At 37.2% G+C, this 288358-nt stretch overlaps 7 protein-coding genes, 2 long non-coding RNA genes and 1 other non-coding gene across 30 annotated transcripts in view; 4 read left to right on the top strand and 6 right to left on the bottom strand.

Moving 5' to 3' along the window:
• Nucleotides 1-35960, bottom strand: part of galnt18b (UDP-N-acetyl-alpha-D-galactosamine:polypeptide N-acetylgalactosaminyltransferase 18b) — a 131469-nt gene extending 95509 nt beyond the window's left edge. Inside the window, exon 1 of one of the 2 annotated variants that reach the window (XM_015338423.2) lies at nt 35368-35960. In XM_015338423.2, the coding sequence (XP_015193909.1) occupies nt 35368-35605 (238 nt within the window). In that variant the 5' untranslated portion in view covers nt 35606-35960. The remainder of the gene's footprint in view (nt 1-35367) is intronic. The other variant, XM_006642499.3, reaches the window with a different exon arrangement.
• Nucleotides 35961-51595: 15635 nt separating this feature from the next.
• On the top strand, nt 51596-54206 carry LOC102698588 (uncharacterized). 2 transcript variants are annotated; one of them, XR_011182940.1, is made up of 3 exons: nt 51596-51722; nt 52289-52473; nt 54118-54206. It is a non-coding gene; the product is annotated as an uncharacterized protein (transcript). The 2 variants fall into 2 exon arrangements; XR_011182941.1 differs by lacking the exon at nt 51596-51722 and adding an exon at nt 51729-51940.
• A 562-nt stretch (nt 54207-54768) lies between these two features.
• On the bottom strand, nt 54769-58521 carry LOC107075765 (uncharacterized). The gene is made up of 4 exons (XM_015338053.2): nt 58303-58521; nt 57331-57391; nt 57080-57176; nt 54769-56725 (listed from the first exon to the last, which is right to left on the bottom strand). Exons 3-4 carry the CDS (start codon nt 57149-57151, stop codon nt 55268-55270), a joined length of 1530 nt encoding a protein of 509 aa, XP_015193539.2. The 5' UTR covers nt 57152-57176; nt 57331-57391; nt 58303-58521; the 3' UTR covers nt 54769-55267.
• An 8164-nt stretch (nt 58522-66685) lies between these two features.
• Nucleotides 66686-67977, top strand: LOC138224447 (uncharacterized). Its single transcript, XR_011182945.1, has 3 exons — nt 66686-67260; nt 67567-67667; nt 67890-67977. It is a non-coding gene; the product is annotated as an uncharacterized lncRNA (long non-coding RNA).
• A 1992-nt stretch (nt 67978-69969) lies between these two features.
• btbd10b (BTB (POZ) domain containing 10b) lies at nt 69970-86464 on the top strand. Of its 2 annotated transcripts, XM_006642501.3 has the most exons (9): nt 69970-70163; nt 71014-71162; nt 79621-79817; nt 80826-81120; nt 82110-82212; nt 83568-83688; nt 84020-84217; nt 84523-84633; nt 85305-86464. In XM_006642501.3, exons 2-9 carry the CDS (start codon nt 71062-71064, stop codon nt 85613-85615), a joined length of 1437 nt encoding a protein of 478 aa, XP_006642564.1. In that variant the 5' UTR covers nt 69970-70163; nt 71014-71061; the 3' UTR covers nt 85616-86464. The 2 variants fall into 2 exon arrangements, with proteins under 2 accessions (XP_006642564.1, XP_015193930.1); XM_015338444.2 differs by lacking the exons at nt 69970-70163; nt 71014-71162 and adding an exon at nt 75908-76497.
• Nucleotides 86465-88722: 2258 nt separating this feature from the next.
• On the bottom strand, nt 88723-114869 carry bmal1b (basic helix-loop-helix ARNT like 1b). 8 transcript variants are annotated; one of them, XM_015338397.2, is made up of 22 exons: nt 114681-114869; nt 108770-108999; nt 108267-108322; nt 101663-101710; nt 100736-100880; nt 99942-99962; nt 99412-99552; nt 98409-98447; nt 97798-97836; nt 97132-97289; nt 96489-96568; nt 96293-96385; nt 95431-95548; nt 94770-94919; nt 94332-94578; nt 93664-93770; nt 93313-93463; nt 92821-92909; nt 91685-91793; nt 91210-91303; nt 90380-90479; nt 88723-89379 (listed from the first exon to the last, which is right to left on the bottom strand). In XM_015338397.2, the coding sequence occupies exons 5-22, from the start codon at nt 100873-100875 to the stop codon at nt 89219-89221; spliced, it is 2037 nt and encodes a 678-aa protein (XP_015193883.1). In that variant the 5' UTR covers nt 100876-100880; nt 101663-101710; nt 108267-108322; nt 108770-108999; nt 114681-114869; the 3' UTR covers nt 88723-89218. The 8 variants fall into 8 exon arrangements, with proteins under 8 accessions (XP_015193883.1, XP_015193885.1, XP_015193882.1 ...); XM_015338399.2 differs by having other exon boundaries at nt 101663-101706; XM_015338396.2 differs by lacking the exon at nt 108770-108999.
• A 2184-nt stretch (nt 114870-117053) lies between these two features.
• On the top strand, nt 117054-228281 carry LOC107075787 (TBC1 domain family member 10A). 4 transcript variants are annotated; one of them, XR_001477295.2, is made up of 16 exons: nt 117054-117314; nt 117961-118048; nt 118554-118661; nt 119490-119676; nt 120344-120469; nt 123019-123142; nt 123598-123667; nt 126023-126137; nt 129412-129529; nt 134227-134339; nt 162898-163079; nt 168226-168365; nt 177758-177976; nt 189426-189532; nt 190807-190923; nt 228194-228281. XR_001477295.2 is itself a non-coding variant. In XM_015338198.2 (14 exons), the coding sequence occupies exons 1-14, from the start codon at nt 117181-117183 to the stop codon at nt 189502-189504; spliced, it is 1803 nt and encodes a 600-aa protein (XP_015193684.1). In that variant the 5' UTR covers nt 117054-117180; the 3' UTR covers nt 189505-190410. The 4 variants fall into 4 exon arrangements, 3 of the variants coding, with proteins under 3 accessions (XP_015193684.1, XP_015193685.1, XP_015193686.1); XM_015338198.2 differs by lacking the exons at nt 190807-190923; nt 228194-228281 and having other exon boundaries at nt 189426-190410; XM_015338199.2 differs by lacking the exons at nt 120344-120469; nt 190807-190923; nt 228194-228281 and having other exon boundaries at nt 189426-190410.
• LOC107075788 (uncharacterized) lies at nt 196868-209502 on the bottom strand. 2 transcript variants are annotated; one of them, XR_001477296.2, is made up of 4 exons: nt 209311-209502; nt 201243-201362; nt 200295-200399; nt 196868-199671 (listed from the first exon to the last, which is right to left on the bottom strand). It is a non-coding gene; the product is annotated as an uncharacterized lncRNA (long non-coding RNA). The 2 variants fall into 2 exon arrangements; XR_001477297.2 differs by lacking the exon at nt 201243-201362.
• rassf10b (Ras association domain family member 10b) lies at nt 206774-209314 on the bottom strand. Its single transcript, XM_006642505.3, has one exon. It carries the CDS (start codon nt 209142-209144, stop codon nt 207750-207752), a length of 1395 nt encoding a protein of 464 aa, XP_006642568.2. The 5' UTR covers nt 209145-209314; the 3' UTR covers nt 206774-207749.
• Nucleotides 218594-285227, bottom strand: tead1b (TEA domain family member 1b). 7 transcript variants are annotated; one of them, XM_069181889.1, is made up of 15 exons: nt 284983-285227; nt 284407-284539; nt 261687-261939; nt 238352-238416; nt 235934-235996; nt 235782-235844; nt 232640-232651; nt 231163-231297; nt 230770-230807; nt 230493-230554; nt 228223-228347; nt 226520-226693; nt 223461-223601; nt 222710-222862; nt 218594-222314 (listed from the first exon to the last, which is right to left on the bottom strand). In XM_069181889.1, the coding sequence occupies exons 3-15, from the start codon at nt 261841-261843 to the stop codon at nt 222201-222203; spliced, it is 1302 nt and encodes a 433-aa protein (XP_069037990.1). In that variant the 5' UTR covers nt 261844-261939; nt 284407-284539; nt 284983-285227; the 3' UTR covers nt 218594-222200. The 7 variants fall into 7 exon arrangements, with proteins under 7 accessions (XP_069037990.1, XP_069037989.1, XP_069037991.1 ...); XM_069181888.1 differs by having other exon boundaries at nt 230770-230816; nt 284983-285223; XM_069181890.1 differs by lacking the exon at nt 232640-232651 and having other exon boundaries at nt 230770-230816; nt 284983-285221.
• Nucleotides 285228-288358: the final 3131 nt, after the last annotated feature.

Raw genomic sequence — 288358 nt, 5'->3', positions numbered from 1 at the left:
GCTGAATATTGGAAGAAAAAAGTTGAGTTTAATTAGGTTTGTTAATTTCCATTGGTACACCTCAGCCAGACCTAGATCATCCTTAAATGAACAAAACAATACAGTGCAGTACACAATACAGCAGTCCATCACTAGGAAGGTTCAGGCAGGGTAAGGGCATTGAAACAACCTCTTTCTCTGCTGAAGTTTCACTCAACCAGAGTCATTTGGAGCTGACATTGTTTCTCTTTTTCTGCCTTTTGGACTGTTGCCGACAGGAGAGAGATCCTGCCCCCCACCCCCGTCCTCCAGCTGACAAAAAGCAACTCGCCATTCCTTGACACACAAGGTTCACTTGGGGACGAAAACTGACAATGTCTTTATTCCTTTCAAACAAGACATCTTGAGAAGCTATATGAGACAAATGAGACATACAGCACATAAACAAAAAAATGGCAAAGGCTCCGAAGTACGGCGTTAGGTGTGACATTCAACACATTCCACAAGGTTGTGGACCCTTATCCAGGTCTTCTCTACTAATTTAAGCATGTGTTTAAAGCAGAAAAGCCAACACCAGAAATCCCAAATGCTATCACTTTACAGTATATCAGTTCTACATTTAGCTAAAAAACTGTCACGGTATATTCAGTAATCTTACTGTGTTTATCATACATCCACATTTTTCCCGCCATTTGTGTCATTGTTTTCAGTAGCTTACTACAGTAAATTTCTAGTAACAGTAGTATATGTACTGTACACTCCAGGGATCAGAACTGGTTTTTCACAAACGCCAGCTGTATATTACATTATAAGTTATGATAAAAACTGCTCCTTTCAACTGTAAGACAGATTATTTTAACAGCATCATAGCTGTGATGATAAACAATTAATAGGTTTGTGAATAAGTATATTTTCTCATTTTTATTACCACAAGGAAAGACCGTGCCTGACACGTTTCTTTAAGTGAAAGTGTAGGACAGGCAGAGTGTCTCATTCTGCATACTGTTTTTCAGTGCCAATACTGGGAAGCTAGAAGTAACCTAAGGTCTGGATTTGCATGTCTGCAACCCCCTCTAGACGTGCAGCTGCCATGGTGCCATTTGAGATAAGTGATGGCTCTTTCTTGGCTGATGTTTCCTCAGCCACAGGTGATGTACTGACAAGTACGCTTCCTCTACTTCACTTCCATAAGACACCTTGATGAACTGTTTCTGACACGAGAGAAAATCGGTGCTTCCCCCTCAGCAGAACCAACCACTTTAAATACTGCAGGAAAGATTTCCCATGTCAGCTTTTTTGCAATATCTCAGAAGAAAAGAGCAGAAGAGAAAAGTCTCATTTGATTTCAATGGAATTTTACTCTCAGATGCAATGTAGCTGTTAGGATAGTTCTGTTTGGCCTGTGGCCATGCTGGGCACCATGCTGTCATAATAAAGTGCACTAGACGTTTTGACCAATTTTAGAAGTTAGGTCAAGAGAGCAATAGCAAAAAGCTTATATTCAGCGGACAAGATATAATGGCATTTGAGCTTAATCAAACTTTTCAATTAAAGAATTCAGGACTGTTTGCTCTAATTATGATTTCCTGAAACAACCAAACTCCCCATATTGTTCAGTAAGTACTCTTCTGGCTCCTGTAGCATAACATTTGTACAACGGAGCTTTTTTAATGAATAATTATTTCCACTGATTTCTTCAGCAATTCTGGAATTCTCTTAGTCTTAGTATACATGGCAGAGCCGTTCTCTGGGATTTTTGTTATCATCTTTAATCATGTCCTGATATTTCATGCTCTGTGCTGGACGTTTAAGGGCTCAGCAAGCCAAATCAGAACTTCAAAACACCATTGCCATAAAACTTAACTATGATCATAAGCCCTGAAATTGGTACATCTGTGCAGTGGGAATATTTTTTCAGCACAGAGGACAAGGACAATAAAGATGAATAAACATCACACAAAAAACAGAATCTATTGAGCCTGAGTTGAACAGTAACATAGCCAAAGATTTACATATTAAATGGGTCACACTGAACTAGAAAAGACAATATATATACTGTGGATCTAGGAGTTGTGTTAACTCACTTTTTATTTATCTAGACAGTGTGAGGAAGCTATAATAAAAGGGTCACACAGTAATGTTTTCGATGTTATGTATTGATTTTTGTTTAAATAATTTTCAGAAGATGACGTTAATGAATTGAAAACTGCAGTTTAATTCTGTCATAACCTCAAAAGTTGAGACATAAAAGTGCTCTTTATTGCCGTGTCTTTCATACATCACTACCATTTTTTTTACTTAAACTTACTGAACTCTTAATAACCCATGTCCCAGACAATCACATTTTACTATCATTATGCTTTTTATGGAAAAACCTGTTGATGGGTACTTCTTCACAAGTCTTAAAAGTACTTGGTGCTCACTAAGTCTTGTAGCTTTATAATGAAATGTGTTCCATGACTAAGTAACATTGACATTTTCATTTCTTCACAGTTTAGAAGGCACAGTAGTTTTCTGATGGTACTTTTGATGCTACCTTCTAAAGTTGGTGCCACTATCCCAGGTAAATGGTATTACAAAGACAGCCTTTTACTTTCCCACAGTGGAGCAAAATCAAACTACAGTATGTCCTGGCAAGCATCTCCAATGTTTTCAAATAATATACATACAAATGCACTCACCATCTCCAAAATGATAGCTCATGGGAGCAGAGAGCTTGCTCAGATGTCCGGGGTAAGATTTTCCGTGAATGTTTCAGTGAAGCGTTTACTGTAGATTTGCCCCAGAGGCCCGCTACGACTGTGACACAAAGGTCACGGACTCTTGGGATGAAGCCATGATCGCCTAATCTGACAGCCCCTGCTGCACACCGACAGCTAGACTGCACTGCCTTGTCTGGCTCCTTCTCCCCTGCCTGTCTGACGAGGGAGTTCTTGAGTGGATGGGAGCTGGAGTCTGGGAGCCTTACAATTATCTCCTTCCCAGCTGCAACCCAAGCAATTATGTAATAGATTTCTCTCTGTCAAGTGTGCAAAAGAACAGAATGACCTCTCCAGAAATGGCACTGCCTGCAGGAAAGCAAGACAAAAGGAAGTGGATACAGAGAATGGCCATTATTTAAGTTTACGGTAGTTTTGGAGTTTACCGATGCTCTGACCGGGCCTTTGGTTTCCTTTGATTTCCTAGATATTTGCAAATCTAGGACATCTTTTTTCAGACGGTGTCACTTCTTTGCAGCTACACTACACATGTTACGCTATACTCCTGAACAACTAGGTTTGAATAAAAATAGCCATATTACTATTTATATATTATATGAGAGGAAAGCTTGTAATATTAGAAATGACTTTTTAAGGTAACAATGTTGTAGACCTTTAAAATCAAGGTCTTTGTTTTCTGTTTTCTGCAATGCCATTTTTAAAACTATCAATTTGAAAAGGCAGGCTAGCCTTTTTATTTTGGACTGTGCTGGAGACACCACCAACCTTCCAGTCCTAATGTCTGTTTAAAGGGGATTTAACATATTTACTACCTTCACGCCAAACTTCCTACCATCAAGCCTAACTCTTTCTGCTTTTGAAATCTGACCACATGTTCTTCAAAATGCATCACACAGGGAGAAAAAGACACCATCAGTGCCCACTAATTCTCAGCACCAGAGTGCCTAGAAAATGTATATGCGTATACAGGTGCTGTTAACAATGCAGGTCAGGACTTAATTCAACTTCTAAAGAAAGTAATGAGCTATACTTGAGATGCAACACAAAAAAAATCCAGACAGGATCATGGAAAAAGTTCACATGGTCCAAGTATCTAGTAATACAAGCAAAGGGAAAAGGTCATTTTCCAAGTAACACAAAACCGTTTAAAGTATGAGCCTTACAAAGTTTTAAAAGAATATATTTGTCCAGTATGAATGAGTTTAAACAGAAAAACGTCTTGAATACAAGCAAATAAATTAGCACCTGATACATATTAGTCTTGCTAGCATTCTGCTGTACTGTAATTGAGCTGCAATGCTTCCGAACTTTAGCAAGCTCAAAAAGGCTCAAAAAGGACTTTCCATTCCGATTAATTACAGTGAATAGCCTGTGCATTCCCAGGTGCATTATCACTTGTGTGCCAACTGCAGTGGGTAAGTTAAATACAACATTCCTTTCTTTCTTGACTCACACGCAGGCAAAATAATTCCGTTAACATCTGCAGGCAAAAGTATGAGGCATCTAACACACACACTTCAATTCTGGAGCCAGCCTTCCGATTCTGGCTTCCCGTGATCTGACCTGTGACTTTTATCGTCAGCCTTCAGCTATTAAGTGAAACACCAAGTCTCTCAAGGTGAACGCAGACAGTATGTCTGACATCCTAGGAGCCCTACACTGCTGCGTGTGGGCTGCATAATTAAAGGCATAATCGTGGCTGGCATGTTGGAAAAGCAGATCCGTAAATCACTATGCAAGCTAAAACAAAATAAATAAAAAGCCTTTATTCTTCTACAGGCTGGTTTATTAAAAGAGTGGCAGATTTATTGTGTGTGCCGAGCATAATTTTGCTGTCCCTGTATAACTTCACTAAGAGGACGGTAATCAGAGGCTGCAATTCAGGATTCAATATGCAGTTGCAGCAGCCTAGCAAGAATCCACACTAGGAAAATATCCCTGACCATAACTCTTCCCCTCTGTTTGTGTTATACAGTATGTGCAGTGTGCTACCTCTTTTCTTAAATCATCTCCTCAATAAGTCCTTATGAGATTTTGTTCCAGAAAACCTTTCTAGGCTGGCAGAATTAACACAAATGGATTCAGCATTCCCCAAGAATTATTTTATTTCAAGGTTCTTGCTTATTCTTTTTATATAGAGGACATAACAACACATACTGTATACCTTACTGCTCAAAGGCTTGAAAACATAATATCCAAAAAGATGAAGAAGACAATATCATTAATTCTTCTTCATGGTATTGTCTGCAATTTCTGTAGCAAAATCCAACATTCCTTTACGATGCTTTTTTTCACACCTTGCAAATTCTGCATGAAGGACAATGCAAATGTAGGCTTAAAGCTTCAGTGATCCACTCCCACCCTTGGAAAGTAAAAGCCCAACAAAACTGTCAGACAAAAGCGCTACAAGAGGAAACTTAGGTGGTACAACCCCCGAAAGCCACATCCATAAAAAGAACAGTGTTCATGAAAAAGGAGGGCTCCTGTTGCAAAGTCCATGGAAACAAAATCACAAGGTTGACATCTGTTCTTATGAGACAACCTTGAAAGCAGAGGCAGGTACCATACACTGACTGCACGCCTGAGTGCCCTCCTAACACTGGACAGGAAAAAAAAGATGAAGCAGCACAGGTCTTGGCAGTGCCTGTATTAATCTTCCCTTATTACTGTCACGATTCTCTACCTCATATGACATCTGTACAACACCTCCAAAATGAGTTGAATCTCTGTCTTTTTTTTGTTGTTGTTGCACCAGGCCGCCTTTATTCATGTACTGGAACAGAATTTCAAAGGATTCAAATGAGGATGTTAAGCTGGAGAGCTGTAACCAAGCCAACTCACATCTAGAGTCTTGATTTAAAAACAAAATGAAACTGTCAATTATGTTTCGGTGTCTGCCCACTTAGATTGGAATCGTCGGTTTTCTAAGACCACTTGCAGCTACAGCTCCTGGTCTGCCAAGGGAGAATGCAGACATGCTTCCCCAACATGCCCACCTGCTTGCACGCTCCACAGGTGAGGCCACACTGGCTGGAAGAGCAGCACACCTCTCACTGATGTTGCGGCTGGCCTGCAGGTGTCCAGCCTGCTCCAGGGGTTGCAGTTTTGCTGAAAGTCAAGCATTCCCTGGCTGACTCACACCCACTCTACCCTGGCTACAGTCTGCCATGTGGGCACCTGCCCCTTCGGGAATCCCTGGCACTTTCAGCAAGTGGCGTGACCCAGACTCACACTGGCAGCGTATGGAACAATCGAGCACAATCCACGTTTTGAGCATCTGCCTTTACCAGTTTAGCAAACTCTGGCGCCCCATGTCTCACTACTTTGCTGTGTATCAAAATGGATGATCTTCAGTCGATGAAAGTATTGAAGCAAAATCTGTCACATGTACAAAGAGAATCCAAACAAGGAATAACCTGCTGGGGCTCCTTTCATTTATTAATGTATTTGAGGCAGATGGTTTTGTTTTCTACATATGTACAGAGCAGGCCATATATAAAGATATACAGCCTCCTCATTTGCTGTTCTTTCACGTTAAGGCAGAATTGTTTTCTTTCTTGTTTTCACATCTCTTCTGTAGTATGCAGGATTTTGGTTTTACCATTCAGTAATACTGTGAAAGGAAGTACAAGAAACTTCTTTTCAGCATACCCACCTGTTTCCCCACATTCTGCTCTATTTTTATAACATATGTTCACGATCCTATTTATCAGGCACACACCTCTAAATAATGAATGGTCGGTGTCTACGGTGTTTTGCAAAGCAATTTATCTGCCAACAAGCAGGAAATAACATGAAGGAGACTAAATAAGCTGGTTAAAAAGATAATGTTTGCTTCCTTCTAAAGGCTGCAATACTACTGTTTATACCCAGTACAGTTAAACCAATAATGACTCCGGGAGGAATTTGTAACATAAATACACATTAAAATAATAATCCGGAAAGTATTGTTAGATGGGAAACAAACAAAGCCAAGTGTCTTTTCAAAGTCAATCTTCTTGATTGCAAAATGAGCATTTAAGGGTCTTGCAAGTGCTGTGACCTCCACACTACAGCGTTGAAATATAGAACGACATATGGGACAAACTGTATCTCATGAAATGGTAAGCAGGGATACGGTTCTGAAATATAGATCCTGTAAATTGCACAGGCACATAAGTTATGGCACAGAGTTTAGTGAATGTGATTATTTTTTTAAAACATTTTCATCCCTTTTGGCAGTAATTTAACCAAATATCAGTATTACCACACTCAATGAAAACATAATCGCAAAACTGCATAACAATTAGCATTTACATAATATACGATTACATTATATATAAATTATAGTCAATTACAGACAAAGCAACATCTTAAATGCTTGCTGCATCCAGATCCAAAATACAGGTATAGTTTCAAAGTTTCCATTTATTTCAAACAATTCTTTGTCTCACCAGATGTCCTGGGTGTCTTGACTGTTTGATTCCATGCATTATATTTTGAGGTCTAGTAATTAACAGCTCAGGCACGCCTATAGAAGGTTTATGACTTAGAGACAAGGTAAACAATAGTTATGTGAAGTAGAGGTTATGTTTTTTATCAGAATAGCAGAGAAATTCATTTTCATTTTAAAAAAAAAACGTTTTTTAAACAACTGGGACAAGACTCAGTGCAGTAAGAATGCTACAAAAGTGACCAGTCACCCAGGCAAAAAAGCCAGACTATTGGCACAGTGGTGTCCGAGCCACTGTGATCAAATCCCGACACCTGCAAGCAGCAGTGATCACATCCCAGCAGGGGCAGAGCAGAACTGCATGATACACAGGCAGCACAAAACTGAAGGAGCCCCACGCCTTAGTCTTACATTGAAGCTGCTTTGGCAATAAGAATGCCAGCACACTTCCATTATGAAAACCATGAAGAATGGGATGTTATGTGTCACATGCCTAATGCTTAATCCCCGTCACAGACAGGAGTAACTGTGCACGTCACCAACGCCAGCAGATCCTTCTTATCACAGCAACCTGTGAATCCACTGGGAAATGTTTCAAAAAGGCCTGCATCATCCAGAGCACAGCCCACCATTCTAGTGGTATAAAGAATCGCCTGGAGTTACAGTAAAATATTCTTTCAGTTTTTTATCTAATTTTTTTTTATTATTTAATGAAACAGGAACCAAGACTGTAAGCATCTCTGGTGGCTTTGATGTGCAAATCACACTCTATTGAAGTATAAAAACAGAATTCTGCTCAGATCTCCAAAGAGAAACCTTTAATGCACAACGAACAGTAATTAGGTTTGAAGATGTCAAACACAGCAAATCCAAACAGATTCCAAGGTCAGGATAGTTTTTATCAGACCACTGAGGAACAAAATAATAAATATGTAAAAAATGTGAAGCCTCCTAACAAATCTGCAGCTCAAGTTTTTCTAACACATTTAAAGGTACAGGGTTGAGTCTAGGGGATGAGCAACTCTTAAGCTATGGGAGTTCAAGGCAGTAAACCTACAGTGATCTAAGTCCTTTAGTGAAGTCTCGTGGACATACAATGTGTTAAAACAGACAAACAGTGTCATGGGCCATCAGTTGGACTCACCTGAGCATAGATGAAATGTTCAAATGCAAATCTTTCATGAATGCCAGTTACTCCAGTGATCCAGTTTAAAAACTCTGTGTTTCAACCTTTAAGAACACGTTGGACAATATGGCTAAACTTTATTAGCTAATGCGAAAAGTTCTACACCTTAAGCCTGATTAGCAAAGCTGAACATGAGGAGAAAACATTCACAACTGTGCATTCGGATTCCAGAACTACCAGAAAATAACAACTGTTAAGCGCATAATGTTGCTCTCCTTGCTCAGCAAATGTTAGAAGCTCTTAAGTCTGTTAAGTAAATAGAAGGACACTACAAAGCAGTGCTCTTGGCTTCCCCAAGTCACGGCAGCTTGATTCCTTAAACAAGTCTGCTGTCTTGATTGCTCACTCCTGCACAGCAAAACAAACCCAGCATTGTCCTCTCAGTCCAAGTCTGGAACAGCTAAAGCTTTTGAGCCTTGCTTTTTTAGTCAGCATTATTAATTATTCTCTAAAAATAGCCTAATTATCTTGGCCATCACCAAAAAGAAAATTAATTCAATGGAATTCTGAAAAAATATGCTGGAGCAATGGATGTGGGTGAAGGCAAGGAATATCGCTCTGAATTAATCTCATTTTTCAGAAGGCCAGTGGGTCACAGTTCGTGTCAGCATTACAATGTGATCTTGAGATAATTGCCATCAATGACATTCTGGTAATTAGTTGTTAGCTGATCATTCTGCTTCCCCTCTATTATGTTTCACATAAAACAATTTATTTAAAAATTCTTCTGACATTTGCACTGTCCCTCAGGTTTTAAACTTTCTACAGCTCCCAAAAGACCCTCAAGGATGAGCCACTAGCGATATTGATAAATGACAAAAATCACATCAGCCACTTCAGTGATGAATGAAATTCTGGTTTCTGTCCAGGCACTAAGAACTACTAAATTCCCCACTCTTTTGTTTTATGAGGATGTATAAATAGCACGCCGAACACCCTTTAGGAATTCGACAGTTACAATTATACATTGGGCAGGAGATTCCAATACAATGTGCACATGACACATACAGCACTAAATGAGACAAAGCACAAGACAGAGTGAGCTACAGCACAACAGAAATTTTGAGGCTATGTGAATTAATTAATATTTCCAATGCACTTTCATCAACATTTTGTAGACTCAAGAATTACCTCAGGAAAAGGTTTCATTAACATCTGGCATCATTACAATACAACAGCACTGGAATTAATATTTCTATGAATCCTTGTTAAAAATACTACAGTTGGTAGTTATTGAGTGATTAAATAGCAGCATTCTACCCCACTAGTTAACAAAATTCAGGAACCCAGGTTCAAAAGCATGAACCTTTAAACCCCCCTCCAGATCATGCTGTATGTGACACACCTCATTGAGTCAGCATCGAGTCTGACAGGGAAAACATCTACTGTCGCTATTGGTCATCTTTTATGACAAGTAGTCAAACAGAACAAATAATCAAGGAGAGGACTACTTTCACCTGCAGAGGAAGTCAACAGCACCAAGGTTATATGAGGACTCCAACTGCTTAATCACCTAAAGATGTCTTTGGCTTGTTGACAAATTGTTACCTATAGGCTTCATATACAGCTGACTTTCAAGAAATAACTACACTTCAAATCATATTGAAACTGATGCCTATTTCTCCTTTCAAGAAGCACTTGTGACACATTGAGGTCATACTCTTTCTGTGCTTACCTTGCAATAGGTATAATTATGTCTCCATCCTCTGGAAAAGATCAATCAGTAAAAGTTGGTGAACTTTGGTAGTTGTAGTCTGCGTGATTGGTGAGTCCCTGTGACAGTACTAGACTAATTTTGTTGCACTGAGCTGTCATTGCCCTCGGGTACTTATACATTATAGTAGGACTGCCTGGACAAGCAGACGTGTCTGTAATTGGATTTACAGCACTACAGTCTTGATTTTATAATTTCCTTTTAACTTATAGTTTTGGTGTTTAGAATTTATTAAGTTAAGAAGGATGACCTGTGCACACATCCTCAGACACAGCCTCCTGTCAGTTGTCACTCAACACCGAGGGATCCTTATTGGAGAGTTAACAATGACTGAAGAAGCAATGTGATTTTCAATGACAGCTCTACAAGCTCACAAGCAACTAGTCCCAGGGGTCAGCAGGGGGGTACCCTCGGTAACCCAGACTCACACAACTCTTGCTGCAATGGGCCAATTACGCATTTCCAGTGGGAAATCATGGGAAATCCTGTCTACACTTGGCATAGCTGAAGATCAAGCCTGTGATGTATAGGCTGCAGCACTCATACCATACTCTGTTTGAGCACTTTTACTTGTTGAGCAACGTTCTATGTATCTTCAAATGAACAAATGCATTTTATCCTGCAGAGCGCTTGTTTGAGGCAGCTCTGCTCCAGAAAGAAGCAGAGTGTAAAGTAACCACAAAAGGTGCGTACCAGGCGTCCATGTTCCCTTACCCTATACTGTCTGGCTCCAGGAGATATTCAGAAAGTCATACCACTGGAATCTCATCCTGAACCAGCTGGAGATCCACTTCATGTAAAACCTTTCAATGATCCAGCTTCCACAAGCCTCACCTGAATCCTGTTTTCTGTCTGTCTTTTAATATGATCAGCAATTGCTATTGCTGAACCAGTTGCTGAAATGTAAAAATTCAAATATATATTGGTAAAATGACCTATATTTGCTACCACTATTCTTGCTCTTGTCCTCCCTTTTGTGACCACAATATACATCCTTTGATGAGGCTTTAGGTTTTCATTTCCACGGCTCTGAGAATTATTTGTCACTGTGTTAGAGAAGCAGTAAGCGGCACTGTTCCCCCTGGACCCAAATTTCTAATTAAATGTCCAAATATGGTGACCCAGGACCAAGAACCTGACTACCTGTTATTAAAGACCTCATTCACTGTTCATAAGAGTAGGGGTGTTCACTCTGATGCCCTATAATTAAACAATGGGTTTAAACAATTTAGTCTCCCCATAGGTTCCCCTTAATTCAACTGGTGAAGCAATTGTTCATTTCACTTGATCTGATAATGGAGCTGCAGTCACATTAGTGGCTCAGGTAATGACTACACTTCTGTAGGGGATGAAGTGGGTCCCCTTCTATATGTGAAGTACTTTGGGATCCTTTGAAATGAAGTGTGCTATACAAATATAATTAATCAATCACATAGTCAAGTAATTGATTGTGAAATACAGCACAGTTGGCCACTTGCAGTGAACATTACAGGAGCCATTTTCAAAGCATTTCCCTATTAACATCATCGGTACTTAATTCCCTAATTAAAAATGCTTTTACCAAAACATAAGAATATTTAATTTTAACATTTGGAAATCTAGGGGTAGTTTAATTCTTGTTATTAAACTAGCATTTTTTGGGGGTGTGCATTTTTTTTTTCACTTTTGAAGAAATGTGTGGCTTGCAACATGGAAAAAATGCACATCTTTGCGAATTGCTCCAACATGTCCTGTCAGACAAGACACAAATGATTGAATTTGTAAAGACAGAGCCTTGGAAACAGTGAAATTTCTTTTGCTTCATGCTGATGTGCCCAGTAGGATAAGCCTCCAAGATGTCATATTTTACACACCATTTGCCTGTTCTCTGATGTGAAGCACAAAAGACATCTTGCAGGCTTTTTTTTATCTTGGCCAGCTGCTTTTGGTAATTCTTAAAGTATTTTAAAACAGATTTTTTTATTTTCTTCTTAAAAAAGCAATTGTAAGACCAAGAAACCAGAATCTTATCTCCTAGGAGAAGCAAGATAGAACTGATATTGTTGAGACAGAAAGTGTAAGCTGTAATGAAATTTCAGCTTTTTTTCAGGCACTGTTCACAGTGTGGACCTCAAAAAAGGCCCAGGAATCAATAGGCTGGATATTATCACACAGAATGATAGCAGCAGAAGAGGATTTACAACAGTGCATGCCAAGGAAAGGGATGTTATTCTACACCTGCACTGGGGCTGCCCATTTCAAGTGGGAGGCTGATGGGTTGCCATAGTGATATTAAGTGCAAAAAAAATCTAAAAATAAACATACAGGATGAGCTATGGTATTTTGTGTCTTGAAGTTAACATTTTTTAAAAGCCACAACATATTGAAGGATGGCGCACAATACGATTAAACTCTGAAATCAGGTAACCAGAGATATTGAATATCCTCAGGTTTAATATGTTCAAGTGTTTGAAACCAGTTTGAGTTTTAGTATTTTCTTCTAATCCTGTCTCGTGCTCTTTTAGTCTGAGTGTGTTCTTGTTTTGATTAAACCTACAGTATGTGCTTCTCACGTTTGCCAGTAATTCTAACTTCAGGTACAGTACATTAGTGTATCCTTTCAGACTATTGCCTCCCTACCTTCCTCAACAACAGTAGCTTTGGAACACAAGATTAGCCAATTCATCACCCAGCAGTGTTCTTACAGCAGTTGCACGGCACTCTGGTGATAAGCCCATTTCTAGATGTAAAGCCAGTCCCTGAGTAGTATAGAGAAAAATACTTAATGCATACATGCTCTCTGACCCGACTTACAGTACTGATCATTCTCATCTACAGATGTGGGAAGCAAAAAATAAATCATGAGAAAAGCTGTCTTTATGTAATTACCATGTTCAGAGACTTAAATATAATTAATGCTTGTTAATTATACAGTGCTTTCTTTCTTTTGAAGTCAGAAAAAAACAACCAAGCATTAAGTGAGTCAACACCATTTTGTCATTTACCAAATAGTTAAATATGATACTGAATGAAGGAAAAATTAACCTTTGACAGGCTAATACAAAGTAATTCATAGTTTCATTATACCTCAGCATAATTCTTCATATGTAAGTGTTATACTCAATCGTTCTCAATTAAATATTCCCCTTGGTACCTGGAATACCAAAACTCATTGCCAGAACCTTTGCAGCAGAAAACTCCATATACAGTACATGCAGTGTATGAAAATATGAATGTTACAAAAACAGTGAACTCTTATTAGTTAACTTTTACTAAATATGCCTTAAATTAGATGACATGCCACACGTTTCTGATTAAACCATAACTATTTACCTTATTTTATCTACTGTAACAGATAACCTCTAGGTGAATGTAATGACTGGATAGTTTTGTTAATTCACAAAATAATCCTTCTATACATAACACACGCATATTTAAATATTCCACACTCCTTTATGTTCACAATTAAATAATAACAAAGGTAATACAATTGATTTATTCATAAACAAAGCTCTCTGTAGTGGATAGCTCTAAGTTTTCTTTGTAACTTGGAACAGATGCACTCAGTTAAGCAGGTATTCTGAAGTTTGTGAGTCAGGGGTTATTTCTAAATTATTCAATGTGGCAGACTAATCAGTCATTCAGACATTTCATCAATTGTCATCCTCCTTGTTTCTTGGTCAGTGATCTAGGTTAATCGAGTGCCTTTTAACTTGTAGAGGCAGCATGTCATTTTTCCTTCAGAATATTAAGAGTCCAGAGTTAAGACAGCAAGCAGGTAGTACTTCTTTACACAAAGGGTTGAACCCTGGCTTCTTTCAAGAAACAGATGGATGAGATACTTAGATCTGCTTGCTACAAACAACCAAATTTGCAAGTGGCCTCCTTGGGTTTGTTCCCCTAATTAATTTTCTAAACATCTTGGCTGTGATAAGAGTCCTCAGATGTTAGCAGAGAATTTAACATGATTCTCTCCCCTTTTCACACAGACTGACTTTAACAAAGAAATACTCTTTTCCTCTCGAGGGTCTTATTGTGATTTTACATTGCTGTCTTCTAGTTCATTCATTTAATAATAGTCAATAATATATGTCTTTATAAGAATAGTCAACAAACATTACCCCATCCTACAATGTGTGACTGTCGGGCATCGATATGGGACTTTTTGGATTGTTATTGTTACCATATAATAATAATATGAAACGGTGACTCCTGACATGGTAAGGCTGTGAACATAAGCAAGGTTACAAAGCAAAGGAGACCCTTCAGCCCATCAGCTAAAGTTAAAAAACAGGCAATTCAATCAGAATCTCTGTAAAAATGGACACTTTTATACAGATGAGTATGTTGTTTTCACAATCCGAGTACATTGCTTTGGCTAAGGTGACAGACTAACCTTGAATATTCATTAACTGTGAAGTCTCCCAGACTATACTATATTTGTAGGAAATGTGCCAGTTATTATGTCATCAAAATCAGGCAGTAACCCTGACTTGGCTAGAAGCTAAAGCTGCAATGTCTGAAAAAGTACAGAATAATGTGAGTTAGATTCATTCTGTTAAATGCCATAGATCTCTTCAGTGTCAGCACAGCCCTCCTGAGACACATGCCTACTGCATTCTGATTTATTTGTTCACTACTCGAAACTCTGCTAATTTTTTAATGGAGTGAAACAGTATCCACGCTGAAGAAGAGAAGACAAATGCATCCAAGATGTGTGAAGTCATCCAAGGTCGTGAAACACAATGCAAAAATTGAGTATTATCAAATAAAGTATTCAAACTTGCACATGACTCTCACACATGACTGTGTACAGTTGCTACATACAGTATCATTCTTAATGTATAATCCACAGTGATATTCCCCATAGTTGATGAGTGTACTGCATGCAAAAACTAATTTATAATTGATATTTCTTTGCACGATAAAGCCCACAGTGGATGTATTTCTTCAAGTAATAGGATGCTAGATTCTCCACCCACCTCCCTCAATTAAACCAGGGTATGTCAGCACAGGACACTGTAATTGTAATTAATGGATACATTACTGCAGTACATTTAAGTTAATTACTTTAATCTTTGATGTTACACCAGTGGTTTTATTACAATGCTTCGCAAAGGACAAAAAAAATCCCCAAAATTAGGTCAGTCCAATCTTAGCTTTTAGGATATACAGATCATCTTCAACTTATGTCTGTGTGTTTGAGGTGCTGTTTGAGTGTAGGAGTTATTCAATCCTGTAGGCACTGATAACAGACAAGCACTGTTCCTTATCAAGATGGGTTAGTTTGTCTGTTTGGTTTCCAGCCTTTCATATTTTTGCTTTACTTGTTCTGGGCAAGAGAATTGTTCCAACGTAAGGTCAAAGTCCCATCCACCAGGTTATCAAATTGGTCAACAATTCCATTTGAAACATAAAAGAGATGAAAGTATTCGCATTTTTTTAAAATGTTGTTTTAAACTACACCATAATCCTGAGCTGATCAAATTTAATGAGCTGACATATGCAGAATAAGTCTAATACATCATGAATTGAAGTCTGCACTCCTGTTTTAAAAGTACCTTGCAGTATTAACAATGTTAAAATCTGGTCTAGGTTTGCATCAATTAATATTTTGGTGCATTTTCAGTAGGATGGTTTTAGACTGTCTATTGTCTAAAGTTCTTACATAGATCAGAGAAACCTTCATTGATTTCCTGATTCCTTTTTATATATTGTTTTGAAAATTAACGTTTGAACTCCCTTTAAAAACAGCAATGCTCACTAACACTGTCTTGAGGAAGTAAAGTGGTATGACTTGAAATTATCCAAGCAATTTAGGCTGAGGGAAATTCAAAACAATATTCGACAAATAAGAAAATAAATCTTTAAAATGAACCCCCAACAAAGAGAGATACACACTCTAAAGGAAATCTCTTTATTATTAAGACTTATATACAACTTTCAAATGTTTGAGTTACTCGAAATCTGAAACCTGTCTATGCAATTCTGTTTCTTTGTGAATCATTCAGTCTGCTTTTACATGAGGTGGTTTGTTTCTCTGTGTTTTGTCAATGTCCATTACAATTCCATATTGTTATGGATGTTACTTTAATCATGCTGCACTAACATGCACAAATATCCAATTTCAGCACCAAACCTTCATAAATGGTAATTTATTGCAAAGAGATATTATGTACTGCATTTTTTCTATTATACCACCTCTTTACTGCTGTTTTTTTATACAATTAATGTTACAGATATTACATATATTCAGGAGACTAAATAATTAATCCAACTTGCAGCAGAAATGGATGCAGCCCACTAATGAATCTGTTTTCGTATGCCAGTGTGCATGAACCCTGTGATGTTTATTTCAGTGATGTGCATGAGAAGATTCTCAGAAATTATAGAGCAGATTTGTTTCTTCACCCAAAATGACCATCAAGAAGTTCTTAATATTACATGAGAGCCTCCAAGAAACTCCGTATTTCATGGTAATTTACAGGACCTATGAAGATTCCTGTTAACAGAAGTGGCCAATTAAACTTGAAAAGGAGTAATAAATAATGCTGATACATCAGGCTATAAGATTACTCTTAATGAGAACCCCATTGATCTATTTTATTGGTTTATACATAAAGTGATAATCTATGGGGATTGTTTTTGTTTTAATAGTTTGGTTTAAAAACATATCTCTGTTTTACAGTGATATTGACAGCAGTGATAACACACCTTTCTTTGTGCTTTATTGTATTTCTATTTACACAGGTATCACTGTCAAACGGCTTAATGAAAGTGATATCTGTATAAATAATGCTAAAAAATAACTACAGTATGTCTATTTGCTAGATCTACGAGTGCTCACAAATTTTCATGTGATCTGTTCTGAAAATTGATTTAATTTCAAGGCAAATGTGGAGTCCTATTGTAAAGAGTTTTGAATACCTTCGGGTGGGTGGTTCTGGTTTGTGTTATAAGATAACTAGTTATCCTGCCATTTTAATGCAATGCAGAATCAAGGAACAAAAAAGCTGTGGACATTTTAGCACACACTTACACAGGGCCAATGTTTCCCAGAAGCCTGCTCACCCACCAGCAATTTTTTGGACAGTGGGAGGGAACCCACAGAAACGCAGGGAGCACATCCAAACTCCATGCCCCAGGTCCAGAATTGAACCCAGCACTGCGTGGCAGCAATGCGCTGCACCTCTGTGCCACTCGCATATTACCATTCAGAATTCATTTTTAATTGGAGAAAAGCAGAAACAAGCTCATTTTTTTAATCACTTTTTTTTAAATATAAGCAAACTCAAGAGTCATGCTCCAGTCTTGCTGTGTTTTTTTTCCTCATGTCCCGGAGGCCCTCCCTGCCACTGTGTAAACTACCGAATAATCCGCACGCTCTTGAAATAGTCTGCCACAGAGGTGTAGTAAACACATGCCATGCTTGCTTTTACAGTGCCCGTAAAGTACCAAGGTATGAGGATGCCGTAGTTTGGCAGGATCCCATACTGCAGTAAATAAAACAGAAAATGGGTATTCGGTTGATCTGTTCTTTCAGGCTTTGCAGAGGGCTTTATGGTGAGTGCCATTTCACAAAGGCCTTAAGTGATATTAAAGCATTATGTACAGTACAGTCAGCATTTTCCTCACAGTTTATTCAGTGTCTAACCGTAGAGGTACATGAAGACATCTACAGTATTGTGCTCCTTTAAGTCAAAGCTTTCCCCAGCTGAACTATTCTATGATTTCAGACTGCATGCTAATTAAGTCAGCCTTTTTGCTAGTGCCTGGAAGGTGCCGATGGTTAGCGTGAGACACAGAATTAATTAAACCCAAAGTTTGGGACATCTCATGTTGAAGGATATGGCATATTCTGAAGACTGTAACAATCATAATGAAATATACTGTGTTCCCACAGGAGATATAAGCAGTTAATTTCCAGGTGATGGAATGCGGGAATAGTCTATTATTCAATACTATAAGATTCCAAAGTAAACACAGTTCATTATTGGCTCCATTTACACTTACCTTTAATTTCATATCGATTTTTTATATAAGAACTTGCCTTCTGTTTCATCAATTAATGGTTTATCAAAGAAGAATTAAATAACATCATTCAGTTCTAGATGACTGATTTTTCCAAGTCCATACACAAAATTAATTTTGCTTTGCGCAGAATTTTCAGAGCATAAAACAGCAGTAAACCTTAATGAGACACACTGAAATTACAATACCTTATTTATATACTAGTGTGATGCATCTCCACTGCTTAGCCTGAATTCATTAGAACTCATTAGATCAACAAAGTTTGGGCCTAGTCACTTCTGAGATGGGAGACCTCTAAGGAAAACCAGTTTGCTGCTGCACGTGCTACTGGTAGATCAGTAAGTGGTGGTCTTCCATCTGGTACAAAATTTACAAACCAATGCTCGAGTAGAGTAAAAGGAAACACTGTATTGCAGCAGATGCCATTCTTTGAATGAGACATAAACCAGACATCCTTGCTACTTGGTCATTAAAGATTCCATGTCACTGTTTGTAAAATTAGGGGTGTTATTAATTAATTAGGGGTCCTGGCTACATTCTACTTTTATCTTGCAAAACATGGCCTAATTAAATTCCATTTTAGTGGGCAAAGTGATTTTTCACTTCTGCAACTGGTCTACTGTGCACCGAGTCTGGGGATGCAGAGGACTATGACCTAGGTGAAAGCAAATGGCATGCTTAAAAGGCTACTTTCTAAAAAAGCATTTTCTATCTGTTTTATTTCTCTTTCTATATTAACCATCTTTCATGCTTTTCACAAAGATTACACAACCAAAAAAACAGACTACCAATTGATCGTCAAATGTCACCAGCCATTTCAAAGAGGTTTAGAAAACAGAAGAGGCAAGGTACAGAGATAAAAAAAGTATTATGATTGATCTTGGTGTTGAAAGAGCTTTCATTTAGTGGGTTGTAATGCACTTCTAGATCCAAGGAACACTGATATTATAGCAGATGCCCATGGTATGATTCAGATTCAGTTCTTAGAATGCATTAAATATTCTTCAGTTCAGTGTTGTATGATTTAGATAAAAAACGGTACCTGCAAATAACACACAGGGCATCCTTGACTCACTGACATTGCCTAATGTAAAAATTCGCACTAGTACTTTACTTTCTTTGTGTGTCAAGGAATACAGTCCCATTTAAATATTCAAAGCTTTAGATAATATAACTTGTTCTTATAGAATTTCATAATCTTGTTCTGTCAGTTGTAACTAAAAATGATATAGTAATAGGTTTATTCCATGCTGAAAAAAAGAAGAAAGAGAACACAACGTTTCGGCCGTGGAGCCTAGGCTCCACGTTAGGCTCCACGGCCGAAACGTTGTGTTCTCTTTCTTCTTTTTTTCAGCATGGAATAAACCTATTACTTGTTCCTTTGCAGCCTACGCATGCTGACGCAGCTACCCACCTGAACTACTAAAAATGATATGTCAAGTTGTCTGTCAAAATGATAAAGCCTAAGAATAAAGATTGTAATGATACATTATTACAATGTATTCATGTATTATTGTTTAATAATACACAATAGTACTTGTTATAATCCAACGAATGTAGCATTATATTACCTTGTGGCATACCAAGCAAGCACAGCACTTTAATCCAACAGTCTCCAGAATTGGCATTAAGGTGGGTAATTAGTCATGAAAGTGTCATATTCCTCCACTTTATTACTTTCAACACACGTGATGACAACGGGATCCCACAAAATAGTGGCCTGTAGTGGGTTAAGAAACCCATCCCTGGGCTCTTCCCTTAAATAAGCATGTTAACATGTTAACAGAGACAGAGCTTGCCAGTTTAGGGGCCTTGAAACACTACTGTCACTCTGAATCACAAAGAACCATAACAAACTGCATTCGACAGCCAAGTTGTGACAGCGGGGGGGGGGGGGGTTATCAGTTATGGGAGTCGTTTTTGGGCATGTGGTGAGCACCCTTCGCAGGAAAGAAGGAAAAACAAGAACTTTTCCTGATGAGACTTGTCAGCTCCACAGCCGGATAACTATTCTAAGAGGGAAAGCAAAAAAAGATTCAGTGCACAGCCAGCCTGCTTAGAGTGAATACAGTTGGAAATGAGAAAGCAGGAGCAATTCTCCTTTCAGTCCAGCAAAGGAGCTAACTATTAAGCTGACATTCGGTTTAGTGAAAGGGGAAGGCCTTGCTTTGACAGTAAAGGAAATTGCAGAACAAAGGCCCAATCAGGAGGAATACTGTATCTTCTCTGTTCTACAGGGGATTTTTGTAGATGACACAGCCAACCAGTTCCTTACGTTTGCTCACTGACGGAGCCATTAGCAAAGAGCTCAAAGTTACAGAGAGGGAAAGCGTGCAGAATCATGAGCTTTTCCACAGTTTTGTTTTCGCTAACACAGAAACCACTGACACTCTGTACTCACACTGTATAAAAAAAGAAGAGAAATGAACAAAGAATAATGCACTGGTATGTACAGTATAATGCTGATACAGTGTCCTGGATCCATATAATTCAGAATCTCTATGCAGCTTTCAGCCTCAGTAGTATCTTTTCAAAAAACAGCAGCAATGATAGAGATAATGATGCATAAATAGTGCATTAAGTACTTAATTTTTTCTCTTTATACATGAGAGAATACAGATAGCTGTAGCCATAGTATTCACTGAATGCAAAAGGCCTTACTCACCGCTAGTCCTGAAGTGTCACAATTAATAAATGTTTCACCCCTCGGCCTGAACTGTTTGAAATGTGTATTCAACTAGAATTGTGAACACGCGAGAGGTGTATTCAGTACAAATAAACCCTGTTGAATGCGGCATATGGCTAGAACTGCTTACGTCTATGCTGATAAATTAGAAAAGTCACTGTCATCGTCTCTTTCAGTGAAAGCATTAAAGAATCACTCTATTGATCAATTCTATTGTTGCTGATTGTAAAAGATAATGTCACAGCCATAATTGAAATATAAAATTCAATAAGTCTGAAAATAAGATTAATTTCCACAAATTACATCAAAACCTAAGAAAAGATAACAGAGACAAAACCTAAGAAAAGATAACAGGGACAGTGCTCTACTTCAATTAAGTCTATAATTGTGAAAATATAATACACTGCATTCTGAAAACCATGTTTTTTAGGTTAGTTTGTGAGGCTTCCCAGAATTTGACACTAAAATGAAATTGCTTTTTTACATTCCATTACCTTTTTTAAATTAAATTTTAACATATAATAGGTTTAACTATTGTCATTATGATTATAGATTACACTGTTCTAAACAATCAACACACTCTGAATTAAAGCATAGCTTTCAGATTTAATCTTTGCACAGAAATGCTACCCTGTAAACTTGTTTTACAGCGTAGAAGCCATGTGTCTTTTTGTAATAACACTTTCAGTGTGGAGTTTCTCCTTAAGAAGTATCAGGCTGATTTATGATTCAAAGCATCCCGTGAATTATTTTTTCCTGTATTCCTTTCTTCCAGTAGAAACACAGTCATTTGTGTCATTCAAACTGCCTCAATTACCTCTAATCATTCCACCAGATAATCTCTTTTCAGATTTCCCTTGTCAAATATCATATTCTTACTTTAATCAATTGTCTCCTCAGTCCAATTCTTTGCTGATTTACTTCACTAGAAGCACTGCATCTAATGCGTTTTTATAATCTGAGAACGCATCTAACCAGATGGATTTAGTATCATAAGACTGTCTTCCCCCAAAATTAATTTCCATAGAATATATTCAGGTCTGTTTACCCTTAACAGCAAAAAAACATTTCCTTTTCATCTTTGGTCCCATTTTTATAAGCTCTCCTAAGAAAGTGAAATAGAAGATTATTGTTTGTCCAGACACTGTTTGTCAGAAACAATGCCATTGCTCTTTTTAATCCTATAGCACCTTATGATCCAGGGAAATACACAGAGATAACTTCCAAGCCATGTAATAGGGTATGTTTTCTGATGTGCTGCCTTTTTGAACACAATGAACCCTGATTTAATACTTCTGGTTTCCTTGGCTCCAGAATAATTTTCTTAACAAAAAATAAATTCATTTTGAATCCCCTGAAATGATCGTTTCACTAAATTAGTGCCAGTGTGACAGGGCTCCCTGTGATGGCTCACCATTGAGAACAAGCAAGTAATAGGTTCCTCCTCCTTGATAATGAGAACTTCACACTTACATTCTGGTTTCCCCACTGAGGCAAGCTCTTTATATCTGTCAGTGTGGGTTCTGCTTCTGTTTGGAGTTCAAACATAAAGGACAGAGATGCGAGAACATATTCACTTTCTTCATCATCAGCTGCAACCTAAATGAGATGGAGATGGAGAAAATGGAGCACAGGATGTCCAACACCTTGTCGTAGCTCCTGTTCTTTTGCTTGATTCCTGTTTGACATGGGCTGCTAAACTTCAAGTATCTTCTAATCAAGGAGACAAATTGCTTTCCTTACCTTTACAGCAGGTTGCTGTAACGGTACAATAAATCAAACGAATGCCCTATACTATTGTGTTTAATAGAGAATACTGTATAATCTCCAAGAAGAATGCTGTGCAACAGAAAAATGTCAGTACCTCTTCTGACATGTGGCTGTAATATTACTTAAAACTATAAGACATTAGTACAGTTTAACCAATGAATTTACAGTAGCACAAGTAGGTCCAGAAATTTTAACTTATTGCACTGGTTTTCTATACCTTAAGAAAGGATTTATAAATAATGTTCAATGGTTTACATAATCCCCATCACCATCTAATGTTTGCCTGATAACCTTGTAATAGGATCCAATGCTATTTTTTTTCCCTATATAAATTCTCAAAGCACCAATGGAAATCTTTGAAATCGCACTAGAACAGAGGCCCTTATAAATCAGTCACAGTAATGTACCCAAAGATCAAAGTCACCTTTTTTCTTTCAAATTCCTTTCAATAATTCTATACAGCATCTTATTTCTCCTTACAAACCCCAAGAAAGAAATACAATTTTGATCATACAAATGCTATTCACTGACCTACTAAATCACCAAATCTGTGCACCAAAGATCACTTCAGTCACTTAGGAAACCTGCAGCAAGTTCAGAGTTTAGGTCAGGGTCAGCACTGCCTGACTCACAGTCAGTGAAAAGCAGTCTATTGCATTTAAGGCTGCTGAGCTCAACTGCAAATATTTGTAGCATGTGTCCCGTAATCTCTGAAAATATGTTATGATCATTGCATCCTTCCTGGTACTGCACCTTGTTTCCATGACTTCAGCTTCTTTTTTTCTTAAGTAAGAGTAAGGAACTGTGTCATCATTCATAACAATTCTTTCAGAGCATGGGTGCATTTTTGGCAAGGACACAAACTGTTATTTTTAGAAATAATATGAATGCTGAATCACTTTGGAGAACAGTAGCTGCAGTCCACAGATGCAGAGCACCTTACTCTACCACTTACCTTTTGTGATGCTAGGCCTTCCCTAATGAGCAGGGCTACTTGGGCAAATATGTTAGATTTTGCTTTGTGAAAAATGTTTTCTCAGCTCCGTTTTAAAAATACGCAGCCACACTGCTGACTTTAGCAACCCTTAATTTGCAAGCAAGCTGCTCCACAAATAACTGCAGGATCTATTTAGAGAATTCAAACAAACTATAATAGAAATGCCCTATGAATTACAGGACCTCAATAATCAAGTAAAAACACGATACCTCACCCCTTAATAAATTACTTGTAGTGGCTGTAACTTACAGGATAAAAACACATCACAAAACCAACCAAACTATATTAATATTCAAACATTCTGTGGATCTTTTTAAAGGAAGGTATGAAGAATATAAAATAACTAATGAATGCTCAGTGTTGCACATTGTTCCCAGAAGACAAGGGGGGAAAGGAAATAGACCAGCTGCTTAATTCCAGTTCTTTGTATTTTTCCTTGACATCCACATAGTAATAACCTATGGGCTCATTAATATGGAGCTCTTTGTTTTTGCCTTGAGGTGCATTAATTCTGTATTTTGCATACGTGTTTCCAAGTCTGCTCTAAATTATTGAAATACACAGAACGAAAGTTGCAATCTGAGGCATTGCTTGACTGTGGTATAAAAAAAATTAAAGAGGGATTCAAATAAAATGAAAAGGGTTCTCTGCAGTTTTTAGATGCACAATTTTCATCAACTATGGCCAGACAGAGTAATGTAGGAAATATCACTTTTCCTTCATGAGTTAGGAGGCAGATCCCATGGTAGTTCCCTACTGGCAAGTTATTAAAGCTGCAGACTGGAAGAGGAAAACTAATTCTTTATAATGCCCTGACACAGGAGGTAGGAGATGGCTGGAGATTGATCTACAGCTCATTGGGGAGAAGGGCACTCCCACAACATTGACTGAACAATCATACAAATCATTCACTGAAAGCTGCTGAGACCACAGCATGCAGCCAGGGTTTATAAGAAAAATCACCGGGTCTGCTAAAGCACTGTTGTCCTATATAAATTTTTACCATGCTAAATGCAGTATTTCAGCTTTCTCCCATGTTTTACCATACATTTTACACTGTGGTGCTACAATGTCCTATGGCTTAGCTTCACTATGCTACAATACATATAACACATTTATTATACAACTATATATAATATATAAAATGTCATAATAAAGATTAGAGATTAAATTAAAGAAAAAGTAAAATAAGTGTGAGCCCACCACTAGTGGTGATTATATGAAATAAAGACTTTCAGGAGCACTGCACATGTGCTTAATAAGGTTTGAAGTCTATAGCTATATGTGCAGTGCTCCTGAAAGTTTTCTTTTCTATACCAAAGCAGATTGTGGAAAACCCATACAGCTCTCAGAAAACATGTGATAATACTTAGTAACAGGCTTTTTCTGTTATTTTGTTAGGATCAAAGGTGGTATAGCTCAGACTAGATTCTAGTCGTCTCTCAAGAAAGTGTATTCTGTACAGCAAACTGACAATGAAATACAGCTAACAAGAAACTGAAGTAAACATTAAGTTTTTTTTACTAAATTAAGACAGCTGTAGTTCGATTTTACTATTTGTATTAGTTTCTAGTTTACTTCTTACACTAAAGCATGCTTACATATTTTAAAAAAAATATTGATGTGATTGGACAAGGCGTGTAATTAGTCCGCAACATCACCTGTTTAAAGTTATTACTCTCTGCATCACATCCTGTTGTAGAATGGTGTCCCAGGGGACTCCAATATAAGCGCAGCAGTCTTGAACAGGTTAAGCCTTGTGATACATAGAAGTGTTTTCCTCAGTTTCCCAGTATCCCTTGTCTTCATAATTAATTGTTTTCATTTGCAAGTATTCTCTGGTGTATTACAATCCCACTGCAATTAATTGTTTACCGCATTGCCTGTAGACTCTCACACAGTCAACACTCAAGGGGGCCCTTCTTTCCATTCTTGTAACAACCACTTCCTCAAAACCTGAAACGTATGCAGCAGGGGTGGACAGTAGCCTCTGCCCTTGAGCTCTTATGTTAATAGACTTGATAACTCTCTAGTTGTTGTTTCTGAATATTTATTATCGATGTATCGCAGCTACCAAAGTACTGCTCCAGAAAAAAAAAATGTTATGAAGGAAAAAGAAAGGAGCTAAACATTTTGAAACATTTGATAGGGGAAACAAATTTGAGCCTAGTTGTTCTGAGACCCTGTGCAGTAAACCTGTGAAAACGTTGACATATCCTATCTCATTCCATCACATTAATGCAGTATTGTGCTGGGATGCTAAAGTACACATACCACACAAAAGATATGCATCAAAACAGGTAAGAAAAATAAATCATGGAAAATACAGTAACTGGAGGGGATACAAAAACACTTCTTTAAGCTGTTTTCACAACAATACCTGTTTCCCCCCTTTTTTGAGTTTGATGTGCAGGCACAACCTAAAAATATAACTGTCTTTAACACCAGAGGCTCTGCTTGATTAATAGCCCCTGTCTTAATGGCCAATGGAATTTGCACTGTCTATGTCAAACAGAACTCTTTGAGATTGCCATGAAATAACTCTTGCAATACAGCCATAAATCAGACTGAAAATAGGCCCTTCAAAAGAGCTGGGTTCAGCCCTAAACTGGACAGCTGAATGGAAGAGTGCATCAGTCATCATGAGTGACAAAGAGCCTTCAGATTCAGTGGAGTCACATCCCTGGGTGGAGTCATACTGGCAACAGGGCAAGGCAAGATGAGTAATATGGCAGACATGCTTCTGATGCTGCCTGCTCCAAATGTTAAACTATAGCATTATTAGCTCTGATTACAATACTGTTAGGAAGACTGGATTGTGTGTATGTTGGGAGTAAGAAAGTAAGTAAGAAAGCTTATTCTACAGCCTAGTGAATTTCTAAAGCACCTGTAATGAACATCATACTGCTCTGTGCAGGCTCTAGCATTAATGTCACTCACCGTACGTGACAATGTAATCAGACAGTTCTGTCGACTGTGAAAACTCAACTTTCAGCTTTTAATGGATTCTGGGAAACCTGCTCCTAAAGCCATCTCATTCTGACACTGTTTTATCTCAGAATTGGAGAGGGAAGCGTGAAAAATTGAACTGCCTTGATCTTTCCTTTTCATAAAATCACATGCTGCTCTACTTGGGTGAAATGCATTTTCGTCAACTGCTCTGAATACAGTATGCTAATGGAGGGTCTTTCAAACACATTCCTGTACTACAGGTAACTCCAACTGTGGTGGTGAATAGGAGTTGTGGAGCTAAAGGCAAAATCAGGTTCTCTAGAATTCACCTCTAGAAGCAAATTTCAGATTATATACTTTTTTGTATACATATGAATGAGCATCATGTTGGACTTTGGGTCCAAATGTGTTATTTAACAAGTACTACCTAAAAACACATACATCTTAGAAGAATTTTGTTGTTTTTGTTGCTAAAACCAGCTGTTTTGCCTCAATATTTTTTCTTTGTTTTGTTGTCCAAGGAAATGACTCTAAGAACAAGCTTAGCAAAACTTTAAAAAAAGTCCTGGCAAAAACTTAATGGGTTAAACAACTGCTAACCTCCTTCAACCACTTATAACCACAGGAATTCCTAAAGAACAGACATAAAAATACCAGTGCACTTGGTTTATTAAAGCAAAAGTTGTTTTACAACATCACCTTGTGAGTTTAGTAATATTAAACCAAAAACAAACATTATCCAGTTGAATTTTCAGATTAATAATAGGGTATTTACCATTAACTTCATGAATTAACTTCAGGCTTCAAACCTCTTGCTGTCTTTAACAATATCAAGGGCATGTGTATTTTTCAAGGAAGATAATTAAAATTAAAGGCTCCATTTAGATTATTTCAAAACAAAATAAATTAGTGATATAACACAGTCTGTATTAATGTAGATTCGCTGTATCCAGTTACTTAAAAAGCAGGCTTTCATGACATTTATAATTAACTTTTTGACATAAAAACACCCGTTTTCAGTTTACAGTTTTGTCAGTTTAAATTTATGCATGTGAGAGCTGGTTCATGTTTCTTTCTTACAAAAGACCTCTTTATTTAAAAAGTATTTGCTGTAAAATTGTTTGAGCATGGATTTTCCAAACGAAGTGTTTGACCACTCAATTTCCCTTAAAAGGTGTGTGTTTTGTGATAATTATTTTGACCTTATTTATTCTGGGTATCGTTATTATTCTCTTCTCCCAACTCCTTCCATTAAATACTGTAAGTCAGACTTTCCATTCCATGGAATATTATGTTCTGATTTTAATCCAAGAGTAACCAGAGTCAGTTATATTAGAATAATGTAATGCTTTAATACACAGTCTTCCTTTAAGACATTAAACATTCTGCATAATATGTGCCTTTAAATGTAATTGCATGAATTACATTTAAATGATCATGTAATACTAAATGTTAAAAAGTCACTAAAAACCATGACTGCAATGGTGCTGGCAAGTCTAGACATCAACTGTGTTTGAATACAAAGAATGTCTTGGAAATTAAATAGACTGGTAAGTTTTTAGTCACAGTGAAACTATTGTCCAAAGGTTTGCACAGGTTTCCAAAAATGACAAACAACTTTATATGCATCTCAGGCTGCAACATATCAGGTGCCATTTCACTTATTTTTTCTCCAGAATTTCTCTGCGTCTATTTAACACTGCTGTACGTTGGAAACTTCTTGGCTTTGAATCGGTCTGTAAATCTCCAGTGATTTGCTTCAGCTGAATCAAGCAGCTTCACTCTTCTTCCTCAAAACCTAAAGTGTTTTAGAAAGGAGTTCAAACAACTGACCCGTTCATCCTTACTATACTAATGCCTCCGTAAAGTGCTTTTCTCCAACATAACAGAGCTGATAAATGCACTGTGGGAAAAAGAACGATAAAAAGATGATGACACTCTGGAAAGCCTTTTATACTATTCTGTGCAAAACAGTGCTTTTTTTACTCTATTTATAGTCCAAACAAACAGGGGCACCCAGCATTCCTCATGGCTTCAGATTTCCGTTCCTACCTAGTTCTTAACTCCTTAATTGACTAGTTATCTACATGTTGCATCATAAATATCATCTTTCGCTGGTTTCATTGGTGTGGGGGATTGAAGAGAACAATAACACCAGCAGGGTTTGTCTCTTGAGCCTGTCCTGCTGGAGAGTATGTATCACTGGATCTTCAGCTCCAGTGCTCTCTGGGTTTCATTCCACCTGAACTCTTAATTACCCAATTAAACTGATTATTCACTCAGTTTAACCTGACCAATTAAACTCTTCCCTGGTTTAATACCATCCTCAATTTAAAGAGACCAATAAAATTTGCAGGACTGTGCCCTGAAAGCACTGGAAGTGTGGAACTGCTGTGTATATACTGTAGGTACAGTACCTGAAACCTGGAACCTGAGTAAATATGGACCACAGCTTTTCAGCACATTCCACACCAAGCTGTGATTGTTTTTCTTTTTCTTTCCTCTTCTGCTTCATTGCTTGCAGTGTTCTGAAAGAATCCATTCCTTCTACATCCTGCTTTGTGTTTCATTAGCTGGGCAAGTACACAATTGAGCTGTCTCATCAAGAACATGAAGGTTTTCCAACTGACCTAACGACTCAATTTCACTTATTGATTTAGCTAACTTTAGATAAATTGACATCATTACTTCGCACAGACTTAGCTTGGGTTAAACCACTGACCCCTGACTGTCTTAATAAGTCATTTCAGCAGAGCTTTGTTAACAAAAATAGACTGGGGAACACAAGTCCACATGATTTTCCTTAAGACAAGCACACATTTCATCAACAATTCTGGAACTCATTTCAATAATGTACCCAGCTGGGTAATCTGTAGCTCAGGTTCAGTTTTCTCTCATTTCAATGTCTCTAGACATCAATCATTAAGTCAGAAGGGCCTTATCTGTCCACTTTTCTTTGAAGTTGCTATGTCGTAGAAGGATGATTCTAGCTTTCCTGCTGCCAGTCTGCACAAAGGATGTCTTCTGCTTCTATCCAAATCAGAAAAATTAACTTAACCCTAAACTATCCCACCAACTGTCTTGTCAACTAGAGGGGTGTTATTTTACTCCCCAGTCAAACCACTACAAACTCCTCTAAAGTTGTGAAACATGTTATCCCAAGCTAACATATTTGGTTCCCTGAAACCCCAGCACTCTCGGGATTTCAGCCCACGTGAGACCTCGTTTAGCTAATTAATAACATGATTGATTTCCATGATCAGAAAACCTCTCATTCCCGGCGAGGCCTGTGGTATTCTGCAGCACAGGGCCCACTCCCAGACTACATCCCGTAGCAGCGCTGGGCCTCCACTGGCGACAGGTTTGAACACTTCGATTCATGCCAGGAATTTTCCTGTTAAACGTTACATTTTAGAAGTAACTTAGCCCCTTTTGAGGAGAAGACAAATTGGATAAAAGACCTGTTAAGCCCCCCCAGGTTGTTTAATTATATAACCAAGAACTCAGCTGAAATGAAATTCAACAAGTGCAGGAATCCCAAGGATTGGAATTGGCAAGATAGCTGTTGCCTTTTACTTTTGAATATTGAATAATAGTTTTCATAGGAATCAATGAGGGCACGGTGGCACAGTGGTTAGCATAGCGGCCTTGCAGGGCTGGGGCCCTGGGGTGCTGTCTGCATGTTCTCCCCGTGTTCACCTGGGTTTCCACTGGGGGCTCTGGTTCCCTCCTGCAGCCTAAAGACACTCTGGAATGTTTGTTTACTTTGGGGAAAGTAGGCCCTGGTGCGAGTGTGTGTGTGTCTGTGTGTCCGCCCTGCGATGGACTGGCATGTACCCACCTCACCTTGTTCCTGTTGCTTGCCGATATAGGCTCGGGCTCTCCCCGTGACCTTGAATTGGATGAAGCAGTGACAAAACAGATGGATGGAATAGTAATTAAACGTAAGTTTTAATTGTTTGCCATTATCCTTTCAAAGGCATCCGTTTGCTTTTTGGCCCCTATCTGCTGCTATTAATTTAAATAGATGATGGTTCATTCCACATTAACATTCTCAGTAATGGGTTGTTTCTCTGCATTTACTATACAAACAGAGTTTCAAGGCACTTTCTCAAATTCATATAAACTGTTAAATCTGCCAGGAGCAGTGAAAAGAAGTGAGAACACAGTTTGCAGTGGGAGGGTGGCTGTGCATTGAGCCTTATCTAAAATAAGAATAATTAAGCAGAGCGGAAGAGCTTGGTAAAGAAAGCTTTGTTTTACAACAAGCGCAGCACAGGCTTAATAACAATTATTGTATAAGCTGCATAGTTATCCCGAAATGAATGAAACAGTCAAAGCAATTTTTGACAAGCTCTGTAAAATCTGCATACTGTAATCCCTACATTTTAGAGTAATCTTTTTTAAAATCTGAGTTTTGGTATGCTGTTTTTGCTGGCCCTGGAAACGTTGTAAGGATGACTTTGGAGGCACCAACAGCAAACACTGGTGGCGTGAGAACACAAAGAGCAGACGTTCAAAATCCTACAGGACAGGAAGAGATATTGTTGGTTACCATCACTAGTACAGTTTCACTCACCATTACAAATCCTTTGGAAACTATTTTCAATGACTTAGAATTTCCACAGCAATTATCCAGCATCATCATGTCCTCAGTGACAGGACAAAAAACTAGCTGTGTAACATACAAAAACAGCCCTAAAAATTGAGGTGACGGTATTCTGAAAAGGTGGATCACTTTACTGTGACTCAAAGCAGCTCAAATGGAACTGAATCAAATAAGAGAACTTTCCAGAACATTTTCCGTTTTAGTTAATTGAGCAAGATGTCACTGCTAAAGTCTGCAAGTATACACCACTGTGTTTTAGACACAGAAGAGCATCTTGTAGACCAGATTAAAATTAAAACCTTTACTAGGACTCATCCACTGCATTTCCGATGTTAATTGTGGTTATTAGTGACAAAAACATGCACAGTGTTTACTTCAGGATTAACGTTTTGAAAAGAAAAGCATTTAAGAGGCCCAGTGTACATTTATGTAGAAATACAATCTGTATTTAGAACTTTCTAAAAGACACAAAAAATGATTTTTCTATACTGTTTTATTTAAAGGAACTAATGCAATGCACAAAGAGGATGAAATCATGCAACAGAAACAGAAAAGTCTGCAGTTAGAGTATCTTATGCCAGAAGCTGACTCTGAAGGGTGAAAAAAGATCAACCGGAGTGACTACAGAATACTTTTACAAGCCAATCTCTGCGTCAGACTCAGCCAACCAGTGCATTTAAGATACCAGGGTCTGCTATTAAATTACCAATTCACAGCTATTGATGCTGGCTGCCTAATATTGTAACAATGCACATGTGAACAGTTGTGCTTTGCAAGGTCAGTAATGTCATGAAGATGAACCAGGTGAACTAAATCAGATCATGTGCCAACAGTATAATCTGGCATTGGCACTAAGTGCTAAAATCACAAAGATCAATTGTGCCAGGTTTTCTCAGTGTGCTTCAATACAAAGGGTTTTTGTCTACAAGAACTGAAATTGATGTTACAATTCCCAGCAGCATTCACAAGTAAGGGAATGCATAAACCGGATACAACAGAAAGAAAAATGTAAGACTGTATTTGCAATTTCCTCCAATGTCTAAAGTCTTTAAAACAACAAGATAAAAAAATACTTATTTCAAAATAGATGAGAATATGTAAGCATGCATTAGCTGCATAGTTAATGAAACTCAGTAATCAATTAGCCATTCTAGACAAAGAGTCTGGGCACCCAGCAATCCCATTTTCTTTAGATGGGAGCTTGAAAGAAGAAACCAGACTCCAGCAAGTACACAGACGAGTTTCAGATCATAAGTAGACATTAAGAATCAAATCTGTGTTCAACAAGTAGCCAATTTACATAGCAAAGAGGTTTAGACTCCGTGTTCAAAGGTATAAAATCCTTAATGTATAAAAGGCATTGGAATGAATCTTGTGTTTGCAAAATCACAGCAAAGGAAGAAATAATAATACATTTAATTTAAATAGCACATTTCAACTTAAAAATTGATAAGAAGGAAAAAGTAAGGTAATCAACAATTTAAAGTACTAGAATTTGATAGGCTTGTTGGTAGAGAAGGATTTTAAAGGTCTCAGTTCAAACTGCTTGTCTCTGTGTATTGTTGGAAGTGTCAAAGCAGTGACCATCAAGAGAGTGATGTTATCTTTTTGATGTTACAGAGGTGAGCCCTATGTCACCGGTTGGTTATCAAAATAAAACCAATTAAGTACAAGAGAAAGCTAACTGTATATCTACATTTGTATTGTTACCTCGTTGTGCCTAAGCCAAAATGCCCGATGAAACAATAAGGACAGGTAACAAACTCCATGAAATACAAAATAGATCTACAGCCTGCTTTTAGTGGCCAATGAGTGAAGCGGAGTGTAGCAGTGTGATGTCTACTGACAGCTTGAGCAGAATTTTGGGGTAGTAACTTCCACACGGATTCAAACACTGACCTTATGGTGCCTCTATCCCTCAATCCGGGCACCTGTTCATGCTGGAAAACTGCCTGTGCATGTTTTTTTTGTCCAAGAAACCACACTCTCACGTCCTCACGGCACTCAGATTTCTCTCCACTAATTCCGTGCAATTACATTTTTGAGCTTCAGAAAGGAATGGACGCTGACAGACATTTGAAGTGCTTTCGTGGTGCGCACAGAGCTCGATCTCTGAAGTTTGATACAGTGTGTTACCTTTCTAGACACCCCTTTCAAAGATCAGCCTGTTGCAAATGTCCTATTGATTTTAGTAATGGAAGGTTTACTTCACTTAGGCATTGCACTCGTCGCAATTAATACAGCAGTTCAGAGTCTCTCTTCTGCCCTAAATGAATATCCTTCTCTTGAATATATTTGTCCCAATCTGTTCTACGGCTAATTGAATGCTTAGATCGCAATTACTGCCTCAGTTCTTGCTTTTGAAACAAATGGCAGTGTCAAAAGCTCAGGACGTTAATGGAAACCAATCTCTTTTTGAAAAGGTAGAAACAAACATTTAAATAAGGCATTAAGTGTTTACTCTTACTATCTGCACTCTATATTTTATAGAAACTTCTACAACTAAATCAATATTCTCTTAACAGTAACGTTTTTAAAATAGCACAGTGCCCTAAAGTATTATTATATTATTTATTACACTGTTCAATCCCGAACTGTTGAGACATTATTCTGTTAAAATCGGGGCGCTGCTATTAAAATATAAATTCCTCTTTAAAGTAATGCATTTTTCTCACTTTTTACATCATTACCACTAAGGTAATATTGGCATTACAAGTACTCACTGTATTACGGTCTTTAAGGAGGTGTTTCAGAACAAAGTTCTTGACACGCAGGCTGGCTGCGCTGTTACCACGTTTAAATTTCCATGGAGTAACTTAAACTTGAGAGAAATATTTTACATGTATTATATCCTCCAAAAGGAGAGGCAATTTCAAAAGTTTACACCATTTACAAAATGCATTAACTAGGTAACTAGGTTTCTCTTATTGGTGTATAAATTACGATTGCGCAGTACCTTGTTAACTCAGTTGGATGAGAACTTCATTGTAGGGAATTAAACAATGATGAGAAAATGTTATCGAGTAATTAAATGACTGCCTACTCATAACCAATGTAAAAAGATACTGAAAGATTCAGAAATGTTATTACGGCTTTGCAAACGTTATTCTGAAAGCTAAACACGAAACATTACCTACAATGTGAAATGTATTCAACTGGTGTTCGGAACAACTAAAGATTAAATGTAAGCATGCTCTGTAGTACGACGTGACAGACGAGTCGAGATTTACAGAATGCTGTTTAAAAGAATAGCAGCCCAAATTAGCGATGTATTGAGGAATGGAGACAGTGTAGACTGTATAAGAAAAAATGCGTTTGTCACAGCAGCCGCTAAACTTTTAGCTAGTGGAGCTAGAGAATTCGGACGTTAAACCTAAATCATAGTGAGCAAGAATAGAATTTAACACTACATTTCTGCTATATCAGACTGTTACCTGTATCGGTCACTCAAGTCATAAATGGACACAAAAAAAAATTCCAAACTGCCAATTAAACAGCCACGGTCAGGACTTGGAAGTTAACAGTTGGCAGCAAAAGTTCTTTATGTTCGTCCTAAATTTGCTGTTCGTACTGTAATATACATAATCGCACATTTATAAGGATTAAATAGACTGGTTGTATATACGGAGTATGTTATATAATCATCTGGGTGGTGAGACGGTGTGCTGCATTATTAAGTATTATACATTTTATTTTTGGACGCATTATTACAATGTTATGGAGCAATGTTTGGTTGCAACCTAAAGTTAATCGTTTTCAGGAAATATGAGAGCTTCTGAATAAAAACTCATGAGCGCATTCTCGCATCTCTATAAAGAAAAGTCTCCCCCTTTTTTAAACAAGCGCCGTGTGAATTGTGGGGGCTAGTGTCAGTACACGAGAATCTTGCATTTCTACAATGGGGCAATACATCCCAAACCGCTTCTTTAAGTGTGATTATGGCCAAGGCAAAGGGAAACAAACGTGTTTACATTGAAAAAGGACCCTGGACTTGTAGTTCGTGTGCATACTCTGATTACCCTAATCGAGATAACGTAGACTGGGTGCACACACAACTAAGTACAATACATGCAGCGATATAAGGTTTCCTCCCTAAATTATGAGATTCCAATTCCCGCAACACATTTTTATGGTATAAGACCCTACAAGAAGACTCCAGTGAAAAATGGGATCCTGGCACTTTGGTGCATGAACACAACACCCCGAATCAGTAAATAAGAAATCAAAGTAAGGATAATATTTGGAGAATAAAATATTATACACGGATATCATTTCAACGGTTACAGTACAGTAATGCAGAGTTTATCAATACCTTGTATGTGTTGGTTGACTACATTCTCCAGTCGATCAAGTCTTTCTATAATCCTCAAAGTTTCCCCTTTATTGTCGTCCTCCAACTTTTTCTCCGGGACGGGCTCTTGAACTTTGATATAGACATTCGCAATGTAATTAGTGACCCATCCGACATACAGCAGACACACGATGTTGGTCATGCCGCTCAAGATAACACAAGTAGATACCAAAGTTTTGGTTTTCCTGGTGCAAGCCATCCTGAGATCCCTCCATATAGATGTGAAAAGATGAAGCCCTAGAACACAAGTGCAGTAAGAAAGAAACTCAGACCGTGGTATCACTGACTGTCCCTTCCACTTATACGCAAAATCATTCCGACTACCACACAATCCTCCAGTTCCCCTTCGCAACGGGGCTGTGCTGAGAAATATCCCCGCTTGCTGCGTTTTTCGAAAAGGAAGAGGTGCAGCACAAACATGGATCACTTGCTGCAAAGTGCGTGAAACTTTCCTCCCACCGCCTCTTGCGCGCTGCTTTCCATCGCGGACAACCGGGGCTGAAACCACATCCACTGGCCGCAGTTCGGGACACGGGGCTGGCGGCCAATGAGACGTGCGTGAGAGGCAGTAACTTTCAGATTCAGCCGCTCACAGGTCCAATAAGGAGTGAGAAGGGTGTGTCTTGGTTTTAAAGATAATACATCAGTCGGCGTTTTCTTCGAATAGCCGATCTGGAGCTATTTTAAGAGGGACCTGGTTACTTGAAGTGGGGAGAAGTCCTATTTTAGAGCCTAGCGAACGAGAGGTAGAAAGGCTTGTGGCGGAAATGCAGATTCCCTGAATATCTTTTGTTAAATAGAATTAACTTGCGAGGACTGTGCTGTTCAGATCGCTGGGGCCGTCGTTTCGAAGAACAAAGTCCATTAACTCGGCGCCGATTACATCACAGGTGTGAAGATGAAAGACACCTCTGCTCAGACTCTGGGAAACCGGGTCCGATTTACCGGGAGAGATGTGCCATGACAACAATACGGGTTCTGTCTTTTCCATTCCCTGCAGTCCTTTAAACGCTATTGTCTTTTAGGGTCATCCGTCCTCGTTCAGGCGGTGATATCGACAAACTGCTTCAGGGCGTTATTGATAGTAATTAGATATTGAATGGGGTGTGCTTGGATATCTGAATCGTGCTGCGGCGTTACGGTAGTAGCTCATGACAGTGAAAAGCTGGAGGCATTCACGGATGTTGACCTGAATGCATCGCCCAAATATTATTTAAAAGTTTTAGAAATGGCCAAAATCACGCTTTTACTGCTGCTACTGATGCCACGGTGACTGTTTGCTGATGGACATTCTCCTCATTGCCGAGTTTGAGCTGCTGAGATCACTGATATGTTTACCATTCCGTGATGATGCTATATAGAACAAAATGTATCGCGTATTATCGTGCAATATTTTCAATATTCCAATATTTCGTCACATTTTGCTTGTGCAATTGTGTAGATCCTACTCTCCGTAAACTAAAATCGACAGCCAGGACTGCCCGATTTAAACCGTACAGCAAAAATACTCATTTTCATGAGCAGTTGGTTCAAAATCATGCCGCTGTTGGTTTCGTATGATCTTGTTAGGAACCTGAACTTCAAAAGTCTGCAAATTTGTTAAGAGTTTCATTTAATTAATATGTAAAAACTGATATGTTCAAGTTTAATGTATGCAGTGCAGTGCAGATTACGTGGTTTACAACAGTTTTTACACCTGTCTGCAATAGATCTATTAGAACACGTTGCAGAAGCGAATGCAGTTTTGAATTTTTAACCCTTACACGCAGGGGTTATAGTTTTTTACGAAGGAATAATAGGCACAATGTAGCCCAGTAGTGTGTACGATGTGCAATGAACTAAAGTGTGGACAGTGAATACTCGCATTGACCACTAGATGGAACCATTCGAACCCTAAACGAGTAAATTGTATCGAATTTACAATAACACTCTTATAAATTGCATGCGCAACATAGTAGCAAACATTTGTAAGTGTTCCACTTTTCTAAATATAAATATTCAAGTTAAAGGGTCCAAATATAAATTCAGTTGTATTTAAAGATATTATAATCCGATAAATAAAAATCAACTACGTTCCTTTTTTTCCCCAACTAAAGAATTTTCACATCTCAGCTTAAATTTGACAAAAACACTATGACATCTTTAATATGAAGCAGGATATTGTTGTTAAACCTTTCTATTTTTTCATTACTTTCAATTAGCTTAGTGCACTCAAATTTTATAACGGGGGCCAGCTCAAATATATAAGTGCCATATGATAAGGCCAAAGGCTTATTCAAGATGACAATATTTTAAGTGTCAAATTTTCATGTTTCTGTGACTATGGAGTCATGTGGATCTACAGAGCTTTGTTCTTACACTGCAAGAATACTGTATGTTTCCGGTCGTCCTCCACCAATGTACAAATAAACAGAGCAAAGATGTAATGACATTGCAAAGGAACCAGACAAACGTCTCATGTCACAGACATGGTTTTTTAAATGTAAAGTGAATTAATCTATGGGAACATTCTCCTCAAAATGCATAATCATTCTGGATGTTCAATACAGTCAATTCTCAGGCAATCTCGGAGACATAAAAGTAAGAGTTTTTTTTAATATGGTATTAAGTCTCCTGCTCGGGTTTATGAATTGTTTTGATGAAAGGTACATTATATATAAATTACCAGATGTTTTATTTGCACTTGGCATTGAAAACCTCGGACCAGATAGCAGGCACGTATCCTTGCTAACGTACAGAATTGTACACCAGAATTGCATGACAGTCAAAGGGACTGAAAAATTGACAGAAAAGTCTTTTTTTTTATTTGATGCAGACTTGTTTTTTTTCTAAAAAATCTGTTAAAATGCTGTTTTTCCCTTTTGTGAAAGCATTTTCAAAATGGAATTTTCTGTCTAGACAAATAGCACATCAATTGACAATTTCCAAAGCCCTGACTTAACCGATCATTATTGTCTATAGGTTCAGCCTATGCAGTATTTTATGTACAGTACAGTGGCTTGATTTTTTGCGATCTGTCGTGTTTCAGTGGTTTTCATGTCTGCAATACTGTACGATTTGGGGAGATGTGGCATCCACTTCGAGAGCCATTGATTATTCTATGAAGAGTATCCTTTTTACGTCAAGGAGCCGTTCATTTCATTGTGCTGAAAGTAATCTTGTGTATCTTTCTTCTCACTCATTAGCATAGTAGACTACCGAGGAAGAAACCAAAAGGAATGTCAGCAATGACTTAATTCCCTGGAAACACCCTCATCAGGCCAAAGACTGAAAGAGTAAAAGCTGTGGTTAGCATTACTGCCATGCAGCGCTGGGTTCAAGTCCTATCTCCTCGATCGGAGTTGAGTTTGTATGTTCTTCCCGTGTTTGTGCTGATTCCTCCAGGGGCTCTGGTTTCCTCCCACAGTCCAAAGATATACTGGTAGGTTAAATGGCTTCTGGGAATATTGGCCCTGGTGTGAGTGGGTGTGTGTCTGTGTGTGTGTGGGCCCTGCGATGGACTGGAGTCCCATCCAGGGTGTACCCTGCCTTGTGTCCATTGCTTGCTGGACACATGCTCATGGTCCCTCACCACTATGAAGTGGTTAAAGCAGGTTTGAATGCCTTGTGAAGCCATTGCAAAGAAAGTGCACCAGAGATTTGTGTTTCCTGCATCATTCAATTTTACAGAGCCACTATTGAGAGCATTCTTACACCTTCTGCATCTGTTTGGTTTGGCACCATGTCTGTCCTTTCTAGAGGCAAATTGCAACTCATTGTCCCCCGTGCAGTGAGAGTCATTTGCCCTCTATTGAAGACCTGTGTAAAGTCAGATTGAAGAAGCAAGCAGAAAAGACTGTCAATACCTCCTCTCATCATGGACACCATCTGTTTCAAAAATGTGCCTCAGGGAGATGGTACCAGTCGATCAAAACCAAAACTACTAGGCATCTGAACAGCTTCTTACCCATGGCCATGGCCACACTTAACCAGGACTCATGAATACGGGAGGTAGAGTGTGTGTTCTTTGTGTTAGGTGTACAGTATAAATATTATTGATTGTTTCTATCAATGTTTTTGCACCAAGATTCCTTGTTCATGTTACTGACCTGGCAAATAGTGATTCTGATTCGGAAGATGGATGGATGCCTTTATTCAAGATAACGTCATCATTCTCGTTACATAAATACCACCCCTGCTTTGCTTTTCGTCATTACGCATTCCACTTCGGGAAGAGAAAAGAGGAATCTAATCATTCTTTCCTTCATTGCCTTTTTGAATTGAATTATGTGATTTGGCCCCAAAAGAAACTGCACTTTTATTGGGAAGAATGTGTTACTTGTCCGTGCCATTCTTCAGGTCTGCATGGAGAACATCTTAAATCTTATTGTAAAAAATCGCTCTTTTATATGCTTAAAAAAATGGCTACTTATCTTAAATATCAGGCCTGCTGTAACTTTTCCTTAAGTGTCTTGGTTTGAATTATGCAATCTGACTCATTGATCCTCTCTCTCTATTTTTTTTTGTTGCTCGGGGGAAGTTGTAAGATAACATGTCACCTGAAAGGTGGAGCTCAGTGAAGAAAGAGTCAGGCACAAAACAGAAAGAAATGTAATTCACGCTGTCGGAGATTAATGCATACATAGTGGGAATTTCATTTGTTGTATTTTTATTGGAATTCCCCTGGGGGAGATTCGTATGAGAATTCCCTTTCTGGATACATTATTGTAGTTTTATAAGACACTTGCCAGAGGTGAATCTGAATAAGATGACAATATAGCCTGGCAAATTCTGTGAAATATGTTCATGGCATTTTCAAATCCCAAGACAATTTAATTATCCCAATCTTCAAATAAGAAAAAGAAATTAAACCTTAAAAAATCATTTGAAACTGCAAATATCAAAGTGTAAACACAGTGAGTCATTTATGTAATCCACAAGAGGGTTCTGCCTTGTTCCCCATATGTCTTTTGTGTTCTTAATAGATTATGCTTTAATTAAAAAAGAATATAAAAAATAACAGTAAGAAAATAAACCTAGACATTTTGCTCAGACACACTGTACAAGATAAATGAGCGTCCTCTTCAGTATCTAAAACTGCCAGTTAAATTAAAGTACAGTCACTGATCACCTCATTACTCCAGCCATAAACTGATTGCGCTTTAAGGTCAACTTTGAATACCGTAGAGCCAGTAGAAACTGATAACAGCCATTAGGTTGTTAATAGTTAATCAGGTTAATTCAAAGAACACATCCTGCCAAAACCAGAGTATCAGCTTTGATACAAGAGTATCAGAGTATCAGCTTTGAACAACATGGCTAAGTAGCTTGTTCCAGACTCCCACAACTCTTTGAGTAAGGAAGTGCATCCATTGCTTGATTTTAAATGGACTTAAATCTCATGTGTCCTGTGGGTTGTGATTCATTCTTGATTCTGAAGCAGTCAGCTGGGTTGACTTTGTGAGTGTCTTTGAGGATGTTAGATATTTTTAAGAGATCCCCTCACACTCTTCTCTTTCCAAGACTAAAAAGGTTCAGTTCCTTCAGTCGGTCAGTTTACTTTAGGACATTCCCTTTAGCACTGGAATGTATCTGGCTGCCAGAGAAGTTCAGAGTTCACAACTAAACACCCCTGTTAGAGCAAAACCAGAAAGTACTTAATTTTTTTAAAAAGTGAAATAATAGAAATCAGACTATGTTTCTAAATTGAAACATTACAGCTAACCTAAAATAATACAGAAAAAAGACCAAAACTGATGTAGAAAAAATATTCAGTAGTCATCGTCCATATGGAATTACAGTGACCTCCTGTGGCTAGATTCTGAAATTTGTGAAGACGTTCAGTCTGCAAGAAAGCCTCTTTATCCTCAATGGCTTGTGGTTCCTATAGTCAGACAGGCAAAAAAATTAAATTGATATAATTTCACATCTGTATAATCGATCAGAGCAAAGTACTGAAAGCCTGTAATATATCACTTCACCTTAGCTCATTAACAAGCTCCATAATATTGATTAAATTAAATTTTTAGAGGGAAATAAAGGACCATTTTATGGAAAACGTATACCTTCCCAATATTTGTGTTCTTCCGAATATGAGGTTATTACTGTGTTTTTGTCATTAGAAAAGGAAAATCGTCTAATAATCTAATAAACGTTTGAGATTTGAATTAGCGAGTCTTTACAAATCTTTTCAGTAAATCTCCTCTGCTTGTGCCTTCCAGTTGTTGTATATCCCATTATAAATCCCTGATTAAAATCGTATGTAGGCTTTCCATAATGAAGTCTTCATGGGTTTCTTGTGCATTTGTATTCCAGCAGGAAAGGAGCACAAACAATTGAGCCATCCGTCATGTTCATCAGCAGCCTTTCCTTTCTTATTGACAATATATTCACGTTCCCACTGCAGAACAAGTTCTTACCTGTTTCCTTCACAACAGAAGGTTTACCCTGTGAAACTGCTCATGAGAGGAACAAGATGTACGTCTGAAATCATTCACTTTCCAAGGACCTTGAAGTAAAATAGGCGACATCACTGAACATCAGTGTATTATGATACAATATCACCACTGCCTCACATTCAAGCAGGCTCGTAGTGTGTCATACCCATTGGGCAATCAATCTGATTTCTCTTCTGCAACTTCTGAAAGAATTGTTCATGTGTATCAGGTGTAATTTTCAGTAAACGTTCATGAACAGTTCCATGGTTGATATCTGTAGTGGTTTTCACATGAAAGATCTCAGAGTCACCAGATGTGAAGTGAAAATTGAGGTATTTTAAGCCAAAGCACTACTAGAATTGACAATTACGGGTCACAGCAAAGAACAAAAAAAAAATTGCTAGTCTGTCTGAGTTTGGGTTTCCAATATAGCATAAGCAAGGAGATAAAAATGTGAATTTATATTTACGTTTATATTTATATTTTTATATTCATATTATTCTACTGGGAGCAATAATGTACATATGTCTGTATTGTTCTGTAACATGGAAATAACTGAATAAGGCAGTTTCTCAAGTATTTAAGAGTATTTTTTTAAGATGAAAGGGTAAGTGTTTTTTACAAACATACAATCGAATTGAGTGACTGCGGCTCTCTGTGGCTCACTGGTTACTGTTTTACAGGTTACTGCTGCGCGTTAGGAGGAGGAAACCCTGGCTAATGTCAAGCCTTCTCAGCCTCTGCAGCCCTTTGGGAATCCTTGTCAGCTAATGAATGGTAGGCTGGTAGTGACCGGACTAGAGGGCCAACCCTTGAATTCAGATCAGTCTGGCGCGACAGGTTTCTCCTGTGCTTGGCGGAGGTCCAGTGCTAGAGGGAGAGAGGACTGAGTTCAGGGTGTAGGTGCTTGTGCGGGGAGAAGCCATAGTGCCCAGCGGCGACGTGCCTGACGACATAAACTTCGATGTCCCTCACCTTTCATCTACCTGTAGTATTCCAGACATTGAGACACGATTTTATAATTAGTATTATTTCCCTTTCAGTGTTCTGAATTGTATGAAAAAGCAAGCCGTATGAACACATCAGACTGGCTCACCAGTCAGCTTCATCAAATGTGCTACAGCTTAATGCCATTGCCTCCAGGCTATGACTTTGAGTCTCTAATTCACACATTCATTTATTCCAATTTACTTAGTCACCTGGGCCATCAACCAACAATTTTCCCTCAGACTTCTCACAAAGAAACAAAATTGCAGTGTGTGAGGGAGGGGGGCTCTGGGTGAAAACTTTATGCCTGGAGTGATCAGGATTTTGATTCTCCACACTGTCTGGTTGATGATATTGGTTGGGGTCCATTGAGCAAAAATCAGGTTCTCTCTCACTCTCACTTTCATGACAGTAGTTCATTTTCTCTTAACACCCTGTCACAGTGTTAGACTGCCACTGATATCTGTATGATTCCTCCACCTGTACTGCAGTGACACGTTCATTTTAAGCTTTATAATATTTATTTAATAGCTGACAGATTGATACTGTATGAAAGCTCCGCTCTGTGAGGCAGTTGATAGGATGTGAAAAACTCACTAGCTCTATTTAGGATAACAAGTAGTAGAATACTAGTTGTAAAATGACACTATATCCTGTTGCCTTTTTTTAATTAAAAATGAAAACGTTTTTTTAATTGATTTATGAACACAAACTTCACATAATGCTGGTAAGCCGTCTGAAATTGCTTTGAGAGACAGGCTTCAAGCGAGAAATGTAAGAGAAAATGTGAAGTGAAAAGGAGAATTCAGTCTCCTGAATAACACAGTTATCTTTGGATCATGACCAGACTCAACATTTCCTCTTACGCTTCTTAACTGTTTTCTTACTTACTAAGAGAAGTAAATATTTTATACAAAACCAGTTTTTAAAGCTTCACAGTACAGAGACAGAAAAAAGATAGCACTGTTATTAAATTGTAATGTTATTTCAGATATTTTTTTGTGATTTCATGTGTATGTCCGGTAAGTCCAGGGAATACAATTTAAAAGGAAGAGAGAACTGTGATTAATCACCTCTAGGTTACATTTGCCAGCAGCCATATCACCCTGCAATTCATAACTGGCAACCCACTGACCCTAAGCAGGTGTGAGCCTGGTCAGTACCTGGATGGGAGATCTCCTGGGAAAAACTAAAGTTGCTGCTGGAAGAGGTGTTAGTGGGGCCAGCAGGGGGCACTCACCCTGTGGTCCATGTGGGTCCTAATGCCCCAGTATAGTGAGGGGGACACTATACTGTAAACAGGCGGCGTCCTTCGGATGAGACGTAAAACGGAGGTCCTGACTCTCTGTGGCCAGGGCGTTTCTCGAAAAGAGTAGGTGTGTAACCCCGGCGTCCTGGCCAAATTTCCCATTGGCCCTTACAATCATGGCCTCCTAATAATCCCCATATATGAATTGGCTACATTACTCTGCTCTCCTCCCCACTGATAGCTGATGTGTGGTGAGCGTTCTGGCACACTTTGGCTGCTGTTACATCATCCAGGTGGGGCTGCACATTGGTGGTGGTGGAGGGGAGTTCCCATTACCTGTAAAGCGCTTTGAGGGGAGTGTCCAGAAAAGCGCTATATAAGTGTAAGCAATTATTATAATTAATTAATTACATTGTAAGAAGAGTTTGAAAGAATTTAGAAACAAAGCTACAGTATATAGCAGACAGCAGCGCATGTGCCAGAATTATTGTAAATTCCCTTGGTATATATAGTTAAGTAGCCTGCTAAGGGCAAGTTGCAGAGGAGTTCTGAATTATAGATATACAGCTCAGACATATAGTAAGAGTTTCACTTCGTTGAGTTCACTAGTTCAGTTGTGCATTGTCTTTAAATACAATGGAGATCTTCCACTGAACTAATTTCCTGCAATTCCTGCAGTGAAGATACAAAATGAGTAGGAAGAGTTGCATTTAAATAAGGACCCATTCAGTTAAAGAGGGCATCACTGTTACTCAAAGTAGAAGAGTAGGAGAGCTATTTATTGTATGTGCTTTCTCTAAGTTCTCATGCCCCTGCATTAGCTATTACCCTCAATTCTGACAAGCCTTGAAACATCAGTGTAATAGTATTATGCCCAGACTGCAATGCACAGCTGCACAGTTCTGTTTGGCTTTAAATCATCTGTACAATGATTGATAGCCCCTAAATGCAAGAGTAGAATATTGGGAATTATATTATATCTAAAACAATAGTTTGCCAGCTATTACTCCAGAAGAGAATAACAACGTCATGCGTGGTAATAGACTTTTTAAAAGGAAAACTTGCTTTCCATCATGTTTTCTGATTGAACTGTCTCCCAAGCAAAAAGGAAATGGCCTGAATCTGTTACAAATTAGGGTGTTTTTTTCACTTGGTCTCTCATGCTGTTAATGGAACCCTAATTTTCCTCTATTTCACAGTTAGGATTAACACTTCTTTGCTTATATTCTGAATGACCCCAATGAGTGAAGTGACAGTTTTGATTTAGAAATAGTCATTTTTCATTATTAGTATGTACTTAAACCAGAATAAACTCATTTTGAACCTTAGGTCATTTTTTTCATGCCTCATAGCGATATTTGTTTTGCACAACATATTTTTGCAAGCACAGATCGAGAGCATTAAATGATGTTAGTACATGGCAGAAAATGCAAGTTTATCTGAGCTCAGGAGTTTGGCAAGTTCCCTGTCTGATACTAGGCTGGGTTCTCCATGTTCTTCTAAATATATTAAAATATTGTTATTGTTTTCCACTTCTGCACCACTGCACATTGATCTGCAAGAAATTTAAAGATAAGAAGTGTGGAACCAAATTAAACACTGTTTATTATGCATACGACTAGGTCACTGATGTCACTGTAACCATGTTAATTTCTTAAATTATCAGTCTGCAATGAATTTTTGAACATCAATCAAAGCGACGAGAAGAATTTAGGTTATTTGCTCCTGCACATGTTCTTTTATAATAATTGTTGCTAAGGGTCTCTCTTTACCTATTTGAATGTTAATGGATTTTAAATTATCCTGTTAGATGAGACATTAATTTGATAATGAAATTTGCAATTAGCAATTTGACGTATATGTGAAAAGATGAAACTGTCTTTTCCAATTGTTTATGAAGTCAAAGAGCGGCCTGACTCACTTAATTCCACTACAGCAAGTCATCCAAATACAATACACCTCTGCCAGGACAGGAATGGAAGGTTTTGTCAAAGTGCAGTTCAGTAAGTTATGAAGAGCTCATTCAACATGCTAAAATGTACATGCTCTTCATAAAACAATGACTAGGACTACCAATGTTTTACTGTCTTTCTTTCTGAGCTTTTCATGAATGTGAATTCAAAGTTAATCAATTCTAACTGGCAGAGCTTGCCCTGAGAAGAATATGGGTTACATCCCCAGAGTCCTCAGAAGGTTATTGGCTCTAACATCATGCTACCATCGTACGCCAGAAATGACCACCGCATATGCCACTGGTAACTGGTACCAGTTAAAAATTCAACATATCTCATCTATGACAATAGGCTTCACACTGAAAATGCCTTTCAGTACGTAGCAGCAGCAGTTTGAAACCCTTTTCTTTTCCCTGATTAAAAAAATGAAAAAATAATTTGTCCAGTCTTTTCTCCCATGATGAGCTCAGTCAATATTTTTTGTTCGACTATGCGATACATTAAATCACTATACATTGAAGGTAAAGAGCAATGTAATGAATATGCGGTTCCCGTTAAATCTCAGTACACCCTGCCTCCCCATCGCTATCTGATGCACATTATGAACCAGATACAGTACACTGCAGAAGGGGTCTTGAAATTAGCAGCCATCATGTGCATGAAATCCTGGGTATATTAGAAGTGCCATTCTGAATGCATATAAAAGAAGAACTGACTGTCAGAATCTGCAATGCATCACAGAGAACTACTGATCCTTGCACCAGGTGTAAAATGTCTGATTTCTTATTACTAGTTTTGGTTTTACGATTCATAACTCCATTTAAAGGACATTTTTAGTCATATGTATGTTTTTGGGTATGATAGTATTTTGGACTGCTGGATTTATAACAAAGTCCTAATTTGCAAACTGAGATTATGCTAAGATATTTAGAACTAAAATCACAGTTTATAGTCCAACACAAGTCTCAGTAGCCACTGAAAAAAGGGATGAGGGGAATATTAATTATTCAAAACAGGACCAGGTTCAAAGATGATGTCACAAGCAGTCCCAGCAGGTCACCTGCTTTGCAAAATAATATAATCATGACAAATATTCTCATTTCATAGTAAACAGGGATGTCTTTAGGGTGTAGTTCTGGATTGTGAAGCATAATTAGTCTTCCTAGAGACTTTGTCTTTTGGAATATTCTACTGCAATTGTATAGCAAAACCAGTTATAAAGGACAGGATGCCCAGGCACCCCGCTAAACAGGACACAGTGCAAGCCCTGCGATGCCACACAGAATTAATTATGCATGCTTCACTAACGCTGTCTTTGGAACTGACTTGTTATTCCCTGCTCGGCTACACAAAAGACATTATGTGGAAAGAAACAGTAACAGAATCATGAGTGCATGCTGTTCCCATTAATATTTAAGCAGAAAGGAGTGTAGCTGTTTCATTACCAGTGACAGATGAGGGAACTTTCTGGGTAATGTTAGAGTATTTAAAATGTGAAAAATGACTTCTGAGATTTTTGCTGTACTTTCGTGGTATGCAAGGAATAGACTACAAGTACAAATATGTGTGTGGCATACTGTGGGACGAGTGGGAAAGTGGAGAATAATGCATGAAGCATTTAGGTGAGGAAACAGGCACATTGGGCAAAATTAGTTCCCTTCACTGCTCAGGGTAGTTCAGAGACAGACTGTAGCACTGTAACACCTAGTTGTGAAGGGGTACACATACATATGGCATGCATCATAATGTTGCCAAGTCAGTGCTGTGTAGACCAGCATTTTCTAGGTGGTTTGCACTTCCTATGTATTTAAGGTGATTAACGATTTGATTGCTGAATAACCCGTTAAAATACAAAGTAATATTTTTACTGTTACAACTTAGACGCTTGCAGCTACCAGACTCCTCGAACCCATGCAGGGATGGATATTGATTTTTACTGCCAGCTGTACTTCAGACAGATCCTTCCAGAAAAAAAGCTCTATCAGTTTGTCCCGCAGTCTCACACAGCTCAATTTGAGCCCTGTCCCAGGGGTCAGAGCACTTGGAGCTATGGAACCACTCACAGAGCACTGACACAGACAGTAAGAGGGATGATGTCAGTTTAAATCAGCATGAGCAGAGAACACATTAACATCAACACAGTAATAACCTATCTCTGGAAACACAGAATTAAGTGTACATATGGATCAATCCTTCTATACGGTGTTTTAGACTTTGAATCTTAACCATGAAAAAGCATGAATAAATTAATTTAAAAAAACTATGGATCCTTTTCTGAAACATGCTGGATCTGACAAAGAGGTTTTCAGTAAAACTGTAGTTTATATAAAAGCGGAAAAGTATACAATTGTACATATCACAGTGTTTTACTGAACAATATTGTATCAGAGAAAGAAAATAATTTTAATGTAATATTATGAGAATTTATTGGTGTATAGTAATTAACATAGACATTAATAATTTTAGAGCAGCACGGTGGCAGACTGGTTAGTATTGCAGTGTTGGAGCCCTGGCCTCATTTCTGGACCTGGGGTGCTGTCTGTGTGGAGTTTGTATGTTGTCCCTGTGTTTGTATGGGTTTCGATGGGTGCTCCAGTTTTCTGCCACAGTCCAAAGTCATGCTAGTTGGATACTTGGCTTCTGGGAAAATTGGCCCTGGGTGTGAGTGTGTGAGTGTCTGTGTCTCCCCTGCAATCGACTGGCCTCCTGACCAGGGTGTAGCCTGCCTTGTCCACCTTCCTTGCCAAGATTGACTCTGGCTGCCCTGTGACCCTGCATTGGAAGAAGCAATTAGAAAAAGGATTTGTTTTTATTTGGTGGACCATGGCCACAACAGATATATACAGATATATAGACATTAATAATTAATGGGTCTTCATATGAAAAAGGCTGGTGTAGATAACAACCAAAGTTTTCAAAGGATAGGATTGGCTCTTGATGTTTTTGACTACATTGGTTAAAGAATTACCTTTTGCTATGAATTCTCTGAATCCTATAATGAATTTGCTTTCTAAATGGGTTTCCCATGGTAGTTACAAAATATTTAGCCAAACTAGGTCCTGATTCTCTTGTATCTTCAAAGTTTTCATGGTAGATTTTGAAAAGAAAAATGTTGCATCAGGAAGCACAAAGGAATGACTGCAGACAGAAATAGTGTAACATATTCCCTAGCAAGATTCTGATTTAGTATGAGCAGACAGGAACATTTAACATCACAGCAGTGCTAATCTGACCAACAAAATTATTGGTCCTCTTTCAGCTTTAGAATTAAGATCATGCTGAGATGGAGATATGAGTCGGCCACACTGAATAATCTTTACACAAGGACCTTCAGTGTATTTCTAAACTTACTGGAGAAAATGGCAGCCTTTGATTAGTAAAACACCACATCATTTTGTGTATACAGTACACAGCGTAGCTACAGTTTTCATTTTGTCATTGTGTATCAATATTCAAAACTCACATTACCATCTGCCATTTATTTGTTTGAAACCTTTTACACAAAATGGATTTCAAAGAGGCTAATGGATATCAGAAAGCATGCAGCGCAGATGTACCAGCAGTACAACAAGTCAGAGAACATGTATATTTAAGATCTTTTACATTGGATTGTTGTTTCATATCTCACCATGCTGAGCATATTCTGTTCACAGTAACGTCTTACGTTGCTAACTGTTCACTTCATAGGTTTAACACAGAATAAATTAGATATACAGTGGTTGTGGAAGAGATTGTAATAATTCAGAGAAAATGTAAAGAAGCTTAAAGTTCTCATTTTTGACAAACTGCCATCTTCATTTAGACATATGAATTTGTTTTAAAAATGTATTGCTTTGTATGTATTTAAAATGTAATTAAAAATAAAATTTGTTTTAGGAGAGATGGAAAGAAAAGAAATTACTCAAGCCAGAAAATGTGTCAGCTCTCAAAATATTGAACCATTTAAATAGCATGGTACAAACTGACTGAATTAGCGGAAAATTAAATTTAAATATCCCAGAACATCAGACCACAAGTCCTGTTGTGTGTTATTATAATCACAAATGCAATAAATTAAACTACCGCCACTATGTACTCTTGAAACAGTTTAAATGACCTTTAAAATTTGACTTATTCCAGTAAGAGGGTTGGATTGGATTAGTGCTGCATGAGAAAACTGCTTGAATTTGTAATCTCAGTAGTGAAGCGAAGATATTATATATGGTGGCCGTATATAAGGGTGAGACTGTAATATGAACATTTCCTCTGGTTTTATTTTATTTTTAGAGTGGTACTCAAACAAATGCTACTGTGTTCTGAAGAGGTGCTCACTAATTTAACAGATGGTGTGTAGGATGTGAAAAGGCATCTTCTACTTCTTGTTAGTTCTGAGCTGACAGGTAAGAAAAGGGCAAGAGCTAACAACACTGTCCACTAGCTTTCTATGGGATTATATCCCTGTAAATTATGAAACATAAGTGCAGCTATTCATCCGTGAAACACATTTGCCTTTCAACAGAGCATACTGAAATTATTATGTTCTTATGAAATGTATTTAGGTTGTTAATATACTGTACATAGGATATACAGGTACTTGGAATTCCCCTCCAGTTATTTCCTTGCAAAGTCAGTGCACAAGAGGATGGCATTGTACATTTAAATGCTTTATTCCTCTTCTATGTTATACATAAAGGGCTTTTTAGTAACTGCAGTACTATGCCGTTTCCATGGAAACATTTAAAAGTGTCACATTTTTCATCTTCCTGTGGAATTATTGCATTCCCCTGATATATTACTTTACCGGCCTTCCCAGAAAAGTAAAAAATATATCTGAGAAGAGGACAGAGTTTTAAATCGGGAGCAATTACCTATAATCCTTGCTCAGCAGCCCAGCATTAGCTTTAAGATAATACTTGAAATCCATCCAAGGTAATATAGTATGACAATGCAACTGAATACAAGAGACTTACATTTGTGTAACAGCAACATAAGTATCTGAGACCAGAGACAGTGTGTGTTTGATACCATGTCTAATATTCACCTATGTAATTAAATTATCTTTTAAGATTCCCCCTCACTTCATTGATGGTGTTAATCATTTGTGTTGCAAATGGAACAATATTTCAATATTATGAATTGTCCCACAGCTTTCAGTCTTTCAAACTCTAAGGTATTGTGAAGACACCTGGAAGTTGCTAAATTATTATATCCTTTTGTTCAGTTACAGAGATAAATTGAATTATTTATGCAAAATATAGCACAAACAAACAGGTAACGAAAAACGCAACTTGTGTGTTGAAAACCTTTATCTTTACTTGCTGTCGGTAGCAATAACAAAGGATTTATCCATAAATTTTGTGCCCATAAATGGAAATTAATTTACCGGAGATTTTGTACAGATTAACCAAAACGGTCCTGTCTTTGTCTCTACATTTCAGCTCAGGGTTAGATACATTATTTAAACGTATTTCAAACTTGGAGGCTGGCGAAATTAATTATTGAAAAAAACGTTCCACCTCAGCGAACGGCAAGTAAAATATTAAAAGCGCTGCGTCTTTTGGGTCGGCCAGGTACACCCTTTAAAATAGCTCACTGTGTACCTCTGCACAGGTGTGGTACAGTTCACGGATTCCATTCCTTCCGAAACAGGTCTTGAAAATAATGGAAGCTTTAGAAAGCAAAGATCAAAGATCGCTTTAAAAACAGCTGGGGATAAAACAATAATTAGTTCAGGTGGGTTCCTGCGTCAGGGTACCTGGGGATTATGTTGGGTTTTATTTTTAATATCCAGGTCGATTAAATCTAGTAATGGTAAATAACTTAATGACCTCTTTACGTAGGAGAGTAGTGTCAACAGCCTTTGGTATCCTTGCACAGATTTTGTTCACTCAATAACTGCACCACTTCTTAATTAGCAGCACCTTGTATTACACGCGCTCCTCTATCACCGGGTAAGCACAACACTAGCTATTAAATTAATGCTCCATTTCGGGACAACGTCTCGTTCAGAAAGCCTGATAGATTGGATGTAGTGTGAGCACATTTTAACATAACATAAAAAAAACATTTTTGTGAAAGCTGTATGATCACGACCGCACAGAAAAAAAAATCAAAAATATTTTTCAGTCGGGGCATTAAAAATACATTCATTCATGCTGTATGCCGGATTGCTGATACATTTAAATCAGACAGCCGCTTTGCGGTAATGACGCATTTCTTTCACGTTGCGTTTTTTACTATCGCTCCTAATGTCGCCTTGCTTTTCTGGGGTTGTTTGCTTTTGCCAAGGAACATAACAGACCATTTGAAGCTTGAAAATATCGTCATCAGGGGCACAGTCTGTCGGGAGGTTACGTCCCCCACCCCAAGCCTAAAGAAGATTTATACACCTCCCCCCATAATCCGGTGATGATGACACAGTGCTTTCTATCGGTATCTTTCCTAGGAAAGACGGCAAGCCAGCGGAGGCGTCAAGATGACTGAGGTACGCCTCCTCTTCCTCACAGAAACAAGTGTGTCCAAACGTGCCCGTCTCGCCTGCCTTCCTACCGGCACAGTCCTTAGTGAATCACTGCTACAGTAACAGGTAGCAGCAGAGGAGCTAGGTTGGGTTGGTAGCTGGTCGAGCGTATTAGCCTTGTTTCTGGTTTACCTGAATGCACTCATCTTCATAAAAAATATAAAGGTGACCGTTTTTGTTCAAAGAAAGAATAGTTTGTCTGCTCTTGTGTTGCACTGTAATCTACATCTATGACTAAGCAAGCAGTCAGAATGAGAAGGATATTGGAGTACCTTGCAGCAAAGGATCAATGCAGTGCAATCAGAGAGCCTGCATCTGTGATGCATAGTATTTGGTCTTGCTGTTATTAAAAGCTCTTACACAAATTGCCCTTTGTGTTAGCAGTAGTCATATCCAATTAGAAGTGTGTATCATTTTATAGAGTGAAAGTTTTACATATTCATTTTAAAAATACATTTTAAGATTCAGTTTTCAAAATCCAAAGAGAAGGAACTCCGGGATGAAAAATAACCACTTTACGGACACGGCGTCAATCAGTCTCGAAAAATATGGTTTCAAATAATGTTAACTTTTAAATAATGTGATTTAAATTTTGAAGTACATTGGTAAGAGGGATAAAATAAGATTTTCCGTATGACAATAGTGCCATCTGCCGCTTGGAAACAATATAGTAAAACTCAGGCATTGAAACGGGAGCCTATCCAGTAATTTAGGGGGTACGCTAGTCTGAACCCCAGTATACTGTACACGTCATCCATCCAATTTCAGTAATAGCTTAGTATTTAATATTAAATACAATATTTCTTTACAATGCCGTTTTTAATGTCACCACAGACTTAAAGAAGAAATCTAGAAAACTGCACATTCAAAACTATATTTATTTTTTTCACATATGATAACGTGTTTACGTCAACCAAACTTTCAATGCACCCGCCTCCTTCGCTTCCTCGATTTAATTATGACCGTCATCACTTCAGATGAACAAATGAGTGCCGGAATGACGAAGGAACTTTAAATTCGCCGCAGTCGAAGTACGGGGAACAATATAATAGCTGCACACGACGGTCGTCACGCAATATCTTCCCTGGTAGTTTTAATCTTGAAAATCGCTGTGAACGCAGTGCGTTTTGGAACATGATTCAAAATGCTTGCAGAAGCTTTGTTTTCATAGCATTCAGGCGACAAAATATCTGGAGTTTTACGCCCTCGGTCCCCGGTGTCAGGCGCCTCCAGGTTTCTGTCGCCAGATTATCCGAGGACGGAGTGAAGGACAAGGAACACAAACAGAGCTTCGATACCTCACTGTTGGAATTTTTAGTTTGCCCCTTGTCTAAGAAACCGCTGCGGTGAGAACTCGGTTTTTAGTATTCATAGCATGTTTTAATTGAGCCAACACCCTTTTATAATGCAGATTTTATATGCTGTGCCAAATCGCTACATTGCTGCAACGTCTTAATCTAGAGTCAGTATTTCGACCTGTTGTGATGGCAGTATTAAAGCGGTTATCGCATTTGCAAATGTATTCGCATTCACGATTGTTGCAAAAGAATATTGGCGTGACTGAACAGTTTTTTTTTTACCAGTGTCTTAAAGTCTTTATTTTCCCAGATACGACGAGAAGACCAACGAACTGATAAACGAGGAGCTCGGAATATCTTATCCCATAATTGACGGTATACCGAACTTGATACCCCAGGACGCCAGGATGATTGGCAGAGACTCGCAGAAGAAATAGCAACCGCAAGAATAATTTTTGAACAACCTTTCCATAAAATTTTTTTAACGCTTTTAAATCGGCGAGAAATTTTCATTTTTCACAATGGTATTTTCTCTGTCCACCGTGACGGTGCTGGTTCCAATTATCTCTCTGTGTGGACTCTTTTACTCGGCGAGTGTCGATGAGAACTTCCCACAGGGATGCACCAACACCAGCAGTTTGTGTTTCTATAGTCTCTTGCTCCCAGTAACCATACCAGTGTACGTGTTCTTTCATCTCTGGAAGTGGATGGGAATCAAGCTTTTCAAACATAATTAAATGCCTTGCTGTACGTGCCTTAGACGTTGTTTCAAAAGTAATTAAAGACAGAAAATAATTCGAGTTTTAGGCATGTAGATTTTTTTAAACATGGTTTACCAGTGTATATGATCATTCAGTTTTACTATTTGACATCAAGTACACCACAAGAACAATAAAAAATTCTGTCCACAAAAATGAAATCTAGTAACTTTTATTCATATAAGAATTCAATATTATTGCAGAGGTGTCTAAACATTGTCAGCAGAAATGCATAGAAAATTAAGTAGAATTGTGTAAGAGATCATAAAGTTTAATAGATCAACACATAGATAAACGTGAAAACTGCAAGTGTTTACAAGTCTATTTATAAAAAGCTTATTACAGATATTTACTATTTTGAGCATATGGAATAAGTATCAACTGGAATTTATATTAACATTCCATGTCAATGCAGAGAAATTGAGAACATTAATATAAAAAATAATACAAATTATTTAGTGAATATTAATGAAAGTGTTACATATTGAAATCTAAAGTTTAAACGCAACAATCAACTGTAGTAGGGTATGAGTTGAGCTAAAATACATTTGTTACTAGAATACTTTTTTATTTAACCATGCTTGTATCTTAACTCTTAAAAATGCTGTACCTTAACACAGTAGGAACATCTTTTCCACTTTCTAAGCAAAACAACTTCAAAAGCATTTTGAACTGACTTTTAATTTCATATTGGTCTTTGTATCATTTACATTTTTTCTGATTTGCCATATCCAATTTCATTAGGGGAGAGAGTGGCTTGGGGGAGTCCCCCTCTCCTTTAAGCCTGAAGAAAAAAGACTCATTGAGCTGCGTTTGAATATATTTTCCGTCCTCGCATCTGCGAAACTGAGAGATACCAAATTTATTTCGAATGCTAATCTGATTTTCTTTTGAAATGTTGCATGTTACCCTGTGAGCCAAAGAGCAATCTTTTGGAAGAGAGGAGTCATTTTTCAAAGACATGCTCACCTCATTGTTTCTTTCTATAATGTGGCCCGGCATACTGACTGGGGTCAGTGTTGCCCTGGCTCTGTTGGGCAGACTCAAATCAACTACTTGGTCTGAACACTTCATCTCTCTGCATAGGTTGTAAAACTTAAAAGAAGCAGTAAACTCGCTAGAGCTGAAGAAATCATGGGTCTGTGTGGCTTTCTCAGCTGTTGGCTTCACAGGTATTCCAGATGGCAGGAAAGATGACAACTCTACTTCGGTGTGCTGACCATTCTTGGCATCTCCTGGGTTTGTAGCTGCACAGGCACTGTCTTCACTTGAGGTTTCCACTGTCAGGAAAGTCCTCTGAGTTAGGAAAAGTTCCTGGCTGTTGAAAGTTTCTGCTGTTTCTTGTGCGGAGTCAGGTCGATGTTTATTTTTTCTCCTTGGGCCTAGCACATTCACTTTGTGTTTAGAATTTAAAGAGTCTTTATCAATAGCAAGCTTTAAAGACGGTAATGGTTCTGTGCTGCTCCAGTTGTCTGAGGATTCCCCTTGCATTTCTCCTACTTGCCCTTCTGCGTTTTTCTTTTGTGCAGATGCACCTTCAAATGCTGAGGACTCCACACCAACGTTTTTACTGGGAAATGTTCCAGTATCCAGTGATACATTCTTAGGAAACTTTACAGCTCTGTCATTCTCTTGTCCACTGGAGTGAGTCTTTTCATATGTCGGATAACTTACGATGCTATACCCCCATTCTTGCTCAGACTGAGTGATTCTGGTATTGTCACAGGCCACACTGCTCCTCCTAAGTGTAAGGTTTTCTTTACTACTGTCCTGGTTGGAACTATCTGAATTGTACTTTTTCTTCTTTGGTTTCTTAAAATAACTATTCACAGGAAGCAACAGAGAGGAGTCTTGATTTTTAGTTAGCTTGACTTTCTTGGTTTCTGTCTGCATCTCAATGCCTCTGTCAAGGTTACTTCTTTTGGACTTCTTTTTCTTAATTTTTAGCGAGCTGATTTTTCTCGCTTCACCGATGGGATGTGCTACAGGACAAAAGTCATCTCTAAGCTCTGTTTGGTGTTTCTTCTCTTTTCTACGGCTTTTGGATTTCTTTGATTTCTTAGACTTTTTGCTTTTCTTAATCTCATCTAAAGTGCCAAATAGTGATGTAGTTGAATTAAAATCTTCCAAGTCTTCACTCAAGGGTTTGTTCGAACACATCTAAAATTATACATGCATAATAATATATAAACATTGAATAAATGTTTTGCAATCCATGCATCTGACCTACCAAATTAAAAACTATTTTGCTTTCATTTGATTAAGTACAATTTGTTTTTCAAAACAATTTTAGGTATTTAATGCCTTTGTAAAACTCACAGTTTTATTCATCATGGTAGTAATAGTAGAAAACGTAATATTGTTCATTTTATGCAAATTAATATAGATTATGGAAAATACACATTAAAAACATATAAACATGCCTTTAACATATAAACACAGCTTTAACTGTGATAGTGTCTTTTTGCTAAATGAAACAAAATGACAAACAATAACCATTACATTAATACCTACCAGATATTTCACACACTCTTTTTTATCTTTCACAGCTGGTGTGCTGCACACCATTTTTTTCTTCTTTAGCATTTTTGATATCCAGGGAACTGATAATCTGTAAATATAATGAAATTTCCCCTAAGAAACAGAAAAGTAGTTTTTCATCTTAAAAAAATTATACTGCATCTTTTAAATCAGATATAAAGTACAGTATTTCCTATCTTAAACTCTTAAATACCAACAACAAATCTAGAAAACTGCAGACTCACCTGTCCTCAAGTACTGGGGTTTGGTCACCCTGGCACTCACGGTTTTCTTTTGAATAGTTTTCTATTTAATTGGGGAAAAAAAGACAATGGTACGAATCACACAATGTTGTTTTTCCTTTATTGCAGAATTTATAGCAGTGGCCCAGCAAAATCTAGGCCGTTAATCCTGAAATCGTTAAACTACCAAGATACAGTATATATTAAAATGCAAAGTTAAAAGATAAATTAAGTATTAAAATATATTTCGTTTCGCCTATTTTTACACCCTGCCTTTTAGGACAATATTTTAATAGGAATTTCCAGTTTCACAAGAAAGCATAGTTTTATCGTTTGTACATGCAGTGAATTAAAACAAGATTTCATTTTAGGATGTGTAATTTTTATTGTCATCATCCGGAGTTGTAACCGCTAAAATACAACACTGCTTTTACCTAGTATTTACCATATCTACATTTACTGTATCGATAAAATAATACGCGAAAAAGATCAGGTATCCATGAAAGAATCAGGTAACATACTGTAGGCCCATCATGTTTTCAAGTCTAGTGGTTACATAAGGTTTTAAGTAATTTCCTTCAGATTATAATATGTATTTCCGTGCAGTATTCCAGATTGTCTTTTCAAATCGTAATTACTCGCGTTAAACTTCACCCCAAAATACAAAAAATATAAAATAGCATCTGATGTGACAACTACAGCATACGAACATGCTAGGTATGTGACCTATGTATCTCATTTAATAGGCACTGATTAATAACCAAAAAGAAAAACGAATATATATTCATACCAGTTACATTCCAAGTCTGACAATCACATTTATACGATATATATATATATTGATTATGTATTCTAATTTTGAATATAGCTACCTCCCCATGAGTCACCTCAACAGTAACTAAAATATAGTAATATGATATTACGGGCTAAAACTACTGACTAATTAACATATTTGATTTGAAAATATGATTTTACCTTGCTCTTTTGACACCACCTACTTTATTTTCTTAAGTCCCGCCTGTGGACTTTGCATTTTTCGAAAGGCGCTGATGCGCCTTTTTTACCCATATTTATACGAACACGATACCCTTTCTAGCCAATGAACTGATGTTTATTTTATTAAATAGTACGGTGGGACCATAAAATAAACGTATAAAAAAATAACATACAGACTCCCCGCAGGAAAGGTTCTGTCAAAAAGTTTCTTTATTTGTTTCACTGACCAAAAATTACGCGCTAAATTTACATATTTCGCCAGTTCAATGGATTAGCAATAGCAAACTGTGAGAAGGGTTGCAAGGACATTTTAAAATAACGGTTTATTGAACGAAGACTATTTTGTGTTTCATCTAACATTTATTTTTTTTACCACTTTCGTAATTAATTGAAATTGGAATATTGGACTTTAAAAGGCAAGTAACATTTTGAATTTGGATGACACAGGAGCGTTACGTGTTTAAACTTGTTACAATGAATTCCTGATTAAAAAAGAGAACTCACAGGTGGCAGCAGCTTGACATGGTTGAAAGAAGTCAGGTGAGTCATAAATTTACTTTCCATATTCTTGTTAATAAATCATTGTAATTGTATTATATAGTTAACATTTAAAGTAGCACAGAGGGAAAGTTCTGTTCCAGACGTTTCAGGCCTTCTAAAATACAGTGAAAGTTTTTTTTATTTGATTACATAAACCATTAATTTATTTAAATACAAGGAATTCATTAAATAATCATACCAACAATGCAACTGGGAGCTCAGGAGAAGTTGAAAACTGAAAGACACTAGTGTTTAGTCTAATTATATAATTAAGACACCATGCCCCAGGAATTAATTTGAGACATTTTGCCTCACAGTCAGCTTCATAACAATTATTTAAAAATCTTGTCTGAGTGAGGACTATGGTCTTGCTATTGTATTGTAATTAAACTTTACATTTGCTTTACATGAATGGTTATTCTACTTGCATCAGCAGTAGTGGCTTGTCTCCAGAGCTGTAAATATAACAAGAGCTGGGTGTACAAGAGATATTTTATAGGCCTGTTTGATTTAATATGCACTCTATAAACAGTTTACTGTACGTCTTTGAAGTAAAATTTCAGCAGCAGTCTCAAACTCTGTCCCTTGAACGCATTGTGTCTTTTCAGTTAAACCAGTTATCAAAACATATGGTGTTGTCAAGTCCTTTTAGTTCTCAGACTCCTTATTTGTGAAACTCCATACAGACTGACTGTAGGGATCTGTGGTCTTCTTTCAGTGACAACTCAAGGTGCGTTTTTTATAGTACCTCAAGAACAAATCCTTTCCTAATATATCGCACTGTAGTTTGATCAGTGCTGTTTTATTAGCATGAATGGTATTAGATCCCTTTCCACAGAAAAATAGTTTAAATTGTAATTTTACTTGGTGAATAATTTTAAATAGCTTAAATAGTGTTAAAATGACAGGAGTGAAATCATTCATTTTTAATGCATAAATGAAAGAAATCTGTGGACAAAATGAGCAAGGCCTTCAGGCTTTAAACGATGACCTCTCTGATGGCAAGAGACAGTGATTTGGTATTTAACCTTTCTGTACCCGTTCAGTTTTATGAATCACTGGAGTTCCTCTGCTGATCTTCACTTTGAATTGCTTGCTGTGGCAGTTTGCTCCAAAGGAAATGCCTTCTCAGAATTTCAGGGAAAAGACATTTCATTGTTGTTGTTTTTTAAGTGTGGAAAAACAGTCGAGAATTTAGTTTAACAATTAATGTAACAGATTAATTCTTGCTTTAAAGAGGGCAAATTCTTTACAATTTACTTTGGGAATATTTCTGGTTTTTGAAGTTGTTTTTCCTGATTGCCTTCTTCCTTCTTTTTCTTTTGACATTTTGAGTTTTCAGAATACTGATAAAAAATAACAAGATACTTTGAAACAGAGAAACTAAATATCTTTTATAAAATACATAAAATTGGATAGCCCATGGAATATTTTTTTATTAATAGATTGTATTAATTTATTATATATATATTTTATATTCTAGATAGATTTTTAGACTCATTTTACTCTAATCTACTTTTCCCCTGTACTTATTTCTCATGCCTGTATCTAGTCACAAGGTGAGAAAAATATTCATGTTTAATGATAGTAAGGTTATACACTTAAAGTCTAAGGAAACACCACCAATGATGCATTTAGTGCATTATTTTCTTTATATAGTAAGCAGTGATTCACATATAATTCAGACTCAGTTTGCCTCTGTGGGTACTCTTAGAACTTAAAGACTGATTTATATGTCAGTGAAACATTTGTAGTTTTTGAAAATTCACTGTTTTTTAGCATTTTTAACTATAATTAAAGCTGATAAAGGCATAATGAATATGGTCTTGTAAATTTGTAGGAAATTACACAGCTGTAAAAGAGGGGAGGGACGGCTGTGCTTTGTCATTGTAAGCGCCTCATTGTGACATACAAAATCTTTCACTAGGGCAGTCCCAGGAATCCGCACACACAAAGACATACAATGGTAGAGTAGGCTTTTTTGCAGACCTACAATGGGAAAACTTCAACTACAGACACCCTCCCCCCATGACTGCTATCAAACCACATTCACCCCAAATCATCATGCAACCTCTTTACTGTATATACTGGACCAAACACTGATTAAACCCAAAATGAGAATGTTTATTTTTATGCCACTACCTATAATTCTGGGCCAGCAGCCATATCATACTGCAGCTCACAACTGGCAACCCACTGAAGCTAAGCAGGTGTGAGCCTGGGGGGAAGAATTAATAGTATTATCATTTAATCAGTTGTCTAGTTACTGTACCTCCCAGTGAGACAATCTAAAGTCCTGTTGTCCCTTTGGTGGCCTCTAGTGGCGTGTCAGCTGCTACTACAGTCACTTCATAGGCCTGCCTGTCAAACTTATCCAAGGCTTTGGAACAGTGAAACACTGTGTAAAAATAGTCCCCAGTATTGCTTGACATATTAGCTTTTCATAAGAACTGTAAGTAAAAGTTTGATATAGACCCAGTCTGTTCAATTAAGTTATGATTTATATACTGGATAGGCAATATTATGGTGAGCTGTACTACTGTATGTCAGTAGGTTTCAAACAGAGATTTAAATGGTACATCAGTTAGACACTTTTTATCAGTCATTAAAATGTGGAGTCATTAGTTAGGGGAATCTAATCACATGTAATAATGATGTAACGGTCCATCACAGCTCATTGTAATAAAAATGATAGAATGTTTTATTCCGTAACTATGACTAGTCCTTTGAGTTGCATGCATACCAAAATACAATATTAAGACAGAATGAATTTAAAGTTAGGAGAAAGGTATAGTTCATTGTAAACATCTCTATATCTGCTTTTAATGCAACATAGAGATAGAAGTGTTTCAAGCACTGTTAATGTTTAATTCTCTTAATGAAGTGTGTATAATAAAGCTTCCATTTTAGTTTTTGTGTACCTGACTAACTTTTTATCCATCAAGTTACAATAGTTGAAATAATTTAAAATTTTGGGGGGGGGGTTATTATTTTATGAAATTGCTTTTAGGACAGGCCCTTTGTCCATTGAAATGAATAAAAAGTATAGAATGTTATTTGAATGTCAAGTTTTCTATTATCCTTACTTGCTGTTATAAGGTTTCTTCACTATTTAAGTCAGTAAAAAATGGTTTATACTTTTGTGGTCTGGCTTTGTAAAGATTAAGTCCACATTTAATTTTTCATTCTTGATAAATTAAGTGTATTATAAACATGCAAAACAATCTCTTGTTTTTTTATTTTTAATGTGTGTAACAGTGTTTTTTAATTCCTTACATTTATCATTTAAATTATATAATTGGATTCATAATTTGTATACATATTTAAGACTGGGAATAATCTGATGTGCTGAGCTACAGAAGACTGAATGAAGTGATAGCATCCTCAGGATATATACAGATTCTTATTTTTGTTCTGAAAGGACACAACTCAACAACTTTTGTTCAGTTTGTAAAAACTGCCAGCACCATTAGAAAGTAGATTTTTCCGTACTTTCAAAACTACTTTTCAATAGACAGTAACCCATGATTAGACACTTTGTTTAGTTTCTATGGCAATTATTAAGTAAACACATTTAAGATGGGGTTGTAAAGTTTGTCATGTGTTAATGTACTTAGACTTTCTTAATGATCTGGGTAAATACCTGCTCATTGCTTAACAGATGAGGTAAAAGCTTATAGTGTGTGACAGTGTATAAATGGGACCATTAGAAATGCCTGTTACCTTAAATAGAACATGAGGCATGCATCCACTGTTCAGCTTCATGTTAAAATACAGTTATATAACAGGTCATCACTATTGGCATTTAAGCAACTTAACATCAGTGATAAATTGGGATAGGCCTTCTGATGAATATGGCTTCAGAGACCCCAAAAGATCTAGAGTGTGGCTATATATATATACATGATGATGACATCACCTTCCACAGATGTGCACTGAAGTCTGTTGTGCTTCTCCTGGGTCAAACAAAGATATGTCAAATGGGCAAATGACATCAAATCCCCCAAGTGAAAGGAAATGAAGCACTGGATCTCCTAATATTCTGGTAAGACTAATATTATTTCTAGATTTTCATGCGTGAAACATGTTTAAGAGCTCTTGAGGATATGACAGCTGTTTTGCTAACTTTAAAATACGTTTACCTTTCTTTCAGAACATACTTAAAGTAAAACCCTCCTTAATGTCTACTTTTTATTTTCTTGATACATTAAAACTAAATGTCTGCAAAGGTATTTTCATGTATTTGTGTGGATTTTTTTATTGTATGCATTTTTCATTATGTATAAAATAATTATACTTCATTACATGTTAAATAATATTTAAGATTAATAATATTAAGATAAAGTGATAGTATTTACTTTTCTTATTAATTTATACTCCTAATACTACACAAACTAATAACAAATGCCTGAAAGAGCATTTGAATAACCATACCTTTTAGGTGACAAAATTAATCTTAAACTGCTTTAAATGTGATATAACAAGCCCTGTGTCTAATAAATTAGAATATGAAATCAGTTCTCACCCAAACTGTTTAATTGTTTAATATCATTAAAACCCTGATTAAAAAAAGTAATCATTGTTAATGCAATTTTGCCAAGAATGATGGGCACCTCATCACACCAAATGTTCCTTCCTTAAATGTTCCTTAGACTTGGAAAACACTGCAGATATTTGAAGTTATTAAGCATTTACTGTTCAATCCACCACAGTTAGCTCCATTTATTTAAAAACAAAAGTAGTACTGTTGCTCATGTGCACAAATGACAGCTAGTTAGCTTCCTGTTATGTAGTAGTGATGTGACAGCAAATGTATCTGGTCAGTCCTTAACAGAATGCCCGTGACAGGTGCATGGCATACTCTGCAGTACATAATCATTGCCCTTTCACACCCTGAATCCAAACAGCCGAGAGCATGTCATGTACCACATTCAAATCATGATGCAATGTCTTTGGGCACAGTACTAAGAGGAGGAGTGAGAATATCCAGGACCATTGAAGAAAAAAACAACTGCTACTCATTTTGCCTCGGTGGGTACCCTCAGGCCATTGGCACTGCCTTGGGAAGAGCTCAGAAATTGCCACGAAAGCTTGCATACTTTAGTTTTGAACTAAAATATTAAATGTCACACCCCCAAAAACATTTGATTCCTTAACTTTCCTTAATGTGTTTCTAGTTAATTCGAACAAGATTTAATATGTTAAATTAAGAATTGTAAGAACATTTAGCACCCAGCAAGTTGTCATCTTGCCATTTTTTAACTCATTGTAGATTATTATAGTGGTAATGAAGCACTAGGAAGTATTTCAATACTAATCTACTAGTTATTATAACACATTATGAAATTATCAATACTTCATATATATTACATTTACCAACCCCGAATACCTTTTGTTCTTATATTATTTTTATTTAAAGCAGTTATTCATTCATCCATTTTGTAAGCCGCTATATCCAGTACAGGGTTGCATGGGAACGCAGTTAGTAATTATGATTATATATAATTACTGATATACTGCTTGGAATTGGAGAAATGAGGTTTAGAATCTCATGGAAAGGGCAAAGGCCAATTGGCTTTGGTTTATATCCTATAAACACACCATAGCCAAATAAAAGTTTCATGCGCAAGAAGTAAAAAGACCAAAAATGTCAAAGGGAGCTCATCCCTACAACTAATTTTAGATCTGCAGTGCTGTTTGTAAACAGCTACAACCTCCGGTCTCCATCAAAGCGTGCCGCTAACACACAGCACCTTATAACTAAACAAACTATTAAGTAGTACATATCCAAACCCAGTGGAATGAAGAACGATTAGAAACACTATCGTTTTACAGAAGAAATAATTCTAAACATACTGTTCAGAGGTTTGCATTGAAGCAAAACGTTAACCTAGCCAGACCAGCCAATTACAGTAGCAGAACTTGGCAGGGGTGGAAGTGAGGCATGTGAGGCAAACAGGTTTGATTTATCTTGGCTTCAGGACTCATAGAAATCATGTTTATGATCTTTCATCTCTTCCGACTACAGACATGACGACAGCGTTCAATGTACATCTAGCTGATATTTTCCCTGGCCTACTAGTTATCTCATAGCCTCAAACCTGCAACTGTCGTTAACCAAGTTTATCAACAGCTGACCACCTGCTGCCAAGTTCTTTTCCTATATTGAAATGCGAGAAGAAATTCTTACAGCTATGACAGAACCCCTAACCATCCCATGAAGGAAGATGTATGGGCCTGCACTGTTTCATTCATCTCGGGGACGTACGCCTGACATGACATGGCCATTCCTGTCCTACATTTAGGAAAGCTCGCCTCATGGCTGTCTATTCTAATATGTTACCTTGTGGCTGCAAGGGGGCCTAAACGTCCTAAAATACAATTTTAATGCAAAACACACAATTGTTTAGACCACCCAGGAAAAATGACATGCCAGCCTGCTTCTTGTAATTGTGTTTGTGCAAAAAGACTAACTGTGATCAGCCATTCCGATTGAAATCTATGTGACAACTTAATTAAACCTTTAATTTTATACTATTGCTTTAGCAGCATGGCAAAGAATATCATGTGATATTTGTGGGATTGGAACAAAGATAAAAGCTGAAATGAGATCAACCTCTGGTGAGCTGTGCAGTGATTAAATACCAAGTGCTGATCTCTATACTTGCAAAAATGGCCCTGGAGCCACAGTACATGTTCACTGTTGAAAGTAGTATCTATCTGAAATGTTTTGGGTATTGTATCTTATTAATGCATATACAATAACCTTTTTTGGAGATTTTTTTTTTCCTGTGACACAGGGTCTCATCATTATAATTAGGACTAAAATAAAATGATAAGACATAACATACTTGAAACACTGTATATTAACGTGTGTGATAGATTTTAAGTGAGTTGTATTTGTCTTTGTTCAATTAACATTTTTCACAGTAAACCTGCTTAACAATACCTAATAAAGTAAATGGAAGATGTGAGAAATCAATATCCATTACAAATCTGTGGTAGGCGAATTAAAAGGACCACAATAAATATTTGTTTTCAAGAAGTGGGGTTACAAGAATAGATATTGTTTGAGGTACGCTTTTCTCTTTTCTATTAACAAAAACTGAAAATACTGAAAAGTAATACTGACAAAATCAACGCTGGCTTTGTCTTTCTCCAGCGCAACTACTTTGCTAACCTGGCGTTCACAGCTTAATACTTCAGGACATGAAGAAAATGCCTTAAAAGGGATGCGTTCTTTTTCCGTTTAGCAGAGTGACGCAATCACTTTTAGAAAGCCAGTCTTTTACTCATCCATTAACATTTGTGTCTGACGTGTGAGGGGTATGCTGACGTCATTGGTTCTAACACCTTTTCAGTGCGCTTCATGGTGTTACACACTCCGTGTAATTTGTGGGATTTCGGATGGTTGTTGCTCTCCGGGGCAACGTGATCTGCATAAGAGCGTTTTCAAACGACAGCCTGTATCTTGGCTGCTGTTGCTGCGGCTAATCTCTATAGGTCCGCATTGTGTCAGTCTGAATATCTGCTCTTACAAACAGCAAATAAATAAGTTACCGTTTCTCATTTCACATTGTTCATGAACGTTATTGATTATTTCAAACAGGTGGTAGCGACAGCAATATGATGGCGTTTTTTTTTCTTTACAGGAACTAAATACTCTTCTCGTTGCGACCAAATATATGAATGCATTTTAGTTCAAACGAATTCACGAAAATCTAAATTCCTTTTCAAAACTACGATTTTTAGGATTAATGCATTTACCAGAATATTATAAAAAGAAAGTTTTATGTTTATACATCTGTAAATTCCGGTTGGGGATAAGAAAAATAAAATCTAACCTCAACACGCTGTTTTGGATTAGATTCTTAATCTAATATGGAATTAAACTGGACCAAAATCGACAGTGTGCGCGTTTACATGAAATTACTTAAAATTGGAATATGATATTACGACAGATAAGACAAAAGCCCCCCACACTCCTCCACACACACACAGTCGCATCCTCACCCAAGGCACAGAGATATTTCAATGCAATTAATTGGCCGTGATATATTTGATCAGCGTCACCGACTTAATCTGGGAGTCCACAAAGAGGAAAAAGTGATTTCCTTCTGGGTAATTAGTCGGTGAGGATGCAGATCGGCTGAAAGATGTGGTGTGGGGAGCGTTGGTTACGTTATTACCATGCGCAAGAATGCTTCACCCCCATCAAAGCTTGGGGTGACATCAACGCCAACAACAAGAGCGGCCCATCAATGACCGGGAGCTATATAAGGCACTTTGGGGAGAGGTTCACTGATCTCAATGGACAGGCTGATGTGAAAACGGGGTTAAAAATCCAGCGCAGAGTCAGCCTCAGATCGCAGCTTCTGGAAAGCTATACCAAGGGTGGTAAGTAGAGTTCATCAGCACTTCAACTTGCTCTCAGGCTCACTCACTAAACCTGATCATCTCCATACAAACGAAAGCGATTTTTACTTTTCCTCATTTTATTTTTTTAAAAGACCTGTCAAATGATGTTTCTGTGTGTGTGCTTTAAAACTTTTAAAATGACTATTTTGTAAAACTCCTTTCAGCAACATTAGATGTTTCGTAACATTTGATCTCATCAATATAAGCAATTTTAACTTCAGTTATTGTTCGCAATAGTATTTTTAAACTATTTAAGCTTTTAAACTATTTAATTTTAATTGACAGGATACCAACATGTTTTTTATGAGAAGCCTGGACAAACTTTCCTGCATTATGGTCCTGTGTGCTCTTTACTATTCTTCACAGTCAGAAGGAGTGCCACTGAGGTGTGTATAAATACAATTATATTTTGTTAAAACTATTGTAATGCTGCGTAATTAATTGATATCTGGATTTTATTGTGGTGTTTCTTATTGATCTTTTAACGTATTAGTATGCCCTACAACGCTATGGTGCCATTGGGTCTAGAAGTCGTTAGATACAGTATTTTGCCTGGCACCGTTGGCTGTAAAGAATCACTTAAATAACACTTACATTGCATTTTGCAGAAAGAGATCCGTAAGTGAAGTTCAGTTAATGCACAGCCTTGGTGAGCACAAGTACGATAAGGAGAGACAAGACTGGCTTCAGATGAAGTTGAAGGACATTCACACAGCCGCTCTCAGGAGTACCGCGGAGAGGGGCGAGAAAGTAAGGAACAGGAGGCTTCTGCCAGAAGATTTCACGGACTTTGAAGTGCTTACGTTCGAAGAAAAAGAATACATCCGGAACTTACTAGAAATGCTGTTCAACCCACAGTAGACATTTTTTTATTGCTATATTGAAATTGACGACAGCAGCTACACATGGAAAACTCCGACCAGATTTTTTTTAAAAAATCGGAATAATTTAAATTCCTAAGAACGGGTCATTTTAAAATATGTATTGACGACTGCTTCATTAATTCCTTTCTTTGGAATATTGAAGTATGAACAGAAACATGATAACGTAATTTCAGGAGGCTAAGCCATTTTTGCATATTATCTCAATTTAAGATGAAAATGCACTTATTATTTATTCCTTGACGTGATATATGGAATTTTGAATACATTTTTTAAAATAATGTGCTGTTTTTATACAATATTTATTACAATGAGTAAAAACAAACACCAAAAATATAGGACCAAACTATTTTGTATCTGGAAAAAATAAGAGCATGAAAATGATTCATAATTCCTATATTGAAAACGTTGTAATAAGAAATATACATGTGGTGTTTTTCTATTAATGTATCCTATTAAATTATATTTTTCTGATTTTGTACCTGAGAGAATGCACTTGTATGAAGACGAATGTACATCCGGTAGATTGTGTTAATGTGTTTTAATTAACGCTGTTTTATATTTCAGAATTTACCATTACCAACTTCACATGAAAGATACAGTACATGTCTAATTGATGGAAGCACTTATTTGCTGTTCAACAAAAACAGCATGTTATTCTTGGTTATAATTACAACCTAAGAAATGTTAACTTTAATCTTTTTTCAGACTCTGTACCATTAAATTAAAACAATATAGGAATTGCTTATAGTAATAAGTAAAATGACAGTTGCCACAAATACAAATGTAATGCAAATTGCAACAAGTGGCAGATTTGATCTTATTTCCTGTTTCCATTTACTTTATAATTCCTAGACAGCGTTTAAGGTCTGTTCAATTCCGACTTTGTCCTGGAAGTCCACCATAGGTTAACCCGTACACAGAAGATAAATGATAGAAATATGTAACCGCGATTATGCAAAGAAATGACCATTAAAAAAGGGGAGGAGTTAGAATATGTAATGTATACATTACCACTGTGATAAACACGCTGAATCAATCTTTAAATAAACTTTTTTTTTAAAAAAAATCTTGATCGAGTTCTTTTTCGTGTTTGGGACGAGACGTGGCCTGTTGTATCACGTTTACTAATGAAAGTGATCCACTGTGAGTTCAATAGTCTTTGTTAGCAATATCCGCCTACTGTGAAATCATTCCTGGCTTGCTCTTACATTATTGCTCTGTGGCACAACGTTAGGTCACATCGCATTCTCCTGGGGAACATTATTCAAAATCAAAGCTTCGGGAAAATACATAAATCAATATAAATATCATATACATATGCGTATACTACAGTGTTTTAGCTAAGACAAAGTCTGTCTCAAAAGTTACATTGACACCTGACTAGCAGTTTAATACTATTGAGGGTGTTATTCGACTGATATATTTGTTCGTTCCAAAACATCTGATTATCCATCATTTGCAACCGAGGGAGCGGTACAACAGATGTCTTCCTCGGTTCATTATTTGTCATCCAACAGATGCATCATGACTGTATGCACAGTATGTCTGTGGGAGTCCAGCATACATGACAGGCTCACCGCAACCCTCAGTTTAGGTTAAAGCTGTCACCAAAAGTGATATGGGCGGATGAAACGCAGTATCCGCACTGTATTTCTCCGCTCCAACCATTGAAACTTTCCTGCTCTTGCTGGAGAGCCAATAAGATTCACTTTGGGTTTGTTGTTACCTTCTGTGTCATCTGATTCGCCACCTTAGGTGCACGTGTAGGGTATCTATGGAAACGAGGGAAGTCTCGCGAGATCGGAGCGGTTTTGGTCAGAGGGGCGACTGAGGGCCCTGACATTTTTTTTTTACGAACCTGAAGCCAGAGTAGTTTTGGGTTGTCGGAGTGTGTCAAGAAAGCTAACTAGAATGTAGTTAATTATTGTTGTGTCATTTGTAGTTTAAATGCGTGCTGCACCTGCATCATCGACGCTTATGTACTCTGAGCCAGACAAGGTAAGAAGTCGTTTTCATGTTGTTTGTAGAGAGCGTCCATCATTCTTAGAAGACGCGTACAATCCCTTCTAGACCCAAATTTGGTCATAGTGAAATTGACTGTTTTTTGTTTATTGAGGCAGAACCTCCACTGTTTTTCCATCGTATTGGTTATGTAGTATTAAAATGGTGACAAACTCATCGATCAGTTTCGGTGTGATATGCACTTCTTGTTTTGTTGCCCGAATGCTGTGTGACTCGCAGTATACAGTACGTAGCTGACGCATTCCGGTAAGATTTGTTTTGTAAACAACGTTTTTATTTTGTTCCTGCTTTTTAGATAATCCGGGCTTGCGATGCTTAAGTTGTAGTTGATTGTTTTTGCCGATTAGTATTACGATACCTTGTCTTCTGTAGCTCTGGCCTACCTCACCGAGAGAGCTGGTTTGAACACTGTAAGTGGGTGTTAAACTGAGAAGGCTTCATGTAGGTACAGTAGTGCTGATTCCGTGCGTCGTCTGCTTCCTGTTAATTAACCAGTATCGCATTTATTTAGTTCATTTGAGCTGTCGTAATGGAATAAACCTCATGTTGGTCCCCAGGGAAGAGGTCTGCCAAGCCAGTCTCAAGAAATGAGGAATTAAATAGAGGCCTGTTACACACTGGCCGGCCCTTAGTATGGATACATAGTAGAATTACCGTTTTCAGGCAATGTGAACCGTCTTGCTTTTTAGTCCTGACATAGTCAAAGTGTTATATACATATTCGGGGAGATGTAGAAATAATACCTTTCATTTGGCATTCTGTGAGCTGTGTGTGTGAAATACCTGGAAGTACAATGTTTGCTTATGTTCTGTGTTCTTAATGACAGGTTATGAGTACTGTGTGCTGAGGAATTGCTAGTGGCGATCTGTGTGTGATGGCAGGACGGCCTCATGCTTATGATAGCAACTCAAGTGATCCAGAGAATTGGGATAGGAAATCTCACAGCCGGCCACGCAAACTCTATAAACACTCAAGGTATGTTGGAATTATACTTTTGGCTGATTAAGGTTGATGAAAGTAAATTGTGTGCCAGTGACACGCAGTCGATTGGAAAGAAGGACGTTTGTTTTTTAGGGGTGCTTTTTATAGCACAGTGTTGGCTGGATGCTTAATGAATCACTTTATTTCTAACAGTTGTTAACCAGTCAAAATGTGTCTTCTTGCCAATGTGCTGAATTAAAACAAGCCTTGTTTTCAAAATGGTATCTGTAATAAATCACAGAATATGAGTGTCAAAAGTTTGGTAGGATAAGGCATCAGATATTGATTTCTAGAAAAAATGTTGTCATCCTGCACTGTTATCTTAATTGGGATTGTTTTTTAAAGTTGTTAACTACAATCAAAAGATAAATGTTTTCACACAGTTTGTGAAATGCAGTATTTGAGAATAGCTCCATGTACTGTGCAAAACTATACTGTAGATGCAAATGGAATTAAGTTTGTGATTTCTTTATAGTTGCTCTGTTTCTATAGATCATTCAAGAAATCTAAATCTGCCACTACATTTGTAGATTAATTTTTAGATGTAATATATTAAGTTTAATATGTGTATATATAACACCTATGAAGATTTTATCTAGGATGGAGTCATGATTGTTTGTACATTGTTTTGTATTTGATAGAGATTCACACGTTTAATTTTTCCTGTTCTCTTGGCTTCTTGGAAAGCTAACCTGTAGTCAATTTAACTGGCAGTGCCTTTTAGTTTTGCCCATCTTTGGTGTACATTGCAAAATGTTATTTCTGTGATGACAACAGTATGTGTTTTGTCATGACCATACCTCTGGATGTCTTATAGAAAGGTGTATACATTTTCCTGTGTTAATTTTTTTTTCTTAAAGCAAATCTTGTCTGTTAACAAAAATTTACTGTGACATGTTTGTAAATCACTTCAGCCTACAAGCCCTTGAAAGCAATGATGCAAGTGAGATTATTTTGGAATGTTAGACAGCAGTTGTATTTTCCGTAATAGTGTCTGAAATCCATCCTTCTTGATATCCACGTGAATTCGGTGAGGTTAAAGTGACCTTCCCCCAGGTTGATGTGTAGGCCTGTTCTGCTGTTTAGTGGCCCAAGGATCAGGGCAATTATCAGGGTACTCAGTATGTTTCAACCTGGGTAGTCAGTTAAATATTTAATCTAATTACATTCTTAGCCATATAAGATAAGACACATGAGAGACACAGACAGAGAAGCTTGGGGTCAGAGCACAGGGTCAGCCATTTATACGGCACCCATGGATGTAAGAGATATATAGGATGTCATGTCTTTTACATTTACTCTAAACATTCAGATAATTAAAGGAGCAGTTGTTTGAAAACAGAGTAACTGACTTAGGGCAGCTTAGGTTAGTGCTGGTACAGTTTTGCTTTTAATGTAACAATTAGTCCAAATATGTAAATAGGATCTATAGAAACTTAGAACAGTTCTGAGACACCGTATGATGTCCCTGAGCCTCCTAAAATATGAATTTGTTACATCCTGTGGTGGCTCGGAACGGTTCTTACTGCAAACCAACTTAAACATTTTTAAATTATTTATACTGTATGTGCAAGATTGTGGAATTTGTATATTGTATAAAAACACATTGAAATGTAATGCTTAATAAACACTTACAAAATGTATCTACTTTCATTACCTAAGTTGGAAAATTCCTAACTCCCTTGTTTATCACAGTGTATGTATTGCAGGAGCTCTGCTTTATAGCGTATATACAATTCTATAGTTAAACATGCAAAAGAGATAAGTACCTTCTCCAATTCTGGGAAAGGGGAGTCCTTTCTCCAGAGATCTCACAAAGCACATATAATCTGAGGAAGCTCTAGCTTGTTTGGTTACTGGTAGCTTATTGATCATTCTGCTATTTCTTGAAAGAAGCCAGGGTTTCTGCAATGTGGCTGTGTCTTGTTCCAGACACCCTCAACCTTGTGGAGACAAGGGAAAAATGAGCAAGCGCCTCCTGTTCTCAAATTGTAATGCCCTTTCTTTTAGTTTCATCTTGTCCTCTAGTTTGTGTTTCACTATTGATTCTGAGTTAGACTTTCATTGCCTTTGTGGGTTTTGAATAAACCTGCTAGCTGAGTTTGCCCACTTTGGCACATGGTTTCGGTTGAGAACCAGCCTTCCCAGAGGTGAAAATACCCTCGCTCATGCACGCTTCTGCCCCTGTTAAAAAGCATGCAGCCTCTCCACCCAGCATCCCCACATACTCGGATATTTACCAGTCTTCCAAGGGTCTTCAGGACTGTGACCTCCACAGTTGATGACAAAAGGCTGTACATGAACAATAATTCTTGTCTTCTCTGCTCATGACTTAAGACTCAGGCGACAAGAGCTGAACAAAAAAACAAAATTGTTCTTTATTCTTAATTGGGCTTTAACATAAAACATATTTTACATTGAATTAACCTTAATTGCCCCTAAGGGAATTTGTTTTGTATATCAAGAGCTCATATTATGAGACATAATATAAATTACAACAATACAATACTATTATACTAAACAACATTGAATAACATTGTTCATCTAGAACTCAGTCCAGTATCATAAATATTAACTTTATATATAAACAGATCATATTTGGCACTTACTGCTCCCAGTATTCTGTTTTCTGTTTTTTGTTTTCTCATTTTATTCAAATTGGAATCTGCACCAAGCTCAGATATAGGTTGGCTTAGGGCCCTTTCGGAATAAAAGAGTATGAGAAGTTATAGGTTATCTGTGGTCCATATTCCTAGTTTAACCCATGCATTTCATTATTGCCCTCTAGTGGAGAGAGACCAATACTATTGCAGGATTGAGGTGTAAGTTGGTCTATTTAATTCAGATGTATTTTCTTTTGGATACACAAGTTCTTGAGGCATATGCACAACACAAGCTCCTTTTAGCTTTGTATTTTAACCTAGCACTGTACAAAAGACATTTCAGTCATTTCTTTCAGTGAGGTATAGAAAATGTAATATGTTGGTTACAATATTTATTATTTATTACAATACAATACTTATTAATTTTGTGAAAACCTAACTGTATGGATACATTTTGGTTGTAAAATGCTTTCTGAGGTTTAGGTTGTTTTTTTTAAACTAAGATTTCTTATCCATATCAAATTCAACTCACATCTTATTTCAGTGCTGTTTCATGAGCTTCCCTTTTTACCGTATCTGACTTTGTAAAGTCATTTTTGGCTGTTGCTCAAGACTGATGGGTTCTCATTGATTTTTGATTTTTATTTCTTTCTACAACGCCAAGTGGTTGTCTGTGCCTGTGATTTGGCAATGTTTTTTTAATTTGGCTATCCTGATTGAGGCATTGCATTTATTAAACCATTTTTAAAAAACTTGCATGAGTGATCAGTGTTTCTAGGGTCTTACATTTGTTAGCTGGAGTTTTCTTGAGCTTTATGCAGTTGTGTACTCTAGGTGAACCTGGGTTTACTACATGTTTATCATGAAATTTCATCTTTTTCCAGAGCATAGGCATTGCTTTGTCTGTGATCTTCTATGATAAATTACCATCTGCTTTATATACTGAGGAACTAAATGCATTAAGTGAGCATTTGAGTCAATAGATTAATTCTAATGCCTCTTTCTCTGTGGTACTGGTACTGAGTTCTAACTGAAAATTACTTTTATAAAATAACACTTTCAGTTGAACATGCTGAAACAGATTAAAGCAGATGATTTGGTAATGCTTTCCTTATTTCAGTTTTTTTCCCCTTTGGAATGGCTTTTTTCCAGTATATCACTGTCCTTCTTTATTCTTCCTTTTTATAAAACCATCCATCTGTGCCAGTTAGCTGTCCTAGGCGTGGTGGAAAAAAAAATAAATCTCTTATTGCCTTATACATTCCTTATAAATATTTTGAGATCTGTTACCCATCCCAAAGAAACGTGCTTTAAATGTGTTGAGTTTAGGCCATCCTTTGCACCTTGCCCTTGGTTACAGTAGTTACATTGTAAATAAACTTTTACAGAAATGCCACAATATTGTGATATGTTGTATCAAGTATGCAGCACCTAAAATATTGCTATATGTATTAAGTGTGTCACCTACTACGTATAGCATACATTGCTATATGTAGTAGCTGTCTTACTGCTATGTACCTGGCGTAGCATACTTAACTTTTTGGGGTATCTTAAATTTTGTGTTCCTACTTCTTTTTAGCAAGGCATCTAAACATGTTCTATGATTGGTGATTGTAGTCATTGGAAAGCAAAATCAAGTGGCAGGTTAATATTTGTCAGTCCTGATGATTAAGGTTGTAACTGCACCTTAAAGTTGAAGCATCTAGTAGAAGCTACTTTTCTAGGTTTTGATACCTCATAGAGAAGTCTCTTAGAATACAACAGTAATCTATTTTCTAGAATGTATTAGGTACATTTGCAGACAGTTACATAATAGAACAAGTAAGGGATTTTAAAATTGAATCTGTTAGAAATCGGATTACAAATCTAAAAAATGTAAGGTAATTTTTCCCCTTAAAATTGATTAACAAATCTATATGTAGGGGAATATAAAAATAGAAGTTGAAGGAGGAATAAAAAAACAGAAACCTGCAGATTCTTTGTGCATTCAGGCTGATCTTTGAGCTGTAACGTCATGTCGCCAAGTGATGTGTCTCTATCGTTGCAAATAGAAATGGTAGGAGTCCTATTTTAATCCTCCTTGATATATATTTTCTGCAGGGGTTGAGGAGAGTAGGCGGCCATCTTTTTAATATTTCATTGCGAGTTGATAGATGCTGCTGCCAGCTCACAGCCAGAGGAATGGCTACACAGACGGTGCTTGGCAGAGAGCCAGAAGAACTGCATGCTCTCCCGTTTTCTCTTCCCGTTTTTCTCCATTCTTATAAAGGTTGTGTTCCCTGCATCATTGGTCTGCTTCTGCTGCTTGGAGATGGAGTAATTGCAGGCTTGAAAGCAGCTTGCAGGAGGCTGTGGGGGTCAAAATACGTCAGCAGCACTGCACTCCACACGTCTGACTCACTGCCTGGGATAAAATGATTTGCCTTTATTCCTGCGGGTCTCAATGCTTGCACTGAATGGCTTTTAATGTGTGCCTTTTTTCTTTCTTCCCGACTGTACAATTAAAAAGCTCTCTAGCCTTCTTTGGAGATGGTGCTTGAGGCTGAAGGCTATGCCAGAACGGTAATGGGAGTAGCACAAATATGCTGAACTTTAAAAGTAATGCCCAAGGATGTTGAGCCGGCTTCCAAGGCTTCATTGTTCGGAGGAGTGCATGTCTTTTGTGCTTTCATCCCCCCGTTCAGCCCATGTTGCTTTGTCTTTAACCTACCGTGCGAGGCAGAGGGGTAGGTGCTACATCGGTGTCTAACCGTCTGTGCTTTACTATGTTCTAAAACTATTATGTTCTAATGGAATTAACTGGATGAACAAAAAAACTTTCTATTGCTGTGATGGGTTTAAAATCAAATTCAGTTTTAAAGTTGGGAGATTGTGTTCATTGTGCAGATGTTGTAGTATTTGGGGAATTAATACATTTTCTCCATTTGTTGTCCAATGTCTTGGTTTTCAGAAGGGTTTTTAAGCAGAATTGGATTTTATATCACCGGAGGTTAACCTTCTTATCCTTCTTCCTGTTTTGTTTAGCGATGTTACATAAAAATAGTGTTGTCAGCACTTTAAATTATAAATGAGACTTATGCGTAAAGCTGTAGGACCATTTAATATATTCACGGTAATTGTCAAGAGTAATTTCATTTCACTGACTGTAACAGACCTTTAAAATGTTAGGTGTATGAGTAGTGAATGGTATTTACACTAATGAAGGGATTATTTATATTAATCTGCTAGTGTAGATCCCCCCCAGCATAAACATGGAGGAAATCTGTTATTTTATATGAAACTGAATTTTATGTAGATCTGCATAAGATCTGTAAAGTATTTTTATAGTAATAATAATGGTCTGGAGGCATAAGTGAATAAACTTCACTGATTCATTCAATTACTAGTAAAGAGGCTGCTGGGATTGCCTTTTGATAATATGAATGAAAGCTTAGCTGTCAGGAGGGAACATCTGTCTTTACAAAATGGGTTTTGGAAATGCAGGTTTTTATTTTTCTTTGCAGTAATTATGTTAATACCCTGGATGTAGGTTCTTTGTGTGAATACTCCACTAAACCCTGTTTTGACTTTACTGGTTGTGCCTTTGTTATGTTAGTGAAATAGCGCATCTACATTCCATTCCCTTCTTTTTGATTCATAAAACTGTGCTTCAGGCCAAGGATTTCTTTTTGTGTGTGGAAGTCTGTGTGTCGATCAGGATGCCGGTCTGTCTGACTCGAGGTGTGCCTCAGAGCAGGTTGGGCTCGGCTTGATGTTTGTGCCTACCATGAGTGGGTAAAACAGAAGCTATTTTGGGCAACAGCTAAACGTGACGTGTGTGCATGAAGTGTTTCGATATCTTGATTGGAAGTACCATGAATAAATGCATTAACTGAGTTTGCAAAAACTTCACTGGTAGCAGACTTGCCTTTTTTTGTGGTTCCACAATTGAATGACCATAATTTAAAAAAATCTGTATTTAAGTTTTCAGCTGTGCTGATGTTTGCCAAAGCTCCTGCTAAGTGTAATTTGCTTTGGATATCCTCTTACCGCAGATGAGGGTCTTGTATTTCACAATGTAATACAGCAGGTAGTGACCTGGGGATGCTTGCGGCGGTATCACCTGGCGAGGGAATCTGAATTGTTCTTCTTTAACCCTGCAACCCATTTTGTAAAGAAGATAGAAAACTGATCAAATACATAGCTGTGGGTTGAAGACTCGTGGAGGCTGTTAACCCCACCCCTGCTGCATGTGGACCCAGGGGGAGGTAGGAAGTAGCATAATTAACCTGGACCTCATGAAAGGACAGTGTGCTGTCTCCCGGTCCAAAGAAAATTTGGATCAAAAGAATTTTGCTATTTGTTTGCCTCCTTTCACTCAGCTGGTGTGGTTTTTGTGCAGTGATTGCAGAAAACAAGGAGTGTCGTGGTGAGAAATAGAAATCCATACTGCCTCAGTATAATGTGGAGATGACATCTTTTAGTAGGTGGGAGTGTTGTGGTGTGATGGTGCTAGTCCTAACAGTATCAAGAGATGTGAAATGACATGAGGAAAATCCTGTGGCATGATTGGTTGAGCATAATCGTATAACTATAATAGGCTGTGACTGGCAGAGTTACTACAGGTCTTGTATCTTGGTATATTACAACTAGTGCTAGAACACTGTGAAACCTTCAGTTCAATAAAACTGCCTGTATTTTTTAAAATGTAACATGCTGTAATTCATTTTTCAAATGAAGATTTTTTTTCAGTACTAGGCCTAGACAATACAGGTATATTACATATTATATAATCTTTTTTTGTTTGGAAATCTTCTTGCTTCTAGTTTCATATAATGTCCAATGTCTTTAATTACAAACATTAGGTGATATTGATCTTTAAAGTTTAAAGCAGTAAAAAAACATATTCCAAGACATTTGATTAGATCAGCTTTGAAGCATGCTATTGCCAAAACCAAAATTTCAGTTGTTTATAGTTTTATTTCTGCAGTGTTCCTGTTAAACTGCAGGCAACCTTGTGAGCTAGATGAAGTATTGTTTTAGGGCTTGGTCACAGGCACAGAAATTCCCTGTGCTGTAATTGAGTTACTCCAAGGACATTTAGGGTATATCACATTTCAAAATCAGGTTTTGTATGCAAGTATTTTCCTAGTCGCAGATCAAGCTTGTGCAGTTAATAATACATCATTTTTATTATCATTTAATTTTTCCTTAATTGAAATGGCATTAAATATTAATTTATGTAAAATATGTATTAATGTGAAAATCTTCATGTATCTTATAAAAAAAAAACAAGTTCTGTGACTGAAGCAATGCAGAGGCCTTATGTCCTTGAATGTTGTGCTTTCGTCAATAAGTCAAACAATTTACATATTGCAAATTTACAAATCGCTTCATCAGGGAACAGACAAGCAATCTTTTGAATACTCTTTCATTTCGATCAATAATTGTTTAACTTGTAGTGTTTCCAGCTAAGGGAGAGTAATTCAAAAATTAAAAACTGCTTGATTAATTTGTGAATTTTCTAATGCATTGCCTTCATCACCTATTACTCTACTGAACTGTTTAAAGTAGGTATTGATGGCAGAGTGATGAGTGATGCAGAGGAAATTCATGGGATTGTTTTGCGAACAAATTTAGCTTAATGTTTGTTCCTGCATTTGCTTCCAGAGGCAATAAGGTCCTATTGATATTCGTTAAGGCCTAGTCAGCACTAGTGTGAATTATTGTTTTAAAAAGAGGTCAGCAAGGAAATCTGCAGATCTGTACAGATTTTATTTCTCTGGCAGAGGTTTCCAGACAGCGTGACTTTCTTGTGATTTTTCTCTTGAATTTGACATTTTTGATTAACTCAGAATTTTGAATTGCAGTGCCCAATCACGTGCTTCTAAACTTGAAGCTGATCTGGTGAAGATGAGCTTCCATGGTGCCAGTGGAGGATGTGACCGGTCCCGAGATCGGCGCAGGTCAAGTGACAGATCCCGAGATTCCTCCCATGAGAGGGGGGAAAGCCAGTTGACTCCATGCATTAGAAATGTCACCTCCCCTACTAGACAGCACAACAGTGGTGAGTGACTGAACAACATGACTTTTTTGTTGTTGTCAACACTTAAGCGTAGATCAGATTTGCACATTTGAAGTAGTAATGAAACACAGTAACATTAAAAAAAAAATCTTGAGATTTAGATGACTACATCCACATACCAAAACAGTAAAATTTGATTTAATGGTGGATCTGCAAAAAATAAAAGCTGCTGCGACAGCTTTGTCCTAGATTTCCAGCAGGTAGCGGGGCTGGAGAGGGAAGGCAGAGTTAGTGGGTTTGCATCATCCCTGCATGTGCAGCTGTAGTCAGAAAACACTTTCTTGGAGTATATCTAAATATTTTGCCAAGAATTATAATGTAATTTTCATTAAGTGAAGTCTATTGTATTGACTATAAAAATGGTGCCTTATTTTAAAATGTCAGACAAATTTGAAAGAAACACTATTATGTTATATATAGCTGAATACTAGACAGTCTTTCACCATTTCCACACTGCTGCATGTACTGTACTAGAAGTCTTGGAGGAAGACTGTTACTTGTCTGCAGTGAATCTATTTAAGGTTGTAAGCATCTAAAATGTATGTTACAAATGTCTGTGAATGGTATGGCTGCTGAAAATTGTATATAAATATATCATTTTAAGATGTTTAAATTTACAAGTGATGAACCTAAGGCACATTTGACCAATACTGTGCCTTTCAGCTGTTTTTTAATTGCTTTAAATTTTTTTTCTACCCATATTTTGTTTCATGTTTCTGTACACAGTTCTCTGTACTGAAACTATAATGCTTAATGCTGCAGCCCTTTGATGTGAGTAAGCTGAGCAAGTATTTTTCGTGTCGGTGATTAACAGTGTTTGGAAAGAAACCATTTACATAAAGCTGATGGTCATGAAACCTTACATCTTGGGGGGGAGACAAACAGATGGATAGTGTACCTCTTAAATTCACAAACAAGATCCGTGAGGTACAGAGCCTTCCGTTTTTAAGTATTGTGTGGTTTTGCCCTTTGACTGGCCGTGTCTTCCAGATCGCGAGAGAGATCACAACTCCTCCTCCCGGCCCAGCAGTCCCCGGCCTCAGAAAGCCTCTCCGAATGGCTCCACCAGCAGCGGAGTCACCAGCAGCCGGAACAGCTCCCTGTCCAGCACCGAGGGCAACTGCAAGGGTGTGGGGGTCGGAGAAATGGTGTTTGTCTACGAAAATGTCAAAGAAGGAGCAAGAAGCATGAGAACCTCGGAAAGAGTAACCCTTATTGTGGATAACACTAGATTTGTGGTAGATCCTTCCATCTTCACCGCACAGCCTAACACGATGCTGGGCAGGTATACCAAATGCTGCAGCTCTTGTGCTATTAAACATGAAAGCTGGTTTGTTACTGCTGACATTTGAAGCTCTTTTGTGACCTTGGGTGTCAATTGATTTTTGTTGTTTAATTAGTGCTATAAGAACAAAAATGCTCCCACAGAAAAAAAAATGCTGAAATTGCATCAGATTGTTGAGATGACACACGCATTTACTTTTACTGGATTATCTCATTTAATCCGGTGTGCAAGTTTACTTAGATGTGGTTGGCAGATGGTTTCTGTATTCTTAATATTCTGAATGTTTAGGTAATGATCAGACAGTATGGAAATATTTGAAATGACCAGTTTTGTTCTGTAGATTGCTAGGATGTTTTTCAAGGAAATCTTCATTTCAAATTTCAGCATTTTTTCTATACTTGGTTTGTATTTTGTTAGTAATTATAGTACAGTACTCCCTTGGTTTCACTGACAAATAAGGGGAAGGGGTATCCATTATTAACACTTGTCTGTCAAATCCAATTTTTTAGTCAGAAAACACTGACAAAAATATAATAGACGATATGTATACTTTCTGGATCTTTTGACTTATTTAAAAAAAAAGTACATTTTCCTGTGCTATTTTTAACATTAACATATAAGCTTATTTCATGTTGTAAATATACAGTATAAAATTAGCTAAAGCATAAGAAACGCAAACACCCATCTTAAGCTGTTGATCTATAGAGTACCAGTGATATTCATGCCTGATAAACCTTGTATTTAAATGTAAGTTACATAAAATGTTAGTGTTATTATTTTTTCATTTAACTTTGTCAGTTATTGTGGTGAACCTCTATTTGTGATTTACAGATAAAATTCCCCTTCAAAACATTTTGTCCAGTAATTCTGAAGTCAGTTAATGCAAAGTCAGTTAAATCAAGGGTTAGCTGTACACCTTTTGAAGTATTCGATAAGTAGCATGTCCATGATATTAAAATATTCCACTGCATGCATGTCACATTAAACAGAATGTTTGGATCTGGAAGGGAGCACAATTTCACTCGACCCAATGAGAAAGGAGAGTATGAGGTAGCAGAAGGCATCAGCTCTACTGTGTTTCGAGCCATTCTGGTAAGGATGTGTTTACAATTACTAAAAAGTGTGGAAATATGGTATTAGTATAGATTTGTACATTTTTCATTTTATACAGTTCATACATATTAAAAAATGTGAATGTCATTAATGTGAAAAAATCAAGAATGGTTGCTTTTGAGCTAATTTTTTTTTCCTGTCCAGTTGTTAAACAGTCAACTTTAAAAATGTTCACATTGTAGCTACAAATGTTTAAGTAACTGTATTAGACTTATTCTTACTGCTAAAACTTTAATAGCAACTTTATCACCAAGTATTACTTAAATTTAAAAAAATCCAGATTAAAAATAACTGTGCTTTTATTGTATAATCTGTAATAGCAGCCTCAGGCTGTATTAAATAATATCAGACCTCCTGTGTGAGCAAGACGGTAGTAGGTGTGTGGCAGTGCCATGTGGAATCTTAAATTCTTCACTGAATCCTTTTGAAATTAAAATAATCCAAAAGTGTTAAATATGCACGTTAGTCATCACACTGCTCAAATCATTAATCATTGCTTTTCCTGGAATAGAAATGTGGTTATATTCAAGGATGTGTACAGCCTGATTTGGTTGTAGTTAGCTGTATATCCTTGTATTACTAATGATTCTCTTCACAGAATTATTTTATAAAATTTGTTTTCCATTAAAATTAAAAATGTATTGAATAATGTTAACTTTAGCATAGCTTACAATGTTTAAAAATCTCACACTACACCTATAATGTTTTTATACCTTGTCATCCGACCATGATATCTGATTTTGTAAAGCAGATTTACAAGGATCAGCAAAATATCCTGTGCCCTTCATTTCTGCTTCAGTATCTGCAGCTGTGAAGCAGGGTTCTGGTGACATGTACACACTATACCACTATATTGTTTTGAGGGGTTTATAGTTTTGTTTTATTAATAATGCTGTTTCCACCATCTTCTCTTATTTGTATGACATTCGAGCACTTGCACATGTAAGGGATGTCTCAGACAGAATTAGGTTAAGATGAATATTTATCTGATGTCTGTACCTTTGTAGTTGACTGCAGCAGAGGGATGATGGATCATTAATTTCAGTTTAGCACCTCCATGCTGCACATGTACAAGGGTGAGATGTAAAATATTCATTGAAGGATTAATGATAGTCGAGTTGCAGCAGTTATGCAGTATTTAGAAAAGAATGTGTTTGAACGCTGTATTTTCTTACTTGACTGATCCAATGCTGTTTAGCCTGTGAGCAGACTTGGGCACTTAAGAGGAAGAATCATTGGTGCTACCGACATTTGCTTTTAGGCAAAAGGTTTATGAGTAATGCTGCTTCAGTAATGGCTGCTGCTTTGTTTTCTGTGCTTTTCTTTACTGTCAGGATTACTATAAATCTGGGATAATCCGCTGCCCTGATGGAATCTCTATTCCGGAGCTAAGAGAAGCATGTGACTATCTCTGCATCTCCTTTGACTACAGCACTATTAAGTGCAGAGACCTGAGTAAGTATGGCTTTTATGATTCTCTTCATCAAACAGATATTGGTATAAGTCAGAGAAAATTGTAGTATTTTATTTGCTAATATATGGAGAGTGCATCTTTGTAGTTAACGTCTTGTAATGTGTACTATAGTACTTGAGATGACTAGTTCGTTTGAATTGTTCTTAAATGCAAATTGCTGTGCAGATATTTTAATGGAAAATTGTCAGATACGATATTATGTTCCTGAGAAATTGGGTTGCCCTTAGCAAATACTAACCTGTTTTGCCAGCTTGTGTGCTGTGGATGCAAGCTGTCCTGTGCTGACCTTAATCTGTTTTTGTTTGCCTGTAGGTGCACTAATGCATGAGCTCTCCAATGATGGAGCACGCAGGCAGTTTGAATTCTATCTGGAGGAGATGATCCTGCCACTGATGGTGGCCAGTGCCCAGAGCGGGGAGAGAGAGTGTCACATTGTAGTGCTGACGGATGATGATGTGGTGGACTGGGATGAAGAATACCCTCCACAGATGGGAGAGGAATATTCACAGAGTGAGTCTACAACAAGTTCATTTGCAACCACCTACAGCTTTAATTAGTAAATAAGTATTTTAGAATGCTTTAAATATTTCCCTTTATTAGTCTACACTCAGTTTTAGTATTTACTGTTCATAAGACATTATTTAGATTCAGAAAAATACTCTTAAAGACAAACAGCAAGATCTTTGCACCTAAGACGGCAATCCAAGTGACAAAGTATTTCTAAAACTTTCCTAAACACTAATTTTCTTACACATTTTACAGCATATCTTTAAAAGAATAGACTTGAAGCTGGACTAACCTTTTTTTTATTTCAGTTATTTACAGCACAAAGTTGTATCGTTTCTTCAAATATATAGAAAATAGAGATGTTGCCAAATCTGTTTTAAAGGAAAGGGGTCTGAAGAAAATCAGATTGGGCATTGAAGGTAAGATGAAGCACTGCATGTTAACGAAGCATTTAAGACAATACCTAACAAGATTGTTTTGTTTTGTGAGCAAATTGTATTTTTGTAGTTTTTTCTTCATCAGTGTATTAGTATTTTAGTACAGTAGACGTTTTCTCTTTAAAGTTATTCAAGAATGTCTAGCTAACTTTAAACCAGGCAAAAGTATAAAGTTAATACTTCAGTAGTGACTGTGTGTTCAGTAATATCTGTGTATATGTAAGTGCAGTATTGAATTCGAATGATGTATAGTGAATTTAGGATTTTTCTGAAAATCACACAGGGAAACTAAACACTTTTCAATAAACATTCTTTTTAAGAACCTTGAATATCAGTTTTTAAACTTCAGCTCAGATCAAGACATTAAAAATAACTGATATAACAGTCATTCAAGTGGTTTGAGCTAATTTTAGGTTTATGACATTCAAAATGATTAGGGTGACAGATGAAAATCAAATGTCTCAAAAATGTAAGCTGTTACTTAAGGCAGTATGTGTTCTGTAATTTTCTGCTTTTTCTCTCCATTAACTGTTTTTAGCAGTATTTAATTGGTGTGGTAGAAAGGATTGAGATTATACATTTTTGAAAGTTTCAGCAAAGGTAAAACAACATTAAGTAATGCTGAAGCTACTATTTCTTTATTCAAAATATAGGTTACCCAACTTACAAAGAGAAGGTGAAAAAGAGACCAGGCGGCCGGCCAGAGGTCATCTATAATTACGTCCAGAGACCCTTCATCAGAATGTCTTGGGAAAAGGAAGAGGGAAAGAGTCGGCATGTGGATTTCCAGTGTGTGAAGAGCAAATCCATCACTAACCTGGCTGCAGCTGCAGCCGATATTCCTCAGGACCAGCTGGTGGTAATGCACCCCACTCCCCAAGTGGATGAGCTGGACATCCTCCCAATTCATCCTCCGCCTGGCAACAACGACCCCGATCCCGACGCCCCCTCACCTGCCCTCTGAGACTCGCACCTCAAACCATAGCATGCTGCAGAAAAGGGGCAAAAGTGGCACTGTAACCTTAATGCCTTTGCACTTCATCAGCAGCCTTAGAATCTGAAGGAGAACTGGTTTACCTTTACACCAAGAGGGATGCAAGCTTTTGGCAGCAGTGTATTTTTTTACGACCAAAGGAGTAAAGATGTTTTTTTTATTTAAATTGGTTTTTAAATTTAATTTTACCAACCCACTACTTTTGAATCAGTCCAACAGTATTAGTCTTTAACAGTTTGAGATCTTGCACAGTGTGGTGCTATTGTGTTTTGAGTTTGCTTTCACTTGCAAAATCTTGCTTTTCCTTCTGCTCATGCAGTGAAGCAGCAATAACACATGGGAATGGAGCACATTTGGGACAATGAATTCTGGTGTTGAACTAATGCGTTGGGTTTATTTTTTTTCAATCATCCTAATAAAAGGTGATGTTCGAGTGGGGAGCTGCGTCAGCATGGGGTGGCTGAAAAAGAACAAGAAAAGGTTGATTCCACTCTGACGAATAGGAGAAACAACAAACAACAAGGAAAATTTCACACTAAAAAAACAAGAAAAGTTTCAGTTGTTGAGCCTTCTTTAGGTGGAAAGAAACATCTGAAGAAGGCTCAACAACTGAAACTTTTCTTGTTTTTTTTTAGTGTGAAATTTTCCTTGTTCTATTACAAGGTGACCCAATCAAATAAGCGTGTCACCTACCCTGGCCCATCTGTTTTAAGTTTATTCACTTGCCAGGGTGTATTCAGTTCAATGTGTAAATTTCCTGCAATCAGGATCCTTTTGTTCAAAGCTTGAAACCATTGTTTAATAAACAACTTAAAATGACTGTTTTGTGTGGTATTGGTTATTACAATGTTTGCATTTCTGGTGATTATCATAGGAGCAACAGCTGTTTGAGAGGTCTTGTTACATTCTGAGTGGTGTACTGCAGCATTCTTTTCAGTTAAATTTCAGAGAACTGGCCACTTTTTTTCGGGAGCATTATAGTGCCACTTCTCAAGTTTTACATCAAGACAGTGCTTTGTCAGTACTGTTCTTGGGCTTGAAGTTTTCCAGGTATGATATTTAGTGATTTTTTGTATATGTGAGATCCTGACATACAGAATGAATAACTTAATAGTTGTCTTAGCATTCACTTTTTGTCTTTCACCATCATTAGTGCTGGGTATTTGACTGGTTGTCCTTCAACTTTAGTGAGGCATAAGATGTTCCTGTGAAGACGTCCTATGATTTCAGGTCACTTCATCTATGATCTATGATTAAGAAACGGTTAGGTTTGTAGAATACAGATATGTAATGTCAGGATAACAGGAGATCCTGGGTAATTGCACTTCTAAATTGGGGTAATTTTAGTCAGAGGGTGAATTGCAGTGGATGTCATCTGTATCCAAGCATGCAGTAGACCATGCACAGAGAAAGCAGACCACACATGTGGGGAAGTAGACCACAACTTCATATTGTAACTTAAGGGAGAAAGCTGTTTGTGTATCCTAGCAACCGGCATTCAGTCACAGGAAAAGGTATTGGTTTAACCCACCTCTTGGAATGAAAGGATGTGGCTCGTTTGAAGGATTGGAAAGTCAATGTTTTATAATGTCAGTGTGACGTAAGATAGTGGTCTTGATGCTATGCTATGAATCCATCATTTCAGCAGTGTTTTTAAAATAGAACTCCAAATGAAGCTTGTAAGCTTTTTTTATCCTGTATTTTGACACGATATGTGCTCGTCTGTTGAACTGTATTACGGACAGCAGGATTTCCTTAATCTTCAGAGGAAAGTATAAAATAACCATTGCTGGCACAAAGTGTTATATATTAAAATCTTAGATATTTGCTGATTTTATGTCTGTGACACTTATTAGGCGATACAAATGGTTAAGTCTAGTTAGTTTTTTTATGATTGTTACTAATCTTTGGAAAATAATGCTTGTGGAGTGCTTTTTAGACAGGTAAACTTTAACTGCCACTTATATTAATTGGAGCATTGGTACAAGAATATATATGCTCCAGAAGCATGCTTTTCTAGATTTTATACTCAGAGTTGAAAAAATTACTTGAAGAAATTGGGGATAATTGTGACAATTATAAATAGAATGCTCAAATAAATTACCTTGCATATAGTATTCTAAATCTTGATACCGAAATCACTTGCTCATACTTTTCATGTTTGTATTGACCATTAGTCAGCAGAGCAAATGGTTATGGAAAAGAAAGGTTGAAATTTGAGGGGTTAAAATGTAGAGAGATTCTGCTTAAGCAAATCCTAAAATTAATACGGTGCTGGATTTATTTAGTAATTCCATATAAACACAGTTTCTAACATGAACAAGGCTTAAAAATGGCGATTTTTGATTTTCAGCATTCTGTGGGGCTGCTCTTAGCAGTTGATTAGATGTGGGATGTGTTGTCATTCCGCCAGCTGTCACAAACCTTTAGTGAAAGTAGTAGTTGTGAAGCAAAGCTGAGGAAATATCTCATTAGTTTTCTGAAGTGAAACTCCCTTCAGCACATAGAATGAAGCTGTTTAGTTTCTGACAGTTTTGAGAAGGTTTAAAAAGTTTTGTTTCTGAAATAAGTTAAATTGAATTTTAAATACACATAATATTACTGCAACAGCACCGTATGCGTTTTCTGATGCTATATTAACCTCATGTGATTTCATTTCAGGCGTCAGTGTTGTTGAGATGCTGCATATGTGATGGAAAAAATCTTCCCACGTCTTAGTTAACTATTGATTTATAATCAAAGTGCTGCCAAGCTCTGGTCTGCTTCTAGGTGACAAAGAACACAACAGTGACAGATTTTTGTGCTGGATTTGAAGAAGGACCATTTTCATCAGCATGTTGTTAACTAAAACATGTCTGAAGTTTTTCTTAAAATAGGAATTGCAGTTGTGTTAACTGCTGTTGTAAAGCCTTGCTGCCATTTCACCGCCTGACAAATGATTGATTATCGATGCATGTCACTGAATAGTCAATATCAGTTACATTTCCACTTGCCTGCTTTCCATTTATTGCCATGTATGACTACATATAAAGTTAAACAATTTTATGCGATAGAAAGGAAGGACATTAGAACAAAAACAAGAGAAACAAGACTTTTATTTTAAAAATATTTCACTGCTAATACAATACACTTTTACCATATTTATAGCAAAGAATTCTTACATGATAGAATAAACAGATTTATGATACAACTTTTTTTATAAGAAATATTTAACATGTAAATCCTTGTAGTGTAAAAACACCAACCACTAAAACATAAATGGCATTCAAAGAAAAGCTTGGGATGATACCAGTGTATGATGAAACATATAAAACCTTGAGAACTGTAATGCCTGCTGTGGGTAATAGAAGCAATTAACATCTGGCTGATCAAGACTGCAGAAGGGTTGTGAGCTTGATCCCAGCATCCTGAATGAGGTTTTACGCTGTTGCATGTCACTTATATCCACGCAGGGTTCGTCTAGGCCTTTCTGATATGGCTTCCTGGCAGTCGTCGCAGACAGCAGATGTGAAATTGTCACCGTTGTCACTGAAATACCCCCCCGGACCCCACTCCACTTTTCCACGGGGGCTCTCACAAGGGCCAAGGTAAGTCGCTGAAATCCACCGGACCGCCCAGTCCAGCGTCGGCTTCCAAAAGACTCATGATGACGGCCATAGCTGCCTCATCGTTGCTGGGGCTGCTGGAGCCTTGGTCATTGTCTATCATGTCTATACCAATGTGAGAGTTATCACCTGTCACGCAGGAGAGGAAACAAGAAATGAGCCGTGCTTTGATCTGACACTAGAGAGAAAATACTGAAATACTTGGAGTAGGATAAAATCAATTTGAACAGCCAAAGGATCTCTAAACACCCCTCAATTGAGCTCTTAGAAACTACACTAAAATTCACTTACTGGTTCCAAATAAGTAAATGCATAATATTATATAACCCAATTAAGCAATTAACAATGAAGTACAAAAAAACTGACAATTCAGTCATGAAACATATTTTTTCTGAAAAAACTGCAATTTGCACAACTGGGCAGATAAGAGTTGAGATTAGAGACCATTAAGAAAGTGTAATTTTATAATGATAATAGTTTAAAATAAAGCAAATCCAAGGTTTACAGTTTCAGGAAAATATACTGTGCTGACAAATAGCATAGGAAAGGATTAATATGGAAGCAGTACAGAATAGTCAAAGTTTAAATGTACTTTGCTTGAAGCATAGAACATAATTGTCCCCAGATAAATCAAATCAAAGTCTAGAAAGTAGAAGCCAGAACTGGTTTAGTCAATTAAGAAAAATATAAGGAGAAGCACATTACTTTAAAAGTGATTTAAAAAAGTAAAGAATTCAGTTTAAGAAAAGGAATAGAATGAATTTCAAGTACAGTTAGAGATACTAGGCTAAGAAAGGGAAAGGGAGGGTACTGGTAAAATCAACCCAGTGACCTCCTCAAAATCATGAACACAAGCACAAGCACTTCTAAAACAGAACCAGGGCATTTTTTACCAAAAGTATAACAGAAGTGTGGAGTAAATTACTCAGCTGATACCCTGGCAGGTCCATTCGATACTGAAAAACAGGCTTGACGAACCCCCTCTTACTTGAAACTTGAAGATTTTAAGTGTATTTTGTATTAGTTTTTTTTTAACCTGATCATTTTGCCATCTGAATTGTCAGTGGCATTTGCTGCGAGTCTACAAGGTCACTTCTTCCCACAAAGTAACGGTCGAGTCCACACTTACTAAGTAAGGAGTTGTCTGAGTAGGGGTAACCTATTGAGTCTGGGCCTTGTCCAGGCACTAATCCTGCCGAGGGAATGTCTGGGGTTCCTCCGTTGTGTATCTGCAAAAAGCAATAGGGAAAGAATTAATATCTGGCTGCCCATAATACCTACATTCTGCACACACATTATGTGATACCACAAGCGTACATGAAAGGAATCCGGTATTTGCAATGATTCAAAATCATTATTGAATTAAGGGGAATAGAAAAGATATTGCTTGGTTCCCTTTTGTTACAGTATAAGAAGATGTACAGAAGAACAAATACTTTCAAAATCGAGTAGGCGGCTGCGTCAGCATGTGTAGGCTGCAAAAATACAAGGAAAGGTTTATTCCGGGCCGAAAAGAGACACAGCGTTTCGGCTGTGGAGCCTCCTTCGGGTTCTTCTTCACACACCCGAAGAAGGCTCCACAGCCGAAAGTTCTCTTTTCAGCATGGAATAAACCTTTCCTTGTTACATTCCAAATTATATTTCTGGTTATCTTGCAACTTGCAAACTTTTTAGCTTTTTAAGAGACTTACAGACACAGTTGAGAAGTAAACTTTGTTTTTAAAGAGGCACAGATCCCCTGTCAAGAACCACAACAATATGGTTCTTTTCGGAAAGAACATTCAGCTATTAAACAAAAGACTTAAGCTCTCGATATTCTGCTCTTTTTTTCAGGTCTTTTGTAGATCTCGTAAGCCCACCCCCCACGGCGCTGCGTGCCTCTGTGTAAATGCAGACTGGAGACTGGAGGTGTGTGACAACACAGGCCACGGGGGCCCTCCCTGCCAGAGCCGCTCTCACCTTCTTGCCCCCTGGGGAGGAGGTGTCCGGAGGGGGGGTGCTGGTGATGTTAAGCGGGCTGGATCCGCAGCTGGAAGGCGATGACCCTCTAATCCTGTTGAAGCCAAAGGCCAGCTCGTTAAGACAGAACAGCACGCCACCACCCCTGAGGGGACGAGTGCAGCCAAGACGATGAGGTTCGACGCACAGGAAGTCTGTTATAGCAGGTCGGTGCTGTTATTTTTTTTTAATTCGTGTAGATCTTTGCTGGAAAGTGTGCGCCTGTACCTGCTAAATAGTATGGGTGAGATGCACTCTTTGATTAACCTTGCTGCTTACAGAAACAACTATTTGTGTGGGGGTACAAAAACGTTTACAAATGTGTTTTCTTTGGGGAAAAAAAATAAATGTGCAATCGCAAACGTTAAGGTTTGTTAAGCTCCAGTAGCTGGGCCAGTGCACTGGTCTCTCCTCCAGCCTGAGGCCCTTGACTCACCGCTGTATCTCCATCACTTCCTCGGCGATCATACGGCCGATCTTCCCGGCTCCGGCTCGTGTGCCGCCCGGGATTCCTGGGACCGTCTGCAGAGCTCGCTTCCCTGCGCCTGGAGCCAAGCAAGACCCCCGTCATTCTTCCGCTAAATTCAAGCCCTCTCGGAAAGCTATACAGGACTAAACATCTTACACTTGACTCCCCCAAAAACCTGACAAAAGTCCATTGTGCATACAACTCATAATACATATATCTTCAAATTCAAACAAGACTTTACCCCATTATTCAACTGAGCACCAAACCCATCTGAGCTAAACTTTATCAAAATATTTCTTTGAAACACTCTGGTAAAGCCGTGGCAGTTCAGATGTGTACGCACAGGATATTGATATTATTATATGGAGAATTTAAATTATTTCTCAATTTTCCCTCCTTTAATCACATTTTAATCCAACTTCCAGTGAGAATATCAACTTAACAGAGAGGTTTATGCTGACGAGTTGTAAATAAGAAGATTAAGTTTCCTGGCTTTATATTAATTTGCAATCAGTGTTGCTTTGCATCACAGTCCCTGGTGGGACAATATCACCTTCCCATGAGCTGAAACTTTCCTCATCACCAGGAAGCCTGTCTTGGTTTGTTTTGCGCTAAAGGTGATAATAGTGGCATTCATGTTTGCAGGTATTCTACAGATGTAAAAAATTGTCTTTCTAAAATAAAATACAGAGATGCACTTTGTGAATGTTTCATAAAATACCACAAGAGATGCGTAAAAAAAGCACCATTGATGTGTGTGGTTTCAGGCAGTGAAGATGCCTTCACTTCAACTCTATGTGGTACTGCAAAAAGCAAAGCCCAGATAAATGGAAAAAGGTAAGGGATTCAAATTAAAACCTGAACAGTTTCCATGGAGCTCAATGTGACATGTTAAAGGTGTTGAAATGGGAGAATATGAGAAAATTCTTTACATTAGCATGTGCCTCACCTTATCAGCCATGTTTACTGTAGACATATTGTAATATAGCTAGGAACGGTTGCTTTAAAAACCCTTTATCAGCAATGTGGGATGACTCAGAACTGCCTTTTAACCATCTCGATACATCTGAAAGGGAAATGAAGAAAAGCAGGAGTCTGCATACCTTCTCCTGCTTGTAGTACACTGTCCATACTGTGGGGGGAAGCAGAGAGCTGTGGAAAGCTTGGGTCTGTTGCATCAAGCGTGCTGCCACTGAAACAACAAGCTGTTCTCAGTATTCGCATCTGTAAGTCCATTTCGTCACACAAATACAGCCACCTTACAGAAATGCTTACTCGAAATGCCGCAACACTATTGCCAGGATATTATAGTTGATTAATACATTTATTTCCACAGCAATGCAAATGTTGTAAAGTTCTAAATTAAATAACAAAATCCACATTTGGATTTACGGTGAAAAACAATCTCTCGGCCATTACTAGTAGTCCTTCCACAAATAGCCTCAATCACATTTCAGTAAACATCAACAAATACCTTTCTTAGAACAAACGAGTGACTTGTGCACTCAAGTGAAGACAGCTGCCTGCTTTATGATTGCTCTCAACAGATCCATGTGTCTGAATGTATTTGAGGTATAAAAAATGTTATCACTTACGAAACAACTGTGTTTGTAGAAACAATATATTCAACTTCTTTGGTCCAGGGATTCATGAAACTGAACCAGCGGCTTCTCAGAGTAATGAAAGAGCCGTCTTTAATTTTGAATTTGTAACAATTCGTCGTTATTTTTTCTCTCGTCTGCAGCACTGAAAAAAACACACACAATCATAAATGAACTGTATATTAATTCATTTTTAATGATTATATTTGCCCGTCAGGTTTATTATCAGTTTGGTCAATGTAAAATACCTAAACACCTTTTTTCACAGAGAATACCATTTTAGAGATTTTCAGGAATTTACTATGTTTGATAAATATTTTCTGCTCTTTTGATTTTTTGCTGTACCTTGTCGATGGCACTCTGCCAGGTGACCAATGTCATCTTGGTGGAAATATTCATAAAACGATGTGCCCAGTAGCTCCTGGGGTAAATAGGCAAGAATTGCTGTTGCCCTAAAAGAAATTAGTCAGTATGCTGTTATGATATTAGGATGAGTGGTTACATTTACTTTTATACGAGACTATTTTGAAAGCAAAACATTCTAGATTTATATGTATTTCCAACATATTTTCAAGTTACAAAGGAATTGTATGCTTGAAATTCTTAAACCTGAAAAGAAAAGCATTTGGAGGCAATGTGCTATCTTAAAATCTCTTATTGTGTCGAAGGAATAATCTGAGTCTATACTGCATCGTCTTCACTCTTTCTCTGCTGGAAGGACTGCACTGCGGTTAAGATGGGGAAAAATAACAGCACTTTACATGAGCACAAGCTGTCACTCTAATTTGAGTTTCAGTCAGTCTTGGGACTTGTTGAGGTCACCCAGGTTAAAAGCAAAATCCCATTAGGAAGGTACGGTAATCCTTTGAACTCTCATTAAAACCTTGTTCATTCTGCTAAAGAGGGAGGGAAATAACGAGTCTTGATTTCCCAAAGGGTTGATGAGGATGGTGACAAAAAAGCCCCCCCCCCCCCCGAGACGCTCAGTTTTGATTTAACCGTTGAGTTCTCACCTCTGATCTACGAATACAAACTTCCCGTCTATCGCGTGTCGAGAGACGTATTCTGTGGGCTTTACCCGAATGTCTCCGTTCATCGGCTGGGGTACTATGTGGGGGTGCAGGCGTCCGATTGCTACAAGGCAGCTGAGATTGCATCCCTCGTTGTCTGGTTCGTTGTCTTCATCCAAACCCATTTTTGTAGGCGGCCAGCTTTTCAAGTAGCCAGTGCTGTGGATTGTGCAAAAGCTTTTGCGGTCTGCTGTAGTGGAAACAGACATAACAGCCAGCAGGTTTTAAAGTCCATTTCCGGAAAACAAAATCTAAAGCCTACACTACAAATGCAAGAACTAGGAGAATAATTAAATACATTTCAGAACCCTCAACATTAATGGGAAATAATTCTATGGTGCAGACAATTTTTTAATAAATTGGCTGGGATAATGGCCTTACCTTTCTTTTTTGAACACGTGGAGGGGAATTCCTTATCTTCTACTTTGACCGAAGGCCTGTTGCATTTCATCCTGCAGAAGAAGGAGCGTCTTGCACCAGCGCACAGTCTAGACGGGCCGGGTGTAATGTCCGTCTTCACCGGAAGGCCAGCTATGAGTACAAAACGTCGTTAGGGTACAGCACTGGGTCCCCACAGGATGTAAAAACATCAAGTCTACAGCCGCTAACTTTACCAAAGCTGTCATTTAGTTCTACACACAGGTGGGTCCCAGCTGACAAACTGGTGCAAGCCACTGCTCTAGCATTAGGACAGAGCTCCAGATAAGCTAGACACACTGATAGGAACTAGTGAACCCAAAGACCAAATTGTGGTGGTATGGTGGGATTTTTAAACAGTATTGTGAAAAACTAAGAGAAAATAAATCCCTCATTGTTACTGTTGCAAGGTCAGCACAAACATTGTTACTGTTACTTGCCACTCTATGAAATGAGTGGCAGGTCACAGTGGGCCCGAGAGTAGGATTTAAACATTGACCAACTCACAGGATAAATCACTAGTTGGCTTTAAGAAATCATGTAGTGTATACAATAAATCACACCATTGAGTGTATGTACTGTAGTGTGCTGCAACTTGCACAAACAGAAAACAGAAACACTGTACTTTTGGCATCTATGAGTCTTTCCCGTGGTGCTGTGTCTGATGAGGACAGCTGCTCCTTTACTTTGGCAATGTCTTTAGGATGCAGGTAATCGAACAAACTCTGACCTATAAGGTCATTCTGCATGAGGGAAAAAAAAAGACAAGTCCAATTAGTACTAACCATACTGTATATACTTACAATTCACAAAAACAGTCTAGCTCAACATAAGCATTTGCTAAATTGAGCTCCTGATTTCCTACCTGTTTCTGGATTTTTCAGTGGCAAAGTAACATTCCATTTCCACCTCTCCTGTGGCTACATTCAGAAATTAGCCCTCTTGTGCATGATTGATTCTGTTCACTTTTGTATACATTTTTGCTTATCCCACTGTTAGTCGATAAGTTTTACCTTTAAGCAAATACCTCTACTATTTGTCACATTGGATTGTGAAAGGAAATATACAGTACCATCTAATAAAAATAATAACATTATATGTCCAAACCTAAGGCACTAGTTGAGCCTACCTTTGCCCCGTGTTTACAACAACATGCAAGGTAAAATCTGCATGTTACTAAATCATATAGCTGTGTGGAAATTATAATACAAGTACTGTATCACCTTGAACCGCTGTTCTCATTTACAATATAGTTGTGCTTTGTCTACAATAAACAGACCAAAAAACAAACATCTATTGCAAAATTGTAAACAAACAACGTCTGTGATTTAAAAAAGAAAGCTAACATTTCAATCTTTGTGTCCTTGTAAAATTGTATTAAAAATGCAAGCATCGTCGTGAGAGATTGAGGCCAGTTTCTTATTGTGTAGAAACCCCAACTTTGGACAGTGCTGACTCCACATTTCTTGCCTTTTCAGTGAACATACCTGGCTGTAGTTTAGAATTTTATAGACCGACTCCGATACAAACAGTATCTTGCCGCGATCACAGCCCACAACAAACAGAAAGCCATCAGCAGCCTGTGGGAAAAGCAGTGATCATGTCAGAAAGGTTCTGACATATTCTCCGTCGCCACACATTTGTGAAAAGAGACATTGGACCGTGCACCCATAGCAAGCCTACCCTCAGTATTAGGTGTTTGAGCTCATCGTCCGATAGGAACGCGGGTTTGTAGTTGGCTTCTGTGTATGGATTTGCAGCACCTGAAGCATAAGAAGATTGGAAAATTATTTCACGTATCCCTTCAAATCCAGCTCCAGTGTGATTTTTAAGTTTGGTCATTGCATCATTTCCAGAGGTGCAAACATGGACTGGAGGTAACAAGAAAAAACAGCCATGTACTGTGATTCAAAACAAATTTGAAAAAACTGGATTGTTAATGATTCAGAGATTTATGAGATGGGTTATGAAATGGATCAGTTAAGACTCTAGTAGGAGATATTGGGGGAGGTAGATTATTTTTACTACTCAATAATAATAATAATAATAATAATAATAATAATAATGATTTTTATGTTATTTTTCCTCTATCTTCATTTCTCCCTAACTTCAAACTGGAAACGAATGTGAATTAGCAGACTTTATACTTATTCATATTTAGAAGTATTCTTATAATACTTGATGTTTTGCGATGACTTACAACTTAATTTCTGATAATCTTTGCATGTTTCTTAAAAATAACAAAATACAAGTAATAAAAAAAGAAATCTAGAAACTGGCTGTCTGTACACTGAAATGTAACCAACAATGGTCCTTGGTTTCTCACCTCTTAGTGTCTTCATATGTTGTACAGCCATTCGTAGCACCGTAAGTTTGTCCAGTTTTCTGGACATGGCGTTGCAAGTAGGCACTAAGGAGGCTAATTCGTCAATAAAACTGTTCATTTTATCTCGGCGCCTCTTTTCAATTTGACTGTGAGCCTCCCTGCACCAAAATTAAAAAAATCAAAAGTCAGGTTTTGATTAACCAAACTGGTGGTCAGGCAATCAGGTGCAATAATCTCTTTTACAGGAGAGACTGGACCAAACAGACAAAGTACAAACACCAAACTTAAATAATAATAAGACTTTTGTCAGGTGACATACTGTACTTGGGACCTTCATTACTAAGATCAAACTGTTATCAACGTCTAATCGCAGCGAGGTAAATGCTTATTTATAAAACAGTTGTAAACCCCATCAATAAATTGATCGTAAATCCTAAGCAAAGGTTTGGCATTTGTACAGTACCTTAAAATCAAGTTTTTATAATTTTTATATTAAAGAGTTGTCCCAATACAGAACATTTATTCACCAGAATTATGGCAAGAAGACAAGGCAGCATCTTCCAGTTATAATAAAAGCAAGGTCAGGAAGAATTTTTTTAAAGATCTCTCCCCACCCACACCACCCCAACCCTAATGTCAAGGAGAGTTAAAAATAAACAAACATACCTGGCATTCTTGATTCGACCTTGCTGATCTGTACAGTCCCTGTAAGCAAAAGGGGAGAAGTATAATACTGAAGAGATCTCCATTATTGATGTTTTATACAATGTAGGCTGTAAGGGAAAACTGTTCCAGCCCCAGTTTCTAAAGCGCTTCATCCAGTACATGGTCACGGGAGAGCTGGAGTCAAGCAACAGGCATGAGGCGGGATACACCCTGGGCAGGACGCCAGTCTGCGACAGGGCACACCAGGGCCAATATTACAGAAGCCATTTACGTGTTCACCCCTAAATTAAGCCTGGCCACTTCTTGACAGTATAAAAATGAAAATAATAATAATAATAATAATAATAATAATAATAATTGCTTACACATATAGCGCTTTTCTGGACACTCCACTCAAAGCGCTTTACAGATAATGGGGACTCCCCTCCACCACCACCAAATCTTTAAACAGCTACATTGACAACTATTGCAGTATTACTGTTGACATGTATTAATATAGAAAAGTGACGTAATGTGAAATGTATACAGTCTACAGTTTTACTTGCCCTTTTAATGTAATGAATATCTTTAGCTATCTTGTAACAACAAAAAATGCTAAATGTTTACTGTACCTTCCTAGTTGTTTGTCCTTGTCTGTGTCCATACTATCCCTAAAAGAAATCCAAGAGTGCACACGTTGGCATTTTTGAAACACGGAATAAGAGAGAGAACAAGCTGCAGAGGTTTGCTTGACTTTTGATACAAGAGCTGATGAACATCTGATGTGCTGGATGCATGTGGATCAATTTAAAAAATGTCCAATTAATCCTTTTCGTGTAAAAACACTTCTTGTATGTGAAATGCAACACCCTATTAGTAAGACAAAAATCTAGCACCTATATTTTACCCACAGTTGCCATTTCCTCTGCATTGACTTCACCAAGATTGGAACCACAAGAACATATGTGATCTTCACACTTTCTAGGCTTGACAGTGTGACAGGCATGAAGATTTGCAAGAAGGGACATTGCTTTCTGCTGTACAGAAAAGAAGTGGGTCGGTCCCAGGCAGAAAACTTTCAACTTTTTACAAACTTTAAAAGGTTTTCGGTATAATGTTTTTCACTACAGTGAAATGTATCCTAATAATCACCATCTAATTTTGAAACCATAGAGTAGAAAAAAATTGTTGAACATAAGTTCCTGTGCAAATATCTAAATTATTTCCAAAATCAGATTCACACCAAACGTTTTATTTGTAAAACAAATGCACAGTTGTTAACAGTCAATTGAGCAAGTCACTAACAAATTTCTTAATTCCTGCAAGCAGGGCACGTATTAAAATAGATGTTTCAAATACTGAAAAAGTCAGTGTAGCAGATTAGGGTAATAATATTAATTTCTATAAGTCAAAGTTAAATACTGGGTAAACCTATTTCTTTTGTAATGTAATAATATTAAAACTCGGCTCATGAGGTATTGGTTAAGGTTCTCAAACAGATACATTATATGTCCATTAGAGTGACTTAGACAAAGAATGGACAGCACCACTGACTTACTTTACGATTTATTACAGAAACAGTTTTAAAAAGAGACTGTTTCTTCAAGTAAAAGCCTTGCAGTCACGTTCACTGACCTGTTCTTCTCATAATCTGTTTTTCTTTCAGCATCCATAAAAAAGCATGATTTCGCTAATGAAGGGGAACTTAACCTGGAAATGTGACCCTGAAGCCACAGTGCTTGGTAATCATGCTGTCTGAAATCTGTGGCATATGATCTGAGGGGACACAATTTTTTTTCTGGAACTTCAGAAAACAATAGCAGGTACATTTTTATTGTAGTCCTCTTGCCTCTAAATCACATTTACTAACCAACAGAACTATTGGCCACATTACACCTTCTAAACAAAATGAAATTTCCACCAGAAATGTGACTTAAAGGTGTGAGATCTTACAACTGAGAGGCTGTCAGTTTAGCAAATAGACAATGCCAATCTTTTGCCATTCAAACATGTCTCATGAAACAATTCTAATACAGTCTCAGGTAACGCCTAACCATGTGTGGCTTTAGATATGAGGGGCTAAGGGTGCTTTGAATACAGGTTAAGGCCTGTTTTTTGTTATCACTCTTTCTATTTTAGAATCAGTAAATTATATTCATACTTACTCAAAAGAAAAGCCATCAATTCTGAAAAGGCAAGGACAGCCATTTGTTACTCATTCATAGGATATTACTAATATTACTCACTGCATATAAATGCGATCTAGCTATCAAAAATCTTAACTGTACAATTTTAATTCCATTGCACAAATTGCTTTTTTTAGCAGTGTAGGCTGAGTTAATGAAAATGCACTCATGTTGATTTAATTTTTAGTTTGACAAAGTGAGAAAATATTTTGTATTGTACTGAAAATACTTAACAATAAAAAACAGAATGTTTTAAAGCATTAGCTAATATGCATCAAGACTTGGGAAATTAAAAAAGTAAATATTAAAAACATGTTTTGCTTTGAAATTTAAATATCACTTGCCTCTATACACTGAAAACATGAACTCCACTTATTTTGATACCAAAATTCAATTTTCGAACCAAGGTTTTCTTGCTGAATTTCAAGTTGAATACTTGTCAAAGTATGACGTTTTTGGGATAGGAAGTAAATTTTGAAATAAAAGGAAGAGTGTACCACAGCTACATCACCTGCCACATTCTGTTGACTCTTAAAATCAACACCAAATCATGAAGATGCTGAAGGGCGCACGCTTCATTTTTTAACAGCCAACTTTCAGCTTCATTTTTTATCAAAGACAAATCAATTCGACAGCAAAGGTCTGAATTGTTGCTGCGGACAGTTAGAGCTGATTCGATTTGTAAAACTCTCAGGAAGCAGGCCGGAGTCTCCTCTGCGCGTGTTTCAGGTGACTGGGGAGGAAGCAGGGCCGGAGGGAGCCGCTGTACTTACTGGTAGTCTGTGGAACTGCCCTTCCTCTTGCGTGTGAAGTCCATGCCGGGGGCGCTGAGAGAGCTGCTGATGAGGTCAGTGGGTCCCGGGGACATGAACTCACTCATGGTTGAAGAAATGTCCATTCTTTGGTCTGCCATTAGATCTGAAGCGATAGATATATATATAAAAAAAAACAATCACGTTTCCCCAAAACGAATAAACTTGCAACTGTGTGAACATCTGGCAGAACTTCAGCAGGGCAAAAGACCAAAAAAACCCTCACCCAGGTGTCTCTCAATAAGGTAGCAACTTTTAGCATGCTTTTGCTTCCTACAATTAGGAGACAAGACTTTCCTTGTAAATTCAGCCGACTACCTATTCCTCTTACCAGTGCACACCGACACCCTTTATCCTGTTCCTTCAGACACACGGAGAGGTTGTGCCAGTGGCCAGATGCAAGAGCAAGAAGCCTCTAGACTGGATCGATCAGTTACCAGCAGCCAAATGGGCTCCAAAGGGCACTAGATAACACCTTTCTGTTTTTAACTTCCATGTTCTTTTGCTAGCTTTAACATTTGCTAGTGGTAATGTTTAGTAAGATGTATAGTTGTCAGAAAATTTGAAAATTGTGTTATAGACCGAATTAAATTAAAATTCAGTCATGAAATGCATCTGTACAAAAAGTGTGTACAATTCACTTTAGTTTTTCTAAACAGCACTTGAAATAAAATAATCCACTTTACTGTACATTACATCTTTCTGGCACAGTCTGGTCAAATACAACAGACATATCAGTGCTATTTTTATTTTTGTCTTTTAATGCAAAATGTATGGCACTGGGACCTTGACAAACCAGTACAGTTATAGATCACTCCCCCGCCTCTTGTTCAGCCAACTCCAGAACCTCTGATCGCAGCAGTGCTTATCAACTTATCAAAAACTCACCACAATGTTCATTCAAGCCTGTTCTCAAAGCATCTCACTTCATTCTGTCTGAAAGGAAAAACAAGAACACTCACTGTGGACATGGCTTTCAGCTCAAGAAGCACAGCAGCTCATTATTTTGATTTTGAGAGCTCATCGGCTCTAGCAGGACCTCGGAAGATGTTTTTTAACATTAACAGGTACTACCGCTCTTTCAAAAGAAACCTCCGGCGTTTATGAGAAAGTAACAGCTAATATTATTCCTGCACTCCTCCCTCCATACACTTCTACATCCCACACAAGCCCTGAAACAGTCAGGGGTGCCCTTATGAAAGGAGGTCATGCAAAGCCTGAAAGAACGGCAAATTAGTGCAAAATTCTTCAAAAGAAAAACTGGAAAGGTGGTGTTATAAAGTGTGAGCTGTAAAATAATAATGCAACAGAAAGAAAAAGAATATACTAATTTGGGGTATGTGAAAGCACCACACTAAGTAACTGCTAAAACTGGCAGAATGCACCTTAATCTCTTCAGAATCATACTAGTGTTTTATGACCCATGTGGTATTCACATTGCTGGCTATTGAAAAGGTCCACTTCTACTTAACTATTTGTACAGCAGGTTCCAATAACCTACTGAAAAAAGATGTTCCAAAATTATTACCTGAAAAAACAAAGACTTTCTACGGATTAATTTAAAAACAGGCTCCTAAAGTTTTATTAGCCTTAGTCCTTCTCATTAGTGCCATATACTTTCCAAAGCAAGTCAGTAATTCCTGACTGGAAGGCTGGCCACCTACTGTACCTCAGATGTTGTGGCCAGGCTGGCACAGTATACGCAGCTCTTGAAACCTACCCCTGAAGAGTACTTTGTGTTTCAGATTTTAGACTCCCGAAGTTCTTATTCTGCTGTTAAAGTATAACTAAATGTAAAAAGCTTCAACGACAAACAGGTTAGGGTTTTCGTGCTTGTGCATTGTAGATCACACATCTGATATTAGAAAATTATCATCCTACATATCATTATTTAAATTTAGCTATAACTGTGGTCTGCAAAGTAGTATTATTCACGTTAAGGAGTTTATTTGTGGTTGGCTGAGGCTTGTCAAATAATTACTTGAATGGAATTAAATCAGAAAAAAGAGCAGTGACTAAAGCACCATTTAATCGATTTTTGTAAACACGCAAAACACATAATTTCTTCTATTAGGACCAAAGTAATCAAATTTACTGAAGAACGTTCTCAGAGATCCAGCATCACAGAACACAGTCTGTGACTGATTCCCCTGTCGTTTTTAGATTTCACAGAGGTAAAAAAACACTATTGATCACTAGATCTCAATTTCTCAAACCAAACTAGGAAACAGAATTCTTTCCAGGTCCTCCTTCTCCTGAGTGAATTAAAATTATATTTATGGGATTTGGTTTCCACACAGGTATTACATTTACTACTTATAAATCTATCACTGTCATTGTGGGAACTTAGTGCTCTCTGTTCTCAGAATAGAATGAAAGGAATTTAGGGAAATGAAAAGGACTGCTTCCAGAATTTTAGGCTTGAAAAAACAAAAAGCGTGCAGGCGTCTATGTACTGTGGCAAGTAATCAGATTTAGACAATAAATATGGAATTTCAAACAGGTGTAACAGATCCTATACTCATAATGTATATTGTATATCTCAATCTTAATTGATCATTTTAAGGATATTTGTACATAAGTTTCCTCTGTAGGAATTTGTCTTGAAGTGCTTGGGCTAAGATATTTTTTTACAACCCGCCGATGTTGATATTCCATGTTATTCAAATAATACATCTAAATGAATTGCGGGCACTAACTTCACTAAGCCAACTATGTGTCTTTTTTCCTGCTAATTTTCTGTGCTCTGCTTGCTTTTTGTCCTGTTATAAATGAAATGAATGTATTTATTTTTTTACGAACCAGAAGAGTAGATTGAAACAAAACCTCTAGCTTATACTCTTTACATCTCAACACTGATTCTCTTCAATTCACATGTGCTCAAATCAGACCAGACAAATTAAATGTCCTTGGTTTATTTTAAACTGTTGTTGGCCTTCCTAAGAAATCCTTATTTCATCACCCATGGTGTAGAATGTCTTATTATGCCAGTTTGTCAGCACTGTCAAAAACAAGAGTGGTATGCATTTAATGGCCATCCACTAAAAAAAAAACATTCAAGTTGTACACATAATTCACTTCTCTCCTAATGGACAAAGCTGCCTCATTTGTAGCTGTTTTCAACTGCTATTTTAGTTCTCTGAATAGCCTTTCACTTAACACGAACCTAACACCAGCAAACAGTGACCCAGTAGGGGAGTCAGATCAGCTAATTAATGGTCCTCATTTGGTTGCCAGGATACCTCAAGGACCTGCTTCACGATGTCCCATCTAGGCCACTTCCGGATTAAACTACCCCGAGACAGAGAATAGACGATCTGAACCATACCACAGACTATTAATATTGATTGGGGAAGGTTTTTGCACTTTCACAAAGCAGTTCCTTGCTGAGCTGCAAAAGGGGATGGCCAAGTAGCGTCCTGCTGGCCTGCGGAGCTGTAATATCAAAGAATTGAGGCGACAAACGCCAGAGACAGAAGGCTGCTCTGCTCATCTCCCGGTTTTCTATGAGGCTTGGTAATGTGACTGTGTTAATCATGCAAAGAGCTAATCTCATGATCACTCTTGCACCTCACAGAGAGAGAGAAATTAGGGTCAGGGTGAAAGTAGGTCAGTTGAATCAGCCTGTTTGCTTAAAAAGCAAATAAAGTTCAGGTTTCTCTAATTTATTGAAAGGTTACCTACTGGGTTTGACAGATTTTTTTTACAGCCATGAACTGTCCCCCATATTATGAGCACTGAGTATCCCCTCATCTGTATTTTGTCACTGTCATGTACCATCTCACACCTTTTAAGTATAAGGCAAGGTGGTGTCCAATGGGTGTTTCAATTAGAGCTAGAACACTCATCACTAAGCTCCTGCATTCAAGCAGTGTTTCCTCATAAAACGCCCTTGCACTCCTTGTCTTTCCTGAGCGATTCTCCATCTTATGCCTTGTGGCGCAGTCCTTCCACACTTCAACAACTCCTCTCTCTGCTTCCTGCACCACTTAACATCTTCCCACACACACGCACCTTCTGACAGGTTTGGAGTTTTTTTAATATAGTCCTAAACTTCCACAAAACAATCAACATTTCTTGGACTGACTGCAGCAGCTGAATTCCGTGACACATAAGGAGTGTGTGGGGAAAAAAAACAATCAACTCCTTCATTCTTCACTGCCCCCATGATAAACCATTATTGGGAAACGCCCATCTTGAACCAAAGTACTTTTCGTCTCCATTTCATTTTCACTTTGTGGGTGTTCATAGTCTCTTGCTCAAAGGGACCTACTTTTAACTTCTCTGCTTTTTTCTGCACTTGTACATTTTAACATCTGAAACAATATGAACCTTTTACCCAACTTTTTATCTGCATGTAGATTTCCCTTAGTATTTCTATTGTTTCATGCAATTCCTTTTAGAAAACTAGGTTTTTGTGTAACTGTTTAGTTAAAAACAAAAGGCCTACTAATGGCTATGTAATTTGGAAGCTTTTGAATTGTGCCAAGTCTCGGCTGTTCTAGAACATCGTCAAAAGGCACTTATGTAATCAGAAAATCGGCGCTCTCCTTGAATAGACCAAGTCTGGAAAATCTCACAAAATGGGTTTGTACTAAAACCCTGTTAGCTTTTCAACGTTTTAGAAAAAAAACATATGTGACTACTTTAGAATCACGTAATGCTGTCTGCTTATAACTTTCATTTAAAATCAGATTTTTTTCATAAATATATTTTTAGTTTTGTCTCGGGAAAGGATATCTTTGGTTTCGTTTGACACACAGAAAAGGTAGATTTATGAATTGTGTCACAATAATTTAGTTTTTTTTTCCCCATTTCAGAGACATTTGGGTGGATTAATCTCTGTCTGGATATTAAGGCCAGTTTTTGGCAAAGCATTTTCTGTTGTGCCTTCTCTTTTTAATTGAAATGTTGAATTGATGATACGATACATGAATGCACCATTTTAAATCCTTAAAGATACAAAAGGTCTGAACTGCATAACTACATATAAAGGGAGCTGGGGAGGCAGAGTTGTTGATTTCAGTCTTACATTGCAAAGTGCCCATCCTTCTGGACTCTGAAGAAGCAGAGGAGAAGACTGGTGGAGTAGGTAATTAGGTAACGATCATGTGTAACCTGCAGACCCTGACAGATGGGGGACTGAAAACCAGAGCACATTCAGGGACCAGCATGCAGTGAAAGTCGCTCTGCCTGAGACTACTTGCCCCTCTTGAGCCCAGTAATGCCCTGCAGCTTGTTTGTGCTGCTGTATCCTGACTCTACGATTCACATTCCTTAAGAAGACAACAATCAGGAAATCTTTTCTTTTCCCTGGTCATGAAGAACAAGACAAATATTTTCACCCTGCAAGCTTCAGCTGGGAGCCCACTGAAGCTCAGCAGGTGTGCGTCTGGTCAGTACCTGGATGAGAGACCTCCTGGGACAGCTAAGCTGCTGCTGGAAGAGGTGCTAGTGGGGCAACTAGCGGGAGCTCACCCTGTGTCTGTGTGGGTCCTAATGCCTCAGTATAGTGACTGGCACAATATACTATAAAAAAGGCACCATCCATTTTATGGATGAGACATAAAATCAAGGTACTAGGGTACCAGGGTTTTTCTCAAGAGTAGGAGTTTTAACCCCAGTGTGCTGGCCAAATTTCTCCCTGGCCTTAACCTATCATGGCCTGCTAATAATCGCCATCTCTGAACTTCATCACTCTGTTCTCCTCCCCACAGACAGCGGATGTGTGGTGAGCATTCTGGCGCACTATGCCTGCTGTAACATCACCTAGGAGGGGCTACACACTGGTGGTGGTGGAGGGGACACCCCATTACATGTAAAACACTTTGAGTGGAGCGTCCAGAAAAGCTCTATAAAAGTGGAAAGATTATTATTAATGTCTCTTTCTACAACTTGTATATCTGATTCTAACTGTGTCCAAATCCACCTCACCATACTATACCTCTCAATGCAAGTTAAACTTCTACAAAAAAAACAAAGTAATAGGAGTTCATATCTGAACAGAAAAGAGGAAACATTTGAGCAGTACGTTTTAACATGGATTTGTACAAAAAAACACTCGTATTTGTTCTAAGGTTATTACTTTGCTTCACTGTATGATGTTAATGGATGGTATTACTGGCCACCTGCCTCAAGGAAGTGAATATATTAGACAACAACTCAATCCAAAAACAGTAAAAGCTCCAAACACTTCCTTCTTTCTCCTTAACTACATTAAAACATACACGTCTCACAAGAAGACTTAATAAATGCTCATTAACCCACCTAAGTTTTAGATGTAATTTACTGGTGTAAGCCAAAGTATACAGCAGTTTTCACTTTCACTCTGGGAATATTGATATTTACTAGCTCTGCAGTACGTAGGCCCTGCAGAATTACAAAACGGTGAACAAAGCTCAGGAAAATTACCATGGTGATGAAATACAGTATTAAATCACTTTCCCTAAAATGGATAGGATGTTCTCTTAAGTTTAGTCTTCTATATGCCAGTGAAAATCTGTTACCACTTACAGTACCAGCTCTTACATTCTTGAAAGGCCCTTTTGAAATTAAATAACAGCAACTGAAGCCACTAAGTTGCTATCCACAACTAAAATATATTCAACAAGTGACAATGGAAATGTACGCAACTTCAGCTGCATTATGTACAATTTGAGGTCATTGTAAAAAAATATATTTCTCTATCTTTTGGCCATAGTAATACGAGAGTAGCTGAACACACAGTTACACTTCCTTCCCAAATAACACATTGTGTGGCCTAACAGCCTGAAATCAAGACACATTAAATCAGAATTTATTTTAGCTTTGTTTACACATTGTAACACACAACAGCCAAGTGAAAAACAAATGCTCCAACATGTAAAAAGGACTTACAAATGAAAATAAAATAAAAAAAGGGTTGGATAAATGCACACACCCCATAGTAACAGCATTTTGTAAATTAGATCTGGTGTAACCAATTGTCTTCCAAACCACACAACAAGCTAATTAGCCTTCACCTGTGTTCAGCTGTAGTGAATCTGATGATTTCAGAATGAAATTGGCTACTCATGTGGGTCTCCTCTACTAGGTAGTGCATCCAGAAGCCATGTGGAAAAAAGTTGTATGGTCTGATGAAACCAGATAGAACGTTTTGGCCAGAATACAAAACCTTACGTTTGGCGAAAACCCAGTACTGCACATCACCCACAGAGTACCATCCCTACTGTAAAGACTTCTGTTCTGGGGGTGTTTGCAGGAGCCACTGGGGCACTGGTCAGGACTGAAAGGAAACTGGATGGATCAAAATACAGAGATTCTTGAAGAACACCTGATGCCTTCTGCAAGGAAGCTGAAATTACAAAGGATGTTTACCTTTCTATGATCATGACAATGATCCTATGCATGCTTGAAAGCAAGAGCTGAATTGCTAAGAAACAAAAAGGTAAACGTCCTTAAGTGGCCCAGACAGAGCCCTGACCTCCATTCAATTGAAAATCGGTGGACTGACCTGAAGGCTGCAGTCCATCAACAGTCCCCTTGCAGCCTGACTGTTCTTGAGCAGTTCTGTGAGGAAGAATGGACAACCATGGTGTTTAGGTGTGCTAAGTTGGTACAGACCTATACAAGCAGAATTATGGCCATAATTCAAGCAAAAAGTGCTTCCGCCAACTACTAACTCAAGGGTGTGTAGACTTATGCAACCCATTTTTCTAGGTTTGTATTTGTGATTACTTTTCAGAATGCTTAAGTATTTGGTTTTTCACTTGGTGGTTGTGTGTTATGACGTGTAAACAAAGGTAAAATAATTTTGGGCTTAATATGTCTTGATTTCAGGCTGCTAGGCCACACAATGTTACTTTGGAAATGTAGTGTGTACTTTCTATAGGTCACTGTACTTTGTTAACTACATTCTGTAAGTCAAGATAAAATTAACTTACTGAAAAAAATTGGACAAAGAAGTAATGCATTTGCAGGGATAGAAAACCTGGTGCTTGAAAACTGGTAACTTACGAAGTTTAATAAGCATATTGCTGGATTAGGAGAGGGAGGAGGGATTTTCACTGCTTGAATTTGCTGTAACAATTGAATTGCAATCTACTATTATAACTGCAGCCATCCTCATGCCAACCTGTCCAGATTAACAGTCCCTGAGATTCAATCAGATTTACTGCAGCAACGGAAAATGAGCATTATCACTGTGCTGCTACATTTTGGCATATATTCTCTAGTTATTTATAAATCTGAAAGAGAAAAAAACAAAACCAGCATTTATTAATCAGTCTTAAAACCTGGAACCCTGATTATAAAAAACAAGATTATAAAACACCTTACAGTATATAAATTTAAGATTCTACAAAAATGGATGATTACCTTGCATTTATGTTAAAACTGATTAAAATAATTGCTAAAGTCATTTAATTAACAGTACAAATTCTTATCAAATAAATATTTACTATATCATTTGGCATTATTCCCCACTGTCATCTCAGGAACTTTGTGTCCAATTAGGCAATACATTGATTTCTAAAGCAACTCTAATCCACTCCTTGGTCATGTTCTGTTACAGGTTTTAAAAAATCATCTTGTCCCCAGTAGTAACACAAGATAAACAATGATGACACTGAATTTCTACATTCTGTCAAGCAGACAGTGAGAGGGGGCCACTCAGGGGCTATTATTGTAGACCTAGGCAGCTCTGTGCCTTGTAACTACCAAAGAGCTAGATAAGCCACATGCACTCCTCTTGTTCGTAACTGTTCTTCTGGAGCATTTCCACATTCTGCACTGCTGATGTTCAATTCATTGTTCAAGATCAATTCCTTTATTGTGTCGATCACAACAAACAGCAGGCTGTAAAAAGTCTTGGTATTTTTATTGTTTAAGTGCTATATTACATTTGTTCAGGAGGCATTCTCTAGATGCATGATAAAATAATACAACACAGCAGTTACATATTCAACTGGCTTGATTTACTGTATACTGTGCAGTATACTGTATGGTCATTTCTGAGTGTCCAGAACACTTTCCTCTTTTTTCCATCTGTTACAGTAGCAACAAGATATTCCCTCAAATGAGACTACAGCATCAAGCAGCTCCCAAATATAATTATTTGCTTTTTTTTCATATTAAATTTTTTTACATGTATTCTCTGTGACTGATGGTGCCAGCTCTGTAGATTTTTTTAGAAACCCAGTCTGAGGGGCACAAGTCCAAGCCTACAGTGTACCGCTGCAGTCTCGAGTCTGGGTGGAGTGATTGACCAGGATGCTACATATGACAGCGCATAGTAGGTTAAGTACTGCCACGATTGGCAAGCTGAAACCAGTCAGGACATTCTTGACATCTGTGCATTCTGTGACTTGCCATGTGTTGGTGAGATGGCAGTGCTGTCAGCGAGGGCCACATCACTACTCCAACCAACGCTCAATCTTCTGCAGCAAGCATGACAAATGGCAGATGGCTCTGACAACAGCACGTTTTAGAGGAATGCTTACGCAGTCCTCACCTCCCGCTCGTTGTTACAAGAGCTGCAGCAGTCGAGCAGAATCGTTTAACAGCTGATGAATTTAAAACCAGGAGAGCAGAAAAGGCAAAAACAGCTGGACAGCCCTAGAAATGGAAAATAAAAACAATCCCCTTATGTCTAAGCATCAGGTGCAATTCTAATATTGCACCAAGGCTTATTTTATCTCACTGGTAAAATGCTTTGTTCTACTGTAGTCAAGAACAATACACTATAGTAAGGTTATGTGTAAGTGATCAAGAAACTAACCCTAAAATAAACTCTGTTGCAAACTAACACAATGATAACATATTTAGAGACTGTAAACAAGGCATCTGATCAGACATCCTAGTTTACAATAATGTCATTTACATTTTAAAGTACTCTTCGGTGTACAATAAGTCTCCATTTCACCCCTTTGAAACACTTCTTTGAAATATTCATTTTCAAGGAAAGGGTCAGATTAACCTCTTTAACAGAATGCCCTGACTTTAGTTAATGGTAGTGCAATAGGAAGCAATTGGAAAGGCAGCTGTTGCTGTTATTGAGATTGAACCCAACAGTATATACAGTACATACTCTTACACTATAGTGTCACTGGTGTCAGGTAAACTGGAACAAAGACAAATACCTTGAGCCTGCACATAATGCAGTCTGTTATAAGTTAACGCTTTAAAAGGTGTTCATGGCAGAAGAGCATAAAGCTTAACTGAATTAATAAAAATGGTTAAACCAGCTTGCTTTGGCGAGTAAGCTGCAAATGTCTTACATTTTCAATGGCCTTCGAAAAGCCAGCTGGCTCAGTGTACTACACTGTCGCAGTAAGCTGACTACACACATAATGGATACACTGCTGAATGACAATGCATTTCCCGAGACACATATAGCCTGCTATATATGGAACTGTATCTCTTTCTATAGAAATACTGAAACCAATGTACCCAATCCATTTGCTCTGATACAGGAAAAACGTACAGTAACACGATAAGGGTAGGGACATGTGCTAAGCAAATACATCATAACAGAGCAATACGTAACCAGTAGCTTTTGCAGACTGTTATTACAGTTGATAAGCACCACATAACATGCTTTACGTTACAGAAATCTTTGACAAATTTGATATTAAAAATAAGTCAAGTTCACTTGAACTTTAAACTAAATGAACTCAGGAGAAATCTTCCAGTAATTTCACCCACAAGAAAAGCGCTGTATGTAACATTTCAATTTTATGGATATAAAGCTACTATAAATTGCACAAAAACAGGGGTATGAAATAATTTACTCCTTCATATTTAAATATTTAAGCAATTACGTAGCTTTTTAAGAGAGGATTAGCATGCCTGTGTAGAACCATTAACTATTAAGATAGATCTTAACTGTACAGTACAGTTAAGTATATGAAGATCATAAAGCACAATACACAATATTGGAGATACACAGCAAAACACCTTATGGTCCAAAATGGAAGGGGAAAAAAAATCAGTGTAACACAGTTATGTTTCAGTGACAGTAAACATCCAACTACAGTAGGTCATGTTTTCCATGACATTCATTCTACAGAAAAGAATAAAAAATGCTATTGGATTGTTATTGACTCAACCAATGCTCATCACAATGTTTTGTTTTAAATAGCCCCTATCCTACCTTGGACATGTGAACATCTATGTTGTCTTTTCAGATTAGCTTAATTGACATTTCAGCACAGTCGAATATTTGACACTCACCTAGCATTTTAAGCAATGACAAGGATGGAAAGCATTTCCTATAAAACATTAGACGTTTCATAGGGCTAAATATCATCTGAACATTACAGGGTGCCCCAATCCTAGTGATGGTAACCTGCGTGTCTGCTTGTTTACCATTTATATTGGAATTTCAGTTACTTTAACTGAACAAATGGAGCGCTTTAATGGTGACTTTCCAGTATGTGTCAAGTAATTGAATGTTGAATGAGTGTAGATGTGCAAAGAGAAATTCGATTAATTCCAGGAATTACTATGTTTCCAAAAAGAGGTGCAAGAGAAGAACTGCCAGTGTGCGCTAACTGCAGGGAAGCCAGTAAAGTCGAGTTCGGCACCAAGAATTAAACAATAAAGCGATCTGCTGGAAAAACAAACCAGTATACAATGGGGTCAAAAGGACCCAGACTGTGAACTCAGGTCCAGCGGGAGTGTGTGTTGGTGCTGATATAGTTGAATGGACTTTGTTTAGAAAATATTTTTATCATCCTTATCATTTTAAAGTCATTTCCTTCTTTCTCTTTCCCCCAAGAGAGGCACTGCAGCGTATAACTACTGAGCCTGCTATTTTGGTGTCTTCTTATTAAATGTCCAACTACCACACTTGGAAGTGCCCTGCAAAAGATAATTCCGGGTGATACTGTACAAATGGAAACCAGCCGAGGTCTGCTTCGTGTCCGAAAAATTTATGAAATACAGCATCGAGCCAATTCACCTGGAGTGAGAGAAATTAATTTCAGTTGAAAGGTGGCTACAACTGTGCGTGTATCACTCAAACTTTTCATAATCAAAACTGACTGACTGATTTGTGATCCATCTTTAATTGAAGAAAGTACTGCATAAAGTAACTTAAATCCTTAACAGACCAAAGGTATCTGGAATGCACAGTAATACAGTTCAGACCTATATAATCACACTGGTTATGTAAACAGGTTTCATACAAGAACAGGCTCTACAATAGTTGTGTTGTTGTAAGAGCAATCACTTTGAATGGAACTGTATGTTCTTTAGTTCTTTCTGACTTGGGAACACCGGCACTGACTGAATAGCTGTGTTATTATTTACCTTATGAGGGGTGTACGTCAATAAATATTATTTTTTCTTCCCTGAAACACAGGTAACGGTCTCTGAGCTTGCTCTCTACAAATCCACAGAAATATATTTCCTATCTCTTCGTAATACGATGTTTTGCTATAAATTCTTCCCGTGAAATTTCACGCAGATTTCTATTGTCATATGCGATTGAAATAAAATAGCAATTTTAAAATTGATTAAAATGGTTTCCATGTACAGTGCAAGCACTTTTATAACAACAGTGGTGCTTCAAACAGTACAGTACTTTCCATATGGATAAGGACTCCACTGGAACTTTGCAACGACTATTAAAGGTAGTATTATTATACTTACAGTAGTATTATTATATATAAACAGCCAAACTGCGATACATAAGTATACTATTACATGGCACTACAGAAGAAAGAAGCTCCCAAACATCAGAAGCTGAACAGTTAAATATTCTCATGCGTAATACTAGCCAGACACGGAGAAGAAATAAATGAGCAGAAATTAGACACGACAATAATGAGCAGGCTATCTGTACAATCCCGGTCAGTAAATTCCTGACTCTGGTGGCCAAAGATCAGCTTAATTGTGCATAAGTTCAACAAATATAGGCAATTATAAAAACGTAACGCAGGAGGAATCACAAACTGTTTCCTTGGAATTAATTTCTTAGGAGTCCCAAGCTAGCTGACTAAAAGAGCCCTTTAACTCCTTATCTTCCGGAATCGCCGGAATATTAAATACAAGGACACCTACAACGAGGGTGAAACGATTCCATTTTTTTTCTCATCTACAAGCACAAAACAGGCAGCCAGACCCAAACTAACAATAACCAACAATCTGATATTGTTTTAAATTGCAGAAATCAGCTGACGGTTTCTTGCTGGAAATGCAACCTCTCGTTAATTATTTCCGTGTAAGGCAATAAGAGTGTTGGTAGGCCTAAAAGAGCTAGTGAACAGAACAATCCTACCTCGCAACAATGTAACAGGTAGTTAGAAGATGAAAGGAGGCCAATGTCCTGGGGGAAATGACAAATTCCCAAGTACGGTAATAGCCCCTACAGAATCGCCTCCGTGAACACTGACAGCTGTCAGTTTGCCTGTTGACAGCTACGAAACCAACTAGCTACACATTACATGCTTAGATGTGAAATAAGGCATTTTTTCACACCACCTCCGAGTATCTGAATGTGTGCAACATTTGACCCCAATAAAAACCCTATCAACGCGCCCGTGCGATGTACCGTATTTAAAGGAAACGCACGCGTTTTCTGAAGAAAATCTTAAATAACAAGCAGTCGTATAGATGTATACACGTTATTTTTTTTTTTACAAAACACTATCCATATTCAGTTTGGCACATGAGAAATGTGAAGCAAAACCCCGATTTCTTGAGGCCACTGTAAACGAAAACAGACTTTATCCTTCGCGATATGAAAGCACATCCTACGCCTTTAAAGTTATATATACATAAGGATTGCCCCTCCTCCCGAAATCGGCAATATATCCTGATTCGGAACAACACGTTACATTACAGTGTTACCTGCTTTTATGTCTGCGATCTCTCCTTATCAATATAGAGAACCAAGCCGTAAAATACTGTGCATTGTACTTACGTGATGAAAGTTAAATAAGCACATTTAAATACAGGGTAACATGGACGGTGATAAACAGCAGCAGTCTGTGACCTACTTTCTCCCTTCTGTAACTGTCGTCGCACCACTAACCTACTTTTCAACCAATTATGTCTTTGGAGCGGCCTGCATAGTCCTCGCAGCCAATCGCGCCGGGCTGGGGCAGCGCCTGGCCAATCTCGCAGGGCCGGATAAAACAAAGGAGCATTTCGCGTTGCGCTCCACGCCACGGGCGCGCAATCTCGGAGAGACACGGCCAATAGGAGGAGGCTTAGGAAAGCGAAGGAGGAAGGAAGCCTGCCGCCGACTTGGAAAAATGGTGAATCACCGAGCGCTGAAGGAGGAAATGTATCCACGACTTCGGAGCCGTGCGCGACCGTGGCACCCGATTACTCAGGCGCCCTGTGCGGCCATAAAGTTGCACGGCTTGAGTCGGATGGTTGCCTTGGCTGTAGTCACAGCTTCACACCGTTGGAGCCAAGAAGTAGACTTTGATCTTTAAACCCACCCATTTCACTGACCCGTGTGAATTTCAAGAAGAGAGAGTCTGAGCAGCGTAGTTGACAGCTCGGTGTGGCGCATCGTGCCTTACAAATTACGCGCAGTGTTCGCAAAATACAGCACCCAAGGCATCTGTCTTCAAAGAAGGCTTTTTTTTTTATATGCGTTGATGTCTTCTGCATCAAGACATTGTATATTGATGTCTTTTACAATATAGTTTCTTACATTATAGTTGCCAAGCACACACACCAGGTTAAAGGATACCCAGCACAAGATATGATTGTAACAGGAAATGGACATCGTAAACTAAAGAATGGGATTCAGATCATGGACGGCGCTGAAACCAAAAGCAAAATGCGCCACCTGTTGGAGTTTTTTTATATACATGGTCACTCTGACTCAAGAGTAGTGTTGCCACGATTAAGTAAAATATAATAATATCCATTACAAAAAAATTACATCAAAACTATGCCTCTTTTGAATTTTACTCATATTTTACCTCCAATATAAATGCATTTTAGAAGGCATAACTACACATACGCACTCTCTCCCGAATTACAGCCTTAATTTGTCAGTTCAGTCTGAAATCATCTTCCGAAATAATTGTATACCAATTGTGGAAAAATCAATTTTATTTAGTGAAGACTGAACCACCACACCTATTTCAAATCCGTTGATGTTCTTTTTAATACACATATTGAAAAAAAAAACCTTATCTGTTTTGTGTTTAGAGTCAGAATTACGGTGATGTAGAGCACACCTTTTAAACGACTATGATAAACGTCTGTGACGCTGAAGATGGATGATATCGTTACTTCAACGACATGTCATCTGTCTTTACTATATAACTATTTTCTTACACTGGTAAACTAGCCCAAAGCTGCGCCCTGTGACCTCATGCTTTATTATAGTAATAAAATGAAAACCCCTCGTCTTATGTGCGTCTCCTACACAGTATACTGCCATTTCCTTTGGGAGCTGTAAGAGAGATCTTCTTAATCAGTCTTCACACCAGAGGTGTCCATCTGCGGTCCTCAAAGGCAGCTGGCCAACAAGGTTTATAGGTACTTTACATCTCCAGCTTCTGAACAACAAGGGAAGTCTTCAACGTGTCCAATTAAATCAATAAAGAGTTGAATTAGGCAGTTAATGACTCGGGTGGAAAGAACAGCAGAAATCGTCCGTGTCTTTATCCACTGCAGTTTCCTGTATGGTGGGTTTGCCTCTTTCAAGCAGATTTCCACAGAAGCCCGCGCCATTCTCTCAGAAGCGTGTCCTTGTGCCACTCAGCCTGGCCACCGCTGATGAGAAACTGATATGGGCTGCAAGCGGAGATCTGATTAGGAATGTATTGGCCCTGGTCTTCGATCATAGTTTTGTTGGTCCATCGGTTTTTATAGCTGGGCTCCTTGATGTGAGCCATTGATTCTTCTTCATTTCTCATCCCAGGATCCCCTTATGGAAAAGTAATTGTTCTGGGCTGGGGGAGGGGTCCTATTGCTGCTGGCTTTGGTTTCATGCTGTCAATTATATAATCGAACCGCTAACTGAACCTAATAATAGGATTATTTGGACTCCTACAATTGCTCGTAAACACGTTTGAGGTTGCCTTTTAGCTATAACATTTCATCGGTAATTTAAGACCTCCAACTTTCTTAGAAAGAAACTTGCAAAGGTCAAGCAAGGTCTCAGTTTCCACTCAAAGTAGATTTAAAGTAGATTAAATGCTTGCACCTGCTGCGCATTATGGTTTAAATAGAAATCAAACTCATTAGCGAAGCAACGCTTTTAGTTGTAGTTGATTGGTTTCAGAGTTTCAGCTCTGACTTCCCATTGGTCTACGTGTTTGTCAGTTAAGGGGCGGATCGGAAACTGGGAAGCGGCGTCTGATTTGAAACAGAGTTACAGTTTACAGTTGTTACTTGTTGTTTTGTTACTGCCTTCTTTGATTTTGAGAAACCACTTTTTTTTTTTTGCTATCATGTCGCGGAGAAAGAGCAGTCACGGAAAGTCGCCACGAAGGCGTAATGTGGTTTTGGGGTTTGACGAATTTGGTTTCGCTGTGTTAGGTAGAAAAGATGTGAAAATATCGCCAGGCAGATGTCACGAATACAGGTAATGCTCAGACTACTTTATCTTGCTAGTGCAACTGCACAAGTCTAGTTTAAGGGTGGTGATTTTTATACCACACACAGTGTATCCATTATCTTCAAAATATTTATGGGAAACGTGTCGCTAAAGTAAAACAATTTGCCATTGCTAAAAGAGAAACGAGAGACATCACGGGGACATTTTTTACAGCAAACTGCTATAGTTATAATGCGTCATTTTGAATGTTTTAATGACAGCATGCCCTTACTATTTATAATAGCCCCACGTGTTTCTTAATCTTCTGTTAATGGCTTGGTATAAAAAATTATAAATACTAAGTCAGCCCCCCCTTAATAATACGAAATATTTTGAATTACCTTCTTGGAAGAGAGACGCCGCAGTTCATGTTAAAAGTAATATTCCCGAGAGTTTGACTGGGTTGAGAATAGGTAAATGTGTATATATATATGTAAAATTGCATTCTTTTGAGTGGAGTATTAAAATACTGTTAGGTAATACATAGAAATCACCACAAGGTCAATAGTTTCCTGGTCGGTTTAACATATATAATGTTTTTGCCTCCTTACAAATTCCTCATTTTACATTTTCATTGCTTATGCATTGCTTTTTCATCGCTTGGTGTTTAACTTTGTTCATTCCATTTTAATAGCTACCCCAGACCAAATGCTGTGAAGGTGAAGGAATTGTGTCATTTGCTCAGCTACTGGAATGGTTCGAGTTTCATCTGCAAGAACCAGGTAGCTTGGTGCTGTAAAGTTAAACTCTATGATCACAGAGAAGGATCTGGTCTTGACTGACAGCACATAGAGCTGTTGAAAGTACAGACCTACTGTAAGTCAGATGTGCAGTGAGGCTCGCAGGTGCTTGCTCATCCCGTATTCTGAGATGTCTTCTGGGACCACTGCCTTTATTTAATATTTCTCCAGAATTCCCATCTCTTTTGCCATGTACAGAAATGTATGTTAACCAGGATAATTCCGTTTTTACTGAAACATGTTGTAAGTTAAATGGAAGGCTGCAATGTGAAATTAAAATTCCATTTTTAATTATCCCCAGTGGCATACTCAAAGTTGTAATGTGTTTTTTTTGGTAAATAGCAGAATAGTTTAAAAATATTATTATTATTATTATTATTATTATTATTATTATTATTATTAAAGCTCTTTTATTGAGTTTTTATTTTTGTATTTTTTGCATATATGTACATAAAATCTGATATTGTGCTTTGGGTGTTTATTTCAGATTGAGCAATTTATTAAAATAGGGCTTCCACCTGAGTTACGCGGGCGTGCATGGAAGTCTCTTCTGGATGTTGAGTCAGTGAAAGGTGGCAGTCCTTTCAATTATCAGGTACTGTGCCTTTTGCAGTTTTCACATTTTCCTGGGATTTTTTTTATTACACTTTTTTTATTATTTGGCCTATTTCTTTAGTTCAGTGAACATGCAGAATTTGTTAACAAAGGTACTCCACAGTTTGCTTGATTACCAGTGCTGAGGGGCAATTGGAATCTTGTTTAGCAAGAGTGGATGACATTCTCTCTCTCTTTTTAATTTTTCTGAATTGTAGTAGAGATTGAGATTAATTTTTCTTTACAAGTTTTTTTGCCTGCCTGCCTCTCCAGGTAATATGATGACACATTAGCTACAACTATAAATTACTCTGCTTAGCTTCCCAGTAATCCCTGCCTACTTCCTTGAGGTGATCTATCCAAACAATTACTAGGTCAAACCATAGTTGAAGTCTGAGATCTGAAGGCATTAGGTTTAAAGATACCCATTGCATTTTCACATAAGTGTGCACTTGAAACTAGGATAATCCAATTCAGTATTCTTTCAGATCATAAATTATTTTTATGCATTGAGTTTGAGTAAAAGGTTTTTTTTTTTGCACTGATTCATATTAACTGGCACCAAAAAGTGGTGTCTGTAACACCTGGAACCATATCTTTGACATTTTAACAACCTATCATTCTTTCAATGCTAAAACATGATGAGTGAACTTCATTATCAGGTAACTTAAACTCATAATGAACTGTACACCACTATAATGCCAAATTGTCAGAGGTAACAAAGGGGTTTCTGTTTGTCAGTTTTTATAATCAGTTGCATAGAATCCAGAGAATTCATGAAAGACATCTGCTACACAATTTTAACAATAATTTCTGCATTTTTCTTTAGAACTGTCTCAAAGAAATTCGAAGGCCTCTCGTTGACCTTGGTGTGACGGAGTATAGTATCCGTTCTGCAATCACCATTTTGAGTGAAACGGAGAATGAAATGAGATGCACAGAAGATGGTCCTAATCCCAGTTGCGAGTTCACCAACAGTGATGTTGTCATCTTCAGACAAGTGGCTCTTGACCTCCGTGAGTATTAATTTGAAATCCTAAACAAAGCCTACATTCAAAAGGAAAAATAATCTTAATCTGTTGTAATATGAGAGTACAATGTTTAATAGCTTTGTAATTAATCTGGTGTATAACCTGCTAGCTATTTTCTAGGAAAGCCTTTCTTAGATGCATCTTAATTCAAATTTTAGGCATGTGTTTCTTTTAGCCTCATCCTCTTTGGAAATCAAAGAATTGGAATAACAGATTCACACCACTGATAATTCTGGAAATATGGTATCAAGATTTTTTTAAAATTATTTTCTTGGTTCTCCCCTTTTAGTTATAATACTTATTAGGTGAAAAGCTAGGTTTGTCTGCCATTATTAGACAGATTAGCAAGAGGAAATGGTCCCTTCAATTAGACATTATTTTTAGATCATAAGAATACTGTACGTGAGTCAAATCTTTTTGGTTATTTTTTTATCAGTAACCCATATCGTTGTTGAATTATTTTCACCCCTTTACTGCTATTTAAATACTTTCTTTCCATTATTCTTGAAAGCATGCTTTAAACTCGCCTTTTACACCTTGACTAAAGCAATCTATAGGTTTTTTTTTTTTTTTTTTAGACCGAGGGTGGAGAACAGGTCTGTTGTAACCTATTAGGAAGGAAATGTGACTCAGGAATTCCTTCTGTTTGCAGAGAGATCTTTTCCTACTCATCGCTCATTAATGGGTGACACCCCAGAAGCTATTGAAGGGCAAGCCAAGCTCTTTCGTGTCCTCATCGCGTACGCAAAGTATAATCCCCAGATAGGATACAGCCAAGGTGGGTGTGTGGCGGATGACTGATATGGTTTTGGAACGTATCCTAGCTGCTTCACACACAGATAAAGAAGTTTATACATGGTAATTAGGTTTCATTTTTCTGATTAATTCCATGTGCTTGAAAAACATGTTGTAGATTTTTGACTTGAGACTTGGACTGCAGTCAGGTTTGTCTTTTTTTTTTACTTCAGACTCTGATTAAATTGACTTTAGGATTGATTTAGGGCTTTTCATTTTACTTTTTGTATTGTGATGTTATTCTACCTTACATTCACTTTATCCCACAGCTACACTTTTTAGAATTACCAAGAAGCACATGATGACCCAGTCAATTGCTCTTAATACACTGCTTTTTACCTGAGCACTAAAGCAATATTGTATTTTTTTCTATTAAATTACTGGCAATTGTTTTCTGGATGGCAAGCTTTTGAATTACCAGTTGCCTTATTCTAGTTTCCTGCTGATGGTAATTTTGTATTTGCCTCTCAAGGTTCTTAAATGTGATTAATGTGACCTCTACACATTCAGACATGTAAGGGTTGAAAGGCAAGCATATTAAGCTACTGACTATAAATGTTACTCTGAGAGAGGAAAAATATGAATCAGGCATATTTAATCAATGATGAATATTGCCAACTGGCATCTTTTCCCCACTCATCTCTTAGGTTGGGCTGCCAGAGGCATACAGTTACAAGAAAACGTTTGTCAACCCTTTGGAATTACCTGGATTTCTGCATTAATGACTCATAAAAATGTGGTCTGATTTTCAACTTAGTCACAACAATAGAAAAACACAATCTGTTTAAACTAATAACACACAAACAATTGTACTTCTTGTCAGTACTGAAGACATCGTTTAAACATTCACAGTCTAGGTTGGAAAAAGTATGTGAGCCCGTGAATTTAGTAACTGGTAGAACCTCCTTTAGTAGCAGTAACCTCCACCAAATGTTTCCTGTGGCTGCTGGTGAGACTTGCACAACGGTTAGGAGGAATTTTAGACCATTCCTCCTTACAAAACTGTTTCAGTTCATTGATATTTCTGGGATTTGTATCACAGAAATTCATACGTTTATTGCAATAACGTAATAAAGAGAAGTTGAAACTCACAATATGTCAGTGTGTTTTCAGTTATACAGTTGCAGTTTTATGAAAGGAATTCGTTAACAAAACTGCCTCAGACTAAAAATAGAGTTCTGTTAAACTTAATTCTCTTAATATGTAATTTCTTGTTGGGTAGTTGGACTAAAACTCACCACTGCGAGTTATTCCTGTCTTATACCCTAAAACTGAGAAAAATGACCACAGTCACAATTTTGCTTTATAATTGATTAAATATAACTTCTTCACTTTATTATTTTCAAAGTCCGCAATAATTATTCTGCACTCCACAGGTATTTATTCAACCCCAAGTTGCAAGACTTCCAATACATACACAACCTCTATCAATGAAAATATTATTTTTGGAAAAATAAAATGTTAGTTCTTCTACATGGAAAGTGAATGTAGCACTTTTAATATAAGGAAGATTCTTTTGTATCATTTGCTACTCATGATTTTTGTTTTTAACCTAATGTTTTTACGTAGTACTGTTTTTTTTGTTCTTTTTGCTTCAATTTGTTCTGGCTTTTATTCCATCTCCTTTATCAATTTAATTTGAAATTATGAAATAATGTGCTGAAACTGAAAATATTTTGTTTACTTTGTTCCATGTCAGGTCTTCATTACCTGCATAAAACATGTTGATTGTTGACTTTGACTTTTCTGCAGTTTTGTTTCATCAGTGTATGATAGAGGTTTCTTGAATGAACTGATTTTATGTGATTTTAACTGGATTATTTTGGTATGTTTTTACTGTGAGTATTTGTATGCTGCTTGGCTATTGTACAGTTGCCATGCTCATGAGCATTTATACTTTGGTGTGCCTTTCTCTTTAGTTTTGAACATATTCTATTGGAACTGATTTTGTTGAGGATATATAATGCTGCAAAGACCTGGGATAAAGTCTATTATTCAGTTTGGATTATGTGACAGTTCACATGGTCACTTTTTAAATGACTTTTATGGTCTCGCCAGCAGTGGGCAGCAGTGCACAATGCACGAGCTGCTGAGCTGATTGTTCAGCCAAGTAGTATTGTACATCCAGGAAGAGATGAAGGAAAATGGAGAATTGTTCATCTTTAGTTAAAGTGCAAAACTTTTTCAAAATACATATTTAATGCAATTGAAATGAAGGCTTTGAGATACTAGTCCTACAGCACTTGTGAGTCATTACTGAATTACCCATGTTCTTAAGACCTGGAATGAAAACATTGGTCATCTGTTTTAATGCATTTTTTCTCATGGATCTGTATAAGTTATCCATGTGAATTATACAATAGGGAAAACCTATCTGGCCCAATCCAAAGTGACTTGTACTGCACACTGGTGGGACGATAGGCAGCAAAGTTTCCTTCCTGAGAAGAATTCTCAGTTCAGTGGAATCTGAATCATTGTTTTTAAGGTTATGCCTTATCCACCCTGGCGTCATTGTTTCTCCTTTATTGGCAGGTATGTCATACCTTGCAGCTGTACTCCTGATGCACTTGTCTGAAGAGGAGGCGTTTTGGGCCCTTGTGATTTTATTAGAGAGACCTAAATACTTATCAGGGCTGTTTGACCATTCTTTACACAAGTAAGAATTCACCTTGTTTCTGTCCTGTTTTTGCAATTAATCTGCAAGTAGTTTTATGTCTGCTGGCTGCAGCTTTGCTGAAGCTGAAGAAGGATGTTTCATGCATGAAATCATAGTTAAATGTTAATATGCAATAAGGATCAGTGGAATATTCTGACACAATTTTTATTCTTCAATGTCACTTAGGAATGGCCTGGTATCTAAATTGTAGAAATAGAATAATTTCGAGTTACAGTTTTTTACATTTAAAGTGTTTATACAGAACAAAGAGAAGAATATAAACTGAGTTGAGCTTTAGGGTTGCTGTCACTGACTGATAAGGACATATCCAGGTTTTCCTGATGTTCAGGTGAATAAGGCTTCATACCGTACCTTTTTCATAATTTTTGTCTTTTATAAAAGTTCAATCTGACATATTTTACTCACAAGTGTTCTTTGGTCCTTTTGCTTTTCAGAATCCAGCACAATGCAAAGGTTTTCCAACAGCTCCTGAAGCACAGAATGCCACAGCTTTCGCAGCATATTGTAAGTAATGGGAAATGTGGTCTGCAAGTGATGTGTATTCAAGGTTTCTAAAATACTTACTGTTTTAGTGCCAACATTGTTAAACAGAATGTGACACACAGCTTTTTTTTTTAAGGTAAACCTAAAATAGGTTTTGCATTTTCATAGACCATATATGGTTTAAAAGTGCACATCACCAGTGATTAAGATGCCCACTGACTTTGTTTCCAAACAGATTTCTGTAATTGAACTGTAATTATAAACCAGGTCAACCAAATGACTGTATCGTGTGTTCATGGATAATGACTCATCCTTGTAAAGCTGAAAAAATTTTTAGTTTTTTTAAAACTATTTCTCGTTTAACCTAACGTACTGCATTTTCCCAAGCTTATGATAGTGTCATTTCTAGTTTACTGTGTGGGCAGTGTGGATATTAGGTTGTTTATAGATGGGAACATAACCTATTTTATCTGTATTTGCTAAGGTGCAGTTTAATGGAGTTTATGCTAGTGAATGAAATAAATACGTTTCTATGTCAGATGACTTTGATGATATCTTTTGCTGGGTTTAAATACAATTAAATAATAAACAGAAGCTGAGGGTAAGTTGGAAATAAATCAGCAACATACAGTAATCATGCACTAAACTAATTCTGAGGCCATCCAAATTAGCTTACCTCATATGCCCTCACTCTTCTTTGAGACATTAAACTCCCACAGTGATTTAAGACTGTTTTGCCATTTCATGCCCATTAGCAAAATCAGATCCTTTAATGATGGCATAAGTGGTTAATTTTTGCTAGCCAGGGGCAGTTGTTGTAATCTTGCTGCAGTCAGTGTATCTGAAAGAGAAGTTTTCTTCCTGACGCAGCCTTTTCCCAGAGATGATGGTAGCAAGCAGTTATTGGTACAGTAGCTATTTTTTGGCCACTAGGTCAACCCACATACACAGGAAATTGCTTACTTGAGACATTTGTCTCTAGAAAATTAGTTTTGAAACTATTATTGTTCTACACTTCCTCAAGAATATGATTTCAAATGAAAAAGCACAGTAAACCAAACTGTAAAGCAAAATCGAGAACCAGATCACAAATTCTCTTTTGCACTTACTTAAGTGGATTTCAAACTGGGCTTCCTTTTTATAAATTGATGCTCTTGATGGAACAGTTTGTAGTATAAAATGTTTGAGAAACATTTTCGTCTTGTACCCATTATTTGTCAAGCTTTTGAAAAACATGGGAAGTTTGTGAGAAAAACATGGAAACTAAACACCTGTGTGGGAGTTTAAGATTCCTCTGGTTTCTCAATGGTATATTTTGAGCGAAAAGTAAATTGCTCAAACAAAAAGCTATATCAATTTTCACAAGTTACTGATTCACTTGTATGGAATGTTTGGAGACTTGTATAAAATGGATGATACCAGTGCGTCCTATCGTCATACAGATGTATTCTGCAAAGCTGCTGTTTGTGATGTACTGTATCTAGTCAACCAGAATAAACGTGTATCCCACAAAAGCTGTTTCTCTAATTTGTGATACTTGACTGTTTCTGAATGGGTTTATGCCCCCTTAACATTTAGCTTGGCACATTTGGCAAAGTATTGCAAAAAACACAAGTTTGGATGTTTGGGTAGTCAAACCTTTTGAATTTAGTGGACAAATTTAATGTCCCAATTTCAGTATAAGTGTTTATTGTATAGTGTGGTATTAAAAACAACAAATGAGTTTTGGACTAATAAGCACTTGTTAGTTTTTAATGCCTCTTGGTACATCTTTTGCGATAATAAGGATCTCGTTCTTCATGGAATTGCAACACTAAAAACCTACAAGGCATTATAGTTGTACACATACAGTAATATTATGGCCTTTTAAGCCCTAAAAATATTTTTGTTGTGATAATGAATGTACTGTAATTTGCAATAAATGGCTGTGCTTCTATGTTTGACAAATGTTCCTTTTTTTTGCTTATCAATATATGCCATGGTTATTTATGTAAGGATTTCATCTGTTATTTAAGTTATATATTTCTAAAGATCTGATTGCTCCTGATAGTAAACCCTAAAAAAATCTTGGTGAATTTTTGTGAAAAGAGAATACTGCGGAAGAACAATGATGGAGCTACTGAAAACTTTTGTTTTTGACAGGACCTCGATTGTTCTGACCTTGCACTCACTTAAACAATTTTCTCTGATATTTGAGAAAATGAGAGAAGCTAAGGGTTAATGACAAAGATTGTGGCACCACCTCCATTTTCAAACTCTCTTGAAAGTTCTGAGCTGCTTATTCAAAAAACATAAACTGCTTTGCTAGTGTATTGCACCGTGATCTTATTTTATGACGGGTATGAGTGTTTGTCATGTTTCTTTCAATATGAACAGGAAGGTCTTGGAGTGTCTTCCTTGCACTACGTGATGCCCTGGTTTCTGACGCTGTTCACTTCTCTGCCCTGCTGGGACTCTGTGCTGGCTGTGTGGGACCTCCTCATGCTCCATGGTAAGAGCCGTTCAGTCTTTGCTCTATGGCTACACCCTGCGGTTAGCCCACGGCACAGGCGGAGAGATATTGGTCTCTACCTTCATCACTTTATTGGCTCTCTAGACAAAGATGAGCAATTTGTTAAAGGTGCATGGCAGAGTCTTGTTCACTAGGGGTCACTCTCAGCAGAGTTTTTTTTTTTCGCATGGGAGGTTGGCTTAAAAAGCTTTCCTTTTCTTTTTTTTAATACAAATTCTGGCTTTTATCAGTTTGGATAATTATCTCCGTAATGTTGATTTACTTTTACTTGCGGGGAAAAACCCAAGGCAGGAACCAGAGGTTTTTAGGTTTACTGTGAAATATTTTGTGATGTCAGTCTTGTTGTCGTCTTCCATTAATGATTTCTTTCATATTGTTAGGGAAGAATTCTTGGGAGGGTTTTATTAAGTGTCTAATTTAATTTAGATCTGTCCATTTTACTTTCACACAGCAATTCAGTTCCAGCATTATTACCATACGTTACAAGTGGCATTTACTAACAAGCTGTGGTTAGCCTTTTAAATGTTATTTTCCAAGGTCCTGACCTTTGTGACAATGAAGTGCTGCTCTTTCTGACCTGGGAAGAAGTGTAGTATTTTGCAGATCGGAGATGGCATATCTGGCATTTCTGGAATATTGCAAAGAAAGATGGGTCAAATGGTCATTCGGTGTTTTTTTTTACACACTTTAATTTTCTTTCCTTTCTCCTGCGTGATATCTAGAGCGGAACTGTAATTGACATTAAGTGAATAAAATACACATCTGAGCATGTTTAAATGGGAAATGATGCAGCACAACCACGAACATCTGTGTTTAATGGAAGCATAACAGCATAACTTCACAACCTGTCTCTTTGGGGAAACATTAACTTTGACATTTGTGCCTTAAAGTTTTGCCTAGGATACTGAAAGATTTGATTAATACTATGTTGTGTATGAGTTTAAGAAAGAAAATTGGTTCCAATTTTAGAATTCTATATGTAAAATGGGTATTTTTGATCATTTTGATTTTTTAAAAATGGAGTATCTTTTAATAAAGAGGAAGAGTTATGTAGGAAGAACATATTTCCTTATTTAATGCTTTCATAAATGTTTTAATATTTAATTTGGGTATTAGTGTGGAGTATCCATTTTTTTTCTATAACCCTTATTTGTTATTGAAGCTCAATTCTTAATCCTTTGACTTTTAGGTACATTAAACTAACTGGAAAATAGTCATTTTGGCTCCAATACAAGCCCTAGTGGCTGTGCTGTTAAAGTATTCAAATGCGCATACACATCAGTTTGTTGAAAGGATTTCTAGGCACTGAGGGTAGCCTGTCGCTTTGAGTTATGGATGTTTAGTGTTTTGCTACCTGCTAAAAGTCTTAGGCCTGCTGCCCATTCAGAAAATACCTTTAAGGTAATTGATGCTGAATGCAGTTCTTGTAGGAAGTGCTTGTGAAAAGCCTGCAAGAGGACCAATTCAGGACTCTTTCAACAAAAGACCTATAGATATTTATCTGTAGCACACAAAGGGCCCCATGCTGTGTTTGTCACACATCGGTAAGCAAATCATTCTGATACACTGTTTTCTTATTTCCTATCAATCATCTATTTCTCATTGATAGAGGGATCTTCTGGGATGACAGGTTTCTTTTGTAGTGTCCCTCTATGTGCGGTCTTTCCATTGGGTTTCCTACTTGCAACAATCTTAGTAAGCCTGAGAAACTCCTAGAGGGGAAGTATACAGACTCTGTATTGCTCCAGATCTAGCCCTTCTCTGAGAGAAACTTTAAAAGTGTTTGGAAATGTGTAGGTGTTTATGTCCATATTAATACTTATTTCTGTGTTGTGTACACATCTGGTTTAATTGCATAAAAAGTAAATTAATTATACTGTTCCTCCCCTCTGCATGTGTCTCTTTAGTATGGCCCTGCTGGTGATGAATGTTTTGTTTTACTCTTGATAGGTTCTGTAACAATTCTAATTCATTCTGAGACCTGGATATTCAAGAGCCAATCATCTGCCATTAATGGGACCCAATGCAATGAATTCATACAATACTACTAAATGGTTGCTTGAAATCTCAACTGATTTTTATCAAGTGCTGTTTTTGTATGCACAATTAAAATTAGAGCTGTTTATCGAACGTCTGTTTAGTCTGGACTGAGGGCTGAGTTTGCAAACCTTGCAATTAATGAAACGGAAATAAGGAAAACCCTGGGGTTTCAAAACTTTCCATCAGACTCCGTGGTCAGCCCATTACAGCTGAAAAATTGGATTTAAAAAGCTCTCTAAGTGCTGTTACTGCACTGGCTTACTGCTGGCCTTTGTCCTGTCTACAGAACAATAGTTCTTTTGCTTGATGTATCTGTAATGCCTCACCGGTTTCTTAGAACTTACACCTGGGTGGTAGACAGCAAAACAAAATGAAAAATCTTCATGAAGATTTATTTGCTTGCTTTAAGAGAAACATCATTTTAAACCTAATATGATGATTTTTAGAAGAGGAAGTAAGCAAGCACCAGATGTGTGTGTCAGTATTATTTTAGCTGCGGCTAGATTGCTGAACTGCCAGACAGTTTATTCAGAAATTGTGTATGCATTTGCTTACTTTCAGAGTTGCTAAAGTTGCACTGAGTGCAGTGGTTTCCTTAATGTAAAAATGTTTCACTCTAGTTTTCACCTAGAAGTTTTTTCTAAAAAAAACAATGGTTTTGCATTAGCATTATTTTAATGCTCTTGGTTTCTTTGTGCTTGTCAGAAGCTGTCATGAATGATTAGTGAGCATGATGCAGAGTATTGAACAACACGTGGAATAGTGTTAATGATGGAGCCTGTAGAGTTCGAGGATGCCAGTGTGATTCATCTCCTCTTGCTGAAGGGATTTCTGGTGCAAAGCTATCATATGTCAGTGGCATCACGTATCGTCTGTCAGTCACACCGCAGAAGTACTGAAACTCTTTCATTTGTCTTTCAAATACAATTTTTGGGTCACATATCAAAGATGGAACACTTTAAAGGCAGAGTTTATGTTCAGAATAACTTTCTTAAAAACAAAAAAGACATGCGAAGCAGGGAGGTGGGGTTGAGAGAACACTTTTAATCTCTGACTTTTTGTTCCACTTCTCTCCGAGTGTTTTGTGCTTTCCTGACAAGTTATCCGTTCCTGAAGGGTAGTCAGGATTTGCCACAGAACTTCACAGCTCTCTTTGTTTATTGACCCAGATGGCGTTGCAGTAGTGCTTTTTGCTGTCCTTCTATTTCCGCAGGCATAGCAGTGGTTTTCCGCACGGGGCTGTGCATTTTCCAACTGCTTGAGCCCCGGCTGCTGCGAATGCCAGACATGTCTCTGCTGCTGCCCACGCTGCTCAGGGTGCCTGTTGATGTGTAAGTCTTCATTTATTTAGCTTCCTGTATACAGATTCAATAATGGATGAAGCAGATCATTGCTGGGCGCATAACCGTGACGGAAGGAAGCCAGGAAAAAACTGGCTCTTACAAAAGTGTGCACTGCGGTTCTTCATCTTTTCAGGGGCTGGTAAACAGGGTCTTTTTGTTTTCGCTCTGGCGTGGAATGCGAAATCAGTTAACCTGGCTTGATTAAGATCAGGTATTCTCCAGATGTGATGAATAGAAGCTATGAAAATGGAGTTACTCGGCTTACTATATTTTGGTCCAAGGGCCTAATTTGGCTGAGCTGTTTGTGGCCCTATTCATCTAATTCATCTTTCTTCATTTGTGGATTGAGCTTAAGAATTAAATTAAAAAAAAACACTTTCTAAAGAACTGAATGCCTCCTATGTAAAAACTAAACCATCCAGTTGGGCCGGTCAAATAAGAACTGTCTTGTCCTCAATTTACAATAACCAGCACGTGTGTTATTATCCGCTGTTCCTATGTAATGTGTTAGTAAGCCTTTTAATGTTTTGTTTCTCTAAATATTTAGATAAGTATGGGGCTAGACATACTGTACCTACCTGAGAATTTTGCCTGCTTTCTAACATAAATATTAACATTGTACACCATGTAATACATTGTTCTCCAAAACCAGAGTGCTGAGTGAATAGAGAATTTTAAATCGCAACAGAATCTAGCTCAAATTCTGTGGCACAACTTCACTTAATTGTGGCTTTTTAAGATAACAGAGCTGTAATTTAAACCTCAGTCTGAAATGAGGAGCTTTGTGTAATGTAAGCGGCATTGAAACACAGTTTAAATATGAACATCAAGTTAATCAGCATTAAGTTGGCACAAAATGAAATATTTTGTTTATTGTTAACTGTCACCTTGGTAGCCAGAGGCAACAAAGAAGGCTGTGTTGGCATAGAATTGGCACAGTAACCGATGCTTCAACATTGTTTTATACTCATTTCAACTGTTTGAGTAGATTTCCTGTAAATTAAATTAATTATCCTTGGAAATCCCAACATGGAAATTTAATGGAGCATTCCTGTTTCTCTGTGAGGGATTGGGAGGATAAGGAAAAAGAAAAACAACTCTTGCCCTTTCTGCATAACCCTGTGTCTTGTAAATCAAAAAGTGTTGCCTTCTTAGTTGATTTTAAGTTGACAGAAAACATGGTCACACTCATGTCAAAGTTATTCAATATTGTTTGTGTTAAGAGCCTTTATAATCTTGTGGTTTCAGTTAGTGGGTGGGGAAGTTACCATGGAAACGGTGCCATGCTCCCTTTTTATAGGCCTTGCCCTTAGGTTGCTTATAAAGCTATACATGAGGAGGCCTCCTTGCTTTCACTGATTAGGCCCCTGTTCACCTTTCTGCTCTGCTGAACACAACTTCATGACTTCACAGCCCAAGAATTAAAAAAGAAAAATGTTCACAAAAGCAGCTTTTTACCGATTGTTCACCATAGAAATTAAACGACTGTTCTTGTATAATGACTCAAAACTGACTTATGACCCCCCTCTCTCAACTCCTACATTCATCTTCTGTTATTCTGCAGTTTTACAGGTTTCCAGAGCTGTGTATTCTTGTTTTAAGACATGGTCTGATTTTTGTAAATCTGAGTTTGTGCCTTTTCTATGTCCTATAATCACTGAATGTTAATGCCACTGTTATCTACCTGGGCACAAAGCAGCTGTTGTAGAGTTTGCCATCTGGACAGAGCATTGACTCACTCTGGCAACTTGAAAAGAAATTGCTTTGTAATAACCTTAAATAAGACTTAGAAACCACTTCAAAAGAATGCTAATTATGTTGTTGTCTGTTATACAGGTAGCTTCTGAATATGAAAAAAAAAGTGGTTTATAAACTTTCATAAAATGGTGCATTACTTTGTGCCATTTTCATAAATCCATGTAGAGTCAAAATCTATGATTGTTCCAGTTTGTAGGATTAAAGTTATAAAAATGTAATTCTGTATGCTTATTTTTCATTACTTTAGAATGTTCATTTTGTAGTCCAAGATAAAGAATGTTAATAAGGACCAGCAATAGCAATTACAGACTGAATTCCATTGCCTGATTAGCAAAAAGCATTACGTTCACGACAATTTCATACACGGTGGAGTGTAGGGTTGTTTTTGTACAGTTCCTACTGCCAAGAGAAATAGATACATTATGCATCTATGAAGTGATTTTGCTGTCATCACAGTTACTTTATACCAGTATAATCAAGTGATTTTCATAATTTACAGATCCAAAAACTAGTGCTGTAATGTTATTTCTTCCACTGAGCAAAAGCACTTTTTGTAGCATAAAGTATCCATCAAGCCTGATGAAAGGTCTAGAGTAGTAGTGAACTGTCTGCTAAAACGCATACAAGTGAAAGGGGCCATTTGGTCCATCGATATTCAGTTGATTGTTAGCTGATCCAAGAATCTCATCCAGCCAATTATTGCTAGTAGCCAAGGTATCGTCTTCAACAACATGGCTGTACAGCATGTGTAAAGAAGGAAATGGTTAATATTATTCTTTGTATTAATTAGTATGTTTAGTAAGTGATACAGAGCTCTTGGGTAAGGGGGAAAGAACAAACTGAGGAGGTTAATATCATAGTGCAAGTGGCCTACAGTTTCCTTAGGCATCACGCTGTCAGGACATTTCAAAACTACCTCTATACAGTTTATCATGATGTTTGGTGTAACCTCAAGGCCAGGTCATGGGAGAAGGTACATGCACACAACACAGTATATTGGACCTGGAGGAGGTTTTATTTTTCCAGCTTGCTGAATACTGAATAACTGTGGCAGTTGTTTGACTCTCAATGGGGAAATTCTTTCAGATATTTAAATCTCAATCAGGTAATCTGAAATCAGGAGTGGACAGTTTTATATTTAAACTTCCTTTATTTCACCTGTTGTGTCAGTGAAAATGAAATTCTTATTTCTACTGGTGACCTGCAGGACATTCTTTAATGCTAGTGCTGCTGAAATTTGCAGGTGTCCTTCAGTTAATGAATTAGTGAAATTCATTGGCCAAAACATTATTCAGTACCAATGATGTTACCTCGCCAACAACATTTAAACAATAGCTAGAGCATTTCATGAAAGTTATTAAACAACCAGCTATGTGGCATTTGTGCTTTAAAGTTTTAGGATACCAGGATGGCATCACTGTGTATGAACTCTCACAACTGACTAGCATAACATTCCTGAGATGCAACGGTGAGATGCAGTTTCTGCAAAAGCACTATGGAAACTTGTATTTGATCCCTCAATGTAATTAATGTATATATAAACTTCTACCTTTATTTAGGTAACATTGAGGCATTAACTGAAAACTCAAGAATAGGCAGGATGAATCTTCAATGTCTTATATACATATAGAAACATATCCAAGAAATAAGACCTTGCCATCACATTTTATTTTGCCTTGAAAAGAGGAATCAATTGTTAGAAAGGACTTGGCTAGTGTAACATCTTCAGATGCCTATTTGTCAGGCATCCTCTAACAACATTTTGTTTTACCATGCTATTTATATTTGCTGACTGCCGTATCTTTCTTACACCTGAAGAAGGCTCGTGTTTTCTTTCTTCTCTTTTCAGCATGGAATAAACCTATTACTTTTTCCTGTGACCTAATCATGTCTGTTGACATATTAATGAGGATTAATTCTAATCTCCCCACAGGGCACCGACTGTTTTGAAGTATACCAGGCTTACTAGGTTGCTATTTTAAACATTTTGCCTGAAAGTGGATCCAAAATTTGTAGACTTAATTGTTATTCACGGTCTGTTAATCTGTGAATCCCTAAAGACAAAGCTAGCATGGAGTATTCTGTTGGGCCTCGAGGCCTAGTGGTGTGTTCTGTTTATACGATATAGAAGAGTTGGTGTCAGAGCTCCAGGCTATTTGTGACAAACTGACCCTTCCTTACCACCTGCACTGTGACAGGTTTCATTTCTAATCCAATATTTGTTGGACAAGAGGAGAAGTCAAACGCTATTGTACAGTACAATAAGCTGATTAAATACTTTGTTTCATCCGTCTGGTCATTTTTCTGAGTGCAAGTGCGGCCTTTTCATTGGTTGTCAGCATAGGCGATTGTTCCTCTTTAACAACAATAACCGAGACTTGACGGGCTGCTGGACTGATCTTCTCGCTTGTTTCTAAATCCCCGGCACACTCAGCGCTGGAAACCTCAGCCCTGCTTCCCCAGAGCCCTTCAACGTGTGCTGCTCTGTCTGAAGAGCTGACATGTCCTGCAGCAGCCATCTGCTTGGCATTGGGCACTATGCTGTGAACACATCATGTTATTCTTGAGTTCACAGGGTTGTAGAAAGCATTCAGTACTGAGTTAATACACTTTCAGAATGTTTGCAATTTGAAATGTAAGACTGGTAAACACACAAGTTTCAAATAACTTATCTCTTGAGGTTTTTTCGCAGTATAAGACAATTAAAAGCGGTGTATAATTTTCATAATTAGATAATGTAAGAAGTAATGTTCTGTAGTTCGTTGTACTTAGATGTTGCAAGATTAACTTTTGTAGCAGGGAGTATGGGAAATACTAAAATGACTTTTTTCTGTTCAGGGGTGTGTTTGATAGGCTTTCACTTTGGATATCTTTGAGATAATGACATTGAAAGACACTGTATGAAAGAGTTTTATCATCTCCCCCAGCTCCCGCTACAGTGCTCTGGTGCCGGCCCTATGGAACACCGAGGTGCAGGAGTGGGAGATTGACTGCATGCACAGCCTCGTTCTGGAGGAGGACCGGGAAGAACGCTGCCCAGGTAGAACCCAGATCGGGCTTTTCCTCTGGTGCCGTGCTGATTTCTACTGCTGTGCCTAAGCCTTGCTATTCATACTGTACGTGTTTGCCTCCCATCAACCAGATGGGAGGGATAAGTGAAATCATAAAGAGCAACTCCCACCTCCGTATTGTTATTCCTTCAATTTATGGCACTCTAAAAGCATTACTAAGTGAGTGCTCTGCTTCCATCTGCAACATGTAGATAGTCTTGTTGAGGTGTGCTGTTAACCGATGGACTTTAGGGTGTTTTCAAATGACCTATGGTTGTCTGATGCCAGTATGTTTGTGATCATATAAGTAAGGGAATCGAGTTAGCAAACAGAGTAAATTGGGTTTCCAGGGGCACTATTCCAATTGGACAGCCACTGGTATAGACAATGAAGACCTGAGCAGTGTGAGATATTTGTTTGTTTTCCAACAGTCATTTAGTTATTAAAAGAACTAGAAAAAAGACCCTCCTTTAGTTGTTTTAACTTTATCCAGTCCTGATCACAGTCAAAATATCCTGTGATGTTGAATATAGAAATTCAAGTACTAAAATATAGCAAAGAATGTGTGAACTGGACTTTTTCTAATATTTAGTCAGATGTTTTAAAGAAATTGATACCTTTTTTTTCCCAAAAAACCTATACAGTTGATTTCTGTGCTTTGCAATTGTGGAAATGTACTTGAGGGTTGATATTTGCTTAATATATGTAACATGTAGAACGTTGATTAGATACCTGGTATTTACTTTCCTTGATTATGTAACGTTGCCAGACGTAAACCTGTTTTTGTTTCACTGTGTTCCAAATGGTCCACACTTGCCTGATGCAACTTGGGGAAAGCTTTTATCAGCAACCCTTCAGAAATGGGCTATGAGTATTAATACATAGAATCTTTGTGATAGTTGTGATGTGTATATAAAGCTTCTGAATACAGAAATTGCCTGTAGGGACCATTTTACAATGTTGCAAATTTGTTTGTGATTGTGTCTGACTATTTGTGTGTGCTTCTGCGGAGAGAGAACAGAAGTTCTCTGCTGTAAAACACTTCTTCTCGATAAGATAGTAGGCTTGTCTCTGCAGCAGGGTGCAGCACTGACTGCTCCAAAGGTCAGAGGTAAAAATGTGTGTTTATAATACAAGGCGCTTACCCTGTTAGCTGACTTATTCAAACAATGATCCACTGAAAATGGGGCAGTGTGGATGGAGTTTGGTTTTTTTAACCTTTTAATTTGGTGTTCCTTTATAGAAAATGCACATATGTTTAGTGATCAACCCAATTAAGGAAACAGTTCTGGCCTACCGTTTTGTTTTGTGCTTTGGAATAAAAGAAATTAAATATCTCGTACTATGCGTTTTGCTTATTGTTGAGGTTCCAAAGTTTAATCGATTCTAGCAGGGCATAAATCAGTGTCTGTTTGTTGAATGTGCTTGCCCTCTACAACACAGGCCAGAGTCAAAGACCTATTGTGCTGCCAAAGCTAGTGTTTTGGAACAGGTCTGAACAGGTAGATTGGAGGACAATGCACTTTGCTGCTCTACAAGATTTTTTCCAATGTTGGATTCAGTGTTGAAAGCCCTCATACACTGCTATGTAGCCTCTATTGCATGTGCAAATTGGGAAACATTGTAAGATTTAGTAAGATGTGGACAAGCAGTCAATAGACCTGACCCCCTGGTATTTCAAGGTCCAGATAAAATTTCACTGATTTTGCTGCTCAGCTGCTATGAGGTTAGTGGGTACATACAATACCACTATTATCACCCCCCCCCTGCCCTTTTGGTGCAAACTGACTGAGATAGTATCTCAGGCTGATATTGTTTTCTTTTTCTCTAGGCTCTGTTAGCAAAGGGATGACTGCAAACAAGAATAAACATTTTCACATAATAAGCAGGGCCTTGTAGTAGTTTATTCATTAGAGAGTTATGCCTGGTAATCTTTGGTTAAACTCCTCAGTTTTTATGTGCATCCTGTGAATATTGAAAAACTGTTGTTTTTTTTTGCACAGGTCTGTGAATCTAAATTTCATCAATGCGTTGATGATGCCTGCACTTTATTCCTGAGTAGCAGAGTACTGGTTGTTTAATCTCATGCTTGAATTAGCAGGGTTTAACTCTGTATTTCTCTGAAAAGTTCCTTCAAATATTTCTGCTGGAGCAATCTGTAACACAGATGTTTTCCTTGGTTGGGACTCTCAAAGTACAAAAAATGTCACTAACCAGTCATTCTCTTATCTCCTTATATTTCTGACTGAATATGTTTCATGTGGTGCCCTCCATATTTTCTGTATGTACATGACATGGTATTCTTTCATTACGTAAACACATTTTTGCCTTTGTAACTTTATCAATATCGATCGTCATCATGCTCACAGACCTGCATCATCCTGCTTTTTGTGAGCTAGCAGCTACAGTACATGGTGCAAAACAGCCCTCAGATCTATGGTTTGTTTGAGGAATGTTCAGTCTGGTTGTAGCATGTGCTGTGGGCTGGCTGTGCAGCTTTGGATCACTGGTGGAATTATCAACTGAAGTGCAGTGACAGTATTTTGGACATTTGATTGTGGCCTCTTCCTGCCTGTTGCTTTAGTGTTATAAGTTAAACAACTTATAAATAATCAGCATTGGCGATATATGGGAATTATGTGAGCATCTGTCTATTGGCATGTTTGATCACACCTAAGTGTGTCTTCAATAATATTCTTGTCTGCAGTGTTGACTGTATTTGTTGATATCAATTTTAATATTCTACAATTGCCTTATTCACTTCAAACTTGTGATACTGAGTATTGCAGTCTTCATAAACCCCCCAGAAAGATAAGGGCATTTAATAGACAATTTAATAAAAAAAACTTTCTTGATCCATTTATAATTGACTAAAAAAAAGTGGATTTTTTTATTTTTCATTGAAACGTTTTGGTTAATTTAAGCTCTTAGAAATAAAATGGGTCACAACATTTCCTTCTCAATATTATAAGAGTTGTTGGTATTACTTTTCCCTATGCATTTATTGTATATCTCGCCTTGAATTGACGGTACCAGAATGCATTCTTCCCCTTAGACATGCTAGAACCCCGCTACACATCTGACATGACTCAAAGGCTTCCAGACAAAAGAAAAATTCCCAGAAGTCATTTTAGAGGGTCTTGGTGTATTACAATTGGGGGGCTGTGTTTGGTCTCGCAAAACCTCCAGCCCCGTGTTTTACTGGCAGTCATTTCTCCTCCAGCCTGGTGAGTCATCAAGCTGTCTGCTTCTGTTCCCTAGAAGGGAAAACGATGAATAAATCAAGGCCTTATGTTTTCCTGTTAGTGGGTTTCATACCAGTGATTTAGCAGCTGGCACTATTTGGAATCAGGGTCTGAATGTTGCAGATGTAGAAATTTGTTCCATAAATTGTCCCAGGAAAATAAATGTGGCTTTTCAAAACTGCTAAACACAAAGGGAAACATTTAGAGACACTTATTTGTTTCTGCTTCTGATCAGGCAGATTCATTATTGTGTGGTTCTTTATACCAAATTTTTGGAGGGTACCCATAATGTTTGGGGGTTCTGAGGGGAAATGGTTGATTGTTTTATGTTTTTATAAAATGAATTCACACAAAAGTTATTGTGAGCCTCCTGAAATCTAGTGGTAGCCAGCACAAAAACTTGTATCCGTCCTATTAACTTTCTGAATGCTTTGGATTATATACTCTTTTTCTACTACCCTATAACACTGCTTCATTTTAATTGACCATGTTTTGAACTTTAATTCTATTTAATGGTAAATCTCTGATCCAGAGAGCTATTGGATGTCACCTCTGACGTCACGCGTCTAGATAATGGCCAAAGCTTGTTGTGCCAGGCAAAGATTTTGCTGTAAATGTAAACTTGGAGCCAACAGATTCTTAAGTGAGGAATGTTCTGTGCTTGTATCTGTAGCCTGACTGTACTCTGAGACTACACAGTGCACGGTTAGTGTCATGGTTCAGTGACTTGGCATTGCAGAGCCATTCAAAAAAAAATCCCTGAATCCAAGCTCAGATCTCAGGCACTGTGGCATTGTAGTCCTGTGACTGCACAGCTGGCTGCCCCCTGCACTGCTCCCTGTCCTCTGGGCCTCATCTGTCTGGGAGCTGATGGATGTTAGGATTCCCTCCTTGGATGGCTGCCTTCTTCCTTTTCGCACCTGTGGAGGAGGAGGAAGACTGATCCGGCGTGGGAGAGTGAGGAGATGGAGAGATACAGTAGTATGTCTGGAAGTAATCTCGTCACTTAGAAATTAATTTATGACCACACAACAAAATAATACAAACCCTATCAGATTCTAATGGAACTGCAAATTGAAATCCCTAAAGAGGTATTTGCTGTGACAAAATTAAAGCATATTCCCATTACCTAGTTTGTTGAATTTTCTATTAAAAACACTAATTCTGAGAGGTATTTTGAACAGTTGATTTTTATTTTTAAAGTAGTGTATATGAGCATATTTGGAACAAGTGTGGAAACATCACATGACGGAGGTAGACAATGCCCAGATATCTGGCTCACTTGAGATTAGTTGTCTCATGATGATACTAGGGCTTACATTTGTAGCTTTCCTAGAAGACTGGAGAAGCTTGCTGAGGGAAAGCTTGTCCTTGGTCATCCTCAGCAACAAGTGTGTAGTACTTACAGAAAGATAGAATAAAAATGTAAGCTTCTGCTTTGAGAGAAAGTTGTATTTCAGTAGAAATCTGTTACAGAAGTCTGTATGTTGCAGTATATGAGTGGAGATTCCACAACTGATGTATTGTTCATACACCTCCAACCCTGCAGCTCTGAAATGTTCTCTTCAGTATTATGCAGGTGGTAATGTGTGCATGCAGAACACTCAGGCAACATGATGTTCGGGCAATGGCTCCCAAAAGAGGCACTTGCAGTTGTGGTGGTATTGGCAGGAGCAATCCCGAATGGTTTTCATGGTTTAATAGAGACATTGTAACTGGTGTCACACGCAGGGATGGCATTGATCCAGAGATCTCACAAGAACTAATCATCTCCATGTTGGGCATAGTCTTGTTTTAACGATTTTCCTCAGGTGCCAGCAAGTACCAAATTAAAGTGTGTAAAGTTCCGGTGGGACCAAATTTTAGTAACATTTTATCTTCTGTCTTGACTTCTACATGTGGGCTTTCATTCTCTCACTTACATATGAACCTGTTATGCTGTTTATTAAAACAAAATGGTAAGCCGGCATAGTTGATGCACTTCATTTTTAAAGGTTGTTGACTATTTCTGATTATCTGTTTAAAAGTATTTTAAGAATATTTTATACTTAAATCCCTTATTTTTGTATTTATTTTCAGGAAAGTATAAAGGAGGCAATGTATAATGATGAGTTGCTGGAGTCCCCACATAAACAGCACCCCAGCTCTGAAAGGGAAAGTTTTGTTTCCATCTTAAAGACTTCCTAATGAAGCACATGCTGTGGTCTTTTGTTGATTCCCCAGTGAGTAAGCTGTCACATCAGAAAGCCACAAAACAATTGAGTTCACTGCTGAGTCTGAAGCTAAAGAATGCCTTAGCTGGGATACATAATTAATTCACTCTCCACTTTTGCTTCAAGTGGATTGTGAGCAAGCCTCACCTGGATTAATATTGCTTCTGTAGCAGCAGTGCATAATGTATTTCTTTTCTGCAGTGTTTCCTCTGTAATATCACAAGACAAAATGTCATAAAATATGATTACAGTGAAAATAGGTTTGACATCAAGTACAGGTAATAAAGAAACCGTTGATGTGATTACTAACAAGTACTGTAATATCCATGCAATGAAATTCTGATAAAATTGTACAGTATAGATATAGTAATGAAGAGCACAATAATGCTTGTTAAGTGCAACACAAGTGCTGCTAAAACATGCAAGTAGTCAGTACCAGAGAATCACCAAGTGGAACAATTATATATACTGTATTGTTACTTTAATATTCAGTAGCAGTAGTTTGTATGAAAAAAAAATCCATAACATTTGCCAGTGTGTTCCATGATTTAGCACTTTGAAACAGGGATGTGAAACATGGAGGTGTGCATAAAAAATACAAAAAGGTAGATGAAGAGCAGAAATCATGCCATTCTGTACTGTCAGTGCTGGCATTAATGGGCATGATGTGGTTTTGCTCCCATTTCTGTTTGGTTTAGCAGATAAACCTCTGTATCTCACAGCTAGGCATTGGAAATCTGTAATACACAATCAGGATTCAAAAAGCTAACTAAAAACATTGTGCCCAAAGCTTTATTTTGTAGATGGATGATGAACCACAGGGGGCTACAGATTATGATTTAGGGAGGATTTTCAGGATCAATTGCTTATTTTAAATCCTGTTCGGGAAGCTTGCATTTTGGATTGGAGAGTTAAAATACCACATATTCTCATACCCTGTTGTTATTTTTCCAGGACAGCCAGCAAAATAGCCATTTCGTTTACAAAAGTGTAAAAGGCAAGAGTGTGGGAATAAGTAAAAAGCGAGGAGTGAGTAAAATCCTTTATCTTATTAATTAAGAAATGCTGAGAATGATTAAGAAAACAAATACACCCCCAGCTGAAATATCGGAGGAAATTTGTAAGGTGGCTATGCTTTCCTTTCTGTTCAGGGGAATTGAGGGTTAGTGTCAGAGCTCTAAATGAGAATTTCTCTGGAATTCCATCTACAGTATCATTAGAAAAGCCCCCAAACAACAGTTTTCTAGGAATTGTTCAGCTAATAACATTTCAATTGCAAGTAATCCATCTTTGTGTCTTGCAATGACGGTATTCATGTTTACCTGTGTGTGTCTGGTTTTGCATCGGGAGTTTTTTTTATTTTCTGATGTTTTGAGACCTGGGCACCCAGGTGCTGCTCCCGTACAGTGTAGTCAGATTTTACTTTTAAATGTGTGTATTCATCCTTTGATATAGCTGCTGTGTCTTGGTTTTGATGTAGAAATGTACGGGGTGATACTATCAAAGAACTTTGCACAAGGGGCCTTTTTTGTTTACACTGTTCTTAAGATAGAAATATTGGCCATGAAAAACATGCAGGTGAGCTCGAGTTTCTTTGATAAGCCACAAGGAAAGTAATGACATCTGAACTTTTAAACAAGACAGCACTGTTACTTTAGAGTTTTGTTTGAACTTCTCAGAGAAATATGTTTTGTAGTTTTTCGGTTTTCCATGAAAATAACCTGTATGTATGTATGGTAGATGCAAAATGACAACGACACAGCCTTTTTTCCTTCACCTGGAGGAACATTTTATTATTGCCTAAGGGATAAAATGAACTTCAGTTGCTGGAGGGTACTGACCTTCTGTAGTAAAACCAGACAACAGATCAATTAACACTGAAGGTGTGTAAATATCTCTGTTATTCTAGGGCAGCAATGCCAGTAGTGGCAAGATTCTGAGAAATTAAAGCAAACCCTTAGGTTAATACGGACACTTTCCTCTGAGATCTTCATGGCTCAAGGCCTCCGAGGCCAAAGCTATTACAAAATAATGTCCAACTCTCTTAACAAGGAAAACAACTTTTATGAAAGTTCAAACCAAACATGTTATGAAATATGACTTGTTAGGTGTGTAAGGGATTAGCACAATCTATCCATGTTTTGAATTAATGTCAAATTTCTTAATAAAGTCATTGAACCTTTGACCCTTAACAAACTAGAGATCAGTTAGGAACCTTACACTGGGCCTCAGCCAGGTTAGAAAGGTGAAATTCTTTTCCTTTTAAAGAAGGATTATCAACCCCCATGGTGGCTTTAGGGCACCATATATTGTTGTTACATTTTTAAAAGGCCTCCTCTCCTGCGACAGTTCTTTTATTAGTGTTTGACTTCACATCCACATAAAATTAAATTCATATTCAAAGTGACATTTTCAGAATGCAAGCAATCTAATTTTTTTTTCCTCACTTTTTGGGGATTTTGACTTTTTTGCCCTCGTTTCTCATTTATATGGCACTAAACTTGAGTCACACTTGTTCTGTTGCTTAGATTTATTTGGATAGTAAGTGCAACTCTGATTTTTTTTTAACTTGACGAAATATTAAATTAGAATGTTAACATTGGTTAATACAAAAATAGTTTTTCCTAGCCTTTCAAGTTCAGCATTAGCTTGGCTGAAAATGAAGGCTACATGTGGTTTTGCCTTTCAGAACTAACATGGGGAGGTAGAAATGCAAAGCAGTCCATGCATAAAAAGCTGTTAATTTTATAGTGCTTCTTTCTTCTGTTTTTAAGGTCTTGGTCTTTAGGAATTTTCTTCATGTATTCTTAGTGACAGAATAGTCTTTCACCTACTTCCTTTTTAATTATTTGACGCCTTGTACATACTTCTGTCTCTCCCTAATGTTTTTTTTTTTATTCTAGTTATCTAATTCCAGAAAATGCACCATGCTAGAAAAGGCAGATGATTCCTTTATTGGTACAGTTTTTTTTGGGTTTTGTATTTTTTTGTTAAATTGTTTGGCCTAAGTGATTAAATAAATTATTTTACTATTTATTTTTATTTAACATTTTTAGTTCTGTAATTCCTTTCTTGCCCTTTAGGGTATAGGAATAAGTTTCACACTCAAATGTCTAAGCTAATATGGAAAGGGAAGCAACTGCATATTAAAATCACCACTCTGCAACATGGAAAATCTGCACAGGGCTTATCTCAGTCAAACTCTGAATTTTATTTCCATTCCTTTGTGTTGCTAGTACTCTTGGATTTAACCCCGGCTCTCCTGTACCTTGGCATCAACTTGGAGAAAGTCTGGTCTCTCCATCTAGATTTCAAGATTTAATTTCCCTTTTGATACTTTAATTATGTCCTTAATTACAATTTGACATTGAGTAAAAAGATATAGATCGTGGAACGAAGTATAAGAAGACCTGGCATGCCTATTCTTCCGTTTTCCATGATCAAATTCCTTGCTGGTACTTCTTTTTTTAAATGGTCTTCTCTCTGGTTTGGACTCAATACAAACTTCCTGGTTCCTCTTTTTGTGTTTACATGCCTGTGGCGCCCCCTATGGGGAGAGGTTGTCTACACATCCAGTGCAGGATGTGCTGGATTCTAGGGATAATATAGAGGGTTAGGCTTCCTACAGTTATTTAGACAGGAATTGGAACATTCCTCAGGAAATATCTTAACTGGTACAGTATAATAAAATGTACTATAATAAATAAAATATAAGTGCAGCTTCCCATATATGACTTCCCAAAGACCTCCTGAGTGAAAGATCCAATTTTCTTCATGGGGTGTATTTGACTTCTTGTAGATGATAACCTTTAGGCCCTTGTATTCACTCTGGCAACATTTCGTACCTAACAGAAATGGGCTACAGTTTTGAAGAAGACCATCCCTTACTCTCCCTAGTTACTTTTACTCTTTGATCGCTGATCTGGTTGGCTGATCTTGCTGTAGTCCTTTGAAAACTGTTACTTGTGCAGATCAATGGAGCTGGGGATAGGATGAGGTATGGGCTTGTTTGGAGTTCTCCTGCTGATGTGCTCGAGTCCTTATTTGTCTTTTTAGGGATCCTTTAATAGGATTCTTAAAGGGAGGAATCGCAGATAGTTGGGAAATTTTGTGCAATATTTTCTAGAAATATTTAATTGTTTTGTGGTATTTGTAATTTTGGTATAATTTCGGGACTGTTAAAACTATTTTTGCTTTGGAATCTGCAGGCATTTAAGCCAGTTTTTATTAGCCATTGAGGAAAGCGGTCCTCCACAGGACAGCCTGCAATTTCTGTGTTTTGTAAAAATAATAATTAATAATTGCTTACACTTATATAGTGCTTTTCTGGACACTCCACTCAAAGCGCTTTACAGGTAATGGGGACTCCCCTCCACCACCACCAATGTGCAGCATCCACCTGGATGATGCCATGGCAGCCATAGTGCGCCAGAACACTCCCCACACATCAGCTATCAGTGGGGAGGAGAACAGAGTAATGTAGCCAATTCATAGATGGTGATTATTAGGAGGCCATGATAGGTAAGGGCCAATGGGAAATTTGGCCAGGATGCCGGGGTTACACCCCTACTCTTTTCGAGAAACGCCCTGGGTTTTTTAATGACCCCACCGAGTCAGGACCTCGGTTTTACGTCTCATCCGAAGGACGGCGCCTGTTTACAGTAAAGTGTCCCCATCACTATACTGGGGCATTAGGACCCACATGGACCGGTGGGTGAGTGCCTCCCGCTGGCCCCACTAACACCTCTTCCAGCAGCAACCTTAGTTTTTCCCAGGAGATCTCCCTTTCAGGTACTGACCAGGCTCACACCTGCTGAGCTTCAGTGGGTTACCAATTGTGAGTTGCAGGGTGATATGGCTGCTGGCATTGGCATTGTTTTGTAGCTACTGTAACCATCATGAAATTTCAGGGCTAAATTATGTACACAGACATTTGAACCCCTCATGCTGTATTCCAGGCACACAAAAAATTTCAAATGGCTAATTAGCCTAGCTTTACAGGTTTACAGTATAAAGGCCAACACCTTGAATCTATCATGCCTGTTAGGTTTGTTGATCATTTGTCTGGATTTAGATGGGCCCGGGTTTTCCTGGTTGTAGACGTGAAGCTGTGTTTTTTATGGAGTGCCCAATGTAATTGCTGAGAAACATGCCCAAATAGTTTTTCCCCTTCTAGAAAAATGACTTGTTATTGCTAGATTAATGTTTAATAGAAGATCTTGTTAAAGATTTTGTGCTTCTGTATGTACTTGCAAGGTACAGTCAGCACCCAGGTCTTGTGCAAAAAATAGCAGGGCTTTCCATTCTTAGTTCGTGTGGTCTCTGTGTTCAGGTGGAAAGAAAACCAGTGAACTCTTAATGCCTTAATTGAACCTGTGGGAGTCTTTTGCAGTATTGTATTCTGTTCATCCCAGTATTCTGTGAAATGTTAATTCAAATATTAAATCTATGGAGACAAAACATTTGGCTTATGGTGCTGCATTTATTCAGCTGATTATTTTTTACTTTCAGTAAAAAATTGAGTCCTTTATTCCAGTTAGGAGCACCATGCTTTCTTTAACACTGTATATGACAGCGTGGAAGCAATCTTTTAATCCTTTTGACAGATGGGAACCCTTTCTCTTGAGTTATCAAAGGTAAAAGAAATCTGGGCAAACCTTCTGTTTTACTTTATCGAAGTATTGAAATGTCTTCAATTAATAAAATGAGTTGGACACCCCAGAATACTGCTCTACAAGGGAAAATGATGCTGACCACATTATTAATTTTAATAGACGATGACTAGATATCTATGACTCAGGCATACTGTACTTTGATTTTGAATCCCACCCCCACATTTCTGAGTCAGAAAGAAGACAGTTACGATTGGGTGGCAAGCCAGAAAAAGCTCATTTTCCCTTCACTGAGACAGAGATTATACTTTCTGACATGATGCTGAGACTTTTTTTTGATAGCTCTTCCCTTTTGCTTTTTTTTAGCTGCAACATAAATTTAGATTGCTCTCCACAGGGAGCCTAATAACAATTTTTCCCTGAGAAACCTTTCAGAAAGTTGTTATTGAAGTGTGTGTCGGGGCGGGGACTCATTTCACCTACTGTAGATAAAAGAATTACTGTTGTACTAAGTCAGTTTCTATCACTGACAGCTTAGTATTACTGTATTGTATATTTTAGAACTTGGGTAATTCAAGTAAAAATCAGGTAATCTCAAAATATTCCCTTTTAGGGTCTGCTTTATCATTATATTTCAGTAGCATCTAGACTAAATGTTGCTCCATGATGAATTATTGCTGTGTAATAGTTTATATGAAACGTGTATATGAAATAATGTTAAAACATAAATTAGTGATCCATTTGGAGGGATTATTTTATTATGGATGAATAATTTTGTAGTAATGTAGCCATCATACTATATATTCCGAAAATCATCAGCTTTAATAAATTGATGATGTACTACAAGTCGCAAACCTCTGCATACAATATTGTCATGTGTAGAAGACTCAAGGAAAACATATCTGAAATGATTTATTTGCAAATCATTTTGAAAAAGTTCTAAAGTGTCTCTTGCTTTTCCTACAGAACTTTTTAGCTAATCTTCCTGCAATACATTTATACAGTATTGTGTGATATATTTTTAAGCCTTGCAGCTACAGGTACATGTTTTTTTTTTTACCACAGTGCAAAAATACATTTGCTGTTGAGAGGTCTTGAGTATTGTGCATTTTAAGTTTTGTGTTTCTGTAACATTTCCAGACCTGGTGTTGAGAGCAAATACTTGAATGACTGTAACAGGACATCTGTTGGTACTGTTGGGATTAACAAAACTGTGCCTTTAAGTGTTAATGGTGATCCTCTTATGAAATTTAATAAACGGTGATGGTAATGCCTTTTAAATGCTTTCCAATTTACTTTATAATCATTCAAATGTTACTTCAGTAGTAAAGTTGAAGGAGGTTGCACAGTTGCTTTTCAGAATTTTAATGCTTATGAAAAAACAGTCTTCATTGCTGAAATAATGTATTCAGTACAAGTATCAGGGAATTTTGGACACTTACCCTGCACCCATGTTTTCTTATGAGGTTAGTTTAATGGGTTAGTGTGCAATTATAGTTGTAAAGCTATTAAGAAAATGTGGCATTTTGAAAACTCAAACAAGCTGAAGGCTCACCCTTCACTGCATGAAATTACCCCTTTAGACCATCTTAAGCCAATTTAAGGCTCTTGTTTGGCCTTTGTCCCAAGGGCTGACCCTTAGAAGACTTAAAGCTTGGTAAGACTCTTGGTCTGTATTGGGGAGTTATGGATTTCAGCAAAGATCAGCATTGGAAAGGTCACTAAAGAGCAGTCTTGCACAGGCCTCTACACTGCCTGTTAACCACTACCTACATCCATTCTTCTTCCACTGTGTTTTTGTATATTAAATACGTGGAGACAATGTAAGAGTTCTTAGCCAGAACATTTTATTTTTGCAAAGTGAAGTAACCTTGTGTGCTTCTTGGAACTGCAAGTCCTAACGTCAAGCCAAAAATGCTGTTTTCATCAGGCCTTCAAATATGACAAAACGGCATTGCGTGCTAATGATATGACACCTGAAGAAGGCTCCAAAGCTGAAACTTAGTGTTTCTTTTCTGTACCTGTTAGCATGGAATGTGCCTTTGCCTGTTCCTTTGCAGCCTGTGTATGCAGACATAGCTCCCATACCCGAACGACACTAATAATGTAATTGGGAATAAACCACTTGCATATCCAGCAGTGGTCAGTGTGTTCTGTTGAGAATTACTGCAGATCAAAGATGAGCTTTCTCTTGTCATTAAAGTCAGTTCCTTTACCTCATCCTTCCTTGCCCAGAAGAGAAATCATTTTAAACTGCAATAGTAAGAGGATCAAAAATTGCAGGTCTTAAGGTGACCATTAAATGCGTTTTTTAAAACGTGTACATTTTGGAGAAGGTGTTTTTTAACTTCTCGGAATTTGGCATCAATGTCAGTATTTAGGTTCCGTGCAGCTGGGCATAGACTTTATTCCATATGGTTTAGACAAATCATAGTGGAAGAGATGTTTTATTTATAGTAATTTACGTTAGGAGAGAAATGCCTATGTATTTTGTTTGACCACTGTCTACTCTTTCAAAGTTGTGGTAGTGATAGAAACGATTCCCATTCTGCACCTTTTTTTTTTTTTAAAAGGAAGGTAAGTAGTGTGTGGTGGGCTTTCATTTTCCTTCAGACGTAGTCTGTCTCCGCCAGCAGATTTTGCAAGATTAGAAATGTTATCCCTTTCTGACAAGAGGCTTAAGCTACTGTAGGCAAGACATATATTTTGCCTGGTTGATTACAGATTAGAAGCAGCAGGCTCTGATGCCGACCAGACATTTACGGGGAGTACTGCGAGTGTGATCTGTGGGGTAGTTTTCATGGGTTTCAGTGATGGTTGTGAGAAATCAGAAGTAAGAAAACAATTGAGACCTAGCGCTTTTAACAGTCATGATAACATCTTAAGATGGGTTTTTGAAACTTGTAATTTATGTTGTTGCTTAATTCTACATTATAACACAAGTGCCCAACAGTATAACTTGCTGCACACTGTCTCTTCGCCTTAAACTTCAGACATGACCTGTGTAATGGTCAGTTTCTAACAGGAGAAACTTTCCATACCAGAACTCTAAGTAGTTCGTTTAGAAGTGCAAGTTGTTGTGACCACAAGTTATAGATCAAATAATGTAATTATACAAATGCTTTAGTGTTTTAACATAAAAGGCAAGTAAAAAATGAATACAAAGATGGCCAGTTAGACAAAATAGTGTAATTTGTCTGGAATTTAAAACGGTTCCTGAAAATAGAACGAAGGTAAGATTTCCAAAATAGTAAATTTTGGATTACTATTTCAATAATGACTTTGATACATAATTAATCTGTGCCATGCGATTTACCTGTTTAAAATGAGTGCACTGCACTGTTTTCAGATGTTATGTAGTTGAGACAGTGGTGAGCCTAGAGCCATGGGTGGTTGTTGTTGTTGTTGTTGTTGTTTTTGTACCAGAAGGTCAGTTTTTTTTAGAGAAAGTATTAATGTGGAGAAGACATCAATCACAAATGACGTATACCCCATTCCTCATTCCTAAGTTCCTTGTTAAATAAAGATGAAAGCGGTTTCTGTTGTTCCATGATGAAGGAAACAGATGACTGTGTTAGGCTGGTCATTTTCTTTGTCCGGTAATGGTATACTGCAATTATGTGCATTTAAGTTGGGCTTTAATTGATGTATGACACAAGCTTGTATCCCAGAGCCCAGCAAAGCACTGCTTGAAATAAGGCATAGCTATCGTTTATGGGAGTCCTTTAATCTGCAAAGCCTTTTAATTATCTGTCCTGACCGCTTCCCCAGTCCATATAGTACCTTTTTAGTACTGCTTTAATATTTCTAGAACTTTTCTAAGTTTTTATTGGCACAGCATGGGAACACAATCATGCTTTCTTGGTGTGGTCAGCTGATATGGGATGTGTGCTTACGGCCTGGGCTGTTAGTGCTCTGGTTAAGAAGGAAGAGCATAGAGCAGAATTTAACTGGGGAAAAAAAAGCCTTTGTACCTTAGTGCTGGTGAATGATCGTCCTGGGGAGCCAGACAGTTGATAGCTGGCTATCAGGTAGAGATGAGCTGTTGATGATTGATAGATTAAAAGCAACAAAGAAAGAAAACAATGGCAAACTGACTTGTCAGGTTATTTGGGGCATAGGGAAAGGCGTTTCATTGTGTGATGAGCCTTGTTGTGAAGTCTGTAGTGTTTGGATTTAAGACCGAGGGATTTCTTCAAAAGGTTCCCCATAAGGCAGACTCCACTGGCACAGGAATAAAAAAAAAAGTAAACCCGCCATTCAGCCTACAGCTAAATATGGTACTAAGGCCCTCGCAGGAAAGAATATGCATGAATGAAACTTTTGAGCCTAGCAAATGCTTTTTGAAACAAAGAATCCATCCACTTATTTTGAAGACAACTGGGTTTGAACATCAAATTCAAACGTGAATATGCCAGTATACTGTATCTGAAATATATCTTTAAACTTTTGAGTGTTTCCCTAGATGAAGTAAAGGTTGGTTATAGATTATTGAAGATATGCCACTACTTTTGAAAATTAAAATTAAATTAGTTGTTTTGAGTCAATAGATACATTTTTAAGGTTAAAGACATTGCATTGTAAAATAAATAATTTGCGAAATATGAGCTGTCCTCATTTACTCCATATTTTCAAAAGCTGCTACAAACACTTTAATATTGAGGTGTATGAGGCAGAAAATTAGAAGAATGAGATGATCATGATGTAATTTAGCTTTTACTACCTCCAGGTTCATTGTCATAGTCTAATAACACAGGTTGTGGCACTCGGAGAATTCTGTGAGAAAATGGTGGTACTTTCTTAATAAAATGCAAGAGGCCAATTACTTTAATACCGTTTGAAAGTTGTTAGCAATAATGGCAATCCCTACTGTACACTAATGTAGGTTGAACTGTTTGGAGTAATACCATATAGGTTTTTATTATTTTAGAATGGGGGTTAATCTCTAGGAAATTCCAATAACATTTTGACCGCAACATCTGTGTGGTCTTTTCACCTCTCCCGCTCAAACATGTTTCCGAAACGATCAGCCCCTTTTGTTTTCTGCCAGGGCAGCAATTATGATTTAATGCATAGGTAAACCAAAAACAGTTGTAATTATTTATTTAGTCTAGCCAGTGTTTTACCTTTGCACGTGTCGTAACTATAGAAAAACATCCAACTGTGAAATTAGAGACAGCTGCAAGATGATGGCTTGTTTAGGCATGTTGAAGAAAATCTCCTTGTCATTATGAGAGTAGACCTATTAATGTCTTTTGCCACTTTTTCTGTGGTTTTGTGATGAATTTAGATATAATCTAAAAGTTTGGTCTTTATCACAGGAAACTAGACATGGGGCCTGATGCTGAGACCTATGCTGTGAAATAGTCTTTCCAGTATATAGGTCATCGTTTAATCCAAAATGTTTTTATTTTCAGTTTTCAATCACACAATTTTCGTTTTTTATTATTACTGTATAATACAAGTGCTTTTTAAAGTTTATTAGACTCAAAAAATCAATGCCCTCTGTTTTCTACCCTTTGGCTCGAAGGGTTGAGCCTTGTCTAGGGAGTGACTTGGCTAAAATGTTTAAGATTAGTTCGAAAGCTTTTTACTTCCTAGACAATCAAATCATTTTACCCCTTCTCGATTTCCATCTTTATTAAGTTAAATGGTAGTGGTAGCGGAAAGGGATGGATTTCAATTTTCTGTTCTTTTGTGTCTTGATCTCCAAATGTCTGCTTAGGCGTTCTGTAATTCTGTACAAATCATCTCATTAATTTACAGAAAAAAGCCAGCTGTCTTTGAAGAATGTAACAATATAAAAGTTAGTTAAAACTTAAATTGACTTGGAACTTGAATCTTTTCAAAGTGCTTGAGGATCTGCAAGCTTGTCTGATGAAAGTGTGCATGTTTCATACCTCTTAGGCCAAGAAAGGTAACCATTCAGAGAACACAACTCAGAAAGTGATGTTTTGTGCTGGGGCAAGACCTATCTGAAAGCTTTTTCCATATGTTGCTTTAAACTGGCAATTGTATGGTTTTCACAGTGTACAAGGAATATCTTCTTACAGTATGTTAGCTCAAGTTAAAAGTGAATTCAAATGGCTTTCCATTTTAGATGATTGTAAATGCTGTGTATCCTCTATTTAGTTTTCATTTAAATATTATTTAGGCTTCAATGTAATTACACTGAGAGAATTCATTTAGGGTTTCTATGTTTCAGCTTAAGTGAATCAAAATAAGTTCAAATAATGCCACTTTGACATTTTCATTGTATTAGCAGATCAAAGAAAAGGCTCTGCATTCCTTTTTGCTCAGGTACTGCATCATTTGAATGCCTTCCCTGCAGGTATGTGAACTTTATGACCCTTAATAACCCTAGGATATTCTTTATTTATGAATTAAAATTTTGAAAAGTCTGTCTCATCTGTGAAAAGGTGGGTTTGAGATTATATAAACTCAGACAGGCTTTCTTTTTTTCTGCAGTGGGTTCCATGCAGAATGCCTAATCCTTTCAATTTCAGGTTCCACATGGTAATGTTAATTGACAAAGGCTGTGGGCGACTGGTGCACCCATGCCTTTTTTTGGATATTTCCGTCAGTCAAGTCCCTTGGCCTGGATTATGTTGCCTAGAGGCTCTTACCAGCAATCTCTTTCTTATTATAAGGGGATTAAAGTTTATTGAACATTTTGTTTAACCAATGTGCCTCAAGGACTATAGAAGCAAACATTTTAATAAATATATATTATTGAAAGCTTCACTTTTGAGGCAAATACTTGGACATTTTCTTTAGATAACTGTACAGTGTTAGACTTCTTGTATATAAAGGTAATGTTTTATAATGAGTTCAGTGAAAAAGCAGGATCGTGTGTAAAAAAAGATTTAAGAGTAAATCTGTCTACCTCGTATTTCTTCCAAGAGTCTTGAATACACATAATACATAAGTGAATACCATATATAGTATATAACTAGAAGATCGCAAATTAACCAGAAGTGGACTAGATGTTGTAGAAAAATGCACCATGTAATAGGCCTCTGTTAAGATCTAAGTATGGGATTAGTGTGTGTAGAGACCACTGTGTCCTCTCCGGGCCCAGTCCAGGGCTTCTGCAGGGCCACATTGAAAAAGGAGGCAGAGTGCTAGAAGGCAGCATTTGCAATTGCTGAACCTTGTGCTTTTATAAAAGTTTTCCCAGCACGCCTTTTGTCACACTTGCAGAGGGATAGATGCTTCCTCTGTATTTTTCTTTATACGTTTTAAAGTTCTAATTTGCAGAAAACAAATCACGCTTTTAAATGAGTGCATGCAGAGACAGGGCTGTAAAAACTTTCTTGTGTAACTACCCCATGCTACAAAAGGTTTTAAAAACAAAGTGGTCAGAGAAGAACAATACGTTGTGGCACAACAGATAGTCTCCATTGTTTCTTCTGGAGCAGATTTATCTTGAGGGAATAATTTCCATTATCTGAATGCTGGCTTTTCTAATTTATTGGCTGCCTTTTCTATATTCTTTAGTTTGGAAATCTGTTTTTCAGAGTTCCTTTCATTCCTTATCTTGTTTCCTGTTGTACCACTGTAGTGTTTTTTCACTTTGTATCATACCATCCAGATATGTGCCAGTGTAGATTTTGGGTCTATGAATATTAGATTAATATTGTGTATGAGAAATGGTTGCTTAAGGATATGTTGGTCACCTAATATTATTGTAGTAACATTAATAATAGAATACCTTTCCTAAAAAACATTATTGTCAAGTGTTGCTTAAGTATCTGGTCATCTTAAATGGGTGCAGATCTTATATTAAGAATTATAAATGAAAGCAAATGAACTTCTTTTGCTTTTGTGCCAGTTTGTCTTCTGCTAGCACAAAAAAGCCTTTTTTGGCATACTGTGCTTCTATGTAGATGTTTGTGTGCTGTGCAGTTGAATATTATTTAAGTGAGCAGTAGTTTACAATGCGTTTACACAGCAATTGTTTTTTTTGTTTCCTTACATGTGGTAAAGAGAAAAAAACTGCAGTACGAGAATAGAATAGTTTCTCTTTTACAGTATTTTGTGTTCTTTGATACTAAAAATGTTCAGCGGTAGTTGTGTGAGCTCACATGGCACCTGCATGTAATTTGTTAACCATAATGATTGCACTGCACAGGGCTGCAGGTCATGTTACTTTATTACTCAACATCATGGCTTCCAACACTACTCCAGGCTCACAGGTGGGTCTTTTATTATCATTGGCCTAGAAGAGCATCATTTATTTTATTTTTTTTTCAAATTTACTTCTCTCCAGATTGATCCTGGTATACAAAGGCAGTCTCTCTGCTATAGCCTTCAGGTATCTGTGCCAGTGCTTCAGAAGTAAGTCCACATCAGCGCATCAGCTTACTGTTGCTTTTAGGTTACTGAAATATGAAGCGTATTAGTCTGCAGAAAATATGCTAATGTGTGCTACTTAAGAAAGGTCTCAAGTGATAGCAGTGTGTGCTATGCCAAAGATCAGCTCTGCAAAGTTACAGTGACTCATGTGTTGTACATTTTTTTTTTTAACGTGGGATGTTGTTTAGAAACATTCAGTACTGCCTGGGAAGAAAAAACATTCCTCTCAAAAGAAACCAGCAAAATACCTTCATCATCGCTGCAGAAAATAATGTTGCCTTCAAGGCTGTCATACTGTACATTGATTATTTTGTGCACAGTTAGGTCTCGGAAAAAGCACCATTTTACAATGGTCTAATAGCAGCTAAATTGATGTCTGTAATTTTTCACTTAGAGGAAATTTCTCCATTTAATTTTGGTTTACAGAATGCCTTCATCCTGTGTGCCATAAAAGTTGCCAACAAAAATTTGTTTTGTTCTGTATAGGAATATATTATTTATAACTTGTTTTCAAATTTATACAGATTCTATATTAACTTTTTTTAAAGGATCCATTTAATTTTAAGTCTTCTTTTAAAACTGGCTCAAAGGCTTGTTTTGTAAGGCTCTACTGGTTTTTTCCATATTGCTACTCGGCTACATTTGGAGATGTTGGCAAGTCTCAGAGGAGAGGGTTTTTTTTGAAAATGAGATAATTAAATGGATCCAAGCCCTTCGCATATCTCGAGTACCGAGTTGCATTCTTTTGGTGCTTTCACCTTCACGTCGCACATTATCTGAAACTACCCCCCACTTTGGGCAGTACCGCTGGGGTCTGGAGTGCCCGCTGGGAAAGCCGATGGGAGTGAATGGGTGAAACAAAGAGGGTAGTGAGTGTCAAAAGGAGAAACGGCAAGGATGTGAGAGCCTGGGCCCTCCACTCCCCCCCTCCCCCCCTGTTCTGTTGTACAATATTCACAAACGGCACTCGGGCCCAGGGGCAGTGCCACAGCTCTAGGGCCGGGGTGGTCTTTAAACAAGGTTCCTGAAGCTCGTCTTCTGAGAGCTGAGCAGAAACTGTAGCACACACTGTAAGATATTCATGAGACCGTGCCTCCCTCACATGCATGCTGTGATGTGCCTCTGTATGGGTATACACTCCATATGCACGGCTGATTTTGCTGCACATAAAAGCACAGGTTGGTTTTGCTGCCTTTGTCGAAAATAAATGTGTTAATGCTTAAGTTTAGTATATGCTTTATTTATACAGATTAGTCCATTGGTTCATGTTTGAAGTAAGTACCACTCAAGCCCATCGCCTTCATGCATTTTAGGTTCATCTCCCATAAACTTACTTCATTTTAAACTTTAATGAATTCAGTGAATCTCCTTAAGATGTTTACCTGTAATGCATAAGTGTCTCTGAGTGATTCAACCTGTAGGACTGGATGTTACAAGCTTAGCAATACTTTGGCACTTCAACATAATGACCTCATTGTAATTATGCAGGAAAAAGAAAGTATACTTTGCAGGCATTAAAACTCTTTAAAGAATATAATGAAGTCAAAGTGCAGATTAAAATTAATCCCAAATTAATTAATCTTTCAATTAATCGGGAGTCCAGAAAAAGTAGCTGCTCCAAAATGTGATTCAGGATATGAATTTGTGGATCTGCATGGGTTTAACCAAGGAACTATTTTATTGAATCTCTATTTAGCATGGTTCCTGTTTTAAGTTACCAAGGTTGGTGGTTGCTAGGCAAGCAATGTTTATTATTTGTGCAATTAAGTAAACTCCAGCTATCGGGCTGTAAGTGGGACACATGCTGTACTGTTTGGGCTGCAATTGTACGTCATTGTAGTGTGGCTATAGCTACAGACAGGAGTCTAAACATTCTTGAAAACTTTCAGCAGAGTTTTCAGCAGCCTATGGTTTTTCTACTCATTTTCTGATTTGTCCTTGGGTATAAATATTGAACTAAATAATGGCCTTTTGCAGTCCCATAAATAAGCAGTTCTATGCAAAAAGTATCTCCTTTTAAATAGTTTAGGGGAAAAAAAAACAGAAACCAGAGCTAATTGAGTTCCAGTAACTCTTTGCCACTGAAGCCATAGAAGAGGAAAACCGTTCTTGGTTAGAACTACATTTCTGAAGGCAATTTAGAGGCAGTAATCGATTTTTGCTTATAGTATGTCCAAGAGATGACATGGGGATAGAATACTTTCACCTGACATTTGGTATTGGGAATCCAACACAGATCTTTTGTTAATGCAAGCTTTTAATCCAAGCCACTGACCTTGAATTTCATTATTAAGCTGTGACTTGAAGCTGAGATAATGGAATGTAGGTAAATAAAAACTACAGAGATGTGACATCTTCGAAGGTAGAAAACCTTCATGTGAATTTTTACTCTGCTTTTTAGTGGATTCCTTCTCTGTGAGAGAATCTGTAATGAAATTGATATACCAATGCCTTTCATACTCTTAGGGTCATAGCCTGAAACATCTAAGCTTTACTGTAATGCAGTCTTTATTGGCACTTAATAATCACTGAAAGTTTTATATGCTTACGAAGCTGAAAGTGAGAGGGCATGGCTCACTGCCATTCTACTCCAGGCACAGGACCGATATGGACTGTTTAAAACTAACCGCACTCTCCTGTTCTGGCAGATTGTCTTTATGTATTTATTAGAGTTCCATTTCAAGGTCAAGAAACATAAGGATTACCAAAAATTCTTGTATTGGATGCAAGGCTGAAGCCTCCACCTTTTAACATACAGATAAGATTTTCTTTATTGAAATGATTCATGTTTATTGAGTTTCAAAGCACCAACCTTCATATTTGATGTATAATCTATATAAACACTCTGACATTGTTAATCAAGTCATTTAATAAAACCTACCTAGATTTTTTAACAGTTATGCTTTATAACTGAGGCACAAAGCTACAGTACATTCCGTGGTATCTTAGATTAATTGACAGACACAAAGACTGAAGTGAATTTCCCATTTTTGCTGTGATTCTTTGCGTTTTAATTAAATGGCATTCTTTTCTGCAGAATAGGCAGTCTTTAGGTTTCTGTGAAGATTTGCATTCCAAATGTCCTCTGACCAGAGGTTATGTTGTAAATTTATTTCAAGTACCACTGAATTATAGGTGAATTTGCCTTTTACTTTTCTTTATATTTGATTACCTGTTTCTGCAGTCATTTTCCTAAACCAAGGGGTTCAATTCAAATACTGAATGTCAACTTTAGTGGTACCAAAGGATACCATACTGACTTCTTTTAGCACTGAAGTTAAGCAATCTACAGGTTAAGTCAAAGTTTTTTTTTTTGTATTGGGCTACAAATGTAATGTAGCTTACAAATCTACTTACTCTATTAGTAAAATAAGACTAGCTTAATGAAAATGTTATTGTGTTTTAATTGCTAAAACAATATACAGTAAATATAAAATGTAAGCTTAGTAATTTTAACAAACAGTTCTTCATATATTTCCAAAACTGGTATTTTGCATATTTTTGTATTTGTAAAGCTAATATTTGATATTAGAAACATGACATATTTTCATTGGTAAGCAGCACAGATTAAAGCTGCACACAAGGAGCAGATCTACTGTCTCCTTTTCAATAAAGCTCATAAACTGTGATAAGCTATTTATGTATAATATAACAATTTTGTATGATAATAAAACATCCATATTGTTCAATTCTTAAAGAATGTTGTCTGCAAAGTACTTTGCAAAGACGTGCTTTGCTTCCTTGTTTGTAGAGTGCTGAGTAACTACTGCAAACTTTCAATTGAAAGGTCATTTTTCAAAATTAAATTGCTCATCAAGTATTAAAGGTTTTGTATTAAAAAAAAGTGCTCAAATACATATTCTGTATTTGTACGTACTGTTGAAAGTCAGTGTATTCAATGTGATTTTTTACTGATTGTAATGTATAAAGACACTTTTTTTTACCTCCAAACCCTGTACCATTTAAAGAAAAAACACATCCTATACTATTTATATACTTGAAATAAGTTGTTTTTAAAGCCAGGGGGCTGTCTCTGTCAGGTCATTTATATTAATGTACAGATCTAGCCAGAAAAATGTTTTTTCTTCTTCTACAAGTAGTCCTCTAGAATTTCAAAGTAAGCTTAAGATGTGCCTCTAAGACACAAATACTGTAGATCTCAGAAGGAATTTTGACGTTTCTTTGTCTGCACTCCTGAACATATCCTTGCTCTTACCTTCACCCAAGCTGTGAATAGGGATCTAGGGGCTGAGATAGTCTGAAAGAACCACCAAGCAGCTCATCTGAATCTTGTGAAAGGGAGGCATATGTTCTGAAATACTGAACAAGGTCATTATGCTTTTCTGAAGACAATTTTGGTGCAGATGTTTCTTCGGAGCAGTCATTAATGTCCTGTATCTTTGAGATGGTTTGCTTCGTGTTAGCCCTTGTCTAAAACAAGGTGGTTTTAGATGTTTAAGCATAAGAGCGTCTTTTAAGAAATGGGTGGTTAAAGTTCTGCATGTATAAGCAGGACAGTTTGTTTGCAGTCACCCAAAAATATTACTTATATTTGAGTTGAAATATCAAAGCTTTTTCTAAATTATGCAGTCCTGTAGTTTCTTCTTAAATGTAAGTATTTTCTGTATTACTGTTAATGCCTCTTGGAATTTTCTCTTAATTAAGTTTTTAAAATTGAGATGTTATGCTCTCATTTATACAGCCCCTGTTCCATTTGCTTACTTTCAGAATCCTTAGCTAATTGTATGTTGCTTTGACAACAGAGACAGAGACAGTAGCTGTAAATATATTTTATGCAGTTTCTTCATTGTCGAGGTACATGTTTTATGGGAAAAATGCTGTTCACCGATTGGGGAAAATGAGTGCTAGCTGGGAGCGTGCATTAGTAACACAGAGGAATATGTAGTGGATACCCAATTAGGATTTGTTAAGCTTTTAAACAGGACTGGAAAAGTCTGAAATGTAATTAGCTTCTCTTCAGCATCAAAGAGTCAGGTTTTTAGGTTGTGTATGTCAGTTAAGTCCTTTTGGGCAGTGGTCTTGTAAGAGGGTGTCCTGTTCAGACAAAGTGGTAGGCTTTGTCTGAACCTGCTGTTTTTTTTACAGTCTTTACTTCAGAAAAAACAGGGTTAAATGAAACAGCCTTGTACATATTAACCTGGCTTTGTCATTGTTAATCTTACTTCTGTACATTAAAACTATGCAAATAATCACCTCATTAATCCCCAGGAGTTTAGATGTCTTTACCTTCTTACTTACCTTCAGGAATTCAATGTAAGTTGGAAGGTTAGAAGTAATTTAGGACTAGTCTTTTAGACCGCGGCTCACCTTTTGAGAAAAACTGTCTTCTCACTGGAGCTTGGATTATGGGACTGGGGGTGGTGACACTAAGGGAGTACATTAGCCTATTATCTTCCTCACTGAATCATTCTGCAATCACAGTGCCAAGAGTTTATCCCGAGATGTATTTAATGGAAGAAAATGTGGTACATGCATAATCTAAGCATCTCGTTTGTAATTTTTCTCCGATCTTCATGCAAATCTGGTGGCTTTTGAAGATTTTTCAATTCCTTAATTTTTCACGCCACTAATATTTAGTGATACTTTAATGAATGTGTTTTATGATGTTAGGCAACATTTTTTTTTACTATTTCTATTCCTCATATACCAGGTGAAGAAGGCAGAAGATCATTGGTTCAACTCGTACAAAAGGATTTAACAGCTAATAGCTTTGTTGTAACCTTAGTTTTATGGTTAAATTGGCCTTCTGCTAAAAAGCCTTCCAGTGATTCCACCTTTCCATTGCCTTTGTGTCTAAGCAGAATTTTTGGAACTGATACGAAGAACGGCGTTCTTCACTTGACCTCGCCACTGTTTTCAAAACACTTTACTTTTAAAGAAAAACTTTCTGAGTGACTGTCCTTGTCAGCTTGTTAAAAGTATCTTTCAAAGGCTATTGTTCTTTCCAGTGTCAGGCAAAAATGCTGTGAGAAGTGGCACAGAAAAGTATCCATCTCTTACGAAGAGATTCTGCAGAAATTGAATGGTATCTATATGGCACAACATATCTTATAATCTAGCATTAACAATTAAAAAAAAAACTCCCAGAACATTTACAGTAATTATATTGAAGGTGAAGGTTGTTATCCTTTTGAATGCATCCCACTGTAGAGTCAAACTCAACTCAGAAGACTTGATATTGCTTTTTGCCTTCCATTGGATTAATGCAGGATATTCCGGTAACTGGTATAAACATGCGTTGCATGTTATTCCAGTAGTCAAAAAGCATCCTGGACAGATGCACTTGTTTGCTCTTGTCAAGAAATTGGCACTGAACGCATCATAAAGCATAGGATAACTGCAGAGTGAGTGTTTTACTAGAAAGTTTAGTTAAAACACTATATGACAGGATAAGAACAAACAAAATAGAAGAATCGGGCATGATTGAAGATAGAAGATAGAAGAGTAAAATGATAGAAGAGTAACATTGACTACTTATCTACCTTGAATTAAATTGTTATATAAGAATTATGAGATAATTTTAAATCATTTACTTTGTGACGGCTGCTGAATATCCCTCTTGCAAAATTTGAATGATCATTTAAGCCTACTGGATGTTCCGTTTTGACTTGAGCAGATCAAATGCACAGTACAGAATTCTTCTGAAGTATAGATTCTTTCCGCAGTCTCAGGACAGAATTATCAGTTTCCCCTAAGGAATATACTGATGCACCATAAGGCTCTGTAATAAAACTTTTCTTTCTGCTTTTTTGACATTTTTTCTTGTGTATGCTTAAGTTTCCCTTTCATTGCTCTTTTAATGTATACCCCAAAAGCACTATATCTACATTGCATAAGGTTTAAAAATCTTGTTCTAGGACTGTTGATCTTCACAAAAGCTAAAACAAACCTATAAAGCACTAATGAGGTTGCCTGTAGCTGTTTTGTAAGCAAATGATGAAAGAAACCTTACTAAAGCAGGATCTGTAGTTCTACCTTTTCTATATTTAATGGGAAAAACTGAAATGCTTCCAGCATTTCGGAGGTGAGTTACCCTTGCTTGTAGCCTTAGGAATGTCACAAGATTTGGATGCATGCAATTACTTGTCATCTTTGAAGTTCACAGCAATAAAGAAAAGGAAAATTCTGAATGCACCTGAAGAACACTGCATAGAAAACAAAAGAAAAGGCTGAGAAGTTGTGGTGTTACATTTTCCAGTTAATAAAATTAAACTTTGATTTTGTGAAATCAAATTAAACCAACAGATTTTCAAATAACTTATTCTTTTTACTTTTGAATGAATTGTGTGTGGTTTATTGAATTGAACATTCTTTGTAAATTATTTTTTGTGGCTTTTGTAAATTAATTGTGAAACTTGTTGTTTGGGTACTTTAGAGGTTAAAATGCTTCAATATTAGTTTTTACTACAAGGGGCCTTCACAGACTATTATTTGTTTTCTCCACATTATTGAAAGCTTGCTGTGTAATAAAATTTGAATTTTCAAACATGAGCAATCTTGTACCACTTTCTGCACAAGCAAGGATTCACTGCTAATTAAATTTGTGAGCACAAGAAATCCAGATGTTTGGGAAAGATTCCCCTCGTTATTCCACAATGATGTGATGGCTGAAGGAGGTTGATTACAGCAGGTAATCAAATAAGATACCATATCTGGAGAGCACATTGATGAGAGTTGTCCAGGAGTAGTTTCTGCTTTGGGAAACATGATAATGTCTGGTCAAGGCTGTGGACGTTTGGCATTTCTGTTGGAGGTATCAAGGGCTGATTCTGAACCATGTACCTGTGACACAGGAGGTCGATGAGAAGAGGAAATGTCTGGCTAAAACAACTGGGCTAGGAGTCAATGAAGCAACACAGCCTGTGATCAGGTCAGTTGCTGTGCAGTCTGTATGCACTGAGCAATATTAAAAAAAAAACACGAGTATGGGTGCCAATACCTTGTTACATTTTATAATGCCTCTCGGAAGATGGTAAAGCAGTCACTTCAAACTTGGTGATGTCCAGTGTACTGATATACTAAGTCTCAGTAATGCACATGTTTCCTACCATTGTGTTCACCTGCAAATATTTTCTGATGATGGTACCTGGTAATGTTTTAGTCTATTTTGAAATAATGCTACTTTGGTGCAAAATAGAGGACTTGATATAGGATATGTCAATTACTGGTGGAGCTACAGGGAACCCCCCCAGTAAAGTCATTTGTTCAAAGTGTGGGCTGAGCTGTGTAATCCAGCCAATATCGATGATTGAGCTTTGAGTTTGTTGTGCCTCCAGTCTGACCAGAATTCTCTGTACTGGGGTGCTCCACTGGCCAGGTCTCACTGGGGTTGTCTGGGGTGGGTATCCCAGTGACAACTCTGTTGTCTTTAAGACATGCGTCACATCACTTCTGTAAATACTAACTCCCTGGACCTTTTTGATGAAAGGTGATACATGTTGGCTGATATCAAACAGAGCAGCATAAACGGGGAAAAAAAATGTTTGCTGTCCAACTCCAGAATTAAAATAGCCTTTTTGCATTTTTTTGTATCAACTTCTACTTCAAAGCTTCACAATGGTAAGAGTTTTTAATGAAACGTTACCTGTTCAATAAATCAATACCAATGGTAAAAAACTCATTGGTTGTCAATCTGGAAACAGAATGGGCTGTTGGGTTAAATCTATCATCTGTGATATACAATACATTGTAATATTAAACCAAAAGATCTTACTATACACAAATAAAAACCAAACTTCTATGCCTGTATGCCTTAGGCCCTAGATGAAATGATAGTCAAAGACTGGAATTTGCTTGCAGAGCCATGTTAGATGGTAGCATGCTTACATCAATTTAGTAGTATCATTGACCAGTATCATTGCCGATGAACAATAACATGACAAGCAATAAGTTTTGTTAAAAGAAGAACACTCCTCTTGTCTGTTCTACAAAGCAAGTTTATGAAATGTACAACCCCTTTATTTGCAAGTGGACAACATTACAAAGAGAAGGTACCATAAAGATCCTGAATCCCTGCTTAATTTTATAATTTATATTTTTTCTTCCAATTTATTTTCATCATCAAGTCTTCTGAATGCATGTCTGCATATGTATTTCCAGAACCTGTGGAAGGTGCCCCCAAGAGCTTATTTGCCAAAGTGTTAGACACAGCCCGTCGTTATCTGGGAGACACGGGCAAAGAGGACGACAGCAGGGAGATGAAGAATCTCCCCATTCACAGAAGTCCAATTGTTCCCTCTCGCTCAAAGCCCTGCTCATTCTCCTCTCTCAGGCGAGGACAGGTAAGTCCTGCATCTGATTGGTGGGATTGCTCAAGGCTGCACAGAAACTTTTTTTTTTTGTTACCTACGGTCTTCTGAATAGAAATGTAGACATAACCTAATTCTATCCAGTACCCTCCCTTACCTTCTGAGCTCTGAATGAAAAACACATCAGCAAAACAAAAGCAGAAATATGGGATTTCTGTCTGTATTGTTATATCCTCTGAAGAATGCCTTGATTTAGTACTGTAGGTACTTAAGAAACAAAAGGTTTCATTTTTCAGTGGAAGGGGCCTCTCACGAAGTATTTTTTGTTTGTTTGAAAATATTTTTGTACTGGTAACTATCCATCAGATTTATTTGCCACTGAAGACTAGATTTTTTTTACCAATGTCATTTTGTGCGTTACAATGAAGCAGTAAAATTAAGAGTTGTATTTCTGTTTTTTTATAAAACCATCTCTGCCTGTTGTTGTCGTCACTGGGTGTAATTATGGCACTGAATTAGATTCATGATTCAGTGTCTCAACACCTTCTTCTCTGTATTTTGTTGAAGTCTTGCATAACGCCATACTGTAGTCCTAAAAATAAGATTAAACAATATTCAGTAAGTCTTCAATGGCTTTGAAATTGAATTTAGCTTATGCATTAGACATTCAAGTGAGTTTTAGTTTTTTTGTAATCCTGTTTTAATTTTGTTTAAAATATCAAATGGGTAGTGAATGATTTTGACAGATTTCAAGAATGTGGTTTTCTGAGCTGCAGAAACAGCTGGATGAAGTCAAAATGGTTAATTCTGAGAAAATGCCAGCAAACCTTGCATCATTGCACCAGACAGAAATGGTAACCACAGGCTTTAAAGGCTATTATGTAAATGTAGGCTGAGGAGCTGCTGTTTGACTTTTGTTTTTCACGGATGTCTGGTTTTGATTCTGCCTGGGCCACAGTGCCACTCAGTTTTGAAATCAGCACAAAACGACTTGAAAGAAGCTTTTGGCAGTTACTTCTAAAATTTCATAGCAAAAAGCTATTTTTCACATAGCTGTTCAGGGTTGGAAGATATACAGGCTTTAGCAGGGTGTTAGAATGGAGGCTTTCTGTTAGTTGCAGGGCCAGTTTTTGAAAAACTGCACATTCTTCAGGAAGACTTCAAATTTCAAGGCTTACAGCTTACCCCCTGTGTTTTAGTAAACATTATTTTAAATGTGTATGAAAATAGAAGAAATTGTTAAGTTTATCTGCAATTGTGCTTTACTCATAAAACACAAGTAACTGTTATCATGTCATTGTCATTCTCCTGAGTTCCAGGACTATTCCTATGGCAGTGTGGTGTAGCAATGCCCCTTACTCACATACCTACAATACTCGGTGGTTTGTGAAACTAACTTTAGATGATAGAAATACACATATATTGTTTTTTCTTTTAATTCTGTTCTTGTTCTATTGGTCCTGGTGCCTGGGTTCTAGTATCTGAAATGCCTCTATTTTTGTCTGTGCATAAATAGTTGTTTCTGCAAGTCTTATGTAAGCTCATACTTAAACATAGTATCAGTAGGATTTTTTTAAATAATGCATTCTTTTAAAACTTTTTTAAAACTCTTATGAGGCTGAGTATAAATGTGAAAAAATCAACATTTTTTCTATATGAGCCTTTTGCTTAATCAATTTTGGCATATACACACACTTGTTTTCCTGTATGCATGGGACATCCTGTTTATTTTCATTATACTTTTATTTAATATTCCAATCTCCACTCAAAGAAACTCCAAATACATATGTGAAAATAGACGTGACACACAAACTCTTGGCACTTTTAGATTTAAAAGAAGATGCCATTTGGTTTATAAAAAAGAATTTGAATTGTAGAGATGTTCCCACGTTGTCTGTTTGTCAGAGGTTATCATCTTCAGGACATTTTCCTGGATTTTGTCCCTGTGTTAACTGCAAAACATGCCCACACACACTGTATCCACAGTGCAGTTCCCACTTGAAATCTTTCCAAGTCGACATACCTATTTCCTGCCAGAAAGGATGAATTCATTTCAGGCACATTAGCCTGACAATCAAAACAGTGCTGTAAAGGCAAAGTACGGAATTGCTTAAAATAAGATTACATCTCTGTAATCTTCACTGTCTTGTACAAAAAGCTACTAATGAAAAGAGTTTGATTCCAAGTGGTTTGTGTTACTTTAATGAAGAATAGAATCCTTTTTATTCTCAGAACCAGCAGAATCTTGGCAGAAACCATGGGGAGCAAAAAAGGAGAGGACTATCATGTGAAGGTTTCATGTTTTTCCACTCTTCTCTCTCCCTCTCACAATCTCATCTTTTTGTGAAGAGAAAACATGTTGTGAATTCATGAGATTGAGAAGTCTAAAGAAGCTAAGAAATACAACACCTCTTTATCAACCTTGTAGCAAGGGGAGACGAAGAGAAAAGATTGAGGGTGAGGGGTCATTCCATTCTTGCATAGCATCTGTGGTTCTCGTAGAAAGTGACAGGCCGGTTGATGTGCACTGTATGGCACAAAGGTCTCGCACAGAGCTCACACATTTGTTATCCACAAACAACTGAAAATTCGCCCAATAAACGTGCAGCAATGAATAAACTTTGCTTGGGATGCTCGTCATTTTAGGCATTGTAAAAGGCCACTAGCTTGTAGCAGTGAAGCAATGCCTGAAAAGTAACTGAAAGGTCTCATCTCTCCAGTGTGTATTCATTGCTCCTAATACGTTTATGCAGTACCTCCAGCTAATTGTTCTAAATGAGCTGCAGAATGATGATGCATTTGAAATGGTGATTTCTCTTGGTCATCCTGATTTATTTGCACAAACTTTTTCGATTAAGTGAATACTCTTTGGGATCCCCAAGGGTTAATTATACAGTTTTCCAGTTAACTCTACCAAACTACATCAGAAAAATAACATCTTTCTTTCAATACATTAGCCCTTGTGATCAATGAAAGTTTCATGGTGATCCTGAGACAGCTCAGTTTGGGTCAAAATGTATTATTTTCTTTAATTTATTAATTTTTACCATTGAATCCCTTCACTGCTCCTATTCATTCAAAACTATACAGAATCATTTTTCCTGTTCTGCTCCATAAAACCCCATTAAATCAGGATCAATCTGAAAAACCATCTACATAAATATTAACTTTCAAACATTCTACAAATACAGCTGCTGTAAATATTGCCTCACATGCCAGTGATAACAAAAGTGAGGACTGATTTATTGGGATATTTAATCTCGTCGTTTTGTTTGGGATAATAATGATGGGATGTAACATTCTTAGATTTGTGAATTTTGGAGTTCTGGAGTTGGAAAAACAAGATAATGAGATGCTCCAAAAGGCATCTGTCTGTCAAAGGGGGGATTAATACCTGCCCATGTTTAAGAGCATGTGCACTGACAAATGGAAATAAAATGAGACTGTTTCACGAAAACATATTTAAAATTACATGGGAACTAGTCTCCAAAGTGAATCAAGAATCCACCTTCAATTATGTTAAGTGTTCTGTTGCTTTGTCGAGATGTGCAGTAAACGAGCTCACTATCTCTTTTCCCATCTTCTCACAAAGAAGAGATTTCAGCTGGCGCCTATTCTTGTTTAATGTGCTTTAATTTAATTTAAAACACAGTGCTTAACTCTGGAATGATTTTTACAGAGACTGACCTCTTGCTTCTAGATGATTCCCTTATCAGTGTTTTGTACAAAGGACTTGCACTCATTGCTCTATGATATCGTTTGAGGAAGGTCAAATGCGTCAGAACTCATTTGGACGGAAGTCTTTTGTTTGGGAAGCTTCTAGCCACTGTGCCAGTTTTGTTTTAAATTATTTAAACAGGTTGGGAGTTTAGTACCACAGTGGTACTTATTGTGACACATCATAGCAGCATATCAAACATTTAACTGCAAATCAATTCCAAAACGTCTCCATGAACAAATTATGAGTATCTTTAGCAGTGGAAGTGTAGTTTTTTGTACTGTAAATTAATACTTCATACTACCCTGTTTTCATGATACTCGTACAACGTGGGTATTCGTTCTTGATATCTTGGATTTTGGAAACTGTGGGTATAAACTGGCCCAGTGCATTTAAAGGTAAGGTGAGAATGATTTGCAACCCATAAGCATTAAACATTAACATTACATTAAGGTTTTTTATCAATTTCCCATTCTCCTTGTTTAACATTAGTCTTCCTTGAGAAAAGTAAGCCCTGCAAAGTTTCCCATGAGTAAAAGCAAGCCTTAGGGATTATCTCATCACTACTACTACAGTATGCAGGCTGAAAACTATGTGCAGCAAATTCTAAGTGTTTCCACGATAATTACCACATCGGTGTCAGTACTTTCCACTTCGACAGATAATTCTCATTTGTTTGAGTGTTACAGGCTACCACGCAATACAGACGTCTGTGCAGAGAGAAGAAAAATAACTTTGTATGAGAAGCTCAGTAACATTAAGTCTAGAGTCGGAGTCTCAAGTCAATTTACGTATGGGTATTTTTTATCATCAGTACTTTTGTTGTAAATGTACTATATCTCGTTTTATATTATATAATTTAGAAGCAAACATGCTAGGAATTGTTTTGCATAAGTGACAGAAATGCCGGTACCAGGACCTCCACTTCTATTTCTGCATAAGTATGCTTGACAAAAACATGGAAAGGCACCTGCCTAAGGAAACATACTTTACACATCCGCAGTAATTCCACAGCTTTTTGTGGACGTGCTAATGATGAAGTGGTTGTTTGTGTGTTTATATAAAACAGTACATGTGGGTTATATGTATTTATGCTTGTAAAATGGGTGAAACATGGATAATTGCTTACAAAAACAGTTGGGGAAAAAAAACACCATCCATTGTTTATAACTTCTTTATATCCACCTCCTAATCGTCTAACCTTAGACTGTCTTTTGCTCTTTCTGCCATGCATCAGTTGCAAATATGTTTCCTGTGCTTAGCATCCGTGTACCTGCAAGATGTGATGATAAGTGAGCAGAAGAATAGCCATTTTGTAGCGGTTTGTTTTGACAGACTTTGCACATCCACCTGAGGCATCACTACGTGAAATCTAAACAAGCATATCTGGTACTGGCAAGTTTGTCTCGCTGGCTTCCCCTTACTCTCACCTTGTTTTTCTTTTACCTGTCATGTTTTTAGATTAAGAGGAGGAAAAAAATAAACAGCAGCGTTAAGGATTCAAGCCAGAGACTCCAATCCCAAGGTCTGGTAACAGTGCAGAGCCAGCGAAATACCATCACGTCTTCCATGGACCTAGATGGAGAGATTACAGGGGACCGGTATGTGGAACAGAATCCTCTATTATACTCTTTCAGTTTGGACATTGTAACTGTTGCACTCAGTGGAGAATAGGTTGGTGATGTCTAATGTTTTCACTGATCAACACGAAAGCTCCAATGAGTGATGCATTTCACATAATTTTAAATTCTGTAATTGCTTTTAATTGAAGGATACCCAAATCACTTATGTTGCAGAAGCCTATGTGTCTGGCTTAAAGCAACCTGCTCTTTGGTGTAATAAACTGGCCATAGTTGCAATAGTTTGCTGAGAAAATGGTGTAATCAAAAATAAGATGCATAACCTTATTTGGTTGTACTGTTTGATATAATCACAGATTTCAAAACTAGAGCATATTAATGTTAAATACTTGGTTCTGGGCTTGATCGCCATTAACAAGACTAAGATCTCTGAAATTCTCAATTCAGTTCATTCTCTGTGAATCCTAAAGATAAATATGGAGTTCTGCATTCTTGAATCAAAGCCAGTCTTTGTGTAAATATCATGAGGGTCTATAGCAACCAATTAAATGTCTCTTTAAGCAAAATTATGTATGAATTAAAATGAATATTTAAGGGACAGGGGAGGTGAAAAAGTCCTAGTTTTAGCATCTCAAATAAGAATAATTAGAATCAGGTGTTTAAATAATTAGGTAGATCTGTGTGGAAAAAAGACCTGCCAAGATCTAATGAGCTTGGTGAGGAACTCAGAAAAGAGTGATTGATGCTCATCAGTCCAGAAAGAGTTACAAAAACGTTTCTAAGGATTTGGGGCTCCATCAATCCATGTCACACAGTCTAAAAATTGAGAAACTTCAGGATCATAGTCACCACTCAGAAGCAGTTGTTTTGCCAGAATATCTCCAAGAACAAACTGGAGAATCTATCAAGGAAGTTACAAAGAACCCTAGAATATTATCCCAAGAACTGTGGGCTAATGTGACTGTTCATGACTCAGCTATCAGAAAATATATAAACAAGAATAATATTCAGGGAAGGATAGCAAGGAGAAAACCGTCTAAATAGAATGTTACTCCCCATCTGAAGTTCCCCAAAGAGCACAAAGATGGTTATCAAGGGGTTTGAAGCAATGTGCTCTGGACAGACGAGTCAAATGGAAGAACCCCATCCTCAGCATCAAGGTTGGTGGGGTTGGGGGTTTTGTGGTTTGGCATTGCTTTGCACCCTCAGGATCTGGACAGCTTGCAGTCATTGTCAGGCCATCCATCTGTAACCAGAAGCTGAACAGAAAGAGGGTCATCCACTTAACATTATTTATCAGAAGTCATTAAATTAAGATCTGCCAACATTTTAGGTTTCAAATATGTAAAAATCCTAAAGGGTTCAAAAACCTTTTCTCGGTTTTGGTAGTTTCACAATTAAAATTCTTCTTAATGTAAATAAAATTGATGGCCCAATGTCCCTAGTGTTTTTTTTTTCTCACACAGTTTTTATTACCTGATATTTCCACTTGTCTTCTTTAGATTTAATGATTGTGAGAGCACCTAACTGCTTCAAGCCATTACAGATTTAATTAAAATATTAAAGTCTTAACTTAAAAACACCTGGCACAGAAAATATGATGTCATTAAATTTATACATGTATTGTGTTGAGGTTGTTTAACCTAGCTCATATAAACTTTGCAGTGCAAGTTTCTCTAAATTTCACCTTCGTTCTGGGTGAACATCTTTTTGATCATTAAGATATTGTCTAGGGAAAATGTTATTAGGTTTAATAATGTGTTCAGTTTGGCTTTAGTTAGCCAGGATATCCTGATGGAACCTGTTGGGATCGTTAAAGCCTGCCTTGTCATTAGTGAGAGAGGTGCTGTTGAACTATTCAATGCTAATTCTAAGGGTAGTGTGAACCTGACCCTGTAAATCAGCATATCATATGACAACCAGCCTTGACAGGTAAGTATGTAACTGGAGTACATCTACACATCTTCCATCTCCCTGTGCAACACGGGTTAATAGCAGTATGTTGAGTCAATTAATACTTGATGATGCCAAGCTGTGAGAAATGACATTTTCAATGTTGAGAAACATTAACGTTCCTTAGAATATCGCAAGGTTTGTTGGCTTTTACTGTAACAGCAGAATACCTCTTAAATAGAGTCCCATTATTGAGGGTTGAGTAATCAAGCAACTCAAAAAGTATGCAAGATTGACAGACTGTAACCCTGATGCAGAATGTATTGAGCTGTCGCAGACTTTGGGAAAAGCATAATAACTTTTGTAATTGCTCAATTTTGCTTGAGGCCCTTTATGTTGACTTTTATGAAATATGACAGATTAAATTGCAGAACCACCCTTTTTTCATCTGTAACCGATACCCTTTAAACTTTTAAGATAATTGGTAATGTAATTTTTTATGTAATATTAGATTATAGAAGTAGAATCTTTTTTCTAATTTTGGTTTCTTAATTGCATTTCTAAAAAGCTGCTATACTGTTCAGTGCACTTTAAACATTAATACCAGATCTCAGGTGATACTGTTGGGTTTTTAAAGAGTTTTGGAAAGAATCCATTTTAGGGTGGAAGTAACAGTGTAAACAAAAGAAACTATTTTTCCCCCATAGTGTAATGTGTTGAGTCAAGACTGAATGCCATTGGTTAATATGGCTACACATGACTTAATATTTCAGTAACTTATTTATTCTTACCAATATGAATACGTTCAGAATTTAAATACAATACACCAAATGAGTTTGTAAATTAGCCTATATCTTGGAAATATCTACCTTATTTGAAAATAAGTTCAAAAGTCAATCATTTCCAGTTGAATGAGAAGCGTGCAAGTGGTCCTACTGTGTGGCTCAACCAGTAAAAATGCTTTCTATGAGCTCTGTGATTCGTCCTGTGAGAATATAAGACAGAATCATGTCAATAGCTGTCTAAGATCAAGATTCTCCTAGCAATGAAGATCAATTGGCTCAGAACTGTTAGAGTCAGGGATGGGATTAATCAGCCAGAACTCCCAGTGAAACAGCAACCCCTGTGACCCCTTCCCAGGCTCCTGTGGGCTTATAGTGATGTCAGTGAGCCTCTCTTCCACAAAGCACTGAGCTCCGCGTATGTCATTGGAGACTTTGCACCTTGTCAAAAAGACATATGACTTCAATGGGTGGGCAGGTTACTTCATTCTTCTTCTGTGGATATGCAAGTCCTACATGTAGACTGAAAGGTAAAGACACCCTTAAGATTGGATGGATGTAAAATAAGTATTAGTGAAACCTAAAAGGTAAAGATCACATGGGATTTAATGTGATGTAGAGGTGCAGGTTGAAAACTATTCTGTAGCCATAGATACCAGGGCACCTGTAGCTTTGTGGAGATATTTGTCATTGCATACCCAGTGCTTTTGCTTGGGCACAAGAATTGTCCCTCCAATCACTGAAAAGCAAACACTTTTTCCATGTACAGCACTGCATTTCTGGAATGCCAACTTTGAAAGGTGTAAATCCCTTTGGTTTTAGTTTCAGAACAAAAGTTTATTTCACAAATAATTAAAATGAGTGCTTGTAATACGTGAATAGAGAAATCACCATTGCTCCAAGCAACTATTCTGAAATACTCTTGGAGCTTTGGGCTTGATCTCTGAGAACCACCAGTGGGCAGAGCAGGCAGGACAGTTTGTTTTTGATTGACAAGACCACAATACGTTAGCACATGTAAAACATGGTTTATTAAGATCAGTGTCAAGTATCATTTGACACTCGAGGGTAAAGGATCTTCCCTGGAGCTTTTTGTAGGTTTTTAATCAGAATTTGCAGTTACATTTATCTCTGTAGTGAGTAAAATGAAATAATTTTGTAGTTAGCCTCAACATTTTTTTCAAGACTTTACACTGGATATAAATATTTTAATTAAATTAATTGGCAAGATTTCATGCACCAGGTTTCTTTTGTGTTTTGCACTTAGAAATGTACAGGATAATATTTAAATTATTAATTTTAGCAATCAATATATGAATTTAGGTATGTGACTTTAAAAGATAATTGAAATAAAATTTTCGAAAAAATGAGCCAGACAGAACCATTGGTTCCATGAAGTGTAAAAAAGGATCACTGTGAAGGTCGGCATTTGATTATAATTGTCCAGACAGACTTTCCTAGAGTTCACAAATCATGGTGGATCTGATTTTTGCCTGCAAAGATGCCTGAAATGTGTTACTAATGCATTATAACCATGCTATAATAAAATTAATAAAACTTTTAACATGATCTCTGTAATTAAATATACTTTTTAAATAAACATTTATTCTTTGTTTATTATATAATAGATAAATGTAATTTTAATCAAGATGTAGTGAAGAGATTAAAGGATAATTCTATTTTACAGCCATACAGTATTTGCTGGGAGAGCTTGGTGAAGATACACTCCTGTACCTTACAGAAAAAGTCATTTAAAAATATACCACAGATGTCTTTAGAATTAAGCACTCATTTGTGCAGATGTGTTTTCTTTGTGTAGAACTGGCTTAAATAACATTTCTTAGATCTGCTGAGCACTATAATTTTGGTAAATAACTACAGGCTAATCTGTCCTGAATATTCTTGGTGATTTACAATTTGTACATAACATGATAATTTTTTTTATTTGAGTGCTTTTATTGTCTGCTAATTTAGATGACTAAGCTCTCCTGGATCATAAAATTCCTAGCAGATAAGTCTAGTCTTTAAGAAGAAAAATATCTTATCACAAAACCCACTAACAGTGTTAATAGATTCTTTTGTTCCATATCATCACACATAAAATCATGATGTGAAAAGCTGAAAATGCAGTGATAAACCTTGGTATCTTCATACACACTTAAGTTTCACTCCAAAATTGAGAAATTGAAGATCTTTTAGATCAAAGCTTTTATCTTTGACAGGGTTTAAGTCATTCTGTGAAGCTGTTTAAATAAGCAAGCAGCTAATCCATTTTCTCTGGGAACCCTTAGGTCACTGAGTTTCAGAAGTTTATCTTTTTGAACCTGGTTAGCTAAATTTATTGTTTGCTATAAACATCCCCTTGTCTAAAAGAAACTACAAGCCTAGATGAAAGCAACAATAAAATCATGCATTTCATTGAACAGTTCGGTCTACATTGGTTTTATGGGTGGCATCGGAACAACATTAATGTCTCGCACTGTAGCTGCCTGCTATTGTTTTGCTGTGACACACGAAATGTTTCCCTGTAACACAGAAGGGTGAAAGCAGATGTGCCCTTTAGCTCCAGATAGACATCAAAGGCGAGAGTATTTGATGTCATCTGTTGAGCTGGAACAAGCACTCGCAGGTTGTCTCCAGCTTTTATGAGTAATGGTTTACACTTTCAACAATTGATCCCAGACTAATGTGGCCCTAGTGGAGAGCTGTAGTGTAAAGTTACTTCATGCCATTTCAGTGGTGATAACTGATTTCTCATTTTCAGGTTTTGACATCTGGTAGTTGAATGTTTTGTTGTAACAGAAACCACGTGCATATTTTGTGTTTATTCATGCAATTTTATGCGTTTTAAAATTAAGTACTTGTAGATTTATTTTTTTTGCTTTGTGAGATTCATAAGTATGAACTTCAAGAATGGGCACTGGCGAAACTCTTCTTCCTGTTGGCAAGCAGCTGCATTCATGTAACAAAAACATGTCACACAGCTTTGAACAGAGACAAAATACTTTACAGTAGACCATACTAAAACAGGTTACATACCTGTCATTCCTACCATTTGCCATATTAGTGTAAAGTGGCCTAAATTGCTTGAATGAGGGCCAGGTCAGTTAGGGTCACAGACTGGATTATTCTGATTAGACAGAAGAGATTAGGCAAGTGAGGATTTAGCTCTTATTTCAGAAAACGGATAAATCCTTGTTTGCTTTTCAGTACAATGGCCGTCATCCAAATATTAAACTTGAATGATCAGTAAAAGGGCTCTAACTCTTACAAACACAATACCTCTTTATAGCATTACATAGTGATTCTTGAATATATTGTATTAGTACAAATTATATGAAGTTAATTCCGTCTTTAAAACATTGGTATTGTTTACTGTTGAAATTATATCTATCTAGTGCTGAAGGTTTAGTTTTTTTTTTAAAGTTCTGCAGGAACAAATGGACAGTGTTCAAATAACTTTTAGTAATATTGTGATGTTTTTCTAAGGTTTGCTACCAGATGCACACAAATTGTTGTGAAGTTCAGTTTCGGTATTAAACAAACCATAATCAAAATGGATGCAATCCAAAAATTCACATTGTGCAGGTGACTAACAGCCACGGTCTTCCGTTTTCAACACTGCAGGGTAGAAATGCCATACTGTATGTTAGTATTAAATGCTTTTGATTCTGCTCAGGTAGATAAACTTTGGAACAGTCATTTTTAATTTCATAGCTGAATTGCCCTCTCTCTCCTGGAGTGTGGTGAGTATTTGTTACTCTGAGTGTCAGCACCAGGCCCTCAGACCCCAGCATTTTGATTGATTGATTGTCTACAGATAAGGGTGTTATTGCTGCTGGAGGTATCAGGTCTCACCAGTAACCAGTAAATCATCTGAAGGAAGTGTCAAATTCATTGTAAACCAAGGGCTCAATAGAAGGCATGCTGCTTTACTAGAATAAGCAATAAGCAACCAAGATGTAGAGGTGATATGTATTTGATCATACTGGGAATCCTACTCTGGAAGCTTCATGGAATTACAGTATAGTATCTTGTTCAGATGATTATGCCTTAAACTAAAATGAGCTGCATAGGTCTGGAAGTGAAACTGAGAGAAAACAATCCCCCCCCCCCATGGGTGTTTCTTTTAATCTGACTGGGTCCTGCAAGTGTACGATGGTTTTTTGCTGCTGTATATTGCTGCTTAAAATGTGATGATGCCATTTTCTGACTCACGCATTCAGTTTTCCATCTTAACTAAAATAACATCCGTGAAACCACCACTTTGAGTAAAAAATATGGAGTCTACATATCAACAATATTTCTGTGGTGTGTTTTTGATGTTATTATTAAGCTGTTAGACCAAAAATGAGGTGGTGGTGTGGACTCGAGTATGAGTCCACATAGAGAGAGTACTTATGGGAGCTACAGGGTACATTGCTATTTAGGTTTGACTGTGCTCAACTGGCGCTTACTAATACACCAGAATTTCACAAGATGCAAACTGTATATTTGATAACTTCAGTGATTACAATCAGTATCAAGGGTGTGAGTCTGGCCCACCAAGCTCATTTGTTCAACCCATGTTGCTGTTGCTGTGAGCCAGAGATTCAGTTTGCATTCTGCCTGAGCCTGCATAGCCCTTATACGAATTCCAGTATGTGCCTTGCATACACAGTGCTCCATGTGGCTCTTTTCCTCTCTCCAATCCCAGTGTCCCAGTTTTATCTGGAATCTCAGATATAGATTGACAGGACTGCTCTTTGGACAAAAATTTGGGGAAGAAAACTGACACTTAGACGTGTGCTGGGACCTCCTTGAAAGTTAGGAGCACGTTCAGCAAGTGAAACATTGGTCTCACTGAAACTGTATTTAGTTTTTTTTTTCCTCAAAAAAGGATATTTTTGAACATTGCAATAAGGGGCTTAAGAAAAAAAAGAATGTTATGTGGATCAAGAGAAGTGGAGAAATTTGTATTGTGTGTAGGAGATGACTGTAAATCTGACATGCTTGATTGGTACAACAGGCAACTACTTTCCAAAGAGCAATAGCAATAGTTGTAGAACTGATTTAATTTTTGGCAGTCTCTTTTAACCTTGCCTTTTTCCCCATTCATCCTGTTTAAAAGACACAAACCATGGCAGTTATGTAACAATGCAAACTGCTTCTCACGTATTGCAGTAATTGTGTGAGTATTATCAGTCGCACAGGCAGAGCGTAGATGTGATGTTTATTATTTATCCCAATCCTGCAGTTTACCAAATGATACATGTATATTACACTATCCTTTGGCTTACAAAGGTAATGCATTTCCCAAGATTGTGAAATTTTGTATAATGAAATAAAACTCCCATTACTTCACATGTAGAAGCTTACAACTTGTTCCCGAGATCTAGAGCATTCTCCAATATACTCGGTTAAGTCAAGACAAGAACACATTTATAATTACCAGTCATTTAGATTAGTACAGTAGTTGACATAAACCACGTCAGACTTGTAAACTTGAACAACAGCACAATGCAGATGAATATCACAGCATTGCTTTGAACTTAATTGCTCTCCTTTTTCAATATTGTCACCTCACATTTTACATCCAAAGGAATTGTTTTCCTTATTGTTTATTTTTACAATTTAAGCACTTGCAACATGTTTTGTCAACATGAAGTTTGAATGAGCAGGATGTTCGCCCATAAATATTGCCGAGTAAGCAATATCAGAACAGCAAAAACCAAACACTATAAATATGTAATTGTTGTGCCTAGTATTTTGATCATTTATGGTATGTATTGCTTGCTTGAAGTGCATTTAAATTAATTCTGGTCCACCTCAAAATGACTTTAAAACCATTGATCTATAGGAAGAGGAGGCTAAAACGTTTTTGCCTTCATGTCATAATCCTCAGCTTTACAGCATGTCCTGTTTGGACATTGAAAGTTTGACCAATTTATGAGATGGATTTTGGATCAATCGCATGTGCTTGAAATGCTGCAGTTTCCTTGAAGACTTGTAGACCACCCAGGCTCCATCCTTATACTTTAGCTTGAGCATTGACCCTTTCCCACCCCACAGTGTACAGTACAGTAGATCGCTTTGTCACTTTCTATTAGACATTTCTCAGAGCACTTTGGTGTGAATTGTCGACAGCCAGGTTTTACACAGTGTGTGCTTCAGGTTTTGTTTGAAGCACTTCCAGAGATGTTTCTCAACAGACGTTTTGCATTAGTGTTGAATGTATACGATCAGTTTCGACTGAAGAAAGAAACCAAATATCATCTTTTAAAAACTCTGGAGTTCCCTTTGTTGTTGTGCTTTGTTTGTAGTACAGTTTTAAATTATTCTTTAAATTAAAATTTGCATGGCAAATGGTCAGGATCGGAACTTCTTCAGTTACAGTACCCCACCTGTCCCGTTTGTTCTATCACAGATCAGGTTGGAGATGTTTTGTAAACAAGGCACCTGAATCTTCCAGGGAGGGGATGGAGGTGCGATGGGAGAAAACTCTTCCATGTTACAGGTTGCGTTTCTGCCCAGGAGCGCTCAAATAAATTCTTATGGCTGACGTTTATGAGATCATGATAACGATGTGACATGCCTCATAGGCAACAACAGACTGTTATTAATGTGCACATTTACTGCAGCTTAATCGGGATGATAAAAATCAGAACAGTTGTTGTTTTTTTGTAGGTTGTACCTCATAGTGACTTCTGTGTTATCATATGGGCTCCATTTATTTATTTTTTTGGTGCGATTCTGTAGCACTCCAGACTCCTCCTTGAGAAGGAAGAGCTCAGGGCCAGCTAACAGACCTCTGGGGTGGAGGACACAGACCCAGAGGGTTTGGAAGAAGTCTCCGAAACCTCAGCTGAACAAGGCACCTCTTTCTCCATTGCTGGTTCATCAGGCCCCGAAGGGGAGTTCCCGCATTTCTGCACCTGAGTATGACTCACTGTTGGAAGCTACAGATACTCACAGCAGGTAAATATTAGCTAAACAGACTGAAGAATAAAAGTACAGTAAATGATTTATATCTTTCAGCAGACTGATGAAGTCAGGGCACAAAGCCAAAGAATTCTGTTCTGAAATGGTTAAATCCAAAGGCTTCAAAGAAATTGATTAGAAGTGATATGTAAAAGGTAAAATTTCACTGGAATTGATTATTGTGTTTGATAAATGGGGGGAGATTTGAGTTTTAATCACTTATTTCAGCCTTTCAGGTAGACAACTTGTTGAAATATTTGTGATTGATTTTTTTTAAATGTAGGGGGTTTTATCTCATGATTCACCCAATCTGTTAAAGACTGAGCCTAAACTAGCTCCAGATAGGGTGAATCTAGGCAATACAAATAATTGTATATAGCCAATTAATTGATTTTAGAAACATTGAATTTTGAAACTTTTCTCCAGCATACCGCTTGCACATAATAGTTTTTTCTAGTTTAATTCTGAAATTTTAAAAGATATACTGTACGGATAAATCGACAAAACATAGTTAAGGATTAAAAACACTATCAGATTTCCTAATACATGTTATGTATATCTTCTCTCTTAAATGAGTTAAAACTGTGAATGGACGAATTCTTTGGAGCTGGCAAAGCTAGCCAATTTTGTGTCAGAGAAACAAGGCCACATTTTTCCCAAGAGCACTTTAGTGGAAATGTGTACCAAAAAGGTTGGCAGTAATTAGAACAAAGTGTCATTTAATCAAAACTAGAGGTCAAAACTGCCTTCCTCTCATTTGATGAGCAACAGGGTTCAGCCTAAACTTCCATTTCTCACTTACTTTTTCAAATAAAGGCTTTTCTGTCATCCAGAAGATAGTTTTCTTATTACGGTAGCTAGGTAGAGGCTTCCCAAAATAAGTGTGCCATATCCTTCTGTGCATGCTATTCTTGATCGAGTATACTGTAGAACAGGCTTGTTTCAAGGGTCAGGTAGCAGAGCCAGCTTCTCTGTTCTGATAAAGGCAGAGTCATTGTCTTTTCATGTTGCACCCAGGATTACCATCTGGTCCTGCTCACATAATTAGATTTAATGAGTTTGGAGAGCTCAGTCTAGGCCCAGTGGATGTTTTTCCACAGAGAACAGACTCTGCAGGGTTTTTTTTTTTGCATTTCGAGCCTAATGAGGAGGGTCTATTTGTTTATATGGACAGAAGTGAATGACTGGTCTGGTTAGGAGTTTGTCACATGGATATAACTGCAAGTGAAAGTTTGTAAGGGCAGATTGCTTAAAGATGTTGTCTGGTAACAATTTGTGAGGATAACAGCTGTTCAGATAGGGGTTGTGGAAATAATAGTAACCAGACTTCGTTTTCTACAGCTTCTTAAGGATATGGTTGAGTGCAGTGTCCCAGACGTGGGGAATAATAGGAAAAAGCTGGTGTTTTGCAGGAGATGGTATCTGAAAATTGCAAGCCACTATGGGTTAATGACCCCAGTATACATCACTGAGGGAAGAAGATAAAAACAGCAGCTTTTTCTGCCACCTTCAGACTCATAGGTGTCAACTGTTTCTGTAAGAAGCTGACATTACTGTCCTTTACATAACAGTCTTTAATTCATTTGATGCATTACTCCCAGTATCCAAGTGGTCAGTGACTATTTAAAGTAAAATTTCTTAGTTTTCCCCTCTTAATTACCTGCAGGACTGTGAGGAGGGGGATCCTATGCGATGCAAATATGTATTCAACACACCTTTCAACACTACACAAGCTTTAAAATAAATTCCAAAAGTCTTGAATGCTAAATAATGAATAAAATTGCATTTGAATGCATTTTGAGGTTTTTTACATTTCTTCAATAATTTTTAAATTTTAAGAATAAGGGAAGAATGTAACATTTGCATTAAATCGCACAACAACTGTAATTAATTTATATTTCATTAATAACTCCTTAGTCTGTTTCAGTGCCCTGTGCCTAGGAAAAAAAACTTGCAATATTTTTCAGCATCTGGATCATTTCTCAGCTTATCCTCTTCAGCAAAGGTTTTTTCCATAACCTTTTGTTTTTGTAACGTAGTGCAACAGAAATGGTTTCCAGAAGAGCATAAAAATAGTAGAAATCTGCACCATTACAGAATAGTTCCCTGGAAAGTCCTTCATAATCTGCTGCCTGGACGGAAATGTGTAGGTGTTTAATTGACAGGCAAAGCCCGGGAGAAATAGAAAAAAACATTCTATCTATATTCAGATCTCAGCACCTCATGAGAATCTATTTTTCCTACCTTAAAAAATATCACCTCTTACCTTTTGGTTTCCTTCCTGTGCACTACGTTAATCGCACCCTTTTCCAGTAGCAGGAGATTGTTTCTGAGAATGGAACAGATTAATCACTCCAGCTATAAAAACAAATTTGAGACACCTGGTCACTTTGAGAGATCATAATTAACCTTTTACTCCTGTGTTTTTCATTCATCTAACTTGCTTATGTAGGATTATAATAGGTTACTGCAGTGTATTTCCATATGGAGTTTCCTGTGTTTGATGTTTGCATTTGATCTGCATATTTTTAATTTAACTTTATCTGTGCTTTTTTGTGCTATGCACTATTATTCCTAAAGATGTTATAGGATTTTATATGTACCCAGTTCAATCAAATACAAGCAGAAAAGGACTTTAAAGTATGGGTGTTCACTTCTGATTCTGGAGAGAATCTTTCATTCCTGATCAGTTCTTCATGAGTGAAATCATCAGCTTAATTGGACCAATTTAACAACTTATACCAGCTCTTTACAGCACCAGCAGTGGAAGACACATCCAGGGCCATGATTGGACACCTCTGAATTCAAGAATCATCCCACCACTAATTTATTATATAGTTAACCTGAATTTTAAAAACAGGAACAAAATGTTTTCTGTTAGCAGGAATACATGTTACTTTTTCCTCAAATATGAATTTAGCAGAGTTGATTAAATCTTTGAGCATGCTAAATGTTACCATGCCATCATCAAATTTGTATATAGATACTGTTAACTTATTTCTTCTAATAGCTTTACAAAAAGCATCCTTTTTTCAGTGCCTTTTCTTAGTCTAGACAAATTGGCACAAGCCAGAGGCAAGCCTTATAATTTCCTGATTTTGTTTTAAATGATCAGATGATTAAAGTAATTAAATTAGCTCAGAACTAAACTGCTTAGAAGATTTTTGTTCTCAAAAGCAGATCTGCTTGGGATAACAATTGAGTTAATTGGTACTATGTATGCCAGTGCTCATGTCTGAGATGAGCTAAAATGAAACGTGTGTGAATGCAAAAAGTGCCAATTAATATGTGGTAATTAAGGAAACTGCACATGACAAACGTTAAGAGTTTAATAACTGTGATAGATCTTTTCCTCAGTAGGACATTATTTAAACTTGATTTCCTTCATCATTTGAATAAAAGTCAAATTGCAGTCTAGTCATTATCTTAGTGATCCTGCAAATGTGTGCTTTTGTGGAACAGTAAAAAGGTAATTTTATCTCAAACATATGTGAGGAATATGTAACATTTAGAGTGTGACCTTAAAACAAATGTTCCAGGTTTTTTTTTCTCCTTGGAAGAACAAGGTGCAGCACTTTGTGTTTAACTAATCACTGCTTGTGAAAACAGTGGTGTTTTTTAGTGCTCAAAGCTGACTATGTTTGCTTTCCATCAGCAATCTGCCACTGAGTTTGACATTTCCCTAATGCTCCTGGTCAGGGTTCATAAAATTAAAGGATCATCTTTGCCTTGTTTCCTATCCATTTTTTTAAAATAATTTTGAAAAAATAATTGTAGACCAAGTGCACAAAAAAGATTCCCATCTTTTTGGTTCATACTTTTAGTTGCATAAATGTAACCAAGGTCATGTCTACAATTATGCTGTCAACATACCTTAGAGACTGCAACAGTCATGCGAGATAAGTACTGTATCGTGACTAAAACAACTTAGCATTTGTCTGACATCTTTCAAATATAAGAGGACATTTTCTTCCTTGCTCAACTTACGTTATCATCAGACAAACAAATTCAAATTATTTGCATTTTTGAAAATTTGAGAAGTTTTGTTCCACTACTTGTCGTTGTGGTCAGATGCTGCATTTATTTTTTCACTTATTACTTCCCACTGTAAGTCAGCTAATACTCATCGTAAATCTCTCCCACGTGTGAAATGATTCTCAGTCTCTGATATTAGAAAATACTTTGGAGGTTCAGTTATTGTTTTTTCCCTCCAGCAGAAGAGGAAATTCCAAAATGTTGTCGTTGCACATTTTTAAAAACTAAAATATCCAAAAAATTGCTCTTTCTGAGTGGGGTAAAGTGCAGGTATTGCAATTTAAGGATTTTTGTTTGAAGTTAACTTCAAGTAGAGCCAAGGGAAATTAAGCCTGTAAACCTCTTTAACAAAATGCTCCCTATACAGTATTTATGTTACTGCACACAACACTGGTTTTGGCACTTGCCATGGAATTCAGCTAATGAGAGTGTTTAGTACCAGAGGTTTGTGTTTAAGGTAGAACACAGAATCTTTGAGGGTACCTCCAATGTTTTGTCAAAAAATTGCAGACTATATTTTGATCATCAGAAATTTAAAAAGTGCACTAAAAATACTAGACGTTTGTGTTAAAAAATGAAAGACTTTTTGAATTAATTTTAAATTGTACTGTGTAACAGATACTATGGTACTGGTATTTGTATTGTAACCAGTGATTAGGACATAAGTAACTGAAAACATGTCCAAGCAGCTTTCTCCAACTTGCACTGCAGTCAGTGTTGCTGAACTAAGAATCTGATTCTTTAAGATACTGTGATGAAACTGAAAGCTTAGAGCTTTCCAATTCAGGGCTGCAGGAGGACAATAGCCCATACAGGGCTGGCAGGGCTCATCTGACCTATCCCTCTTTGCAGTAGCAGACACCCGCTGAAGAAACAGTGTCACCAGGTCCCTGCCCTTTTGAGTGTGCTCCCATTGTCTGCCCATTACATGTGTGTTAAGTGGACAAAGGCTAGCAGAGAAGATGAAGGCCTGAGCAGTGCATCTCTGCTGACCTCCTCTTTTCTTTAGCTTTGCAGTCCCCCCGAAGGCTTGGAGACAAAGACCGTGCCCTTTCATTGTGTCAGCTGGGCCTGAAGGGGAGAGGCCGTAGGTCCACCAACCTGCTGGGCTGAGGAGGGGGGTGTGGGGGTGGATATTCTAACTTCCTGGACTCTGTTCTGAGTTAGGAAGAAAGAGGAGGTGGGGGTATTCGCAATACCACAGAACTGCTTTCCTCAAAAGTGGAGGAGAACAGAAAAAAAGTGATGGTTGCTGACAAATTTGTCCCAAGCCTCTGTGGGATGCCCCTGGAACATCTTTCAGATTCCTCCACCCTCCCCAGTTGTATTGGCTCTGTGATAAGGTAGCTGCACAAATCTTGTAGGCTTGTCCTTTCCTCAGAAGAAAGGTTTTAAATATCTTCATTCAGTGAGAGCATGAGATTTAATGCAAGGTGTTGGCTGTTTGCATTGTGATCTCCTGTAGAGTTTGTGAATGGATGAATGGATTTATGGACAGTGTAATTTTTGTTTGACAACAAATGGCTTCTTACACAGCAGGTGGATTGTCTTGTTTTTTTAATATATACAGGCAGTGATTTTTTTTGAGGATTAAAAACTTAGCTTAAATGTAGTTATTCAGAAAATGTGTCCCCTGAAATTCAGGAAAGAAAACACTGACCACCTAACAGCAGACCTAACTCAAACTAGTCCCTGCAATGTTTGCACAAATATGAACTGTTGTGATTTTGTTGTATTACACTTAAGAGTGGTTTTGACTACCGTTCTTTACTAATGTCACATTGAGAGAATTCAACGATTGAACTGCTTGATTGCATTTTAAAATATTAATCAAGAGTTAGGGAAATACTTTTACTATATTGTGCCGATGTCAGATCAATGCAAATAGTTTATATTACCACAAAACCCAGCAGTGATGAAAGAAATGTTTAATGATTGGTTACCTAACACAATTGTTTTAAAATGAAAAATTCTTCCTTCCTCCCTGAATCTTGTATTGACTCAATGAAAACCTGGACACCTGTTTTTTTTTTTATTGAGAAGGCTCTTAAATGTTTGCTTTCTCATGTTGGCATAAGCAAGGACGGACATCAAAGACTTTCTTTTCATCTTACGTTTTTCTGATAGGCTTTATCCTAAAGACTTTTAATCTTTTAATCCAAACATGTTACCTCGCACGTAGAGTGAGTAAATATTTCACAGTTGGAAGGCCCATTGAATAGCACACCATGTAATAGCAGGACAAGGATATACTGTACTAATCATAGTGTACTGGAAAGCATACTGTATCTTTCTCCAGCCCTCAAGGGAATGCTCATGTCCCTTCTATACAAATACATCAACATGAAATGCAGTGAGGGGTGACTTACGTTTTGATAACATTCTTTAATCATTTACCTATTGCTGTAATAGGCATTCTGTTGCTAATTAAGTTTGCATAAGTTAAAAGGCAAGTACTTCAGAAATCCCAAGGCAAATGTATAAATGCCAGTCTTGTGTGAAGATTAAACAGCTAATGTTCATTATATACTGTACCTTGTTAGTTATTACATGTTTAACCGAATGCTGTTCTGTGATAAATACTATTGTTTGCACTCATATACGATTTAATAGCAAATTTCAATGCAGTGTATCATCCAAGAGGGGAAGTGATGCTTCCTTCGAATAAAAAAACATAATGACCTACAGGCTTGGGCACTTTGGCTTTAAGTAATGGCATCTGATAGAGCATACGTGTCTGCAAAAGGCTATTACAGGTACTGCAGGAGTGAATAATTTCTCACCAATTAACTGTGTGGGGAAAGTCCAGTTTAGTCATGAGAAAATCAATGTGAAAACCTTTGTCTGAAGAACAGGCTTGAAACATGATCTCGTTTACATTTTACAACCTCTCTGTGGTTTCCTTGCTGTGAAATTAAAATTTGCCCCACAAGCTGTGAAGCATGCTATACATATTTGAATGTGGCAAATCATTTTTCAGCAGAGGTCTGTGCCTTACATCATGAAGTAAAATTTTCAGTGTGGTGATTAACAATGTGTGCCTTGCCATTCCATAGAGCATGTAAGTATTTCTGTTCGATATTGTGTGCTGTTTGTCCTTTCCAAATGTCCCCAGTAAGGGACAGAGAACTTGATGTTCTGGGTGGGGCCCTACTTGGGGTGCAGTCTAAGAACATGCCTCCTATATGTTAGCATATCAGCTAGTCTATTTTAAACATGCCATGTTTAAATGCAGTCAACATCATGCCAAGCTGTTCCACACAACAGCTCCTGACCCTGTGTGTCAGGTGCTGCCTGTACTCTGGGTGCGACTGGTACATTTTGGGAGTGTTCTCTGGGACAGTCCTTGGGATGCATGTGACTAATGTGTATTCAGATGTGATTGTGCCCCTCAGCCTTTGACTGTACGTGCTTAAAGATGAAAGTTACTATCAAGCCTCAGGCAAGTAGCATGTTGGCAGGAACAGTATATCTGCAGCCAAAACATGCGTTTCCTGACTTTGCACTTAGCTGCCTTAATTTGCAGAATTTTTACATTAAAAGTTAAATTACATTTTGTTACTGCATAAATCAATATTTTGGTTGGATGTTCTATTTAGGCACGTGTTCCTTACTCTTTTTTTTATGTGAGCTCCCATTTTTGTATATGGTTTTGTTGGACATTTCTGAAAAATTAATTAACATGTACAGTTTTTCTTATCACTCATCAGGATGTCCAACCAGGCCTCCCAGTATCTCCATAATTTATTCATAATTTCCCAGCGAAATATTTCTAAATATTAGAGCAAAGATTATTGTGGTACAAGAAAGAATGTCAAGATTTTATTTTTTCTCTTCATTGTATTGTATCCCTTCTATTGAGAACGTCTCTGATCTCGAGTACTATGACTTATGCATGCACTCCATGGGTTTTCTCAGGGCTTCTGTACCTATTTTGCAGAGAAATATTCAGGACATGGCGGTCTGGCTTAACTGCCTCCCACTCTGTGCCTATTCCCAGCCGCCCTGTCTCTGTGCCATGTTGCCTGGTCAAATTACAGATAGAACAGAACCTTGTTTTTAAGGAAAACGGGACAAGTCCCCCGTTACGCCCCACCCCCACCGCCCAGAACATCACAGGCAGTCGCGAGAGGTGGCGCACAATGATGTGTCTGTTCTTTTCTTCTTTTTTTTTTGGTGAAAAAGGTTTTTAGCTGTCGAAAGGTATTAGGAGTTCTGTGATCTAATTTCTATTCTGCCCCATGGTAATCTTTCTCATTTGCAGGAAATGCCAGATTTCACTTGGCTGCCTATTGGGCTATGCAAAGTAAGCAGATGTAGACTGGGCAGTCGCCGCTCTGGCTAGCTAAGGGGACAAAACTTTGAGACATCAGCACCCATTTAGCGTGTCTAAGACGCTGCAAGAGCTCATTTGTGTTTATTCATTGTGAGGTGCATAAATGTGGCATCAAATGCCTCCCTATCTTATCATTTCATAGCTGCACTTCAGATCTAGTGTAGCTAAAATCTTTAGGGTAATCTCTTTTACATAAATGGAAATGATGACAATGGAAATGCAGAGCTCAGCAGCTGTTCCACACAATATAGACTAAACATCAAACCAGTATAAAAAAAGCACTTCTCACTGCAGACTTCTTATTCATATTTATGAGATACATCGAGTGCTATGACTTTATTATGAGGCATTGGGCCTTTATGAGAAGTTTTCAGAACAACAGCTACAGACACTGGGTTGAGGCAGGATTGTGCAAACGAAAATATAGATTTACTGTGATAGTGCACTTTGGTTCTAAATGACTGAATGCTTTCTTCTCAAAGACAGATTTTTGTTATATTATGGTAAATCCCTTTGCATGAATATCTGCTAATGCATCCTTTGAAATAGAAATGTTTTCCTGGTAAGAAAGTGTTATGCCGAAAAGATGCTCTTCTGGCCCTTTTCAGCTGTTGTAGCTGTAAGCCAGCTCAGTTTACACTGCAGTGCCCTGAGGACATGTTGAGTACAGCACTGAGCCTTCAGCAGAGTACCACCTTGTCTCTCCTGAAGTCATGCGTAGTCTGTTGCAGAACTGTTGTGGTCTGGACAGGATGAGTGAGTAGCTGTTTGCCCTTGGAACGGTTTTCTCTCAGACACAACACCGGTTCCTGATTTTGTGTTTGGTTTTGTGGTCTGTTGCAGGGGTCATTCTGTGTTATGTTCTTTTGCTTCTTCACCATTTAGTCTTCAGTGCAGTGCTGTGTTCTTTGGAAAATGGAAAGTACATTGAAAGCCAAAGAGGAATATGCAACTCCTCTACACACCTACAGCTTTCAGTCCTCTTTGTGTCATGAAGTCCTCTTTACAAAGGAGGCCAACTTAACACCAGATACCATGGAGTTACCCAGCATTTAACTCAACATTTGTGGCATTCCTTATTAAATGGAAGCCCTTTCTTTTTTCTGTTTGTATTGCTTATTACATCCATGAAATGAATAATAGCCATAAACCAAAACAGTTCTGAGGTTTTGTAACTCAACTATTTAAATGTCAAGGCAGTCAAGTGATGTCATGAACAACATCAAGTAAGCAGTGTATCCTTCCTGAGCCTGAGTCTTTTCTCTGTGATGACTCTGTGGCCTTCGTTGACAATTAACAGTTGCTCATATCTGATCTGGTGTAGAGCCTACTTTTCATGTTTGAAGTCTTGCCTATCAAAGTGAACATCATCATTCTTCTATAATAAACAGACCTTTAGTTCGCATGGCTGAAAAAAGTGCTCTTGGTCCATATGAACTTCCTCTGGTTATCAGTCAACTGCTAATCCTGGAGAGGGGTAACGGCAAAACTGCTATTAATCATAAAACAGACCAGATTCATATAGCTGTGCAGCTGTTCTGTTAAATTGAATCTTTTCACACTATGCACTTGGCTTTCAATGTCATTGATGGTATTAATGATGGAATAAGGCACACTCTCCACAACTCTTCATCTGGATATTTACATTGTCCTGTTATTTCTGTTATCTGATGTCCTCCCATCTCTGATGAAGAGAGTGACTAAGAGCAGGGCCTCGGGCTACCCCTGACTCCAGTATCATGCCTGAGTCTGGGGACTGTTTCTCTCGGGTGCCTTTTGAAAGGGGTTGCCTGCTTGAGGTGAGGAGAAAGGCAGAGCACATTTGTGCTGCACTGCAGTGTTTTAACGGATTAGCACTGAGCTGGCAGATTTCGGTTGTCAGTTAGCCAATGCACTGTGCAGGGTAAATTAAGTTCTGGGGCATTTTACATTTGAAAGGAAGAAAGAGATATTCTCTTCAATAAGGAAAACTCCAAACCAATAACAGAGAATTTACAGTGCCCAAAAAATATGATTACACACATTGTATAAATTAAAGCGTACTGCTTTGATGACTTGGGGAATTGCTAGAATACAATTACTTGTCGCATTTTCAGCAATTTTAGAATTTTTTTAACATTGGGCAATAAATTATTTTTTCAAACAATGTGCATGTGGTATTAGAGGTGATATATTGAAGAGCTTTTACAGTTTGTTCTTGTTCTCACCACTTTTGTACAGCAAAAGGTATAAAAAAGCTGCCGCTTCCCTTGTAACCTTTTTTCAAAGTCTATTGTTTCTATTAATTGAATACAATCACTGTTTTACAGTCGAAACCCGCCTTTCGTTCGACAGTTTCACTGTTGGTCTACCAAAGCAGATATGCCTTTAAATTAGCATAAGAAGTAATACTGGTTTCTTGTTTGTGATCAATTTAAAGAGGAGTTACTGTACTTCTCATAAGTGGATGGGCTGTAGCTTCAATGCTTTAACCATCTGTGCCATTTTTTTTTTTGGCTTCTGTAGTAGTTCTTACATAAATATATTGAATTCTGCTGTAGGAGTACTCTATACATAAAATAGATTAGAACATCCAAGAATGTAAATGTTTTTTTTACCTGTATCTACTGTATTTTTCGAAGAAGGAAGATGAAGTAATTCACTGTATTCTTGGGACACTGGCATTCTGGGGGAGGTGAAGCTGCCAACCCAGCAAAGTAAAGAAGTGTGAATTCTCCAATGTAGCTTTGTATGTCTGAACAGAGTGGGGTGGTGTACACCGCGTATACATAGTTTTCCCCAGGCTTCAGTAAGGCATTGACTGAAACGGAGAACAGTACAGTATTTTGTCACTGTATTATATTGTATGAGAACTGTTTTTGAGTGTTCAGGAGGTAGTCTTTGTCATGATTTATGTACACTACAGGGTTTGAGTCGTACATTTGTTTTGTGTATGTATTGAGTTTTAGTGAATGAAAAATTGTCCAGCACCACATAAAACCTTTCCATTCATAAGCTTATTTGCTTGCTGTTTTTGTCTCTGCTGAGAATAACTTGTCTGCAGACTAATCACTTTCTTTTCTTATTTGGTTAAAGGGAGCCGTCACCAAGACATAGCACACTGAGCAAGACAAAGAGCTCCTTGGAGAACGCTCAAGAATTGCAACTTATCTGAGAGCTGAGGGCGTCAAGTGGAAGAACGGGTACAGGCTATAAATTAACCTCCTAAACGGCAACTCCCACAGTAGCTGACATGCTGTTAATATTTGAAATTATTTTTAATAGCTCTTTTTAAAAGAAAATTCACATGACTAGTATAGCAGGTGTAACGACATAAAAAGCAACTCGAAAAATTAAATCCTTTACACAGTTGTTTTTAGCTCATGCCTTTTGAGATGTATGCCGTGAGATTCGCTCTCATCTAGCTACTAGTAAATGATGGTTTTTAAGGAAATGGAGTGATACTTTACTAATGTGATATTTCACTACTCCTATTTTAAGAATAGCTCACTGTTCCTGTAGTTCTTTGCTGTTTGGCTTTACATTGCTAACCAGCTCACACCAAGCTAATGAATGTTCAAACCAGACAGACCTCTTTATTTCTAAGCTTGACTGCTGCGTTATAACTGTCTAAACAGGACTTCACTTGGTCAAAAGCTGTATAATTAGAAAGTTCTTATTTACATAATGGAGCCTTTGTAATCAGACTATAATTGTGCTAAACTGAAGGTTTGAAAGACAACAGTCTCATAATATTGGATACTCTTCAGAAGGCTTTAGCTCGTATTCCTTTTAGAAACCTAATTTAGCATTTAAATGCATGAGTCTTTTTAAGATGTTAGGCCTATAGACCTATAGCGGTACATATGAATCAAATATTTATCATGGTTAATTTTAAATTATTTTGATAAATATTCCTAGCTAGATTTGTGTGGTGCTTTGAGACATTCATCCAGCTTGAAATTGCAAACGCAATGTATTTTTGGTTTTTGTCAGCTATAAATTAACACTTTAAAACTTTTTTCCTTGTTGGCTTACTTGTGAAAATGTAGATGTATTATTGTGATTTGTTTTAATACTACTTTAAGTTAATAAAATATTTATCACTTTTCAAATGGTCTCATCATTTATTTATAGCAGTTTCTGGTACTTGGCTTTCTTGCAATATTTTATCTGTGATAGTCTGTGAAGCATATGCATGTCTTTTATACCAAAGTCTTTCTTTTCACAGGCACAATAAAACTGGGGGCTGCAGTGATAACAGCTATAATATCAGTATATATATATATTTTTAATTTACAAATTGCTTATTTTGAGGTCAATACCTAAGCTTATATACCTGTACCCAAACAACTGATACATCCATACAAAAGGAGTGTGCAGTCTTGAAACAGTCTGTCAGTTTTAAAGTACTTCTTTTAAAAATAATCCTTGTATCGTCTCTGTTGTAATACAACTGCCGTATAATTTCATGCAGGTCAGAATAACTTCACTGAAAAAGGTGTGTGAACAGTAGAATGTGTAAAGATGACAACAGAAGTCATGGACAATTAGAGGAAGATTAAAGTTGAGATCCTGTCCTGATGGTTTTAAGGTAAGACCCTTATAAAAGCATACTAGAATCAGCTGACAGGGCCTCAAGTGATACTTAGACCCTAAAACGTCTGGTGTATTTGACAAATCCAGGGATAAACAGTCTGTGATGAGTTGGTAAAGTGGCGAAAGTAAAGGTCTTGAGACGGTTCTGTGCACAAATGTGGAAAACCCTTCCTTATATAATTTAATATGGTCAGCTTTTAAAAGCTGGGTGTTAGAATCTGAATGGCAGCGCTGCCTGCATTAATTGTCCTCATGCTATTTTTCATTCTGTAAGCTCTTCCTCAACCAGGGGTTTAATTTATAGAGTATACACTATTGTCACAGTGTACAGTATCATACATTTGTATCACAGAAGAAAAAGGTTTTAAATGCAGTGTCAAAACCTGAATGTATATATTCTCTGTTCCTCTTATGTGTACTGTTGTGAGTGAGAAGAGTTAGTGACCAGGTATTGTTAGGACCTTGGAGCAGGTTAGAACCCTTATCAGGAGCATCAATCCATTTGAATGTACTAACAGCAGTCATCGACCCATCAACAATTCCTTGTAATTTAAAGTCAAAGCAGTACTGTATTGAAAGACTTCACACTGTACACAGAGTAGAAGAATGGACACTATCATTAAGCTTTTTGAAAGAATCAACAACAGTAATTATATCAAGTATACCTTTTACATACAAACAATCTAGGTATACTGTACCACCCCTGAAAACCTACAAATAAACATACCTCTGCAAGTGAGTGAAGAAGTCAGAGATACAGATTTCTCTTTCATAAAGGTGTTTTGAAAAGGTTTGGATTTGCCACACAGGATAACCTCTGCAATAATGATTGTTATAAATCATTGCTTTTTGAGTCATCTTATTAATTCTTTTTCTGATTGGGGATTAAGAAGTCTTATTGACACAGTATTAATTTTGAGCAATTTAGGGTTTTTACAGCTTAACTTGTTTGAGCCTGTAAGCCAATATGGTACAGTGTACTGGCAAAGCAGTGAGGTGGAGGCGTGTAGCTGCTGAAGTCATTTGGAAAAAAGCATAATGCTACTTTTCTAGCTCTGCTCTCTTACCAATGAAGTGCTGTGAGAAAGAATTCACGTAATAGATGATGTGCAAGAACTGTGTTCCCTTCAGATGTTTTGGAAATGTGATGTAGTACACACTGTGCCTGGGTTTCTCAATGTATTTCACAATATTTCAACCTGTTTTATTTTGACAAATTCTGTATTGGCCATGTTCACCGTTCACCACTGTTCTTCAGATGGGCACTGAAATAACTGTAAAACATTCTGCGTCTATCATGTTGATTAGCAGCTCCTAACAGTTTTGTTTTAATTTTCTAAAGCTGAGCCGCCTTCTCCTGACTTTTTTTCCATAAATGCATATGAATTCATGGATAATTACCAAATCATCTTGGTAATCTAATTGTTAACTCATGCTGTTTAGTAGAACTGCTCTGCTTTAGGACATGCTTTTAATTGTTCCTATTGCACTCAATATTTAATATGCAGGACATATCTTTCCCCCATTTAATGCAATAAATTACGTTAAAAAGTAATTCAAACTTGGAAAATAGTTATTTGAAAAATCAATCCAATGATGGACAAAACATCTGTTCTCGTTCAATTCCAGGATCATGATCATCCACATCAGCTTTGCTCCCTTTCTATGTAATTGACATGTGGACTTTGCATTGAAGTGATGAGCCTAAATAGAGGGCACTCAAGTATGAGGCACTGCAGTGTTAAATGGCTTTGTTTGCGTTTTTGAGCACACCCTATAGATGGAGGGTGATTCCTGTCCCGAATGGCCTTCCAATGGCCTTTACTAGTTTGCAAACAGCAAACTAGTAAACCAACAGCAAAGAAAGAAAATAATTTGATGAAAACAAAGATTGGTATATGAGTCTGCAATGCACAGATATTCAAACGGACGCTTACTATGTGTATCCTCAGACTCCTACAGATATTGAATTTTTTGTTTTGAATGTAGTACTTGATATGCTGTACTGTAGATGGAGAAGTATCTGTTGTCAATAAGTTAACCTTGTGCTTTTGTACTGCATTGATAAAGTAGTTTGATTTTCACAATCTGAATGAGGTTTCTGTTACACTTGGCTATATTGGGATTTATAAAAGCACAGTGATCATGCCTCTACTCTTAATCTATTTGGGTAGTGACCTGTTGGACAATGGAATGCTGTATGTTCTGTATACCTAGCTGTCCCAGCAATGACAAGAACCCTATAGTTCAAGATCAAAGGCAGTTAGTCTAAACAGACAGAGCATGGCAGCGCTCAGACTGACACCTTGATAACCTCGGGATGGGAAACGAGACTCTTTAACCTATTGCACTGGAAATCTTTTGGGTCATTAAGGTCAGATTAAATGTGTAAACTCCCGTCAGACGTCACATATTTCTCACAGGAAAAGCAAGCCTACGGGAGAAGAACAAAATTGAACCAAGGATCCTGAACTGAGTTTTTAAGAATTGCTTGCTGTGTGTTCATGTTTTAAAGCTGGTAGTAGTAGCTTGCCTTTAAGTACAAGTATGGCAGTAAAAACCCATTTGGGTGCTGTTTCTGTTCTGCTTCACCTCTTTAAATGTTATATCAGAGCTTCATATTTTTTAGCACTGAACAATGGAGAGACATACAGTACATTAAACTAGATGAGACCCATCTAATTCCAAAAAAGGATCAGAAACAACCAAAAAGCAAATCTGGAAACAAGCCTTTTTTTGCACGACTATAGCCGCATTTTATATATTACGTTTATTTTCCCCAGACATCAGTCAGTACCGAGCTTAGTTGTTATTGATGCTGTTTCTCATTAGGTGCTGCTGTCTTGTACGTTTAGAGGCTTGGGAAGGATGAAACAGCTCACCAAAGACCGATAACGTTCCTGCCGCAGTGCAGTGGCAGGAACTGGAAACACTATCTTATGTGTGCATTACTGAATTGGGGAGCACACCTGACAAGGAATGAGGGAGATTTGCAAGACTGGTATTTTACTGAAAATATAAGAAAAACATATTACCACACTGAACACAAATTGTAGGTTTTAGGCAGTGGAGGAAAATTAAATGCCATACAAAATGTTGCTATCTCCGGATTACAAATTAAAGGTTTCTAAATATATGTAATTAATGTAAAGCCATTTCAGCAGTTTAAAATGCATATACACTGATCCTTGTTAATGCTGAGTTCAAAGTTACATGCTTTTCTTCACACCACCAAATACTCAGGAGTGGAAAATTAGCACTCAAAATCCTGATTGTTCCCAAGAGATGAACTTGTCCTGGAACATTTATTATCATTCTTCATATTCTTTTCTGTTTATTTTCCATTGACCAGCTGTAATTAAAATATTAAATTTCTAAACATCTATTCATGTTTTTTTCTTTTCATATTTTGCTTGTATGTGTAGACCACTCCTACTAACATATACTTTAGGTTAATATTAGATATGAACCTGCAGCCCAAATCTTTAAACTCATTTAAAACCTCTTGATGAGAGCTGCTTGGTGGCATGCTGGTTACCTCACAGCTCTGCTGTCCTGGGGGTTAATTCCAGCCTTTCTGTGCCTGTCTGTGTGAAGTTTGTGTGCTCATCCTGTCTTCAGATTCGTACTCATCTCTCAACACTGCACTGGCTATTTTTTATTGGCTGCTATAGATATATCCCCATGAGGTACAGGTAGGCTACCAAGCGCCCCATCTCATCACTTACCCATAAGCTGTATGACATTGGTTCAACTCTCTCCCGCCAAAACCAGTTCTAGTTATGGGAAGTGATTTTTGAGGGTGGCTGTGAGGTTCTGCTTTCCTAAAAGATATTATGGAAACGAAAGAGGCGGGTGTGTGTTTTGTATAGCACCTTTAAAAAGTGTTTCCTTTTAAAATAGAAGAACACTCTGCTTGTAAAGTTCTATCTATGTGGTAATCTCTTTGACAGATGGGAACAAGCAACAGAATGATAGCTCAGGGGTCAGAGTCCTTTTTCAGTCCAAAAGGCCATCTTTCATTAGTTCATGGGAATTGTTGGCAGGAAACGCAACTGCAACATCTGCTTCCTGAGATTCATGTGCTGAAGCCGAGGGAACACGTGTCAAGAAGAACATCCTGCTCCACTTGATGAAAAAACAAATCATCACGCCTCTTATTTCAGTGCTGTTTGCTTTTAATAACTTTTTTACGGACATAATACCACACTACATTTCAATAGAAAATGGCAGATGATGTTAAAGGTGTTATGGTTGTAATCCCAGGCCTAAGGCTTGATGATGTGGGAAAATTAAACTGCCTGTGCAAAATGGTACTTTTTAATCGCATTTTATGTGGAGTTATGCAATAACTTTTGTCAGGAGAATACCTGATTAGTAGGAACAGCCAGGTCTGTTCCTGTAGTTCTTAAGGTCGCTCCTAAACGCTTCTAAACAAAACTATAACAATAACACAAAAGCAGAGTTTTCACTCTTGAATTCTTTGGAATGTTGTTTATTACGGCTAGAATTCATGGTTTAGTCTGTTCTGCATGGAAACGATCACGTTAACCTTTGATATCACAAGCAAGACATAAGCAGCCAAAACACTGTGTAGAAAGGCACCATAATCTATAGTAGTATATAGTTTGATAAAAATAGTTTTGATAGAGACATGGAGAGATCAGCTACATTGAAAGGCAGCCTTCACATCTATTCCCCATCGTGCCATCCTGGATTTCCACCTTAGCTGTAAAAGACGTGAACTGGATCTGTCTGACGCCAGTAGTCTGTGACTGTGAAGGAGTCTCATGCCCTTGTTCTGTTGAGACAGAATCACTGTTTCCAGGTTTATCAGCAGCTCCTTGCATGAGAGTGATGCTGTAAAGTTGTTTATAACCGATTGGACAGTACTTACTGTATATTCCCCCTATACTTAATAGCTTGGCTGGCACTCTGTTTCCCAACAAGGTGAGGTTGAAACATGCCTCTGTGGGCATGGCGTTTGCTTTGAGCTATATTGTCTGCCTGCTGTACTTTCGCACTCTTCAATGAGCTGCTTTCGTAAAGCCAATCCTCCACACAATTACTGATTGGTGTAACTGATTTCAACTAAAGAATGTGATTTGAAGGCTTGCTAAGTTGACGCCAGTGCTCTCTTCACATATTTTTATGAAGGTTTGAAAAACATCATCAAACACTAGACACTATCCCTTAGTTACTGCAGAAGATGCACTTGGCAGTTTTCTGTATATCTCGTTCAATCTGTCATTATTCCCTTGTTCCAGTTTGTAACATTAAGTGGATCACACTTCTTTTTTAGTGAATGCTTATTGGTCCAGTTTATTTAAAAACTGTCAGCAATAAAAAGTAATTCACTCTCTGTTTATAACAGTATTTGATGAGTGAAACTGCACCCGAAGAAACTTTTGGAATTTAGTAAATTAACATTGTGACTGGGTTCTGAACCTTTGTTTGGTACAAATGTCTTTACCTGTTATTCCATTACAGAAAAAATCCTGTCATTCTCCTGCATTGCTGTTAATTTTACATTTTCAGTGACTGCTTCCAAAGGAATTTGAGAATGTTTTGTGAAATGTGATGCATACAAGTTTTTCCATTGCTGATAACAAAAACTACCTCACCTTTGGAACTAATCAATTGAAATTCCTTAAAACCGTTAACACAAAGACTGGAACCAAACCATTAAGGGAAACTTTGCTTTTAAAAAGCATATAGATTTGAGAATTACTGGAAAAAGGACACTGGGATAAAAAGTTTTTTAGGAGCAATATATTTTGTTTTGTCTATTTTTTTATATTAAGTTCTAGGAATTTTAATTTGAGCATGATTGTATTTTAATTTATTAGAACGCAACATACATGCAAACAGATGTAGGAAATAACACTACCAGAAGCTAATTCTGCCAAGGAAAAATATTTTGAAACAAGAGTTTAACATTGTTTTGCTCAGACCTCTGTATTGTTACAGACATTATCCGGATTTGACAAGTTATGCTGTCTGTATCAGTGTTTTTCTTGATGTTTCCTTTCACAAGAATGGCAAGATTATTTAAACTAGACTTTAAAGCAGTGTTGTGACATGTGCATAAAACACACTGTCAAGGACCTTTCATGTCATTCAACATAAAAAGTAACTGTAAAAACTATAAAAATGTTATGGCTTTTATGGCTGGCACATTGTTTCATTTGTGGAAAAAGGCAACAGTTTAGACTTTTTCAGTCCATGCTTTTCTTTCAACAAATAGAGAGCTAATTCAATCATAGCACCTGAACAGACATCTTTAATAATCAAGGTACCTAAAACAAGAGGCAATAATGCTTGACCACCTTCAGCTCAACAGGATGTTTCTTTCCAGTAAAAGTTCAATCCTATCCATATAATCTGCTTTTGGTACCACACTTTATACAGGCAATTAGCAGTCATAGCCTCTTTTTGCTAGATCGATTCCAATTTAGTACAGCCTATTCATTGCACTCTGGGTAGAAGGCGTTTTATTATTATTTAGTCATAATTTCATTCAATAATTATTAGTGCAATTAATTTACACTATATACAGTATAGCTCTATTCTGTTGGAATGAATATTGTCAGGGTGTCTCATTGAAATAAAATGCACTCACTGACCTGCCACTTAAACTTTCAGCAAAACCTTGGAATTTCCCAATCATTGGCCCAGTATGGTGACAGGGGACACTGTGTTGTAGGAGGTATCAGGACAGTTTCCTGTCTAACTTTCACTTGGGAATTGAACAACCTGGCCTCTTTAAATTTCCCCTAACTTCAATTGCTCAAGCAGTTCCTCGCTTTTCCTTTTGATCTGCTGTCTAGTGAATCTGCTTCAGTGTCTCACCCAAGCAGGTGCTGCACTTCAGGGGTGGATGAACTGGGTCCCCCCTTTATCTGCAGTGCCTTTACATCCTCTGGGCTGAAAACCTCTGAACAACTGCAAGGAAATTTTCTCCTGAAATATGATTCTTAGCGGTTCGGCTTTCTTCATTTTCATCTAATGTAGCAGAATGCGGCTACTATATAAATGTAAAAAATGGAGCTAGTGAACAAGGGCAAGGATCGGAATGTACTCCTACATTCCATGTTTTTTTTGCCTTTGACAAAAAGCAGAGTGTGGGGTCATGTAGTCCTCACAGATACATTTACAGAGGTAAATATTTAATCAGTGACTTATTTTGAAACTAGATGGATCGCTTGCAGTCCAGTATTTTAAATTCCACTCCACTGTAGTCTGGTTTTCGGTTGCAGTGTTCCTGGGGAAAGAATTGCCCCTAAAGCTTTTGGTGTATTAATGTACTTCATCAGCTTTAGTATGGTTTGTGTGTACTAAAAAAGTTAGATGATACTGTGTTTAAAAAATTCGGTTAAAAGCATTTGGTTCCCTTCATGGGCTAGCATTTTGGCCGTTTGATGTTGGCAGTTTACAGGCTGTGTTGACAGTGGGGGGCATGTGTGGTTGATTTGAAAAATAACACTTGTCACCCAGTTCATATTAAGCTATGACAGTAGCTCAGCAGTGTATTTTGTCAAATTAGAGCCAGTGAAACGAATCAATCAATAGATCAAAATAGTCATTTGCTGTTTGCTTTACAATTATTTTTAAACTTAGCGCTTAGTTCCTGCTGCATTACATAGGTTTATATGGATAATTTACTGTGAGAAATTAACCATAGAATTTTCATACTTTTCAAATGGTTTTATACTTGTTTGATTGTGGACCTTCTATGGTTTCCACTGATTTCAGAGTAAATCATGTCTAATCCATGATAAATGTCTAAAGCATGTTACTACAGGGTGTAAGTGTGAAAGCGTAGTGAAGCCCCAGACAATTCATAGTGACAGTAAAATAACATCCTGTGGCAAATGCACCAGGGCAGACTGTCATAAGGGTTAAATCCATATTGTTTTTGCGCTGGTAACATCCCCCTTGCTGTAAGAGATCTTGCAAAACAGCTTTTCATTTTTTTGGAAAGTATTTTTTTAGGTGACAAATGATCTCAAACTTGCAAAACAGGAGCAAGTGGAAATTCTGTCATGCTTAAATGTTCGTGCATTAAAAGGATGGGTGCCAACAGCGCGTATTAATTTCACTTAATTGCCGTGGAATGGTACCTGTAATCTTTTTCTCTGAATTAATTAGCCTTGGAGGCAGCACTTGCCCATTGTTTTTTCATCAGAGGTCTGTAAAGATCCCTGATACCTGTGCAGCATGCAGTAAGGATATGATAGGACAGTCTGCACATGGATAAATATATCCATGAACAGATATTTTCATGTCATCATGAAATGTCCAGGATAATGTCCTTTAGGTTCTCAAATGAGTATCAAAGAGTAGTTCTGGTACACATGAGGCTGTGCTAAACTATCATCAATCTAGCAAAAAGAGATTATAACTGCTGATCGCCTGTTTAAAGTGTGTTACCGTATGTAACTGTGAAATAAAACCAAAAGTACATAAAACTATGGATGGGACAGAACAATAAAAATAAATAAAACAAAGATCAAGAGCAACAGTGTTCTAGATATTGTTTCATCTGGTGAGGTCTATAGGGTTGAGGAAGGTTATAGTGCCTTTCAGTCACATCTTTTTCTGTTTGCAGTCCACCCAGATTGCTTTTGCATCTTCATGTTCTTCGGATTTTTATGGTTTGCTATACATGTAAATCTTTCAAAACCTAGCAGTGGTCTAGTATCGTCTTTAATCCACCTTCAGATTTTTCATTTGAGACATTCTGTAGCCAAAATAAACAGAACGATGAGGACGTTCAAGCAGGAAGAAAGAGTTGGACAAAAAGATTAATTAAAAAAATTAAACAAAATGTTAGGAAATATAGTTAAAAGTGTACATATTAAATCAAGAGGGGTTATGTTAATGTACTTCAGATCACCATGTTATAGAGAACATTTATTCAAGGTATTAGCACACTAGAATTGCACATCTTAATCTTAGGTTGTGTTGTCCTGTTTGCTTTAGTGTTTCATTTTGTGCTATATTACTATAGCTGTAGTATATATACTAGCAAACCTAGTAAAATCAAAATGAAAACAGCTTAAGACCAAGTCCTAAGTGACACGTTTAAATGATTGTCCTTTCCCCATCATAACAGCAGCATATTTTGTGAAAAGAATTATATTTATCAGGAATGTACCAGAATATATGATATGTATTCTCTGGTAATCCTTGTTTTCACATTTTTGAGATCACACTAAAGTCCTTTAAGGACAGTGGCTTGTTTTTGGAAGCGAGGCTGCGTTTCGTGTTAGTACCCATTGTCATTTTGACATGGCTTAGCACATAAAAGTCTGTTTTTTTTATTTAAAGGCAACTCATGTCATTTTTGAGTGAAAAGCATACCTTGTCTTAATGATGTAAAACTAATTGTGCATGATGAAATCGCCAGAGCAAGGACTCATTAGAGTGCAGGGATGTCAGGATATGTGCAGGGAACTGGAAGAGACCCTGTAAGGGATCAAAGAAAACAATAGTAATTACCCCTCATGCCCAGGAGAGTCATTCATTATTCTACAAAATGAACATTTGCTATATTAGAAAAATGAACTAGCACTTTTCTCACCAGATAAAACCCACTTAGTTTGAAGTCTTCTGTGTTTTTTTTTTAGCCTTACCTTAGTGAGCTATACAAATAATGTTAATCTCTTTGAAGGTGAAATTCGATTTAGAGTCTTGAATATATTGTAAACAATGTACTCAATTTATATACCGTGGTGTAAAATATTTGACATCACTCTCATTTTGGACTAAAGTCATTATTGCATCAAGCAGTGTAGCCGCAACATTACATCAACAACTCACATTCCGTAGCAATCCTATAGAGAACGTCAGGACAGATTTTAATATACTAGTGAACCAGCTAAGGAGTATTGGAGACTTTGTTCCCTGGAAAATGGAACTCACTTTTATAGTTGAGACTTAGTTTGGGGAAAGAAAGTCCAAGACATCCTAAAGAAACAATTTCAGGAAGGTACTAATCCCGTAATCATTTATCAACTAAATACTTTTCACGGGGCTGTGCTTCTCAAGATGACTTCCTAACTTCAATTTCAAAGGGTGTACAGTAGGACTTGTTTTTCTTTCTGCGCTTGACACCCTGAAGCTGAAAGCAGAGGCTTTAATCGCAGAATAAGTGGAGACAATGAGTGGCTTGATGCAAGTGAGGGAAAACCTCATGTTATCCACATGAATGCAAGAATCATCACCGCTGCCTCAACATTTGTAAAGCTCCTGTACCTTTGAAATGCTTAGTGGAGAGATTCCTGCAAAGGGGCCAATTATTTTGTTTACCTGCATTCTAGATACAATTATGAAGGAGACAGATGAATCTCTCTTGTATTCCATGAGACAGTGTAGCAGCTTGAATCATGCCAGCTTTGAGCAGTGGGCAGTACTGTCTCCAGAGGGTTGCTGCATGAAAAAATGTACACAATATCAGCAGGCCGGTTCATGTTGGAAAATTGTTGATCGTATGTGCAGCTACAAATCATGAAGGGAACGCCATGGACCTTTCCTCATTTTGATTTAACAGTTTTAATATATATGTTTTTAATGCCTCAATGTTTTGGTTGAGGCCATTGTTTGTAATATAAATGTGAGTCATTTAATTTTTTGAGGATTTGGAGATAAAAGGAAGGGTGAATATATTTATACTCACATATGTGAGAACTTGCCCTTAATCTGTGCTTGAAGTTCGTAACGGTGACACTGTATTTGGTAGTGGGGTGATGCAAGTGATTTCTCAAGATGCTGGCATGTTTTCTGTGCATGTGGGAATAGAATATTTTATACTACCCTTCCTTGATCTAGGTGAGTTGTTGCCGATTCCCATAGGCTTCACAGATAATTGGTAGTCTTGTGTCATACAGTATAAATAAAACCACTCTTAACAGAAAAATAATTGTTCTATATTTACTGTTGTTGTGCCTTATTTGAGATAGTCCTTTTAACACCACAATTTAAAATTGGTCACGATATGCTTTTGAAAAAAACAAAAAAACATTTCAATCTAATATTTCAGACTGTGTGCTGTGAGTCACATAGTTTATATGTTTGTTCTGGAAAGAGAAACCCGTAACCTTTTGACAGTGTAAGACTTTCCAAGTAAGGTTCCTTATACTACTTCCATTTTCAGATTGCAAACAATAACTACAGGTTGGTTTCTGTGGTTTGTTGATAAGAAAGCAATTTTATAGTGTATCGCCCTGGCAACCACCAGTCAGGGGCCACTCCACAATGAAAGAGTGCTTAACAACTTGGACTTTAAAATTCTTTCCTATGTGCCATATACATTTCTTTGCTATTTTAACAGGGACAGTGTGTTTGAACCACGGCCTCCTCCCTGTACTCCTGTCTTGATAAGATCTATGGCTTCAGCTATTTCTCTAGCTTCAACAAGCTGACAGGTTTACAACATCACACCTCAATGCTATTATATATCTACAAACTGTACATTTATTTTTAATTCATTTGAGAACTGAAGAGACTCCCAATGTAATTCCTAAAACATCCATCTGGACAGATACAATGAAGGTGTTATCAAAGCAATTCTGTTGAAGTCCAAGTTTTTTTAAAAAAAGTTAATACAGTCACAAATGACTGAAGACTAAACATTTACAGAAATACTGTATTACAATTCATTGTAATTCAAGTTTTTCATTTAGAGCATTGGATAACCTGAATTAAAAACTTTGTAGAATTATTCTTAATAAGATGTGAATCCACAAATTATATACTGTATTAGCTTACCAACACCAATAATATTTAAATACTTTTTGAATAATTTTTTGAGAACATTGCACTTAATATTTTTTCTATGAGCCCTTATTGCTTTCATCAAGGTTGTGTCAAATAGAATACAGTATAATGTATCGCTCTTATAATCTCATTGATTGTTGAACCAAATGTGAATGTCTTTTCTGGCCACAGAATTTAATATGCTATCTAATCTTAATTAATGTTTCACTAGATTTCAGAAGGCCTGTATCAAAGGTGTTTTAGAGCCTAACAAAAAGCACTGCTTTCACCTGAGCTGTCAAAGGCTCATTTTTGTTACTGATAATTATCTATGTTAAATGAACCATTCAATTCTGTAGATGTCTATAGGGGTTACAGTCTTCAGGGGAGATTTGGTGTATGTACGATAAGTTTCATGCATATATTTTTTTATGTGTAAATGCAACCAGTATTGTTGAAGAGAACAATAAGTTGATACATTGATTTTCTTTAGGAAATCATTATTTTGCTTAAAATTTTATTTTGCGCTGCTTTTGAAGATTTTAGACCTCTAACAAGTACTCACAGTAAATATTTTCAGACAGATGGCTACCACCTCTTGATGATCAGGTGCTGTTTTGTGTGAGTCTACAGGGATAACTTGTACTGCGATCACTGAACAATTAGATCTGTGAGCTGCTTGTCTTCTGAAACTGCCAGATGCTAGTTTTCATCCACAGTTTTGAGCTTCAAACTCTGTGAATGGGAAATTTCTTTCATTTAACCCCTATTGCTCATTCAATTCCACTGATACAAATTTCTTTAATCTCTCTGTTTATACTGATGGCACTATTAATATAACCTTTTGAAAGCTTACAATTACTGTTCAAAGCTATTTCTGCATTTTGGCACAAATATTTTAATTATATTAATTGGTGGGTCCTCTTTTACATTTGAACCAATTTCAATATGGATGCTGAGTTCCATAAAAAAGATAAAGATTTTGGTAATGAGCATGTATTTTACAGGAAAATGTATTATCTATATAAAATATGTAAATCAATTATTTTTAATAATCTAAACTGACAAGACATAATCCTCATTATTAAATTTCTAAAATGAAACCATCTTGATCTCATCCTATAAACATATATTGTATATAGTTAGTCTGTTTACACAGTATACTTCAATTTTGTTAAATCATTATTAGGAAATGTAGATTATGTTGATATGAATAGGCTGCTTCTACAAAAAGATGAAATGTTCATTTATTCCCAAATCTAGGATGACCTTTTAAGTAATTCTAGAACTTTCAAGTTCTGTTTTGTAATTCCTCCTGTACCTGACAGGATGTGATAAAAATGCATATATATAGCAAGTAAGTGTGACTTATTGATCACAGCAGTTAGAAAATGGATGGATGGATTAAGTGATAGGCGAAATGAGGAACTCAAATCCACATCTTATTTAGGTTATAAACTATACAGATGTTTATACACATTTGTAATTATAGTACATAGCAATAGGATTACTAATCAGTCTGAAAATACAAGCAAACAGAATGATTGTTGTGCAAGCTAGAATTATTGAAACAAGTTTGTTGACATTTTTATATAATGGGTGGTGAGGTTTCCATCTTGTCTGCAGCTATGATTGAGCAATGACACTCATTATGCTGGGGGAAAGGCCGGTTAACACACACATTCCTGTACGCTTCCTTTCCATCAGGATTAAATAGAGGGATAATTTATAGGGGGTCTGAAGTAAGCAGTTTGGAAACTGATCTCTGGCCAAATTATATCAACATAGCGAAATCACTGCATGCAAGTCAGGTGTTAATAATTGAGGTGACTCTGCCATTAGTTCTGTACATCACACTGGAGAGAATGGGAGGCATGGCAAACAGTGACCTTTAGATAGAAATGGTAAAACAGGGGACTTCAGGCGCTGTGACGAATATGGATCAGAAGTTCCACTTGGAACAAGTTAGAGACTGACCAAGCAATACCTGGATAGTGGCTATGAGACTCAGTATTATTTCAGACAGCTGATAGAAAAAAGTCAACTTCAAAGAATGTGTGCTTCTCCTAGTCAGACTAAAAGGGCAAATAATAACTTTTGTCTTTATAAAACAGTAATTTTACAATGTAGCTTTAGCAGCAACAAATGTAATCTTCAATACCTGACACTAACACCTTATCATCAATTATAATGACCTCAAAATCTGCTAATAGTGTCAATCACTGTACTTAGTTATATTCATTAAAAGAACAATGTGAACAAATACCCAATTACATTGTTATGCAAATGCTGTATGATCTATAATACTGCTCTCTTATTTTAAATTCTGTCAGTCACTGTCCTATACAGACATGTAGAAATAGTTAACATTGCATATTTCAGGACTTTGAAGCTTGGTTGTTTTCCTGTGTTTGTGTGTTTCTGTGATCTTAAAGAGGGGGTTTTTAAGTTTCTCAATTTTCCAGCCAACAATTAAACTTGGTAATCCTGTGTTATTTTACTTTGCTGTTGGTGCAGGTTCCTTCCTGTTTGGTACGTAGTGTTTTCATGAACTCTGCACATGATAATGCCAGTGCCTGTACAGTTTACCATGCTTTCCATGAGCATTCTGAATTAGCTGTTTCTTTCTATTCAGGGCAGATCCAAATTTACAAAACTCTCACGTTTCAAAAATAAAACCCTTTTACAATTTTACCTAAAATCTAAAAATCTGTTTTCCCGTGAGGGTATACAGTACTTTTCAAACTTGCAAGTGCCAGTTGTGGGTAAGGTGAAAGATGCCTCCTTCATCACCCTATAATTAGAAATGCTGCCAACTCTTCAGGTCAGAAATACAAACTTTAAGAAAATTAGAACTTTAATCCTCTAAAATGAAAATATGCAGTGAATAAAGAACGTACTTTGTGTTGAATATGAAACAGCAGTGGAATTAGCTGGCTATTTGCCACAAATGTTGGCCCTGTACTTAAACCTGTCCTTAACCCTTCATTTTTTGCGATTCTTTTCTTAATGTGATCATATTATAGCATGCATAATCTCATAATGGTCAGAGAAAAGGTAGAACAGTTTTACTGACAATAGTAAAATCTTTCTGTAGTATCACATGCAGTATGGGGTACACACAACCTTTTACTTACCTATTGTTGACAAATAGCTCAAACTATAGTCTCTAGAACTCGCTTGTATAAAAGTGCCAGCTAAATAATTAATCAGACTGGATAGTGAATATTACATACACCAGTGTTTTTTTTTTTAATCTTGTTCATTCCACTATAAGGGAGCATGCTGAAGACATAAGAGTGTGATTCACTTTTTGGCAAGTGTTTTCATAATCTTATGTTCCCCACCAAACTCATTTGTGGTGTACTATTTTTGCACTTAACACAAAACAAAACGTTTCGCAGTTTGCATTTAGCCATGTTCGAAGGTAAGGGGTAACCAGAGCCTTCAGTATCACTTTCATTTACTCCAGGCCTTTCTTCTGTTTTATGCGCTGTGTTATGTGGGTATAGAATCGTCAAGGTTTTTTTTCATGTGGCATAAATTTGAATGATCCATGACATTTTGACTGCATGGTGCCAGTTTTTCTTTATTTTAGGAAAGGACTCTATACCTTCCTAAAGGCTGTAATCTTATAAAGTAGAATCGCCAGGTATTTTTTGTTGAATAGGTAAGTGTGTGTTTTTCATGTCTATGTTTGATGCAGAGAACCCCAACACCGCACACAGGGGAGAACAAGACTCCTCCCACCCACCCAGCTTTGAGCCACTCATTTTTTGACACATCACTAGCAGCACAGCCAATCAGAGAGGAGACGCATTCCTCACTGACAGCAATGCGTGCTGTGCAAGTGCCCAGGTGATCACAGGGGTCACTGCGTTTGCTGAGAGCCCAGAGACCTCTGGCCAACTTTGTTGCTCAGCCATTTGTGAGTCATTACTGGGGAAATCAAGGCCACAGTTGACTAGTGACATGACCCAGGCTCGAACCCATGATCGTAGAACTTAACGTGGTCTTGAGCAAACATCTTTCAAGTTGTAATTTTGAAACTCAAACTTTCTCATTTATCATAAACACTGCAGTGATGTTGGTATAACGCTTTAATGTTATAAACATTAAATAAGTACTTGTATCATAAATGTAATACACAATTCTTCTGGAAATTCTGCAGGTTTTTTTCATTTCAAATGTCTGTGCTTCAGAAAAGGTTGGGTAGGAACCTGGATACAAGTTATTGCTTTACATAGACCTCCCCATAATTCTAAATAATTTAACAGTCTCATGCATCAGTAGACTGAAGGTATGACTCTAATCAGACAAACACAACGGTGCATGACGTTCTGGGCGCATAAAACATCAATGTGAAAAAGAATGAAATGGAATGAAAAACACAAAAACTTCGATGTTACAAAATCCTTGTAAAAATGATTAAATAAAATCCATTCTTTTAAAGCTACATGGAATAACAAATCGGTTAAAAAGCTTTACTAGCTTGCCAGAAAATAGAGTTGTATTAATATCTACAGAACTTCACAGATTGATCGTGTCAAGTTCATGCATTGTTGGTTGTAACATAGTCACTCTTCCTGTACGTAGGTTATTTTAAAAGGCGATGCATGCGTTAAAAACACTAACTCTTGGTTATGTTTTTTTCTACAATTTGAAATCGTGTTGACAACACTATCGTCGCAATGTCTTTTTAGCGCGCATACAGTGCACTCGTTAAGTCTCTTTATTCTACAGATATTCGTTAACACCTGTTCGTCTCACTTCTGAAGTACAGATCAAATGAGCACATGTATAAATCTCCACTATGTAACCCACTGGCCAGCACTTCATACAGTACCTACCATACCGCGTAGGACACTTAACACTACTGTTCACAGGTGCACACTTCAGTGATAAAATACAGTGCGTATCGATCTACCGGTTAAATCAATACTTTCTGTGACATCTTGTTAATAAATTACGCGTGCAGTGTTTTAGAACCAGTATGTTAGTATTGTTTTTCCTCTTTAAATATACTATTCCCTGAGTAAATGGGTAACGGTTCAGACTTTTTTAAACCAAGGATTCGCAGACAGGTGTTATGTCCGAGTCCTGACTGTGCATAGAACTTAGTCCAGTGTCCGAGTCCTCGTCGTTTGTACCGCACGTCTTGGAGAGACCCCTTGCCTGTTCTACCCACCCGCTGTGTGTGTCCAAAGGAGGCAACATTTCAGTCTCGGTTATCACCGGGCTGCTCTCAAAACCATCACCCGCACTTTCGGATGTGTCGACCTCCTCCTCTATATCCAAGGTGTCCACTTTTTCCACCAGGTCCCTCAGTTCTTCCTCTTTTGCATTCCATCGCTCCTGACTAAGGTCCAAATCACTTTTAATAGCTTCCAAATCGGTGTTCAGCCTCAGCCCGATATACAGGCTCGTGTCTAGCTGAGTTTTCACTCTTTCTTGCTCCAAAAGCAACTCATTCTCAGGTGAGGTGTCGTCTGCTGCCGAACCTGTTACTGTCGCGTCTGCAGTGAAGACGGTGTCAGTCTCTGCTAAACTGCTTTCTCCCTCCTTGTTTGTGAGCGCTTCCTGGCGTCTTTTCATCCACCTCTGATTTAGCTCCTCTTGGATCTCGGCAGTAATCCTGTCCATCAGTGCCTCCTGCTCTTTAAGTTGCTCCTGCAATTGAATAACTTCTTCACACTTCCTAGCATATTCCTCAAACTGGGCAAAAGCTTCCTCGGAGTGTGTTTTGTTACATTCGACCTTAGAATCTGCTTCCAAGCTCGTATCGACTAAGTACGTGTCCTGCACATAATTGATTCCATGCCTTTTCATTCTGTCGAAGTGAACTTTAGCTTCGTACCTGTCAATCTCCCGGTCCAGTTCTTTTATCCGCTGGATTTGCTGACGAATGGTGTGATCTTGGGATAAAACCAGGTGCACTAAGGTTTCCATCTTTTCCACGGAAGAGGTATCCTTGGATAGTGCCTCTTGCCTTTTCTTGTTAATTTTATCCAATTTTCTAAATGCCTTCCTGACAATTCGACGCTGTTTGTCTTGGGAAAAAGCCATTGTGACTCTCGCAGTTCCTTTATATATGCAAGGGCTTTGCTTACTGAGAACGACCCGAGCCTCTGCGCTCCTGGGTCCGTTGTTAGGCAGAGACGCTTCGTTTTTCACCAGCACAAACCTCACATTCTCCTGCTCTTCTCCCCATGCGGTCCAGAGACGAAGGATTTTAGTCTTGTTCGGCAAAATCCTCTCAAAACCTCTCCACTTCTCCACTATGCAGTAAGATTGAGGTGAACCTGACAACATTGCCGCAGATACGCCTTGCTGCAGATTCTGGTCCTCCAAAAGCACTTTAATCACGTCGGAACAGGTAGTGCGCCTGGACAGTCCAGAAACTAACTTCTCCTCTCGGCAAACCCACACTGATATTTTACATTCCTCTAGATCCATTTTCAACTTAATAGTTGATGCAGTTATTGTAGAAAACTGTTGTTCTCTTTTTAGTCACATATAAAAGAGACCTGTTTCACCGAGTCCGGTTGAATATGCAAGTCCCTTTCGAAAAGACTTTAGAAGGAGGTTAAAGAGTTTGTTAATGTTACTAATGTTGCATTACCTGCAATTCCAAAGTTAATTTCGACTTCATATCAGAATGTTCCCATTCATCGTTTCAGTGCTCAGTTGCTCGACGTGGTGGTATTTACTGAAGTGCATCACATTTCGCCTTAGAGATCCTTTTCAAATACTGTGCAGGCTGCCGGAATCGCGTCCGCCCTCGCTGTCAGAGCTGACTGGTGTATTCAAATCAACCCGCAGCACTGAGCCTCTAGCTTTCCAGCCTGCACTACTACTAAGGCCGTTTTTTTCCATGGTCACATGACACTTCTTAAACAATAAGTTCTTAAACTTCCCAAATAACACCGCCCATCTCTCTTGGGGGAAAAAAAAAGTTGACAGTACACTTTAAATAGTAATTTGAACCATCTATTCATGTCGCATACTTGTATGTGTTACTAAATACATTCCCAACTGATTTATGAGTTATATTCATATGCGGTTCAAGCCCTTTTGTTTTACGAACTCCTGTATAAGCTGTGTTATCTGTTTTTTTTATAAGACACTTCTGTGTTGAAGAATTTAAGATGGAAAAAAAAGCTCTGGTCCACAGCATTGGAACATTATCAGGCTTTTAAAGTCATTTACATAGGTTTTTGAGCAGAGGTCCTTTAGGTTACATGAAAAAGTAAAGGGATGGGGCTCTTGATAAAAACAGGTTATTCCTTCCCAAACTGTATGCCTTTCCAGAGCTTTTAGCACATCAATTCCCACAGAAAGGCTGTCATGGAAGACACCCAAAGTACTGCTCAGGGAGTAGGGCTGTGAATTGAAAGGAGGAAAGAGAAAAGGTGTGGTCTGAAGAAACAGGGCTTGCTTCGGCCTGGTTTGAATCTGCCTTTGCTTTCAGACAGTTATCCATTCCCTACAGCACTGCAGAACTATACTATGTGACACATTTTGCATCAAAAATGTGTTTTGTCTTAACGAGTCTGAAATCTGCAGAAAGGTACCTCACTGAGGCTGCACACATGGACAAAAAGGTCAACTTTCATGTCCACACTGACATTACATAACATACCACCACAGTACACAAGAAAGGTTACAAACCAGCCATTCCACCCGCTTGGATGGTTTAGTAGTTAGCAGTTAATTGAACCCAGGATCTCATTCATATGTTTCCTGGAAGAAGCTAGGGTATCAGCAGCTTGTATAAGATGGCTAAGAGCTTCTTCCACACTCCTACAGTATGGAACTTGGTTTAGACTGTACCTAGGCTCAAAGCTGATGCAAAAGACTACACTGAACGGCAAAAAGCAGAATACTGAATGTCCATTTCGAAATACAATTTCATAGCTCATTTTTGATCATGAGTATAAGTTTCCTTTCTGAGCATTAGAAACAGTTAGGAGCAGCACTCCTGGTTTAAGGACAGAGGGTGAGTGAGAGAGTCTTGTGTGTTTCCCAGGACCCAGCATTGTTTACCCTTTGTGGGAAAACATAAAGACAAGCTTCTTTTTAATATAAAAGGAGCCCTCCAGGCTGAGAAGATTTTTACAAAATTCTATTAGAGAAGTGGACCGCAGGCAGGTGCTGTCTCATTGACAACCCTGCCTCGCCGATTCCATTTTCAGTTCATTTAAAGGCCATTTTTCCCCCCAAAACAGAAATGTTTGCCCATGTTGTACTGCACAGCCACGAGATGTGGTTCTTAGATGACAGCATAAGTATTTTAGGCTCCTGCATTAACTCATTTTGTCATCTGTGACTTTCTAAAAACCCTTTACATAAGAAACAAGATAGCAATCCATTTCACAAACATGATGTCATTAACATACATGAAAGAGCTCTTGCTTTGTGCATATGACTTTTCAGTTTTTATTTGGCTTACTTTAAAATGATTTGGGGGTGTTTTGATAAACAAAATCCTGCTATATACAATACACCACTAGTAAAACACTTTAGATTAAAAGAGTAAAAGATCATCTTCTCCCTTCTCATACATTTCGCTTAGTGTTCAATCAAGCATGTGAAAGACAGTTTCTGTGTGCTGTTTGAAAGGAATGGCTTTAAAAAATGTTCATAGCTTATATTAATATATATATACAGTATACCAATAAAACAGCGCATCTACAATAATTCAAATCTAGTTTGGGATACTGTGAATACATTAACAGAATCACATAAACACATTTTGCATATCCTTGAAGAGTATATCAATATTAATGGCCTTAAAACCTCTGAAAGACTGTCTATTGACAATGAATGAGCGACAATGAATACCACACCTATTACTCTTAACTCTGTATGCTAACTCATTGTTTTGTGCTCAGCTAGCATGTTATATATATAATATGCTAAGATCTGTCTTCTAAAGCATGTAGAAGCATGCTGCTGCTTTTCTCTAATAAACAATAGTTTTATCAACAGTACTCACCTGTACTTTCCCAAGGTATTCCCTGAAAACAACATACTGTTCAGCTGTTCCTTTTTAAAATACAAATAGAATAAAGACATAAAACCTTTAGAACCTAAGTAGTGTGGTCTTTGAAGATCTAACTATTACTTAAAGGTCTAATAATATAATTGTATGACTTTTTTATCCAGGATATTTTAAATTAATATAATTCATATACCTAAGTGCTAGTACGCTAGTACACTTAAGGACTCAGCATTATAATGTAAAAAATTACTTCAAGTTACATTTAACCATACAGCGTATACAACATTGAATTATATACAATGACATCATCATGCTGTTTAATGACATACATCTGTATGACATTCATTTGTTTAAAGTATTACAAAAATAGCTGAATGTGCAGTTTTAAATATAGAGAGGTAAAAAATCAAAAGACTGTGAGAACACACAGCCTTGTAACCTGTGTGGGTTCTGGACTTCATGAAAGTCATTGAACAAGTAGGGAGGAGAACTAGAAATGTGATGAAGCTGTGGTTACTGTATCTAAGGCCAAATTCCTAAAACAGAATTTCCACTCATTCTAAGAAGAAGGAGGCAGTAAATTTGTGTCACATAAATCTTGCACAATGCTAACTGCAAAGTCCCTGTAGGCAGTTTAAGTGTTTGCTTTTGTAACATTAGGAGTCTGTTTTTTCCTTTTTTATATAAAATGTGTAATTTATGCTTTCTTGGCAGAGAATGTTTTCCTCGAGATGATCGGTAGTTTTTAAGATTTTAAAAGGACATGCCCATGCCTTTGAAAAATAAAGGGAAAAAAATCATTTTCTTTGATCTGCATTAAATGTTGTTCAATATCATTTGCTACCACAGAGCATGCTATTAAAAAACTTTTAAGAAAATAACTGTTGAGATCAGAAACCACAACTTATTTTAAAAAGTCAGTGTTTTTATTAAAGTTCCATTTGATATTCTACCTATTGTTCATCACTCCATTCTAACACAAAAACACAGATGTGAAGAATTTATTCATATGCGATTGTTTTCATTTTGTTTTGTTTTTTCAGGTGGGAAGTTATTAGTGTATGATTGCTGTACAATAGGAAATCTTCATTGTAGAAGTTAATGTATAAATTTTATGAATGTTAGCCATTGCAGACTTTTTATTTTAGATTTATTTTTTACTTCGGGAGTTCACACCTGTACCACAAGCTATAAGAAGACACTGTAGAACAAGTTTGAAATAATGTGCACTTCACTCTGACATTTTCTGATAGGTATATTGAAACATCACAACAGTTGTCTACTGCACGAATAAAGCTAAAAACAAGAACAACTGTGATTTAATTTGAGAAATATTTTTTGAGAAACAAGTTATGACAGCTGGACTATGAAATACTGCATAAAGCGCAGATATTCTGATACAGAACATTACAAAATAAGGTTGTTTTCAATAGCTGTCAAGTTACATGAGTTGAGAACAAATACTTGATTAAGGTTGAGTTTTGAAACTATTTTGTTGAGCATGGTACCCTCTTGTGTCCACCTTAAGTACTGCGCCCTCTTGCTCTTGGTTTTAACATGACAGAGCATCTTGAGGAAATAACCCGTTATAAAATCAGGTTTTAATAAATTAATTGTAATTTACACGAATATATTTAATATAGTCCAGTAACATAAGCATTAGTATGCTATTAGTATGGTGTTTCAGTCTATAAATCAGGGCTGCCCAACTCCAGTGGGCTTTATAGTGTATTTTAATCTGCAGCACCTCAAGAGCTGAGGAAAGCTGTTAAAATACTGCAGTTAATGAAATAATCATTTTGGACTCTGTAGGTTGCTCTCCCCCTTTTTAAAGTACAAGATTGAAATCCTGCACAGTGCTCCCTGAGAATGGTCAGATGGTCAATTGTTTACCCCAGAAATACCTGAATTTTTTGGGAAGAGACTGCTACATAAACACAAGACATTATTATTAAGATATTTAGAGTGGTCTAACCCTCATGTATTGATCCCATTTCTAAACGAAGGACATTTTCCCCCTGAATAAATCATATTTTCAATATTTGTGAAGTTATCTCACCAGCTCTACCTAAAAAATAGACAATACAAAATAGTTTGGCTTCCTGCACATGAGAGCTTTTGAATTGAAGTCCTTAGTCAAATTATGTCCAGTATTTAGATGTTACAACTTTTTACCCTCTTTTTAGAATGTATTTTTATAAAAAAACGTGTTGTATAAAACAATACTGTCTTGAGAAACATGTAATTTAGATTTGTGCTATTATTATGCTCCTTAAGATTTAGGATTTGGGATCCATTTTAAATGGTTAAGTGTCTGACAGGGACTGCTTAGCCTGGGAACTCAACCTAAGCTGTGGCATACTGGGAACAGCTGGTTCTATATTTGGCATTTTATTGCATGTGTTTGTGTAGTACTAAATATTTAAAGCAGCAAATGTCGAGTCTCTTGGGGCACACAGAGTGCCACTTGGCAAATTTTGTTTTATTCTTCTCAGCGCTGAGAAGTTACTTTGAATAGTACATTCAGAAATCATTTGTATTTTAAATAGCTCCCAGAAAACAAAATGTTTATAAAGACATATCGTTGTACATTGTACTTTAAACAGTATAATTAATAGTTCTTATTTAGCAGATACCTTTATTATAAAAAATAATCCCAATTTGTGCAATAAAATATCATCTTTTACTATTCATTATCTATTGAAACAAGACTTATAGTTAAAATATAAGGTAAAAACTGGATACAGTAATTCAATAAATGAAGAGCAATTAAATATTGTTTAAAAAGTAATGAGTCATTAAGTCATGGATTAAATATTGAAGGAACTGAGAAAAAGAGGCACACTTTATTCAGTAATCATTTAGGCAGTTTCTTATTTACAAGTCTATAAAGTGATTTAAGAAAGTTATTCTGCGTTGTTGCATAGCTATAAAATAATTAGCTAATACATCAAAATAATATTTTAAGGTGCAGCTGAAATGCAAACAACTCTAAAGTAACAGAAGAACAGAAATTCTTTTTGAAAAGCACTAAAGTCTAATTTATTTAATTTGTTTAGCTTTATTAATATTTGCTGTTTGGCTGTCAGAGGAAAATACTCTCAAAGACTGAAATAATTGACTTTGGCAAGAATAATGTAACACAATTATCTGTGACTTCTTATACCCAGTAAGAAAAAAAGTATTTTTAAAATGAAGGTTAATTTGTATGTTCAAAAGCTAACCATAAATTCTGATGCTCAAAGAGTTTACTGTGGACTGATTTTAATCTTATCAATGTTTAACATCTGTGGCAAATCTGAAAAGACACTCAATTTGTCTTGAGAGGGAGTTCACTGTAGGTGACAAATAATTCTCAGTTGACCAACATTATCTTTTTCTTTGAAAAAGAGTTCCACGTTTCAATTTTCATTTCGCAATAGATGTGACACTGTATAGCAGGAAGATTTGTTCTGTATGAATCTGGTCTTGAATGTGCCCTGTGTTTGAAGGAAAGCACCATGAAACCGTGAGGTGGCAACAAATGCAGAAAATATTTCATGGTTCGTGAATATCACTTACATACAATAAAACACAGTATATAAAAGTAGATGAGGTAGAAATGTGGACCTGTTACAGGTCAAGCATTAATAATGTGAAAGTATTTGAATATTTTAAAAAGATTTATGTTTGAAACCTCAGATTGATGCTGGGAATATAGGAAACCTCAGTAACTCATTCTGTAACCTCAGTTTTTCATCTGCATGTTTTGGAAGACAGTCTCCACCATCCCAATTCTCTCTCTGATATTAACAATTCCAAAGCACTGGCTATAAATTATTGTAGTATTGTAGAGCAGAGTAGTTTATCGCCATATGTACACATACATTGGAATTCTTAATTGCTCTGATCTCTCGGGACATACACAGAATAACAGAAAACACCACACAATGTAGACAGTACATTACAAAAACATAATAAATAATAACTGGAAAAATAAATGTGTAGTAGTGAAAACACAGTGGACCATGCAAACAGTGCATCATGCAGGTGTGTATTGAGTCTGAGGCATTGCAGTGAGCTGTTGAGGATGTGTACTGCAGTGGGATAGAAGCTGTTCTTGAATCTAGTGCTATGTGTTTTAATTGTACGTTTGCCAGAGTGCAGGGGGGAGAGCAGTTTGTGGCCAGGGTTATCGGCTGTGTATAGTTTAGACTTAGTTCTAAAAGTATAGATTTAGACTTTGATTTCCTTTGACATTTAGGTACACCTACTACATTTAGGCTTGGATTTCCTTTGACATTTAGGGTCCTTCTTAAAATGACAAAACTATGTACAAGATCAACTATAGTGTTTAGCAGCCTTCCCATTTCTCCCTTTACCAGACCATGCCATAACAGTATTATTCACAGTCGCTCCCAAAACACTGCTTGCAGATCGTGTACTAATTGTTACTGAGGTAAAAGCATATACTGTGAACATTTAAAGCTGGCTTGCCTGGCATGCTGTTTGTGTCGTATCCACATCACACATGGGAATCTTTTTCTTAACAGCACTGAGGTGAGTGCAAATAAATCTGGGTTTGCCCAAGCTCAGTCTGTGTTACAACATGTTTTTCTCAGTCTTTTATTCCTAAGGGAAGAGGAAAGACAATCTTACTGAAGGAACAATCGTGTGACTGAACTTGCCTCGGAGAGAGCAGCAGCTAGTGTCTTAAGTAACAGCTGATCTTAATCACGAAGGTCAGCCAGAGCAGTTATTACACAGAACTGCCACAGCTGATGTAGTAGATGATAATCTTGAATGCAGTACTGTGAAAATATCACGCTTAACAGCAAAGGAACTTCCAAGGCTGTGCCAGCAAAACTGCCCCCACCCCTCTATTCTTATTAAATACTGCAATTTACAGTAAGTACACAGGGAAGTGCCTATACTTGCTTTCTGTAAGGAGCACGATTTCGGTAAAAACTTTAAATGATCTCTACACTGAGGTGTACTACTGCTGAAATACAAGGATTATATGAGGTCAAACTGCACATAAGTGGGGGGGGTTAAAACCATAGCTTATGTCCTTTACTTGGGCGCTCTGCAACTACCTTGTTTTAAAAACAAGTGTTAAAAGATGTAAATAATGCAAGTCTACAGACAGACTAGCAGTTTTTATTTTACTGTTCCTTTCCATTCAAGCTATCATAATCAAAGATTGTAGACTGCTACCACCATGCCCTCAGATACACTTGTTTAGTAGCGTCAATCACAATTCATATTCAGTAGCAAGTCACATTATTGTTGCTCCATTTCTTTTTGCAAAATTATGGATAATCTAGGACACACAAAAAACACCAACAAATAGCCCAATATAAAATCTTGGTGAGAAGTTTTTAAACCATGTTTTTGGTTTGCTTGTGTTAATTTGGTTCAGGCCATTTTATTTATGAAGACTAAACCACTTGGCTACATGTTTTTCTTGAGTGGTACCATGTTGTTTTGCTTAGTGTACTGTGTAATTGTTAATGTTATGTTAAATGGGCCTGATATCCTGAAATATTTTGCTTAAATTATTTCCAAGCACCAAGCATCAGCATTTTACTTGCTTAAAGTTAAATCTTAAAAATACCTTGTTTTAATGCGCCTTGTTCATCCTGGTCAATTTAAATACCCATTAATTAAAAAAAATCAGTTTTAAACCTCTGTGTAGTTTTAAATCCTCACACTGCAAATTAAATTGAAAGACTGCTTTCCATTAAACCTTAAAATAACCATACATATAATGCATTTATACATTCCTTCCCTGGCTAAATGCTTTTATCACTGTATAGCATTGGTATTTAAATGCAGCCTGTGGCAGTTTGACATTTGGATCCCAAGTAGCATCATCATAAAAGAGGGGTCTTATTTAGAACTAACCAATCATCTGTGCCAAGCACAGCAATACCGTACATTAGATATCCTCCCCTTACTGCCTCCACAGCTATAAGATACAGCAACACTAGACTAGGTCCCCAAACACCATACCTTGCTTTCCCCAAGACACCACATGGGGGACCCCTTCTCCCTTCTCCACACCTTCACTTTCTGATGCCTCAATTTGACCACCTGTGTCAAATGTTTCTCTTACAGAAAGCATGTAAAATGACCTGGCAGTTAAAAAAAAAGAAACTCAAGACATTTAGAACCAATCCTGGCTGATGTTTGTCATCTAATTTGAAATGGTCTGGAGACATTTGACTTTCAAGATGTAATTTAAAGAATTGACATACAGGCATATTGGTTGAACAGTATTTCTTGGTTTAAATATAAGTGTGGAAATGGTGATCTTTTAATGTGCTTTAAGGTGTTCCAAGAAAAGTATCCTCAACCACCTGTTTGTAGAGGTCCTTTCACTTTCATGAGAGTTCAATCTACCATTAAAATAGAATTGTGGGAGTTGAGATACAGATTTTCCTTTAACTCCACAGCCTTCCAATGAGAATAGAGTTATCAGCAATTCCCCACAGGACTGAATGAGTGCACAGAGAAGGGACACAAAACACTGAATTCTGGGAAAGACCTGTTAGCCATAATTATATTAGAGTGTCACCAACTATTAACCCTGTGCCATCCAGTAGAAAATTGAAACTGTTGGATTTGGCTTTATGCTTAATGTTTAAAAGAGTCATAATTACATTAGACTTCCTTCTGTAATTTCACAATTATACAATAACAGTGCTGAAAACATACGATGGTAATAAATTAGGATTTGTATTAAAATTAGTCTCAGGGAAATATAAAAGGGTGTTTGAGTGGTGATAAAAACTACATTCGTTTAGCTGCCAGTGATATTCCACAGTGGAGGAAAAAAGCAGCAGGCTGAAGGTACAGAGGCTCTGAAGGCACTATAATGATTGAGACATTCATCAATATCCGAAAAACCAGACAGACACATGATTTTATTATTTATTGTCAATTGATATTGTATGCATACAAAGTTCCTAGAAAGCTACAAAATATCTACCACTTTATCAAGAAGGCATCAAAATGTTACTGAGCAAAGACAAGACCATCAGCAGTAAAGAACACACAAGTGTGGCAGGTGTTTCTATCTTTTCCTGCACTTTACTGTCATGGATATTAAAGATATCACACATTTGTACCGAGAAAAGCCAGGATACATGTTTTTATACAAAGCACCTTTTAAAAAAATTCTCTGCACACAAACCCTATAGTTCTCATACTACCTGAACTAAAGAAAAAGTTCACGTTAAAGCCAACATTTAAAATGGTTATAAACAAAAGGTACCAGTACCTACACAGACAAAACACAAACAGAAATAAAAACAAGAACTGTACTGCTGATATGTTTGTTGAAATTCCTTTTGACATCTTTATATATTGTCCACTATATTAAAATAATATTCTTCAAACATTCAATCTTTAAAGAGAAGAATCTTATAAATCCAAATTTCAGGAGAGGTATTATAAGATCTTTCAAAATGGAATTTACATAGCAAATGTACCAGCAGCGGGGCAGTAACAGATTCACCACTGACCGAATTCTGAATAAGCTGAAGTCATCACAAAACCATTTTATACATACAGCACAATAAAACATGAACGGAGTTAATTTTAAGTTATTTATAAATGTGAACACGTACACAGGGCAAAACAGCTGTCAAACACGAAACAAAACCTGAAGGTAAAACAAATAAAGGCTATTTGATTTGAAATTATACAAAACTTCAGGCACATAGCAAGATGGGCAAAAATAGTGTTTGATTTGATATCTTTTTAAAGTGTTTCTATAGAGCTGTTGCCATTACATGAAACATTTTAACAATACTTTAAGAAAAAAAGGGATTGGCTTTTTCATAATATAGATTTATGGAGTTGGACAGTAAAAAAAAACTAAGCTGCTGTATTCTGGCACCAAAGGGTTTGGGGGGTGGGAAGTGGGAGCACTCCTTCCAAAGTGAATTTTGGGAACGGCTGATGAACCAATTTCCTTAGTTTTGACAGTTTTTAGATGAGGGAGATGAAAGTCAAATGGAAAAGCTAGCATGTGGACTATATGCTATAGTCTCATCCCTTGGGTTTTTAACTGGCCTTTCCAAACAGAGCTTTAAGCCTCATGTTATTCTGCACCTGGAGCTGTCAAGAAATCAAACAATGACTTCAGTCAAACCAACAAGGCAAGATGTGTTATTTCAATCCGAAAACTCCTGTGGCACTATAGGTTTGCAAAATAGTAGGATTAAAAATAAGGTAACAGTCTTCACGTAAAGGAAAAAAAATATATATAAAAATTGTCCCAAACCAGAAATCTGTTCATTTTGGCCAATCAGATTTACCCAGTTCTAGAATTACTGGAGTGTTTGCAGTGTCACGTGAATGTGACTCCTTTAAACCCAGAATCCACAGAAGTACTCTCTTGTAATAACACACAGCACTAAGTGACATGAAGAAAACAATCAAATTTTAACTAGCCCATCAAATGACTGATTCCAACAGCAAGAGAGTTAAAAATCACTTTGGTGGAACCCCTTTGCTTACCATGGTTTGCAACTCATTTCATAGATGTTAACATCAGATACTGGTGCTTTTTTCTTACTGCTCCAATGTATTAAAGATTAATTTTTACACCCTTCCTCAGTACAGAAAATTAATTTATATTCATAATAATGAATACTAAATTTCAGTTTCTCCCGTGAAAGACACGATGTGCCTTGTTATTTCATTACAAAACTAAAAAAAAGGCATTGTGGTGATCTGTTTTCTCTCTCTTTTTTGGTCTTGCTACAATTAGTTAATACTTAATATTGAATCTGTCTTTTCTAAGCTGGAAATACCAAACCAAAGGCACTTTCATGCTACAGTGCAGGAAATTGCTAGAGAAGATCTCTATTTTTGGTCATTTAGATTAAAAAAAGGCAAAGTTTGTTTAGTATATATTGTTCTACCCTGTGAAAAATAATCACATGAAAGTGAGTAAATTCTTTAAGGTTTTTTTGCACATTCTATGAATCACAGTTCGTTTCTGACATGGTACAGGTTGGTGTCTGTGCGTGTGTAAGAGACTATGGCAGCTACTGTCAGATACTCCTTTCTTGCAATCGATTTGCTACTTCTTAATATTCAAGACCCAAATAGACATTTTTAGTACAAGTAAACAAAGGTCAGTATTACAACATACACTAAGGCACTGTATACTGTTATACTTTGGCAGTTCTGTGTGTGATAAAATTCCTACAAAGTTCGACAATAACAAGAAAGTCTTCCAGCTTAGGAAAGAGCTCACAGTTTTAGTGGCATCTTTTGGAATCCACACCACCACATTTAAGGCTTGTGAGTAATATAAAATGAATATTGTAGGCCACAGATTCATAGAATTTGATGAATGTAAAGGCAGCAACCAGCTGGTATTGGATAGGAAAAAATATCTAACCGTAATATTTCAGTTACCCCCAATCATGCCGATAGCCTGTTCAGGAATTACGCACCATAACAAAAAAATGCCATGGAAACTTGTGAACTTTATCTGGTTTCCCAGCAAAACTGATATTCTTTTAAAAATGATCCCAGCCTTTTCTTTACACAAAAATAATTCCCATTGCTAATCTAAAAATATGCAAAGAAAGTAGGCAACCTCAGTAAGAGATGTCCTAATGAGGAACCAAGTGCTTCGGACAAGGCAACAATTGAGTGTAGTGCTTTCATTTTGTTTTTTTGAGAAAATACTTTTACTGGGCAAAATCCATTTGCAGCTTTGGGAAAGGAATCAAAATGCATTAATTGACATTGTTCTTATTGCAGTTGTGATCTCTCATGGCTTAGGCCAGAAAGAAGCAAATATAAGCTTCCATATCACAGTGCGTTTAGTTTTTCAGTTAGTCACTTTTTAAAAAGTCACCTGATTTAAGATTAAATTAAGCGTAGTATCTAACAGAATATCAGAATATAGAGTTTCAGTAATTTATGAACGCTGCAAATGTTTTGATAACGTAGTGTATCTGTAGTCATGTTGGTCATGATTTTTGTCTCGAAAATAGTATTTTTTGTTAATTTATTTATCCAAAATTATATCTTTGAAATACTTTCTTTGGAAAAAAACTCTCTATATATATTATACAGTTTACACAACCCTTGATATAACAACTAGTGTCTTTGATAACTGTTCTTAATTGACAACACAGGAAAAAATGAAAAAGAGAAATAAATCTATTGACCAAATGCAACCTGACCAACAGATAATTCTGTTATACTTTCCGTACTGCCACATTATATATATATACACACACACACACATCTTCCTCAGAACAGGTATCGATTAATCATCTGTTAAAATGAACTATTTCAGTATCAAAACATTTTACAACTGTACCGTAATTCACAGCTGTAGTCATACACATATACATTAAAAATAAAGACAAAAAAAATAGACTTCACCCAAATCTGACTGAAAATAAATCTGGGTTTGATTTTGATTAGAGGCACTGCCACTTGTATTGAGGTTGTCAGTCTATATTTAAGGTTTTCAGTAAATTCCTCTACTCTCATTCCTTCACAAGCCTGTAGATATGATGCTGGGCTCCATGTTCACTGTTCGACACTTCGAAAACACAAGCCATGCAGAGTAGGGTTTCCTGTGTGTCCCTGTTTGTTACCACCTGAAACAAAGAGAGGGGTTATCACCAGGCGTTAAAGCTTACTTATGACAACATACAATCTGGTTTTGATAACCAAGACTAAATGCTCAATGCTTATTTAAAGGTGTTGGCTCTTCTGTTTCTGAAATGTTTCATGTTGAGCACATTAATGAGTTTTGGAAACAGAAGTACATGGTAGGCAACACTAAGAGTTATGGGGTGCATTACATAATTAATGTACAACACTTGTTACATCATGCATTTTTCATAATACTTTTACATAAGTGACATCTGGCTAAAAAATCTTTTAATGCTATATATGTACTGAGTTTACAAACTTATTAAACTTAACCAATTTAACACGCTCACACAATACTCGCACAATGAGGTGCACATTCTGAAATAAAGTAACTTACCAATAAGATTGTGAAGTTCTCCAGTACACTGTTCATCATGTATTTTTCTGGCAAATGTTTGAGCTTGTGAATAAAGTTGATCATATATTCACACATGGGTGAGCGGCTTATTCTGTATACAAAACGTCCATTCTCAAACCTTGCATATTCAGTCTGGAAAAAATGCAAATGTTACATGGATAAGGGTTTTAAAAACTTATGGACATAATTAAAGGTTAAATTTGGTAGAAAGATATCATGTTTGACAATCTGTCTAAAATGGTATTATTTTATATAATAAAGAACAGTAAAAAAAACAAAAGCCCTAGTAAAACAATAACATGTTTTGTAACTTTTCTGCCCATTAAAATATGAATTGCAATTTATAAATCAACGTTGCGTAGTATTCATGTTAGACATTAGGTCATTGTTCTAACAAGCTGAGTCATTCCTGTTTAATATTAGCAATGACAACTACTCTGGGCTAGTGCTAGTATTGTCTACAAGTTGATAAAGTTGAATCTACATTGATAGTCTTACATGTTAAGTATTATTTCAACAATATTATCACTTTTGAAGATAACCTAATGAAACGTGCAAATACTGCTGTAAACAAAGAAATTTATTCTAGTCACCATTCTGTTACATAACAGCATAACAAAATGTAAGGGTCAGATGAATTTATGAGCCCATTCGACAAGGGAAGCAGTGAAACCTCAAAATACACGCATTGTATGCAAAACAAAGTAGTTTCACTAAAAGGAAGACTCACCTCGACTTTTTCCACCACTTGTTTGCCGAAGGAGCACACCTTGGTGGAGCAGGTGATTGTCATGTTTTCAGAGCTTTCGTATTGGCTTGTCACCCCATAGAATGCTCCGGCATCATCTTGAATATTGCAGTTCAAGTCAGCCTGGAAACCAAACATTTCACATTTAAACATTTAGCCGGAAGGGATCGTTTTCGTCTCATTAAAAACAACTGTTGGCATTCAAGGTTTGAATCAAGTGATTCTTCCGGTGCTCGGACATCTGCTGCAGTGTTAACATCTTAAAAAGCTTAATGAAGGAACTTAAACCTATAAGAGGAAGAATGGCTTTAAGCAATAATTCTAGTAGCATCAGTTAGCCAATTCCAAAAAGTACACAATATTTGCTTTTGGATGACAATTTGGTTTAAGTGGAAATAAAGATAAGTGGAACAAAGAAACATCTCTCTTGAAGGTACAAGTGAATATTTCTTTTTCTACTGAAGAGCTCTAGTGTCCTATAGGCATGGCTTTTAAAGCATTTTGTTCAGGGTATTTACTTATTTAAGAAGTTCATCCCCCTGGAGATGAATAATCAAGTATTTTGAATTGAATCTAATTCAGTTGTATCAAATGCTCATCACTGACTAAAACAAAAGGATGAGAGAAGCTGTTTAAAAGACAATGCCTATTCGTAGGTGTTGTTTGATACAAGCAGGATAACTAGCTCCATGGCTCAGATGCTTAGCACACTGTTTTTGAAAGACTTGAGCCACTAACACAGTTTACTGTTTTGTATTCACTGCAAGGAAAACACTGCTGAATAAGTCTAAAAAAGACAGTTGCACCCACATCCATTATTGTTTTCTTTATACCTTATTTTTGAGATCATGACTATTCTGCTTTATTACATGGGAGATGACTGGCACATGACCACTTTACAATTTATTTTCTTTTCACCACATGAGAATTCCATTTGTGATGAGAAATATTTTTTCATTTCAGACTTCCACAGAAGTTTATCCCCACGGTATTCATGTATTTAATCTCTCACAATTAGATCACGTATGCTTTCATTATAACCTAAATAGATTTCTAGGACATTTTTAAGAGGATGTCTAAACCAACCACAAGAAAGCAAGGGATATAAAATGCTATAAAATAATTTCCTGTGTATTACTGGAAAACTACCACTAGACATGGTTTCTGGGATAGTACACTGTGTTCATTATTGCTATAAAAAGAGCAAATATTCTTTGCAACCATGTTTCTCATTCATTAAGAGAGGTAGTTATAAATAGAGACAATATTCAGGAGGGTATCATTGTGCAGATTCCGCAATTCATTTGAAATTCAGATTTGTCCTGTACTTCAAAAGAATTTTAAAAGGCTCGTTCTGATGATGATATGCATTACTTTGTAAGAAGCTGCTAGTTTGCATTTTGCATTTCAGTGAATCTGTGCAATGTTGAAACAGCTATTAAAGGCTCAGTAGGTCACTTCATTGTTTTAAAATACTGGAGAACAAAAGGCTTTGATGCTACTATCTAGAGCTGCATTTAACCAAATATAGTAACTGTCCTTTCAGAAATCTATTAAACTGCACTGGGTATTCCTGAATTTAATCAATATTCCCTGATCAACCCAATAATTCAGAGATCATCAACTCTAAAAATAGACTGACCCCCTCCCCTTTAATATTTCTTTCTATTTTCCAAACTATATTCTAGGTATCCTATATAATTCATTTTGAATGATGCTAATGGTTAGAAACATAATTAAAAAGAAAATGCCTAGATATACCAAGAGAACTTGATCCTTGCTTTCTATCCTTCAGATGCACGTTTACAAAAGTTTTTTTGCGCTTTTTTTAACCTGAGATCATTTCTTACACGCTTCAATTTGAGTGTTTTAAGTCAACACACTTAAGGCTACAACCCCTGTGACAGCTAAAACCATACAGAACTGATTCTACAATCAATGTTAGGACAGTTAGTTCTTAACATTTCAAGCCCGTACGGGGTCTACAGGGGAGTTAGCATTGACTGGCACATTAACGCAGTTCTGATAATACTGCAAACACTGGCATGCCCAGAAAACCACAGGAGCTGCTGGTGTGCAGAAAGCCCCTTTCAGAAGCAGGTTCACTGCCTCCTCAGTCCTCAGGGATTCTAGGTCACATCTGGCTAACTTGCACTGGGATTGTCTGGACTATAGGCCTCAACCTGCCTGCCAGACGAGTGCCTTCATGGGTTTAATCACTCGGGTGCCCATCTGTGAAGCTGGGCAACTCAAATTACACTTAAGGACTTTAAACAGGACTGCTTCGTAAATATGCATGTTCAAGGTGGCTGATTTTACTTCCATCTTATGTAAGACTTAAAAAAAAAACCTCTCCCCTTCCTTAAAGAAAAATGTACATTTTTTTTTTACTGCTTTACAAAAAGCTCTTTCCAATTGTTTCTTACAGATCTTAAAAAAAAAGAGTTCTCTCAAAAGTTTTGAAGTAACCACAGAATGCCAGGAAACGTTTCCTGTAATATCAAAAATGTTCCACAAGCAAAAAAAAGAGCAGCATAGGAGTGGGAGATATTGGAATGCTCTAAACCTTTCTACAAATGCACATCAAATAATGAAAACAATGTTGATTAGAACTCCACACTTCTCACAGAGAAACTAAGAAAGATAAAAATTCTCACGTTATATAGGAACATATTCTTTAAATTGAACTAAGAACTAAAGAATTTCATTCGGCAGGGGGCAGCAGTCTTGCTTTTGAGTTGCATGGAATACTCACCACCTGTCAGACTGCAGGCAGGTGTTCAAACAAAGAAACAATAACGCCCTCCAAGTGATACTGAGAGAAACATGCATAGTGACGCAAGAGGTAGAATCTTTTCCAAAGTAATAAGTCTGGTTCCAAGTTAAAAAAAAAGAATCTTTACCACTTGTGATTCATGTAGAATCCCAATAAAACTACAAATCAATAGAAGAAGTTCCATCTCTTTTTATTATGTTTCTTTGAAGAGTGCAGGATAGGAAACAGATTCCACAAATCGCAGCTTGTGCATCATAAAACTCACCCAAAATTTCACGAGGAAAAAGGAATTCTGCGGTCCTTTGCCAAAAAGCTCCTTCAGACCTCCTTTCTTTTCTGGGAATTTGTCATAAATCTGACGAATGTCTACTGATTCAAGCAAGGCATCGTTGTAGGAATGATTGGTTTGTCCAATGTGCACAAAGAGGTGCTTGTTGTACTAAAATAAAAACAGGAAATAGTATTAAGAGTCACGCAACTGAAAATGAAAACGTTGTGATATATTACAAACATTGCCAGCGCCTTTTTCAATCTGTTAATGAAAACCTATTATCCTGTATAAACATAGAAATGATGAATAAATAACGATTTAAGGTTCAGTTGAGCACAATCACAAAAGTTGAAATGGAAATTCCACTGTTTATGGGTGTACACATCATTCACAATCAAGCCAAAAGTAGAGATATTATGACACCTTGATGTTCTTTTCATTAGAGTTTTATTCTTTAATAACAATAGCTGCTCTCTCAGGCCAGATGACCATAGGGTACAGGGATACAAAAGTTCATCTGGGAAACTTTGGAATAGAATTGCAAAGAAAATTTGTATTTAATTTTGAAAGAAGGCAACTAAGCTCACTCAGTGGCCCAAAGAGACAGTAATGTGTTATGACCTGGGTTAACAGTGGACATGAATGCCTATTAAACATGTATGGGCCTATCCTCAGATGATCCCTACATAAGAGCTACAGTAAAACCTGCTTCCCAGGAATGCCTCATACAGCTCTGGAAGAGGCCTGCCATCCCACAGACGGGCTCATTGTGTTGGAGGACACTTGGGGAACATAACCACCTGTTTAAGTCTTTCTCTAGAGAATTCTCATGAGTTCACTCTAAAACTAATAAATAAGAATAAAAAAATTTCAAGAATTCTGAGACTCCTCTGAGACTCATCGTTTCAGGGAGGCATTTATGTTATTTGATTTTATGAGGGTTGTTTCAAAGTCATTGTTAACCTTCAGTTCAATAACCGATTCTGCAAACCAACAACTCCAGCCTTCAGAAGACAACCATTTGAAATATTCTAGCAAAAATAAGATAAATGGCTGTTGTCATGCAATATCAATTGAAAAATAAAATTCATTTAGGAATGCAGACTAACCATGACAAATAACCCATGTCTAGTTCAAATAATAAAATATTTGCTTGTAACAGAACGAGGGAAAAACTATTTTAGACCAATTGAAACACAATATTTTTTATTTCAATCTTGCCCTCTTCTGTCCTTTTTTTCTTCTTAAATAATTTTGCCACTGTTCAGCTTACTCTGGAGAGGAAATCAATTGCGAAATGTATAACTGAGCAATTTCTTGAAAAGTTGCACAAGAAGCACAAACAACGTTGGAAAATCAAAATGCCTATCAGCTCTACTTTGCAGTTAATATCACTCCTTGTAATAGAAACAAGGGCTTGGATTGAGTTCATTGTGCTGTAGTTCAAAGTGGGGGGGGGTTCTCCTTGAACAATAGAAGACACTGTAGTAACAGACATCTCTTCACATTCATCTTGCATATACTTACACCAGTGACACCATGCCCAGACTAGAAAGTCTGTTGTATTTTGTGCGACAAAGGCTTTTCTTCTTAATCACGAGAAACTGCAGTTTACATTTCACCGTTTATAGTGATGTGAGGTGCAAACGACAAATCAAACTTCCACAGGTCAAGTTGCCCGGGAGAGGAGGTCTTACCGAATCGGGGTCTCTCTGCTGCTCCAGGAAAGCGGAGAACTCCACCAGCCGCAGCTTGGACGTCCCGATGGAGCGGCCCTGCCAGGCTGGGACAGTCGGCGCTGGGGCGGCGGCGGGCTCGTACCCTGAACATCACACAGACACGTCAGCATGTAGCAGTCACACCCAACCACTCTACCCCCCCCCGGCAGGGACGCAAGGTCTGACCGGAACACGGCTGGGGAGCAGCTACTCTAGTGCTTTCAAGCAGGGGGCTGTGGAAGCGTGCTTAGGCCGCAAAGGAACAAGTAAAGGTTTATTCCCTGCCGAAAAGAAAAGAGAATGATTCGGCTGTGGAGCCTTCTTCAGGTGTAGAAGGTCTTCATCTGAAGAAGGCTCCACAGCCGAAATGTTTCTATTTTCTTTTTTCAGCATGGAATTTACTTGTTCCACCATACTACTTTATTCAGTTTACCTTAATTTAACAGTCCTAAAAAACCTTACATGTGGTATAAGCAATGATATGGTGTGAGGATTTAGTTATTTTACTCAGTTTTTTTTAAACCAAAGTAACAAAATACTTTATTTCAAAACAGATTTACAAAGTTCAAGAAAATCACAACTTCTCTCCGAGCAGCAAGGACAGTGCTGCTGACATTTAGGCTGCTGCTCAGAACTCGTCTATTTAGACGGCACAAGTGGCCTCTCGGCTTCCAGCTACCTGCTTCAGCAACTCAAACACCAATGTTTCGAATTCTCAGGCTGGTAATGTAACTTACTTGTTGCATTTCTTCCAAGTAAACAAGCTGTGCATCCATACCTGGTGTTTATATTACTGCTCTGTATCCACACTACCTGTATACAGTTTAAATTCTTACCATTTCATCTGTTTGCATAGCACCTATGCTGCTCATCTAGTTTGTACTTTCCTCGCTATATTTATTCTACCATACAAATATTCCTAGTACCTACAATGTACACCTAATGTTCATTATAAGTCGCCTTGGATAACAACGACCTGCTAACTAAATTAACTAAAGAGATTGGTGCAAGTTGTAAGCGGGCAATGAAATCCCCCTCCATCAGTACACTACCTAGGCAAGTTCCTGAAGATTCCTTCAAGAACAAATGAGATGCGATCCTCATATCACTTCCAAACTAACAAGCAAATGAGTAACACAGGCCAAATGGCATCTCATTGTAACATTCTTATGTTCTGAAGTCTAAGAAGGAAGTAAATATAAGAATCAACAGCATATCCTGCAAATATTACACTGACTAGCCATGGCATGTGTTTATAAAACATTCAATATGAACTCCGTTATATTTCAAACAACCACAGAGTATGCAGTTAAGACAAGGACCAGGGAATCAAAGCCAGAGAAGTACTCCAGCTGGAATAACAAATAGAAGCAAATTCCTGAGAAAGACTGGAAGTATGAGAGATTTCAAAGAAAGTCAGCAGAAATAATGATTTCCGCTTCAGTTCATACAGAAATAGGGAGAACCAATGCAAACTACCTGAGGGTTGATTCATATGGCAGGTGGTATTTTTCCACAAGAAGGAGTGGCGATTGTACGGAATGGATCACTACTGTGACCAAGAATGCCTTCTTAAGAAAACAGTAAAAATCTTTCACTGCTGAGTTTATTAAGAAATGAACAGGCAGGAGGGAAACATCCTCCCTTTTGTCCTTAACTTTAAATTTTGGTCTTCTCTTGTGAATTTTTTTTTATTCCCGCTTGAGCGGACAGAGCAGATTTACATGGGAAAACAAACTAACTCTAAAACCTAAATAATGGTCGGCTACAGCCAGCTCAGGTCACCCAGAGCTTAATGGCTGTTTATCAATGGGGTGCCTCCTACTGCAGCTAATAGCTCCGTTAGATACAGCCATTTCACACTATTACAACAGCGAACAGACGTGAAATTCAAAAGGAGGAGTGAATCAATTAGAATGCACTTTTTTCCCCCCCAAACAGGAAATGCGTTATGTTCTTCCTGTATTAGCCATCATGTCAACTTCAGCTCACAGGAACCCTACATACATTTAAAACCAAATGGGTGGGGATTTAAGAAGCAGTTTTATTTGTTTTGCATCTGGTATTTTCTGCAGAATATCAATCAAAAATGTAATCTTCTAAGGTTCTCCTCACAGGATGACATTGGATATAATATACTAGCATATTTGACAAAATGCAATACTGATAAAACTTAATGTGGGGGATTTGGAGGTAAGTAATTCAGTGGGAATGTGACTATTATCCAAGGAGAGTGCATCAAAACCTACCTGAAATAGGCGTTGTTACTGCTGGCTGGATGGGATAGGCTTGCTGGGCAAATGGCTTTATGCTGAAATAAAGTAAATAGAAAAGCAACACTTGGATGTGAAAGCATATTTGATGTGCAATGATTAGTAAAAATGTTTGTTGGTGTGTATTTGTGTATATTGTTCAAAATAGTATGAGCTAAGAAATGTTATCCATCACTAACATTCACACCACCCATGGAGAAAAACTGCAGACGCGTGTCACAACATCATTTCGGATTCAGCTGTGTTTACTTACTCTTGTGATGATCCGGGCTGTCCTGTCGATATCATGCCCTGCCAAAACTAGGAAACGGATAAATGAATGGTTAACCAAAACAACACACCCCCACCCCCTACACTCACTCACACACCATCACCTGGTTTTATCAAGCACTTAAACCCCAATGAAAAAAGGAAGGTCAGGCGCACAGTTCTCATACACCCTCAGATGCTGTTTTTATTACATGATTATCTTTGACTTATTCATTCAGCTTTTAATATTTTTTCCTATCAGCTGCTAGATCAAATAACCTCCACTGCAATTGACCGCACTTGAAACCATCCCCTTTTCACCCTTCGCTGGCTCCAAGTGGAGCCCATTAGCTCTCCTTTCCCCACACAAGTTCGGTGGATGCAGCTCTTCTCTTACCCCTGGTGCTCCTGGAAAGGCTGGGCGCGGGATGCCTGGCAGGCCTAGTTTATTGTGGATGGCAGTGGCCGATACAATCTGTGCCGATGACATGGAAGCCATACTTTGGAGTGCTTTGTCCTTCACGGTTTGATCCTTCAACAGCAGTCACACAAAAGGCTTAACATTACAGGCAATGGCAAGATGCTCCACAGCAGCAGCACAAAACAGCTACAGTACACAAGCTTTGATTAATGCCAACAGCAAGCGTTACATATAGGAATGAAAAAAAAAACTAAATTAAATAATCACATCTGCCACAGTTATATGTTTGAATGAATGTGCCATTCATTCTCTGTAACTATCAAGCATACATGAATTCCTCTAATGTAATAATGCAAATGCTGGAGTGTTTCATACTGTGCATCAGTATGCACGATATACACTCAAATATTGTGAATACAGTTCTACAATGTAACTATTAATTAGCTTACTTTTCAGAAACAAAACTGTCCTAGGGATGGTCCTTCTTTTGTTAGACTTGTCTTTGTATGCATATATAGTGAGGCACTCTAGACTATCACATTTATACAAGTGGAAAAAGCAAGCTTATAATATACTTCAAGGCCATGAAAGACCCTGGAAGGCACTTTTTGTATCAGTAGACTTGAGAGATGCACATGTACTAATATACAGAATATCCCAGATTGCTTTTATATAGTAAATCTGGGGAACAACAGTAGTCACGCCATCTGTGGACCAATTTATATTAAAAAAGTTTCCATTTTAAGCAATAAAAGTCCAGATTTGGAGTTTTAAGTGCTCAAGACTATCAATACATCTCAATTGCTTTTAACTGATTCAATCAGGCAGATCTGATCAATAAAATAACCTGGGATTGCTCCATACGAAGTGTTATTGATCACATATTGCCCGAGGAAGGTAAAAGTTGTTTCAATTCTTATAGGAGATCAAGCACAAAATATGGTTCCCATTTTTCAAAGACTAAATACAGCAAACCTATTAGTCTATCAGAGGAAACTTCAAAAGAATTGTGGTTAGAAAAGACTACATACTCCACCATGCAAGTAAATTATTGGGTGTTTTTTTTGTTAATAGACTGACAAGAGAAATCGTGCCATGTTTCACCTTTAAATCCAGAAAAAAGCCAACAGCAAATCTTAAATGTTTTATAAACATTTAGGTGAAATGTCAGTTAACCACTAGAAACAGCAGAAAAAATGACTGTACAAAAGTCATACACAGGTAGGTTTGAACAAGCAAACATTCTGGGTGAGCATGCTGGCAAGGAAAAATGCACTGAAGTGTAACAGCACTGTATCTGCTTAAAAACAACAAAACCTTGACATCAGAAACCAAATGATAAGCAGGTGTTCTTGAGGAGAGGCATCTACACTAACAGCAGAGATACTGTGAAAGCTAGCCTAAAGATAGGCCAAGCACAGCTAGGAAACATAACTGGGAAAGGCATACTTACCATGCTTGTTACCTGAATGCAAACAAATAAGATTTATTGTAATTTTATAAGCTTCTTGCTAAATGACCATTGAGCTACACATCACATTTACCATGTAAAGAAGGAATACTAGTACATTAGAACTAACTGAACAGGTTTGTTTTTGAGGTCAGTCATTGAATGAGACTCTTGCCCTTTGATGACATCTGCTCTAAAATGCACTCTAACCAAGCTTTAAATTGTGATAAAATGAAAGAGTTGATCAAACTGTAAACTGAAGCATTTTGTAAACATTCATTTAAAGAATCATTTAAGGTAACTCTAGTACTAAGTTATCAAAATGTCCCAAAAGAATGTGAAATGATTTAAGTTTTCCAGATTATATGCAACACATTTTACAAATGTTTGAAATTTCTAAATTCATTCTGGGTCATAACAGCTGAAGACAATTAAGACATTATGAATTTAATTTAAGCTTTTCTCTTGTTTTAAGCAGTGAATTTTAAAAACATAGCAACACATGCATACACAAATTTAATACCACAGCACTAAGCATGGCTTCTGTTACTGTATCCATATTGATGTTCTATTTTATCTTTGAATTTTATATTAACAATGCACTGATGGCCTTGTTTTAGACATTTTCTGCATATTAACATCCAAGGTTAAATCTTTTCTTAACACCTCATTGTTGAATTCTATAACTACAAATATATTTTCTACAAAAAAACTAAGGAAGTTTTTTTCTTCCTTTATGTAGAGTTTGACAACAGTAACTCTTAACTTATGGTATAATGTCATAACATTTTTTAAGAGTGATGATAGGAAAAGACACAAATTGAGCTTCACAATTCAGATCTTTAAGATGCCCACAGAGGTAGTTATTGATCAAAATGTAGCTTAAATTGAAACAGTTTAGAGTGGTTTATAAAATATGCACTTTAAAACACAGCAGTCTTAAATACATTAAAGGTTCAAAATTAATGCATCATAAAATATCACCAAGCTCCTCCACCTTAATATCCAAAACACTGGATAATAAATTAATTTTCCTCTGAGATATTTCTTTCACCTTTGCCTAGATTTCATTTTGGACTACCCATAGAGTGTGGTAACATAATGACAGTAATTTCACTTAACAGAACAGAGATAAAGAAAAGGGGATATGAATGTACAATAGGGCCATCAGCAAATGGAAGGCCTGTACTTGAATTCTTTTCCACCCTGTTCTCTAATTTGCTTTTGATTAAGGTAGACAGTAACACATACAAAAGCTGGCTATTTTACTCAGGCAACAGGCAATGCCCATGAAAGAACGTGCATTCATTGCTGCCCCCAACACACTACCTAATGAGCAGCAATTAATCCATTTTATTGTGTTTGAAAATGGTGAAAACTGGGCACATCAAAGAAAGATTCTAAGCTATCTTTCAAGTAAGATCTTTGTTCTTCATTTCAAAACCCAAGGAAAAACCTGAGATTTTTCCAAAAAAATCTTAAGTTTCAATTACTAGGATTCAGATAATGCACATTTATTATACAACATGAAATAACCTGTATGACAATTTTATTCACACTTGGAATCTTGACATGGACGCTGGTTTTAGCCTGAATGATTTTTAATATCTATTAACGCAGCTTAAGGGAAGCAGTTGTTGCAGCCAGGTGAATATTAGATCAGTCTTTAAGAAAAGAAAGGAAAGAATGCAAAGTAAGCATTAAAATGTAATAAAGCCTTATTTCTTAGTTCAGACTGATGTACTTTGCTATTTAGGTTAAAAAGGAAAATATCAGATTCTTAAGAGAAAGGAATAACAGGGCCTGATCTTGAAGCATTTTAATTCAGCACAGCTACTTCCTGTGCCTGATTAAAATACATAAGCCAAGGCATTCAACGGATGCCCTATCAACCCCAGTGCTCAGCAAGCACAGCTCACAGCCACTCACTACCATCCAATGCATCTTGCCAGCATGCTGCCCATTTTGCATTGAAAAAACAAACACTCCCTTCCAGCTCATATGCGTGTTATAAAGACAGTCAGATTTGCCACACCATGCCTATCAGCACTGTGGAAAGCAATTCCTTTAACTAGCCATGTGTCATTTGTTTTGAGCATCATATTCTTTGTGTCCACACTGTACTACTATTAGTTAGGGCTTGGGACTGAAGGGTTACACGTTCAAATGCCAGACTAGTGTACCTCACTTAGAATTGCTCCAGTATAAGGCCCACTTTTGAAATGGGCACTTCTCCCCAGGCGATGATTGCAAATGAGAATTTCTTCAGTTAACCTAGTTGGTTAAATAAAGGATTAAGTTTTAAAATGTAATTTTGCCTAGTGCTGCCCTTGTACTGAACTTCCAACTTGATCTAGCCTTGTAATTTTATTAATGTATTGTTGTCCTTAGACTGTCTTAGATTATATATCAAAATACATAATTTGCCTAGTAAGGACATCTACTAGGCAAGCAACATCAAATACACTCATTATGGATACTGAGCGTGATGATCTCACATTTGCTGGCATGTTAGATGAGATGTTGCTGATTCCTTTAAATTACTATGAAACCAAATTAAATTGTACTGTTCATTGTTTCAGATTACATATCTAATTGATTACCCTAGAAAACTGTTAATGAGCCAAATGTAATTCAACTGTTTTTCACAGTGTCTTTAGTAAATACATTAAGGACACAGCAACACTTGAATTCCTTAACTTCAAATGTTTTATTTACAATTATGTAGTCCTTGAAGCATACAAAGGCCTAGATTTACAAATACATTTTCTACATTACTCTTTAAGAAGATAATCAGCTAAGAATGTGTGCATTAGGGATTTTCAGTTTTCCCATTTTATCTTAATTATACTTTTGTGATTAAGAATGTTCAGGATTTTTTAAAGGACCAAATGGGTCAGTTAAACATCCACAGATATTTTTTGGTTTGCTCAAATCAAAAGCACATATAACTTAAACCAAATCCTTCCCAAAGGCTGAAGAGGTGCTTCCAGACTAGAGATTTGTGTTATAAATGCTAAACAGACTGCCACATGCAGGAAAACTAGGTTACAGGAATCACAGCACAAGGCATTCACCCATCACCATGGAAAACAGGAAGTGAAACGCATAGCAACCACAAGCCCAAAAGCAGAAAAGCGCATACCTTTAGCTTGGAATGAAACTCACGAGATTTCCTTCTGGCAAGAACCTGAATGTGACTAGACACCTGCAGGGTAGGGGAAGGGAGGAAAACAAAGGAAAAGCCTGTAACCATGGAGATGAAAAGCCCCCTGCAACTGGGCAAGCCAGACGTACCTTGATGGCGGCTTGGATTTCTCGAACTTTCTTTCTTGCTAAGACCTGTATGTGACTAGACACCTACAATCGTTCAAATTTATAAAACAAAAAAAAAGAAAAGAAAACCAAATGTAAAAAATACATATCTATTGGTTAATACACTTAGGGAAAATGATGGGTCTCATCAGGCAGCTAAGCTAGAAGGTGTACTGCATTTTCAGCCACGCACCAAGCTCTAAGCAACCAAAGCATTGTTATATAGGTCATCATCACTTAAGTGAATTGATTAAGGAAGACGGTCTCATTTACCACATTTAGCCTTGTGCAGTTGTCAAATTGTAGTTCATGTGGTAAATTAAAATTTCCAGATGTTTTTTTTTCCCAACAGTATTTAAAAGTGTCTTCATGAAGGCTGACTTTGTTCAATTTACTTTTGTGTCTACGAGCTTTAAATGATGCATAAATACTCCATAGTCTTTGTTAAAAGCTAATGTATATCAAAACATTCAGGTAACACGAGGTTGAATAATAATCAAAACTTTAGGAACTCGCTCCACAGGCAAAGAGAGCTGAGGGTGGTGAGAATAAATCTGCAATGGCATTTTTGTTCCCCATTCACACCACCTTCTCTTTGCATTTTTATCAAATCAATCAAATACAAGTGGTTGTTGAAACATTTCACGCAGAGAAGCAATACAGTATCAGGGTGCTGTTAATGAAAATCAGAAATCGTTATGTGCTATTACACCCTTTGTGCATATAAAGAAAAATGAAAGGTCTCATACAGGAGTTTAAATGATACTATATTTTAGCAAATAAAAGCCATCAGAAATTGTATTCCATTTAAGCGCTGTATAATATTCAACTTTTCATCATTCTTTAGTATCACACTTTACAATATTAGAGACTTAACATCAAGAAAAATCCTTTTTGCAGTATGTTGAATTTGATCTGCATCTTGAAAAGGCTCAAACATAACAGGATTTTACAACACAGGAATTCTCAAAATGATCTTGTTTTAAAACAAGCCTTTGTTATGTTAAATGACGCACACAGAGGAGTACATATTGAAACAAAAAATACTAGCTCAGCTTTCACAGAATTCTTCTACAAGAAACAGAAGTCAATCACTGAGTTCTGTCAGCAAAATGCCACATTGCAGTGCGTTTGCAGCATTTTCACCTATGTATTAATTCCTTTTTAATTTGTTCATAATTTGTGCACAAAGAATATTGTACATTATTTTTAAGACGTTTGTTTTAAATTACACAGTGGATTATCATTACCCTGTTTCAGGATAAGTCTTAGTTCAGGAATTAAGACAATTTGTTTCACCCATAATTCCTCTAAACAAGTTAAACCCAGATGTATATGTGGTTCTGACTAACATACAACATAATTGGCAACACCATAATCAGAATCTCCATAAGATTACTTTTCATCTTCCACTTAACAGCATAATTAATAAGATCAGCCCAGTGAAACAGAAAAGGAATTCTGCTTGAACAGAACAGCATAACTTTACTTTAGGAATCTGTTCGGCTTGCGCTTATTCCATTTAAAATCTTTTTTTTAACCATCTTAGGACTCACACAGCTGTCAGCCCACTGCGCAGATGTGCAAAACTAACACCATCCGATGTCTCGATTTCTTTTTAGCTACGCAAATTTAACAATTTTCTCAAGCATTCAAATCAAACATTTTAAATTCGAGATAATTGAGCAGAATGTTTAATAAAACAAATGACAAAACTAATACATCTAAAAATCATGGGAAGGTTTCACTGTTACCAAAAGAAATGTTTCAATACTTTATACATTCATATACACAATGACAATTTTTGGTTAGTTGGCATACTAAAATATGCATGGCGGTTTAATTGTTTTAATTTTTGCGTTTTATTTCGCAACAAATTCGGGAAAGTAACATGTCTCCTATGATTTGTGGTTGACATTTTTCGTACTGTTTTTGCTTCCATTGCTTATTACTGTCCGCAGTGAAAAGTGCGCAAGCTTTGCAAGTACGTCTTAGCGGTACTGTGTTCACATGCAGCACGCGGAAAAAAAGCAGGCTGGCATGCCAAGACTTTTCACAGAAACCAGAACCACTTACCACACTGCTCACCATAGCAAGTGCCAGGCATGTTGATTTTCCTGGGAAGATAAATCGCTGTGATCTGAAGCCACTCTTGGCAAAACCAACAGGGCATGCAAGCGCAATAAATGCATGCATGTGTATTGTGTTTTCAGGTCACTTAAGTGATGACAACACTGCGTTCCGAGTTGCAAACAATATACTTCAGCAAACAGGTAATAAAGATGCCAGTGATATTCATGACAGCTCGTCAGAGCTGAAGCAGAGGCAGCCAGTGCAGCCAGATATGGTCATGTTTCTTTGTCACTGTGGCATGCAAACATTCTCATCGGTCCTCATTACCTGCTTCCTTGTCCTCGTCTTTCCTGTTCTGAGTTTGATGTATCTGGCTATCAATTCGTTTCGACCTTTAAAAAAAGACAATTGAAGAAAAAAAATTCTTATTAAAACATGCAGCCATTAAAGGTCATTCTTTGTTAAGATCTTATACTGCGCCCATTTATCAGTCAATATTCATGGATGAGTTTTATCTTTTTATTACAGTTCTCGTCCAATATATTTTTTAAAACAGTGCCTGGTAAAGTGGCTATAAAAATGCTATTTGGCAGGATCTAACTAGCTATGGAAAACCTATTTAGGGCGCATAACCAAACCTCAAACTGTGAAAGAAAATGAGCACCGGTTGAAACACATAATAAAGTGTGTAATATACGTTTAACTATATATACACTTATTTTGTGGTTAGGTTACAGAAGGAACGTGCACAGAGGCCATTACCGAGCTATTTAAATAAGCACACACAAAAAAATTAACCTGGTAGTTCTTTGCAAGGCAGGGTAATACACTAACACATAAAACATTAATAACTAAGTAATAACTTCCAAAATTTCAAATATGCTATAGCACCAAGAATTCCATAGGAAATCTGTTCATTAAATGCTATCACTACTGTATTTTGAAAATGGAATGAAAAACAAGTGATTTTTAATGTAACAGATTATATTAACTCAAGTCTTTGACAGTACGTTACTAATTGCCAGAGGCTGTGCAGAACTGACCTGTAGTGGGCCTCATCATATGTTTATAGCATACCATCACCCCCAAACTATTAGGCAAGTTATAGATAAAGGGTCATTTTGACTGTGCAACCTGCCACAACAGAAGGCTGAACTCATTTGTTATCCTTCACGTAAAGGGCTCATCACAAAACTCAGTTTGAAAAGATTTTCTTTTGAAAAACTAAACTGTGCCTTTTGCACCTTGTCCATCTGGGACAGTGCCTTGTGAGACTGGAGCCAAACCAGAAGAACTGGCTTTCTGACAAGGGATGGACGAACAACCAACAACCAAAACTAATCTTTTTGTCAGAACAGATCACAGAAGGGGACAGGAAAACACCAGATTTGGTCTACATAAAGAACCAAAGTGAGTAAGAGCCACATAAATCCACAAAACCATTTGTACAGCACAAAACATAAGTCTTTAACGAGGTGACCTGTTTGAACATTTTAAGATAACGCTACCACATGTCGAACAGCACAGAATGACCAGGAGGAATCGGGGCAAATTTTTTTCCCCCCAGCCTTGCATTTGATTCAATATTCTATAGACACCACTATTTGCTTGTCATCTATTAAATTAAAATTATCCAAAAACCATATACAAGTTCACAACAATGACACCTGCTCAAATAAAATGTCAGGGCAATTTCAAGCCATCAGTTTCGACTGCCATACTATATCTCAACCAAGGCGGCAAGGCACAGCATTCCACCTGCTTTATTTTGTTCTAACATCCTCATACCAGGTGTGGTAGATGAAAGGCTAATCTCCCTCTCTGTAGTTTAGGAGCACATCTTCAGTTACTCCCATCAGCCACACCTGTTTGGCGGGGAGGCCAAGGAAAGAGAAGCCGTCTGCTTCTGCAGCATGGAGTTTCTCAGACCTTTTCAAATCCTGTTCACCTCCCTGTTGCGCCTTTATCGAAGGCAGCCAATGGCAGCTCCTCCAGAAATTTCAGAAGTGCGCTTTTGTTAAGCCCCGAAATTATAGATGTATGCTTTTACATAAGAGCTATCACGGCCACTTCATGAAATCACAGGAGTCAGCAGTGTCTTTTTCACCCTTGGAGATCAGTCTAACGAAAGAAAAAAAGTTGTCCAAAAACATTAAAATATTTTTTCCCCCTCATTACTATTATTCAAAATCTACTAAAAAAATATTCTACAAATGCAAAAGACACTGATCTTTCCAACACAGCTGTTTTATAAGCTTTTTCTAATGAGCATTTTATGTTCTTGGTCATTCGGCTCAGGCTGTGGCTATCAAATAAACCAGCAGTGCAGTGTAATTACATTGCAGTATTCCTTAAAATATTGTAACACAAAACTGCAATACATACAGTTTACCTAATGCATTTAAGTATGCATGCTGTCAAAGGAAAAAAAGACCACATGAAATCAAAGTGTGTACTTTGACCCTACACACACTGGTGCCTCTGCATTTGTAGAAGCACCTTTTGAAAGCTGGATACAACACCAAGACAGGTGTTTTAGTGTTTAGTACAGTCAGTTGCTTAATGACAAGAGCTGTGGAAGGAGGAAGGGCCCTGCTTTCTTAGTGGGTATCGTTTTGTTAAGGCCACACCAACTGCAGGAGATCATGTGACCCCAGCCAAATAAACAGCATCTGGGGATTTTCAATTACAGCCCTTCACCCAGCATGCCTGCACTGTAATCTCTACCAGATGAGGCTAGGGCCTCGCTATTTTCAATAATTCACACACTGTGTACACATAACATGACAATAAGGGCATTCATGCAGACGCCTGATTCGTAGATCAAAGCTCCCAAATGGCCAGCTGTAAGCATGCTTACTGCTGAATAATTCATTCTTTTCACAAGCTTGAAAAAACGCTCAGCAGGACTTGGCAAGCTTGCTTTTTTTCCTGTGTGGTGTGCAAAACAACATTTTGAAAAGGGGGCAACCCACTTTTAAGACTTGCAGCCCCCAAAATAAAGAACCCCCCTTCTTTGCCTTTTTGTTTTGAGAAGGACATTCTCTGCGTCTAATAAACTAATCTACACAATTGGCTTGTTTTGGGGGGGGGGGGGGGGGGTGTGATTACATGGAAGGATAAAAATAATGTTTCCCTTTTCAGACCACATCAATCTAAATGAGCACTTTTACAAATAACAGGCAATTAGAATCAAATTTAAGTTTAATCCACTTCAAATTCTTAAAATCTCACTTACAGCTTCACACTGTAAATAAATTACAGTTTCACCATGTCTGGGAAACTGAACTTTTTAAAGTTATGAGTTTTTTAAAGTGTTTTGAAGACATTGAGCCCAAGCACTGAACAATAAAGTGCATTCTGAAATACTTTTTAAATTAAGGTTCTTCTAACATAGCAGACAGTTAATGAAAAAAAAAAACTTTCTAAAAAATCTTCATTAAAAAAAATTACAAATGTCATTAATTTTCGGTCACTTCCAGTTCTAGGCAAAAGTGAATAGCAGTTCTCCTTTCTTTTCTGACATCTACAAGGATTAAGGATCTATAATTAGACTCAGTACTACCCCTAATGGTAAAGAACTTTGATATAAAAGCCACGCTTAAATACTATTTCTACATGCACACTTTAAATAGCTCAAGTCTGACTCTTATCACACATGCTTATTTAAACTTGGTGGGAGGTACGCAATCTCAAATAGCCAGGAGCTGTTGATCTTGTTCGTAAGAACTGTGATCTGCGATAAATTACTGCCCTTCAGACATTTATACTTCTGGTACTGACCTTTTCAATCCCCCCCACTTTTTTTTTTATATGGCCGTCTGTCAACACTTCTATAGCACCTCCTGCTGGGGGAATGTGGGACACTAACAGCTTTGAGGTCCCCCTCCTCCTCGAGGACACCAGAACTGGGGGAGGAAGAATCGCTCAAATCAACTCCTTTCTTGCCGCCAGGCACACCCCTCCCCCACGTCTCAAGAAATCACATGATGCCTTCGCATCCCGGCAGATGACCACCTAGCTGGGAACGCGAGAATGGTGGTTCACAGGCTTTGGAAGCAGTGGGTCATCATTCCAGAGCACTGCCAGATCAATTTTTAACAGTTCACATGTACTTGTGAAGTTTTACTGCAGACAACCAGGCCAATCATTTAAAACCTCCCCTCCTTCCAACCAACATCTCTGCTCCTTAGGTGACTCTAAATAGCACAGCATGGAAAAGCAAGCGACATCCTGTTCTGGAATACCGTCAAGTCTCACTTTATGGCATGGCACTCTTTGCTAGCGTAAGATAGTAACCAACTGCCTAGAGATAATCCACCCGAAACTAGGGACCATAATTCAATTGTCACATTCATTCAAGAAAATCAGAAGCGATTTAGGTTTTTACAAATAAACTTTTGAATCTCCTCTGCCATTTGCATTAGATCTCAGGGGTTTAGAATGAAATCATCATATTAAAATCGCTGGTCTTCTAACACAAATTTGCTCCGTTCTGATAGTTTAGTCTTACTACGGGATGGGCAGGGGAGAAAGTTCGAACTCTTTAAAGAGTATTAAAAGAGTTCTCGCGTTGTCAGTCAAAGCAGCAGGACAAGGATTAGATATTTATGGCCTGACCCCCATAGTAGTCACATGCTGCTCGGCAGCTGTGAGACCATGTATTTCTTCCACTCTTTTCTCTGACATTAAGAATGGCTTCCTCTGAATCTCAATGACCCCAAGAGGTCCTAGAGCATATCAATTGCACTCAAACGGCTGCCTACAAAGAGAAAGCAGCCCGGCTTTCTCGGGATTGTCCCGCGGCAGCTGATTTCTCATTCAATAATAAATCCAATTTAGCAGTTACACAGGCTTTAGAGTGCCCCCTCCACATACATACAAAAAGAGGCCCTAGCTGTACTGCTCCCCTTTCTTCAAGTCTGACAGTTCAGGCAAAGCACTGATACAACCTTAAACGTCACCGTGCGCGCAATCTGGTGGATAAGTTGTGCTTTAACTTTCCCTTAGATATTTCTCCAGTCTCGGCTTTTTGTGCATCAGAAACTATGAAACCACACACTAATTTGTGTTACAAAGCCCGTGAAATACCTTTGCATACCCATCACTAAGTTGAAAAAAATGCGTTTGTGTTTACAGTCTCCACTTCAAATCATATTTATCACGTGGCACGCTGCATTTCTGAAAGGAGAGGCTTCTTTAAAAGGCATGCTGTAAAAATACTGCCAGAATTTTGCCGATTCCTGTGCCATCTTCCTTACTGAACAGCACTCCATTAGAAAGAATTTTTGTAAATCAATTTGCCCTATCGGAAAACTTTTTTCCCCCATCATCAAAATGTTGGCTCTAGTGTTATTCTTTCTAGAAAATCACCACCACTTTAGAAAAATAGTGGTATATTTTAGGAAAGCCCATCAGGACTTGTATAAGCCTTATTATTCTTAGTTTATCTGCCACTAAAGCTCAGATTTGTATTTCCTTATAACGTTATTCTCCCACATAGCAATTGAATTACCAACAAGTCTAGATGACCTATACACATCACTCAAATTAAAACTGAGGTAGCCAGGAGGACATTCAAAAGGTGTTTCAGCGACGCAGAAGGCCAATGAAAGGAATGTAGAAGTAATTCTGATCAGGTAATTGTACTTCATATCACATACAAGAAGTCATTTTAAAACCTTCATGGAAATAAAATGTTTTAACCTTTCGTAAAATTGTGAGCAGTGAATGTCAGGCACAATCCCTCTTCTAAATGTTTAAACCACAGGCCAATTGGATGGTAAAATATCAAAACAGACAGGTGGTGTTGTGACTATGCACTGCTCGTCCACTTGTAGGCTAATGCCTGCATCAGATGCTTGTGTGAGCTGGGAATCTCAATTCCTGCCAGAAGGGCAGGGATCTGAGCTGACCGGAGATGTGACAGCAACGCTTGATTATCAGCAACAAATGGCATCTCATTCTTCGAGTCAGCCATTTCCCAAGGGTAGAGGTGGAGCCGATGGCGATGGATCGTGGCTTTAATTCTCCCTCTGTATCCCAACATGGTCCTCTTCCACTAACAGACTGTGACCAGAGGTGTCAGGATAATCTTAGAAAATAGACTGCAGAAATACAGAGGGAGTGAGGCCCAAAGTTCCTCTGATCATTATTTCAGAAAAACCCATGGGACACAGTGCACAAATAGTCACCAACAAGTACTGTATGCTTTGTCTAAGCAAAATAGAATTTAAATCATTAATACAAAGAATAAGGTTTATCACTTATTTAGTTATTTTATCACATATGTTATTACATGTTATTGTGTTCCTGTCTATTAATAGTCTTATCTTCTGTTCTATTTATATACTGCACCTGAGTGACTAATGAGAAACACTTTTCACTATACTATGCACCTGTGTAAGTATAATGACGAATAAAGTTGAATTTCCCACATAATACTGCTATTGGGGTGTTTGTAGTTGACACCCTATAAAAAGATATAGATAATCCCCTTTATTCAGATGGTATTCAACCAGCATACCAAATATATAAAATGTTTCTTCTAAAATAAAAAAGGGGTCTAAAGAACTGTCAAATCACCATACAATGTCTAAAAATGTAGTTATTACAATATAAGGCTACTGTTAACTGAAACTATCATCTCACCTAGCTCTGACTGTAAATATGCTTTGCACTCAATATCAAAAGAACAACACACATTTATTATAGATAAGTTTTATAACATGTAATTTCATAATTTTTATTATAAATATTAAATATTTAGATCATTTAAAGTAATTGCATAAAAAGGTAAAATAGCCTTGTTCACAGCTTTTGATTAGTAGCGATATAGCAAGGAGATGACCTTCTTTTAAAATCGGGAGTCCCTTTCTTGTAGCAGCACTTTTGTTAAACCCAGAATAACCACAGTCACATCTGGTATCGTGGTCCACAGTGAAGTAAATGAATTGCAGCGAGCTCTGGCTGGCATGTTCCCACACTGTGGAATATTCACACACGCAAGGTTCACTTCATGTGGCTTCTCTGCTTTCTTCTCCTTTTTTTATTTAATAGAGGAGTTAGTCATTTCAAAGCAGCAGCAAAAAAATGCCTTCCCATCCCAAAGATAATCTATCATTAATTCAACTTTATATCAATTTCATCGCTTCTCCTTGTCACAGCAACAACAAACAATCACAACAGGAATTTAACCCAATGTGTGACTTTAATTAAATGCAAATGCCATTCCCCTCCAATTACATATCTCACGTTGTGTTACATCTCATTAGCTGCTTTTTATTTTCAGAGGTCCACTTTCCATATTAAAAGAAAAATCTCTGGGGCTAAAAAGTAGTTTAAACCCCAATAAAATATATCACCTTTAATTAAAATGTATTATACCAACACAGAATGTCCCTTCTAAAATAAAAGGGATCTAAGGCCTATGCCAATCACTCTATAATATCTCAATAATTATCCCTTTAAGATTCAGACATTAAAAAGAACTAAAACATTTTCATAAAGCATTATTCATTCATTATTCATTTAATAAACCATCCACTCTAGTGCCTTTCCTTTCACTAAAATTTGATGAGAACTTTAAAATCATTAAGAGCTTGGTTGGATGACTGTCCTGGTAGCTTGCATGCTTTTCAGCTGTCCAGTTGGTATCTTTATACAACCCCTTTGTTTTTGTCTGATTATGCCATATTTACATAGCAACAGCAGGCCTAATCCTTTCCGTTCCTTTTCCTCTCCCAGAATCCATCAGCTTAGGCCCCTGGTAGAGAGTCTAGTTTAAACACAAATCCTCCAAAGGAACGGACAATAGCCTGGCTGTCCTGTCATGCGTGATGGATGACTCAAGGGTCTCAAGCTCAGATTTGCATTACAATAGACAAAATCAACAATATGGAGCTTTTCACTAGGAGGTCTACAGTCCTGCCTTTGCCCAGGGGAAGCAGGAAACCTTTTACTTACAGGAACAACACTGGGCTTGGAACACAGGCGCCGCAGGCTTCTACACCCGAAGCTATGCCTTAAAGTTCAACGAGTAACAGAGACAAGACCAGAAACTCTACTGGCAAGCCTAAAGCTGACTTATGCAAAGCTGCAAAAGTTGTTGCTTCTAAATAAAACAACCACAGAGCACTTGAAGCTTTGTTTTTTGTAAAAACAGACCCAAAAACTTTGCAATGTTTGTGAGTCTTTTGTTTTTGAATTTCTGGTCGTTTCATTTAAAGGGAAAAAAATCAAATCAGTGATAGGTCTATGTACTAAAAAGATTTATAGTACAAAAGGAACACTACATTCACAACCATGAACAGCAAATATTTACAGAACAGTACTTTCCTACAGCACACAGCAGAATCTGCCCTATTATTGTAACAAAAAGGTCAGGCTCTTTAACCACTGAGAAAATCTCACTGCAGCAAGGGAGGGTATTTAATTTGATAATATCTCTACCGATTCTAGATGCTTCTGTAATTAGGTGTGGCAGCCCCAAGGTGGCAATTAAGGTCAAAAAGAGGTGGCTGAAACTCCTGCAAAAAATATCCATTTAAAAAGACAGAGGACAAAGTCTGGTGTTCACACAACTAACTCCAGCCAACCAGCTGCCTATTGTAGGTGATTTAAATCCCCGAATTGAGGCCCCACAGATTTAAAAAGGACAAGACTGAAAAGACTTCAAGGCCAAAGTCAGACTGTCTGCAGCATTTCCTTGTGCTTGACGATTGGTCGGTCTCAGGCCATTCTTAAATGTCATACCGGTAATAGTACACACCCCGTGGCTTTTACATGGTGACAGTTCAAGCTCAAACTCTTCCACAAACACAAGCTGTTGCTTTTCTTCTTGACTGTGATCTGCACACTTTCACTTCGATTCAGCTTGCCCTCATTAACTCCCCTCCAGTGCATTCAGAAGGGTGCAGTGTGCTGCAGCCTGCAGTGTGACACAGCAGACTGTATGCAACTCATTCTCTCTGTAACCACTTCACATATTTAAAATGTTAGGCTTTAAAAAAAGTGAAATAAGATTTATCCATTTAAAGTATTTAATGAAAGCAATCCTCAAAATGCATTTTGAGAACCCCGTTCCACTGATTTTTAACTGTTGTGATACATGATTTATTTTTTTAAAGTATATTATGCAATACCATCTGTTGTTATTACCTTTATTGGAAACCAGACCCTAATAATTAAAAACTAACAGACCTTAGCTTCCTACTAACTCCGTTTTAAATCCTGTATCAACTCTGACATGACAAACTAAGCCTGGTAGTGCTTGCTAGAAGAGTGCAGCTTAAGACCAGTCTGTAATGAACATCAGTATGTGTAACAAAGCCACAAACCACACTAAACTGGCTCTACATTGGCAAAAGACAGTCATTTAAGTTCTTGAAATTAAAAAGGGTGTGTATATAGAGCAGGAAACTAGAAAAGAGCACGCCACCAGAATGATTCCCTATCGCTCTTGAATGGTTAAGCCAGTGACATTTTCTGCCAAAAAAGTCATTAACAGCAAATCAAGACAGTTTTAAGACAATGAGTTTAATGTGCCTAATTAGCCATGCTTCCTGCAAACATGGCTGTTCCCAATATACAGTGACAAGATGGCCTGAATGTCTGAACAAAGAAACAGTCTAAATCAACGTTAAAAATAAAGCCCCAGGGACCCCTTCCCCATCTCTCATAGGTCCACTCAAAAGTAAAAAAGATGTTTCAACAGATTTATTTCTCCGTAATTTATCTTTTAATATCCAAATGTCTGCAAATGTTTAAACTTCTCAAGTCAAGAGAGTACATTAGAACAGTGAATGGCCTAAGGTGCTACAGCAAACTTAATTTAAGTAAATTTATAGATATTACACAATCATGTCCAGTAGTCAGACAACCCTCGGTGTACATGGTTTCTAAACATATAATACAGAACAGAAATTAAAGGAAGCATAATTAAAAGATACTTTAATTGGAATTAATGTGATTTAACATTTTGTGGGATTTCCATCTGCTCCATTTCTAAAAGGCCCTGGGATTATACCATTCGTAAGTCATGGTATAAATGACCTTTTTGCAAACGTGCTGAATAATCATTAATTAAAATTACAGAGAAATATACAAATACCAAATATTAAGAAATTAGCTGAAAGAGAAGAATCAGATACGATTTCCGTTCTAGGTGAAAACTCTGAAACATGCTCAAAAGTATAGATGTGCAGCCCTAAATATTTTAAAGAAAGACCAAAGCTGTTTTCACTCAATGGGTTCCCATCAACAAGCAAAGCCAGCATTTACAACTTATATCCATAACAGAGAAACAACAAACAAAAACATCTACTCTCATTGACTGCAAGAAGCATCTGGAAATGCTTTGTAATTGAACAGTTAAACTACATGAAGTTTGCAAAAGTAAGAAATAAACCTTGGTTAGTCACAGACCAAAAGCAAATAAAACTGGTATGGCTAAAAATATTAAATTTCGACCACTAAGAAAAAGGCAAAAGTGATTTAATCAAACTGAAAACAATTGATTTCAACAGGATTTAAATTAATATGAGACACATGCTTAAACTGGCTGTTAGACCACAATGCTCCACCTGTAAGTGGCACAGTTTAAGAGTTATCTTGGTGACTGCACTGTAGTAAATGGGAGATTTGGCAGCGGAAGCACTAAGGTACTTAACTCGGCCATATTTTTGAAGCCAATACCGTGGCTTCTTTTAAGAAACAGTTGATTGAGATCCACAGATCAATTAGCCATTAGTTAGCAGAACAAAATGGCTTCCTTTCTTTTGTAACCTATCTTGTGTTTATAAGGTCTGGAGATACAGTATTACTTTCTGTAAACTTAGCCATTTTTTTTAGAAAGGTCAATGTAAAAACACACATGTACAACTGCTTGGAAAACATTACCCTCCAACCCATACTGATTTGATACAAAATAATGTTCTAATATTATGTCACATTTCTTTATCATCTATAGTATTTTTATTACAAAAGCTTAGCTTGTACAGAATAATTGCCAATGTATACGTAACCCTTACAATCATGATCTGATATTCTATAAACCTACAATAAGTAGATATATGGAATGCTGTTAAGAATTTTTTAGCTATAAGATGCCACCACTTTAACGAATACCCAAGGACCTGCCAATTCCTACACATTGCAGTGCTGACACCTGAACATGAAAGCTCCACTATGTCTTTACTGTACTTTATAATTCAATATATTATAGACTTCAATTAACTTCCATAAGCAACACTTGTAGCTACTATTATCAGTATAAGCAAATTTTAAAGTATTTCATCTTTGGATGTGACAAAATTGCAAACAATTCATCAGAACTTCTGAAGTTAAGAGAAGTTAAAATGATACAACTTATACAAAGGGATAAAATGATTAACCCAAATGATTTGCTTCATGCGGAGATCCTAGATGTTGAGTAGGAAAAGGGTTTTTGTTTTCCAATTTCCTCATGCAAAATTGAGAAAAAAAAAACTCAACATGGAAACCCAAGAGGCTGTGTACTTGAGAAGAGACTTAAAAACATCTGCTTTATATGATGATTCTATAAGGATAAGGCCATTAGACCTGTAAAGCATGCTGGCATTGCACTTAAAACCAAAGAAGCGCAGAGTTTCACCCTTTTTTCTTTACTACTTAAAAAAATCATACTGTTACTTAGGGCTTGATTGAAGGCATTGTCAATTTGCAGTTCAAGCTGTTTATCTCAGCACTGCCTAAACTTGATGAGAGGCCAGTACAGCCTCCCTTCTCCTAGTCGAATCCTTTGTGACCACTGGGGACCAATTAATATTGTTCACCAATGCCTGACTCACTCTATCAATTAGGTACAACTAACTACATCATCACGTGTATTACTGGTGAACCAAGCCCATTGGCCGCAATGCGTCTTGCAGGAGAGGGATCAAATGAATTGACAGTGACTCAGACAACTGTTAGAATAATTTCAGAGGATGGAAAGACAAATGCAGTAGTTATTACAAGTCCCCTGAGGAATTACAAGCAAGCAATTGTAATGTGCTAAGACTGTGCTGGCAGGCGCCTGGGCTTCTAGTCAGACACAGGGTTAAATCAATATTTTCAATTTCTCAGGATCAATCTACTATTTGAACAAGAAGAAAACTTGTTAGCAGTGGCCAAAATGTGTAAATGAAAAGTCAAACTTCATGGTTTGTTTTTTTTCTCCTTCTTGACAAGGAAATAATACTACCATTTTCTCATGTAACTGCCCCGAAGGACTCCCCCCTCCCAAACCTTAACCTTTCAACAAAAATACATCATGCACAGTACTATGCTTCTATCACAGTATTTGAGAGGGTTCATCTTATTCTTAGGTTTTTATAGAGTGCAGATTCACACACCCACCATTCCCAGCTACACTGAAGATCACAGTACAAATTTAAACAGAGCAAAAATAACCCACATGGAGGATGACTGGATGCGATCGTACAGGACAGGAGATACACATGATAACGATCCTGCAGATGAGAGGAAAAGCTCAGCCTCCAAAATGAAACAAAGGTAGAAAATGATTTAACTGCATTCGATTTCATGTTCACTTTTACCAGAAGCAGAAGATTAAGACAGCCCCACTGAATATTTTAAACCACGGACGAGCCAGTGAAATAGTAAAAGAGGAAAGAACAGTTTAATTTAAAATTTTAACTTTGCAATGTTACACTTCATTCAGCTGTTTGCAGAATTATTGCAAATATGCCTTCAGACCACTGTTGGAGCAAACATTTGCCACTTCATATCCATTCATGACTAAACATTTTTGGCATACTAGTGGATGAAATTAGTATTATTCAATTACATGCTATTATGTTAGAATAAATCATTAACTTTAAAATTCTAAGTTGAAAAATCACCTTGTTATATTAAACAATTAGCATTGGAGAACGTCCAGCACAAAATCAACATCTCACCATTATTACGTCACAATCTCAAAATAGTATACAATCTGCCTTGCAAACAAAATGAATTGCACAGTTTGAATAACGGCAAACTGCATTCTAATTAGAAAGGAATGCAGCTTCAGCTTACTATACTGGTATAGTATAACCTACTTGTATAATCCTAACCTTTTCCAAGCTTAGGGTTTATTTAATAAGTTCTTACCCAGTATTCATTTTTGCTGTACTATTCACAAATTGTATTAAGATGAGAAGATTACATTTTTAATCAATTGCCCTTTATGTATCTTAATAAATATTTGTTCTTCTATGTTAACTAATGCTTATCAGTGTGTGACAATTAATTGATGCTGCAACTTTAAGACATTAGTCTGAATAAACTCAACTACTGGAAGGACCAATCAAGTTCATGCAATCTGAAACCAACCCACGCACAGCCTGGGAGAAATCTACTGCTTGTTTCACTCCTAGACACACCCTAATAACATGCCTAGAGATCAGAAGACTTCTTCAGAACCATACACTCCCTGAACAAGCTTGATTTTCAGTTTTGTTTCACCAAGATAATCAAGATAACCTGATCATATGCCAAAAAACACTAATTTTAAAATTTACAAACTCCACAGCCGAAAGACAAAAACTTAATATTTCCAAATGCTCCTTAATATGAAAAAAAAACAACCATAAAAATCAACACTAAATGGAGATTAAGCACAGAACTCGGACTCCTGGAATCATCATGGGGTGGTCCCACTGTAATCCGGCAATAAGCTTCTTTCCTGAAATATAAAAAGCTTTCTGCAAATGAAAGTTTGTGTCATATCTAATTTACAAGAACTGCATCGTAGGTTGCTACGTTTACCATTTTACAGAAGCTCCAAAAGGCGTTCTTGGATGTTCTAATGTATGAAGATTTTGCTAAAAACAACACCAGTATCAGCTGGTTTCCCTTCAGGGCAGGGCTCTTTTGCAAATTACCTTAATCATTTAAATGCATAAAACTCCCCCTTCCTTGCTTTTCCACTGACAAAAGCTGAAACTTTCCTGGAATTCCCAGATGTTATGTATTTGTAAAAGTACAAGCAAGCAACATGAAAAACATTGAGATTTTTTGTCTTCTGCATTAATTGCACGGATAGCTAGACAAGTACATTAATTTGAGCAATTTTTATCATATTTTGCACTGGCTGACTTTAATATTACTTGAAATTTTTAATTCCATGCGATCAGGGAAGCATGTGGGCACAAAACTAAAGGGGCTGGTGAGCTCACAGTTGGGAAGGTGGGAACGTCAGGCAAGTATCAACACGTCAGCTAAGGCCGCTTTAGGGTCACTGTCAAACAGAATGACTCCAGGTACAGATACAGGTGTAGATGCATTGCTACTTATCTGCCCTGCTGTCCTTATGTTAGATATTCAAAACAGTACAGCATTGCAAACACAAGATGCACCCTGCAGACATTTAAGGATTGGCATAATTTCCCACACAGTCCTTTCCCTGGCCGGAAATAAGTGAAATTATAAAACGAATATGGAACAATTACTCACACCTGTAATTCTAAATTCTTAGTTTACTTAAACACCATAGAAACACACAGTTTCTACCATCAATTATGTAGCAGGAACAAAAAAACATTAAAACTTGTACCAGGATAAATGTATTCTGAAATACATTTGACTATGACAATGAAAATTTAAAAAGTGATGCCTCCTAACTAATATGCACATTCTGATTATGCTCTCAGCTTGTTTCATAGACTTAAGTTCATCTTTAGTGTAAAGGTCGGTTTTTACAATGCACACGAGTAAAGACTTTGTTGAAACAGAATTTGCTGTATTGTTCTTAAAACAATCGACATTTGCCTGCTCTGTCAAAGTTGAGCATTGTTTAAACTAACACCATGAAACTGAAAACAAATCTCAGGATTTTAAAGTGAAATCAGGTTCTTTTGAACAAAATATATTCTCTGGGTCTCTTTCATTACAAAAAAAAACTGGTCTCCAGAAAGCAGATAGACTTCACACAAATAGAAGCTTTGTTTGGGAGCTGTTAAATACAGTGAGTGGGTCAGACATATCTACATTTTAAAGCCACAAAGACAAGACGGTATTGTCTGGGAGAGAGGGGAAAAAAAATCTGACATTACACGGAATATGATAATACTGTTCTATTCTTTCAACTCTGGAAAATATACGACTTTAAAATGCATAATATAACAAAGAAAAAATGTATGCCTTGTTTGCAGCAAAATCATGATACTATTACAATTCCTCAAATTTAGCTTTAATCTGGATCTTCACTAAATGAACCCTGTTGATCCTATATCCACAATGAAACAAGCTCAATTCTAATCATATGATGCAGCTGACTGTTGACTAGGTGCCTTATACAGTTAATACTGATGGAAGAGAGGGCAGTGGAAATAAATGTAATACTTGGAAAGCATTTCCTAAAAACTCAGAAACCCTCCTTTCCCCTTGTTTCACACCACCCTCTGACAAAATTAAGAAGATTAATTTCATTCACAGGTGTATGTCTATGGCTGTCAATGGAACTAGAGTAGTTCTACAAGTTCCTGGCTGTGCTGAAATGGTAAGTATACCTGCCCAGGCTGAAAGCCTTCTCAGCTTCTAAAAGGGCTTTCTCTTTTTTGACCATTTTATACACTGGTAATCTAGAGGATACCTGGGGTGCAAATTCAGCTTTGCCACAAAAAAAGGAAAGAAAAAGGCTTTAAAATGTGTCTTTCATACCTACAGTAAATAAACTTGATATGCACATATGTAATGGAGATATACTAGGTAGAAAATAAATATTTTATCACTGCAGAGCCAATGGCTTATTTCCTTAACCAAGACTCAGTGGCTGTATGGTAAACAGATCAAGCTAAAGGACCTTCAGGCAGCGCCTACAGAACAATGCCTTTCCAGCTTTACACAGCCAGCTAAACCAATTTACATCCAATGGGAGCCTACCATTCAGAACATTTATTTTGTACATAACAGAAAAATCTTATGAATCGAGGGGATATAGTGAAAGTCAGAAGTCAGAAACATCATTGTTTTGAAAATAGCCTCTAAGTAAAACAAGCAAGCAAACAAATGTAGTCACATTCACCAGAAATGTGAATGGGCCTGGCTAGGAGTAAGTAGTTCAGATAGATCTTCTGCAATGAACAAAAACCAGATGATGACAGCCTTCACATTTATATAGATGCATTTGTAAGGTTATATATAAATTTGTAAAAGGCTAATAACACAATTACTGCAGTTGTCCAATACATGCTATTTTCACACAGCTCCCAGAAATGGCATAATAACAAGAGAAAAAAGACTGACATTAAATCATTAGCATGTGACCCCAAAAACAAAAACAAAGCTTCCTGCACTTGCACAGACCCACGCATTTCTATTGACAGTTTGTCTCTGATGACACATTTGAATGGAATACAATCACTATAAGTGTAACACCAGCCATTTGCACTTTCCAGGTTACGGTTAAGTGAGATGCATCTTTATAACATTCTCCTTAAGATTCTAATGTTTTCTTTTACCCACACTCACAATTAAGGCTGCATCCAGTCTGTGTAAGCAGAGAAATAGATCTGCAGATGCCAACAGCATCAATTTATTACCTGCCAGATGGCCAAATAGCTACAGATTTATTAAGTTATTTTTTCCATGAAAGAAAATATGGCCTACGAAAATCATACTGTACCTCTAAAACAGAGAAATGCTTCTATTATAAAATTCCATTTATATAAACACTTCATTCAGTGAAAGATTAAAGCAACACTACTATATGTTACTTTCCAAACACAAATTCAAGGAGGAGGGGTTTCCATTTGGAAGGAGGCAAAAACAGGCCAAAAAGGTTGTCACCTTCAAGTTTATAGTTTGTCAACGGTGGGTTTTCTACTTGCATTTTAAAGTCTATACTATATTGGGATTATGAGCTACAAAAATAACATTTCTTATTTTGAACTGGCAATTTGTTACTCGCCTACCACAACAATCAGGAATTGCTAACTGACTGTTACTTCTATAACCTTCATGTCTGTGTTGGACAAGAGACTGTTGTCAAAACCATCTGCCATTCCTCACACTGAGCCCACAGCGGAGTCGGCATCAACCAGAGGACTGATCCAGCCCTTCCTGACACACTGCTAGCTCACAAGTGCAGGTAAATCGCAGTGGTTGCTAATACCACAGCAAGCCGATGATAATCCCAGCCGACACAAATCCACACAGACCTGACAGCACCGGGGAATGGCGGCCAATACTGGCTAGTCCTAGTTTACCAGCAATATCTGGATTTGGATGAGCTCAGTATTCTACAAATTCACTTTTTAGACCCTGAGGGGGTTGTAAAGAATGAAAAGCAGGAGCAAAAAACAGCAATACTTCCAGAATCCAGAAGAATATGAAGAGAATCCTAAAATAATTACCAATAGGTGTTTTTTCCCCCCAATAATGACTATACAGTCAAAACTTAGTTACATTTCTGTCAATAAAGTGAAAATGCACAATCATATTCTGACACAACAATACTAACCATGTAATACAGGAATTATACCCCAGTTCTAGGATTCTTTGCAAATCCAAATCGTACTCGTGCTAATTCAGAAGACTTCAGGTCTGAACAGACCTGTAAATTCCTATTTATTCACACAGTGGGGTGTATTCAAGTGGTTTCTTCATGTGTATTCGCCACTGACAAAGCAAGTCCCAAAGGAATGGATTCACAAACAGTGAAGGCGAGGCTCCGCCATTATGCCTAACTGATCCTTGGCATCTCCGCAAACAAAGTACCACTTAGTGCCAACACTGACACGAGCTGTGAGGTGCAGACCTGTCTTGTAATAGAGTGGCAGTGCTCACAACTTATCTGCAATGGGAATAGTTTAATGTCAAAATGGTCTTCAGGCTGCACTGGCACGAATACGTTAAAAGGCTAAACTGCAGGACATCAAATGTTTTAAACACTCTCAATGTACAGTCTGGGGGAAAAATCGTTTTCAAGGTGCATTCCAATCAAATAGAAACATTACTGGAATACAATGCAACTGTCGCAGTGGATGCTGCTATAAAATGATAACTCATAGAGTTTGTTCGTTTCTTTACCAAAGAGGAGTTGTTTTCCCCAAAAAAGACCAAAAGTAGCAATGTTTATAGGAACAGTACATGATGGTCTTATTGAAAAATAGGTTCCTGGCTGTAATAAACAAAAATTAGGGATGACTTAATAAAAGACATTAATGTGATCCTGGAACATTTATTACGCTTGGACAGCCAGTGAGGCCAGTGAGACCATCGAAGAGTTTTACTTTATGAAACTGTTTTACAGCAACCTTATGCAGTCTTTAAGCCATTCAGAAAATGTTAAGGGTTAAATATATAAAATGATTTCCTTTAATATGCTACCAAAGACAGAATTGTATCACCACATAGATACATAGATCGGATTTCTAGTTTTAGTGAGGAAAGTCTAAAGCTTAGGTAACAGCCTCAATGTATTGGTCACTGGTTTTTAGAAAAACGTATCGTAGAAGAATTCGGAGAGGGAGTTATTTCACAAAATCACACTGATAAAACTGTCAACAAGTTACTTTGGGCCTTAATTTGTAGTATTTTACAGAAAAAATGCTATGCGTTTTTTAAATACCACATCTAAAATATAAACTCATATATGGTAAAGAATATTACTATGGCCAGACACAGACAGGAAATACAAACAGGCCTTTAAAAGCCATTCAACAGATGCTTACTTCACACATCGTAAATATTGCAGACTATTTTGTGCCGTCTGACTGTTACTCAAAACGGGCTGCGGTACTGATAGGTGGTTTGAGAGAACAATTTAATGTATTTTCTATTTATATACAAGCATCATAAACGTTCTACTCTGAGAGCCCAAGGGAATTTGTTTCCCTCATAAGCAGCAGATTGCCAGTATTTTAATATTTTCTATGGATTACAAAATAGCAAGATGTTTCACATGGTCCACATCTGTAAATAATTTTTAAATTGTATCTAGTAGAGGTTATAATGGAGCAGCATCTCATTAATAAAAAAATTAATTGCAACAGCTGGATTGCAATGAAAACAACAAAGCTTAGGCCGGAGATACTCAGCGCATCTCACTGTCCAAATATTTTAGCCATGAAAATAGATCCTGAATCAACAAATTTGATTTGTATTTGGCATTCGAGAATCCTGGGCTGGACTTTACCACTATGGGCAAATCGCCCATCTAATTCATTTACTATGGAGTGGGCAAGTTGCCCACAGTGAAAAGTAAGGACCTCTGTGTCATTATATCACACTTTAGTCAAAGCAAACCTGAGAGTAGTGCCACATATAACCTTATAAATTTACCCCAGAGACAGACTATACCATGATGCAATTTTAATTAATACTGCTATTTGATTGGTAATGGAGCCTTTTAGAAGCACGTAAATTTGTGGAAGAGGACAGAAGATATTTCTTGGGTGAGGTGTTAAGCAAAACTCATTTTGAAACTGCTCTTTATCATGGAGGTGCTCCGACTTTCAGAAGTGTGCTAATGCTCCTTGCATTTGCTTCTTAAAATCAGTAGGACAGCAGTGTTTACAATGCAACTGTCATGGTTTTTTTGCTGTCTTCACAATTAACCTCTAAAGCTAGGCATGGAGCCAGCTCAAATGAGACTCAAAGCAGCAAAAAGCCCTTCAGGTAAACAGTATGATAAGCTTAGCTGCAAAAATTAGACATTGTTTTGAACTAAGAGGCAGTTGCTATAGAGACAGTTGCTAATTAACTGCATTCAGCCAAGAGAACAAAGGGCTTAAGGGCACTCAGGACGTTGTTTCTCATAGTGAGCAATGCATAACATCTTATGCAATCTGCGAGTCTCTCATAGCTAAAATACCTGAGCCTGTGCTTTGCTTGCAGATGCCATAAGAACAATGCGATCAACTAATCAAAATATTGAGTTGTGAGTGAACAAAAATAAACTCATTAAAGCCTGTTGTAATTTTGGGTTGCATGGTTTAAAATAAGTCTTAAAATGATACATAATGAAGTACCGCATCAACCCTGAGCACCACTTCAAATGTCTCTCATCGGCTCTGCAAGCAGATACGTTGCATCTTAAGCAAGGAATTACCAAAGTAGATGAATAAGTTCCATTTAATTATGGAAATTAACATACTGTACCATTAAAGTCAAATGCATATCCTAAATGGTAAATGTTTGCAGAATGCAACTCAAGAGGTGTCTACCACACCAAGATGTAGAATAACTGATTTGAACCAACGAGTACACCATTTAGAAAATGATTTCTTTGGCACACTGCTGTAACAATAGACACACCAATTATTTGAACACGGAAAAGCATATTACAGTAATAATCTGAATTAACAAAATGATCCATGCCTTGTTGATGCAGGATAAGATTTAAAAATCTGTGCAATGTCAGGTACAAAAACCCAAATTTTACTGGCACATTTATCCTTACAAAATAAACACCTAACTGTCCAATCTCATCTCTCTATCAGATCTAAATCTCACAGTTTGGATAGTGTTTGCGTGTGATTCAGCCTTTACATAAATGCAAATCTGTATGATTCTTATACATTAAAACTTTGTATTTGGCTTGCTTTAAGCTGTGGCCACCACGTTGTCAGGAACTCTGCTTTATTTTCTGAAATGGATCTGAAATTAAAAAAGGAAAGACTTAACTTAATTAATGCAAACTTTAAAAACTCAGTTCTTTTAAAATTACTAGTCTATCCAGACTACATTTTAGTTCAAACCAAAGCATAAAGACTAAGAACACTTTTTGTGGATATCCAGGAACAGAATGCAAACAACTTCCGTGACCGGGCACTAGGACCCAGAGGAAAGGTGACTGGAAAACGGCCCTCCTCTCTCTCTCAGTGAGTGGAATCACAGGCTGCACAGCCCAGCTCTCCAGAATCCCAGGCAACATTTCTGGAGCAGTGCAGGATGGCAGCGATATGCAGACCTTTAACTAGAAAGCAGTCTGATCCTCAAATAATGGCTTTTAAACACTTTACTGTGACCTCTAGAACCTACCCTCTTATGTTAAAAAAAAAACACAGAACAGTCTTGTAGACAAAAAACAAAAGAAAATAAACTGATGTCTCTTACATAAACAACAGGGGCCCTTTTTTTCCCCACAGAAACAATACTGCCAAAGCAAACCCCCTTTTCACAATAACCGATTCAAAAAACTGTTGTCCCTCATCGCAACCTCTGAAAGCAACTGACTTATGAGAAGTTACAGTACTCTACACACTTGCAGAGCTAATGAACTTTCAGTATTTAAGCATATTATGACTTACTATATTCCTCTAAAGTAAAATACATTGTCAAATTTTCATTTTCAGTTAGAAATACCACTGCATTGTCAGCACTGTGATTGCAATACCAGTTGAATAAACATGCAATCTGATACCTCACATATGGTAACACTGACCTCTAATCATTTCAATTGCATTCAAAATAGGTCTGAAACTTTAATACTGCATAAACTAAATACTGCATATTGTTTGCAAACACTGGTATATACCATCCTTTCTCAAGCTGGGAGTATTTATATGCAAATGCTACACAAATACACTGAAAGACAGAGAGATGTACACAGACTGACAGAGACAAATTAGTAGTGTGGCATCTGAAGTGTTATATTGTAAGTGTATTTGTGTATAACAGGCTTCACACATGTAATTTTTGTTAATACGATCTGCTCTTGTTTTGTTTAAACAAATGCAATATGTCTAGTAATGCAAAATACAATGGCAATCTCCTTCAAAATCCATCACATTTCACAAATTTTGTAAAATCTCAACTGTATTTCCCAAGTCTCGACAATGATATAGAAGGCTTATGACCACATCTGTTAAGCTTGTGATAGTCTCTATAGTGCTCATTCAGTTAACCCAACTCCTAACAATCATATAGTTTGGAAAAACAGACATGTAAAACTAAGGAAGCAGATTACATGTACTCAAGTGTTTTCACATTTTACCCCATGTTTTGCATTGGGAAAACTAAAACAAAATTCTTTACAAAAATATTAAAAAGAATGTGTTTAATGCACTGACGCAAAAAATAAGACAAAAATACCAAAGTTGTATATTGGCTATATTAAAAGGGCTCATAATTATCAGGCAAGCACAGACATGAAGCTGAACTTCAACACTTCAGCCTAGAGGTGGGACTGCAGCCCTTAACGATTAAAAAAAACACATTGTTCACATAACTAACCTACAGGAGGTCTATCTTTTAAATCTGATTTAGGGTCAGTGAAATAGTTGGGGCTCAAATAAGGGGCTCCAGATAATTTTTGTACTTGTGGTCCAGTTGTGCAAGAGTAAAATGGATTTTCCACCTGTAGACTAGTCAGGACTACAATATGACAGTCTTAAATTTCTCTGAGCTCCCCACCAAAAGGACAATGAGTAGATCAATTTTTTCATGCTAAAATTAACCAAAAATACATTACTTAAACTATTTTAAAATCTTAATCAGTAACAAATGATACCCTATCATACTAAATATTTATGGAGTATTTTACATTTTCAAATTGTACTATTTACGGCTTCATAAATACCCTCCCCAAACCCCCCAAAATCACCTTCATGTTGAGTGTAACATGCTCAAAACTAGCTTTTGAAATGTTTCTTAGTATTTTACATATTCCATTAAACCTATTTCTGGAACAACTTTGAATTGTTCCAGTGTTTTAAAATCCTTTGGTTCCGCCAGGAAGTCCAACAGTTCATCAACTTTTTTTTTTTGCTTTTAACCCCAATTATGGAAAGAGCATGTTTTCAATCATAAGACTGTTTGCATCTGATCTGAAGATCTCCAGTAAATTATGGTGCTGCATATTTAAAGCTAATCATTTAAAACTTACAAAGCAAACGTATTTATTTTACTTTAATCCTGTGCAGAGCGAGCATATTTTTTGGCAAACACAATGCACAGGGGGATCTGTGGTCTGAAATCTCTTTGTACCAGCAGCTGAGAAGCTTCATTACAACTCCCTGTTTTCCAGACTTTACATTTCATTTGGCCAAAGGGGTCACATGACAGCTGCAAACTAATGCCCTGAGGGTTCTTTCTGCTTTCATTTGACACTGACAGCCTGTGAGAGACTCCAACACCACAGAAAGAAAATATTCCTTCTTTCCATTACATCACCCAGCCAGGAATGGGGGAGGGGGCACAGCTGGTGGCAGCCGCAGTACCATCTGCTCTTGTCTAATAGTTCATGCTGGTTTACTTATAGACTCCTACTTCTGCAGCTCAAGACATTAATATGTGTGGCTGCCACTGGTGGGTAAAGACAGGACTCTCGTCTTAAGTCATGAATTCTTGATTGACAATTTCAGCCATATTACCAGTATTAACTCCCACTTTGTTTTTTTGGCTGTTTGTTTGGTTTCTATCCCACACTTCAGAACAGAAACTGGGGCAGCGCTAGTTCTGGATCATCCCCTCGAAACTTCCAACAGGGGAGGAAGGCAGATGATAAAGGCAGCGCTGAGCTGATTTTTTTTTCTTGTTCAAATTTGGTTTGAACTGATGAAAGAGCATTTCTCTGTGATTAAACATACGGATTATACCTTCTCCCTGCTATGACAATGGGGAAAACCCGTCCGAGCCGTGGTTCAAGAGTAGTAGTTATGTGTCGGGCCGGGCGGTACCTTTCACTACTCACCGTACATCTTTCCTTCATCGGACAAGATGATTTTCCTCCTACCGCACGGAGGGTAAATAGCTAGCGCTTCCTGGAAGCTCTGCTCAATGTCGGGGCTCCAGACGCCCTCGGCGTCGTTGTCGATGGGCTTGTCGGCAGAGTCGCTCATCCTCTCCATGTCTTCGGCAGGGCTCTCGCTGCCGCTCCAGCTGCTGGGATCAATGGTGATGGCTGGCTTCTCCAAGCCTGCGCCTGGAGCCGACTACAGAGAAACCTAGAAACCCACGGACACAAAACAAACAAAGGATCACCGACCAGCAAAAATCCAGCTGGTCTTCAGAAAGGACTGCTCGTCAAGGCTCTGTTGTCCAACAAAAGAAAGCAAGGTGGTGGTGGTGGTGGTGGTGTGGGGGGTTGACACATTCTAGAGAGCCGGTTTAAGATTTATCCAAATTCTAATGAGTTATGTTTTCATTCCAATAGGAGGATGCAGTACTGAAGGCAAAAAGTAAAAGATTTACCCCATTGTTTAAGGAAATCCCATCACTGATGTTAAATTCATAATTTATAAAAAAGTCTGTAAAGCCATCTGTTGCCCATATTTATACATTTTTTTAAATGAACAAGATCTTATAAAAAAATCCAGACATATCTCACTATAAACCAAGGTTTAACGGTAATGGACACAAACCAGCACAAATAGAAAATGGGAAAACATAACTGAGTACAAAACAGTTATAAATCATTAACCCAGCAGAGAGGATATTTACTACAATGACAATGTAACTTAGCAGCAAAAGCCTTTACCAACATAGCCAAATCCATGCCAGACGCCCGGTGTTGTCAAACAGCCTCTTAATATCTTACTAGAAAACTGCCACAGTGGTTTACTTAATGAAAGCATGTCCAGGTTCCCAAACAATTTTAAATATGTTAAAATGTCCTAGAACTCTACAAAAAAGAAAATTGGAGGACTTTTCAAGGAAGAACATCTCCACAGACTGCACAAAGTGGCGATCAATTTTTTTGTTTAGATATTTGAAATTCCCTAGACATGGAAAGGGACAACCAGGACTTATGTTACTTTATTTAAAATTTTAATTCTGAGGAAGAGTCTAAATTACATCAATGAAGGCATTGTACCCTAAAAAAAGAAGGTATTATACAAGTTTTGCCAAGTTTACAAAATGCAGGTTTTATGCATACGAGAACAGCAATTTCATGGTGGTGTCATAATCAGCGATTTAGCGATCGAATTACAAACGTAAAGGATGCACTTAGAAACCAGAAGCTGAACAGTGCAGCCTAATACCCTGGGCTCCGGTGGAGTTCCCCCACTGTTCAACACGAAATGGGTTCTGTGTTCTTTCATTCCACATCCCATGGAAAGGCATGTTAAAAAAGACATGTTAAAGTCAAACAGGCTAAGAGACAGCAGTGTATAAGAAGTGTTTTTTTTTTTAAGCAATGTGTTCAAACAGGTATCACTGGAGACTTTTTTAGCTTAGTGGATGTGCTGGTTACTGGTTAAGATCTGTTTCATACAGCACACTCCGGAGTGAAGTGGGACTAGGAGCATATGTTTCTTCTAGAATGTCAGCTCATGTGGGGGGGATGGGAGCAAGCTGTTGGAAAAAAGCTTGCACTGAGTGGAGGGAGCTTTTACTGAATTCCGTTTTTGTGTGCTGAATGCTGACACTGCAGATCTGGCTTGCGGACTGATGAGGGAAAAAAAAACCCTTCCATTCCAACCGCTAAATGGCTCAGACTTTTTTTTTTCTAACTGAATAATGAACTACAGCTAATCACTTCCAGCACGACGATGCATATAATGTGGTTGTTTGACTTCATTCTGCGTCTTGAAACACAATGTTTTTTCTTCGGTAACTCAAACCATTTTGAACAGGGGCTTGAGAGCTGGAATGTTTACTTCGAAGGATCTTTGAAAATTGTATCTCCTCAGGCTTAGAAGTGAGCTTTCACATGCAATTGTTAGTCATTCCTTGAGGTTACTGCCTCAGAAAACCCTAACCTCCTATCAGAAGGGTCTTTTATATTCGGAGAGCAGACAGCTTGACTGCAGAGAGGAACACCAGCACTTCAAAGTGCTTTGGTAAGGTTCAGCTATACATGTCCCAGTGGAAAGCATAAACAGCTGACGTTCCCTTCATTTCCACAGGTGGTTTTCCCCATAGATCATACTAGGAAATGGAGACTCATACAGAGAAGCAAATTATGAATTACTAAACCTCATTTTAAAACCAAACTCAGGCTGTACATTCAACCACAGCTCACTGTACCATTACTGGTACAGCCTGAGACTGAAAACATTTTTTCAACAGTAATCATAGTAAAAATATAGCAGACATTTAAGTTTTTTTTTTCCTTTTTAAGGTTACATGTTTTCAAGTATAAAGTGTTTTCCACTTTATAATGTATAACAAATGAACAATCTATTTAGAGTTCCATTTTTTTTTTAAATAAAGCAAGTTCTTCTAACCATTTCTGCATTAAGAGAAAAAAAAATAACTAAAGCTGTGCTGTTGATTTACTTTTTAATTTAGCTCTTTCTCCACAGCAAGAGGACATAAATAGAAAGCATCTGCTTAAAGTTGGTAAAATAAGTAGCAGTAATCACTCTGTTATTTAGAGTGACTTCAAAAAACAGGTGAGCGCAGAAGATCACAAGTCTTCACAACAACCTCTTTCTCACCTCCAGTAAAGGTATTCTAATTATAAAATGAACGTATGGATCAATCAAACCACACTGGAGGGTCTTGGATGCACATCAAGATCTTATTTCCCTCACATATTTTTTCTGCTCATGTTCATATTCAGATGCGTTATCTATCAACCTTACAGTGGACTTTATTTGCATATCTGCCTAGCAGAGCAATTTAACAGAACAAACTATGCAGGTGATGTGTACACACTTTATTACAGGAATGGCATAAACAGACTTCAAAAGTTTGTGGGTAAGGGAGTATGCAATTTTTTTAGGAATACTTGTCAAAGATCAAAAACTTACAAGAAACAAAATGGATTTTTAAGTTGCAGATTTGTACAAATCATTATGCATTTAATAGAAATTGTATTTCTATATTTCATGCATGAAGGAACTTCAACCACTAAGGTGGGTTGTATGCACCTTTTTCCTTTTATTAAAGTTAATAAAGTACAGAAAATGCAGTCATTTGATACCTTGTCAGATTTCAAGGGAAATTAAGTGATCTTGGGTTGCCCCCGCAGTCAAATTAACAAAACAGCCAACCCCATTTCTGATTTCAAGGCATATTGAATACAGTATGACTGCAACTAAGCTATGCTGCTTGGAAGCTGCAATTTATTAACCCATATATATGTGAAAGAACATCAGAAAAATCAATACTCAACAAACTACTTAATCATGGTACATGGCTGAAGTCACTCCAGGGTAATTTACTCCAGAATAAATCACCTTAAATAATTGACTCCTGTCACTATTTTATATGCATCGTTCCTCAGGAGAGCAGTTCTTTAAAACCAGATCTCTGCTGACTAAAAGACTATTATGATGATGATTTCCTAATAAATTATGATTGCTATAAGAAATGAAATTCCATTAACACATCGTACCAGGGTATAAGGACCTTTTCTTTGTGGATTCATTTAACTCTAACCTCCTCCTAAAATCAGCAATTGTTCTTTAATATCTCTTGACAATTTTTTCATGCTGTAAATGGAGCTGAAATTGTTGAATTGAATGAAAAAATAAGTTTGTTGTACGAACAGTCAGTTCAGACCCCACTCCCAGTCTCTTTGTGGAATTACCGTCCCAAATTTAAGAAGTCTGACAACTTCAAATTAAAACTGACTTGAGTTCAGGCAGACAGTTCTCTTCAATCAAGCCAGAACACAACGGTCCTTAAGGGACTTTGTTGGAATTTGAAAAAAATAAAATTAAGGTTTATTGTATTTTTACAACCACAATCTATTCCAAGCCTCACACTCGCATAATATTTTAATTTGTATTATATATATATAGGTGACATTTAATTCTCAAATTGGTAATGCAATTCACTTGAATGCATTCCCTGCAAACTTGGAACCCAAACTGTACCAACAGGATGTCTACAGCAGCCACACTACCTACATATGCTGCTATTACGGCACTTATTACTTCCCATGTTCATGTAGCACTTGCATTACAGTCGTGATATACAATTGCTATACTTGCCTGCAATCAAACTGTGTCCTTTTACACCCCCTCTTAACACATTTTGCAAACACTTAACCTGGATTAGACAAATAATGAGCCTTACATAATTTCTTCACAGAACTGAGTTTAAATTAAGATGGATTTAAAATGTTGGGCACTGTATTAACATTAGCATATAGTGCTTTATTCTTCCACAATTAATAGCTCATTAGCATTTGGATCTCGAGTACCTGAAGAGATCTGACTCTAAAGCATATCCTCAATTACATTTCCTCATCTAAACTGAGAAATTATTACAAGGTTGCACAGGCTAATATGACACATGGTTGAATTATACACCAATGGTCTTTCAATTAATATCAGTAACTTAAGTAACACTTAATTTGCAAAAATTTCCAAAAGGGTCTGACTGCACATCTGTAACATTAAATCAGGAAAAAGTTGAGCCTAAAGACCATTTTGACTCCATCAATCACATACTTCCATGTGTTATACAGTACATGGGCACACACTGAACACTGCTACAGCCATAAGGTGGAGATAAGGTTTAGGATGTTGATATCCTAAAAAACAAAATGCTGTGATTTGTGCAATATGCCTGTAAATGAAGCTGAAGTGGAGCTGTTTGACTAAACCTCAGTGGCAGATGGAAATAAGAGATTAGTCATGCAACAATATATTGTGACAACAGTTATCTTGCACTGTAGCCTCCAGGCGAGGATAACATTCCAAGCAAAGGCAAAATGTAGTTTTCACAGAAATGATGGCATTTTCACAGCAAGCACCATCTCTTCCCCTTGCCAGCTTTCAGGGATTACCATGGTACATATACATGCCTTAAAGCATGGAAATAAAAAGCAGCAAGCTTAATGGTGAAACCACAAGTGCCCAAACACATGCAGAAAGCATCCATTTCTTCCTCACCGACTTCCCCTGGTCAAGAAGTCTGAAGCACATGGAAACCTTTAGAAGAAATGTATAGACTCTTTGCTCAGAACAAGGCATAGCTTCCTTCTATGAAACACTTCCAAAGAAAGCAAGATATAGCAAATGAGAAAATGATTCAGGTTCTACATCTGATTTGCAAAAACATTTTAGGAGTCTATGGGGAATGAGTCACATAGTAAATGCTGTCTGTTTGCCAGAAACCTGCCCTTCTTTATTACAAATATGAAGATAAAAGCTCTTATACTACATTAGCTGGCACACGCCCACACAGGCTGCACAGCTAAATTAATTGTGCCTCAGCTCAGACCTATAAAGAGGTGTAGTAGGAAGTCACTCCATCTTGTTTCATTAACAAATTAAACTATAATAGAACAACCATTCTCTTATGTACACAAACTTGGCAGGTTTGCAGAAAATATTTTGACACTGCTTTTGAAAAGCCATCCAATTACATGCCAGTGTTTTGGAAAACGTCCTGGGAACTTTGTACATCTCAAATTAATTGTGCTTATATGTGTAGGAAATATTCTTCAACCAAAAATGTTGTCATGTCATTTGAATTTCTAAGTGGTTGCAAACCTGCAACAGGGAGGTGGCAAAATGGCTTTAAATGAAATGCACCCAAAATGTAATTTTTATGAAAAAAAGAGTTCACATAAAATAAGGTAATATAGTCTGATCAATTTTTAGTTTATGCCCATTTCATCTCCAGTTCCTTGCTAAGACATTAACATGCACATCCACTGGGGTGTTTATGTAAAGTTTCACTAATTTGGATACAATTAGGCCCGTAACAGTGGATGTACTAAAGGGATAACAAATACACAATCTTTTTCTTCTAATAATTAAGGCTGATTTTCATTAAAAGATTAAAAGTCTGCATTTAAAAGACAGGAGAATAAAACAGAGGTGACTTCAGTTGCCAGTCTTTCCACATGATTTCCTCTGTACAGGATCAGATTCATATTTGAAACACAGCCCTGACTGAAGTCAGAGAAACCGTGTCAGCCAAAATGTCTAATAACCTGCAAGTTTCTGAACTCTCCTAGGACTCGTTGCCAGCACCTCAATCAGAACACAGAACTTTCACTACACTTCATTCCCACCTGAATCCTAATCTTTACAAGTCAAAGTACAATTATTTTATTATAGTAAAGCGAAGCGCACCCTAAAGATGTGTACTTTCGACATTTCCGTTTGTCAAGCTATGTGCTTGGAATGTTAGGAATGCTCAGTTCCTTTCATTTTCTTAATAAATACTGGAGGCTTTTGATGTCCCCCTTCTTAAACATCACTAGGATTCCTTTGGCATTCAACTGTATAGTGATATTCAGTTATGGTGAAGCACTGAATATCTTGTCACTCCATCTCAAGGAAATTCGAAAACAATTTCTACTGTGTTCTGACTGAAGGTGACAAAGCACGCCTTCTTCTGCTCTCGTGTATAGAAAGATGATCATGAATAGCTCACAGTGGGAGTTGATGTTAAGAAATCTGGCTAGGGTGGTCAGCATGAGAACGATGTGGTTGTGAGCAGTTTCGTAAAGGTGTTTCGCTCCTTCTGTTCTTCAAGAATGCACACAATCTCTAAAGTGAGCTTTCCAGCATAAAACAGGAAAAACCGGTCTTGATGATGCGCTACTATCTGTGCCAACAATTGAAGTTGCACTCCCTTCACCTCTTCCTTTGCAGTGTTACGAGATCACTTTATTGGCCATATACAATTTCTTGTATTAGGAATTATCTTTCCGCATACCCCAGCTTGCTCTCCATGAGACGCACAGACAGGGAGAGAAGCTTGGGGTCAGAGCGCAGGGTCAGCCATTTATACGGCACCCCTGGAGCAGTTGGGCTTAAGGGCTTTGCTCAGGGGCCCAACTGAGTAGGATTCCTCTGCCGGCCACGGGATATGAACCGGCAACCTTCCAGCCAGAGGCGCAGATCTTTAGCCACAGAGCCACAGCACTCAGCTGGGGAGATCCAAATCTCTCAGTTTCAGTGCTCCAGGAGCCCGCCTGTCTCTGATTGTGCATCCGTGGTAGTATCTGTTACAACCTGCCCCCCATACAGTAACTCATTAAAACCAAGATGACTTCAGTAGATCCCAATTTTCATACTTTGAACACCAATCATTAACCTTAACTGCACTTTTGTTTAATAAATTAAGACAGTAAAGCAAATCAGTACAATAGGTTGCACTGTAGGATTAGTATAAGTGGCCATTAAGGATTAACCACCACTTCTTTACCAGTAAAAGAGGTCTGAAACAAGCAGATTTGGAAAGCAGTGGTACAATGACAACATAATAATTAGTTTTCTTAACTAAGAATGGCATGTAATTATACTATTAAACGAAATGAAAAATGTTAGTAGGATGTTAGTCATAACATAAGGCTTCTGTTTATAATTTAACACATAAATGTCTGCTTTGAAACAAGCTAATTTCAATAGAGCATGAGAGAAACCACTGAATTCCTGGAAAATAGCTAAGTTTCAGACAGTGCATCTCACAGATATGAAATACATATGAAACAAATAAGATTAAATTTCATTTAAGTTTCAACCACACACAAAAAAAACAACTACCACTTCAAAACGATGACCACTCCAAATTGCTTTGCTGGGTTTTCAAGATTACTAGTCTAATAAGCTAGTAATGAAATACAAGGGGTTTGTACTACTTTGATAGCTCGCAGTGGTATTTTTGTATGTTGTATCTGTTTAAACTACTGATTTGATGTTACGTTTGACACTTGCCAGACAATCAGAAGTGCTTTATAAGGGGATCAGAACTTCCCAAGTTGTCACACTCAAGTGGCTCAGTATCACCGCGTGTCCGGCTGGGACTGGGAAACCTGAGCTCTCTAGAACCAGAAGACCCTGTAGCACTACAGTGACAGAAAGGAAGAACACACCACTCCTGTAGAGCTTGTTGCACATCAAGAGACTGCTGAGTGGATGGGAGGGCAGGTTAAAAGAGACCATCTTCCTCATTCCTCCCGTATGGGTAGAGGAGCTGTCAGTGACCCAATACGTCAAAACACTTGCCAATCTTCAACTGAATGGGTGAATGAGAAAAAAAATCATATTTGAATTAACTAATTTTTTATTCTATGAATTCTATTTTAAAAAAATATTGTATTAACTACAGCATTCCCTCATTTTGAAATGAAGAGCTATCTTTAAGATCCAATACCTTAAAACCTTTTCAGTAAAAAAAAAGCTTCCCCAGAAACGTCATTTAAGCAAAGAAAGTAGTTTTTAAAGAGAAATATTACAAAACAGAATACAAATACATTTCCAAATCCTGCCCACAGTCTTCACTTATTAGTACACAGTAAGCTTCTGTTAGTAATCTATAATCCGAGGTGTATGAATTATTGAATAACTGCAGTGATAAATTGAAATACATTTTAAATGGAACTATTCCTGACTTCACGTCCGCTTTAAGATCACCCATCATTTTATGCTAAACAGGGAGTAACAAAGCAACAACATAAGCCAATGGAAAAAATGCAATACACCTTGCTGTAAACTTGAGAATTGCCTTAACACATTATCCATGTCAGGCATGAAATTCTCTTTTAAAGAAAACGCCACAATCAACATGGTTCTGCTGGATGTTCAACGGTGCACACGTCATGTAATGTTTCCTTCTATAAGCAGAAACAAAACGGTAGAAACACCGAATGGGATTGCTGCAGCCGCTTCTTTGAAGCTGACTTCTGTCATCTCAAGAGAGGCGAGAGGCAGTAAGAAAGAGCAGACACCCAGGGAGGACTGTGAGAGGGCACTGCACCTATCTTCAGCAGGGGGTTCTTTGAAGCCACTGGGTTGGAGGGCTGGGTAGAGAGTTCAAGAGCAGTTGTTTTTGTCTTAACAAATGGAGAAAAGGATTGTTAGCAGATCAGCTTAGAGGAAACTTTTCCTCAAAAGGAACCGAGATTCAGGAACAGGTACACAGAGTGTGGGTACGTGTTGTCGTTGCGAAGTTATAACAGGGTTTGCCGACACTACACAATGCTAAATCGTACTAGATCATTTAATTCTTATCTCGCGTTCAAAATTGAACAGTGTGACAGAAAAAAAAATCTGATGTTTACACAACCAATCCATTTAACAGTATATTAAGTTATTTACATACAGTTTTTGAAGCATTTCACATCAACCATTCTCCATTATGAAAAACGAAAACAATGTTAACTCAAGCAGGAGACCCAGAGCAATTCTATGATTTCAATGAATACCACAAAACCTGTGTCTTGTTTAAATGACATTTGCTGCCATTCTACTACAGGAAACCAACATCCAATTAATATCAGGGAAACTAATTACCTAAAGAAGAACCACAAGATTAGCAACATGTTGGCTTGTTGGTTTTTGTTCTCCCCTGGTTTTATTAAAGAAGCCTGCAACACAGGGAGAAAAAAGCTGTATATCAAACTAAATATCAGGGCTTTTTTGTGTTTCAATCCATTTAAAATCATTACCTAAAATATTTACCAGACTCTAACATATTAATCTATCATCACACAGAATTAAATTAATGATGACCTGAAAACGTTTCCTTTCATGCTTTTATTTCAAAGCCACTTTGCATTTCAATTGAATACATTTCTATTTAACAGAGTCTACACAGCTTATGCAGTGGAGTCTACTTTACACTGAACTATGTGGGATGCAATTCTTTTATTTACTATAAATGGCCTTCACTGCAGAGGGAATCATTATCGAATCAAAGTGCCTACACTGGATGAGGCTTATTTACTCGGACATCTTTTTTGTGTTTTGTTTCCATTTATGAATCACGACCCTTAAAACGACATGCTCATCTCCCCACGTCTCACTTTTACTATAGAATGAAACAAAGCCCACTCGCAATTACCCCTTTTCTCCTCCAAACCTAATAACATCAATTAGGAAATATATACATTAATTTGTACGTTTTGTACCGTGAGACTTTAATCTTGCAAGCAAAGTTCAAACTTGCCAACGGCTCACATTCTTAAAATACAATATTAAAACAAAACTTTGTTTTTAAACTGAGAACATTATATTATAGCAAGAATAACTTTGCTAATATGCTAACGCACTTTCCTACACACTATCTGGGTGGAAGGATCAGAGATATTATGCTTGACAATAGTACATAGATCTTAGTTTCTACCCCATTGCCAGCTTGTAGCTGAATACATGCGCAAATTCATGTTTCCACATTCGATGGGCAAGAGCTCCTTGTGCTGAACTGTTTCACTGGGGCCTAATGATCCTGATTCAGTTGATTATTAGCCATTCAACTGAAGAAGAATTTGCATCGATTGCTTCTTATGGACAAACATGTCAATGCGTCTTTCTTCATGTAACTTTGATCTTGCTTCAACCTCAGACCAGTATTTTAAAGTAAAATAAAATCCCCTATTTATGGAAAAGGATAAATAGTACTGTCTTCTTCTTATTCATAATTCCAATGATGCTTGCAGTTCTAAATATTTTTTATTTCACATTGACATTGTTGGGATGTGCATTACACAATATTAAAGATAAATATAAAGATTTAAAACTATATTAACATATAAATATTTAAACTTAAAATGATCTAACAAGTGCTATTTTTTAGTATTTAGCCAACTGATTTAAACTGTTCTATCAGGCACGTTGTTTTAAACACTGGAAAGGGCATTTATCATATGGAAACTGGAGATTCCGAAACTGCTAGTTCAATGATGTACTCCCTTAATATAATAAATTCAAACCTGAAGCTGGAGTGTTACTACCTAATTTCAACAGCTTGCCAACTGATGCTGGTTATTATAAAATATCCCTCATGTAGTACTTACATGACAGAACCACAAAAACTAAGCCTTATGTCACACATATATAAGAACACTAATTACACTACCCTGTGAAAGCCAGGAATGTCACCTGTGTAGCAGTCAGTGCTGTCTTAACAGATAATTACATACTACTGCCCACCACACTGAGCACCATGGTAATGGTCTTATTAACAGGATAAAGGGGAAACCAACCAACAAGTGAATGTCTAGGTAGAAGTAGGGTGGAACTGTGACATCCCATTAAAAAAGCTGACACTTTCCGACACATTACATAAACTGGACTCATTTGTGCAGAGCAGGAATCTGGTTAAATTAAGACAACCAATTTCACAAAAGCTTCCAGGACAAGGGTAATGAAATAGCAGATGAGAAGACTAAAATGTAATTTTCCACATGGAGTTCTTTGTACTGTTATCTTAGAATGTGCCATAATGATTTTGTGAATGGCTTTTGTGAATTCATAATGACCCAAGTAGTTAAGGTCTGGCTGTCAAGTATAGTCTTATAATTATGCTATAATCATAAAACACAATGTTCGAATACGCTTAAAATGTGTAACATTATCCAAGGCTAATTATTTTAGTAATGCTTAAAGTATTTCAAAACCCAAGAGGAAAAAAAAATGCCCGAAACAAATATACTGCATTTACTGTGAAAGAATATTACAGAAATTCCATTTGCAGTTTGTCCAGCTTACATTGTTTTTTGATTAACTTCATCCCTGTTGAAACAAAGGGAAATAAGTGTTCTGCAGTGCATGCACACATTTTTAAACAATTTTACACTAGATAAATCATCATAAATACATAGATGTTTTAAAGCTAAGCCACTAAATATGTAACAATTTGCAGAGACTACAGTAAGGACATGGAATAATGAACATATTTAGACAAAATATTCACCTCACACAGAGCAGCCAATGCAAGTAGAAAAAATACTAAACTGAAAAGTCACAAGCCACAATTTTTTATTTCTATAATAAAACAAATAGCACTCTTATGGTGTAAATCCTTGTCCAGGGACAAAGTCATTAGAAATAAAACAACAAGACTTATAATTTAGCAACATATCTCAAAAGGGCAGAAAGAAAATGTCTGATAGCTGTTAAAGAGGGTTTAGTTAGTAGACTATGCAGTGTAAAATTTAAAATATTCTGTTTGTGCAAACAATTTAACACCATTTATAAGTATTAAGTGTGACTATTTCTAAATGTGATTGGCATACCATTTGATCTATATCAATTGGAATTCTGCCATTTCCCCTTAGAAACATACAGTACATTTGACTGTTATAGTTAGCAATTTCTTCTGAACTCTGAAGTTGCTAAATGTAATTTTGCCTGTGTCAAGAGCTAAGGTAAACAAATTTGATTGCAATACCAATCCCTAAATACAGTGGGTGCAGTGAGCCAGAGGTGTGAACTACAAATACCATCATCCCACTGGCAACAGCACATAATTTAAAGTATGTTACTTTAAACCAGCAGGAACAGGCAGTGCAAAATCTGCCTAATAAAAATAAATTCAAGTCTTCAGCCTGAAGTGTAGTTTGAACACAAGTGAAAAGACTTCTGACATCAGTCTTTTTCAGATGGACACAACACTGATTAACAATGGTTGTCACACAAGCTATTCGTGCCTGAATTTGTTGTACCAGATCAGAGAAGTCAGTTACTACTACACAAACCCGCAAATAAAAATAATTTTATTCACAGTCTATTTTGAAATTCGCAAAAGAATAGTTTTGTTCAGGAGCAGTTGATCAAGTATTGACGACAAACAGAAGGAGACAATACTGAATAATATGTACATCACCCAAGCCTACCTTATTAGCACATAATAGGAAAAATATTAATATTCAAATGGAGCTGTGGCTGAAGGTCGAGAAGATGAAACTGCATTTGAAAACGTTCTCAGCTCAAAGACAATGGTAAAGAGAAAATATGTACAATATATTCATGAATTCCAGCAAAAGAAAAAAAAAATCTTCAATAATACCTTTCAATAGGTGAATGAGGCACTCCAACTCAAATGGAAACACAATAGGTCTTAGATGCATTTATAAAGTACATTTCTATATCTATATATGCATATAACAGAGGCATTCTGAGGATATGGATAAAGCTAAAAAAATTAAGAGCTGTAATATATGACCATGGAGGCACATAACCTCAGTAAAATCTATGATCCATTTAAAAAATTTCAAGTGCATTAAAATCTAAGTATCACACACTAACTATAAAGGCAATGCTCTTAACAGCCTCTTTGCAGTGTATAAGACTGTTTGTATTATGTATACCAATTTAAAGAAATGTAATTGTCTTTTAAACTAGTGCCAGTACTATCATCCATAATCTTTTATCCAACAGGCCCTTCAGACAGAGGGCCATATAGAACTCTTAAAACAACAAACATTCTGTAAACAAGCCAAAACCTCATAAAAGCAGAATGGACCATAACAAGAGGAACATGCAATATTGGAATGAGGAGTATTCTTAACAAATCTGAAGCTGCCTCTCGGAGATTAATACAAATACATTAAAATGTATGTTTCACTACAAGGTTCCTAGGTTATTACAGAGCAAAAGATGAAAAGAACATGAAAGAAAACCTTAAGAGGGGAAAAAAACTGAAAGCTTTATTTGTGAATTGAATATCTGAGCTGGTTCTAAAATCAAGGTAATAGATTCAAACTTACATATTCTGAGATTTTCTAAATTATACGGTAAGTGAAAGAGTCACAGGGTGTGTTATGTAAACACAGAGAACATACGTTCAGTCTCCAAAATGCAACTTACAAAGGAAATAAGTACAGTACACAAACCTCATTTCCACCAGGTATTTTTTCTAAATCCTAACAAGGCATGTCGGCCCTCATTCCTTTCATTTCAGCATTTAAGCTGAGTCAGCCTCTACAATTACCTGACATGTTCAAGGACTTCATATTTCTGCCTTGCCTTTCAGTCAAAATGTTATCCCTGGTGTGCAACCCTAAAATGACATTACATACTGCTTTTACATAAGATAAACGTTCAATTCTGAAAGGCAACAGGCTGATGTGCTGCCAGAGAAGAACAAAATAAGAAGTTAGCTGTACATAGAACAATTTCCTACTTATGTTGCTGAAATCTCTAAACTGAATGTTTTATAGGACCTGTTCAAAAACACAAAGGTATTGCACTGGGGAAAATTTAAGATGCAGCTGCACTTTCAATAAAACAGACTGAAAAAAAATCTTCTGACAGAGCAACGCTGGTGTATGTTTACAGTACACACCAATGCGGAATGTTTTTATTATTTTTTTAGTCATCTTAAATTGAAATGTTATGATTAAGTACAATTACCTGAAGAGGCACCAGTTTTATGCATTTTCTGTAGTTCAGACCACAAACCTGGGCTCGGAGCCTGCTAATAATCTAATATTTCTTTCCAAGATTATCTTGGTGATTGTGAACAGTAAGTGACCTTTCTTATCTGTGTTTTGGAGCTCAAGACATGCTTCTAAGCTAATGAAATTTTCTTCTAAAGTGCAATATGTAAAGCGAAATTACTCACTGTATGCTCTTACAAAATTGGTTTAGGGTGCATGCAAACAATTTACATTAAAAACATAAAAAAATAAATGGTTCTTAGATTTAAAAAAAACAGACCATGTTTAATTGTGTTGATTTTCATGAAGTGCTCGGTATTCAACCATGATTTTAAAAAAAACTAGAATAAGTACTGGGCATACATCATTAGATGGCATGCAACACCTGTAAGCCTACCTCTTTTAGGGAATGCAGTTGAAAAAGAATTATACCAGTAAAGAAACCGTCTTACATGATAATACTGAAGCCATTAACTGCTTCACTTGGCTTTATTACTGTAGAAAATAATGGAATACAGTACCAGAGAGCCAGTACAACTGACATTTGAATACAGACCACAAATTATAAACAGTTTCAGTAAATTAAGTGACTGAGTGCCTTTGTTCCACAGACATACATCTTCCTATTGCTTGCAAAAAGCAGCATATTCTAACCACTAATACTGCCATAGCCAGCACTGGGAAAGGAAGTTATTGAAGCCTGGATTTCCTGCTTTTGGCTGTGGCCAAGAACTCTGAGGTTTATAGCGGTTTCAGGAACTGACTCATCTAATGATTCATGGATTAGATATTGGTTTTCATATGTGTCTGGTCATAGGACTGCTGAGTCTAAACAACTGTTTGCAAAACTGTGGGTAAAAAAAAAATCTATATTATACATACATGTCAACAAAAAAACAGCACCCAAATTATTTCTTTCTCTAAGAAAGTAATTAAGATGCCATTTGTTCCTCCATTATTAAAAAAATAGATTAAGGCTGACATATGGTTTTAATTATGATCCCATTACTGTAAAGTGCTGAACTAGTGGTTTAGTTTATTGTATGAGAGTCCTAGGAAAAAAAAGGACAGGAAAAGCTGTGTCTTACATTTCATCTGAGTAAGTTCTTGCTTAAAAAGATACTGGCTAAAGTAAAGAGATATTTTTGTTTAACAGAAAATATTTTCTCATGTATCAGTCAAAATAAAAACTTCCTTGCCTTAGTCTGACCTGTCACAACTCTTTCTTTCCCACTCACACACTCAATGGACAGAGGCATTGTAGCTTGCCAAGCATTTTTACTGTCATCCAAGAGCTACGGCTTCATGTTGATAGGGTATAATTTAAACATCTTGATTAATGGTTTAATTTAAATAATACTGGATCAGAAGCGCTTCATGTTTATTCAGCATGGACACAATCAGATATGACTGAATTCACGTGACATTACAATGAATAACTTTCCCCCCAGTAACAAAATCTGACATTTCACAAAGCCAAAAGCAAGGGACTTCCTTTGTCAAAATGCAGCACGTCTCTTCAGTCAGCTCACACAATTATGGAGCTCATAATGGTTTCCTTATTCAAATTCAGGAATCTGTCAGAACTTAAGCTGTTCGAAAGAATTTTTTATCATGAAAAAATTAATGATGTGCTACAAACAACTGAAATTCCTCCTTCACAACTCAAGACAAATACCACACAGGAGGAAGAAATACATAGATGTATATATAAACATATTACCATAATTACATACATAAAAAATATACTTGGTGTGAATGTCACTTACAAAAGCAGTTGACAAGGCCAAAGTGCACTCGGTAGCTGGCAGTCATTTTATGGCTGCAGTCCTAAAGCAGATTTACTTAGATGACGTCAGTGGCTTCAAGCCAGTTTTTTCCTTTTGGTGGCACTCACCATTCGCCTCTTGAAACCTTCACTAAACTGCAGTGCAGCAGACCATAATAAAATATTCCCTTTGTGACACAGATTACCTCAGGGCACCGAGGCCTCGATAACAAAGGCAAACCCCTTTACTTACCTGACTACAGCTCATGAAGGAACGGATAGTTTTGCCGTGGTTCTCCAGAACCAAGAATCCCTCCACACAAAGCTACACAATGCTGCACTGAAATCACTGCTACACAAAGAAGCCTGACTGAAAAAAATCTCACTTGTTTTCTCCATTTTCTTTTCGAGTCTTAAAGAAAGGATTTTCTGCTGACACTCGCAAAAGATAGTTTACTTGCGAACTGATGTATTCGATCAGTCACAATTACTATATACTTCCATTTCTAAATGATTTACCTCACAGACAAGCATCAATGCTTTGCTGAAATCACCCATGGAGTCTGAGGCCTATTAAAACAATAATAAAAGTCGGTTCTAAACCGATAACGGTCTCATACATTTTCACCTATTGTTTTTACCAACTTTATAAGATAAAGATACTTAAAGAGCATTCCTTTCAAACCGTTTAAAAGTTCACATACTGCTAATATCCAGCATGTTTTGTATTTTTGTGTAATATTACTAATGGTATGAAAGGTATGTCAATCAAATGTTTTAGTGTGGAACTGTATCTGTACAAAAAACTTCAACAATAAGAATCCATTGCCCCTCTTATAACCCTCTGTTCCCCAGGATTAACTATTTTACAAGACAAAAATTATTGGAAATGATAAATTCTGACAAACTGAAGGGCAGAAGCATTTTCTCCACTGGACTAAAATACTTCAGGATTTGTTTTTCAGCACCACCACAAATGGCTCATTACAATGACTTATATCTGATTAATTTTCACATACACTATGTAGGCACTCCTAAAATATGAATATGAGCCTTCGCAATCAGATGAAGAACAATGTGAAATATGAGCATCTCACTTCAAGCAAGAAGCCATAAAGGCATTCTACACAGATAAAACTGATCATAAATTTATTTATGCTGAATGTCTAAATGCTATTCTGTAAACTGACATACCCAAGCTAGAGATTCCTGTAAATCTTTAAAGGTTAACTGAAAAATCAAATATATAAAACCTGCTCAGGAATAACTTGCTTTCTGATAATGGATTTTCAATTGACAATGCTAGCTTCCCCATATATTACAACAAATCTTTTGATTTCTTTGATGTTTTCTACCCCCCAATATTTTGTTCAGAGGACTTTTGCTACCAGTTCCTTAAGCTAAACAGCTAAAAAGCTGACATGTGGCAGATGTCAGAACAATGTGTTATGACAACAACATGCCAAATGACAGACTGCAAACATGAACAATTCATGTAATCCTTTTGCAAAGGATATACTGCATACAGTAAAATTAAATACAATTATTCAAACTTGCATTTCAATTTAAATTTGTTTTTTTTTTTAGAATTCCACTAACACAGCAGTAGTTCTAAAGCAGTTACGTATGCATTATTATCAGTTATTAAATCAGAAATGTTAACCACACATCATCACTATATCGTAAGTAGCCGATACCTACAACGCATTCAAGGTATTTTTCCAGATCTTTCACAAAGGAAAAACACACGCATTGCAAAGTCAGAAGACTTTTCCTAGCTACATTATTTTTTCTCCATTTAATAACATGAAAGCTGAAGTAAATGTATTAAAGAGAACCACTTCAGACAGCTAGATTTTACATCATTTCCAAATGGAACCACAAAAAAAGAAAAACTTGCAATGGAAGAGTTAATGTAGCTTCTGTCCACAAAATGGAAATTTCAAGTGCATGAAGATTAATTTTTTTGGCTGCTCTGTAGTTAATATTTTATTTGGCATACGTAGGTGGAAGTGCTTGTATCATTTATACTGCAGCATTAATGTTATTGGCTAGCATGCCATTTAGACTCCATTACTGAAGGATATGTATTTAATCAGAAAATAAACCTTTTTTACAAGATTGCATGCTTTAAGCATGCGTTTAATTATATAAAGGGTCAGGCTATGCTTTAGAACTCACTGGTTGTGTCAAAAACTATTTGCACATGACTTCTGATTTCTTCCACTTGTGTCCCCAAAACTGAAACATAAATATTTGTACTTGAGTAATTCAGCTTTTCCAATGCACTTATATAACTTCTGTTGTATTAAAAGATCTCTTATATTTCTAAAGTCGCAAACCATACCACAGCACTCAAAGTGGACTCCAGAAATAATTAAAGCAAGCCTGTACACATACAAATGTTTACCATTTTATGGAAAATGAAATGGAAAGCCCAGAAACTTAAAATAACTAAAGATTCCTGTGTAGGAAAAAGAAACAGTTACATCCCCTGCAGAAATAAGCTAAAACAGTTGGTGACTCAAATATGAAGCATATTAAAATGCTATTGATAAGCTAAATTAACAGATAGCTTATCTGAAGCATACACTAGCCATATGGTGCCACAACCACTACAGCCTGTTGCTGGCATAACAATAGGCTGTTCCAGACAGTGGAAAGCACTGTTTGACAAATGGTCGTTAGCATGAATTTTCAGAGCAGAATGTGCAAGAGTAAATGCATTATGCGTATTTGCATTTTTTTTCTACAGGTGCATAAAAGACCAAACCAGATGTCAACTTCAGCACTGCCCTGTTGGGCCTCCGTGATTGTACAGCACTGCACATTCTGCCACAACTATGGCTAGGACAATTATCTTCTGCCCCCCCTTCCTGCATGGCCCACCCCCACCAGTTCACCACCAAGCCAACAGCGAGCCCTCTTAAAACACCTGGTTTCTTTTCACTTTGCCTCTGTAGAAATGTATTCTACTCTTTGTGTCAGCAGTCACTTTGGTCTTTCCGTTCAAACATGCACCATACGATGAGAATTTATTCCAGTATGGGTTGGTATCTTTATTTCCCCAAGTCGCATGATTCTGAATTCAAGGAAATGGATCAGTACTAAAACGCATTAATGGACAAAAATGTTGAATAAAACAGTATGCAAGCAAGAAATGGGAGAATTGGACCCTTTCAACACGTTTTTTTTTAAAGGTGTGCAAAAATTGATCTTGCACCATTTCATTCTCAACTTTCAATTAAAACAGTATTTCCTAAATGACCATAATTAAACATTTATCTTGTATGTATGCTTCCCTTGGTTCACAAAATCGACCATTACTCGACACCTTACAGAACAAAAGGCATAGTGCATATGAAAAACTGCTAATGTACTGAACTATGAAAACCATCAAATATATGAATTATGTTTCTCATTCTATATTTTGTGAAAAAACAGAGTATAAGTGTAACATACAGGGTTTTATTTGATTTTTTGCAATTCACGTCTACAAAAAATTCACAACTAAATCATCCAATTTTAACTGCAGCTCCTGTTACCGTTTTCAGTCACATTCTGAATTGCAGGTCACAGTGACCCTGCTGCAGAACTCGTATCCATAGCACAAACCTGTATTAACCTTCACGTTGAAAACTTCAATGACCCTTAAACAAATATTTTCCTCAGTGGAATGGGGATTTTCTTACACCAGTCTCCAGAGACTGAAAAGGATCCATCTTCCTTTACTTAAATAATCCGTGAAGGTTAACCTTGTAAAACAACAAAAACATAAGTATTTCCTATCAAATATGATGGTTTAAGAATGTGAACAACTATCGCAGCTTTACTCCAGTGTAGCATCATTGTACTGTTACATCCAAGATAAAAATCAAATCATATTTGCATGTCAAAGATTTCATTTGAATGCTTTCCAAATTCAAAGGCTGCAGCAAATTATTTTAATTAAAACCTGTGCACATAAAAATATATCTGTTCCTGTATTTAGAAAACAAACCATGCCAACATATATAAATTCAGTATGTTCGCACATAATTAACATTTCCCAATACTGGCTTACAAATCTTTGAGAAGTGCCATCTAGAACTGCCTTTTATTTTCATTGGTTTATGGTCCACAGCAAAACTTAATATCAATTAAATTCATCTATGACTATTTACGTAATTAAAATGATACTTTTAGTATGAACTCATCTTCAACAACAGTGATTGAGGAGGAAAAAGTACATTCTCTTTCTAGAGCTGAGATTTTTAATAAATGTTCATTTAGGGTCGACAATCACTGTAGCAAGCAAAAGATTAGGTAAAAAGATGTATACTTTTTTAACTCACGTTTTGTGCTGGTTCCCATTTCTCTAACAGTGTGAGGACAGGCTTCTTAAACTAAAACCACTAACCTCAGAAACACTTATTTGTATACAACCACATCATTTCAAGATAACACATTAAAAAACAAAAAATGCTCAATTTAATAAAGCACATCAAGTGTACTGTTCACTATGTTACTACAATGCAAAAAATTAATTATGATTCAACCTGTGAAATGCCCTTTTGCTTTTGTGTTGTGTCTTTTAATACTATGCACTACATTATATACATAGAAAAGTCGATAACCACACTCTCAAGCCTGTGGGAGACAATGTTCTATTCTTCCACTGGTAAATGTAATGCAGGCTGATGTCCAACAGGTCCAGTAGTTGCATAAGCTGAAACAAAGCAACTATTGCTATCCTTGGTATTTTCTCTCAGCAAACAGATTTACTCCTCACCATCCTGTTTTGTCAAGGGTTAAGTCTGCTAGAAGTCAATCTGTTTACAGTAGCAAATTGTCCTAGTTAGAGACATCAAGAAATAACTACAGATAAAACAATACAATGCTTGTCTTATTTCATTTTACACCTTTTAAAGAAAATCAACTACAAGAAAGAATTACCCAAACCAAACAGTACAAGCTGCTTGCCAAAAAAAAAATTTACTGAGGGAGGATAAAAGGATGAACACCTACTAAATTTCCAAGTTTTTTTTTAATCCAGAATTGCTGCTGGGGGTCAAATACATTTAAAATTTTATTTCAAATAGACTATTCTATTTAGACTTTTCAGGATATTTTATCATTTCTGCTTGGTTACCTCTATAGCATCCATGTACATAATAAAGCTGCCCTTTGGAAATTTTAACCTATTTGCATAGGCAGGTGTTTAAGTGGAAGCAAACCAGGCCAGATCAATATAAATCGTAATAAAATTAGTAAAACAGAAGAGAGTCGTGACTATTCTTTAACAGAAAACTAAAACTAAAAAGCCCAATAAGAAACCTTTAAACCTCCAGATGATATAGATTTTGATCTTAATACCGTTTGGCGTATTTGAATTGGACAGAAAACAATCACAGTTTAGGTTAATTTCAAAGCGCTGGTTAAAGCTCTGAAATAGTTAACGACATTTAACTTTTTCTAAATAATAACACACACCACCACCAAAACTGTACTATGTCCACGATCAAAACGGCAAAAGAACTATATATTTTAAAAAACGTGTGAATTTTACTGCGTTTATTTTTCTAAAACTTATTTCACCAGCTCTTTCAACTTTACCGTTGTAACCAAAAACGCAAAAATTCTTTGAAAATATTCGCAACCCCATCACTACCGGGAAGTCAAAACTCTTAAGTCCAGGCCTTGTCGGGATGTTTATTTTTTGCAATTTTGTTTTCCCCAAAATAAACATTTCAAGACGCACCTACACTGTTGCCACGTGGTAAATCAAACATAACTTATTTTAGTTATCTTTAATCCAGACAGCAAAGCAACGGAACTTGAAAATAAAACAATATTACTATTTATTTTTTAAACAATTGCAAACAGAGGCCTTCAGTGGATACAATGCTTCCGAATGGCAAAAAGACTTTTTTAAAATGTATTAAAATCTGAAATTCGTAGTAATTTTCCACTGATCTTTATCTGTCTGAGAAGAAAACTACAACTAACAAAGAACCGTGGATGACCATGAATTATTGTACAACAAAAACTTAAATAATAGTAAGTAAAAGTTCCTTCTTAATAACATCAGAAATCCTTTAGAAAAATAACTCGGGGAACTTTCAATCTTTACAGTTTCAGATCATTAAGTTTTAATTATTGACAGAATCACAGAAGGCTACTTTTGTTCAAGACCTCCCCAGCTGCCGTCGTTCCCAATAAATTATTTACAAAGCCTCCCACCAAAAATGGACTTTCTCCTGCTCTCATCAACAGTACATTACATCGCTCGTTAAAGTTAATAAAATAGAGTCGACGGATTTGTTTTCCCCCGTCGTACGGTTTATTGTGTTTGTTGTTGTTGCTTTTTATGATCACGGTGGCTCGTTTCATCCACACATACCACACACAACTTTTTTTTCCCGTTTTCTCTTAAAATTCCCCCATCTTAAGCCGAACAACGGCTTATCGTTTTCCCCCAAGACATTCCCTTTGCGACACGTCCCTTCCACAAGCTCTTCGGCAACAAGTAGTCCATAACCTGCCGCAAGTTTACCATTCCGATCGAGTTTTAATGGAATGCAAATAATTCATTAAAAGGATATAAAACGAAAGGGTAAATCGAAGAAAATACTTAATACTTACAGTTGATTAAACGACAAAGAAGGAAAAACGCGGGGGTTATCCTAAAGCTGCAACGAGCCTCCTTGGAATACAATGTTTTTGCGGACTTCTGAAAATGTTCCACTTCAATCCGCAACTCCCAGCTGAAGCGACTCTGGAGAACAAAACAGCAACAATCTGATCCTTCATCGCGTACAAATGTCGATTTAAACGCCACATTTTCGACAGAACTTGTCGCAAAGCCCCGCTGCGGACTCTCTCCGGTTGGTGATCGGGAGTTATCGCAGCCCCAGCGTGCGTAAGGTCGGGCTTCTTTACAAAAAAATGTAAAAAATGTCAGATTTTCGTGCTATGTCAGGCTACAACGCAGTGAGTCAGTGGACAAAGTGAAAGCACCCTGTTGCAAGAGCGGCGAGAAACAATGTAAAAGCCCAGTATACAGATCAACAAACCACTTTCAGCCCTCGCTACTAGTTACCAGTGATGCTTAATACGATTTTTATTATTTGAATCTAATGCATTTTAGTCGAAAGGTACAACTTTATTACCAAACTACCCAGCTCCAACCATTTTGCATACCATTAAATGCAAACTTACCTCAAAACACCACTCTCTGCTAGTGTTATTTGATTTTAATTTCGGCCTCTCTTTTTTTTTTCTCTCTCTCTCTCTTGTATGTGCTGTTTAAATCTTTGTAAACTGTGTAAAGTTATTCTCGTGTTTCTGGGCCGGCCGGGTTTTGTGTACGTGAATCGGCGGCGCACCGACAGGGATGCGAAGAATGCTCGGAATGAGAAGAGGAATGAAATGAACGCGAAGACCGAGCTCGCACCAGGGCGGAGCGAGGGTGGCGTCATCCCGAACCCCGTCGCCAGCCGGGGTAGGAGGGACCAGCGCCGAAAGGATGACCTCACGAGAGACGCCGCTTTCAAACTCCACACACACACAAACCAAAAAAAAAAAAAGGAAAGGAAAGGGAGGGAACTTTCAAATGGACGTCACCAGTGACCCCCCTTCCATCCCTCCCCATTACCAGACTCAAATCAAAGGGGGCGATCGATAATGTCAGTACCCTTTAAGTGAGTGCCGATTTAAGATTTTTGGTGCGGAAAGGAATGGGAGGATGAGGGCAAGGGAATACATTTCTTAGTATCTCATCGCCATCCGCGCAGACGTCCATTCAAGTTAAAACAAGAGTATCGTACGTTTCTCTTTTAGAAAAGAGCTGCAGCTGGGTAAATCGCGCTTGTTCTGAACTTTACCGCGTCTTGCTTTAGCCTCTGCTTCTGCTTTACCATTTGTAATGTATAGTCTTCAAATAAAATTACTAATTTATGAACCCTTTTTGCACTCATGCTGTTAACTAGAACTTGGGCATTAAAAACATACTCTATTTTTCAAGTTAATTCAGATTTGCTCATTTTAAGACTGTCTGAAAATGAGCCAGAGTTCATGAGGAAGAAGGTACAGCAATTCAATCAACCCTTCACATCTGTGAGGACTGCATAGTGACTACCACACAACATTAGTATTGTATTTTGTTAAACTGGTCTAACCAGCTGTGAACATTGCAAAATGTGGTTAAACAGGAACTTATGCATGATTTTTAACGAAATAATAAACGCCTCCTGTGTACATTCTTGATGAAGTCACTGCCGCATTATGCAAAACGTAAAGAAGCTTGTTAAATAACCAACGTTTTCCTCTAGCTTCACGTCTTACATGCTGACTTTACTACTGAGTCATTCTGTTATTATTTCTGTTAGGATCAGTAGCCATCTATGATCTACAGATGCTTCATCCTACAGAGGGTCACGAGCTACAGGCAGTGTGTCGAAGTCTGTTCGATTCTTCCCAATAAAATCAGCATTTGAAAAGAATTTCCAGAAGTGAATAAGACTAATTAACAAGGGATGAGTGTCCGTAAAAGGAACATGACATATTGTTCTACAGGATCTTGAGATCACTTCGCCCGGAGAGTGACCTTTGAGTAGCACACATCTGGGAGAGCTTGCCAGTGGTCCAAGTAATGGCAAGTGAGGGGAATTGGACACAAGGCAAAAACAAGGATATGTATCAAATAATGGGAAAATAGGGGAATGCAAATGATTAAAAGGAAAATGGAATTTGAATAAAACAAACGACGAGACCAACTGTTCTCATGTTTCGTGAGCAGTCCTGGTGCTGTGCTGTTCCACCCTGGTGCAGCTGAGGAAACATGCTGCTACATGACAGGACTGAAAAAGATCCAGAAACGATATATCAAAATTTGGTGGGAGGCAATTGCAAAACCTTGAATTCCAAGTTAGCGACCAGAGGGCATGTGTTTAGATCCTACATAATGCCTTGGTAGGGATCTGTAGTAGTTAACTTGCCCAGTCGTGTCTAAGCAAGCTGTCTTTCAAGAGCCTTTTTTTTTTTACACTGTTGTCTTTAGGTATAGAAGTCCGTAAAACCCAACAGCTTATTTTTGAAAAAAAATCCATCAGCAGTTGTCATGTCTGTGGGCATGTTATTTGTGAGGACACAGAAATGGAGCAACCGCATGGGATGGTGTTGGAGAAACGCACAAATCTGCATCTTGTGAAGTGGCAACTGCACTCCAGGAGCCAAAACACAAATCCAGACTTCTGTTTCTGCCAGACTAACTGCTTGAGCACATCCTTCCCAAGAATCTTTGTGCAAAAAAAAAACTTGAGAGGAAAAAGAAGTGTTTCATTTTTTTACAAGGAATTCGTGAACTTTTTTTGAAGTAGGTGGAGCCGTGGCAGCTCAGACGGCAAGGGCGTCTAGCTCCTGACGGGAAGGTCCTGGGTTCAATCCCAGGTAGGGGCAAGTAATGGAGCTTTCTCGAATTCCTTCCAGATCCAATCAGCCTGCTTTCCAAATGAGTGCTGGGCGTTGATCCTTCTAGGAGTAATAGACTGGCTGGAGTGTGATGCTGATCACCTCCAGTGTTGGATGGTTGAGAAAAATGGTGGCCCTCACCCCCATTCCCCCCTGGGCCTTAATAGCCTGAAAAGAGGACCTAACCTGCCTACCATTTAAAGTAGGTATACACTGTTCACAGATATACTGCTTTAATAAATAGATGAAAGATTTTCTAAAATGATAGTAACACTGAATCAGTTTTGATTTGTGCAAATATAGACATATATTGCAGTTCCAAATTTAGAGCGGTATTTAATATTGCTTTTCCTAGAGCCAGTATAAATATGTCTTATTAGGTTTATTATAAGGTTTCAATGTACATGTGCTGCATAACGTATATATAAACAAACATTTGTAAATCTTTCTGAGATACCAGCACTAGTTGTACTCAGATTGACAGAGCTGTGTTGGATAAGAGCAGTAAGCTAAGAAAGAAAACAGGCAAAACAAAAAAACAGGTCACTAAACGTGTTGGGGAAAAACAGCTTAACAGAAAGTGGCATCTACAGTATAATACAATTTTGCAGTGACGAGAGAAGTTTAAGTCCTTGTAATGTAAGTGAAGTCCCATTATCACTGCATTTCATGCTGCGTAGGACCCGTTTTTCATTTCGTGTAGCAGCTTGGCAACAACATTGAAAACCTCTGCCAAACATTCAAGCCTCAGTAACCCAATTTCTCCCTTGATTTGTCTCTCAACTAATAAAAAGGCCTGCTAATTACAAAGATGCTTTCTAACATTACTTAATCTTGATTTTCCTTTGTTCTCTTGGGTGGCGGTGTTCCAGGGCAGTACCATTAAATATCAAAAGGTATGTTTATTTATGCAAAAACCAAGGGTATGGGAGAGCTCTCCTGCCTTTTGGTTCCTGTGGATGAGGCGTTAGGGAGGCAAAACATTGGTAGTGAGGTGGTAAACTGGGACCTTTATTTGAGTCAGCAGGTCACCTATTGAAACAGTTGCACAAGCTCTTGGTTAAACATTACCATTGTGTAACCAGGAAGCATAACCATAGATACCTGCCAGTATCGAAACTGATTC

Source organism: Lepisosteus oculatus, chromosome 21, assembly GCF_040954835.1.
Source record: "Lepisosteus oculatus isolate fLepOcu1 chromosome 21, fLepOcu1.hap2, whole genome shotgun sequence".
NCBI lineage: Eukaryota > Metazoa > Chordata > Actinopteri > Semionotiformes > Lepisosteidae > Lepisosteus > Lepisosteus oculatus.
This window is presented reverse-complemented; position numbering and strand designations above follow the sequence as displayed.

What these genes read in the sequence shown, in the direction of transcription:
- LOC107075765 (XM_015338053.2), bottom strand. Translation starts at nt 57,151, where the DNA reads ATGCTAAAGAAGAAAAAAATGGTGTGCAGCACACCAGCTGTGAAAGAT. An exon ending in AAGAGTGTGTGAAATATCTG is followed by an intron (nt 56,726 to 57,079) that starts GTAGGTATTAAT and finishes GTATAATTTTAG; the next exon opens with ATGTGTTCGAACAAACCCTT.
- btbd10b (XM_015338444.2), top strand. Translation starts at nt 76,373, where the DNA reads ATGCCCAAGGATGTTGAGCCGGCTTCCAAGGCTTCATTGTTCGGAGGA. An exon ending in TACTAGACAGCACAACAGTG is followed by an intron (nt 79,818 to 80,825) that starts GTGAGTGACTGA and finishes CGTGTCTTCCAG; the next exon opens with ATCGCGAGAGAGATCACAAC. An exon ending in CTGTGTTTCGAGCCATTCTG is followed by an intron (nt 82,213 to 83,567) that starts GTAAGGATGTGT and finishes CTTTACTGTCAG; the next exon opens with GATTACTATAAATCTGGGAT.
- bmal1b (XM_015338397.2), bottom strand. Translation starts at nt 100,875, where the DNA reads ATGGCAGACCAAAGAATGGACATTTCTTCAACCATGAGTGAGTTCATG. An exon ending in ATTGATGGCTTTTCTTTTGA is followed by an intron (nt 99,553 to 99,941) that starts GTAAGTATGAAT and finishes GTGTCCCCTCAG; the next exon opens with ATCATATGCCACAGATTTCA. An exon ending in ACAGATTATGAGAAGAACAG is followed by an intron (nt 98,448 to 99,411) that starts GTCAGTGAACGT and finishes GATTTCTTTTAG; the next exon opens with GGATAGTATGGACACAGACA.
- LOC107075787 (XM_015338198.2), top strand. Translation starts at nt 117,181, where the DNA reads ATGTCGCGGAGAAAGAGCAGTCACGGAAAGTCGCCACGAAGGCGTAAT. An exon ending in GGACCTCCTCATGCTCCATG is followed by an intron (nt 126,138 to 129,411) that starts GTAAGAGCCGTT and finishes CTATTTCCGCAG; the next exon opens with GCATAGCAGTGGTTTTCCGC. An exon ending in GCTACAGATACTCACAGCAG is followed by an intron (nt 177,977 to 189,425) that starts GTAAATATTAGC and finishes ATTTGGTTAAAG; the next exon opens with GGAGCCGTCACCAAGACATA.
- rassf10b (XM_006642505.3), bottom strand. Translation starts at nt 209,144, where the DNA reads ATGGATCTAGAGGAATGTAAAATATCAGTGTGGGTTTGCCGAGAGGAG.
- tead1b (XM_069181888.1), bottom strand. Translation starts at nt 261,843, where the DNA reads ATGGAGAGGATGAGCGACTCTGCCGACAAGCCCATCGACAACGACGCC. An exon ending in AGACGAGGACAAGGAAGCAG is followed by an intron (nt 235,997 to 238,351) that starts GTAATGAGGACC and finishes GAACGATTGTAG; the next exon opens with GTGTCTAGTCACATACAGGT. An exon ending in AGTAACAACGCCTATTTCAG is followed by an intron (nt 228,348 to 230,492) that starts GTAGGTTTTGAT and finishes TGTGATGTTCAG; the next exon opens with GGTACGAGCCCGCCGCCGCC.